At 43.3% G+C, this 288,358-nt stretch overlaps 3 protein-coding genes across 3 annotated transcripts; all 3 read right to left on the reverse strand.

Moving 5' to 3' along the window:
- Nucleotides 1–7,467: 7,467 nt before the first annotated feature.
- CARS1 (cysteinyl-tRNA synthetase 1) lies at nt 7,468–65,071 on the reverse strand. The gene is made up of 23 exons (XM_065402958.1): nt 64,986–65,071; nt 56,537–56,782; nt 47,927–48,018; nt 46,965–47,053; nt 46,436–46,532; nt 45,333–45,431; nt 43,982–44,131; nt 42,648–42,788; nt 41,563–41,651; nt 39,835–39,956; nt 38,340–38,452; nt 34,658–34,786; nt 33,890–34,019; nt 33,089–33,192; nt 31,549–31,646; nt 28,973–29,162; nt 28,427–28,495; nt 24,428–24,509; nt 12,162–12,242; nt 11,719–11,786; nt 9,941–10,000; nt 8,159–8,242; nt 7,468–7,602 (listed from the first exon to the last, which is right to left on the reverse strand). Exons 1-23 carry the CDS (start codon nt 65,008–65,010, stop codon nt 7,468–7,470), a joined length of 2,493 nt encoding a protein of 830 aa, XP_065259030.1. The 5' UTR covers nt 65,011–65,071.
- Nucleotides 65,072–76,549: 11,478 nt separating this feature from the next.
- LOC135878583 (tumor necrosis factor receptor superfamily member 6-like) lies at nt 76,550–91,865 on the reverse strand. Its single transcript, XM_065404287.1, has 11 exons — nt 91,796–91,865; nt 89,475–89,513; nt 88,736–88,841; nt 85,962–86,093; nt 85,621–85,732; nt 84,864–84,937; nt 84,104–84,214; nt 82,520–82,545; nt 80,386–80,715; nt 79,563–79,617; nt 76,550–76,848 (listed from the first exon to the last, which is right to left on the reverse strand). The coding sequence occupies exons 1-11, from the start codon at nt 91,832–91,834 to the stop codon at nt 76,550–76,552; spliced, it is 1,323 nt and encodes a 440-aa protein (XP_065260359.1). The 5' UTR covers nt 91,835–91,865.
- Nucleotides 91,866–100,362: 8,497 nt separating this feature from the next.
- Nucleotides 100,363–235,634, reverse strand: OSBPL5 (oxysterol binding protein like 5). Its single transcript, XM_065403141.1, has 23 exons — nt 235,618–235,634; nt 193,766–193,922; nt 174,899–174,972; nt 168,436–168,450; nt 162,644–162,718; nt 161,289–161,390; nt 157,911–158,114; nt 150,756–150,840; nt 139,950–140,121; nt 130,985–131,201; nt 125,724–125,908; nt 123,945–124,026; nt 123,101–123,199; nt 120,716–120,812; nt 119,324–119,422; nt 117,285–117,382; nt 115,051–115,140; nt 112,321–112,457; nt 107,142–107,327; nt 106,270–106,408; nt 104,447–104,568; nt 103,587–103,700; nt 100,363–100,498 (listed from the first exon to the last, which is right to left on the reverse strand). Exons 2-23 carry the CDS (start codon nt 193,899–193,901, stop codon nt 100,363–100,365), a joined length of 2,664 nt encoding a protein of 887 aa, XP_065259213.1. The 5' UTR covers nt 193,902–193,922; nt 235,618–235,634.
- Nucleotides 235,635–288,358: the final 52,724 nt, after the last annotated feature.

The following is a 288,358-nucleotide window of genomic DNA, read 5'->3' on the forward strand; positions in this document are numbered from 1 at the left end:
ATGTGATTTAGGGCTTGTCTACACTACCAGCCTGATCGGCGGGCAGCGATGGATCCAATGGTGGTCAATTTATCGCGTCTAGTATAGATGCAATAAATCAACTGCAGAGCGCTCTCCTGTCAACTCTGATACTCCACCAGAATGAGAAGCGCAAGCAGAGTTGATGGGAGAGCGTCAGCTGTCGACTTACCGCAGTGAAGACACCATGGTAAGTAGAGCTAAGTACATTGATTTCAGCTATTAGCTGAAGTTGCGTATCTTAGATCAACCCCGCACAGTAGTGTAGACAAGCCCTAAGAGTCTTCAGGATCAAATGTTTAAAATTTGATATTTAAAATTTGGACATTACTTGTTTTTAGTGCAATTTTAATGCATTTCAGTGATCCATTTCTGTCAAGCCAAGTGTTAAGACAACCTTATACAAATAGACACCTGCCTTTTGCTGCACCACCTGAATGTGTATGATCATAAAGATAGACAGGAAGGATAATGGTTAAGGCAAGCTCTGTTGCAGACTTCCTGTGTGAGCATGGTGAGCTCACTAAGGGTGTGCCTGTCAGAAGTGCCGATCCACAGCTTTAATTTAAGTGAGGGGGAGTCATGTTGGAAATCAGTCCAGAAGGCCAGAATGTGTCACTCTGAGTGTCAAGTATTGAACAGTTTGCATCTGCTTTTTAGAGGTGCTGAATACCTATGCCTTCCATTGATTTCATTAGGAGCAGTCAGTGATCAGTTCTTCTGAAGATCAGGCCCTAAGAGTCTAAAAATTGAACACTCAAAATTAAAGGCATCTAAAGCAACTTAAAACATCCTATGTGTGTCCAATTTTCAGAAAGTGCTGAGCTCCCAATCTCTGAAAAGGAGTCTTCTTTAAGGTGTTTCAAGTTGGGCACCCAAAATCAATAGTCACTTGAAAATGTAGGCTTCCAGCTTTCTGTGTCTGTTTCTCAATCTGTAAAAACAGGTATGATTCTTTCCCGTTGTGAAAATTAATTGGCTTGTGTTTGTACAGTGCTTTGCAAGCATAAAGTGCTAAAAGTAATGGTATTAAGTAAGGGTATGTCTTCACTATTAATGTTAAAGCGATGCCGTGGCAGCGCTTTAACATGGCTGTGTAGTTGTGGCACCAGGGCTGGGAGAGAGCTCTCCCAGCACTATTAAAAAAAACACCCCAATGAGGGGAGTAGCTCCCAGCGCTGGGAGCGCGGTCTACACTGCTACTTTACAGTGCTGAAACTTGAAGTGCTCAGGGGTGTGTTTTTTCACACCCCTTAACGAGAAAGTAGAGTGGCAGTGTAAACAAGGCCCAAGTAACACACAAGGAACAATGAAGTTTTGGCTTTATGGGAATCATTTAGAGTTTACCGTCATTGTGTAGCAAAAATATTTAAACCTTAAACATCTGTGGGCCTCTCACTGGGCACTTCTTTTACAGAAAGAACTGATTCAATCACTCAATCCTCCTGATTAAGCCTGAGGTTTTAGTAATTAATCTCCAGAGTCAGTTACCACATAATATAATTACTGATTAGATAGGTATCTTGGATGAATTCAGTTACTCTAGGGATTTAAAGATACAGCAATAATTGATGAAATTACAGTTACATTAAGTATTAATACTGTAGTTAGACAATAAGGCTAATGAGGAAATTAAATTCAAAGAGTTGAACTACTACTGCAGGAATCCTGTAAGCTTGGGAAAGAGAATTCAGTTTAATGCGGACACAGTCAATCAGTTGTGTGCGCACACACACACACACACACACACCCTTTTTCTTCCTGTTCACCCAAACTGACCCTTTCCAGTCACTAACAAGTGTATGGGCCTAATTCTCTTCTCAATTTCACTGGTTTTACTCCAGGGTAATTCCATTCATATCAGTTGATTTACTCTCAGTTCTCACTGGCATAAGTAAAAACAGAATGAGGCCACATGTTTCTCTGACTCCCTGCAAATCTCTAATGATACAGTACTGTAGAGAAAGGAGGATCTGGAGAGATCCCAGAAGGTGTTCAGGCATTCCTATTTAAAATTTCTGTTCAGTTGTTTTCTGACTCAGGGTTGTTTAGGATTCTTCTAGATTTTTATGGCTGTTATTCATAAAAGTCCTGGAGAAGTATCCCCAGTACTCTGCTAAAAGCATTTTTCAAATAAATTATTTTATGCCAGAGCTTGTTCCCACCAAAATCAATAAGAGCCTTTCCATGTAGGCTTTAGTGAATGCAGAATCAGGCTGTTTGTTTCTATTTCAATAACATGTCTATTGCTGTTATTCAGATTTTGTTCTAATATTGCATTCCTTGTGGAAAGAATGAATTTGATGGATGTGCAAGGGTGTATTTAACAATAAAGCAGTTACTCCTGTAAATGCTACTACCCCTCCTTTAAATTCCATTTTAGATAGGCTGTGGACAGACTGTGTAAGAACCAAAGTATTGAGGAGGACAGAATCTTGTAATACTTGTACTCCTACAAATGTTAAGCAAACTAGTACATTTCAAGTACTTTGTCTCTTTGGGTGGTTTTTTAGTGCTCTCCCTCAGATTGAGACCCCATTTTATATTAATTATTGTACTGACAGCTGCCTAATGCACATTCTAGGACTCTGCATGGGGAAGCAAGGTCCTTCCTTCAGTGATCCTGCATAAACGTGGAGATATTTTGCAGCGTCACCTTGGGGCTGGAACAGATGTGTCCGGTTTAGATATATATGAGAGCTAGGAGCATTTCTTTGATGCAGAAGGGACAGTGGTCTTGCAGGGAAACACTAGCAACAGACAAGCTGAGAGGGAAAGCTCAGGCTGAGTCTTGTTTTACTTCAGTTATCAATAAAGCCAAACTCTAGGAAACCATTACATTTGGATTTTCTATACCGTGTATGTATACTCTGGAGAAATGTGAAAGCAACTAGTGTTACTGCCAATCAACTATACTAGTACAGCCCCAGATATTTGGAACTCAAGTTTTTTTTGGATAACAATGTTGTTCAGGATCTAGCAATAAACAAATCATAACATTTTACTTGTATTCTTGTGTTTGCTTTGATCGTCACTAAGTCAAGAGTCACACTAATCAATAGTTAATATGCTTTAGTGCTGTATCAGGCTAACGTCACGTCACATACATACTAAGTGGCAGTGATGAACTTGAAGCAATGTTGTATATGATACCTTTTTTAACATTGTTTTTGACACACTGTACCTTTAAAAAATTCTAAAACATAATTTAAAAAAGTTATACTGAATAAAAACCCCTTCTAAAATCACTGAGTAGTAGTAGACTCCAACACAAGAAACACATGGAAAGAAAAGGAAATAATAAATAAGATGCTAACAGTGGTCTGACAAAAAAAACAACAGTAAGTAAAATGTGAAGTGTAGTTTAAAAAAAAAAAAAAAAAAAGTGAGGAGGGAGATGTTGAGTGGGGAGCACTTTGACAAAGGTACAATTGTCTGCTGATTTGGGATGCAGCTTGGGGAGCCCTAAGAGTTCAGTATAAATATTTAACAGAACAAGACTCAAGGAGGAAGTCTTGAATGTAAGTAGGGCCCAGTTTGCTCAACTTAAGGTCAATCTAAAGAATGCAGGTTTGGGGCAATATGACCATGTGTAGCGAGGTGGATACCCGCTGCTGCCCTGAAGGGCTTGAAATCAGCCCTGGGAGAAGGCTGTTGCTAGGAAAGCGGCAAGCCTGGGCTGACTGGGGAAGCGGCTGCAGCTAGGCCACACCCCAATTAGGCCACAGCTGGCCGGTATAAAAAGGCTGAGAGCCAGGGGCTCAATGGTCTCTCTCTGTGTTCAGGGAGAGAAGGGCCTGGCTGCAGGGCACTTAACCAAGTGCCTAGAGTGGAGCAGGGCTGGGGAAAGGCCAAGGCCAAGGGAGGCCAAGGCCAAGGGAGCCCCAGGCTGCAGGTCTAGGGTAAGGCCAAAGGTAGGGTTACCATATTAAAACATTTAAAAAAGAGGACACTCCACGGGGCCCTGGCCCTGCCCCAACTCCACCCCCTCCCCTGAGCGCCCCACATTCCCCCTCCTCCTCCCTCCCAGCCACACAAAACAGCTGCCTGAGCGCTACTGGCTTCATGGTTTGCCGGGCAGCCCCCAGACCTCCAGACCCTGTGCCCCCGGCCGGGCACTTCCCCAGCACAGCCAGAGCCCGGGAGGGGAAGCGCCCGGCCGGGGGCGCAGGGTCTGGAGGCTGCCCGGCAAACCGTGAAGCCGGTAGCGCTCGGGCAGCTTGGCTCTTCAGCTGCACAGAGCTGAGGTGTCTGGGGGGAACAGCAGCAGCCGCCACCACCGGAGCCACTCTAAGGTAAGCAGGGGACAGGGATGCCGGCAAAGCATTTTCCTGGACATGTTCGGCTTTTTGGCAATTCCCCCCGGACGGGGATTTGCGGACCAAAAAGCCGGACACATCGGGGAAAATCTGGACATATGGTAACCCTAGCCAGAGGGGCACTTGGGTTGCAGGAGGCAGCCCATGGGTAGGCAGAGGCAGCAGGTCCGAACCCCTTTGTATGTGATGAGTGGCTTATACTGCAGTCTGCCCCAGTGAATGGGGGCTAGATAGAGACTGGGCAGTAGCCTAACACTGAGGTGAAGTTGGGATAGTGGGTGGGGGTTCCCCTGGGAGGGGGAGACCCAGAGCTGTGAGGGGTTACTGCCAGGGGGCAGCACCCCAGACAACAGGGCACTGGGTCCAGGAGGGACACAGGGGCCAAGTGGCAGTGGGACACCGCCCTGCAGAGGGCGCTCCAACGGCTGGAGAGCTAATTCCCAGAGACGACCAGCAGGAGGTGCCACCGGGTGTGTCTGCGCCCGCTTACACCATGGCTGCACATACTGCAAGCTAATTTACTGTTGCATTTTGAACAAGCTGCAAGTGATGGAAATACCCTGCTGTGACCTGTAATTTCCTCTCAACAATACTCAGTCCTTGCTGTTGCAATGATATGTTGCTGTTTGGTGGTCAACAGGGGATTGCTCAAGTGAAACACACTGCTACCATGTCTGGCTCTCAGCTTTCCATAAAATAATACCCGCAATGTATTAACTTTACTCACTACCTATAAACAAGTCCCCTCCATAGGGAGTGAGCTTTATAGGATGTGCCTCCTCATCCAGCAACTTCTACCTGGTAGAAAGGCTTTTGTCTTCCCAGGGCTGTGGATGAAGAAACTCTGACAGACTCAGCTTGCAGCATCATCTGAGCATTTCTCCATGGCTGAGGCTGAATTTGAAAAATGCAGAGTAAGAGAGATACAATTGTGCTGATGCTATTTTAGTCCATATTTAGACATTATCTTGGTAAACCTCCTACGTTGAGTTACATGGATTACAGGATAGCTTGAGGGATGCTGAATTTCCAGTATTCTAAGGCACATGTTCACTATTACTGATTGATTCCATCTTCTAGGAATGCCTTGCAAGGCAGTTACCGCAGTTACGCCTTTCACTTCAGCAATGTCCCTTAGTTACTGCTACAATATCTTATGCATGGTCCATTGTGTCAAATTTTGCTGAGAGGCTCTATGTGACTGGCTCCTATTTACAACGAGCATATCATTCATGCTGCCACAAAATTAATCTCTCCCCTACAAGGCAATGGTCCTAGGCCATCATCATGGGGTCATCACTTGTGAAGGGTTTTACACGTTTCCAGCAGCAATGGCAGAAGCCCAGATAGAGAACTGGCTTTAGGGATTCCAAGCAAAGAAAGGTGAATCTAGACAGGTGTTGCCTAGTTTATGCACAGGAAACAAATGTCAACAAGAGTATTGGGTTACCTTAAATTTATTCTATCATATGTAGATAAGCATGATGAGAGACACCTTGTCATGCATTGCTAAACATATCTTGCTGAGGAACCTATTGGCCTTATAACAGTGTACACTGTTAGAAACATCTGTACTCTAACATTACCCCTTTAAAATGATTTATGAAAGCATTTTATGTTTCTGTTTCTAGTTGCCCACCAAATGGCAGTAAGGAAGGCCTTAATGCTCATTGAGGTGACAATACTTTAGGCAAACAATATTAATTGTTTTTGTTTGTTTGCTGTTACATGTTTAGACATTAGGCATTTTGATAAGTTAGATAATGTCCCACAGGAAAACCACTATTTAAATTTTCTATTTATGACATCCATTCTGCAGTTTCTTTTTTAAGATCACCTGAATTTGAAGTAGTTGTGTTTTAACATATACCCCTCTGTTGCAATGTAGATTATCGCCAGATACCAAGGACAAGATTTTTAGAAGTGTCCAGTGATTTAAGCGTACACAACTTGAAATCTGCATTCTCAGAATGCTAAGTTCTCAATCTCTGAAAATCAGAACCCTTTAAGATGTCTCAGGTTGAACACCCAAAAATTGAGGCACCTAACCACTAGTCACTTTTGAACATCTTGTTTGAGCTATAAAATTCACATAAGATAGAACATGGGACTGAAAGTAAACAATATAGGCTGAGTCTTTAAAGACTCAATCATCTGTTCAGAATTTGCAGTGTTTAACAGTGTTAGATGTATTTAGTTCAGTAGAGTGCATAACTGCACTGTCCCAGGAGCAGACCAGACAGTGAATTGTAACATTCAAAATTTTTCCCTTGCTTCCATGTTGCTCAGAGGAGGTTGAGAGTTATTTCTCCCTTTTATGTGGAGCACCTTTGTTCCTCTGGCCAGTGAGGGGTGGGGGAGAAAAAGAGCAGGCCTCTTCCCACTCTCTGGCCCTGTCCATTCTCTCCCCACTCACAGTACAGAGCAGATGATTAGCCCCTACACTCAACTCCATGACTGAAGTCACAAGCTGAGCTGGGCCAAACAAGGAGGAACATTCTTCCCTGTTTGGCCAAGTGAGAGCTGTGACAGTCCAACTTCTAGAAGTGACTGTTAGCTTATACCACAGATTTGTCTATAATTGGGGTTTTGAAAACCAGCAACAGAAGCATCCTACCTGAACTATTTATAGTACTTCCTGCCTATGTAATGTCATTGAAATCATTTGAGAAATATTTATGGTTCTTGCTGTGGGACAAACTGATCAGCTTTGCTGTAGGTCTCAGTAAGTTCTACTTGTTGTGACATTAACTATTCCAAAGCACAAGCTACACTGGATATTGGTTAGCTAAAGAGCGACATGCATGAGAAATTACCCAGGGGCCTGAAGAGGTTATAACGAGCAAGAAACCTATGTGGATTTGCTGACTGAACAGTGTCTTCCCCAAGAGAAGTGTTCAGTCTATAATGATTGTGACACAAACATCCTACAGGGTCTTTTTATTTTTAATAATAAAATTTTGACACTCTAAACTAGATGATATATTAATCCACATAAACAAGTATTTTTAGCTTGTCCACAGTAGAACATGTAAACACAATACGAGCATCAATATATGCTCTTTACTGTTCCTATAATAACCCAGCTCTCGCCTTTATTTTAAAAAAGAACAATGTCCTGGTTTTGTTCTCAATTTGCAGTTCCATTCTGAACCATTTGTAGATAGTCTTTGTGAATTTTTTCCTGTGCTTCATAAAGTTTCTTCAGTTTCTTCATTTGTCCTTTGCTGAGTTCTTTGCCTTTTGTATCATGGGTAGGAAATCCCTGGAATATTAAGAACACTAATATCTTAGAAATTTTCATCCAGATACTTTGTTTGCCTTTGGTCAATCTGATAAATTCGTGGCTAGATTTTATCACCTCTTTCCACCAGAATCATGCATTACTGCTAGAAGAGAGTAACAGCATTGAATGGTCTGGGTCTCCAACAGATCCCCTGAATCTGCCAGGTCTTGGAGTGGGAGGAGGGGGGAGACAGGGTGTGTGCATAATCTTTACCTCCCAACTGGAAGTTTCTGCAATTTAATCCTTAAGAAGATTTCTATCCCAAAAGTCATAGAAGTCTTCCCCAGTAGCAGGATGGCCAGGAAGACAAAGACATGTTATGGAAACCCCCTAAAAGTTATGGCTCTTACATACACCCTTCCACAGGACATCAGTGTTATACAATTCAGTGAACACTTAAGAGCATGAACCTGCTCCCATCAAATTAACTGATAATGCTCTATTGTCTTCAGTGGGGAAATAATAACTGACTAAAGTGCCTGATCAAGTTCTTTCTTTTCAATTAGCATAAAGAAAATTTCCCCATATTTCTTACATTTTCATCGAACTTGGAATATTTGTCAAGCTCTGATTTAAACATTGCATGTGGTGGAATCTTCATCTTTGCCAGTTTTGCTGCCTGCAATATAAAATATGCATTACATCTTTACAGTTAATTAGCATCCTAACGAATTACACTGTCACTTGTCCTTTTCTGAAAAGCTGTCCCTGGGTGTACATGAACTGATGCACAGAACATCTAAATTGCAAATCAAGGAGACCACATCACACTTGTCCATTATGTGGAGAGAAAGGAATTATCAGTGAGGGACAACTCTATATGAATCTTGAACATATCTGTCTGGGGGAATAAGTAATTAACTTAGTACTTTGTTGCAACAATTACTCAGTTAGGATCCAATTAAGACCAAAAAAAAAAAAAAGTGCTGTTTCCCCCTACAACAGCTCAGAATAGCCAGCTTATGTGGTGCAGAAGCCACATGTACTTTTTGTTTAATTTGAGCTCTTGTTGTATTTTAAGTACAAACATAGAAAGTAAGCTATTTGGGAATGAGCTCATTGCAGATGTTTCCCTATGCCCAAGCAGAAATCCCATTGATTTGAATAGGGCTCCATACAGGGCATAGCAGGATCAGGGCCCAAAATAACTAAACCATATTAAAGGAAAATTAAACTTTGATTTTAATGAAAATGGTGGCCTCTCAAGATCATTAAAAGCAATGAAGTCATGAACAATTTAAAAAAGAATGGATAAATATGCTTGGAGATTCATGAAAAGGAAACATTCTATTTACAGACAATTTTCCCTGTAGATCATACTTTGAAGGTTTACTTTCCTGTATTGCATTACTAGTGCGATTTGCATGGAAATAGGATCTTTGCTCTACAAGAGGGCATCTGGCTCCTGGTGCTTATTCCTCACCTGAAGTCTTAAGTCTTTGTGCTAAGCACAATTACATGCTATGGAGATGAATGTGTCTTCACAGAGAATTAGACTTCAGGTGAAGCATAAGTAGCAACAGATGGACTCTTAAGGAAAAAGATGCTGTTTTCATGCATATCTATACAATAATAAACAGAGGGAAGAAAATATAAACAACACAGGCAGAAGCCTCTCTAAGTGAAATGTTCCTTAATTGCCAGAGCTCTAAAACGGTTATGCATGCTGTATCCTACTCACAGCTATGCACTAAAAAATGTGCTACAAGGTATTTTAAGAAGCACCTACCACCTCTGTTCAGATTTTGTGGTAATTTTTTTTTTTTTTTTTTTTAATGGTGCCCTTAGAGACATGAACATCTTAGGGTATGTCTACACCCAGCCGCTAGTTCGGCGGCTGGCAATTAAAGTTCTGGGTTCGACTTATCGCGTCTTGTCTGGACGCGATAAGTCGAACCAGGAAGTGCTCGCCGTCGACTGCGGTACTCCAGCTAGACGAGAGGAGTACCGCGGAGTCGACGGGGGAGCCTGCCTGCCGCGTGTGGACCGAGGTAAGTTCGAACTAAGGTACTTCGAACTTCAGCTACGTTATTCACGTAGCTGAAGTTGCGTACCTTAGTTCGATTTGGGGGTTTAGTGTAGACCAAGCCTAAGTGACCTAACTTGTAGGCACAAATAATTGTGAGCAAAAAGCTGCCCACCGCATTAATTTTCACCCCCCAAATATAAATAAATAAAAAGTGGAGGGCCAGCTGAGGCTGGGCTGAAAATTCGGCCCACAGTATATTGTTGCCTGCATAAGAATATAGCCATTAACGCACATCTTCAAAAACAATGCCCATTTTAATGTAAATTAAAAAGATATTTGAATATTTACCTCCTGTTCTTGTTTTTTCCTAAATGCTTCTTCCTTCTTTCTTTTTTTCTCCTCTTCAATCTATAAAAAGTCAAATTGAAAAACAGCATTACTTAATCAAAATTAAACCATTGCATTAGGTTATTTCTTACTAATGTCAGCTAAGTAGCTCTATGTTTTCGATGTTTGATTATAGGCAAAGCTGGTAATGACACCTATAATTATGGTTGCTCAGTGCATCTATTATAAGACCCTGTTTTCAGTTACTTATACCTTTGTCAAAACAACTCTTCACACTGAAATTTTCCCTGCCTGGTGTCTGCCTCAGCCGGAATATTTTTGGGAAGTTTCAACAGAAGTGTTTCAGCCATTACTCAGAAAGAGATTAGGGATCAATACATTATTAGGCCCATATTAAATAATCCTTACAAATTGTAATTGAGAAGCTCTAGTGCGCCATGCTTTGAAAAAAAGTGTTTGAAATTTGGGAGGAGGGTCATCTTTGTATCAGGGATGAGCCTTTTGCTATTCCCATGGGAAAAAAGTCCAAATTTGGCCAAGTTATGAATCTCTGAAAAGTCTCAGGGCACGTCTTCACTACCCGCCGGATCGGCGGGTAGCAATCGATCTATTGGGGATCGACTTATCACGTCTAGTGAAGACACGATAAAAATCGATCCCCGATGGCTCTGCCGTCGACTCTGGAAATCCACCGCGGCAGGAGGCGGAAGCGGAGTCAACGGCGGCGCGGCAGCGGTCGACTCGCCGCCGTCCTCACAGCCAAGTAAGTCGACCTAAAATACGCAACTTCAGCTACGCTATTCACGTAGCTGAAGTTGCGTATCTTAGGTCGACCCCCTCCCGTAGTGTAGACCTAGCCTCAGTTTAACCAAGCTCAGACTTGTTAGAGTCTGACAGCTAAATTCTCCAAAGATTCTTTCAGTACTGAGCATACTTCAGCAGGGGAGATGTAAAGTCTAGCCAGGGAGCCCAGCCCACAGAAAAGAATGAGGACACAAGGACCTGAACTGCAACTCCCATGTGGCACTATGACATTTCCTAATCAATATATTCAAATTTTTGGCTGAAAACTTTCCGTTTCTGATTTTTTTTTGATGGAATTGCCTTTTTTCCCCCCACTTTATTTTAAAACATAGAAGTTATACACAAAAAATTACATCAAAAGACTATTAAGGTTGCAAAGTCAAACACTCAAAAGTTAGGAAATACTAGAATTAAGGTTCCTATGCAGCATTAATTCAGTCATCTTGTGGGTGTGCATTACGATTCAGTCTTTAATTACATGATCACATGCTATTTTTTCCACAGGAATCCTGCCTCATTCAGTGCTACGTTATTGAAGACTTAGCAATTTCATTCTGTTTTTATCAGCAGATGTCAAATCAGTACTGCTAACTATATGGAAATACTTACCTTTGCTTTGTATTGACAAATATATCAGAATAATTTACTCATAGAAATTATTCTACCAGGGAGAGACAAGCAAAAATAGGTCATACTCAGCACATCATAATTGTATAAAGGCTTTTGAAACTTGAAAAGGTATTTAAATCCCCCATAGCATACTTTCAAGCAATTATCTCAAATTCCTTTTCTCAAGTGCCACTTGAGTTTTGCTATCAGTTTGGGTGCGCTATTTTCCATTTTGTTTGTATTAAAATTTTAATTTCTCACAAATCAGCAAGGAAATATGTAATGTCAATAATTACATGTGTTTTACTTTACATGTGCAAAATAATATAATACACAAACTAGTTTAACATGAAAGAATTTAAAACCTTTTTCTTTTCTTCTCTTTCTTTTAGTAAGGTCTCCCTGTCCACCAATTTGACCACAGTTGGGAGTCCTGGAGAAACAACAAAGAAAAATAAATACATAGCAGTTCCAACACTTACATGTCTGGTACCACAAACATTTCTTGAAAAACATCCTGCAGTAGTCTTTTCAAATTGTATTACTAAGTTAAATGCAAATGCCACCAAATGACCATTTAGAAATGACTGAGGAGCTAACCACCATACAAGGAGATGCAAATATACATTTTATCTGAATACTTTTAAAAGTTTAAAAACTAAATCTGTTAAAGCTCTATGCATTCAGTAAATTTGACAAGGATTTCTGATGATTCTTGATCATATTGACATTTTTCAATATCTTGAGAAAAGAATTCACCAAATTTTAGCAACAGCTACAATTTACAATACGACAGACTGTTTGTTACCTTCATGATCTTCAAATCGAACTCCAAGCTCAGGAAGAATGTCATCTCGAAGAGCATCACTCAACTGCAGTACTTCAGTTACTACAATGCACAGAAAAAGTAAACATTCTGACAATTTAAAAATGAAAATTTACTTCTCTTCCACACTGCTATGTAGTTATATAATGCAAGTAAAAAATTACTAGTTAGACCAGTTTCTCTCTCTCTCTTTTTTTTTTTTTTTTTTAAGTGATAGGTGTAAGTAAGGTTACACTGAGCCAGAGGAAGAAAGAACTTGTAATCTCTTGACCCTGTGTGCCAGAGAAGCATGTTTCTTCTAGATAGACCTGGAATTTGTCGCCTCTTCCCAAGATGCTGCTGCTACTACTCCAAAAAAACAAGATACCTCAAGCTATGTGATGTAACTGCTTAGAGGCCCAGGAGTCTCACAGTTACTGTTAAACAGACCTCTAATCACGTGGCATTACAATGCGCTATTTCTAGCCCTGAATATAATTCCTCATCTCAGCATTTTAAGAAAAAAGATATTTTGTGAATTTAGCCTTTTGTACCTTGTGAATTTGTCTCTTAAAATTACTTTAGCATGCTACTAACCAGGGACGGTGCAACCACTAGGCGAACTAGGCAGTGGCAGTGGCCTAGGGCGGCAAGTAGTTGGGGGCACCCGGGGCCGTCCTCAGGCATAGGCAGCTGGGTAGGGCACCTGAAAATTTGGGGCATCACGGGGTCTTAGTGTCCACCCTCCTGGTTTTCCTATCCCTGTTCTGACCCTTCCTGCAGGCTCTGAGCCTTCCTGGGAAGGGGATCTAGTAGTTGAGAAAAAGTCTCCAGCCTGCCAGACCTATTAGCACAACACTGAAACTAACAGGCATTTGCCAACCCCCAGGTATCTACTGTCAGTTTCTGAATGTACTGACAAAAAAAGTTGTGCATGACTAATATTTACTCAGAACATGTCAGTCTACAGGACCTTAGTGTAAAATTTGCTTTAAAAATATTTCTTTGGTGAAGATTATAAAAATCACATCTCTAAAATATCCTTGCATAGATTTTTAGATGCACAATCATCTTTAGCCTTAAATGCTTGCATCTTCAGACATATGTTTTTTTAAATAAATTCTTCAAAAGACCACCCTTATCTAAAATACATTTTTTTTTTTTTTTTTTTTACTATAGTAATTAAAAACAACTTCCAGATAGCTGGACAAAGAGTTTCTTATCTAAAATACATTTTTTTTTTTTTTTTTTTTACTATAGTAATTAAAAACAACTTCCAGATAGCTGGACAAAGAGTTTCCCTTTCTTTACTTCTGACTATCTGATGAACTAGTTTTAAGCAAAATCAGAACCGTAGTAAGATATAAAATCCTTTGTTATGCCTAAAATCTTTGGTAACATTTTTTAAAGTTGGTGAAATTTCATAAACATGTGTATTGTTATGGAGATCACACACAGTAAATTAGTGTTCCCTTTTTCTAAAAGCAATGAACATTGTAATGAACACACTAAACCTTTGTGACAGATTAATTTAAAATAATGTCTCTTTCAGTGAGTTAAATATGTAGTAATCTGGAATGATTACTTTATGAAGGCTTAAGAGTATATTTAAAATATAAAATCAGCTTAGAAATACTGATTAAGAAAATGTAAAACAGAAGAGCTGCATCATGTATTCCATAATATTTAATGTTGTATTCAGCAAGACAGCTGACTCACCCTTACTACAAAGTTTTTGCAAATAAATGTCTGACAAACTTCAGGGCATATCAAAAAACCTGTGACTGACTTTTTTTTATTCCCAATTTTAGTGCTTTTAATTAGGTACCTTCTGCATGTCCATTCTGCCTGAGGGAGAGGGTACAGGGGTCTCTGCGGGGAACTGTGACTCTCTGCCACCGTGAGGCGGGCTGGGCGTCTTGTTATTCTTTCTGCCTTGTCCCTCCGCTCCCGCCGGGCTGCCAACTCAGGCTGCCATCGGGCATAGGGGCACCAGTTTAATAATACTGCATAGGGCCCCATAAATCCTAAGGATGGCCCTGGAGCCGCCAAAAAGCGGTGCCCTGGCTCGGCAGGGAGAAGCCGCCTTCCGGAGGCACCAGAGAGCCAGATCGTTGGCAGTGAGCCCCAGCCATGGAGGAGCCGGCGCGGCGCAGGTGGACAGGAGCCCTGCAAAGGCAGTGGCACCGCTAGCGGGTAGCAGCTGCGCCCCCCGCCCCTCCTGCCCAGGCTGCGGTCTGGCGCCCGCTCCGGGGGCTCCTGCAGGCTGCAGCAGATGCATGCGGGCAGAGGCCCCCGTACGCCCCCCAGGTCCCCCCTCGGGCTCTACGACTCCTGGTCATGTGAGCCGCCGCCGGGGCGCAGGGCCCTGAGCCTGCTCCGGGAGGGGCAGCGGCAGCTCACACTCCCGGGAGTGGCAGAGCCTGAGCACGGTGAGGGGGGAGCCAGGGGGACGCACGGGGGCCTCTGCCCACATGCATCTGCTGCAGGAGCCCCCAGAAGGCAGCTCCTCCCTGCCAAGCTGCTGCAGCAGCCCAAGCCTGGCAAAGCCACTGAGTGGACTCGGGGTGGGGAGGGCTCACGGGGGGCTGTGCACCCTCCAAGGGAGTGGGGAACCTGGTCTGGGGAGCAGCCCCTGGGCACGGCTGGCCCCTGCGGTCTATAAAGGCTTGTTGGGATTTGCCCCTCAATGAACCGATGTTACCGGGGGGGGGGGGGGGGGGAGGGGGGTGCAAGGTGGAAGTTTCACCTAGGGTGCAAAATATCCTGGCACCGGCTCTTCTACTAACGACTTCTTCAACATTCTATACAAGGATGAAAAATAGCAACTTTTGATGTCCGACTAGTTCCTGTAAGAAGGAACATAGGAATTGCCATACTACAGATTTGAGGTCCATCTAGTCCAATATACTGTATCAGACAGTGGCCAAAACCAGACGTTTCAGAGAAATGTGTAAGAACCTCACAGTAGGCAGATGTGGGGAAATCTGCCCCCTCACATTAGGTCTCATCCAGGTCTCTAATAGTTAGACTGACTTAAACTCTGAAGTATGAAGTTTAATATCCTTTCCAAAATGTTGTTGATTTAATGACTTTAGATCTTCTTGATATCCATGTAATTGCCCAGTCTCTTTTTAAATCTTGCTAAGCTGTTGGCCTCAATGACTTCTTGTGGCAATGAGTTCTACAGTCTATTTATTCATTGTGTAAAAAAATATAATCATTTTATTAGTTTTTAATTTGCCACTTTTAATTGCATTGAATGTCTCCTTACTCTTGAGTTCAGAACTCAAGAGACTTCCTCTGTACTTTTCAGTATTGCATATACTTTGATCATGTCCCCTCATTTCCTTTCTCAAAAATTATCAAAACCGTTTTTTCCTTCACTTGATTAACTATTTAAACAATTTTTGTAAAAGTGGAGCTATAATTTGAATGTTTTATACACAAAAAGCTATAATCACTATTTTTTTTGCCAGCTACATCTAGTTATCTTCCAGAATGTCAGTAAGTATAATTTTAAAAAATCACTGCAAGTTACGTAAAACAACTGGATGTCATGACTGTAAGTCTCTTTCACAGAGGGCTAACTCAACTACACATGGGTGAAACTGAGGATATATTTTGCCTAAATGTTTGATACCATTATTATCTGTAATGCCGCAAAGCCCCAGTCAAGGATCGGGGCCCGATTTTACTAGATGCAGCATACATGCAATAAAACGACAGCCCCAACCCCAAAGAGTTTACATTATACATTAATGACATGACGTAACAGATGGATGAATCAAATATAACAGGTGGGGAAGGAAGGATGGGTTAACAGTAATATACGTTGTAAAGACTTGAAGCAGATCACCTATGTAGCCATTATCAGTTGATCATGTCAGTCAGGGGAAATAATTTAACATGCTTTAGTTTTAATTAAAAAGATTTTTAATAAAGAAATCTTAATTGCTGGAGCTTGAAATAAAATTTTTGTTCAAATATATTTTAAATCTCCAGCCCCACCTAATCAAACGTATATTAAGGCTCCCCTAATGTCTACTTCCAAGTGCTTAGTCAAATCCTCTAAAACCTGCAGAAGAATCTAGCAATGGAGGGGGAAGAGAAATTTCAAAGATAGGCAGCTTAATGTTTAATATTGATTCACTAATTCAGATAAGTATTTAGCAAATCTTTATAGACATCTAGTTTCTAACACAACATTTTGGAGGTTAGATTAAAAGCATGTTTTTTTCTGGCAGGATTGCCCGAGTTTTAGTTTTGGCTCGCAAAACAGGAAAGTGCAATCACTACTGAAAGAAACCGGAGCTGACCAGAACAAATGCGACTACACAGAACCTTTTTAGCTTTTTATATATTAAAAATCTCTAGATATTAAGTGCCTTTTGTCATTATCACTGTTTCCTGTCTACTCTCTTTTTCAGGCGGATTGCTAAATGAATGAAAACATGGCCTTATTTCATGGTAGCATTTCTTAGTAGCTCTATTTCCTATACTGAATTGTGGTTTCAGAATTTCTCACAGCAATGTTCCCTAAAGCAGCATTTCCTAACCTGGATGGCATTTCCTAACCTAGTCTATGATGGCGCGGGGCAGAGTGGAGTGGACAAGAAAGGGTTCAAGGCAGCTGGAAAAGCTGCACCCTGCCTGGAGCCACTTGACTGCTCTTTGTGAGTTTACTGCTGTGATTAATGCTCTAGGAAAATACTTGAAACCTCCCTGCTCTTGTGATATGTGGTCCCCTAATAAAAATAGCCACAGGAGTAGGTTGTGTACAGTACTATAGATATAGGAAGCAGTCTGTCACACTAAGCGCTGTGTTTGTCTCTGCTCTCATAACATAGCTCTGCTGCAAAAGCAGCTGTCCCAGCAACACAAAGCTATCAAAAAATGTCTCCTGCCCCAATTAGTTTGTAGCCTGCTGGTGAGTGGCAGAATGAGTTGGCAGCGGAAAATACACTAAAAGCTTCCCCAAGGAAAACAGTAAAAGTGAATAAAATTGTAAGAAGTAAAGAAAAGGACATCACAAGAAAGGAGGGGATGAGTGGAACAGAGAGAGATGAGGAAAAGAGACAGAAATTAGAAGGGATACAGCAAGGAAGCTGAAGCTAGACAAATTCAGAGTAGAAATAAGGTGCACATTTTTTAACAGTGAGGGTAATTAACCATTAGAACAATGTATCTAGAGATTTGACAGATTCTCCATCATTTGAAGTCTTTAACTCAAGACTGGCTATCTTTTTTAAAGATAAACAATGGTATGGGCTTGATGCAGAAACTACTTGGTGGAATCTTATCCTGTGTTATGCAGAAAGTCAGACTAAATGATCAGAATGGTCCTTTCTGGCTTAAATCCTGTGAATTCTGCCAAGGCATGGCATGAGGGTATGTAGGGAAGTGCCAATCCATCCGAAATCAGGAACCACTGCCCTACTGAATCACATCTATTCCACCTACACACAACAGGACAGTGGAGAAGCTATTTTCCTGTATCCTTCCAATATCACACATTTTCAAAGAACAGGAGTACTTGTGGCACCTTAGAGACTAACCAATTTATTAGAGCATAAGCTTTCGTGGGCTACAGCCCACTTCTTCGGATGCATATAAAGTGAAACATATTGAGGAGATATATATACACACATACAGAGAGCATGAACAGGTGGGAGTTGTCTTACCAACTCTGAGAGGCCAATTAAGTAAGAGAAAAAAAACTTTTGAAGTGATAATCAAGATAGCTCAGTACAGACAGTTTGATAAGAAGTGTGAGAATACTTACAAGGGGAGATAGATTCAATGTTTGTAATGGCTCAGCCATTCCCAGTCCTTATTCCATCCTGAGTTGATCGTATCTAGTTTGCATATCCACTCCAGCTCAGCAGTCTCTTGTTGGAGTCTGTTTTTGAAGTTTTTCTGTTGTAAGATAGCCACCCGCAGGTCTGTCATTGAATGACCAGACAGGTTAAAGTGTTCTCCCACTGGTTTTTGAGTATTATGATTCCTGATGTCAGATTTGTGTCCATTAATTCTTTTGTGTAGAGACTGTCCGGTTTGGCCAATGTACATGGCGGAGGGGCATTGCTGGCACATGATGGCATATATCACATTGGTAGATGTGCAGGTGAACGAGCCCCTGATGGTATGGCTGATGTGATTAGGCCCTGTGATGATGTCACTTGAATAGATATGTGGACAGAGTTGGCATCGGGCTTTGTTACAAGGATAGGTTCCTGGGTCAGTGTTTTTGTTCAGTGATGTGTGGTTGCTGGTGAGTATTTGCTTTAGGTTGGGGGGTTGTCTGTAAGCGAGGACAGGTCTGTCTCCCAAGATCTGTGAGAGTAAAGGATCATCTTTCAGGATAGGTTGTAGATCTCTGATGATGCGCTGGAGAGGTTTTAGTTGGGGCTGAAGGTGACAGCTAGTGGTGTTCTGTTATTTTCTTTGACAGAGCCAGACGAGTACCCAGAAGTCACCTCCTACAAGACAGGCCCAACAAAGAAAATAACAGACCACCACTAGCTGTCACCTTCAGCCCCCAACTAAAACCTCTCCAGTGCCTCATCAGAGATCTACAACCTATCCTGAAAGATGATCCTTTACTCTCACAGATCTTGGGAGACAGACCTGTCCTCGCTTACAGACAACCCCCCAACCTAAAGCAAATACTCACCAGCAACCACACATCACTGAACAAAAACACTGACCCAGGAACCTATCCTTGTAACAAAGCCCGATGCCAACTCTGTCCACATATCTATTCAAGTGACATCATCACAGGGCCTAATCACATCAGCCATACCATCAGGGGCTCGTTCACCTGCACATCTACCAATGTGATATATGCCATCATGTGCCAGCAATGCCCCTCCGCCATGTACATTGGCCAAACCGGACAGTCTCTACGCAAAAGAATTAATGGACACAAATCTGACATCAGGAATCATAATACTCAAAAACCAGTGGGAGAACACTTTAACTTGTCTGGTCATTCAATGACAGACCTGCGGGTGGCTATCTTACAAAAAGAAAAACTTCAAAAACAGACTCCAACGAGAGACTGCTGAGCTGGAATGGATATGCAAACTAGATACGATCAACTCAGGATTGAATAAGGACTGGGAATGGCTGAGCCATTACAAACATTGAATCTATCTCCCCTTGTAAGTATTCTCACACTTCTTATCAAACTGACTGTACTGAGCTATCTTGATTATCACTTCAAAAGTTTTTTTTCCTCTTACTTAATTGGCCTCTCAGAGTTGGTAAGACAACTCCCACCTGTTCATGCTCTCTGTATGTGTGTATATATATCTCCTCAATATGTTTCACTCTATATGCATCCGAAGAAGTGGGCTGTAGCCCACGAAAGCTTATGCTCTAATAAATTGGTTAGTCTCTAAGGTGCCACAAGTACTCCTGTTCTTTTTGCGGATACAGACTAACACGGCTGCTACTCTGAAACCTGACATTTTCAAAGCTGTGCTAAATAAAGGCATTGGCCATTTCTATGGAAAATCTTTCCCAAAGTGCTTTTCTGTTCATTATCCATTTCACTCTAGCCTTCTCCAAGTCAGTCACTTGCAAAAGCACTGATTGATTTTAGGAGAATGTGATTTAGCTGAATTGGAAATTGACTAGGACAGCATGGCTAACATCTCTTTTCTTGCAGAAGTGCCATTGGCACAAGTGATCAAGGTCTCAGATTTATCACTCATGCAAAAATAGGTACTGTTCAAAGACATAAGTAAAGAGAGGAAAAAACTACACGTATTTACTCAGAGATAAAAGAAAGTGATGAAAAGAGGAAATACATTGGTTACTTGAGAAGCAACAGAAGTGGTTCACACAACACCAAGAGCAAGTACAGAAATTAGAGCTTCTGGATGTATTTATGTTGCTGGCAATCCAAATTTAGGATCCTTGTTTGATTCATAGTAAGCATTTTTTCCCTAGAGGAGGCTGATGGTGACAAGATTACTTGGGTCAACTTAGATCATGAGTTTTTAATAAGTAGGTTCTCCCCCCCCCCAGTAAATTGTTCTTGCACCCATGTTTCAGTAGGTTCAATATATTGAACAACACTTCCAAGTAGTTCTTAGTGTTTCTTATACAATATATCCACTAACATTTGATGATAATTCTCAATACCTTGCAATACCAGGGAAAGTCTTCAGCATCCATTATGAAGCTTAGATAAGGGAATCAAAGTATCCAATTGGGATAATGTAAGCTATTATTTTAGAGGGTCTATTTTCTTCAATTATTCACTGACACATATAGGTGCAGATGCACACCTCCTCACTGTCTAAACTACTAAAATCAGAGTCCTTGCCTTTGCTTGGTGTTATGAACCTGTGTCTCATCTGTTCTTTGCTTGAGGAGCTGGAATCAACCCGGGCCTTTGTATGCATATGAAAATGTTCCATTTTAAAAAGAACTGTTTGCTTTAGTCTGCAGTCTATCTCCAGTGAATTGTTTGTTTTTCTTTATCCTGGGTAGGTGGGCACAGCTGACCAAATTCATCTTTGGTGTAAGTCTAACGAAGTCAACGAGTGAGACCAGAGATGAGTTTAGCCCATTATCTGTTAATACTAAAAGGTGTTGTTGATATCTCGTGCATGGAATTAATATGATAAATCTACTGACTGTATAATAAAAGCAGTGTCTGCTTGAGTTATAAATATTTACCAGTCTGAACCTATGAATAATTAAATATAAGAAGCAGAAGAAATCCTTCAGGGTAGAGGAGAATGAGGAATTTATACATGAGAAATTCATAATTTATAAGAGGAGGTTATCAACTGGTGCCTCTAGAAGTGTCAGCACAGTGGCTCCATGCACTACCTTACGGCTGAACTGTGCCAATTCTCTATTTTAGCACCACCCCAGCAAGAGGCTTTAACTGACAGTGGGGAACTTGTTTATGGAGCTCAGTTGCACCAACTGTAAGTTGTCACTGTCACCAAAGATTGATGTTGTCCACAGAAGGGAATGGATAGGAAAACCAGATTTGGCGCTGTCTCAGTAACACTGCCCAGGTGCACATTGTTGATTAGGATGCTCCTCGCCCATTCTTCACATCTGCTGTGAACTTCAAGGTAATGGGTTTCAGAAGCCAAGCAGAGCTGGGGGCAGGAACTAGTAAAATATTTTTGGGGGGGGGGGGGGGGAGGGGAGGAAAGAGGGTTAATTCATAAGTCACCCTGAAAGATTAAATAAGCAATATATATTATAGCCAATAGTGAAGATAGAGGATGCACAGTAAAAAGGATGGAGGTGTAGTTCTACTTTTAGTCTATCTGATATATTAGGAAAATGGAGTAGGTTCTCCCAACTCTGTTCTGGCTGTAGAATAGGGAGACCCCCACTATCTAATAATACACTGTGACAGATTCCCTAATACCAAGATTTCAGTAATGGAAGACTTTACAGTAAGGTAATAGACTTAGCGGGAATCCAAGAAATAAGAATGAAGTTAAAAAAATAGAGGACAAGCAAAAAGAGTCAAGCATTCTCTAGCATTAAGAACCCCTGTGACAGATCAGCAAATCTGCTATAATGTGTATGCTTTAAGAGGGAGAGATAGAGGAACTTTGCAGTTGCCCAAGTACTGAAACAAAACCTAAAGGCACATGATGTGAAGTTACTTGACACAATGGGATAAGTTAAAAACCCTTTGAAAGCCTCTTATATTTAATTACTCATTTTTCTTTCCCCATTTATCATCATCAATAGAAACATTCACAGGTTAATCAAGACTCCACTAAGAATGAATAATGCAGGTTTCAGATTCAGATGTCTGCCAGTCTTGTGAAATGGATAAAGACTTCTTTTCACATGATGTTTTAATGTCCTACAATTAGGCCATTCTGGTTGAAGACAGAGTTTATTCAATAATGTTTGAATACACACTTTGTTATAGCTCCCTCTGGTCCTCTGACAAGATTCCCAGATTACAGGTGCTTGGGTTGTGGAATGCTTTGTGGCTTGCCTTACTGGCAAAAAAGTTAGATTTATTTTTATAGTTAGTTTTATAAAAGACTCATACCTATTAACGTAAGCCTCTGGGTGCATTTACAAAATTAGAACACAATTATTCATGTTTAACATTATCCTGCCAGCAATTGGCTATAAAAAAAAAAAGAAGACTTTCCCTTAATATACAACAACCTCAATTAAAAAAAAAAAAAAAAAAAAAAAGTATAAACTCAGAGGCAATATTCCCAACCACTAATCAAAACCATTTAAAAAGACCTATTTCAGGCAGAAGCCCTGTAAGATTAACAAATCTGAGTTCTGTTGGAACAACAAGGTAAATGAGTTCCAGAACTGGGTTTCTTCTCATGAAAATATACTACCAGCAGCCCCTTGAGCAGAGGTGGGCAAACTACAGCCCGCGGGACCGTCCCTGCCTGGCCTCTGAGCTCCTGGCCGGGGAGGCTAGTCCCCGGCCCCTTCCCCGCTGTTCTCCCTCCCCCGCAGCTTCAGTTCGCCCCGCCGCCGGCGCAATGCTCTGGGCTGCGGGGCTGCTAGCTCTTGCCAGGCAGCGCAGCTGCAGAGCTGGCCTGACCCGGTGCTCTGTGCCACGTGGTGGCGTGGCTGGCTCCAGCCGGGCAGCGTGGCTGCCTGTCCTGGTGCTCTGTGAGGCGCGGCTGGAGCGCTGCCAGCCGCCAGTGCTCCAGGCAGCGCGGTAAGGGGGCAGGGAGTGGGGGGTTGGATAGCGGGCAGGGGAGTTTGGGGTGGTGGTCAGGGAGCGGGGGTGTGGATAGGGGTCGGGGTGGTCAGAGGGTGGGGAACAGGGGGGTAGGGGCCTGGGGGGCAGTCAGGAAGGAGAGGGGGGGTTGGATGGGGCAGGGGTCTCAGGGGGGGCTGACAGGAGGCGAGAAGTGGGGGGGGGTCAGATAGGGGGCAGGGGTGGGGCCACGCCTGGCTGTTTGGGGAGGCACAACCTCCCCAACTGGCCCTCTATACAACTTTGGAAACCCGATATGGCCCCCAGGCCAAAAAGTTTGCCCGCCCCTGCCCTAGATATTCAAACCTCACAACTATTAGAGTGTGAATCATCTGACCTCAACTGCTGAGGTTTTTTTGCATAAAGAAAAAATAAATTTTATGTATGTTTTAAATAGTAAAAGGCACTCAAACTCATCTTGTGAACTGAAGAACTGAAACTTTAAAAAAAAAATCAAAATTAAAATAAATATATAACCTTTGAAACCAGTAAGACTATTTTAAAGATCAACTAGGCCAACATAAGTTTGTTGATTATATCTGAATGATCACATCATTGGAAGCATTTTTGTGTTTGTAAGATATTTATTCTGTTTGTTCTGGCTAATACGTTTCAGTATGGGAACAGAATTAGAATTCCTTGCTAACTATTATCAATCTACTCAATCCAAGCCATTTTACCAAAAAAACCAATCAATATTTCCTATTTTGCCTTCAAGACTCTCTCTCAGTCATGAAATTAGTTTCAAGAAAAACAGTATCAAATATATATATTGAAGATACATAAAAACCCATTGGGAATAGTAGGCAGAACAAGAAATCCATTACGAGCTCATCAACAAGCGAAAGCATAGAGAGATTAATAGAACAGCATTTGTAACACAATACAGCTCTGCTGCCAATACGCAAAGCAGCATCAAAGCTTCCGAGGAGAAGAAAAAAGTCCACAGCAACCTTCAGCAAACTCCCCTATGAATACTCCAAAGAGATCACAAAATACTATCTGGGGATTTGTGATCAGACTATGCTATCAAACCACGAAGAAACAACTCAGCCTGTTTGTACTCAAACTGGTTGAGGGTTCCAATAAAAGGAATAATTACAATTTACACTTTTTAGAGTGTGTAAGCCCTTCAGGACAGGGACTACATCTTCTTTTATGTTTGCAATCAACTAGCACCCTGTGGGCACTACAGGAAACAGAACATTCACACTCCTCATGTTCCCTCTCCAAATGATATGAAATTCTGAATACTTTAACAACAGGTTAACATGAACATATCTAAAAGCATCAGAAAAAGATAATCATAAATTAAAAGGACACCTGGCAAAGATTTAAAGATTCAAACTAACTCTGGTTTACTTTTGTATACACAGATAAATGTGTATATGTATAGATAAATATGCCATTTTTATTCGCAAAGCAGAGACGCTATTTATGTAAATCAGATAATCAAAAAAACGACATTTAATTTTTTCTCCCCCCCCCCCTTGAAATCAGTTACAATAATGTTAGAAAAGTTAACCCTTACCTTTCTTTTCTCTGGCAATTTGTCGCACTCCTTCTCTGAAATCAGACAACACTTGTAGATATGGCATCACTGTAGACTCAAGCTGTAGAACAAAATATTTCTATGATTAGTTAATAATTTAAATTCAAACCATTTTCCTTAACTGTTTCATATGTATGCACTTATGGGGCCAAACTCTGCCCTGTTCTTCTCTGGAGCTAAAAGGGATATGTCATAACTTTAAAGGGAAGAGTAACAGCCCTCCTGTGTACGATACTAGAATCCCTCCTGGCCAGAGACACCAAAATCCTTTTACCTGTAAAGGGTTAAGAAGCTCAGGTAACCTGGCTGACACCTGACCCAAAGGACCAATAAAGGGACAAGATACTTTCAAATCTTGGTGGGGGGAAGGCTTTTGTTTGTGCTCTTTGTTTTGGGGGTTGTTCGCTCGTGGGACTAAGAGGGACCAGACATCAATCCATGCTCTGGTAATCTTCTGAACAAGTCTCTCATATTTCAGACTTGTAAGTAACAGCCAGGCAAGGCGTGTTAGGTTTATCTTTGTTTTCTCAACTTGTAAATGTACCTTTTGCTAGAGGGTTTACCTCTGTTTGCTATAACTTTGAACCTAAGGCTAGAGGGGGTTCCTCTGGGCTCTTTGAATTTGATTACCCTGTAAAGTTATTTTCCATCCTGATTTTACAGAGATGATTTTTACCTTTCTTTCTTTAATTAAAAGCCTTCTTTTTAAGAACCTGATTGATTTTTCCTTGTTTTAAGATCCAAGGGGATTGGATCTGGACTCACCAGGAATTGGTGAGGGGAAAGGGAAGGGGGGGAATGATTAATTCCTCCTTGTTTTAAGATCCAAGGGGATTGGATCGGTGTTCACCGGGGAATTGGTGGAGGAGTCTCTCAAGGCTACCCAGGGAGGGAAAGGTTTTGGGGGGGGGGGAAGACAGTTTCCCAAGTAACTCAAATCATTTGGGTGGTGGCAGGAAAAGCAGATCTAAGCTGGTAGTTAAGCTTAGAGGTTTTCATGCAGGTCTCCACATCTGTACCCTAAAGTTCAGAGTGGGGAAGGAACCTTGACAGGATATAATATAAAGTAGAAGCTAACCCTTCAGGGCAGATCCTCAACTGGTGAAAACTGACAGAGCTACCACCATTGACTTCAACAGAGCTAGGACTATTTAAATCAGCTGAGGAACTGCACTTCATGTTTAACATTTTGTATCATTCTTGTAAGAGACACACACAATGTTCATTATGCACTTGGGCTGAAGTTTTTCTCAGACCTTAGGTTACACATACAGTATTTATTTCCTTTGAGTGTCTCCAAGAGAGAGAGATGACTTGCATCATTAGGCTCTGCTATGGCAAGAAAGTAATATTAAATAAACTCAGATAATACCACTTGCAAAAAAAACCACAGGAAGACTCCTGCTTGCAAGGCTAGTGAAGACCAGTGCTCTGTCTGGGGAACACGAGCTGTTGCTGTTCACACAACAGCACGGCACCTGGGCAGCTCTCTAGAAATCCCAAGTGCAGAATCCAAAAGTTTAAGAGAATTATCCTGAATGTTTCATTTCTTAAAGGGTAGGAAAAGAGACAAAAATGTGAGCACATTTATTTTCCATGATATGTCTTCCATTCAAATGTTTCTCCCATCTGTTAAACCTTTTGTAGTCCTGTATATAAAGGAAGAGGTTTGCTATTTAACTTTGGATGTTTGGTGCACCCTATATTCAGCCCCTACGCTTAAGTCTGATCAACTCAGCGTAGCTTTGCTGTATGCCAAATAAATGAACCTAACCTAACTGTTTTTCTTTAAAAAAGAGACTATAGGCTTGTTCATGTGTGCTTGGCTGATGACATTCATTTTTCATATTTAAAATCGCCAGCGTGTTTGATTTACAAAAGAAGAGATATAAAGAATTACATGGATTTTACAAACAGATGTTAAAACCCCTTCCAAAATCAACCCATTTTGATCCCTACTAACCTTGGCGGTATTTAACAGTGAAAGGCTTTGTTTGTTGTTCTGCACTAATGCCAGTCCTTCTACAAGGCACATTTGCTTTTAGCACTGTGAGGACTGTTTAAAAAATAAGTTTTTAATCTCACCTATGAAAGATTACTAACAAGGTCCTGGCTTTTCTGCTGGAATTTGAGATAATGGTGTTTGCTAATTCTGAACTAAATTAGAAATCCAATATTCATGATTTCTAATATGGAACAGTACCATTTTCTTCACACAGCCCTCTCTCCCATACAGTCTTGGAAAAGAGAAAAAGGTACAGAACTCCTAGTAAATATTTATTTAGACCACTGCTATAGCACTCAGTACTACAGCAATGGGAACCATATAAATATCTAGCTAGACAGAGACACAGTCTGGGTGTTCATCATCCATCTGCTTCAACTCCAACACAGGAAGTTTTTTTTTTCTAGGTGAGTCATAATGGGTGGTGTAATTTTGTTTTGTTATTCTATAAAAAGTTAGAATATTCTGTGAATGTTTTCATTGCTATTCTTTGGGAGAAACAGAAAATACCTTTCTAAATGTACTTCACTTAAATCTGAATGGTCTCACGTGACCATGTTTCGAAATACTGGCATCAGATGTCGAGCTAAAGAAAAAACACTTGAAAGATCTAGTGCCATTTTTCAGGTTAGATTTTGCTCCAGTGCAAAGACCACAATCACTGGCCTCCCCTCACTCTGGAGTGTTACTCCCCTATTGCCCCCCAAAGATTGCTCCTACATGACAGAACTTAATCAGCATCCCCCAGAAGGTGTGTCCTAATTGCTCTCAGCAGAAATGCCTCACTGCAGTAGTACTGCTAGATGAACAGAACAAGGCTGCCTATAGAAGCCAGATAAATGTTGCTCCTTTAACTATCCATTAACTAACCATTATGGGTTACAAAGAGATCAGAAAGTGAGACTGAAATCAAAATCCAACTGCCTCCCTGCTAGTTTTTGGTGCACTTCAATGAGCCCTAATCAGTGTAATTTTGTGTTTTTATTTATAAAAATATTTATACATGTATAGGGTTACCATACGTCCTCTTTTTCCCCGGACATGTCTGGCTTTTCGGCACTCAAACCCCCGTCTGGGGGGAGTTGCCAAAAAGCCGAACATGTCCGGGAAAATGGCGGCTCTGCTCGTCCCCTGACTCTTCGGCTCTGTTTAAGAGCCGAGCTGCCCGAGCGCTATGGGCTTCAGGCAGCCCCCTTGCCTCCGGACCCCAGCCGCCGGCCGGGCACTTCCCCTCCCGGGCTCCGGCGGCACGGGGGCTGCCCGAGGCCGGTAGCGCTGGGGCAGCTCGGTTCTTAAACAGAGCCGAAGAGTCAGGGGAGGAGCAGAGCCTCCAGCCATGGTGGCTCTGCTCCTCCTCTGACTCTTCGGCTCTGTTTAAGAGCCGGGCATGGGGGCTGCCCGAAGCTGGTAGCGCTCGGGCAGCCCGGCTCTTAAACAGAGCCGGGCTGCCCGAGCGCTACCGGCTTCGGGCAGCCCCCATGCCTCCGGACCCTGCGCCGCCGGAGCCCAGGAGGGGAAGTGCCCGGCTGGGGGCGCAGGGTCCAGAGGCAAGGGGGCTGCCCGAAGCCCAAGCGCTACTGGCTTCACGGTTTGCCGGGCAGCCCCCAGACCCTGCACCCCCGGCTGGGCGCTTCCCCTCCCGGGCTCCAACTGCGCTGGGCAAGCGCCGGCCGGGGGCGCAGGGTCTAGGGGCTGCCCGGCAAACCATGAAGCCGGTAGCGCTCGGGCAGCCCTTTCCCCGTGGCTGGGAGTGGGAGGGAGGAGGGGGCGGAGTTAGGGCAGGGAAGGGGCGGGGCTGGGGCGGGGCTGGGGGTGGGGAAATGGGCGGGGCCAGGGCCTGTGGAGGGTCCTCTTTTTTTATTTAATAGATATGGTAACCCTATACATGTAGTACTTGTAATGAGACATGTACTTTAGCAAGTACTATATGTAGTCAGAATAAGTTAGTAGAATGTACTCTGTTCTCTACTTACATTTATGTTTTGGCCATTTCCTCCAACAGGGAATCCAAGAGCTTCATCACTTTCTATGGCACCAAAGATCTAGTCAAGGAAAAGGAAATTAAAAAGACACATTCATTCAATAGAAGTAGGCTAACTGAAATCAGATATACTGGTGTTTGAAGAGGCCACAAGGCTCATCCAGTCCTTATTCTGGCAACCTACTAGGAGATTGTCAACTATTTAAGATGCTTTAAGAATAAAGAGCAGTCAAATGTTGCCTTAGTGATGTTGATTGCACAACTTCACTGTCAAATATCCAATTTTCCATGTACTGGTTTTTCTACCATTCACCAAATGCAAATGAATGTAAAACAAAATGATAAAGAACTGTAGTTCCCCTCCCCTCCCCCCAATGTTACGATTTTGTTTTTAAGCAACTGGCTCTTTAAAATCCTGCAAGATCTCCAGAATGACTGTACTGATCCATACATGTTTGGAAAATATTGCTGTAGCAGCTGCATAGTGTGATGGCAACTATTATTTTTTAATTTAATGTAACATCTCACTATCACTTACCTTTAACATCTGAGTGAGATAAGAACTAATACTTTCTAGCAGCAATCTATTTGGCATTTGCCTGGCAGTTTTCTTAGCAGCAATATAGGAATTGCTCTGGCTGACTAAAGATCGCATTTCTTCCAAGACAGTGCGAGTGTCAATGTTGTCACACAGTGCTTCATGAATGGCTGCCTTCTTGTCATAAAAACTAAATCAGAGGAAAGCAGACAAGTTTACAATTTATATCGTCATTATAACATTTATGTCAAAATTCCTGTGCTCTATCAGTACACTGGAGTGCTTCCGTAAGAGGGGCAAAGGGGGGGAAGGATTTCCCTTTCTTTGGTCATAGCTGATATCTGAAGAAGGAAAAACAGATGATTAAGAGACAGGTGTTGGTGTCCACTATATAGGTGATTTTGTTAAAATATTTTACCTGCATAATAAAATATTGCTTCTATACTGCTGACAAAGTCTCAGAGAGGGTGAGTTATCTGACAAGTAATAGCTGACAGACAAATCAGACCTAGCATAACTTCAGAGCTCACTTTTCTGTATGTTTTGCAGAAGCAGTACAATTCGCTTGTTCAGTCTCTTCCCTTTTTCACTGCTTCATTATAGTGCTGCTTACTCTCACAATGTGCCAGCTGAGTGTTCTGTTAAATAAATTCCTATGCAATGCCACTAATTTGGGGAAACTTGTTCTGAAGCTACATGTTATGAAGCCATTCCAAGCAGGTATCATGAATAAGGCTATGATTTAGTTATGGGTATTTTTAGTAAAAGTCATTGACAGGTCATGGACAATAAACAAAAATCCACAGCCTGTGACCTGTCCATGACCTTTACTATAAATACCCTTGACTAAATCTTAACTGGGGGCCCCTGTGGCGCTGCTGCTCTGGGGCACTGCTTCTCTGGCGGGGCCCCTGGGGCCAGCCCCTCTGGCTGCTGCTCAGGCAGTCCGCGGGGCCAGCAGTACTAGCCCCTGCTCGGGTGGTTCCTGGAGCAGGCAATCAGGGGCTGCTGAGCAGCAGTGGTGCAGCTGCCCCCGGGTCCAGCTGCGCCAGCCACTGCTCAGTTAGCCCCTGGGTCCAGGAACAGCCGAGCAGCAGCTGCTCTGGCCGCCCCCAGGGCTGCTGCTCCAGCTGCCTCCGGGGCCACTGCTCGGGTGGTCCCCAGGGCCAGCTGCCCGAGCAGTGACTGACCCCGGGGCCGCTCCAGCAGGAGCTGGCGTTGCTGTCCCCGGGACTGCCTGAACAGCTGACCACAGGGCCTGCTGCTTGGGTGGCCCTGAGGACAGCCACACTGACTGCTGCGGAGGTCACGGAGGTCGTGGTATGTCACAGAATCCGTGACAGCCGCAACCTCCGTGACAGACATGCAGCCTTAATCATGAATATTTGCATGGAAACACTGTTTAAACTGTTCATGAATTGATTTGTAATACATATGGTATGTGTCCCCCATTTCGTCAGGCAAAAGAGAGATTTAAGGAAGTCGTTTTTTTGTTGTTGTTTTTTTACTTAAGATCCAAAAGGCACTATCTACTCAAAAGAGAAGAAGGGAAAGGAGAAAGAAAAGGAGGTAGAGAAAGACAAGAAAAAGGAGGAAGGAAATGCTCTCTTCCCCCACTACTTCTCTTTTTCCTGTTCCTATCCTCTTTCTCCCTCCTGTGTCTAGTTCTCTCCTTTCTCACTCTCCACTACTCCACATTTTCTATGTTTTGATTCCCCCCCCCCTTAACAGTCAATTTGCCCACCTGCCTGCTATACAAAGTTGAAAATTCAGAAGCAGCATTATCTGCTACTGAGAAACAGGTACCCGTCTTTCCAGCACTGGGGACACAATGACTCTGGTAATTCCCAAGGACACGCTTAACTATATGTTGCTTTGACTTTAAAAAGAAGAACCAAATCATGCACAATGTTATTTAAATTACAGCCACTGAAGTGGGATTTCATTAAAATGTGAAGGAGGATTATCTAAGTGGAAAGAGACCATGATGTTAATATCACTATTTTGTTTTACTGGATTGAGGGTAAGGTCAAAAGTCAGAAACTTCTGAGTTCTTATGTTTGCTCTCTGATTTTGGGCAAGTCACTTAACTTCCATTTGTCTCAATTTCCCCACAGCACTTTGCATTTTCAAAGTGTTGTAATTGCCAAGTATTTTATTACTACAGTTGAAACACATTACATCAGCGTGATCTGCCCCTTCTCAGATAGGTGTATACTTAAGAAACTGATAGCCATATAACCTAGAGGAGATTCAAAACAGAAAGAAGTTCCCTTTCAGCACACACATACAGAGTGGCGTTCAAAAATTAGGCACCCAAGTCCCATTAATGCCAATAGAAGTGATGTGATTAATTCCATGTATTATATGCTGAAAAATACCTCATATAACTGTTGCAAGGTTAAATTCATCAGCTTGTAAAGTACTTGGAGATTCTCAGTGGAAGGTGCAGTAAGAGAGTAAAGTATTATTATTAGATCCGTTTTCAAGAAAAGGAAATGCCCGTTAGAAAAATGGGAACCTTAAGTATGCATATAAATGGCTATTCATATAGAAATTAAACGTAGCTCACTCACCTTTTACTCAGCTCTGTTTCTCGAAATTCCCATTTTTGAAACTGGCCTATCAAATCAATAGGAGCCCGAAGGATATCCTTTACATTTAAAAAGAACTCCTAAAAAATAGGGATGCCGTTTGAAATCAGCGTAAGTCAGACACAACCTATGCTTACTATACCAAAGTAAATTTTCAGTTAGCCATTTTAATACTTGTGCCTAGATACAATTTCAGCAAGGTTCTGCTGCTACATACCTCCCAAAATAAGAAAAATACACTTATTTTGCATTACCCACTGTATCATATTATGAGCATTAAGCTGCTCTTTGTCAAGGTTGTGACCTAACACAACATATTAGACATTAACAACAAACCATTGCAATTTAATTTCTTTAAACTGCGATCTTTTTAGTTTGGAGTCCCTGTAACAATCTTGTCAGTTGTGAACAAAGTGAGGTAATGATAACTTACATTTGTTATGAATCTCTCCTTTGCTTACTGTATTTCAGGTTGTGGAAATAAGAAAAGTCTTTTTGCTGTGTTTCTGATTCTAGTACATAATGACTTTCCTTCATTAGACTTGTGTATTTCCCTCAAGCAACAATTCATTCTAGTGTTGATGCAGGGAGTAATGTGTATTGCTTAATGCTTTTACTATCACCACAATAAACCGACTGTCATTAGCACTAATTGATAGACCAAAACTAATTGCACACCACACTTTAAAAAACAAAACAGTGTGTCAAGTTACCAGTCATGAAAAGGCAGGGCTTAACTGGAGTGATCTAAGTTGCTCACAGTGCACAGGTGCCATGCAAGTTTTTCCAGACAGCTCTGCAAATGCACCTCAGCCCTGACATGCACCAGTTTTTTTTATTTCAGTAACTGGCGTGACTCAAGAAGACATTTCCATTGTGCAGAACTGTGTGGTGGTTTTGAGATGTGTGTACGTAGGGACAAGGAGCAGATACTGGCAGTGGTACTAAATTTTTTTTTTTTAAATGAAAGACACCAGATATATTCAGCAGAACATGTGTGATTCTTGTGCCACTGGATACCTAATTATCTCTTCACATTTTTCTCACCACTTTAGGTATTATTGGCATAAAAGGAAATATGTCAGAAATATATGTAAAAAGAGGCAATAGCTAAAGTATTTCACTAGACAGCATTTCTGGAAGCTGCTAGGTTGGTTTTGTTTTCCAGCCCACACAATTATGAGGGGTCTCAGATTGCTGCATGAAGAATTATAGAGAGTAGCAGCCTTAACTCAAACAAATGTAAATAATTTATAACTTTAATGTAGTTATACTGGATAATGTGCTACCACCCTTAAAATTAATTTTTATTTGATTTTCCATAACACACAAAAACCGTCATTGCATTCACTACAGTAATATACAAATGGGCCCAGTCCTGAGAAGCGTTCTAGCTTTGAGTTTCAACTGAGTTCAGTGGAGTTGAGTGCACTTAGCTCCTTTTGGGATTGGTTTACATTATTGGGGTATAGAATAGCACAAACTTTAAAGAATAAGGAAGAAGAGAGGAAAGCTTGCTTACATTCAGGAATTTCTCATACTGAATAGCTGATTCCATGGTGTTGTTTGAATAATCCAGCGTATCCTTCCAAGAATGCATCAGGAAAGCCAGCCGTAACTGACGTGCTATTAGAAATTTTACGATACAGATGGAAAATCATCATTATCTAATATACTTATATGGCCCCAAAATAATAATATCTGAGCAACTCATCATCTTTAATGTACTTATCCTCACAATGTTGCTGTGAGGTATGGAAATACTGTTGTCTCCACTTTACAGATGTAGAACCAGAGAAGCTGAGGGCCAGATTTGTGAAGGTATTTAGCTGCTGAAAGAAGCAGATAGGTGCCTAGTGGGATTTTCAAAGGCACTTTTTAAAATCCACTAGGTGTCTATCTCCATTTTTAAGAGGTTAAATGCCTTTAAAAAATCTGGACCTAAGAGACTTGCCCAAGATCACATGGGAAATACATGGTGGAGTAGGGACTTGAACCCAGGTCTCCTAAGTCCTAGGCTAGTGCCTTAACCATCCCCTCTTACCCACAAAATTGATTCCAATGCTCTGTATTCCTAAACTACTGTAGTATGAACTAAAAAGAATTGTTAAGCACAAATTCAATTACAAAAAAAATAAAATAAAATAAAATAAACCCAAACTTGCCAATTCCCATTTTAATCAGGAAATGTATACAGTACAAGAAATAATGTTCAATTTATGGCTTTTTTTTTTTAATTGCTACTTTTCTTGGCTTAATTTTCTTAAAAAATACATTTTACAAGTTTCATAGAAAAGTGTTTCTTCCACAAATAAGATTTTACCTGTATGTTTCTTCAGCGCATCTTTGATAGTAATGAAGTTTTTTAAAGATTTAGACATTTTACAGCCAGCAATTGTTAAATGACCAGTGTGCAAAAAATATCGAACCCAGTGATCATTTTCAAAGTATGCCTGCAGCAAAACCACAAACAGAAAGGATAAGTTTTGGGGGGTTTTTTGTTTAAAAAAAAAAAAAATACGTCCACACACACATTTTTTCCTGTTCAGAAACCTTATAACAAAACAAAAGCACCATGATGATATAAAAAGGATTTTCTGACGGCACATTTCCTAAACATGATCAGGAATCACAAAATGTTACTCTTTTAGAGCTAAAATTCTACAATTGGATCTGCATGGGCACATGCATATGCCTGGAGCTCCACTGACTTCAGTGGACTCCACATAGATGCAGACTCCCACTTGTGCAGATCCAGCTGCAACATGGGATTCCGTGCATGTACCACATGACTTGCTGCATCCAACCTGAGAGTGAGAACTCTGTTTTTTTCCCAACAATTTGTACCTACTGTAGTTATAAATACCCAAGATTACAATAACCAAAGAAAAAGGAGGAAAAATAAAAAATTCTGTTTTTCAGTTTTTTCCTTTGTGCATTTATCACCACATTGGATATGATCAACTTCACTATTTTGTTGATAGTCACCAGCTAAGGGAAACTGTACTTTAAGAGTTTGGGGTTTCTGGGCTTTTCTGGTATAATTTTTGTATAATAGAAACTAAAGACAGATGGTAAACATGTCACCTACCTCAGACTGTGCCAGTTCATTGTCATGGTGGGGGAATCGAAGATCAAATCCCCCTCCATGAATGTCCATCGACTCTCCCAGAATAGATCCAGCCATAGCAGAGCATTCAATGTGCCAACCTGGACGGCCCTGTTTAGAGATAAACAAGTGACTTCAGTACAGATTAAAAAAAACAATAACAAAGAATATTTAAAGAAACCCTTCTTAGGAGAAACTACTTTCTACCCACACCTTTGTCCACTAATAAATACAAATAAATTAAAATGACACAGAAGTATGAGGGAGAACAAATTTTTAATTATCATCCTTGATACAATACAAGAATAGTGTTGAACTTCACGATCTCCCATACAGTAACAAATCATACATGCCAAATGCATCTATGAGCAGATGAATATACAGAACACAGTCCTGGGCCCTCTAATACTTTCAAAATAAAGTATTGCATTCAGGTAATGGTTTTGTCTTTCTTAACATCACAAGGGAAATTAGCATTTATTCTAGGGATTGTAAGTCTTGGAACCCTTGCCTTAAAGAGAGGCATTCATTCTTAGGCAAACTACTTTCAAATGAGTGGAACCTTCTCCCCATTCATTCCAACAGGCATTTCGATTTGAGTACAGAATACCAAACAAACTTTGGGAGGTTAATAATGGGAAAGTGGACAAGGTAGACAGATCCCCATGTCTAGAGGCACATTGATAATATTGATATAACGGATAAAATTTCTGCACACGGACTTCTATTTGAGAAGTGGCTAATAACTGGCAGGGCCGGCTCTGGCTTTTTTGCCGCCCCAGGCAAAAAAGCCTCCGGCCGCCCCCCCCCCCCCGTGGGGGGGGGGGGGCGGAGGGCGGCCGGAGCCCCGGGGGTAGGGCGGCGAGCCCCGCCGCCCCCCGGTGGCCAGAGCGCAGGGGGCAGGGCGGCGAGAGGGCGGCGAGCCCCAGCTGGGGCTCGGCTTTCCCCCCGGCGGCCAGAGCGCAGGGCGGCGAGAGGGCGGCGAGCCCCGGCTGGGGCTCGGCTCTCCCCCCGGCGGCCAGAGCGCAGGGGGCAGGGCGGCGAGAGGGCGGCGAGCCCCGGCTGGGGCTCGGCTTTCCCCCCGGCGGCCAGAGCGCAGGGCGGCGAGAGGGCGGCGAGCCCCGGCTGGGGCTCGGCTCTCCCCCCGGCGGCCAGAGCGCAGGGGGCAGGGCGGCGAGAGGGCGGCGAGCCCCGGCTGGGGCTCGGCTTTCCCCCCGGCGGCCAGAGCGCAGGGCGGCGAGCCCCGGCTGGGGCTCGGCTCTCCCCCCGGCGGCCAGAGCGCAGGGGGCAGGGCGGCGAGCCCCGGCTGGGGCTCGGCTTTCCCCCCGGCGGCCAGAGCGCAGGGGGCAGGGCGGCGAGCCCCGGCTGGGGCTCGGCTTTCCCCCCGGCGGCCAGAGCGCAGGGCGGCGAGAGGGCGGCGAGCCCCGGCTGGGGCTAGGCTCTCCCCCCGGCGGCCAGAGCGCAGGGGGCAGGGCGGCGAGCCCCGGCTGGGGCTCGGCTTTCCCCCCGGCGGCCAGAGCGCAGGGCGGCGAGCCCCGGCTGGGGCTCGGCTCTCCCCCCGGCGGCCAGAGCGCAGGGGGCAGGGCGGCGAGCCCCGGCTGGGGCTCGGCTCTCCCCCCGGCGGCCAGAGCGCAGGGGGCAGGGCGGCGAGAGGGCGGCGAGCCCCGGCTGGGGCTCGGTTTTCCCCCCGGCGGCCAGAGCGCAGGGCGGCGAGCCCCGGCTGGGGCTCGGCTCTCCCCCCGGCGGCCAGAGCGCAGGGGGCAGGGCGGCGAGAGGGCGGCGAGCCCCGGCTGGGGCTCGGCTCTCCCCCTGGCGGCCAGAGCGCAGGGGGCAGGGCGGCGAGCCCCGGCTGGGGCTCGGCTTTCCCCCCGGCGGCCAGAGTGCAGGGGGCAGGGCGGCGAGCCCCAGCTGGGGCTCGGCTTTCCCCCCGGCGGCCAGAGCGCAGGGGGCAGGGCGGCGAGAGGGCGGCGAGCCCCGGCTGGGGCTCGGCTCTCCCCCCGGCGGCCAGAGCGCAGGGGGCAGGGCGGCGAGCCCCGGCTGGGGCTCGGCTTTCCCCCCGGCGGCCAGAGCGCAGGGGGCAGGGCGGCGAGCCCCGGCTGGGGCTCGGCTTTCCCCCCGGCGGCCAGAGCGCAGGGCGGCGAGAGGGCGGCGAGCCCCGGCTGGGGCTCGGCTTTCCCCCCGGCGGCCAGAGCGCAGGGCGGCGAGAGGGCGGCGAGCCCCGGCTGGGGCTCGGCTCTCCCCCCGGCGGCCAGAGCGCAGGGGGCAGGGCGGCGAGCCCCGGCTGGGGCTCGGCTTTCCCCCCGGCGGCCAGAGCGCAGGGCGGCGAGCCCCGGCTGGGGCTCGGCTCTCCCCCCGGCGGCCAGAGCGCAGGGGGCAGGGCGGCGAGCCCCGGCTGGGGCTCGGCTCTCCCCCCGGCGGCCAGAGCGCAGGGGGCAGGGCGGCGAGAGGGCGGCGAGCCCCGGCTGGGGCTCGGTTTTCCCCCCGGCGGCCAGAGCGCAGGGCGGCGAGCCCCGGCTGGGGCTCGGCTCTCCCCCCGGCGGCCAGAGCGCAGGGGGCAGGGCGGCGAGAGGGCGGCGAGCCCCGGCTGGGGCTCGGCTCTCCCCCTGGCGGCCAGAGCGCAGGGGGCAGGGCGGCGAGCCCCGGCTGGGGCTCGGCTTTCCCCCCGGCGGCCAGAGTGCAGGGGGCAGGGCGGCGAGCCCCGGCTGGGGCTCGGCTTTCCCCCCGGCGGCCAGAGCGCAGGGCGGCGAGCCCCGGCTGGGGCTCGGCTCTCCCCCCGGCGGCCAGAGCGCAGGGGGCAGGGCGGCGAGAGGGCGGCGAGCCCCGGCTGGGGCTCGGTTTTCCCCCCGGCGGCCAGAGCGCAGGGCGGCGAGCCCCGGCTGGGGCTCGGCTCTCCCCCCGGCGGCCAGAGCGCAGGGGGCAGGGCGGCGAGAGGGCGGCGAGCCCCGGCTGGGGCTCGGTTTTCCCCCCGGCGGCCAGAGCGCAGGGCGGCGAGCCCCGGCTGGGGCTCGGCTCTCCCCCCGGCGGCCAGAGCGCAGGGGGCAGGGCGGCGAGAGGGCGGCGAGCCCCGGCTGGGGCTCGGCTCTCCCCCTGGCGGCCAGAGCGCAGGGGGCAGGGCGGCGAGCCCCGGCTGGGGCTCGGCTTTCCCCCCGGCGGCCAGAGTGCAGGGGGCAGGGCGGCGAGCCCCAGCTGGGGCTCGGCTTTCCCCCCGGCGGCCAGAGCGCAGGGGGCAGGGCGGCGAGAGGGCGGCGAGCCCCGGCTGGGGCTCGGCTCTCCCCCCGGCGGCCAGAGCGCAGGCCGGGCTCGCCGCTCTCCCCCCGGCGGCCGGGGGGAGGGCGGCCAGAGCGCCGGGGGGAGGGCGGCGAGCCCAGCTGTGGCCCCGCTCTCCCTTGCGGCCGGAGCGCCGCGCCGCCCCCCTCCAGGTGCCGCCCCAAGCACAAGCTTGGTGGGCTGGTGCCTGGAGCCGGCCCTGATAACTGGCTAACTACACACTGTATAGGATATTATTAAATGAACACAGCAATGCTACTGAACAAAGTATTATTGCAATCTAGACTTCATTAGATGCAAGATGAGGCTGGATCATTTGTTGTACAGACGATATTCATAAGTTGTAGAATGATTAGCTTCTGTATGATGTGTGTGGTTTGAACACACTGATCCTTACCTTTCCCCAAGGGGAGTCCCATGAGGGCTCTCCTGGTTTGGAGGATTTCCACAAAGCAAAATCATTCGGGGAACGTTTCTCACTCAAACGATCAGCTGAGATACTGAGGTCACCTGTCAATGGAGAAAACTTCGTAAATATTTACACTTTCTTTAAACATTAGCGTTACCTACTCCTGGCTCTGCTGTAACTTTCAATGCAAACCCCACCCCCCTCCCAAAAAACAAAAAAACACACCACACTAAAAATTTACAATAGTAATCCTTTGCCGCTCCTGAGACTACCAACAAAAGTGTCAGTTGTGAAGCTTCTTAAGCCCTGAAACATGTGATTCAACTGCCACTCTCTCTCAGCATGCATAATTACAGCATTACAACCCCTCCCCCCACACACACACACAATATTAAGGTTGCAAATTCAAGCAGTCAGAAGTTAGAAAATGCCAGAATAAAGGCCTGTGCAACCTTAATTCAGGTCCCTTTTGCGTATGCATTATGATCTGTTCTTTAATTACATGATCACATACTATTTTTTCCATAGCATCTCTGTCTCATTCAGGAGATGACACAGGATGGATGGTAATCACTGAATGTGTAGCTATTCAATATTTCTTTTTATCCTTATCATTCAATGTGTGACCCCATGTACTATCTATTGCAGACCATTAAAACCTTGCACTGAATATAGAATTATTAATTTCCTCCTGGGCATCGTGCTTTGTTGCAAATTTTGGCATCACCCTCTACCACAAGTTTTAATTAAAAGAGGGCTGCACCCATTTAGCTCAGCACAGTAACATGAATATTTACAATGCTAAGGACAGTTCTCAATATATAAAAGTAATTTACATTTGAAGCAGGCAAGTTGTAACAAGCCGATCCAACCCCATTGCTGGTCACTGATTTCAGGAAAACAGCTAATTTGTAGTGCTGATCGGGAATTGTTCAACTAAATGTTTTTACATCAAAAAAATTCTGATTAGTTGAAACCAAAACTTTTTGCAGGAAAGGGTCAATTTTGACAAATTTCTCAACTCAAAATTGTTGGAAAAAAGTTTCATAGTTGTTGAAACACCCTTCATTTCAACATAGAATGAAAGATTCTGGTTTCCCAATTCAAAATGACTTTTTGTTTCAAAATTTAAGCTAGAATAATTGTTTTAGAATATAAAAAGTGGTTGAAATTTAAATGTTTTGACTGATGCAAACTGATTTTTTTTTTTTTTTTTTTTCAGATTTTTGGTTTATAACATTTTTTGAGATGGCCTTCTTGTCCTGACTTGGGACAAAAATTTGTTTCAAAATCTTAAAATTGTTTGCAAGACAGGAAAACTGTTTCCAGCCCAACTCTACTCATTTGTGACTCCAAAAATAAAAGAAGTGCAATGTGGAGACTACAAAACTTCTCCATTATGCTAATGGGCCTGAACCAAGTCAATGGGAATGACTGACGTTGTGCATGTTGTAGTAACTTAAGTGAATATTGATTTTATTACCTTCACCCTCCTGAAGAGCTTTCTGATCACCTACAGCTTCAGGAACCAACTTAGCATAGGAGTGTTTCTCAGTGGCATCAAACTTCATTGTATCAAAGTAGACAGAGCCATTTGATACATAACTAGAAGGTTAAAAGATTTTAACAAAAGCTCTATCAATATAAAACTAAAACTCAGCAATAAGCATCGCTATCCATCCTATATAAGATCTTCAGCAGGACTACTTGAGGGGTATGGTACTTGAGGGGTATGGTACTTGAGGGGTATGGTACTTGAGGGGTATGGTACTTGAGGGGTATGGTACTTGAGGGGTATGGTACTTGAGGGGTATGGTACTTGAGGGGTATGGTACTTGAGGGGTATGGTACTTGAGGAGTATGTTCAACATGAGTAAGGATGACAGAATTTGGTCCTAAGTTGTTAAAGTGCATGGTAAAAACTTTAGGTAAAATCTGTAAAAAGCCAGGGTAAATAGGAAAGCCAATTAACATTAATTTGTTAAATAAATATTTTAGCAAGATATAAAAAGGACACTATTAGATATTTCTCCTTCATAAACGTTAACATTTCCTCCCATCTTTTGATTGTCTGCAATAACGTAACAATTACAAGTTACATTTATTTTCCAGGTTGTTTGCAGTGTTGGTCCCAGGATATTTGAGAGAGAACGTGGGTGAGATTCCTTTTATTGGACCAACTTCTGTTGGTGGAAGAGACAGAGACAAGCTTTCGAGCTACGCTGAGCTCTTTGGGTCCATTAAAAGATATTATCTTACCTACCTTGTCTCTCATTTATTTTCCAATCAATTTTGTCCTCCTCTATTTGGCCAATTTATTTTGCATTGGCTTTAATGGTCATCCTTAGGATTTTTTCCCTCTTTCTCTGTTTCAAAACCACTAGGAGTGTGCAGCACTCAGAGCACAGGGCCAATTTTCCAGCAGACCTATGGCTTGAGCATAGGCACAAATGCAGGTTTTGAGCACATGTATATTAGACACCCAATGGCAGTTTGAGCCATAGTGTATGAATTTTCCCTGCTGTTCTAGAAAAAGCAATATGCTTTTTAAACTGTTCAGAGATAAGATGTTTTTGTGATGAAAATCCTATCATACAGTAAATCTGTACCTGCTTAAGCTACAAACAGAAAAAATGTTAAGTCGGGATGCCTGGATATTTAGGCACCTATATAGAAGTGGCTTGATTTTCAAAGGTACTAAGCAGCAGCAAGAGTTGGGGAAGTCAATTGGAGAAGCAGATCTGCACATGTGAAAAAAATCAAGCCACTTCTACTTAAGTGCTTAAATGAAGATTTAGTGGCATATTTTACACTTCCATTTCTGAAAATTGTTGCCTAACACTACGGGTAAAATCCTGGTCCTGTTAAAGTCAATCAGAGTTTTACCATTGATGAAATGGGGCTGTAACTTCACCCTATATTTTTATGATCTGAAGTCTCCATTTGTAAAAGAAATGAAAACCACAGTAACAAAAAATTTTTAAATCAGGTTTGAGATTATTTCTTGGGTGTGAAGGAACAAGCTGATTATTTTTATCCCAAAAAACCACTGCTTGAATGCAGTCTTTTGTACCATTGCTCATAGAAACAGAGTAAGATGGCTCCACTGTATATTGTAGAACTATTATTTCAGTATTAGAGCTTTGCTTTGTTACACAATAATTGCAGCGATTATTCTGTAATGTTGCAAAGAACCCATAACGGCACTTACCCATAACCATTATCCACAATCTTCTGAACAAATGCCACAATTTCCGGTACATATTCGCTGACCCGAGTTAAGACATCAGGAGGTAACACCTATAGATAAAGATAAATGGGCATTTATATATACTGCATTTCATACCACTTTTCATGCCAGAATCTCAATTAAACCTGGTCATCCTTGTGAGATAGGTAATAACTATTTTATAAGATGGAAAAACTGAAGCAGTTAAGTGACTTGCTCAAAGGAACACAGACGTTCTAATTCCTAGTTTCCTACTCTGGGACTTGAAAGAGCTACTGGACCTCTTTTCTAAACTTCTTATCCCATCAGCCAAGTTACTAAAGGTCTGGCTACTGCAGGAGATGAAAGTTGTTCAATTTGTGGCATCTATGCTGTGCAGGGATTATTCCCCACCATGTTTCTAAGCTACCTGCCATGTAGAAAAATAGCTTTCAGTTATCTGAACCTCCATATAGGCAACAGCATTCAGATACAAAATTCTCAGGGTGGGCTTGTTTATTGCCACCATCGAGTTAGTTAGAATTTCTTAGGCACCCAGCGATGGTGGACTGTCATGCTAAAATGCTGATGTTTGTTAGCAGGGCCCCTGGTGGTGCAGTTAGTGACCCCAGACATGTACTGTATCTCAAATTCCAGACTCAGCCTGGGACAACAGCATGGGGAAAGGCAGAAATTAGCAACATTGGAGGAAGGAAAACCGACCTTATTAATGAGTAAGGGAATGAGACACCCACCCCGATGTGTTTGCCCAGTTCATGTCAAGGGGAAGGGATGGGGTGTAGCTATGCAGTACGAAGTGCCTGATCTCCAGACGGGAGAAACTATTGTTAATGTGATCAGTTGCAGGGTGGCAACATTGATGAGAAAAGGACAGCAGGGTCTTAAGGTGCTGATTTAATAGCTACCGGTTCATTGCAGGTTAAAGATTATCAATAAGGTGGTGGGCTAAGACCTTCAATTACAACTGAGTTATTGAATTTTACTTCAGGGCCTTCTAAGGGTGCAGCCAGCCATACACATGCTTGGCACATACAAAGTTCATAAGATGGAACAGCTTGTTTACTTACATTGAGGGCTTCCATATCTTTATGATACTCCTCTTCCCAGAATTTGGGGAGGTTAGAGAATATGGAGTTGTCAGTCACCTGACTGCCAAACTTGGTGTCTAGCCACTCGGACAGCACATCTTTTGCTTCTTCCAACAATTTCTATGAAAAGAAAATTATATACATATAACAGTTCAGTGCAATACAAATCTAGAAAAAAGTCTTATTTATGAGCCTAGACTGTAATGCCTTTTAATAGAAAATATGTTTTCACACTGTTAATTCGCCTGGGCATGAATATTCTTGCACCTATCATTCTTTGCAGCCATGTAGCCTTCCATGTGCTTGGAGTGAATAGAAGATGGGTACATAATTTACATCTGGAGAGTCTTAATGGTGTTCTGATAAAAGATACAGAGAAGTGCTGAGGGATTTGCATTTTGCTGAAGATCAAGAGAAATATCATGTAAATGAATAAAGATAATTCAGTAAAAAAAAAAGTGCACCCTAAATATCATTCAGGCTATTTTCTCTTTAGTTTTCCATTAACACTCTAATTACACCATGCATTTTGAGAACAGATATATAGAATCAGCTTAAAAAGAATGCCTACTTGGTGACATAATAGATTTGTTTTTAAAAACAGACATCCAGCTTTTAGTGGCTGGATGAACTTTACATAAGTTGGACCAAAAAGGATGCATTTCACAAAGGCAGGGAGCACACAGTCTGTGCCCCCAATAGTTATTGCACCAAACAGCTTGAAAGAGAGGCAATACCATCTAGGACTCTAATTACTAAAAGAAATTAGTTACAATATCTGTTGTGTTTACTGGGGCTTATCCAAAGGACAATGAAGTCAATAGGAATCTTTCCATTTATTTTAAATGGGCTTTGGCTCAGGCCCTCATCCAGAGGACAGATATTTCTGAAATAATTTGGCAACATCAATTCGGTGAACAAGAGGCATAAAATACTTGAGCAGCACAGCAATAAAACTGTCAAAGGTATTTGCATATGCACTGTGGACAGATCTGTATGTACAACCAGTTATGGCATGAATCCCTTCCCAAGACAGAAATTCCATGAAATAAGGCTAAAGATAGGAGTCTTTTATTGTAGAGGAGAAAATCCTTTACGGAAAACTGGAAATAGCAGCTATCAAAAAAGATCATGACGAGGTTCTGCAATGTCTGAGGCTGGTTTGAGTGGCATACGAAAACTATTTAACTGAGCTCAGTGATACAGTTTTACCGCGTTGAATGTTAAGTATTGGGAAATTCTCAGACCATTTATAAAATATGTTTCAGAAAACTGTTACAAGCCAATGAAATTTAAAATCCATTCATATTGACCTCAGCATGTTTGTTGATCTCTTCTCCGGGAAGTTTCTTTTGCACAGCTTCTTCTAGATGTTCCACAGCAGACTTCACTGCATTCTGAATTCTTTCCAGCATGTGCTTTTTATCTGGATCAGTGGTGTCATTTAACATAGCTGAAAAAGGCTACATTAAGAAATGTTCATGAAATAATGTGCAGTAAAAAGAAAAAAGAAAAAATCTATCCAAGAACTTTAACTGGATGACAGAACTATAGGCACTTTCTTCATGTTCTGGTGTGCTGCAAGTGCAGCTTATTCAACAGCTGTCTATTCCTCATGTAAAATATGTTCTAAGCACATAATTCCTTACTTGAGATGAGTAGTATGTTTCCCCACATGCAGTCAGATTGAAATCTATCAGACTACTCAGAGAATAATGTACTACTCAACATCAGTAAAGAAGCAATAATAAGGCCACTAGTTTTAATGATCCAAAAGGATATGGAATATAAAATTCCATTCACATTTGACTGTCTAAATCTGAATTAACAGCTGTATCACAATACGTGTTCCTTGTAGACAGTTGTAATGTTGTAAAGATTAAAAACAACCACTATTTAGTACCTTCACTTAATCTCAATGCTCTCTACAAAAGTGAATAAGCATAATAAGCCCCCTTTTATAAATGGGATAATTTTAAGCACAGAAAAGTTAAGTGACAAGTCAGTGACAGACATAAAACGCAGCCCCCCCCCCCCCATACCTCCCAGCTCTGTGCTTCAACTCATAAGGTTGAGAATCACTTATCTTTTTTACAATTCATGATGCACAAAAAGGCCAAAAACTCATCCTTAACCCACTGCATCCCCTAAATTGTAGCACCAACAGCTCAATGCTGTCAATGGCACAGTAGGCAGCATAATTCATGTTCAAACTTACTGCATAAAGAAAGTCTACACAAATACTTTTCATATGTGGCCTTTCCTTAAATTTGTGTTTTATTTGTCAGAAGCTCAAGTAATATTGCAGCAAACATCTGAATTTTCCTCAAAATAGTACATACATACATGCAGATTAGATGTCTGGGGACAAAATTAGGCATGCATTTTGCACATACAATTTTATGCCTAATGCATCAGAAAAGTCTGGCGTATATTTAAAAAATGGTCAAAAATTCTACAGCTGTGAAGATGGCTGTTTATTTCCAGTAATACAGCATCAGAAGTTTTCCTGTGGATGGTCCTGATTCAGCAAGGTACTCTAAGCAAATGCCTAATTTTAAGCACATGAGCAGTCCTACATAAGTCAACGGAACTCCCCACGTGCTTAAAGTACCTTACTGAATCAGAGCCTAAGTTACTAGCAGAGGAAAACTATGAGCTCACCTTTGAAGCAATTTGAACATCTTCAAATAGCTGGACTGCAGGTGGCTTCTTCTCTCTATATTGTTCAAAAAGATAATTTTGTCTTGCTCTCTTGATGATCTACAAGGCAAGAATATTAAAACATATTTCTAAAAAGGGCAGACAAAGTCCAAATACCAATGTACTTTCCTACTACATACTTTAGTACCTCTCTAAATTCAACATACTACAAGAATTACATATATAATTAACACCACTGAAGCACATCAAATAAAGTAATCATGAAATTAAATGCATTAATAACCAATAATGAAGCAGGCCAGTAAAATAAGTTACCTTTGTAAAAAGGAGATAATCTTAATTGTCTATAACTACATTCACTTATACATAGCTTGGAAGGATTAGATTTTTAAATCGGTAGATGTTGGTACTGGTTGATTTCACCATTGACACAAACTGACAAAATATTTCCATCCATGATTATCAAAGTTTTTTAAAGATAGGCAAAGTAAGAAAAGTGCTGCTTGAGAACTTAGAGATTGATTTAAGAGTATTTACTTTTATATATTTTGACATCTGAAGTTGATAATTTTGGTTTTTATGGCTATAAAGCTTCAACTTTCTGAATTTCAACATTTACTATCATTAAATAATTCTTGCCTGACCACCCCTCATTGTCTGGCTCGCCCCTTCCCACAACTGAAAATTAAAAATCAATAAAAAAATTAAAAATGCTTCAAACTCACAATTCTGTACAACTGTGAAAATTTAAAATTCGATAAAAAAGGGAAAAATGTTTAAAAATAAACAGATACTATTCACTGAAGTTATATACAAAAATTTAATTCTGCCAAGCCTACTTATACACAAAAGCAGCATGGATCTAAATTACTAGAGGTTTTGCTAAAGTCTAGCCAGTATACTAAAACTGAATTAGATCCAGTGACTGAAAATCAATGTCTTTGTCACAGAGATTAGAATCAGGCTACATAGTGCAATTGAAGTTACTAGTCTAGGTGTCTAGCCTTACCAAATTGATAAAACACACTATATGGATACTGACTCTGAATCCCTGGACTTGGTCAACTTATTGTCGTTTAGATGCACCTTTAAAGACACCTTACCTTATCATCAATATCTGTAATATTTATACAGTAGAAGACATCATATTTAAAGTAATCCCTCAACACTCTTCTCAGGATATCAAATGAGATGTATGACCTAAAAAAAATTCAAAAGGAAGAACTTACTTTTACTTAGTGGATACCTCATATACACATCTATTATATGTAAGAACTATGTTAATGCAGCGCTGAATGAGATTTTAAATCCCACAGTGTCAGTAAATTCCCAGCTGAAGTTCCCATAGCAACATTAACTTTCCCCCCCACTACAAACAGGCTTTTCATTGCATGATAACAATGATAGATATAGATATACACATATATACACATACATACATACATATATATATATATATAAATGAATGAATAATTTTCCTTTTCCACCTTAGAGTACCTGAGTTGTTGTCTAGCAGTATGTCTAACTCACTGTACTTGGCTTGACATATTCCTAGGAATTTTCAGCTTTGTTATTTAGTTGCTTACAACATAAACTGTTAGCTTTTTATCCAAGGAAGAAACTCTGTGGTACCTGGCATGTCCCATGTGAGAAGCATCATATACTGTTGGGCCACAGCAATACCATGTCACTTTTTTGCCATTCTGGGGCTGAAATACATCCTTAAATGGAAAGGAAGGTACAGTGAGCAGAAGAAATTGAAGACATATGGTCTCAGAGCAGCAACAGCAGGAGCACAGGCATGTCAAGTAAATGGGATTATATGAATCTGGATTATAACACAACAATTACAGTTTTACTGTACGAAAAGAATGCTAACTTCACCACATAAAAGAGATAACATAATTTGTCTTTTTTCCATTAGCTTCAGTCTACAAAATGTGGTATCAAAGTCTAGACAGCCAGATGGGTCAGATCTTCATTTAACCCTTAGCAGATATTACCCATACATGCAAAGGGGAGAGCGAGGCCTAGTTTACATGGAGACTTTTTTCGGTATAACCTGAGGAGAGAATTTAAATTAATATAGTTACACTAGTATAACTCTCAGTTTAGATGCTCTTATTCCCATATAAAAGAGTGGCTTTTTTTGATTTAGCTTATGGTGCTTAAGAATGTTTGTTTAGCTTAAAACCTAATAAACAAAGAAGCTACTCATACTAGAACAACAGTGTCCAGATGGAGCTGTTATAGCAATACTGGTAAAACTTTCTCATGTAGACATGCCCTAACAAGACAAATTCCGATTTGGTTCGGTTTTGTGTATGTTATGTTGTATTATGTTATGCACTCTTGGGTGATGGAAGGCTGCAGTCATATATTATACCTGGAATATCATAGCACTTTTTATGTTTACAGACATATGTGACTAAACTAGGTATCTTCGGAACATATTTAATAAGATTCAGCAAAATAATACATCTATTTTAATATGCCACAGAAACTTGTGAATAGATATGAAAACCACTTAAAAAAATTTAATCAATTATATTTGCATCTCTACAGAAAACCCTGCAGTTTTTTCCTTCATTCACCTTGTTGCGAGTGAGGCTGTTGTAGAGGCAGAGTTTAGACTGTTTTGTTCCTTCTGGGGAAGACCAGTGAGGCTGTGTACGTTTGCCTTTACCTAGAAAAGAACGTAAAGACAACCTCAAGAATCTTTAAAGAGCACCATAACAGACATATGGATTTATAGTAAAGGATTTTCCACATGTTTTCAAAAACATCTGCCTTAAATTATCTTAAAAGGAAAAAGTGTTTTTATAAATGTACAGAAACAGCTCCATTCAAAATAGCCCAAACGAATTATATTACATAGACCTTCCCATAGAGCTGGTATAAGGGATGTATTCAATTCCACACAAGTTTATTTTCTACTCTCTTGCTTGCCATCAGTTTATATCCCTTTTTGAATTATAGATCTAAAACAGGGAAAAAATGCAGTACAGTGTGCATTAAAGCATGTACAAAGATTTTGAAATATAGTCAATCATTGAGGTAACTGTTTTCAAAAAGATCTGTAACAGTTTATCTTTGTAACACCACTGACCTTAATAAGACTGCATATCTTAAAACTCATGCAATATTTAGAAAAAATTCCACAAAGTCCAGAGCCAGTATCAAAGAACAGACATTTAGTGGGAGAAAGAGAAAAGGGCAGACCGCATAGCTTAGAAAGAACTTCGCACTTTTATCACACATTGCTTCTCTGAACACCTTCCTTTATTACAAATACATATCCAAGTGGAGCACTTTCAGTAGAAGGCACAATCTGGTCTTTGAAGTATTTATTGCAGGCAGCTGAATCATTATGGTAAAAGAAGAAGTATGATAAATTATGAGGCAAAATCCAGCCCTTACCCGAGGGCACTATGTTTTGAGGAAGGAGTGAGGAGGAGGGGGCCAGAGAGAGGATGAAGACCAGTATAGTACTAGCTACAGTCCTAATATTGTGTAGAGTGGGTCAAAAAATGGAATTTCCATACTGTGGGAATTTCCAAATTTTAGTAATCTGTTTTAATTTCAAATCAGAATGAAAATTTGAAATTTCTAGTGCAATGAAAACATTGAAACATTTCAATAATGTCAAAATACAAAATATTAAGTATGATATTCAAATATATAAAATAATTGTAAGTATAAAGGTCAAAACAAAATGAAAGTGAAACAAAAAAGTAGAAACACACCAAAACGCCAACTGAAATCTACATGTTCTCATGAACCGTTTCTATTTCAATGAACTTGCATTTTCCAACAGAAAAATTCAGTAGAAATTTTTCTGAGCAGGTCTAATACAGAGCTATCTTGCTTTTATAGATAGCAGGATGGTTCAGGCCAAAGCACTGCAATGTACTGCCAGGCCATATTTAAGACTCCTTTAAAAAGAAGCATATCATACAGTGAAACCCCGCTATAACGCGATGATTGGGGTCCAAAAAATTCGATCGCGATAAATTTGGGGTCACGGTATAGCGGGGTTACAAAAATTTTACCATTTAAAGTTGGTCAGTTTCAAGCCGGTCAATTTCTCTTGGGCAGAGAGCAGGGGAGATGTCCAAGGGGCAGAGGAAGAGTGAGGAGCAGCTGGGGAGGAGAATGGCTCTTCCCGCCAAAAGGAGAAGCAGGGGTAGGTGGGAAGAGGCAGTGGGGAAGGCACGTTCCTTTTTTGTTTTTCTTGAGCTGCGCTCCGGCCGGGTTTTTTTTTTTTTTTGTGCTTCGGCGGTGCTCCGGCTGCTTTTTTTGTTTGTTTGTTTGTTTGCAGCGGGGAGATGTGCAAGGGGCAGAGGAAGAGTGAGGAGCAGCTGGGGAGGAGAATGGCTCTTCCTGCCAAAAGGAGAAGCAGGGGTAGGTGGGAAGAGGCAGTGGGGAAGGCACGTTTGTTTGTTTGTTTTGTGCTTCAGCGGCGCTCCGGCCACTTTTTTTTTTTTTTGGTGCTTCGGCGACGCTCCGGCTGGTGTGGTTTTTTTTGGTTTTGTTTTTGTGCACTTGGGGCAGCGGGAGCCACCTTATGATCGCATTATATCCGAATTCGCATTATCGCGGGGCGAGTTATAGCGGGATTTCCCTGTATGTCCTAGCTCGCAGCGTGCCAAGCGGGAGGCGTGGACACACCTCTAAACAGCTGACCGTGATTCTTTGAGGATGCAGTGTGTGCCCACTGGAGTGCTGGGGTAATAGCTGGGCACAACTCTTAGCATTTGTGAGGCAGGAAGGGTGCCCTGCTGCTTGCGCTGGGGAACTGGAGGGATTAAAAGGCCTCACGTACTCCCTTTTCCTTGCCCACCTACACATAAGCACTAAGCAGAACTGGACTCTCTCTTTTCCATTATGTTTCTAAAAATTTTACAATCTTAGGTATTACACCTCTGATGTGCTTAAAAAACAAGTAGTAACAGAGTATCATCCCCTCCAAGAAGCTGCAGTGTGCTGTGCATCTGGCTGCCACTCTCCATACCACCCGTGGCTGTATTTCAGTGATGTGTGAATATTAAGTTAACACATTAACTTACATGAAAACTGGAAGAATAACAGCAAAACAGAAAACTGAGAAATACAACAAGTTTTCCCACCCCATTTACTTCAGTACTGTTGAGAATTTGTATGGGATGCAATTTACTTGCAACTAAAACGTTATCCAATTGTTTGTAACTTGTATTGTCAAAATGGCTTTCATGTTTTGTCTCTTAGCATGCCCATCATTCACTCAGTTTCCCTGGAAACATCTTCCTGTGTGTATTGCAACTGAGAACCACAATAATCAATTGCAAAAAGTTATTATATATAATCAGTTCATATATAATCCCCACTATCCTTTTGAACAATTGGGTAACTAGAAAAGAGAGGCTTAATTTAATACCCTGTCCCAGACAAGGATAAAATAATTAATCTGTATACTGAGCTGTATCATTAGTTCTAAGTATTTTACTTTAAATGAGATGTAAGTTAACACACACCTCAAGTACAAAACCAGCCTATCCATAAATGAGTCCAAATACCAGAAGACAAATGTTTACTCTTAGGGTACGTCTATACTTACCTCTGGGTCCGGCGGTAAGCAATCGATCTTCTGGGATCGATTTATCGCGTCTTGTCAAGACGCAATAAATCGATCCCGGAAGTGCTCGCCGTCGACGCCGGTACTCCTGCTCCGCGAGAGGAGTACGCGGAGTCGACGGGGGAGCCTGCCTGCCGCGTGTGGACCCGCGGTAAGTTCGAACTAAGATAGTTCGACTTCAGCTACGTGAATAACGTAGCTGAAGTTGCGTATCTTAGTTCGAAGTGGGGGGTTAGTGTGGACCAGCCCTTAGATTTACAAAGGTTACAATGACATGGATTACTGTGGTGAAGGCAACAGCCAAATTAATCATAGCAGAAAAAAAGATCCTATGTGCCAAAGCTGTCAGCTCATGATCCAGGAGCAATGATATATATATAGACTATAATGGCAAAGTTCAAACATACACTTCCAATAAGAGATCAATGTACAGTCCCAGCCCATTCATCTATATGCTTCTTCCCATCACTTTGGTCTTCTCTAGGTTGAGCCTAAGCGAGTTTGTTCTCATCCACATCCCTAGCTCTGTTGGACACTAGGACAATACAAACAGCAATATCCAAGTTCTATGAAAAGGAGATGCAGCGCTGCATCTCCTTATCTGCCTATTGGACACTATAAGACATAATATCTCACTATCTCACCAGCAGCCAGACATACATCTTTAAGAGGAGACCTTGGGAGAAGGCAGATTCATTACCTCCCTGTAAGATTTCTCAGACAGAAAGGCACAAACCTATGGAAGGGCTATCCTATCGCCACCCATAACACTCTGTGGGTGAATCAACAAAGCCTTATAGTTAGTGCTATCAAAGACTACTGCCCGAGCCAACAAATCAGCCCGGGAACCTTCATTGTGTCTGTTGGTAGGTGGAAATCAGCCAACAAAACCAAGCTTGTCTGTGCCAGACTAACAACTAATACCAGACTGGTAGGCATTCACAACACATATGATGACAGGATGCTACCGGGGTTAATTCAGCACTACCTTCTCAATAACCTTGATCAAAAAAGACTGGGTGTTAACATGCAGCTATTGAAAAGCATTGTACAGAGCTAAGTACTATGAATAATATAATAACTATTACATGACTTCTTGAGCAGGGATCTCACTATAAAGCATTTGTTTAAAGGCAGCTGGCGCATAGGAAAGCATCAGAGAAGAATGACAAACTCCCAAGAGGTTACACAATAACCTAGATTAACCAGTTCGAATTTCCTCACATGAACAGTAATTGTTTAATTACCAAGGAAAAGCTACATTCTTTTCAGAAATGTGCATTTACCCTGTTAATAACACAGTTTACATTACTATAAACTTGTATAATATATAAAATCTGTATTTCTGTAACTCTTTGTAAAAAAACTGAATGGCTCCAATTGAGTGGACTCTCACACGGTCAAAACAAAAACTGTATACATCTGTGACAGAATAGGATTTTTTGGTAATATTTTTTATTTTAATATTTTATTTCTTATATAAGCCTGTTTCCCCCTTACTTTGCATCGCTACCCAATGCGAGGAAAAGGATTATGTTTGCTCTCAGGGCAGACCAGGAGACGGGGGGGGGGGGGGGGGGGGGGGGAGGCAGGTGGAGTGTTGCTTAGCTGTCTGAGTGAACTTAATGAGTTATTACAAACATTGATCAACATCAATGGAAAACCCACCAAAAAACAATGGAAAACCCTATCACCGGGACATTGACACCCAGCAACTAACAACCCAGAGGGAGGAGGGTTTCCCCCACTTCTCAGCAGGGAAGCTGAGCAGAGCCCCAGCTCAAGAACAAAGGACTAAGAGGTGTGATGGGGGAAGGACAAGTGGGGGCTCTGGAAGAAGTTTGAGAGCTCGCTCATCTGGGAACAGACTAAGGAAGGAAGTCAGAGAGAAACATAGAGCCTGAAAATGGAGTTCACTACAGCTTGACTGGTGAATTGTGCTGGGCTGACCAGAATGGACTATGGTTTAGCCTTTATATCTCTATGCTAACCTAAGGACTTCCAGTGCTGTGCATCCAGTCGACTAATGAACCCTACTGTTTTGAAACCACTGTTTGAGTGTCACTGAAAATACTGTGTGATGTGCATTAGTCCCTGAAAAGCATACAAGTCCCTAACCCGGAGTCTATCTCAGTTGGACTTGTTCAGTAGGACGTGATGCATCAGAGGTGTGATGCAGAAGTGCTGAAGCCCCAGCAGTTCAGTCTCAGGAGATGGTGAGGCTGTATGGCCTACCCTTAAGGAAGAGTGAGAGCCCCTGGGGGCTAGCACATTGAAGGGGTTCCTCCAAGAGACAGATCCAAAGCTTGAGGCATAGCACTGATCCTGTGAATCTATGACACTGTCGTATACCTAATGGTTAGGTTTTTTATTATTATTAAAAACACTGATAGTTTCTCTGCTTACAGAAATCAATTATCAAACAAAACAAATAAGGAAATAGCTTCACTATTTCAAATACCTCTGGATCCATCAATTATGCCACATTACTAGCTACACCCAGTGTAGAACTCTGTGGTCATTTGCTAATGATGTAATCTGGAGTGTGTGTTACACTGCTAGTGATACATCTCCGATCACCTAGCAGGAACAGATGTAGTCACTCTGGAGTGTTTTTACTCCTTTTAATTTGGAAGGACTCAGAGTGTAGTGATAGCAATTGTGAGCTCCAAGGGCCCTGTCACACAAGGTGTTGACGGGTTCCATTCTGTTCTTATTTATGTGAATATAAGGTTACTAGGAGATTTCCTAAGGAGCCAAGTGCTATGATATCTTCAGTATACTAATGGCACCCAATTTTCTGTCCATCTGATAGAAACAGCCACATTTATCCTACCATGGACCATGCCAGAGTTATCCATGATTTTGCCACCTTGAAACTCGATTACTGTAACACATTCTACATGGAGCTACACCTTGAGAACATTTGGAAACTTCAGCTAATGCAGAATGAACATGGCATCTGTTTAAGTGAAGCCTCCTACCAGAAGCACAGTAGTGCCACTGGAACTGTACTAATTGGCTGTGGGTTTCCAGGTGGAGTTCAAGATGCTGGTTTCCCCTTTTAACCAAAGCTCTATGGGACCTAATTATTCAAGGGACCACCTCTTCCACAGTTGTGATCTGCAGAGACACCTAACTTCCGTGATATAAAGGTGGGGGAAACTGTTGGCAAGGTGCTCTCAACTAGCTAGAGACATAAAGGGTAACAAGAAAACATTCTACATATACATCAGAAGTAAGAGGAAGACCAAGGACAGGGTAGGCCCGCTACTCAATGAGGGGGAAAAACCAACAGAAAATGTGGAAACGGCAGAGGTTAGGGTTACCATATTTAAAAATTAAAAAAAGAGGCCACTCCACGGGGCCCTGGCCCTGCCCCTTCCCCGCCCCAACTCCGCCCCTTCCCACCCCCAACTCCGCCCCCTCCCCTGAGCGCCCCGCATTCCCACTCCTCCCTCCCAGCCATGGGAAACAGCTGCCCGAGTGCTACTGGCTTCACGGTTTGCCGGGCTGCCCCCAGACCTCCAGACCCTGCGCCCCCGGCCGGGCGCTTCCCCAGCGCAGCCAGAGCCCAGGAGGGGAAGCGCCCGGCCGGGGGCGCAGGGTCTGGAGGTCTGGGGGCTGCCCGGCAAACCGTGAAACCGGTAGCGCTCGGGCAGCTCCGCTCTTCAGCTGCACAGAGCTGAGGTGTCTGGGGGGAGCTGCAGGCGGATTCCCTCGCGGCAGCGGCTGCTGCTGCTGCTCCCCCCAGACACTTCAGCTGCACAGAGCTAAGGTGTCTGGGGGGAGCAGCAGCAGCAGCCGCCGCCGCTCCCCCCAGACACTTCAGCTGCACAGAGCTGAGGTGTCTGGGGGGAGCAGCAGCAGCAGCCGCCGCCGCTCCCCCCAGACACTTCAGCTACACAGAGCTGAGGTGTCTGGGGGGAGCAGCAGCAGCAGCCGCCGCCGCGAGGGAATCCGCCTGCAGCTCCCCCCAGACACCTCAGCTCTGTGCAGCTGAAGAGCGGAGCTGTCCGAGCGCTACCGGCTTCACGGTTTGCCAGGCAGCCCCAGACCTCCAGACCCTGCGCCCCCGGCCAGGCGCTTCCTCTCCTGGGCTCCGGCTGCGCTGGGGAAGGTCTGGAGGTCTGGGGGCTGCCCAGCAAACCGTGAAGCCGGTAGCGCTCGGGCAGCTCGGCTCTTCAGCTACACAGAGCTGAGGTGTCTGGGGGGAACAGCAGCAGCAGCCGCCGCCGCGAGGGAATCTGCCTGCAGCTCGCAGCCTGCCGGAGCCGCTCTAAGATAAGCAGGGGACTAGTATTTTCCCGGACATATTAGGCTTTTTGGCAATTCCCCCCAGACGGGGATTTGAGGACCAAAAAGCCAGACATGTCCGGGAAAATCCAGACGTATGGTAACCCTAGCAGAGATTCTTAATGACTTCTTAGTTTCGGTTTTCACCAAGAAGGTTGGTGGTGATTGGACATCTAACATAGTGAATGCCAGTGAAAATGAGCTAGGATTATAGGCTAAAATAGGGAAAGAAAAAGTTAAAAAATACTTCGACAAGTTAGATGTCTTCAAGTCACCAGGGTCTGATGAAATGCATCCTAGAATACTCAAAGAGCTGACTGAGGAGATATCTGAGCCATAAGCGATTATCTTTGAAAAGTCTTGGAAGACTGGAGAGATTCCAGAAGACTGGGAAAGGGCAAATATAGTGCCAATCTATAAAAAGGGAAATAAGGACAACCTGGGGAATTACAGACCAATCAGCTAAACTTCTGAACCCAGAAAGATCATTGGAGAGTTTTAAGAGCAGGTTAAACAAACACCTGTCAGGGATGGTCTAGATCAGTGGTCCCCAACCTTTTCAGTGTGGGGGGCGCCTGATGACTAGCCGCCGAGGAGCGTGGCCGCCGGACAAGCAGCCGCCGAAATGCCTCCGACAAGCGGCAACGCCAACAAGCATCGCCGCCGAAATGCCGCCGAGACATAGCGTCATCAAGAGGCGTTGCCGCTGAAATGCCGCCGAAAATCAGCGGCATTTTGGCAGCAGCGCTTCTTAATGTTGCAGCTCCTTGGAGGCATTTCAGTGGCCAGTAGGCGGGCGCACATAGATGCCATGGCAGGTGCCATGGCGCCTGCCATGGCGCCCGCAGGCACCACATAGGGGACCCCTGGTCTAGATAATACTTAGTCCTGCCATGAGTGCAGGGGACTGGACTAGACTAGATCACCTCTCGAGGTCCCTTCCAGTCCTATGATTCTAACGCTGGAATTTGCTTTCCCCCTTAGCCTGCCAGAGCCCAGATTTGTCATACTTCTGGACACTCTCCAAAGGCCATCCTTTTCTTCCTTGCCATTTGAGGATGAGGGGAGATTGAAGGGTTTATTTTTTATACTTGCTGGTGGTTTGATTATTAGAGAGTCTGCAGCCTGTTATATGGGATTTAAATATTGTTTTGATATTGTGAAATTTAATAGTGTGTAAAATCACCCATTGCATGGATGGGCAACTGTTGAGGTTCTCTGCAATCAAAATAAATATATAAACAAAATGTCTACTAATCTGTAACTTTCCCACCAATTCCATGTCACTACTCACTTGTCTGAAGTTTACAAGGTTCAATTTTTTCATTGCTGCCACCATAGATTGCTTCTATGTGCCTGTACCACCGAACAACATGGAAATGCTGGTCCATAGGTGGCCTTGAAAACTGTCTGAATACTTCCACATCTGCATGTGAAAATGTGAACCCCTGGATATAACTACGAGTGCTGAGGTACTTGTCCAAAGCCTTCAGCCTGGCTTCCTCTTCACTAATGCTCAGAATGAAACTGTAGTTGGAAGCTGCAAAGACAGAGGCACAGGACATAAGGTCAGTACTAAAGTAAAAAAGGCATATTATGACCAAAAATATACCCTAAAGCTAGTAGGGCAAATAATATCATTGAAACAACCAGATGTATACTAGAAATTGACAGCAAATTTGAAGGAAAAATATTTCGTCAAATGTAATGAACAACCATAAAAAGCTGTTATAAATGGCCTTTTTAAAAAAAATATATATATATTATTAGGACTATTTTTTTCCATGGTAAATTTCAGGGGGAAATCATGGCACAGAGACAAAAGGCACAGACCCAAGTCTTTTGCATGAAAACAAAAATACAATTTATAACAGTTATAGGAGTATCTTCCATGCCAAGTGGGCTTAATCAGCACTTCACCCTTAGTCCACTAAAGCCCTCGTCCCACAAAGATTTACACATGAATGATTAACTGTATGCACCATGAGTAGTCATATTAATGTCAATGGAGTTACTCACAACATATAAAGGTTGTACTTAAATCTATAAAAGTATACTTAAATCTTTGCAGGACTGGGGCTTAAGTGTGGGGTTCTAATTTCATGCCCACTTTCCCCTACTTGCTCTGACTGACAAATGTTTGCAGAATGTTAAATTACAGCCATCGGTGCTACTACCTGTGTGTCCCCTGCATCAGTTTCTTTCCTCAAATGTGTATGTAATATGCATTAACAGGGCCGGCTCCTGCTTTTTTGCAGCCCCAAGCGGCAAAGGGGAAAAAAAAAAAAAAAAGATAAAGCCGTGATCGGCGGCAGCTCTACCGCGCCGCTTCATTCTTCGGCGGCAATTCGGCGGCCGGTCGTTTCCTCCGGGATGGACTGAGGGGACCCGCTGCCGAATTGCCGCCGAAGACCCGGACGTGCCACCCCTTTCCATTGGCCGCCCCAAGCACCTGCTTCCTGCGCTGGTGCCTGGAGCTGGCCCTGTGCATTAAAATGAACAGGAGTTATATTAATTGACAGAAGAGATGGTAGACTATCCCACATGTACCCCCATTCTTCCCTATGACTTACTCAGCTCATCTTCCATCATGCAAATGTAAAACAGGTTTTGTTTTATACAGTTTATTTTACAAGCACTAAGTAACTTTTATACTTAAGACAGCATAGCACATTTACAAAGGGAGAAGTTCTGTGGTTTGGGAGGGACACTCACAATAAGGTACTGTATAGCAGAGGTTCTCAAACTATGGTCCATGGACCACCAGTGATCTGCGAGGTCCATTCAGGTGGTCCACGGATAGTTCCCTCTAAATTGCATGCCTGGGTGGCCGCACACAAGAGAATGAAGGGCCACCCACCTAATTAGTGGAGCCACGCAGACGTGACTCCACTAATTAGGTGCCTGGACCCTGGAGAAGATTCACATGTAAAGTGAGGTGGTGGCCTTGGGGGGAATAGGAGGTAGGTGGGAGGGGCCAGTGGTGTGAGAAGAGGGGATGGGGGGAATTTGGGATGTGCAGGGCTGCGGCAGCCACAGAAAGAGGCGACTTTCCCCAGCTCCAGGACTGCGACTGCCGGGGAGAGATGGCCCTCCTTCCCAGCCTCAGCTCTGTGACTGCTATGGCAGGGGAGAGACCTCCCCCCACTTCTCAGCCCCAGCTCAGGAGCTGCTGAGGTGGAGGAGAGAGGGCACATCCATTGCATCAGAAAGGGAAGACTACTGATATTAAAATATGAGTTGTGTGCTTTTAATTGTAGAACAAAAAAACATTTATCATTAAGTTATTTTTATATAGCGCTTTTATCCAAAGCACTTTACAATAGTTAGCTAATGGTACAAACCATATTTGGAAAGATCATTAAGTGGTTCACTGAGACCCTCAGCAATTTTCCAGTGGTCCGTGAAAAAAAAAAAAAAAAAAAAAGTTTGAGAACCACTGTGTATAGAAAGCATTGTGATTTGCTCTCAGTGGCGTTTATAAAATCTGTGCTAGCACTCACATTAGTATACACAGCCTTAAACCTTTCCCTAACAATTTAGACTTTATAGTGCTTTCCATGTTCAAAACACTGTACAAACGTTAACAAACTATCTCATGAGGTACATAAGTGAAAAGGAAAAATTAATATGTACTCAGGATCATACAATGAGTTGGTGTCAGTGCCAGGATTAGAACACATGAGTTCCTGTCTCCAAATCCCATGTTCCAGGCCACTAAACCAATTTTTTACTTCTAAGACAGTATGGTAATCTTGTTCTACAAGGGAAGTTTCCATATAGCTTCCATAGCACTAAGCTTATTGCCACAGCACAGCTTTTGAAGGGAAAAGCAATAGTTACAAGTGGGTGTGGGAACTCTGGAGGTGGGGGGGATTCTTCCAGATGTGTGTAAGTACACCTCTATAACGCAACCCGATATAACACGAATTCGGATACAACGTGGTAAAGCAGTGCTGCGGGCAGCGGGGCTGTGCACTCCGGTGGATCAAAGCAAGTTCGATATAACGTGGTTTCACCTATAACGCGGTAGGATTTTTTGGCTCCCGAAGACAGCGTTATATCGGGGTAGAGGTGTATTATCAGCTGAGACTGAGATTTTGTGTGTGGCCCATTTCCTATGGGGAACGAATAATTGTTTCGCTTTAATGGAATATTTCAGCTGCTCATTTGGTCCCTGCGAATGACTGGAAGCAATGCAGAACTGTGGCAGTTAGAATTATAAAACAAAGAGGAAAATATTAGTCAATTACACTTCTAAAACCATATCTAATACTGCATGTACTGTCTATTTACATCAAGCAACCTTTCGAGAAGACAGTAATATAGAGGGATGATGTATAAATGCTAGTGAGATAACAAGTGTATTTGACCCTTTAAAATATACACAGGATTTAATACCAGATGTTTAAAGTTTAGTGCAATGAACAGAACCAGTGACAGAAAAATCAGTCACAAGAGTTGCTTTGCATACTTCACACACACACACACACACACACTCTCAAAGAGTCAGCTCAATGCATTAAAAAATCTCCCTCAAATTTAAGTCAATGCATGTTGGATAAGAAGTAAAAAGAAAAATGGTATGTGTAGTTTTAACTAGACAATATGTGCAATCTTATAAATGGGATTAAGATTGGCCAATAAACTTAATTTCTCTCTAAATGGTTCATGTTTGTAAATATTGGAATATTTATTCTTATCTCTAGTAGTTGCTTACAAAATGAAACATTCATTAATGTAAGATGTAAACTGGTCGATCTGTTTGAAATCTGAATCGCCAGATGAGCCCCATGATATATTTATTGTGTGTATGAAAGATCAGGAAAACAACATACTCCTTAGGAGAAAGATTCATATCACAATACATAAGTCTCAAAAAAACCTCTTAAGTTATTGTAAAGGAGGCAGCACTCTTTTTGACAAGTATTATTGTAGGTATGAACTTTAACTAAATTAAGGAGACTTGGTAAGTCTGAGTAATGATCTTTTTCCTCCACACCCTGAAACCATTTGGAAAGGGAAGTTGTATAGTATCCTGTGTCTTCTGTTTACACAAAGGCATCAACTAACTGAGAGATACATGCGTCCTTCTGAATGCAAGGGAATCTAGATGGCTTAGGGGATTGCTAATAAGATACAATCTTTTACTTTTAGGTTGCTGTCTCAATTCAGCCAAAATTCAACAGTCATTACAATCTAATGATTGTTTGCTGACATATAAAATACATTGGTCTCTGTCCGGTTCATCCTGGTGGTCAACAGCTATACCAGAAGTCACCTCCACATTTACTATTCTTGGTGGAAGTCCCAAGTACAAGTGAATTAACACAAAGAATAAAACATCCCTCTCTCAAACTTAGATGTGATCCTTCCAGAACAAGGTTGAAGCATATTAGTGAGGCAGAATGGGAATGATTGCACTGCTAGGTTTCATGCCATATCTTTTGTACAGATAGAACACTTCAGATTGCATTGATCAGAACTTCTCAAGCAAAAAACAAAACAAACCACCACACCCATTTAAAGCCTGAACTATTTTTTTAAATTAAAAGAAAAAAAATCAGTGTACCAAGTTCAAATTTGATTTATACCACAATGAAAAAAGCCCACCATCCTATTCCCTAATGTATTAATGTCCATACTGAAAAAAAAAAATCAAATAATCTATTAGAATTCAACATGATAGGCAGCTTCTTCTCTACAGAAGAACAAGAATGCTGCAGAAGCACTGAACACAGGATTAAAACTCATCTGATTGGAATGATCCATTGGCAATTATTAAATCACCCAATGGTAGCTCTCTCTTTTTAAATATACACTTTGAACATCAGTAGTTGAGATGCAACATAACTTTTTAAAAATTCTTATTTTTCTAACTATTAACATGTAGCAAATTTGAAATTTCCCCAATGTTCAAAAGTTTAGCACCACTTAGTTTCACTGCAGAGACTAATAAAGTGCTACTTTTTGGTATGCTAATTAATATAGGTGTATGAACCCTCCATGTGATATAATTGTCAATGTGTTCTACTTTCCATATATAGAAAATTATGCCACCTAATGCTATATGACATTGTGACCTTGTATGGAATGTTGAAATAAGACACAAAGCTGATGACTAAGACATATTAGTTTCTACATACCATTTACATGAAAGATTAAAAACAACTACCTTGAAATCTTGTTATGCAATCCATTAGTTAGATAGCTTTACTTAAATGATACCAGTGTCATCAGTTTCTCACTTCTGTAAGACAAGAATCCCACAAACAAAGTGTATTCTCTCTATATAAGGCCTTTCTGCTGTCAAAAACATTGTCAGCACAGCAGGGACAGAAAGGACATTAAAGAGGAAAAGAGTACCCACACACAAATATATGGGGATCCCTTACTTCAGTGGAGTACCAGCTATTTTGGGCTCAGCACATTCAATGGAGTTCCTCTAACATTGTCAGTGATTTGTACAAGCCAAATGGACACAGTTTGGGAATCTCTGCTACAGAGAAGGTTGCTATCTGCAAAGGCATTGGCAATGGGAAATGATTACAAATATTCATACAGATTCATAAAACTCTTATTTTATATACAATAAAAGACACTTTAAAGGTCTGGTTCTCTTCTGCATTCTTTAGGGTGATTGGCACTTTAAAAATAGTATTTATAAAACTATAATTTGCTGTATTACTAACACCAGTTCAGATTACTTGTTCACCATTTCTGCTGCCTGTTTACATTTTACATATTACTCATCTTGATCACTGAAAAGACTACAGGAGCCTTGCAAAAATTCTGCTCATCGGAGGCAAGTCATTCCCCCCACACCCCCCCCCCCCCCAATTATCCTCAGCCACATGGTAAAGGTGGATGAGTAGATTATGAAAATGTAGTAAGCCAGACACACAATCAGAGGGGTAGCCGTGTTAGTCTGGATCTGTAAAAAGCAACGAAGAGTCCTGTGACACCTTATAGACTAACAGACGTACTGGAGCATAAGCTTTCGTGGGTGAATACCCACTTCGGCGTCTGACGAAGTGGGTATTCACCCACAAAAGCTTATGCTCCAATACGTCTGTTAGTCTATAAGGTGCCACAGGACTCTTTGTTGCTTTTTACATTTTCATAACAATTTTGCAACTGCTGGATGAAAGAATGTACACAAATAGAATGGAGGGTATAGAAATTCATTCAGATAAACAGACGATATTTCAATGTAAATGATGTATATTGGGGGCATAAACTGTTTTCTGACAATAGGGATTGTAAGATGGAAGGCTCAAATAAAGCAGGAGCTAATGTAGTCAGTTTCATTTTGTTTTTTAGTCAGTTTCACTTTCAAATTCTCATGAACTAATACAAAGGTTACCTCTACATTGCACACCACTTACAGAAGCCTGTAGGATATGTGCAGTTACATGCCACAGTGAAAAGCAGACCGTGTACACACTGCTGTGTGTAGTTACATGCATCGATGAAAGGCTCTGGCAGAGGGGAGAATTTGGCGAAAGTCTCCGGCAGCTCCCTCACTCCATGTGCCTTTCCCTGTGGTAGGCCCATAGATAGAGAGGCACTGCTTGGGCTGTAGAGAGTCATGTAGGGATACAGCTGAGTACATACCCACAGGGCTCAGGCATGCCTGTACTCCATTTGCCTAAGCAGTGCCTCACCATCTACACTGCTATTTATACCCGTGCTAGGTGTATGTATTCTAGACACCACCAAAAGGCATTTGCAGCATAGACTTACCTGAAGTTACAGTACTTTGGTGGAACACTGGAGGAGAATACTTAAATTCAAAACAAAAATTCATGAAAAAATGTTTAATAATATTAGATTATGCAAATATATATTTTTAAGTAAACAAAACTTAAATTTTAAAGAACTCAACAGTGGACTTTTAAGCAATAAGTAATACTGGTGGCCCTTATAATAAACTGAACCAAAAGTTTTCAAGAAAGCTCATGCCTTGATATTTCAATTATTCTTATTTAAGCTGTTGAAAATAAATCAGAAAAAGAAGAGGCGTACTGGCAGCCACCTGGTGAATATGAGAATATTATTCTTACTTGTAAAATAGAACTACTGGTAATATTTTCACTAAGTGTCAAGGGGCCATCACTTTGTTTTATGTTTGTACAGTGCCTTGCACAATGGGGCTGCACTACAATATATATAGTAAATAATAACTTAAAAGCGCAAAACTCTGAATTGTTCTACTAAAATAAACCCTGATTTTTAAAAAAAACTTGGTGTTTTCAGAAGATTGGAAGGACACCAGATGCTCCCCAGATAGAACACTTTCAGTTACTCCAGGAGAACCTGAGCTGTTGCTCCCATATTAATTAGCAATGTCCTGCACATCCATGCCCCATATTTAAGCATAGGCAATCCTACTATGCAAGACTTTTTGGTAATGTTGGCTGAAAAAAACTCTTCTTACAAAACCAAACATTTTTATTTAAAACCTTCCCTTGGAGAGGAGGCTTCCTGAAACATAAGGGGCAGGAGGAGGAGCACACAAAAAGTACCACAATATGGCTCACATGGGGAGAGTGTAGGAGATATTCTGTAGAACAGGTCTTACGTAAGGGGTCTGGAATGCAGACTGTCACTCCTTCGCTTTTAAACACAATCATGTGTGCCAAGTTTATGCCTCGGAAACAAACCCCATATTGCACTGATTCTTATAACCTGTAGAGCCCATCATTAGAAGAGTCTGTCCTATTGACATACAGTACTATGATTAATGAACAGGAAAGAAAGCAACTTTAGGAGACAAAGGAGAAGGGACAACATGGGAATTTAAGGATATTTAACCTATATGACAGGGGTTCCCAGCCACTTACATATCAGTAATGGTACTTCAGGCTTGTATTGCTGGTATCCCAAGTTTTGCCTTGTAGAGTCTCACTGTGCTACCACTAACCCAACACACTTGCCTCGGAAGCTTAAGATCCATAGGACTTGTTACATGATAGCATCTTCTCTAACCTTCCAGGGTGTAGTTTCAAAGGCACAAATAACAGCTAGGCACCTAGGGTAGTTAGGTAACTAAATGCCATTTGTGTCTTTGAAAGCTGTATCTTTAAATCCAATATCTTTACATTTCTCAGTCCCAACAACTGATAAGCCTTTGTGTCTCACTACTGCTGATTCATATGGCAGGAAGATACCCGAGTGACCTTCACACGCACTAAACTAGGTCTTCGAGATCCTGAAACAACACAGAATTCATACTGCCCCTTTCTGACATGTTAGAAAAAAGTAAGCATCTGATGTCACAAACCACGGCTAGAACACCTGCCACGGTCCTGGCCTTTGTAGGCTCACCCCAGCTTATAACAGGGCATTCCAGATCCTGTAGGAGCAAGGTGACAACATCCCAGCACAGCAACGTCTTGATTCAGTGCTAGGATAACACAGAGCTGCCAGGACACATTAGGGCAGAGCTACGCCTCGGGATGACCCAGAGCCGGGCACTGGTGGCACAACACGACACCCTGCTGCACCAGGGTGCGGTGACATCACGCTCCACCATGTGCAGCCCCAGCACCGGGCGGCGAGGACGCCGGGACACACGGCTCTGGCAGGGCACCAGGCGCGAGGACGCGGTGACCCGTTGCCATGGCACGGCGCACCTGCCCGACGGGACACCGAGACACGACACGACACCCCACACTGCCCTGCACCTGGAACGGCCTTAAAGGGGCCGAGCCCGCCCAAGCCCGGGACCCGGCACTTACTGGGCTCCCCGCCGGCTGCCGCCATCCTGCTACCTCCTCCTACTTCGCTCTGCCGCGTCTAGCCGACTCCTCTCACAGGCTGATGCAAGACCGCGTCCGGATGGAAAACCATTGCTCCGCCTCTCTACGACACTTCCGGTGACCGCAGGGTAACCGGGCAACGGGGAGAAACGCATCTCCAAAGCCGCCGGAGTCACGTGACGGAGCCGGCTGTACTAGAGCTTTGTGCGCGTGCGCGAATGGGATGGCCCTTTTCTGTCTCTCCTTGCCAGCTGCCGCCCCCCTTCCCGGGGTGGGGTCTGCGAGCTCCTTCCCTCCCTCGCCCGGCTCTGGGAGGCGGGGCTTGTGAGGCTCCTCCCCCTCCCTCTGCTTTTTGGTCCCTGCAAAGAAGGGGAGGGGCTGGCCAGAGTTACTGTGCTCCCCCATCGCTGCAAGAGTTAAAGCCTGAGAGCTTCCCCTGCTCTGCTTACCCGCCCCACTGAGCCAATAGGGGAAGGACCTGCACACACCCCAGGCCAGGAGGCCATGATCTCTGCAGGGTGGGCAGTGCTGCCACCCCCTGGCATGCTGAACACCATGAGTCAGACCCCCTCCTAGGGTGACCAGACAGCAAGTGTGAAAAATTGGGACGGGGTGGGGGGTAATAGGAGCCTATATAAGAAAAAGACACAAAAATCAGGACTGTCCCTATAAAATCAGGACATCTGGTCACCCTACCCCCTCCTCACCCCCAAAACCTTGATATTGGCATAAAATAATGAGTTATAAATAAAAAATCGTGGGTTCTCTATATTTGCCTTCTGGCTGCTGAGCCTTTAGGGCACCCTCAGGTCACACGTGCAAGGCAGCTTCTCTCCGCAACCACGAAGGCTAGAAATGTGTGATGACGTCATTAGGCCTATATATATGAACCAGAGTTCTTCCATATTTAAACTCTGTCCTTCCATGTTTAACTCTAATCGGCCTCAAGAGCCAAGGACAGGAATTGGAATGTGTAAATAACCAGTTACCTATTACGACCTTGCTTATAACCAGGTACCAAGCGATAATGATGAGGTTTGCATGTTTCTAGCTGGAGGAGGAGTGGTAAACTAGGGTAAATAGAACCAAATGATTGTTTAGAGGAATGTTACTAACAAGCTAGATTTATAGCCCTAGAATGACTTAACGGCTTAAATGTATAAACATGTCTTCGGTAGAGAAGGGAGGGGGAGTGGGGGAATGGTACAGGGGGAGAGAGGTGGGGGCTTAGTTGTGAAGTATAAGAAGAGAGAAAATATTTTGTTCTGGTGTGCTCGATTTGAGATTTGCCTGTCTCCTTGCACCACTTTGAGATCTCAAATAAACCTTTGATTGTTTCTCCACCCCGGTGTGTTTATTGGCGCGAAGCACGCCGGGCAATGAACCAGCTGTTGCTGTCCTCGGGCCTCTGTGCCTGCAACAGTCTTGGCGTCCCTGGGTGGGCTCGAGGCTGAAATTTAGCCTTGCCCGGACCCCTCTCGGAGGTCGACGGATTGCGGCGACGACCGACGCCCAGCGCGCACCGGTGATTTCATCGGGGGCCTCGGCGGAGACGTGGTTTGGTTGACCCCGGAGGGTACAACGGTGCAACGCGCTCGATTAGTGGAGAAACAGCTGCGGGCGACGGTGCAGAACCGGACCCTTGGATAAGGTAGGAACAGTCCAGTGGGGACTTTACCTGTTTTGACCTGGGGACGCCCAGTGTCTCCCTAGAGTATGGGGCAGGGGCAGAGTACTGCAGGCAGGGCAAGGTGTACGCCCTTAGAATGCATTCTGGTGAACTGGAAAGTGTTTGGATCGGATCCGTTGATTAAAAGTAAACTGAAAAGATTCTGTACAGTAGACTGGCCTCAATATCAGCTAGAGGACCAGGAAAGGTGGCCACCGGAGGGATCATTTAATTATAATACGATCCTTCAGTTGCTTCTGTTTTGTCAGCGAACGGGTAAATGGAATGAACATATGTATGTACAGTTGTTTATGTTGTTAAGAAATAGGTCAGATCTTTTGCAAAGGTGTAATTTGACTCCGACAGGTTCGGTAGTAACTACTGTTAGTCCCCAGAACCCTCCCCCGGTTGTGATGGCAGAATCGGTGTCCCCTTCAGCTCCAGCACCCCCACCATATAAAGACAGGGTGCCTCAGGTCCCAGAGATTGCCCCCTTGGTGGGATTCTATCCATTGATTACTGAGACTCGGATAGCCCGTCATGGAGCAGATAATCGCCGAGCCACTACAATGCAGGTTTACACCCATGTGCCTTTTAACCCGGTGGATCTGGCAGCTTTTAAGACACAGGCAGGGGAATTCTCTACGAATCCAAGCAAGTTTATCTCGGTTTTTGAAGGGTGTCTGGCTAGCCATAAGCCTGACTGGGATGACTGTAATGTCCTTATGCGGACCCTGCTGTCTGAGGTGGAGCGAAATCAGGTTGTGTCTAAGGCACGGGAGGAGGCACAGCGTAGACATGAGGCAGATGCAGCAAACGTCCCTGTTGCTGCAGTTCAGGTCCCTACAGCAGACCCCCAGTGGAATCCCAATGTGCCGGCGGATTTTACCCTTCTCACTGTATACAAGGAGCTCCTATTACATGGTCTCCGACACTCAGCTGTCCGACATAACAATTGGGCTAAGCCGTATGAGCTAGTACAGGAGCCAAAAGAGAGTCCGGTTGCTTTTCTGCAGCGTATTCGGGATACCATCAGGCAAACTACTAATGCAAACCCCGATGATCTGGCTACTGAGGCAATTATAAAGGGTATCTTTACCAGCCGTGCTGCCTCTGATAATAAAAGGAAACTGCAGAAAAAGGAGGATTTGATGGGCATGACAATGGCACAGATTCTGGAAACTGCAAACAGGGCTTACAGCCTTAGGGAGGGAGAAAAGGAAAAGAGGCAAGTGAAAATGATGGTTGCAGCAGTACAGGCTGGTGGCAGGGGAAGATTTCAGGAAGGTGGAAGGGGCCGGGGAATGAGAAGACGTGGGCGTGGGCGCCCTGGCTTACAAGAAAGGCGTCTGGGTCGCAATCAGTGTGCCATATGCCGAAAGGAGGGACATTGGAAAAATGAGTGCCCCGAAAGGGAAGGTACCCCTATGATGGCAGCAGAGGATCAAGAATAGGGGTGTCAGGGGAGACGGACTATCCTGCCCCCGGAACCCCGAGTAAAAATGCGGGTGGGAGATTCAGACATAGACTTTTTAATAGACTCTGGAGCTGCACGAACTGCTGTAAACCAACCCCTTCAGCTGCCTGTGGCAGATTCCCTCACTGTGGTGGGAGCCACAGGGAAAGGAACTAAGTGCCCAGTATATGCCCCAGCGGAATGTGCTTTGGGGAACAGAACTCTATCTCACACACTGGTTTACCTCCCCGATTGTCCAACGCCACTATTAGGCCGGGACCTGCTTTGTCGCTTAGGTGCCACCCTGCATTTCACTCAAGATGAAATAAGCCTCACCTTACCCCCAGAGAATGCCTGGATAATGACACTTGCAATTGAGCCCTCAGCTATGCAAGCCCCAGAGTGGAGTCAGTGGGAGAAGCGGGTTTTTCCTCTGGTATGGGCATCAGGGATCCCAGGAAAGGCAGCCCATCATACTCCTATTACTGTTCAGCTCTTGCCAGGAAAAGGTCCAGTGCGAATCAAGCAGTATCCAATCAAAAAGGAAGCCAGAGAGGGACTGCAGGAAACTATAGACCAGTTCCTAAAGTGCGGGGTACTTCGAAAATGCCAGTCAGCTTGGAACACTCCTATCTTGCCTGTACAAAAGCCCAATGGCACATATCGGTTGGTCCAGGACCTGAGGGCAGTTAATGAGCGGGTTAAGACTCTACACCCCCTTGTTCCAAATCCGTATACATTGTTGGCCTCTATAGGGGGGCAGTACACCCATTTTTCAGTCCTGGATTTAAAGGATGCTTTCTTCACGATTCCGGTTGACCCCCAGTCTCAGGAGATTTTCTCCTTCGAGTGGGAGGACAGAAGGAGGGTTAGAAAGCAGCTTTGCTGGACAGTGCTGGCCCAGGGATTTAAAAATTCCCCCACCCTTTTCAGCCAGCCCTGGCTAGAGACTTGGAGGAGTGGGACAACGAGGACAAAGTCCTCCTCCTGCAATATGTGGATGACTTGTTAATTGCTGCTGTGGGTCTAACCTCTTGCCTTAAAGCCACTGTGAGCCTCCTGAACTTTGTTGGACTCCGAGGATATCGAGTAGCACAGAGTATGGCTCAGTTTGCTTCCCCAGTGGATGGAATCTGATAATGGAACACACTTCACATCCCAAGTCGTTCAGAAGATATCGGATGCCCTACAGATCCCCTGGAAGCTTCACACGCCATGGCGACCGCAGGCCAGTGGGGGTAGTGGAGCGTACAAATCAGACTCTTAAGAGGCACCTCTCAAAGGTTTGCCAAGAGGCTTCCCTTAAGTGGCCTGATGCTTTGCCCCTTGTTTTGCTCCGCATTCGCGTTCTCCCTAAGGGCAGGTTAGGGCTCAGTCCCTTCGAGATTATGTTTGGAAGGGCATGGCCTATGAATGGTACACCGGTTCTGGCAGGGGAGTGGGAAATGGGGTGTGGCTTCTTATCTCAGTACATGTGCTCTCTGTCTGCTGTTCTTTGTTCTCTCCACAGGTATACCAAAGATTTGCAGCCTCTCCCGCTGGATGCCCCGATCCACTCCTTGCAGCCAGGCGATTCCGTACTCGTTCGGACTTGGAAGGACGAGCCTCTCCAAGAGAAGTGGAAGGGACCTCACACCGTCCTGCTGGTCTCCCATACAGCAGCAAAGGTTGAGGGACACAAGAACTGGATTCATCACTCTCGCCTGAAAGCAGTGCCTGCTCCTGAACGGTGGACCGTCCAGCCTGCAGAGAAGACTGCCAGCGACGATCTGGGACTTAAGCTGTTATTCAGGCGACAATAGTGTCTGCTGGGAATGCGCTGTGCTCTCTTTGGACAGTCACAGCGCACTCCCCGTGAGACCTCTGAGCGTTGGTTGTGTTTATTTTCACAGGGCCGGCCTAACCTGGTGGCCTGGTCCCTGTTGTTTTTAATCTGCTCGCTATTGGTAATTGTTATTTTGTGGGTATTTGGGGAATTGTGATTGTTAGGCCCTAGGATCACCTGCCCAATATGAGTTCAGGACTAGGGTCTGCCACAGTGGTGCTCTTTGCCATAGAGACACTCCTCTTGTTATCTCCCGTTTCCCCCCAGGCACATGCGGGATGGAAAGGAATCCCTACTAACTTAGAGACAAACACATATGAGTCCCTGAAGGTTTGCTTTGCCCAAGAGTTTAACCTCTCTAACTGCTGGGTATGCTCCCAAATCCCGCACCATGCTGCAGGGTTACCCTGGAGGGTAGTTCCCCAGAATTGGTCAGATATCTGTTGGGGATGGTTCAGTAGAGGGAAAAATGTCTCGGGTACCCCGTTGTCACAGAACTGTACCATTGAGTCCCAGTATGCGTTAAGGGACGACCCCTGGAAGCCGCAGGCCAACTCAACATATATCCCTTCCCCTATTAGGTTGCGGCCAGTGGCCCCTGGTTTGGTGTGCTATCGACAGTTTAAGTCCAGCAATCACACCTGGTTTGCTGGGAATAGCACCTGTCAGTATTATTTATCCCCTGACAGTGACACTTCCATCCCTGTCTATGTTAAAGGCAAATCCAACTCTACCGCCCGGCTCGGATCGTTGAATGCCAGACAAGCAAATGGGTGGAGTAGCGGTTATAATGGCTTGGTAGGGAATGGCCACTCCTTTTATATTTGCGGTACCTCTGCCTATAAGTGGTTACCGCATCAGTGGTATGGAAGCTGCTACCTAGGATATCTTGCCCCTCCCCTTCGTGTTTTCCCTAAACTGCCCCCTGGCCGCCCTAGGCAGCATAGATCTTTGTATGCCACCCCAGAGCCCATTACAGAAGGAGACAGATTGGGTATGATCTTTCTCCCATCCTATGGGGTGGGACGACTGGCTCAATTTTATCGTAGGCGCTCTGTGTTTCTCACCAAGTATGCCAATGAGACCTTGGCCATAGAGAAAAGCCTTAATTCAGAGCTTTACCAGCTCCGGTTGCTGTCCCTGCAAAACAGACAGGCCTTAGATTATGTTTTAGCCTCCCAGGGCGGGGTGTGTGTCCTTATTGGGAGTGAATGTTGTACTTATGTCCCAGAAAACTCACAGGACATTAACGAGCACGTCCTGTCAGCCGTACAGGCTTTTGAGCAGTGGAAGGCTCAGGAAAGGGAACCCACAGTTTTTGATTCCCTTTGGGGTTGGTTGCCCAACCTAGGAGGACTGGGAAATAGCCTTGTGCGTCTCCTCCTCACAGGTGTGGTACTGTGCCTGGTCACCCTCCTCCTGATTGCTTGTTCTAAATTGCTCCTCCGTAAGCTTTGTGCCCCCCGTTCCCCAGAAATCCCAGCATACCCTCTCATTGAGAACCCTAGCTCTATGGCACTCAATCGTATCTTGTCTACAGAATATGAGAAAACTCAGCCAAAAGTTTGTTGAGTATTCTCAAAGGAGGGAACTGATGACGTCATTAGGCCTATATATATGAACCAGAGTTCTTCCATGTTTAAACTCTGTCCTTCCATGTTTAACTCTAATTGGCCTCAAGAGCCAAGGACAGGAATTGGAATGTGTAAATAACCAGTTACCTATTACGACCTTGCTTATAACCAGGTACCAAGCGATAATGATGAGGTTTGCATGTTTCTAGCTGGAGGAGGAGTGGTAAACTAGGGTAAATAGAACCAAATGATTGTTTAGAGGAATGTTACTAACAAGCTAGATTTATAGCCCTAGAATGACTTAACGGCTTAAATGTATAAACATGTCTTCGGTAGAGAAGGGAGGGGGAGTGGGGGAATGGTACAGGGGGAGAGAGGTGGGGGCTTAGTTGTGAAGTATAAGAAGAGAGAAAATATTTTGTTCTGGTGTGCTCTATTTGAGATTTGCCTGTCTCCTTGCACCACTTTGAGATCTCAAATAAACCTTTGATTGTTTCTCCACCCCGGTGTGTTTATTGGCGCGAAGCACGCCGGGCAACGAACCAGCTGTTGCTGTCCTCAGGCCTCTGTGCCTGCAACATGTGCATGTATTTTAAAACGGAAGGTGGGAGTCTCTCTGAATCAGATGACTCCGGGAGTGGGGGTTTTAAGGAAAACACTAACTATCAGAAGAGTCGGGATAAAATCACACAAGAGTTGGCACTACAGAGAATTCTAGTTTCTGTTCATCCAATTTACCCATGCCATTGTGGTTGCTATAATAATGACACAGCTGCCATAAGGAGCTTAAGATAAGAGCACGTAGAGGCTGAATTGTAGAAGGCACTTGGCTGACTATAAATATTTTGTGCACAGAAGAGCACTGTTGTAGGCACTTCAGGAATACTTCAGCTCTGCAGATCCAAGCTGAAAGCCTGGGTTCATATTATATAGCTGCAAATTAATACAGCTAGAAGTCAAATGGATAGATGCACCATAATTAAAATACAGAGGAGCTAGATGCAGTGCAGCAGGTTTTGCTGCACTCTGAGGGATCCAGCCTGCCAGGGTCATTGCTAGCAAGATAGGGACTGCTCTGTTCGAGAATGACAGCTTCCCTGTTTTTCTGTGAAAAGTTTTTTCAAATCCAGATTTGTATTTATCTACTCTTCTTCCAGCTCATCAAGAAAACATGCACAATGAGGAATCTAGTTTTATCTAAGAAGAGGGTATGATTCCTAGCCAACAGTATTAAAATTGCTTTCCCTTCCCTATCTATACTTGTCTGCTTTGGTAATCAAAGTAAGGAGTAGGCCATTGTTTTAACAGTGCTGATGTTACTTAGTTTCAGTTTTAGCCAGAGCATCATGATAAGCAAGCTCATGAAGGGAAGTGTTTATGCTCTTCTAAACCAGTGGTTTTCAACCTATTTACCATTTACCATTGTGGGCCACATATGCAGCTCTCCATGTGTTATGCATCCACACAATATATACACTACCTGTATGGCCCTGAGGATGTCACATGGGCTGCAGCTGTATGTTGATTGGGCTGCAAGCAGCCCACAGGCTGAGGACCACAGCTCTAACCAGAGGATCATACATACTGTGATGTGTGAATATACCCAAGAGTTACATTTGTGGCAATTGCCTAGATAGCAAAGGAATCTATTTATTGGATGATGTTACTACATCATTTGTACTACTGTATGCCAGTACAGGAACTGCTCACTTACATGATATGCATCCGAAGAAGTGGGTTGTAGCCCACGAAAGCTTATGCTGAAATAAATTTGTTAGTCTCTAAGGTGCCACAAGTACTCCTGTTATTTCTGCTCACTTAAAGTCATCCCAGTTAACGTTGTTTCGATGTTAAGTTGCTGATCAATTATAAGTTGCTGATCAATTAGGGAACATGCTCGTTTAAAGTTGTGAAATGCTCCCTTGTCGTTTGGCAGCCACCTGTTTTGCCCACTGCTTGCAGGAAGAGCAGCCCATTGCAGCTAGCTGGTAAGGTGGTTGGAACCAGGGTGGACCAGAAGCCCCCCACTCTCCTAAGTTCCCTGTGCAGCAGATGTCCCTCCCCGCACTGCCATGTGATGCTCCTGCCCTCTGCCTTGGAGCTGCTCCCAGAGACTCCTGCTTGCTGTATGGGGGGAGGGGGGAAGAGGGGAGCTAATGTCAGGGTGTCTCCCCCTCCCCCTGCACCCCACTTACCCCATCTTCCATATTGCAGGGGGGACACACAACAGAGGGAGCTTCTAGGCAGTAGCTGCAGTCTCAGGTCTCAGCAAGCTGATTTAATTAACAAGGCAGTGTACTTAAGCCTGGGATCAGCTACTTAAAGGGGAAATGCACATTTTTTCTCTCAAACACAGGGTGTGTGTCTGTCTGCCCTCCCTCCTTTCCTGCTGCCTTGTAGAGTGTGAGAGTTAACCCTTGAGGGCTCAGTCAATTGCTAGTTTATTTAGCAGTGAGTAAGGCATTCCCTGCGAAACATCCCACCCTCTGACTCCTCCACCTCAACCACTCTTCACAATCATCACCACCCCCTCATTTACATTAATTCTTATGGGGAAATTGGATTCGCTTAACATCATTTCACTTAAAGTCAAATTTTCAGGAACATAACTACAAAATTAAGTGAGGAGTTCCTGTACAATATGCAAGGACGCAGTGATTGAATTCAGATTTTTCTTGCTTTAATTACCCCTTAATAGTGTAACAATTCCTCAATATTATAGTACTTCAGCAAAGCGAAAGTTAATATATGGATTGAAACCTGAAGTGCATTAAATTCTGGTCTATCTGGTAACGTGCTTTCTCCCTGTGGGCTGAAAAAGAGATCCTAGAAGCATTAAGACGCTTATGAAATCTTTCAGCATTAGTGAAATAATTTTGCACTAGCACAGATACATACATTGGTGCAGCGAAACCAGTGGCTAAAACACTAACGCAGACAGGCTTAAAAAGAGGCCTTGGTAAAGAATTTGTGAATTTAATCAACAAAAAGTCATCACTGAAGGATGTGGGATATTACACACAATCCCATAACCACAAATAGTCACTAACCACTTCTTCAGTTCAGTCCAAGGACAGGAAAAAGTAGATGATTAATCTTGCTACCTCAATGTATTTAGCCCATAAAACAGAATTGCTCCAATACTACTAATAGCATTATTTTTAAAAGCACAGTCCCCAATTACTAAAAAAAACCTTCAAAATTAGAGATAGAATATTCATTCATAAATGACAGCACATTTAAAAGAGTGAAAATCTTTTAATAGCAAAATATATAAAGTACATAATAAATAGGTTTTAAGTAGAAATTCTATTTGCATAATTTTAAGATTTAGATTGGACAATAAAAACAATACAGCATTTAAATGTACTGTTAAAAAACAGATTTATAGACTGTTTTATGTATTTATTGCTTTTACTGTTTATTGGTAAGCTGAGCCCATTCAAACAAAATGCACTTTGCAAAGCCAAATGCAAAGTTCTACATCTAGGAACAAGGAATGCAGACAATATCTACAGAATGGGGAACTGTCTCCTGGAAATCAGTGACTATGAAAAGGATTTAAGGGCCACAGTAAAGAAACAACTGAACATAAGCTCCTTGTGTGATGCTGTGGCAAAGGGCCAATATAATCTTTGGATGCATAAACAGGATAGTGAGTAGATTAGAGAGATGATTTTACCTCTGTATACAGCACCAGTGAGACTGGAATACTGCATGTAGTTCTGGTGTGAAAAATTGGAAAAGTTACAGAAAAGAGCCACAAAAATGATTCAAGGACTAGAGAAAATGCTTTACAGTGGACGACTTAAAGAGCTCTTTCTTCTTATCAAAAAGATGAGGTACTTGATTCCAGTATCCAAGTACCTTCATGGGGAGAAAATACCAGGTACTTCCTTATTTTGCCTTTCTCTACTAGATGAATCATGTCTAGAAGCTAAAGCTAGATAAATTCAAATTAGAAATAAGGCATAAATTCCTAACAGTGAGCGCAATTAGCCTTTGGAACAAATTATCAAGGGATGTGGTGAATTCTTCATCTCTTGCTGTCTTCATTTCAAGACTGGATTTTTTTTTGGAAGATACGCTTTAGCCAAACACAAATTATTGGGCTCAATACAAAGGTAACTGCGTGAAATTTAATTACCTGAGTTATACAGGAGATCAGACTAGATGGTCTAATGTTCCCTTCTGGCATAAAACTCTATGAATCTCTTCACATTACAGTGTTCTTATAAGTACATTCTTCACTGCATATAGAAAATAACTTAAGATTCTGGATGTTGTTTCAGAGTAGCAGCCGTGTTAGTCTGTATCCGCAAAAATAACAGGAGTACTTGTGGCACCTTAGAGACTAACAAATTTATTAGAGCATAAGCTTTCGTGGGCTACAACCCACTTCCGAAGAAGTGGGTTGTAGCCCACGAAAGCTTATGCTCTAATAAATTTGTTAGTCTCTAAGGTGCCACAAGTACTCCTGTTATTTTTGTGGATGTTGTTTGGTTCTGTTTATCAGGGCAGATAACAAAATGACAATATACTTCAAAACCTTCAACAACAACAAATATCACTCCATCCAGTTACTGTGAGGTTCCCCTTACAGTTCGCATTTCCTAAGACATAACAGCGTTCAAAGTTTATTATATAGTTTAATGTACACTTATGTTCTTTCCTCAACTGAACATGAAAAGGGTACCCATGTCTTACAACTCAGGACACATTCTCAGTGAACACAGCTACTTGAATCCTTGTCATGTTTAACGAATGACAAGTAGAGTCTTGTAAGATACATTTCTGAGACTCAGCTATTCTAGATGACATGAGTTGCAGTGAAGATATCTGAACTCATTTCTCTACTTGTTTTACCAGTAGTTTTTATGTTGATATTTTTAAGTTTTCTTAAACCAACAATAAAAAAAATTGGCACCATGCACTAAAGCATGGTTGCATATAGAAACGTATCTATAGAGTTTACAGATTCTTTTGTTTTTGTTTTTTTTGTTGATAATAGTATACTCATTAGTCTTTGGCCTCTAGCAGAGTTATAATATCCTTACTTATTAAATGGTTTACTATGTTTTCATGAGACCTTCTAAGTCCTATATTCCATAGGCTATCTAATAATTTAATAATGGAAGCCTCATTTCCAAATTTGTTTCTCCAAATGATTAGCATCTGATAATACCCCTCTTCAATATTTTTTGGATGTTCAAACGTTGTTTTATCAATTTCATTATCTGTTAGATGAGTTCTCATAAACGTGTTCCAGTTGCGTGGTGGCACTTCTTTTATAAAATAATAAAAACTTTCAATTAATGCTGGAAGAAAAAAAAAAGCATCACTGAATATTTTAAAATGACCATTTCTCTAGATGCCTATGTACACTTGTATAGGTTCTCAAATAAATCCGGTTCATGTGCCATTTTACTGCCTTTCCCCTTTGTAGTTTAACATTCCCTGGCACACAATTTGATTTAAGGGCTTAAACAAACTCTTAACAAGAGAGTATTTCAGCAATATACCCCATTTAGTCCGACACTGCATTGCTGGCCTATACAGTATCTGTTCAACCAGCTACTGATAAATTGGGACTACAAATAGAGAAGTATGTTTTACTTTGTATGGTAGCTATCTGTAGAAGATAAAATGCACCATTACATAGACTTCAGGAAACACATAAACCTGAAATTTTCTTATGCCATAATAAAATCATAACTAATTTGTTCTAAATGGAATAATTTTATTCCTTTAACACACAACTTAGGTCTTGTCTACATAACGTTGCTGCACAGTGCCATGGGGTATGAATTCCTCTGCGCACCACCGTATTGCATGCTAACTGGCCCATGTAGTTCCTGCTGGCACGCACTAAAAGTTCCTTAGTGTGGGTCAAATTGCACTATGTTAATGTGCATTAGGGACTTTTAGTGTGTGCCAGGTGGGTCTACGTGGGCCAGTTAGTGTGAAACAGCTGCACTTTAGAACTCACCCCTCTGGTACACATTGCTGCACCGTGTAAACAGGCCCCAAGTGTAGGATAGGAGCAGAGAGTATGATTTTAAAATCAAGTTGTACCCATATATTTTATGGAATCTGATTAGCACAACCTGAACTGTTTTAGGTTAAAAACAAAAACCTGTGTATACTATTGAAAGTCAATACAAAAAAAAAAGATTCAGTTTCAACAAAAGTGGTGAAGCCTGTTCTAAGTAAATACCCAAGGAACAAGTAACCAGTTGGTTTCCTATTCAAAACAATCTTTTAAAAAAGGACAAAGATGTCAATATGCATACTTCAAAGTGGTCTCTTAAGATGGGAGGTAGTCTATTGAAGATGCCTTTTGTACAGATTTCACTGTAGTTTTAAGGTCCTTGTTCACATTTGATGGCTTTCTGACCACTCTTAGCAATTAAGTTTACCCACCCATCTACACAGCTATCAGTGTGATATAGTCTGCCAAGGTAAGTCTGATATCACCAGTACCCTCAATCAGAACATGGTTTACTTCCTTCAGTGACACACAATATACCAGTTCACTGGTATATTTACTGGTATCTGATACACCCTGGCATTTTATTTGTTTGAATGGTAAAGCTGCTGTACAAAAAACCCCCTCTGTTCTGTCCTTACATGACATGCTACAGATTACACTGCTGGTACATAAAATGGACCTTTTACTAGAGCATGGTTAGCTCTAAAAAGCTACTGTTCCTAAAGTTATGGACACACACTTTGAATAGTGATCTTTAACAACATGAATATATGACGGGGGTTGCCTGTGATAGCAGGGAACTGGACTCTGTGACCCATAATGTAACTTCTAGTCCTATGTCCCATGTCCCTATGAATATATTATGAAAAAGCGATGTCCTTATCTCGAAATAATTACCGTATATACTCGATCATAAGCCAGTTCGTTTATAAGCCGACCCCCCCCAAGATGGAGAAGTAAAAATTGAAAATTTCATAAGCCGACCATATAATTCAGGGGTCAGCAAACTTTGGCTCCCGGGCCATCAGGATAAGCTCCTGCTGGTCTGAGATGGTTTGTTTACCTCGAGCGTCCACAGGCACAGAGGTAAACCTAAGTAAACAAAGTGTCCCGGCGCACCAGCTGCTTACCTAGACGAGCCAGGACAGCAACTGGTGGGGAAATTTTTTTGAGGGGAGAAGCTGGGAGTCAGGGGAGTAACCCCTGTGACCACCCCTCACATGACCCCACCCCTAGCCCGGGACCCCCACACTCTCCCCATCCCATCCCTTCCCACCTTATCTGGGGAGGGCCGGGGAGGATGTCTCTGACCTGGCTGGAGCTGCTCCAGCAGGCTGGGCAGTGCAGCCGCAGCCTGCTCTGGCGGGCCAGACTGGGCGGTGCAGCCACATGTTCCAGTGGGCTGGGCGGCGTGGCCGCAGCGTGCTCCGGCACCCGGGCAGCGCGGCCACAGCCTGCTCTGGGGAGTGGGGCCAAGCAGCACAGCTGCAGCCTGCCAGCCCCAGAGCTGCAGCTGCTTTGGAGGCTGGGGGGAGAGCAGCGTGGCCAGAAGTGGAGAGACTCTGGCCCAGCCTCTTCCCTTCTGTCTCTGCTGGCTGTGCTGCCTCTCCTTGCTCCCTCTGTTGGGGGGAGAGGCTGTGTCCCAGCTCACCCTCTCTATACCTGCTCATAAGCCGACCTCCATCTCTGGTGCTTCCCTTTTTTACTAAAAAAAAAAATCGGCTTATGAATGAGTATATACGGTAATTGCTATGAAATACGTGTGGGGGGGGAGCGGGGGGTGTTTTGTTTTTAAAGCAATTTCTTAGAAGTAGAAAAATTAAAATGCAGCAAACAATCTGCAGTTTAGAAGTGCTAATACAGTAAGCAGGACAAAATGTTTGTAAACATTTAAGCAAATTAATATCTATTATTCTCTCATTCAGATGTCCCATAATTACATACAATGAACTCAAGACAGAAAGTCACATTTTGCCCAGTACTCTGCTGACTATTACCAATTTTAGATCCCTAATAAGGTGGGCTACTTGAACTACTCACCTTCTTGAGAAAGCTCTTTAACTATTATATGAGGCCTGGCTTCAGAATCCCTGACCTGCAATATAAGCATCTATGTTTATTCAAACAAAACAAAATATTCTTTGCTCATTTACAATCGCTATCCTTGATGTGGTGATTTGATTTCACAGTATCTATAAAGGTAGGTATGAGAATTCAAAAGTTTCACAGAATAAACTCAAGTTCAAAAACCTGAATAAAATGTAAACAAAACTGCCCAGCCAGAAAATCCAGCTCTGCCACTAGCTAATAAGGGATGCAGCAGTATATCGGTCATAGTACACCTCTACCTCGATATAACGCTGTCTTTGGGAGCCAAAAATCTTACCGCATTACAGGTGAAACCACGTTATATCGAACTTGTTTTGATCCACCGGAGTGCGCAGCCCTGCCCCCCCCAGAGCACTGCTTTACCGCGTTATATCCGAATTCGTGTTGTATCGGGTCGCATTATATCGAGGTAGAGGTGTATTTAAAAAAAAAAAAAAAACTATCTTCCTTGTTGGTACTGAGCAGTGGAAAGAAGAGTATAGCAGTCACTTAATTAAACAATGTTTCCATGTTGACTGGATGAGTTATGGAAATTTCTGATACCACTTCAACAAACATACAAATTTTCCCATACCTCCCTTTTAAAAATAAAGATAAGCATCTTTCATATCCTTCTGGGTGGTGGTGGGGTCTATTTTATTACCAATTGATTCTGCAAGCTAGGAAGCTCTAGATGTTAAAAGAAGCAGCTATTACATTGCTTCCATGAGATTACACAACAGATTTCATGACACACTGAGCATTTCCCACTTACCATCTGGGATACGGACATCCCACCATTTGACTGTCCAGGGTGAAAGACAAAATTGGGCTTGTCTGGAGGCTTTACTGGTGCTGAATATCCTGCAGGCCTGTGGTAAGACTCTTCCCATGAGTTGTTTTCACTATTTAGTAGTAGGCCACTTCTCTCAGAAAAGGCAACACTGGTATCCTCAGGCAACTCATTTCTTAGTGCAGAATCAGGACTATAAACTGCTAAAACCGGTGGACTCTGAACAGAGTTTTGGATCTCTAAAATGGATGCATTAGCGTTAGCATTCTCCATTTTTGGTGCAAAGAAAATTTCAGTGCTATCCTCAGACTCCTGTAAGGAATAAGAGTGACCTATTAAAGAGTGCTAATTAAGAGTGCTCTATTAAAGCATACATAACTTTGTAGGCAAGCTCTCAAGAACCTTGCAGTGGAAGAACATTTCATACTTAGTGTCTCATTGTGAGCAAGATATCCCATATAAAAATGTAGAAGCTAAAGTGTTAACAAGTGACAAACAGGAGCAGCTTTAATCACTAGACCTTTACAGAACAGCAAAGAAGTTACATGTGAGCTTCTGTAGTTAGGCAAGGGGAGAGCCACATCTATTGAAAATAGGATTTTGGTGTTTTTGTTTTTTGGTTTTTTTTAAGAAAAAGGCTACAATAACTCCCTTAGCACTAAACTGCACTCTCCATCCATATAACCGACCCCATGCCAAGTAGGCTGAGGGGCAGGGAGGTGAGCTAGCCACATTTCGTATTAACTCTGAAGTTTAACTGCATTTAAAAATGTAAACATTAACTATTTCACTGCTGATCATTTTAACAGAGAGATCTGCTCTGGGCCTGTGAGAACCTGAGCAGAATACTTCCCCAGCTCTTACCACTACCCCAGTTTAAACCGATTGTACTCTCTCTGCATCTTTATTGTAACCTATTGCTTTCCTAAGCAAGTTCAGAACAAAAACAATGACAAAACACAGGTGGGTGCTCAGATAGTTGAGCCACATACTATGGGCCTCAAGTTTCACACACAGTTTGAAGTGACCGACTTCCCTAAGGCATCTTGCAGAATTGAGTTTTGGTTTTTTTTGTTTTTTAAACTTGTCCTAGGAACAGCAGTTAATAAACAAATGTCTTTGAACGGTCTCTCTACTTACTATTATTAAAGTAAAATCTGTATAAAAAAGGTCACTGAGACAGTCTTATCCGTGCCTTCCAATTATATCTAGTATTACACTAACCCAAATACAAAAATTGGAGCTCCTTACATACCTAAGAGAGAAACTGAAGATTTTGCCAAAATTCCCTACAAATTACTATTTTCCTTAAGCAGGTTGTCTTTAAGTAACATGTGCAGTTCTTGGCATCTCAATATCACAGTGATATTTACAATTGCAGTGTTCCAAGGAGAGCAGCAAAAATGATGGAGCTATTATTTATTTGTATTGTGACAGTGTCTCCAAACACCAAGCATGGATCAGGACCCCATACAGGGATTGATTTATGAACAGAGATTAGGGTAAAAATCTTGGTCACTTTATGAGTTCTATCAACCTCAAATGGAACTACTCATGTAAGAACACAAGTTATTTTTAAAGTGAGAGAAAGAAGCTAAGCACTGACTAATGGTTGGGTACTGAGGGAAGGATATAACTACATTGATATACATTTGAAGAGTGTAAACGCTAATATGTAAGCGGAACTATTTAGGACATTACAAGGTGATATAACTAGATATAATGGTATGTAGTTAATGAAATGAATGAAAAAGTTAGGTTACCAGGAAAAGCTTCCTGACAGAGACGTATTAGGGCTCTGAAATATTCTTCCAAGAGAAGTACTGGAAGCGCCATCATATCAGGCATTTGAAATTAAACAAGACACTAAAGAATACATTATATTGTAGAGTACAATCCAACATTAACAGGAGGTGAACTAGATGACCTAAAAGTTTTGTTTTTTTGTATGAAGTGAAGAAAAGTGTCCCAATATACAACAGCAATCAGGGCAGAGAAAGTGACTAAGGTGTGTATCATCTATAGTTAAACAGATAGTTTCAATTTAATTAAAAAATTTTTATGCAATTAACATACAGGTAAAAGAAAAAATGGCATGTGTCCAAAGGAAACTTACCACATCTTTTTCTGTATCTTTGTTTTCTGAAACACATGAAGAATATAAATTAAACTCTCTCTAAGAAGTTATATTGTTTAAATATAGCTGAATTAGTACATTGGTTACACTGCATAACTCTCTGACACAGATTCTCAATCTCAACCAGAAGTTTAAATGTAGGTAACCTGTAGAGCAGGCTGACAAGTTCAAGGAACTGAAGGACTCCCTTCTGGCCAAATCTACTGGAGCACAAATAGATGAGGCATATGATGAGGACTCCCTTCTGGCCAAATCTACTGGAGCACAAATGGATGAGGCATACTGTACATACTAGATAGATATTAACCAAGAGTTCCATTTGGGGTCTAGTTCCACTTAATCTATTCAGAGTCTATGATCTTTAACATTTTTTAGGCCTCAGTTCCAAAAGCTAGTCAGAGACCTGGTTTACACCTAAAACTTAGGTCAACCTAGCTATATCACTCAGGGCTGTGAAAAATGTCATGCCCTGTGCAACATAATTAGGTCATCCAAAACTCCTGCTGTAGATGCAGCTAGGATAGAAGCAGGCCCGCTGACAGCAATTCTGGGTCCCAGGGCAGAACAGTCAATGGGCCCCCAAGCACACACAAGCCGCGCCTGCGCGGACGCGGTCCGCCTGACATTTGGGCGGTGCTGCACCTGTGCTGGCTGGTGCCCAGTGAGCTGCCAGCTGCGCTGGCTGGGCGCGCTCTTCCGGCACGGCCAGGGCTTACATATGCCTGCCCGGTAGGGTTGCCAACTATCTAATTGCACAAACCCAAAGACCCTTGCCCTGTCTCTCTCCTGAGACCACACCCGTCCTGCCCCTTCTCCAAGGCCTCGCCCCCTGCTCACTCCAGCCCCCCTCCCCCCTCCGTCGCTTGATCTCCGCCATCCTCACTCACTTTCACCAGGCTGGGGCAGGGAGTTGGGGTGTGGGAGGGGGTGCAGGGTCGAGCTCTGGGAGGGAGTTGGGATGCAGGCTCTAGGCTGGGGGTTGGAGTGCAGGAGGGGCTGTGGGGTGCAAGCTCTCGGAGGGAGTTTGGCTGCGGGCTCGGCTGGGGCAGGGGGTTGGGGTGCAGGAGAGGGTGTGGGGTCGGGATCTGGGAGGGAGTTTGGGTGCTGTAGGGGGTGTGGGCTTGGGAGGGAGTTTGGGTGTGGGTGCAGGCTCTAGGTGGAGCAGGGGGTTGGGGTGCAGGCTCTAGGTGGGGCAGGGGTGCAGCACTTACCTCAGGCGGCTCCCAAAAGCGATTGGCACACCCCTCTGGCAGCGGCTCCTAGGCGGGGGGCCCAGTGGGTCTCCACGCGCTGCTGCCCACAGGCACCGCTCCCGAAGCTCCCATTGGCCACAGTTCCCGACCAATGGGAGCTGCAGAGTCAGCTCTCGGGATGGGGGCAGCGCATGGAGACCCCCTCCCCAGGGGCCGCAGGGATATGCCAGCCATTTCTGGGAGCAGTGCAGAGGCTTGGAGCGAGGGCGGGCAGAAGCCATAAGGACAACCTCAGTTCTTACTTCGTTTAGCTTTGGAAACTTGAGTCTCTGTGTATCTCAGGTTATCCATGGAAAGGAATTTTAATTACCTTTATTTGTTTTATTATACGATATCCTTTTCTTAAATAAAAGAAGGCACCCAGCCACAAAAACAATGAACACGATGACCCCAGCAATCCAACCTGCAGTAGTCGCAGTCCCTGCAAAAAAAGCAAGCAAGCTTGAAATACTAAAGCCACCCATAAGAGAGTTATTTTTGCAGTGTAAGAATGTTGATGCTGCAGATAACAATAGAGACTAATGCCTGTGAAATTCAGCAGTTTGTTACAGTGACACCTCTAGTCTCTGCCCCAAGAAAACCACCATCTCTCAGATATTAATACACCATTAGAGTATCTAGGTGCTGGTGTGTATCAGTGCAAATTAAAAGCTAGAAGAAGGGAATCTACAGGGGAAAAGAAATTCAATGCATTTGATCTCTTTTCAGATTTATGCCAAAAAACAGATATTTTTCAGGTTTTAATATTTAACTGAGTATTTGAAAGGCATACTACCTATAGCTTTCAACTGTGTTAATGTGACACCTTGGAAAGGCGTGTCCACTATGTAATCCTTTCTACCAAGACAAGTCCCCTGTACTAGTTTAAATATCACCACAAATATTGGTTGGTTACACAACCCACACTTGGAGAGTCTTCGTCTCCATCTAGCAGCTGCCAGTGTGAATTACGTAGGCTCGTCAAACACTTAAAAGTAGGATTTCAAAGCCTCACTTTATAATCTGCTTTTGAATTACCTACGAAGAGTCAGAAAGTCATCAGACCTCCCTAAGCATAGTTTATACTGTACCTATGGGAGGATGGCCACACTCCAGGTCAACTGTAGCATTGCATTTTTGTACAATTTCTTTCCCTTCTGGGCACCTAAAATTGATAACAATATAATTAAGTTACAAAATCAAATCTGTACTCGTGCTCACTCCTACTCTCACAGGAATCACTTATATACATGGACAGAATGTGCAAATTAAAAAAAAAAAAAAAGTAGTCTGTTCTCACCAGTCACTAAGAAAGAGTACTTGAAAAACAGATGAAGAATAAAGGATGCTAGAAGATTCTGTGTTTTTGCTGTGCTGCCACATAAGTCCATGGGGAGAGATTAATGTACACAAATATTTATTCAAAGGGAAATAATACTGAGAGGAAGTGTTAACTAGTCACGCACATAATTAGTCTCCTTCAATAGTTGGCCCCATGTTATAAGATTCTGGGTAGCTCTACTGACATTAGCTGTCCTAACTGGTAGCCCTCCAAAGCCTATTCAAATGTGGCAGGTGAAGGAATCAGGAAACATGTTGGGAACATTTGTGTCCAGGCAGAAGCATCAAAACAGGACAGCAATACTTATATACATACAGTTCTAGGCACTGATCCCACAAACACTCAGGCATGCGTTTAACTTCAAACACATGAGCAGCCCCATTGACTTCAATGGGATTATTCACGTGTCGAAAGGTAAACATGTGGGTAAGCATTTAGAGGAGCTAGGGTCTACTTTTTACTGTACTATATGGAAGACAACTGCCTAAATCAGTTATTGTACATACTTTGACTTGCATCTGTAACACATCTCACAGCCTAGAGTAGGACAGAAATAGCCTGGCTTGCACTGACATTCAGTATTGCTCGTCGAAGTGCAGGTGCTCACAGTTACTTGATCTGAGAAAAATAAGAATCATACAAGTTACATATGTAATCAAACTGAATTTGTGATCTCTTTTCTACCAAGCATAAGTTATTTAAAAAAAAAAGTGTAAGTGTTCTTAAATCTATGAAAATAAGCAAGGGGACTGAGGCAACAGATTTTTCTGCGGAACAAAGAATATGAAAGCTTTTGCCCACAGCAACCCAAATGTATTTACAGATCAGCCCAAGCTTTGTACTATACCTTCTTTGCACAGTTTACATCGTATGCATTCGTCTAGGCCATTTGCATGAGCAGTATAATCCTCTCCATCTGTGCAAGGGTAACAAATTCCTTCAGTATGTGGAACCTTGCAGTGTTCACTAACATAAGTGCCTGTATAAAGGGAGAAGCAGAAATTCAACACTATAGCTATATATCTCAAGTAGTATTAGGATACAGTTAACTGGATTCAAGCGTACTGCAACATGACTCCTTTCAGCCACTCCTTGCAAGGAGTGGAGCTGAATGAGATTAAGTATACGCAACAAAACCAGGAAGAACACTTAGACGTCAGTGGCCAGATAACATTAGAAAAACAAGTAAATAACTAGTAATAAGAAGCCAATAGGCTTGGGGTTTTTCCTCCTCTATAGATAGAGGGGAAAATGTTTTACAAAAGTTTCCATCAATAATATTTCCCTGTGTTGTCATTTTTCTGATACGCTCTACTTATAAAGATGCCTGTATTTTATTTTTAAATGGAAGGTTTTAGCAATAAAATAATTGTTTCAATGTTTTTCTTAGTTCTATTTGGAAACGTATTCACGTCCCTATTTGTTAATAAGCAGTTTGTCATAGTTCAGCACAACTAACAGTTTGTGCTCAGAACAGGCTAGAAATAGATTAGTGAAAGTGCCTCAGGTGAGACTGATGTGGTAGATAGTGTGTAGGGGAGCTCATACAGCTCTGGCTAACGTTGTCTCTCTCTGAAACCAGTGTCATTAGCTCCTCACTTTGAGTGAAATCCACCCCACATGAGACCTACACTGCACTTAAATCTTACTTGTGGCTCTGCTCTTGCAGTTCATACCATGTGGGTGAACTGTTGAGCCTGTGGAGAGCACTCAGATAGGCCGCTATGCCCATCTGCTATCAACTGCACAATCATGGCCTAAGTCTTTAAAACAGGGCTCAAGTCACATTCAAATAATGTATATGCCTTGTTCAAGGTCTCTGTGCAAGGGTGAATTTGACACTTGAGTACTAAATTCACTCACAAGATTTAGAAATCCACAGGGAAACCCTCATGAGATTATAACAAACTGAGGATAGACTGCAACTTGCCACAAAGCCAAGTGAAAATGGCCCTATAAAGAATGAATTAATTTTACACCCATCTCCAAGATGGACATGCATATAGTTTACAAAATAAAGAAAGTTTTGCATGTAGATTTAAAATACCTACAATTTCTGCTGAGTGGTGGTATTGAGTGTTTATATCTGACAAGCATTATTACAATTAGGTGATGCTGGGGGAATAAAATGTGTGGTCAGAGCATTGGCTCAGTTTTCAAGAGTTCAGACAAAGCTGCAGCGTGAATTTGATTTAAATCAAAATTGGTTTAAATCACTAGTCAGGAAGACTATTTAATCATGGTTTTCTTCATAGAAGTGCATTCTTGTTGATTGTTATAACCTTAATACATATTCTTCACAACTCAGAGATAGATGTAGGTTTCATTTTTAGAAGGTACATACTATACACTTTAAAACAGTGATTTATTTTGAAAACTTTTCAGATTAGTTTTACAACTATATCAGAAAAGAAATGATTGTTTGGTTATTTCATTTACCAAAGGTAATTGAAGCAGATATTTATGAAGTCATTGGGAGTGAACTACCTCCAATTCAACAGGTTAATCATTAATATTTGGAGGATTTTCTTGCCATGTTGTATTAGGAGGAGAACATCACCAGACAGACATTTAAATTGTTTTATTTAACTAAAACAACAACATTAAGTATTCTGGATTTTTTTCTTCAACAGCAAACACCTAATATTTTAACAAAACAAGCATATGTCCCTCGCTTCTCACATTTATCTCCAGGACTTTTCCTTTTCCAGATCTATTCCGCCCCCAACAAGCTTTTATTCATTGAACTTTTTGAAACTTTGCACTTTTAGAGAGAGGTAAGGGATTGACTCTGTGTACACAAATTTGCAGAGGGATAATAGAGTTGAGGTCTGTTAGTTCTCACCTCTAGATATTATTTATTTATTTAATTTTTTTTTTATTTTTTTTTGCTGTTAACAAGCATGTTACTTCTGACACAAATCCACAGTTTGAGAACTGCAAAACTAAGCATCTCTGATGGGATCTTCTAGACTAGGCACAGAGTCCCATTGGGTAGATAGAAAGATTAACCTAAATAATCTATACAGAAGTCTGTGGAACCCCATAAGATTGGGTCCCTAATCCATGAACTATTGGAACTCATTTACAAAACTTTTCTTAAACATTACATGAATATTATATTGTCTCATACTATAGAATTAGAATTTATAATCCTTATTCCATGATGAGATATCTTTGAGCTATAATGTATCTTATTAAAACTATCTTTAGATAAAATGCTTTTTGAGGAAAAAAAACTATCAAAAAATCAGATTTAAATACAAAAAACCCTGATTTTTTTTTAAAAAAAACCATTGGTTTTTATCCACCCTGCAAAGCTATAACAGCTTCCTTCAGTATTGACTTAGACTCTGCCTTTTATAGCATGCCCACGTTTCCTGACCAACTGCCAAGGTCACCCAGGCACACCCTATTTTGTGAAAAATTGGACACCATTCTAAAGTGAGTTGCATCGCTGAATAGGAGGAGGAACAGCATAAAATGGCCCTCACTGGCTTTTGCAAACATGTATTGTTCTCTCATTGCTTTTATCTTACAGCATAAAAACCAACCAGTACACACATCATCTCTGAAAAATGCTTTGTTAGCCAAGTGAACTACAGATCGCTAAGTGCTTACCAGCAGGACAGTATTTACAGCAGTAGCCTTGATGCAGATATTCTCCATCACCACAGTTGTGGCTGCTTGGCTCAGCTCTACTCTCAGATATTGCTGATGATTCAACCTATGGAAAATACACGGCAATGTGTCGAATGAACAACCCCCCCCCATGACATTGTACATTCTCAGTGAGAGGCCTATGGACATATTGAGTTATTCTAAAGACTTCAACAAGAAATAGAGGAAACACAAATTCCCTCTTGCTAAGTTTTCAAGTCACAAGTACCTGCAATGGTTCAGTAAGGGTAAAACAGCATGATGGGGGCATGAGCAATGTAAAGCAAGCAACAGAATACATTAAAAAAACCACCACCAAAAACCACCACACTGTAATCTCAAGGTGGGCTTTGTTTTTGCAAGAATGCCTAAAGGTGACCTGCAAAAGATCATTTTTTTTAAGATTAGGCCTGTGCCCTTTACGGCGTATAAAGGAAGCCTGAAAGGAGTTTTGGGGTTTTAAGATTTCCTCCCCTCCCGCAACTCTGGAAGAGTCGGGAATATCAAGTTTGGTCTTTCTTGATTTTGCAGGATCACTGGGCAGGCCTGAGAGCATGTCTATTGTGTGCTCTATTACCTCAGCAGAAGGAGCAACAGCATTAACTCAAGTTAAATAAATGTTAAACAAACAAAAGCAAAATGAAAGTGTTTGATCGTGTGACTAGAACTCCACATCTCTTTGACTATTAGTTCACATTACCATTGCTTTAGTTTCCCAGTCTTCCAGCCTACCGAGGACCTCAATTTCCAGCATGAAAAAACAAGGCAGAGAATTACAAGAGAAAAAACGCATATCACAACTTTCAGGCCACCTTCACACAACATAGAGAAGCAAAAAGGGGCAACCCCCCAATTTCCCCCTTTTTACAGGTGACCTACAACACTTCTCCCTGCCTTTTTGTACTAAATATACAGTACACCCACATCTCAGGCCCATAACACATACTCAGAAACTGGATCCCTAGCAAAAGAAAATTAAATTTGTTACTAAATAAAATAAATAGTAAATACACACTTCAGTAGTACCTTTCTCCTGAGGATCTACATGTTGACTTTAAAAAACACATTAATTAAAAAGCCTTTCAACATCCTAAGCAAGGAGACAAATATGAATCCCTACTTTACAGTTAGGTAAACCGAGGCACAGAGCTGTTTAGCAATTTGTCAATGACTCATGATTTTGATTTTCAAGAGGAAGGATGGCTCAGGAGTTAGTGCTCTAGCCCAAGATTCAGGACACGGGGTTTAATTCCCAGCTCCAACACAGCCTTCCTATAGCACACTGGACTCAGTCGGTGTCTTGGGGCTGGTCTACGCTTCAGTGTAGACACTTCCTACAGGAAGGGTAGTTAATCCACCTCCTCAGGAGACAGTAGCTAGTTTGATAGAAAAATTGTGTCTCCCTGTCACCCTGTGCTCCTCCATCTGTATGCATGTATTTGTCTCGTTACATATTTAGATTGTAAGCTCTTTGGGGCACAGACCTGCCTTTTGTTATGTGTATGCTATACAGAGCAGAGCAAAAGGAGTTCCTGATCCCTACTTGGAGCCTCTACAGCAGTGGTTCTCAAACTTTTGTACTGGTGACCCCTTTCACATATAAGGGGGGTCGCACTGAGATGCTTGCTAAATTAAAAACACTTTTTTATATATTTAACACCATTATAAATGCTGGAGGCAAAGCGGGGTTTGGGGTGGAGGCTGACAGCTCGCGACCCCCCATGTCATAACCTTGAGACCCCCTGAGGGGTCCCGACCCCCAGTTTGAGAACCCCTGCTCTACAGCAAATACAAGCAGCATAGCAAGGCCAAGCTAAATCGTAGTAGGAACTGTAAAAACACAGAATTTAGAGAGTTTACATTTAAAACAAAAATCAGGGACCATCCATCCCTGACCCCTTCCATGGATAGATGCTTTATCAAACCCCCTCTTTCTCTGAAAGAGCTTTCCTTTCTGAAACATACAGGATCAAGAGAACTTAGAAGTTCTTCTTTTATCACTGCAACAGCTACAGAGCTAATAATAGGCGCCCCCTGACACACAGGAAAGGGACAGTTTGGCATTCCAAAGTGCAGCACAGTGGAGCCAGGGGCAGGTTGAGACTAAATTTAGGGGGTTGCTGGTCTGAGCCCACATTGCTTCTGTGACTCAGATGTGTCTGACTTGTGAAAAGGGAAAGGTGTGACTCTGGTCAGTTCCTGGAGCTGGGAGGACATGCATCGTCCTGGCAGGCTAGCACTCATCACTGATGTTTTCTGCAGCTGGGAATTGATGGGGGAATGGTCTGAACACTTGTGATTAAGGGTCAGGCCAGGATTAGAAGAAGCCAATTTCTTGTTTGATCTCCTCTGATTAGCAATCAAGCCAGCTCCAGACACACCTTTGCTGTGATACAGAGAAGAAACTAAAACTTTGATCTTCTCTCCTGGTCCCCTATAAAACCAAGCCCACGTGCCACATGACTAAGGTTGCCAACTAACACTCCAGGATAGTCCTGGAATCTCCAGAAATTAATGACTCATCTTTAATTACAGATTATGTCATGTGATGAAACCTCGGGTATTAGGTCCAACCAAAATTGGCAACCCTCCACATGGCTCGGCTCAGCTCAGCTCCGCATTTCAGGGAGTTAGTTTCTATTATTCAATAGATTTAAAACGTTTTTCTTAAAGCAAGAGAGACCATCCCCGCCCCAAACACAGGAAAGCCTGCACCGGCAGCTGGGAAACACTTGGCCGCATGGGATTCCGCCTTCCCCCCCCCCAACCAAAACCCCTTTTCCGCCCCCCAAGCAGTGTCCCACACCCGGCGCCCAGAGCCCGCGGGCAGGCGGAGGGAACGATCCCTGGAGCTCAGCCAGCCCGTCAATGGGCCGAGGCAGGAGGCTGGGCGTTCCCCGGCTGCTGCTTGCGGGGGCGCGGGCAGTCCCCCTGCAGAGCTCTGGTGCCCGGCGATCAGCACGGCCCGCTGCCCTCCCCAAAGGGACAGGAGAGCCGCCCCCCACGCTGCTCCGCACTCACCCCCAGCAGCAGCAGCAGGAAGAAGCGCCCGGCTCCCATGGCGCGTCCCGGGGAGCTGCCTGCCGGGCCTGGAATCACGGGAACCAGTAGCGGCCGCCCGGCTCTAGGGATGGGTCATGTCCTGGGCGGAGCCGGCGCCTCTCCCGCTGCTGCCCCTGATGTAATTAGTTCCCCTAGAACCGCCCCGCCACCCGGGTGCTGAGCCAGGGGGTCCGGCTGGGTGCAGCCCGTCCCACTCCCCTTCCCTTGCCTCTAGCCCCAGGGACCCCGCCTCCACCCCTGCTTTTCTCTGAATAAGTTAAGTAACGCAGTTTTGAGTGATTTTCTTTGTGGCCAACCCCTCCTTTGTAACTGCATCAAGCAGGCAAAATTAAGGATCCCCTCTCACCCCTCCCTGGCTGCCTTAATTTATAGACAGCCCCTCTCCCTCCACCCCCTCATTCCTAGCCCCCGAGCAGAGGGTCTTAAGTTAAAATTGCCTTCACCTTTTTCCATTATAGATATCCTAGCTAATATAATAAATTCCTGGGGTAAAAATGGCATCCATGGCTACTGCTAGCCCAAGAACACAGGGTGCAAGGAGCATTTTTTCTAACATCAGAAATCCTTCTTTGTTCAACAGACCAATGAGCCATCCTAGCTGCTGAGAAAACAGCCTAAATGAGCAGGGTGTTATATACTGAATTATACACTGCCTTTAATGCAGCCCATGGGCTTGTCTCACTGCTTGTAACTATTGATAAGCCCACAACCCTAATCAGAATAGGGGCATCATCATGCTACATGTTGAATGCGTGTGTAGACAGATGCAGTCCCGGACTCAAAACGATGATAGTGTAAAAAGCATGCTGCAGTTGAGTTAACTGGGCCACCAATGCCATGTCCACACTTAAGGAAAAGAAAGAAAAAGTGTTAAAAGAAGATTGTTTATCTGTAAAATCCTAGTGTAGATAGGACACATTTTAGTTGCACTTCAGGGTAGCTGGTTGAAATGAACACGGCTACTTTTCCCTAGTGTAGATGTGTCCAGAAATTAAGTCACAACATTGTTGTTGAGACCTTTTCACTATGGGGAAAAAATGCCCCAAATCCAGATTTTGTGGAACTAAAGCCCAGGGTTACAGCTGCTTATAGCTGCAATGAATTTGACCCCTGACCTTTAAGGTTGGAGCATATTCACTTTAAAAAAAAAATTCATCAGTGGTCACCTAGGACAGGGGCTAGGGTGTCCCCACTCTGGGGTACTCTCTCTGCACTGGACACTTCCCTGACCCACTGATCATTACATACAGTTTAAATCAAATACAATTTATCTAATCAGCATTAATTTAAAAAGCAATAAGGAAAAATGGGAAAAGTTAAAGGAAAATATCACCCCGCTCTGTGGCAGGGAACATTACAAACAGTGTCTCTGGAATGTCAGGGCAGTTCAGTCTGTTCCTTGTAGGTCCCAGGCCTCCTTCTCAGGCCCTAGCTGTGCTGCAGGGATGCTGTGGGTTGGACACTTGCTCTGGCGGTGGCCACACGCTCTCAGGCTCTAGGTGACAGGACCCTTCTTTCCAGCGTTGCCCCCGCCCCATCAGGGTTACGATCCCCCTCCAAGTGTGGCCTGCAGGGCCGCTTGGCTGGGGCATCTCCCTGCGCTGGGCCCACTGCTCTCCCCAGCTGCTCACCACACCTGGCTCCAGACTGCTCCAGCCCCAGCTCCAGCACTCTGTCTCAGCTTCAGCTCCACTCTGCCTCAGCACGGCTGCTGCTGATGCTCCGCTTCCAGCTCCCTGGGCTGCTTCTCTGGCCCCAGTTGCTACAGCTCTCCTCCCAAGACAGGTTTGCTCTGCGGGCTGCTTCTGTGACACTGCTTCCAGCAGTGACCTGCTTCTCTGGCCCCTCCGGATCTGGCACAGCTCTGCTCCCTAGCTCAGCTTGGGTCCCTGCTTTCTCCTTAGCTTGGCCCCACTCTGTCTGACCCAGGCAATTCCAGCTCACATGGAGGACAGGACCCCCGGCCTCCTGACTCCCTGATTAGCCTGCCTGCCCTGTCAATCAGGCTGACCTGGAGCATTGGCCTCTCCCCATTGTTCCTGCGAACTGTCAGTCTCTGGGTCCTGATTTCCCATCGACCCTTCCCCTTTCTTTTGGCACAGGGAGTTAGCCCACCAAAACACCCCCACTGAATGTTAGTAAGGGGACCCCTTACATATGGCTTATGCAACTGTAATGTCTGGAGAGGCCTATGCCCACCCATAAACAGGGTCATTAGAGTATATGACTCAATATGACCACTTGTCTAAGGTACTTATATGGCTCCCATTGCTGGAGTATTTGAGTACCTCACAATTCACCATTTTTACAGCTGGAAGGGAGGAAAGATAGGGTTACCATATTTAACAAATAAAAAAAGAGGACACTCCACGGGACCCTGGCCCCGCCCATTTCCAACCCTCAGTCCTCCCCCAACTCCGCCCCTTCCCCGCCCTAACTCCGCCCCCTCCTCCCTCCCACTCCCAGCCACGCGAAAAGGGCTCCCCGAGCGCTACCGGCTTCACGGTTTGCCGGGCAGCCCCCAGACGCTGCGCCCCCGGCCGGCGCTTCCCCAGCGCAGCGGAGCCCGGGAGGGGAAGCGCCCAGCCGGGGGCGCAGGGTCTAGAGGCTGCCCGGCAAACCGTGAAGCCGGTAGCGCTCGGGCTTCGGGCAGCCCCCATGCCTCCGGACCCTGCGCCCCCGGCCGGGTGCTTCCCCTCCCGGGCTCTGGCGGCGCAGGGTCCGAAGGCATGGGGGCTGCCCGAAGCCCGTAGTGCTCGGCTCTTAAACAGAGCCGAAGTGTCAGGGGAGGAGCAGAGCCGCCGCGGCCGGAGGCTCTGCTCCTCCCCTGACTCTTCGGCTCTGTTTAAGAGCCGAGCTGCCCGAGCGCTACCGGCTTCGGGCAGCCCCCATGCCTCCGGACCCTGCGCCGCTGGAGCCCGGGAGGGGAAGTGCCCGGCTGGCGGCTGGGGTCCGGAGGCAAGGGGGCTGCCTGAAGCCCATAGCGCTCGGGCGGCTCGGCTCTTAAACAGAGCCGAAGAGTCAGGGGAGGAGCAGAGCAGCTGCGGGAGGGGAAGTGCCCGGCCGGCATTTTTCCCGGACATGTTCGGCTTTTTGGCAATTCCCCCCGGACGGGGGTTTGATTGCCGAAAAGCCGGACATGTCCGGGAAAAACCGGACGTATGGTAACCCTAGGAAAGAGGCTGAGTGACTTACCTAAAATCATTCAACATTTGTGGCAGAGCAGAGACTTGAACTCCAGTTTCCTAAATCAGTGCCCTAACCATTGGACCACCTTTCTTCTCTTCCTTATACACTTTTAATCTCCTCTTTACAAATTAAAGGCCTAATGCAACTCCCATTAAATTTAATGAGAAATGGCTCAAGCCCTAAGGCCACAATTTTTGCAAACTCTTATGCAGAGCCAACCCCACTAGAGAACAGTGAGCTGTATTCTTTTAGTCCTTTTTGCACATTATCATCAGAATTGTTTATTAAATTCCAAGCAGTTGGACTTGTACATTGCACTTGAAAACAAGGGGACTTCACAGCTGTTATTGATGGTAGGATTTGACCTGCAAAACTTTTATTATGGATGAGCTGCTTCCCAGTTCTAAACTGCATGAGAAGATAAAAGTACACTAAAATTCCCTAATATTACTTTTCAGTTTAAGCAATTCCTATGGGCATATCAGGCAATTGTGAATCGCAGGAAAGGTGGTAGGCAAGGCATGGTTTCAACTGTGTCCATTTTGCCATTTAATTCGAGGGATTATCCTCTCTGAAGGTGGAATAAGTAGTGTAATATAATGTCATGGCTTTACTCTGATCATGTCTGCCTACAGTGGTTAGCCCCAGAAACAGTAACATCCTGAGATTTAAAGATAAAGGTGTTTCTCCTCTAGTTTGTATAGAAGGGGCTTGTACTTTTACCTACTAAGGACCTGCATTGGATCCTCATGGATGACCATGACAAGTATTTTCCATCTATGCTATTCACTAAAAATGGCTCATCTCCCATGCCCGCATGAATGTTCCCTTTCTGATTTCCATCTACAGCAATTGCTTGTTGATTTTAATCCAGCTTCTGTTTTAGCAGGATGTATGGGTTTTTGTTTGTTTGTTTTAAACTGGAATAATTTTGATCCCATGTGGGAAACCGTGATAGATTTGGGAGACTTCCCCCACGCCCCACTGCTGATGTGAAATTGGTGTATACAGATAACATTTCATTGGTTGCACTGCAAATCTCTTTGCAAGAACCTTTATATTACTACTAATAGGACTAATAAAAATAAATAAGTTCTAATGGAATTCCTTGAGGGTGCATTTTGTTTCTTAAAGTAGAAGAGTTCTAACAACTTCAAGCATTTGCTTACTTAGCACCTGCTAATGGCTTCCCAATCCAGGGCCGGCCCGAGGATTCAGGGGGCCTGGGGCAAAGCAATTTCGGGGGCCCCTTCCATACAAAAAAGTTGCAATGCTATAGAATACTATATTCTCGTAGGGGACCCTGCGGGGCCCAGGGCAAATTGCCCCACTTGCCCCTCCCTCTGGGCGGCCCTGTCCCAATCAGCACCCCTGCTCTTTGGTTCAGACTGTTCTTGACATTCTTTTCCAAAACTTATGTCATAATCATATCCTGAAGACATAACACTCCTGCAAAAGAGAACAGGTTTCTATCAGCACATTCCTCACTAGTCTAATGCAAGGTCTGGAAAGGAGATAAACACAAAAATATGAAAACATAAGAAAAGGGCACAGACAGCATTGACAGACGTGAGAGGCCAGATAAGTGCCTGCTGCTAAAAACGAAGAGTTTGGAGGCAGGTTGTTTGGAATGAACAACATTGTTTAGAAAGTGGACGCTGGAACTACACCTGTCTGTTAAGCAGCTAAGGCCAAGATTTTCAAGAGTGACTAGTGACCTTGGGAATCATTCAGTCCAGACTGAAACATTTAGGGTATATCTTCACTAGCAACATTAAAGCACTGCCACGGCAGTGCTTTAATGTGGCTGTGTAGTCACGGCAGAGCTGTAAAAAAAACTACCTCCATGAGGGGAATAGCTACCAGCGCTGGTGCCCGGTCTACACTGGCAAGTTACAGCGCTGAAACTTGCAGTGCTCGGGGGTGTTTTTTCACCCCCCATAGTGAGAAAATTGCAGTGTAAACAAGGCCTTGGGCCTTGGCTACACTTGTGAGTTACAGCGCTGTAAAGCCGCCCACAGCGCTGTAACTCACTGACCGGCTACACTGGCAAGGCACGTACAGCGCTGTTTCTCCCTGGGTGCACCGCTGCAGGTACTCCACCTCCCTGAGTAGCATAAGAGATACAGCGGAGTAGCTACGACTCTCCCCTGTGAGTGTGTGCCAGGAATCAACCTGCAGCGCTGTACTGATCACCTTGTCAAGTAGCCAATCCTCTCCATTGTTGTGACTGGCTGCAGGAATGCGGAAGTGCCGGTTTCAAAGCTCGTATCACAGAGAAAAAGCAAACAGTTTGCTATCAAAGGGGTAGCCGTGTTAGGCCTTGGCTACACTTGCAGCTGTACAGCGCTGTAAAGTAAACCTGTCTTCGTACAGCTGAGTAGGGAAAAGCGCTGCAGTCTGTCCACACTGACAGCTGCCAGCGCAGTGGTGTGGCCACACTGGTAACATTTGCAGCTGTGTTGGGAGCGGTGCATTATGGGCAGCTATCCCAGCATTCGTGTGGCTGCAACGTGCTTTTCAAAACGGGGTGTGTGTGTGTGTGTGTGGATTGTGACAGGGAGTGTGGGGGGGAGAGAGAGTGCTTTTTGGAGCGTGTCAGCTCTCTATTTTGCAAGTTCGGAACTCCCGGCCCCCTGCTCATTCATTTACTCACTCAAAGCAAGCTGCAAACTGTTTGCTTTTCTCTGTGGTACGAGCTTTGAAACTGGCACTTCCGCATTCCTGCAGCCGGTCACAACAATGGAGAGGATTGGCCACTTGACAAGGTGATTAGTACAGCGCTGCAAGCGTTTACATTCACACCTGTGAGTCGTAGCCACTCCGCTGCAGCTGTTATTCCTCTCGGAGGTGTGGAGTACCTGCAGCGGTGTACCCAGGGAGATACAGCGCTGCAAGTGCCCTGCCAGTGTGGACGGGGAGTGAGTTACAGCGCTGGGGGAGGCTTTACAGCACTGTAACTTGCAAGTGTAGCCAAGGCCTCAGTCTGGATCTGTAAAAGCAGTTTGCTGTTTGCTTTGAGTGAGTGAATGAATGAGCAGGGGGCCGGGAGTTCGGAACTTGCAAAATAGAGTGCTGACACGCTCCAAAAAGCACTCTCTCTCCCCCCACACTCCACCCCACCCCACCCCCGTTTTGAAAAGCACGTTGCAGCCACATGAATGCTGGGATAGCTGCCCATAATGCACTGCTCCCAACACAGCTGCAAATGTTGCAAGTGTGGCCACACCACTGCGCTGGCAGCTGTCAGTGTGGACAGACTGCAGCACTTTCCCTACTCAGCTGCACGAAGACAGGTTTACCTTACAGCGCTGTACAGCTGCAAGTGTAGCCAGGCCCTTAGAGATGCTTGATTTTTAGAAAGTGCTGAGTTCCTGCCCTCTGAAAGCTGGCCCCCCTCATGGATATTAAGGCAAGAAGGGATCATTCTCATCAACTAGTCTGACCTCTTTTATGTCACAGGGCATAGAATTTCAGTTACCCCCTATATTGAACCCAATAACTTGTGTTTGGCTAAAGCACCCTCCAGAAAGGCTCTAGTCTTGATTTAAAGAGATTGAGAGTCCACCACTTCCCTTAGTAATTTATTCATAAATGTTAAATCACTTAGAATTTGTGTATAATTTCTAATTTGAGTTTGACTTCAGCTTCCAGCCATTGGTTCTTGGTATGCCTTTCTCTGCTAGATGAAAGAGCCCTTTAGTACCAGGTATTTTCTCCCTGTGAAGGCATTTTTCAAGAAGGTGATAACTACGGTGGATCTTTAAAGGTGTTTCAGCAAGACAGACATCCAAAAATCAGCTGTTACATTTGAAAAGCATGGCCTAATTTGAGAGTCAGACAAATGTCAGACCATAGACTTTTGCTATTCCCATTCCATGCAAGATAGAGAACATCTGCCAAACATTTCCATGAACACCATCCATGAGCTGTTGCTCCTCTTTCAGGGAGGAAGACAACTCATTGTGTCACTCAGAACTTAGCATGGAATGCTTCTCTCTTCTGTGTTCATATGGTAGCCAACTGTACATCTATTACTGTATACTATCTATTCGTAAAGCACAACGTAACTCATGCATTGCATGAGTTAACTGCTACAAAATGAGAAAAATCCCAAACACAAATAATCCATCAAAGACATTGTTATTGAAAGTTCTGTGTAATTTTATTTCAACATATCAAGCACAAACAGGTTTCCCCTAACTGGAGAACATGACAAGGAATGTAGTTAAAAATTTGGAAACATTTACATTTAAAGTTTGCCAGTCTGGCACCACCACTAAGTATTTTAAGGCTGTATATATAGCAGTACTTACCAATTGGAACTACTTCAGGCCAGAAAAGAAAGGCTTAGTACTGACTGCAATCTACAGAGAATATTGCAAATCTTTTAAAAAATGGTGTAAAATAGGAAGACTATTAACAGAGTTAACAACGCAGTGGCAAAACCCTTACCTTTCCTGACCTTTAATATAATAGATGTGCCTACGATCAAACACACATACTTGCTCCCTCTCCAAGGGGGCAATGGGAAATTTTAGAGGACTTATGTACAATTCTTGTGTTGTTATAATATAAAAACAGCCATATAGCCCCCCCCCCCCCCCCAAAAAAAGTGATCAGGATTTATAAACAAGCATGTCTGACATTTGACTCAGTGGGTCTAGTTCAGGACATTATCGGCTCTGTAACAGAATGAGGAGCTTTACTGAATGATTCCCTTTTCCTAAAGGCGGCAATCGTGCATATTTACAATCTCTGTGCAGTGGAGTGTGATGCATATTTTCAGGTCCAACTGTGTGTGTCAACAGCAAGATCCTAGGAGAAACTGTGACCGATAACCAAGTGGTTGGATTTTTGGACCATCATCTGTTGTTCCCGTCCCATAACTGAATGTACCCGACAGACATCTTGAAAATTGACAATAAGAACCCTTCCCACCTCCCCCAGCCCTTAGAGCTATAAAACAAGCCAATGGAACCATTCTAAAACCATGTAGATGTTTGCCATTATTGGGGCACCAATACTGCTTGGTAATTATTGATTGCATCAGAAAATGACAAGACATAGAAAACAAATTGCACAATTAAAGCTACATTTGGCTTTAGCATTAAGGCCTGTACAGGTAAAGAGGTCCTTGAAGATGTACACGTAAAAAGGCAAATGACAATCTGAAGGAACTAAACTCTGCTGGTTCCCTGGGTCCCCTTTTAGCCTGGCTCTTTCTTCCAGCTCTGCTGTGTTGGTTTTAAAGTGCTTGGTGCCTCGATGGGCTCCTTGCGTGAGTGTCACCCTCCTGCAGCCAGTAACTTTTATTGCTGCCAAACGTAGTGCTTTTATTTGAAGACATAATTAATGAACAGTTGACATGTAAGAAAGACGCAAATGAGAAACCAACAGCGAGAGTCCAGGAGGAGGTTTTCGGAAGAGGCCTTCCTGTAGAAAGATTTTTTGTTCAGAGCAGTGAGGTTTCTGAAACAACAAGTAGTAATAAATCCATTTGCATGTAGGAAAGAATTTTACAGATACTCTTCCCCGCCCCCTCCGTCCCGGAGGCCCATGAACACTCAGCTACTATTCCCAGTCCTGGAGATCCTACACAGGCAAGACTCCCCATGGCTTAAATTTACAAGCCTGTTTGATGAGTACAGGATCGGGCCCACGTGGTTTTCTCTTTTAACAAAGGAATAATATGAATATTCCTTTCTCCTATCCTTTGTCTATCTTTTCTATATAGACCATCAGCCCTTTGGGACAGGGATTGTCTCACTATGTGCATGCAAGAACCCAGCACAATGGAGCCCCGATGTCAGCTAGGGTCTCATGGTGCTACTTGTAATACGAACAATTATTATAAAAGGGTTGATTCCCACGCAACAGAAGGGCTCAACCCCTGGAAAATCCGGCCCTCATTATGGAACAGCCCAGGTCTAGCTCAGGCACCAAAATAAATGGCTGGGTTTTCAAGCGATCTCAGCATGGTGAGTGCGGGGCTGTTCAGGAAATCTGGCCCGCTCACAATGGGGACTGCTGGGTGCCGAGCACTTCTGAGGTTCAGTACCCTCAATTGGGGCCACGTTACTTGAAAACCCAGCACTAGGAGTGAGAAAGGCAGCAAAGAACAGAGTGCAGTGCAAAATTCAGGAATTGCCAACTCATTGTAAGACACTAAATCCTGTGTACTTGCCAGGATTTAGTAATTCGAGAGAACAGGTTTCTTGGCCTCGTCTACTGAAATAACATAATCTGCTGCATTTTATTCAAGCCTAAACAAACTTATTAGCTTTCCAAAGTCATCAGGAGGAGTATTGCCATTGGAAAAATCTTTACTAGTCTTATCAAACAGCCTAAAATAGAATTAGCTTCCCGAAGAGTATCTGAATTGTCACTAACCCTCACACTTCTCCCTCTGAGCAGTACTTTTTGGAACAATTCTAATGGACAGAATCAGCCTTCAAAGCCAGATGGCATGAGGCTGGGAAAGGCAGGAGGGCACAAGACATCTCCTCATTCTTGCATCCCCTCCACCCACAGCCAGACACAATCCCATTCCCTGGCCTCCCCTGAATGCAGGAACTGGCTCCCTACCAGCATGTCAATGGGCACCAGCCACCCCAATCGTGGGAATGAGGCAGTAAGCCTATGGCCCCACCCAGAGGCACCAACTTCCCCAGTTCCAGGGGGGCGGGCCTCGACCCCCTCTCCGCCCCACCCCCCCTCCGCCCCTTCCCTCAAGCTCCCACCCCAACCCCTTCCTGCCCCTGCCCCATTCCGCCCCCTTCCCCCACCTCTTCCTGCCCCCGCTCCTCTCCCTCACCCCCAGCACTTCCTGAACGCCACTAAACAGCTGATTGCAGCAGGCAGGAGGCACGGGGAGGGAGAAGGGAGAGAGAGGAGACACTGATCCATGGGGCTACTGGTGGGTATTGAGCAGCCACTATTTTTTTCCATGGATGCTCCAGCCCCGGAGCACCCACGGAATCAGCACCTATGACTCCACCCACTTCTGCACGCAGAGACTCTGCTGATCTGGCACCTGTTCCTGCCCCAGTGAAGTCAATGGGAACTTTACAATGGACTGTATTGGACCCAGGATCAACCCACGGTGCACAGGAGAATGAATGCAGCCCCCATATGGTATGTAGCAGCAGCCATGTTCCCCCGGCATCCCTGGGAGCTCCATTTCCTTATACTCCTGCAGGCAGGGCCGGTGCTACCATTTAGGCAAACTAGGCGGTTGCCTAGGGCGCCAAGATTTGGGGGCGCCAAAAAGCAGTGCCCCCAATTTTTTTTACAGCGTTCCTGGGCTGGGCTGCCAGTGGCGCGCTGACACGTGCGGCTCAGACTCCCTCTCCCAGCGCAGCGGCCGCTCCACTTCTCCCGCCTCCTAGGCTCGCGGCGCCAATCAACTGTTTGCAAGCCTGGGAGGGGAGGAGAATTAGAGCGGGGGCGGCGTGCTCGGGGAGGAGGCAGAGCAGAGGTGAGCTGGGGTGGGGAGCTGCTGCTGCACGGCTCCCCGGGCCGGGGGGATGGAGAGCTGCCGCGAGGCGGGGGGGGGGGGAACTGCCGCAGGGCTCCCCCCCCAGCTCACCTCTGCTACGCCCCCTCCCTGAGCACGCCGTCGCTGCTCCACTTCTCCTGCCTCCCAGGCTTGCGGCTCCAATCAGCTGTTTGGCACCGCAAGCCTGGGAGGGGAGGAGAATTAGAGCAGGGGCGGCATGCTCGGGGAGGAGGCGGAGCAGAGGTAAGCTGGGGTGGGGAGCTGCTGCACGGCTCCCCGGGGTGGGGGGAAGCTGCCGCGGGAGGGGGCACGGAGCTGCCACAGGGCTGGGGGGGGGCGCAAGGTGGAAGTTTCGCCTAGGGTGCGAAACTTCCTTGCACTGGCCCTGCCTGCAGGGATGGAGCGGCAGCACCCTGACCCCAAGGCGAGTCAGAGTATAAAAGCCATAATGGACCCCTAATGCAAACATGACCATTTCAGAAGGTGCAGCTCCAGTTTGCCAGTGCAGTAAGCAGGTGTGATCAACCATCTCTCAGACATGATATAAAACAGAGACCTTATTAAAAAGCATGAACTGAATCTGCCAAGATCCAATTATAGGCTCTCGGGCCTCTGTTTCTCCTGCAATGACTGAGGCTGTCAGAGGAGAAACAGTGAAAGCAGAGCAGCGAGATCTCTGTGCAGCTCCATCCCTGGGGCTGCAAGCCAAATGTAGGCATGTTGGATTCCTTGACGATTAGGGCCTTCTATGGCCAGCTAGCAATCAGACTTCTAGCCAGTACCCTGGTGAGCTCCCTGGATGTCTGCATCTATGCTGTAGCTTTACGAGCTGGAAGATCTGTAATGCTCCCAGATGGGGCTAAGAGAAGATCCTCTCAGTGTTTTATGGGAAGGCTTGCTAAGCCTTTTTTTTCGATTTTAATACAATACTTATTGTTATACCTTGAAACTGCACCCCTGTGAATTAACCAGACTCCAAAGGCCGGCTCAGAGGAGTTAAACACCAGAGGTTATTTTGGTCCTATTGAGATCATGCTGCTAATGAATGCAAATCGTTACCTGTGTATGTCCTGCTGGGCTTTCTGTAGGGATAAGACAGTCATGTGGATTTCCTTCAGGTGATTCATTTCTTTTCCGCACCGAGTACATGGACTTTCAAAACCTGGGGCAAAACATTGAAGGGACAACCAGATTTACCACACATCTCTGGTGATAGGGAGACCTCTGACACATGCCACAAAATCCCCCAGCAAGTGAGCAGCTGTATGCAGTGAAGTACTTCAAATAAAGGGCACTGCTAACATGGAACTTAATGCTGAGTGGAATTTTCATCATGAAAACCAAGCCCCGGAGGGAGGCTGATATGAAGTCAGACTGGTATCCTCTCAGCACACAGAACCCCTCCCCCACAAATATCCCCAGCTTCCTCCTTTGTAGGGTGAGTGCAACTATATAGTGGTTTGCAACCCCTCCCTCCCCGCTCTCATCTTCAAGGGCGCCTTGCTAGCCCCTTCAACAAACCTAACAGGGGGTGGAGAGAGAAAAGAATAGTGGAAAAATAGGCCTGCTCTCTTCCTAAAGTGGTATTGAGTGGTCACAGTGCACATTTTTCAACAATGTTTCATGCCACAAAAATGATTGATATTGCTAAGTCAGCCCTTGGGAAGCCCTCAGAAGCACTACAGCCTGTCACTGACATGTGTGTTACTACTAGTAAGGAAGGACAGGACAGGACAGAAGACAGAAAAGGTGAGTGAGAGGTATTTCTAATACACTATCAGTAAAACAATGTCAAAGGAAGTCAATGGGCCAGATTCTGACACCTGTAATCAGACTGGGAAGTACCTTAGCTCCTCAAAGCAATAAGGTGCTAAATTTGAGCAAAGGTATTAAAATCTGGCACAGCGTTTGCCAAATACTTGCCATCATCATCCGACAGCTCCTGCACAGACTCTGGTGTTGAACAGCTGCTCTCAGTGTTTTGGCTGTGGTTGGATGGTTGGTCACTGGTTTTACGACGCCTGCAGTCTTTCGCAGATCTCTAAATCAATGGCAGTTATTAAAAGGAACACTGTCAAAAATTTGACAACAATTTGACTAAGTGTTATCCAGTCTGGTAGGGAAAATTCTCTGGAATCTAAGGGTTTGATCATGAGGGGGACTGAACACCTGCTCAGAACCTCTCAGGATCAGTTCCTAAATATCTGATTTTGAGAGAGAGACACACGCACCTCCCTCCCCCGCCCCCCCCCCCCCCCAAAAAAAAAGATTCCCAAAAGCTAAGATTTTTCAGTAACCACAAAATCCTACAGGCCAAATTCATCCCCTGGTGTAACTTCAACAGGCTTTTACCAGGGATGAATTTGGCCTGCTGGATTTTGTGGTTCTCTTGCTGGCTCTGAATTATGCTACTAGTGCATAACAGGGATGGGCCCACACCAATAGCCTAGATCTGGATCCAAATCTCATGAGGGAGATTTTCAAAGGCACCAAAGAGATTTTAGGAGCACAAGTCCATTAGGAGTCACAGGTACTTGTGTTCTCATTTCCCACGCGCTTTCGAAAATTCTACCCCATCTCTCGAGAATGGGAGAACCAAAGCTATATAGCCAGACACCCAGTGAACACAGAGTTTGAAATCCCGATCCAAATCTAAACTTCCCCAAATTTCAGAGGTGTTCAGATTCAGGCCATTATAAAAAGGCGTGAGCTATGTATCCAGATACAGGTTCAGGATTTTGGTATAGGCTATATCTAACTAGTATTTAGCACTTCTATATAGCTCTTCACATTTCAGAAGCACTTTGTAAAAGGGAACAATATCTACCTCCCTGCTTTATTCTCGTTAGTTATTTATGGTTTATAAATGGGGAAAGTGGATAGACAGAGATTGCCAGGCTTGTCCAGAAGGAAGGATTAGAATTTGAATTCCGGGGCCTCAGTCCTCTGCTCAGACCCCTAGATCACATCCAGCCTAAAGAAGTGCTTTGTAAATATTGAACAGTAAAGTTCAGTTCAACCCCATTCACCACCCAACATAAGAAAAGAATCAAAGGTTTTTAAATTGGTAGCGGGGAAGGTATTATCTAATACAAATCACACAGTGTCAATTAATCAAGGATTCTGATTTTATTTTAGATTTAAATAAGAAGTGTTGCCTATACCAGGCTCTAGGCAGGGCCGGTTTTATGACCCGTGGCGCCCGATTGGAATACTCGGCGGCGGTCCGGGGCTTCGGCAGCAGTTAGGCGGCAGGGGGTCCGCTCTGGGTTTTCCGCGGCGCCGAAGGACCCCCCCACTGCCGAAATGCTGCCGAAGACCCCCGGAGTGGGGCCCCCTTAGGCGCGGGTGCGGGCCCCTCTTCGGTGCGGGGCCCAATTCCGGGGAATCGGGTGAATCGGCTTAAAGCCGGCCCTGGCTCTAGGTGTCCTAGCATGTAATTAGTATTACAACAAATCCCAGCACAATTACAATGATCCTTCAAACAGGAACTCACCCAGTCAGCCTCTTACCAAAAAATATTAGCAGATTAGCACCTGGAGTAGGCACCAGGGAAATATCAGAGGCAAAGTACAGCTAGAGAAACAAGCCTCTAATGTCAGATGCAGCCCTTGGATTTTGTGGTGTCTAAAAACATGGCAAATCAGAGCTGAGCACTTGATCAAAGAAATACAAGTATATGAAGAAAGATGCAAAGAAAAACACTTCCCAGAGAGAGACTTTCTGGCTGAGTGCTGGTTACCTTGTGTCGTATAACTTGGTTGTTTATACACATGGTTTTGTGGGACGACATCCTTGTGGATAGGTACCTCTCCATGGTTTGAAGTATCCCATCTTTCTCAAACTGGGCAATGTCATTTAAAGGGTCCCAGGGCCTTAAACTTTGGAAGCAAAAAGAAAGTATTAAAAAACAGAACTGCAGCAGGTTTATTAAAAAAGCAATGCATGAATTCCAAACACACAGGAGCAAATATTTAGCCCTGGGCTTAACTGGTGTGCCCACAGAACCAGGGTGGGGGCAATTAGGCATTTATGAACATAAGTTGCTTCCATCCTGGCCCACCTGTGTGCCTCAACCCTGAGCCAGACAGAGAGGTAACAAACCTACAGCAGGAAGGCAGGGAAGTCTTCCAGTTCTCTGAGTCCTTGGTTTCTTTTCTTTGCCAAGGCTGCTAACAAGGGTGCTCATGAGAACCAGCTGCGGTGGAGGTTTTGCAATATGGATGTGTCTTCAGGAAATTGAGCTGAGACTGACAACTCAGATCACACAGGCTGCTGAACCTCCTGCAGCGGGTAACACACCTTCTCGACACTACAGATCTGGCCTCGATTTGTACCAATACACAGGAGATATTCCACTGATCTGTCTACTTTCATTTTAAAGGACTGCACATTCAAGTACTCACTGGGGAGAATTCAGGAGGAAGGTTGCCTGGTCAAGATGCAATCTGGTCAAGAGCAGGACCAGTGTTCCCAAGCATCAGATGGAAGTGCAGCAGGCCAGTGTATGCTGTATGCATGTAGCACCTTGTATTTCTGACTGGACCCCAAGAACCAATGTCTGCACTTAACCCATTATAGCCACACTTATTATACATGCTTCGAGTCACTCACTCTTCGTATTTGTAGTGCCATTCATTGGTAGCAGCATCATGTCGGAAGAGCAGCGGCTTCCACTCCGTGCCATTCTCCTTCCGCTCCCGTGAAGCGTTCCTCTGCTCTTCTTCCAATACAAATTTCTCCTGAGTTGCCTTGTGTTGATCTCCTTTGTTTATTGCACTTGTTACATGCTGCCAAAGTCTAGAAACAAACAGGGAATCAAATACAACTGCCTCAAAACCAGCATCACGCTCAGATAGCTGGAGCCTTAAAAAATGTTTGTCTAGTCCACTGAGAGGCACTAGGAGAATTATAATAGGTTTAGTCAGCCTGAGCTTTGGCTTAAAATGGACTTTTAGCAGGAGGATGAAAATGAATACAGTGTATACGACCACCTTAAGAACTGGCCATCTTCTCCTCAGATAAGATCATCTGAACACTAAAGACACTAAGGCAGTAATGCGTAGTTGTCTGGGACCAGTGGTAAGTTTAAAAGGTGACCATAGTAAAAAGGAAAACCTTTTGTTGAACTGGCCCTTTTAACTATTTAAGTCTAGGAGACGGAGATTTGAGTCAGAGTAGCCTTGCAACCAGGGCTAAATTCTAAATGTGGGGAAAAATGCACATGAAAAGGACTGCAGCTGTATATGCAAATTGGATATTCACACATGAAAATGTCTATTTAGATGGTCTAAATAACCAAATAAATATGTAATTCGCTGATTTGCACTTGCAAACACCATAAACTGAAGGCACAAATGTAGGTGTCCAATTGCATGCATATATTTTCCTGTGCAGAGAGCTTCTAACTTATAAGATTTGGCCCTTGATGTTTTATTGACATCTCTCCCCCCACCATTATTCCCTTCACCTTGGAAACACAAGTCAAATTGTGCCTCCCTTTCCACTGGAATCTAATAAATGCACCTCTACCCTGATATAACGCAACCCGATATAACACAAATTCGGATATAACCCGGTAAAGCAGTGCTCTGGTGGGGCGGGGCTGCGCACTCCGGCGGATCAAAGCAAGTTCGATATAACGTGGTTTCACCTATAACGCGGTAAGATTTTTTGGCTCCTGAGGACAGCGTTATATCGGGGTAGAGGTGTAATTCTGTTGCACTCTAAGCTTGAAACAAATGTTAGTAAAGGGCTGAATAAGACTGGAAACACTCTGGTCAGACAGATTATAGCTTAGCCATTTTAGCCATCCAAAAACGGCAGGGAATAATCTAGTGATTAGACTTTTACTGTTTCCTCTCTATGTGGGTCTTTCACATAGCAACAGGGGAGGGAAAGTTTTGTTTGTTTGTTTTAAAACTACACACACACATGCAGGAAAGTGATTCTACAAGCACAAGAATTGGCCTAGAGGCTTCTAGGGCAGGTGCAATATGTGAAGCTACCCATTGTTCTGTGTGGTTTTTGTCAACACGAGGACATGCAACACCTGCAAAAGCAGCCAACCGTGCAGGCGCTCCACCATTTTAGCAACGGTGGCAGCTGTAAGCTAGCAAAAAGTTCTGTCACCCAACTCTCATCTCAGAAAATGAGGCCATGTCTATACTAGAGTCTATTTTAAACTGAGGGTGTTCTTTAATTTATGTTTGTAAAGCTCCCCAAGATCCTCAAATGACACAGCATCTGTGTTCTGGAACTGCCCTCAGGTACACAGGTGATGGCACATTGCAAACACCTAGACTAGACAGATGTGCAGAGGGTTAGGTTTTCTATTTGCTGCTTGATGTGCAGTTCATATGCTGTACTGAGAGCAAGTAGGGCTTTCAGACAATCATGAGGAAGATGTAAGCATACTTAGTATTCTGTGGAGAGGAGGGGGCAGATAAGGCAGAACTCTTGGAATCTGAATCCTATGGTTAGAGCACCCAGGATTCAGCAGAGACAGAGTAGCACACAGCTGAAAACTGCCAGTTGTCTGTCTGCTAGAAGCAGCTCAATTACAAGGGTCTACCTAGGGGATTGATGGGTTTGCACCAGATTAGCTAAACTGAGAACAACAAGTATCGGGGGGTAGTCATGTTAGTCTGTATCTACAAAAACAACAAGGAGTCTGGTGGCACCTTATACCCATGAAAGCTTATGCCCAAATAAATCTGTTAGTCTTTAAGGTGCCACCAGACTCCTTGTTGTTTTTGAGAACAACAAACACTCCTCAAGGTTTTGGTGGATCAGGACCTTTGTCTGGGTCCTCAGTGAGCAAGGTGCTGTACACAACATTTAGGAAGAGACACTACCTGCCCCACAGAGCTTGTAATCTACATAGACTAGACAAAGGGCTGGAGGCACAGAGAGGGGAAGTGACCTGCCCAAAGTCACCCAGCAGGTCAGTAGCAGAGCCAGGAAATGAATCCAGGACTCCAATGTCCCAGCCTAGTGTTTCGTCCATGGGACCATTCTGCCTGTCAGTGGCAACTCAGCCCTGAGTTTCACCCTCGGTATTCTAGATTTCTGTTTGACACTGGCCAAGAAGAGGTGCTGGGGTGGTCTGCTCATTTGTACAGAAGATTTGCATAGCAAGTTTTCCAATGAACATACAAGTATTCCTTAGAGTAACTAGAAGCACAAGGTGCATTGCTCTTGCTGAGTTACAGATCAAAGCCTCCCTGTATCCTAGGACTCCCAGCAGCTGAGATGGGAAGATAGCATTATTTTTAGAACAATGCCACCATTACCCTTGTTCCAATAAGTCTGTGAGAAAAGGAAATGGCCTCCGGCTTTTTAGAACCTTTTACAGGGAAAACTGCCCATTCTTCTGATCTCAGAAAGAAGAGCTTCCAGAGTTAGATCTGAACCAGACAAAGAGATAGCAATAAGAAGCGAGTTTAAAGCACAAACAGCAGGGAATCACATCAGTGGAGAGGTGAGCAGCTGTACCCTCTACCTTGTTTTTCTTGTTAGGGAGCCTATTGCAGTCACTGCAGATAACAGTAACAGAGTGGAGTGGGTACGGTACTGACCTGGGAGCTAAAAGACTAGGGTTCTGCTCCTGGTTTGGCCACTAACTTGCTGTGCAACCTTGGGCAAATCATTTCATCTCTGTGCGCCTTTGGTGCAGAGACTCTCTCATACTCTGCATTTGTATAATGCAGTTGTACAGGACAATGGGGCCTCTAGGCACCACTATAATATGAATAGTAATAGGTGGGAGCCTGTGTCCAATAGTCTCAGCCTTTTGATGTCTTGCAAAAATTAGGTTTTGGACCATGGTCTCCACTCTGTTACACCAGCGTATTACTGGTGTAACTGCAGTACACATCAATGTAGTGAAGAGGTAGGCCCAGATTTTTAAAGCTATTTAGGCACCGGTGTGCTCAGCATTGCCTAACTTCATTTTAGGAAGAGATTTAGGCTCCTGGGAGTTGACAGTCATGGCAGCACCTAAATAGCTTTAAAAATCTGGGCCTTCCTTCCTTTATTCACAGGCTCAGAAGCAGCAGGAAAAGTGAATTTTGTGACACGGGCAGTTTTCTCCATCCCCTCAGAGAGCTGCAGATTCTACACAATCTGAGGCTTTTCATACTCTGCTGCACAACAGCATATGCGTCACGGACTGCAGAGTTTACACATGGGCAGGTGATATCCAGGGCTGTGGGATGAATAGCTGATTCAGTATTAGACTGTAATTCATTCATGCAGCCACTACCATAACAGCCATTCCTCCTGCCCCCCAAATACAACATGTTGCAGCACATATTAGCCTTTGGCATGCTGAAGGGAGTCAGCCAGCTAGGCAGCTTTGGTGATCCCCTGGTAAATAAAAACTACAAACTATTTGCTCCAAATTCTGAGATTTTTGTTTTGTTTTGGGGTGCAGGCAAATTATCTTTCACAATGATTTTTTTAAAAAGTCTATGTTCTTTTGAAGTCAGCTTTATTTATTTAGTATTTATAGCACTAAATATAGGCTGCACACATGGACCTTATTGGTGCAGTACTTTCATTTCATAGATATTCCATTGCAATGGAGGCCTAGATGTTCAGATGGCATTTCCTGACATGCCTGCAAAGTGTGTAGGGGCATTCATTTGCATGCTGCCCCTGCATTTATGTATGCAGAGGTACATTTGTATGTGTAATTCAGGTAGGCAGTTTCCTGATCAGCATGTTAAATGCTGGGTTTTGTATGAAAAAAATGGTGCCCCCATTGATGGAGGTCAATTGATGATTTTGGGGCTTACGCATCTAATGTCTCTTAGATTTTCAAAGCCAGAAGGGGCCATTGTGATCACGCAATCTGTGTGAAATTCTATGGTCTGTGTTATGCAGGAGGCCAGCGATTTCTGTCTCTAGTCTAACAATTTGTGGTTGAAGCCGAGCACTCACTCACTCACTCGAGGGAGGAATAGCTCAGTGGTTTGAGCAGTGGCCTGCTAAACCCAGGGTTGTGAGTTCAATCCTTGAGGAGGCCACTTAGGGATCTGGGGCAAAATTAGTACTTGGTCCTGCTAGTGAAGGCAGGGGGCTGGACTTGATGACCTTTCAAGGTCCCTTCCAGTTCTAGGAGATAGGATATCTCCATTTAAAAAAACCACAAACAAACAAAAAAAGATATCCAAACTTGATTTAAAGAACACCAGATGAAGAATCTATCATATCCCTTGGTATTCAGTTCCAGTGGTTAAAACAGATTTCTTTTCATGTTCTCTGGAGTCCTGAAAAAATTATCTTATTTTACTTGACAAAAGAGTGGCCTCTACCATTTCTGAAATCTAGGACTTGGTCATGCTATCATTAATACTCCTTGGAAAGAATACACAGGGCCGGCTTCAGGCACCAGCCTGGCAAGCAGGTGCTTGGGGCGGCCACTACGGAAAGGGGCGGCAGGTCCAGCTATTCGGCAGCAATTCGGTGGACAGTCCCTCACTCCCGCTCAGAGCGAAGGACCTTTAGCCGAATTGCCGCCGCAGATCGTGATCGCAATTGCGATCGCAGCTTTTTTTTTTTTTTTGGGCTGCTTGGGGCGGCCAAAACCCTGGAGTTGGCCCTGAGAATACATCATTGCTAATACACAAGGAACAAAAGACAACATACAGCAGGGAAACATGCACAGGTTAAGCAAGGGCATAATCCTTCCAGCATCTTGCTGGAGTCTCAGGGACCTCTTATTTAGTTCCAACTGAATGAAGACCAGCAGGAAGCTCAGCAGGTTGGTTTCCAGCCACCTACCCACCTCTCCGATTCAAAGTCCGTTTGCTCTTCAAATAGCACAATGTGGCGTTTCAGTCTCTGTCTCCGCACCTCACTGGTTGGGTTCCAGAATATTTCAGTGTTCCCATTTTTCAAGTCATTTATATACACTTCCCCATCCTGAGAGGGAAAATGAAAGGCAAGGTTTAGTGACTGCAGGAACACACAGGCAAATAATCCTGAGGAACATTGGCAGAAGATTGGTGCCAGGCTGGGGAGCGGGAGTTAGTTTGAAGGTTGATTCCCTCCCCATCTCCAGACAGGTTCACTAAATGTTTTCTGAAAACTATCCACGCGGAGCAGGGAGTTTACTGAAAATAAGAAACACTGGCTGAGTTCATCAGAGGGCAAAAGAGAAGGAACCACATTCACCAGCTGACCACATGTTCATCCCCACAAGACTATTTATATAGGTGCTAACATGGCCCCCCTCAGTTTAGTATCTGAACACAATTACAGGAGCCAAAGCTCAACATCAGGCAACTTCCTCTCCTTCCTTGCCAACACTTTCTCCCTACCATCACTGCTGAAACCCCAAGAAAGTTGCACAGCAGAGACTACAAAACCTCACAGTGCAATTTTAATAGAAACGGGAAATACACCATGTGAAAGGGGGACTCTGTTCTTCAAATGCCACCACTAGCCTTTCATCCACATTCCCTGTCAATTTATTTGGCAACTAACTACTAATAGAGCTCCACCGCTTAGAGACTGATTAGGTGATGTCTTAGTGTCTCTGCCTAACGAAGTGACTTCGTAGGCCTGCCTACAGACAAAGCAACACCCCAAACAAAATGAATGAGACTGGTAATTTACACAGCATAGAGTGAACAGCCTGACATCACTAGGCTGGAATGAATTATATATTACCGCATTTGCTGAACAGCATGAAGGTTGATGCCATTCAGCCATCTGAACATGGTGTGAATATTGTCCAGGCCATGTGTAGATCATGGATAGTTATTTCACCCATCACTGTCTATCCACCTGCCTCCCAGTTGCTTTCCTTCCCACGCAATGGACCTTGGTACACCTATAACCTGCCTCCTAGGCTCAGCTTCATTCCCACCTTATGCAAAGCTTCCAGCCACTTTCTCTCACTTACAGTTCCTCTTTCACCCCACGCTAAGTCCCCCAGTCTCCTCCTCACCTTCAGATTCCTTCCAGAACCCTAACCCCTTCCATAGCCCTTCTCAGGTGAGACAAGATCTCAGTCTGAGAACCAATTCCTGGTCGGGGAAGACCAGAGGAGTTGGTCCCAAGTCAGGATAATAGATCCCCAAGATACTCTCCAGCTGTGGAGCTTGGAGGAGGCAGGCACTAACAGTCTGAATGGCAGGTTTATAAGATCTGTATCTACAAGTCCATTAAAAAAACACGTGCATATCTTCTAACATGTTGCAGGTGCTGACAGCTTCCATGTGTACATCATACCCCAGAGCCTAGGGAAGCTTTGGGATTTGCTTCTTGACCCAGAACCAGCTCCTCTCCTTGTCCCCTGGGGATTGTGCTCCCAAAGCATGGAATCAGCAGTGGCTCCTTTAAATTATGAGGTGGATGGACAAGAGACAGATTTTGCATAATGCTGGGGGAAAGCAGGCAGAGCTCGGAGAATAGGCTGATATTCTTATTTCCTGAACAATAACATCCCCTCCCCCCATGCCACCCCAACACACAGCACCCAAAACCAAAGAGCATTTTGCAGATTTGCTCTTTTGAAGCCATGAAATTTACATAACACATTGTGCAAATTGTTCCTTGCAAAAGGCAAGGGAGGAACAAATTGTTTCAGGGTTGACGAAACCCAATTACAAATGCAGGAAGCCGAGTGGCATGCAATTGGATGGCATTAGACTCTAGGACAGCATGACTGTGTTATGTAATGTAATCAACAGCATTCACAGAAAACAGCATGGAGAATGTAATCTATAATCCAGCACTACTCAAAATTGCAGAGGCGCACACAGTGGTGATTAGAGTTGGAATTGAAAACACACACACCACGCCCCATGGTGAAGAGTGAATACATTCGGACTACATTTCAAATACTGCTTAACATCGCATTTGAGGGGAAGGATGGTCCAGTGGTTGGGGTGCTAGCCTAGGTCTCTGGAGATCTGGGTTCAATTCCTCTACAGACTATGGCATGACCATTGCCAAGTCAGTCTCTCTCTCTCTCAGTTCCCCATCTGTGACATGGGGATAATAGCACTGCCCTACCTCAGAGCGTGTGGTGAGGATAAATGCATTAAAGATTGTGAGGCATTCAGATACGCTGGTAATGGAGGCCAGACAAGTATCCTGATTGGTTTAGGGCTGGCAATTTGTCTGCTGCCATCAATATCTGCTCTGAGCTGATCCAAAGATCACTGAAGTAATTGGAAAGACTCCAATGGGCTCCTAGAAGTCCAGGTACTCAGACTATAGTCACCTGCACTTAAGTCTGACTAGGTTACCAGAGCTTTAAAGACCAGAGGTAGTCAGGACCTCTGTTTTATGTCCCATTGAACTCCATCCTCCGCTGTTAACTATGAATGATGTGGGGAAGGCAGAGAGGTTATAGTTTGGAACCAGGCTCCATTTCAAACAAAGAGAAAATAACAAAATGCTCTCAAAGTTTTCAAGCTGTAATCCTCCCCCCTCCCCACGACCACACACAGTTGTGTGTGTTTTTTTTTTTTAAATGTTAGCAGTGCAGATTAAGATGTGTTACCCAGTGTCCATCAAGGCTTGCTAACACTTCTTCTCCTGATTTAATCTTCCCAGAGATTTGATTAATGCTTGTGCTGCCACCAAAGAAGGGCTGTTGAGGGGGAAAAAAAAATACAATCTGTCTGGATAAAACTGGAGGAGAGCCAAAAAACAAACAGTATGCAAGAACAAAGCTGAAAACTTGCTAGATTTCCAGTGTCACTGGGAGGAAAGACAAGAATTCTGGCATTTATACCCTTTATCAGTGTGCCCCATCCTATCTGCCTCTGATACTGAAGTCGCTGCAGCAGACACAAGGGAAGAGGTACAGACTTTCAAGTATATTAACATCCAACAATGTCTATGCTGGGAATTTACCCCAATTTCGTCCATTGGTGTCTAGAGCCTGATCTAGCTTCACCCACCAGTGCAAATTCCTAGTGCAGACCAAGTAAACTCCTCCAAAATTAAGTTTGCAATAGTGCAGCTTAAGCCCCGTGTCAAGCAGGTGTAAACAGCAGCATTACAAATAGTGGTTTTCCCTGTTTATAACAGGGAAACTATACCAGTGTCTGGCCACCAATGGCTGTAATAGGTGCAAATCCTCAGTGTAGACAAGGCTTAAGTGGGTAATGCAAAAGGGTATTTCCAGAGATTCCTTAGAACAATAGAAAATTCCTTTTCGCATTGCACCTGGTTAACACAGGAAATGAAGGCAACAGAGTGACCAGCTGCTCCATTTCCACCACCCAATGATATTTCTTCATCAGTTCTAACTGCTGCTTTTCAACACTGTTTGCAAGTTGGAGCTGCACAGGATTATTTTATACTGTAAAACATTCATTACTGCATCATCCATGAAAAAAGGATTCTTTGGTAATTAATATGGCAGGAACAAACATATGTGATCCACCAGAGAACAGGCAAGCACCCAAATTAACAAGGGCACGAATCACATCTTTAATTACTCATAAGTCTATTGCAAATGTGGCTACGGCTCTAAGAAATAGCCATAGTATAGTACATATAAATATCTGACAAGCAAGCTACAGTGACCTCCCCAAACCATATTTGGGCCATGGCAGACAATTTTTAAGCCAGTAAAGGCAGGGTCTACACACTGAATCATTTCAGGGTCATAAGCATTAAGTTATATCAGGTACTTGGAGTTCAATTTTATATGTAGAGTGCATGATGCAAAGCCCACTGACGTCAGTGGAAAGACTTTCCTTAACTTCAGTCTTTCCATGGGCCTGATGCAAAATCCACTGGTTTGAAACCCAATGGCAGCCCCACTGCTGAAAGGGTATTTGAGGAAGCTACAGTGAACTGTGTAGCTTTGCCAATACAAGTTGAAAACAGTAAAACATCGTCCTTCTCTGCAGAATCCTGCAGGGAGAATTTGTAATGGATTCAGCATCTGCTGGAAATCTGTAACAATGCACCAGCTCTGCCCTAAGGGATCTATCCCACCTTGCGAGACTTGCTGCCATCACAACTCCACTCCTTTGTATTTAGTTTGCAGCTAGGCAGAGATTGCTCATCAGAATAAGAAATGAACTGATGCTTTTAAAAAAAGTGATTTCAGCGTCCCTGAAAAGTGACAGGCCACTGCCCTCTCCTTTAATCCTTCCTGAATGCCCACTTCTATTAGGATGCCTACAAGAGTCCCCAGTGTTGCCTGCAAGCCACAAACTTTGACTTCACAGGTGACCTAAACTGCACGCACAAATAACTGCTCCCACAAAAATAGAATCCAGGGTCTAAAAAATCTGGCCCTAAGGGGATGGCTACACTTCAGCGGGGAGTGTGCTTCCCAGCATGGGTAGACACACAGGCACTAGCTCTGCTCGAGTTCACATGCTAAAACCAGCCGCGTAGCTGGGGCAGCCCAGAGCAGCAGCTCGGGCTAACTGCCTGAAGACCCGTGCTGCTGCCACTGCACCGCTATGGTTAGCATGTTAGCCGCGCTGGCTCTGCCGGAGCTGCCGGCCTGCACTGGGAAGCACAGTCTCAGCTGCAATGTAGAAGTACCCTAAGTAACTTGGCCCAGGTCACACAGCAAATCAGTGACAGAATTGGATGTAAAACCCAAGTCTCCCGACTGCTGGCCCTGTGCCTTAAATCACAAGACTATACTTCCTCCCTCACTAGGAACTTCCCATTATAAGATTCTTTGTGTGATTCCCGGATGTCTGGCACTGATAAGAAAGAACTGGAGGGCCTGAGACAGATCAAGGGCATTATGTCTATTACCTTTAGTTTGAACTCCAGCTCTGCTCTGTGGTTGCTTTTCTCACATTCAATAGTAACTTTCCCTCCAAGTTCCATTGTCATGGTACCGTATAAAATTCCTAAAACAAAACAATAGGATGTGATGTTTGAAGAGGCAATGGGCTGGTTTCTAAATTCAGACATTCTTATAAATTCATAGATTCCAAGGCCAGAAGGGATCCTTGTGCTCCTCTAGTCTCACCCCTCCATAACACAGGCCACAGAACTTCTCCCGAAGAATTCCTAGAGCAGATCTTCTAGAAAAACATCCAAGCCTGACTGTAAAATTGTGACTGATAGAGAATCCCACCACAACCCTTTGGTAAATTGTTCCAATTGTTAATTACTCTCGCAGTTAAAAAATTATGCCTTTTTCCAGTCTGAATTTGTCTAGCTTCACCTTCTGGCCATTGGATTATGATATACCTTTCTCTGCTAGATTGAAGAGCCTATTGTTAAATATTTGTTCCTCATGTAGATGCTTACAGAAGCAATCAAGTCACCCCTTCCCCTTCTTTTTGTTAAGCTAAATAGATGGAGCTTCTTGAGTCTATCACTGTAAAGCAGGTTTTCTAATCCTTTAATCTTTCTCGTGGCTCTTCTCTGAACCCTCTCTCCAATTTACCAAGATCCTTCTTGAATTGTGGGCACCACAATGATGTTTAGTCAAAGGCATGAATTCTACAGCAAAGGCCTGGGATTTTTTAAAATTGGCCATGTAACCTAAACAAAGCATCCACTCCCCCTGTTTGGCTTCCCCACACGCTCTCAAAACCCTGCAGAGGGGTTCCAAGATGTTATCTTTAGAAGGAGATCCGTCACTCACAAGTGATGATACTAGCTGTAGGATCCGGAAGGCAGAGAAGGGACAGAATTTCAGAAGTGCTCAGCACCCAGCAGCTCCACTTATTTTGATGCCTAAACTGGAGCTGAGCTCTTGTGAAAATCCAGCCCCATGTGTTGCAATGGATGGGAGGGGGAGGACTTCTAACAAAAGGATTCTGGGCATTCTCTTCTGGTAGACAACACTCAAGTTAAGGTTATGTGAATTCCATGTTTTCGCATGTTCATCACTGTGTGGGTGGAAGAAAGGGGGGAATACGTACTTTTCCTGCTGGTGCTGTAAAAAGATTAAGACTGTGTGCATGCATAACTCAAAAACAGCATAATTTATAAAAGCTAAAATTTTCCAGGTGGTTAATCCTCAATGAAGGCTAGTCTCCAGGCCAATAAAAGAAAAAGTGGTCTGAGCTTCTGAAAAATTGGCTTTACTCAAGCAGGCCAACATATCAAGTTTAGAGTTATAAGGACAAATTCTGTATTTAGCTACAATGTTGAGTCAGCAGTAGTTCCACTGACTCGAATGGCGTTACTGCATATTTGAACCAGTATAAACAGAGCAGATTTTGGTCCATACTATTTACACACAATATTGAATAGTAACCTCACTGTGGGTTTGGGCCGCTATTTTACTGTGGAATTCCAATTTCACAAACATTTACCTACACAAAAATGGATTCAGGGTGAAATAAGTAGATAAGTTAATAAATAATAATAATAAAAATCCTTAAGTCTTTCTTAAAAAGCCAGAGAAGGGCATTAACTTAAGCTTTGTATTTTAACATCAAAATTTCAATTATAAATACTCAAAAGCCAGGAAGTGTAAAAAGAAAAAATGTTCATTGTCACCTCACCCATAGTGCACATGACATATTCTGCATTACTAATTTCTGCATAGTGTTGATAGAAACATGCAACAGACTAATTCTGCCCTTAGCCATGCTTGGCAACTTCAAATTACTTTAGTGAGAGTTGCCAAACTTCTGTAACAAATGAGTGTTGTGTAATCCCGTCACCAGTACAGGGCTTGATTGTTATGACTATCAATGCATTTAGTGTCCACTGACTTCATGTGAGAGAGCAGAACTACTGCAGAACTGAACCCAGAGTCATTAGGATCCCATAATATTATTCTGCATGCTTTCTTTGGATGTAATATTTGAACTCAGTTCACATCCTACCTTTACAATGGGCATATGGCATCGTAATGATGTAGTCTTCATCCCTGTTTAGAAACGTAAGCTTGGCTTTCCCATCCAATAACGCAGAAAGTGAGTTACCTATAGATATAGGAGTACAGGTTAGCATACGTGAATATTTGTAAAACAAATGTCTAAGCTAATTCACGCATTTTCCAGTACTTAAAAATGAGACTTCAATTTAATGTAGGATCACATTAAATGAAATAAATAAACCCTATTGATTCAGGGCATAAACCAGCCACTAATTAATGGGAGTGGAAACCTATTTTAAAATACTCCATTACAGAGATTCTTGCACCTTCCTTTGAAGCAACAGGTACTAGCTACTGCTAGAGAGAGGCAACTGGACTTGGCAGACTGTTGGTCTGATGTGGTAAGGCAATTCCTATGTTCTTATGTCATTTAGAGCTCAGTGGATTTTTTCCAAAGTCTTTATTATGTAAGTTCTTCTAATTATGTATGATCCCGAACAAACATGCCATAAATACTGTAAGGACAGCAGTGACTGGTCACAAATTCCAGCCAATGTAACTACTTGATCGATGTTGTGTCATATGACAAACTAGTTTAAATAATTACATTATCTTTAGGCCCAAAAGTAGCAGTGTCCTTTTACATATTCATATCTGCAGATCTGTAGATTCTGTTGTGGAACTTTAGGGCCCCACTCTTAGAAAGTTGAGATCAGAGTAGGTTGTGTATTTACACATGTACACAAGTCAGGTATTTTGTGTGCACTAATGGGTATATGTAAAAAGCCCGATTTGTGAGTACAATCGCAGTAATTGCACATGTAAAGCAAGTGCACAACTGAGCACCCACAAATCCCTGAGAACCTTAAATTCTGGAGAAATCAGACCCTTACAGTCCTACACCTCTATTTGAAAAATGCAGATGTGAAAAATCTCAGTTGAGATCTCACTGCCAGTCTCATCTTGAAGAAGCATTTGAGTTGTGAAGTACTGTGTTGTGGGCTAAGTTCTGTACTCACTTACATGTACAACTTTGCTGAAGCAAATGGGCTTGTCATGTGTGTGACTGAGAGCAGAATTCGGACTTCTACCTATCGTTCCCTGTGTGGGCAACACAACTGAATGATTTGAATTTTTGCCAAGAGACACCATAGAACATCTCTGTTTTTGTAGATGACAGTTTCCCCAGAAAGTATCCCTCTTGCCCTGCTTGGAGGAGGTAACTGGAAAATCCAGTGGGAGCTCTGATGACATTTTAGGCTATGCTGCTGACAGACTTTAATTGGGCATTTTCTCTGCTCTTAATCTTCACTGTACACTGGCGTGAGTAAGAAGTCCATCAGAGGAAGCAAAAGACACCAGCATGTAACCTTAAGGGTGTTTAGGTTTGATATCTTACCATAAAACTTGGACTTGGCTAGAATGCTGCCAGAAATGCAGAACCCATCCTTCCTATTACTGACGTGAAAGGCTGACACTGGTGGGTGATGAGATACCTACAAGGAAAAAAAAGTGAAACTCTCAGCTTCCTCCATCATTAACAGCGCTCTCTGCATTCTATTCAGAGTGAAAGGTGTGTACCAGCCTTAAATGATGTAACTGAGTGTTTGCAGACGGACATTTTAAACCGGATGTCTAGAACAGGCACATTCTTGGGACTCTCTGATCTGCCCTAGGGAAGAATTAGCATTCTTTTTTGGCTTGCGGTGAGAAGGAGGAGGTTCCCACTGTATTATCCCCCTCCCACTACACCTAGTGAATCTAAAGCAATGATACCCAAACTGTGGCTCTAGAGCTGCAAACAGTTCCTTAGGGCTTTAAAAGAAATTCTTATGTAGTCCATGGGCCTGAAGGAAGTGCTTCATGTACTTATCTAGCCGATTAATGGAGCAGCACTCCAAGTAATCCCATGGAGGACTGCAAACGAGAGATCTATTTTGTTGCTCTACGTTTTGTATGCGAGATCAGCGTGGGCCAGATTTTTAACGGGTGCAGTGCAAGATATTTGCAAGAGAGCTCAGCACCCAGCAGCTCCCATTATAATTCTCGCAGCCAGATTTTCAAAGCACTCAGCATCCAATGTGCTGAGTGCTTTTGAAAATCTGGCCTTGTGGGTCTAGTAGTTTCTCCTTGTTTGTGCAAGTCTTTTTCAGATCAACAGCAAAGAAGAAATATTTTTAGAATAGGCAAGTATGATCATAGGACCACAAAATTTGGCGGGGGGGGGGGGCGCTCAGGGACAGATGTAGTACCTGACATTACTTTAAATTCTAGATTTTAAAATTGATGCCCCCTCTACTCCAAAATGCCTAGAAATAATGCTGTTTGGAGTTTTATAGCCATGTTGGTCCCAGGATATGAAAGAGGCAAGGTATGTAACTTATGTTGGTGGAAGGGACAAGCTTTTGAGTGTCACAGTGTTCTTCCTCAGGTGTGGAGAAGGTAACCTGAGCATCCAAGCTAAACTCAAGGTGAGACAGATTAAGCATAAGGGGTTCACATATGTTGCAGGAGACCACTGAAAATGAAGTGGGCAATTGGAAATAGTGCAGCTACTCACTGCAGCACAATTCAGAACATTGAGGTTTTTTCCTGCATATTCATGCCATTGTCTAAATAACCTCCATAACAGGCACGTAGTAGCAAAAAGGTTAGAGATTTGAATTTTGATTTAGTTCCTGCCTATGAGAAAATGCTTCAATTAAGTAGAGAAAAAAAATTGAAGTTTAAAGCAAGTTAGGGGATTTAGATGCCCAGTTCAATTGGGGATTCAAAAGCCTTTGGCAGCTTTGGGGGGAAAAAAAAAAAAAAAAAAAAAAAAAATCAGCCTAGCAGCCTATGTCCTAAAGGGCTAAATCACTCACATACTGTCTTTCTTTCATCCATGAAGAATAAGGGGCCAATTCCCCCCATTTACACCTGCTGATGTCAGTGGGGCTGGACTGGTGTAAATCAATGTAGAATTTGATCCAATGTGATTCATACCCTGTGTAGACACAAACCACACTAACTTGAATAGTATTCCATCAGTCCGAAGTGAGTGATGTGGCAGGCAGGAAAAGAGGCTTTATTAAACAGCCTGGAAGGCCAGTGTTATATGTTGAGATTCTACTACAGGGGTCGGCAACCTTTCAGAAGTGGTGTGCCGAGTCTTCATTTATTCACTCTAATTTAAGGTTTCACGTGCCAGTAATACATTTTAATGTTTTTAGAAGGTCTCTTTCTAGAAGTCTTTAATATATAACTAAACTATTGTTGTATGTAAAGTAAATAAGGTTTTTAAAATTTTTAAGAAGCTTCATTTAAAATTAAATTAAAATGCAGAGCCCCCAGACCGGTGGCCAGGACCCGGGCAGTATGAGTGCCACTGAAAATCAGCTTGCGTGCCGCCTTCGGCACCCGTGCCATAGGATGCCTACCCCTGTTCTACTATTTGAATGGCAGCAGCCTGGCCCTGGTTTACATTTCTGAGCCTCTGGTGCCACAAACTAGATCCCCATTACAACTTGTTCTTTTTTCAGTTCCACTCATCATATTAACAAGCAGTATAGAAGGATTTTAGCTGTGAGACTCTCTAAAAGTGTATGCTGAAGCAAATGGCAAGCTAAGGAAATCTGGAGAGGAAAAAAAAAAAAAAAAAGACTAGTTTATGGCCATAACCTATTCTATATCCCTGTGCAAAAAACGCAGTCTCAGAGAAGGAGTAAGAAACACTGTTGCTCACACATCGGTTCAAGCAGTTCTAGTGCTTACAAAAGTCTGGATTGCAAACAAATTTATTTACCTGTTCCGCGATGTAAAACGTGTGACTGTTTGTCTGTGGATGAAACCAACAGCAGCGAAAGGTCTCTCCCAAAATGGGGTTATATGGCTTTTTTATTCCCTGTAAAATAAAAAGACACAAATCTCATGCACACACAGCTATGGAAATATTACAGCATGGATGCATGCCTGGGAGCTGTGTTCTTCTTGGTGTGGACATGGCCCCAGGACCCAAAAGTTACTACCAATGAAAATTGATTATCCAATCTTACAAATGGGGAAAAAACAGAAAGAGCGATCAAGTGACTTTCCCAAGGTTCTACAGCAAATCAAATGGCAAAATCAGTGACAGAACCCCAGCGCGTCTGACTCTCATCCTCTGTCTACTCGAACCACTTCCACCTGATCCACAGACTGATCTATAGCCTCTGCTAACTTGGACATTGAAATCTACTGATGAAAAGAGTTACAGTACATTGTTATTACTACACACAGCAGGTACATGCAGATACAGAGATCTAGTAATATGTTGTTAGAACTTGTGAAGAGAAAAGACTCCTGATATTGCACCATAAGCTGCGTTGACCCTAATTAACAATTAACAGAGTGTTCTCTGTGGCACACGACCAACCCTAGCTTCCTTTGTCCAGTGCCAGAGATCTGAGCCCATTTCTGATAAACTGCTGCCATTCCCTGCCCACCCCCCCACCCATGTCCCACGTAAATTCGGTTTTAAATTAGTAAAATGGTAAGAACAACAAAAGGAGAAATGAATTATCAAGAGAAAGGCAAGAAAATAAATCCAAACTATACAAGCAATAGGTTTGAATGTTTACTATATCTACAAGGTTTAAGCAAGGTCTTACCTTTGGCTTCTTATAAAAGCCTGACAAATACCATCTCAAAACTTGCTTGATTCGACTGTATGAATCGTCTTCGAGTGCAACTCTGTAGAAGGGGGGACACGGGATGTTTACTCAAAGTAATTTTTGAACTGTTTACGTGTCTGATTCACCTCTGTGTGACTCCAGCCTAATGCCATTGATTTTTCAGCATTGCACCAGCATAAAACTGAGTAAGGCCGTGATGAACCAGGCCCTACATGTCTTGACAAACACTATGCTGCTTCTATTGAAGGGGCAAGTACATCACCCAGTGGATACTGGTTTCTTAGTGGTGTACGCCAGTCAAACACACAAACTGTGGGATTTCTTGGAAGTGACTGGCAGGTACGTGCCCCACTAAAAATCCCAATGCAATAATCTCAGTTTTAGGGCAATAATCTGGCTTTAGGGTTGCCACCTGATCTGAAATTGTGTAGAGGTCATAAGATGGTAACTGGTCCAGTCCTATTGCTCAAAATCAACCAACACCTCTAACTTCTTTGGAGAATCAGAAGTTTAGCTCTTGCCTGACCCCTTTAAATCTTCCCAGCTTTAGGCTAGGTCTACACTGGGGGGGGGGGGGGGCGGTGTCGATTTAAGATACACAAATTCGCGAATAGCGTAGCTGAATTCGACGTATCTGAGCCGACTTACCCCGCTGTGAGGACGGCGGCAAATCGACCGCCGCGGCTCCCCCGTCAACGGCACTTACTCCTACCTGCGCTGGTGGAGTACGCGCGTCGATTCGGGGGTCGATGGTCGCGTCCCGACAAGACGCGATAATTCGATCCCCGAGAGATTGATTTCTACCCGCCGATCCAGGCGGGTAGTAAAGACAAGCCCTTAGATGGGGCAGGAAGTGATCTTGTGATGAAACTTTCCTCAGTGTATTTCCATTCCTCAGTGTATTTCCAACCTGATACAGAACTGGAAGTCTACTGAGAAGTAACGTCCGGACTTCAAGATGCCTATCTGAATAAAACCTCCAATGTTCCTGAGGTTCACCTAGCCATCAGTAATAGCCAGGGTAAACACAGTCACCTAGCAAGCTGCATCTTACAAACAGTGTAACTGGATCTCGACAAATAAGCTCGAAAATGCCCCGGGATTTTAAGAAAAGCTGAAGGCAACAGAATAATAATAAAGCACAAACCATCCATGTGATGTTATACATGAATATTGCATATTTTCAATTTGTTAGAACATGCCAAGCATGCCCATTCAAGAGGCAAAATATTTAGTATTTTCCACTCTGCCCTCCAAAAAACTGCTCAGTTCAATGGAGTAAGAAGAAGAGCCCCTATTTATCTCCAAGTGCCACTAATTATATTGGTTTCAGGTGGTGGCAGTTTGCTTAAACATATTCTCCTGTAAACTTTGTCCTACAAATCTCTTTCCACAGGTACACCAGAAGGTGGAGTAGTACTATTATTGCAGGCTTATAATAAGTAACAGGATCTCTGTCCATTCCAGCCCGTACTTGAGGGAAGGGTGCATAGGAAGCTTTGTCAAGAGTTTCCCCGTTTTCCTTACTTCCCCGCACACCCCTGGTTTCCACTGGGAACAGTCTGTTTTTAAAGGTCACTGATGTTGACTCCTAAACTAATTTACAACTACACAGATCAAACTAGAAACTCATGCATTATTTGGGAGACTTCTCAAGCATACAAATGGCCCAGCCAGAACCAGATTAATGCTAGCACACATGTTCACACAGCTGGGAAACACATCCCTGCTAAGCCTGCCATAAGTGCTGCTTACTGGGAAAGTAGGTCAGCATGGTAGTAATAATCAGAGAGTTTGTTGAGGAAAGAACGTGGCTCCAGGATGAAGGTGGGCAGAACCACTCGGGACAAGTCCATGCCAGGCCGCAGCTGTTTCAACAGAATCCACATCAAGCTCTTGTTTTCTTCCGAGACCGTTTCTGTTTGAGAGGATTCACCCGTCTAAATGAAAGAAGAAAAAGTCAGCACAGAAGGCAACGGTTAAAGCAAAGCGAATATGCCTGGATGGCCCAAGGGAATTGAGAATGGTAAAATCCTCCATGTCAACAGTTCAAACCTGCCTTAGGTCAACAGGGAGCGAAAGTCATTACAGTATGTAATGGTGGTTGTGTAGAATGAGTGATATTCTCACTCTTACTCTGGACAGAAAAAAAAGACTGCAAAACCCACCATCTTGTTGACAATCTTAGCAGAGGGACCAATGGCTGAAGAGACAATGGAGAGTGGAAGCGGTCCTTCACGATCGAACATACTAGTGGGGCAAGCGTGACACAGTTTACACTGCCATGGTCCCTTGTAGCGGGGTGGACACCCCCTCCTGCCTGGAAGGGCTTGAAAGCGGCCCTGGAGAGGGCTGCAACTCTAAAAGCTGGGCTGATTGGGGAAGCGGCCGCAGCTGGGCCCAGGGGTGAAAGTAACTTACAGGACTTAGCGGTACTGCCGGAGTCCTGAGGGGGGCGTGGCCTCATCCGGAAGAGGCGTGGCCTCACATGGAAGAGGCGGGGGCCTCTCAGGATTTAAAGGCCCTGGGGCACCGGCTGTGGCTGGGAGCCCCAGGGCCTTTAAATCAACCCAGGGCTCCCAGCTGCAGAGGTAGCTAGGAGCCCCAGGGACTCACAGGCAAATTAAAGGGCCCGGGGCTCCGGCCACTGTGGAGCTCCAGGCCCTTTAAATCCCCACCGCAGCTCCAGCTGGGATTTAAAGGGCTCGGTGCCCCTGCGGCTGCAGGGAGCCCCGAGCCTTGCCGGGCTGGGGCCGGGATTTAAAGGGCCCGGAACTCCCGTGGGAGCTCCGGGCCCTTTAAATCCCGGTCTCAGCCCTGCCGCCGGAGCTGCAGGCGGGATTTAAAGGGCTCTGGGCTCCCCACAGCGGTGGGGAGCTCCGAGCCCTTTAAATCCCGGCCCCAGCCCTGCCGCCGGAGCTGCGGGCGGGATTTAAAGGGCTTGGAGCTCCCCGCCGCTGCAGGGAGCCCAGAGCCCTTTTAATCCCGGCCGCGGAAGCCGGTGCGGTCTGGCATGGCGTACTGGCTCTTGCTGGTACGCCGTACCGGACCGTACCGGCTTACTTTCACCTCTGGCTGGGCCACGCCCCAATCAGGCCACAGCTAGCCTGTATAAGAGGCCTTGAGCTAGGATCTCAACCGTCTCTCTCTGCATTCAAAGAGAGAAGGGCCTGGCTGCAGGAAGCTAGAGACAGGGTACCTGAGTGGAGCAGGGCTGGGGAAAGGCAGAGGAGCTGGGGAGCTCCAGCCTGGAAAGCCCCAGGCTGCGGCCTAGCATTGGGCTAAAAGGTACTGGGGGTTGCAGAGGGCAGCCCAGGGGTAGGCCAAGGCAGCAGGTCCAAACCCAACCTTGCCAGTGATATTGCAGTCTGCCCCAGGGTGTGGGGCTAGACGATGACTGGCAGTAGCCTTATACTGAGGCGAGGTGGGAATAGTGGGTGGGTGTTCCCTGGGGAGGGGAGACCCTAAGACTGAGGGGTTACTGCCAGGGGGCAGCACCCCAGGTAAAAGGGCACCGGGGTCCAGGGAGGGACACGGGGGCCAGAGAACAGGCGGATCACCGGCCTACAGAGGGCGCTCTGGAGCTGGAAAGAGCTAATTCCTGGAAGTCACCAGCAGGAGGTGCGCAGGGGTGAATCCGCTCCTCTACACCCCTGTTGAGGCAGTCATGTGGAATTAATAAAGAACTATAGCCTGCAGGACTCTCAATCCAGCACCTTTCACCACCAGAAGTCAGGGACCACATACTGCTTTCAGTCACTTAGGTATTTCCCTTGATTTCAAAGGAATTACATGAGGTATCACTGAACAGGATGCACAGCCCTCCCAAGCAGCAGAATTAAAAGTTACACTATGAAGTTTAACACTGATATTAGTTATCAGAGCTGGTACCCAAAGGCCACCCTAGGCATTAGAGTTAAATGAAGAAAGGGAACATAATGGTCTATTTCATCTCATCAGGATTTCTGCTGCTTTTAGAGCCCCAGGCAAAAGATTTCTACAGGGGAGTGAAATAGGTCCATTTCTGAAAATGCAATTTAATTCTGGGGGACAATGTGTTTTTACACCCTGCAACGGCCAGCTTCTCAGGTGGTGTAAGTCAGTAGAGTTAATATACACCAGCAGCCGAGAATCTGCTCCCACACCTTCTGGATGCCAATTAGCCACTTATGCTGGCGTTTACTCCTGCCCCCGTAATGCATTACCTAACTCTCTGTACTGAATGCTACTATACAGTCTATCAATCCCTCCTTCCTACATTCTGTATGCAGAAATTTACCCATCAGATCAAGCATCTGTTCCTTCCCAAAAGTTGCCCCAAATCTAGTGCTAGATATAGGGAAGCAGATGACCTAACATGCCTTGGGATGAATTATGCATTGATGAATGCCACGAAAACAGAATTTTAGGATGCACGCAACAGATCTGAGTGCAGCATCTCAAACTAGCTTTGTAACATGTTATTTTAGTAGGTCACCTCACTTCTTGCATTAGAGCAAGGTTTGGAAAAAGTTAAAGTAGTATTTTGGAAAACTTGGGAATGAAGAACAGTGAAGCCCTTTTTATTCCACTGATTTTTATTATGTTACCATCCTTCTGGTGACAGATTCACACAGCTTAAGCCTTAGAGAAGAAATAGAAACTGCTAGTTAACTTATTTCAGTAGTGCTAGCTAGGACTTCATAATTCTGGGTCTGTCACCTTGTTTTTTATTTACCCAGCTTTTCAGGTGTGTATATCTTGGCAATACAAATTAATTCCAGATTGGACTTGATATACAAAGACTTACCCTGAGAGTGAGTCATGGGGGGGGGGGGGGGGCGGGGAAGGGAGTAGGGGAGAGAAGCTTTCATACATCTTATCTCAAAGCTTTCCAAATGAAGTTCTTTTTGCTGTCAGTCCATCTTATAAAGATGGGTAATTTTTGATATTATGGGACAAATTTTGCAAGTATGAATTTATTCCTGCAACTGGTTTTGTGCTGCAGATTTCTAGCACAAATATGGAAGCTTAGTTAAGGCAAAGTTATGTAGAAGTGCATGTACATACCCCTCAATTGAGCTTCCATAACTTTGCTGAAAATTCACAGAACCAAAAAAAAAAATAATGATAGAATTTGGGCCATAATATCAAAGGTTTATACAGCCTTTGCAGGGTAGAAAGCGTGCATATATTTCAGGAGGATTGTGTTGTAAATTGGCTACTGCAGCTCAATATCTCAGACCCATCCCATCCCAGTGCTGATAATGAAGTGCAGTATTGAAGGGAGGGGTGTACTTTACTCGTCAGTGGCATCATCTAGTTGAGATATTACACCTAGGTCCCTTTCACCTATCTCAGGGGCAAGTCCAGGTGGAAAAAGGATCACGCACTCTCTCTAAATAGAAATATGAAACACAGCACCCAATGATCAAAGCAGCGTGTGAACTATTTGAGGGCATACTGGGTGCCAAATTTGCCTGCACAGTCAATCTGCTGCCAGTATTTATCTCATTTGAGGCTACACTCAGCATGAAAGATACCACTCCATACAATCAAAGTTTATTCCATTGCACTTGTGCTATAGCTTTGGTAGACATTTAAAATTAAAAAGGGCACCACATACTTTAGACAGGTGTACTCTCCACCAGTGAATGGCGCGATTACAGTCAGTTGGGTCAAAAATCCACTTCAAGAAGTGCCAAATTATCTACCCTGCTAGCACCTTAATGACAGTCTATTATGTGACACACATGTTTTAGAAATGGTCTAAATACCTATTTCCATGGACGGAGCTAATTTCTCTTTGTTCCTGCTGCATAGTCTTACTCTGGAGTCATAATACTTTGTGTTGTCATTGCTTGCTGTACATTAGGATTTGAAGTGAGCAAGACACAGGAGGAGTAGTGACCAAGCAGAAGAATGGCTGCCCCTGAACAACATTCCCCCTTCCCCCCCCTTCCAGTCATGTCTCCTTAGCCATAAACACAGGTGGGATGTCTCAAGCCATGAGACAGAGGCCTTGTCTACACTGGGAGTTTGTCATGATTCTGGCCAGCAGTGTAGCTGCACTGATGCAACCTACTAATATAGACAGCTCACGCCACTATTTGCACCGGTGTAGCTTATCGTTGCAAGAAACCAGGGTTAAACTGCACTGGTGCAAGTCACGGCTTGTAGCTATTTACCCCATCTATGCTAAAGGTTTGGACTGCTGCAGCTACGGTGCTGTCTGGCCAATGATGGCTGAAATCAGAGTAAATCCCCAGGGCAGACATCTCTAGAGCAAAATGCTTCTCTGTGATGCATCAACAGGAATCTAATTTCATTGTTTAAACAGTGGGCCACATTCCGATCTCAGCTTTCCTGGTGTAAATCCAGAACACCACCTCTGGCTGCCAGCCTCCTCCAGCTGACTTTCACCCAATGCTGTCAACTCCACAAGCTGCTGTAACATTATCATCATCAAAGAAGTCACAGTGACAAAGCCAACAAAGGCGCTCATGTTAGACATGAATGCATTCTAATGTTAAACGGCCTGAAAAATTGATTCCTAAATGGCAGTTTCGCATAGGAGACCAAGTGGCTCAGATGTTCATTAGGACATACAAAAGGTTCATTTTGTGCAACATGAATAAGAAACAAAGTACCATATTTTGCACCAGGCAATGGACTGAAGCCTCCTAGTTAGTCAGGATACAGGCTTGGAATGATAACTCCCCTCCTGCAGTGTAATGAACTGTGGCAATGCTATACAGCTCCTTAATGCAATGCCCAGTTGAAGTGCTCACTGATCCTGGAAACATGCCAAAGGGCAATAGTGGAGCTGCTGTTCATAACACACACAATTACCGAGTAAGGACAATTCAACATAATTTGGCAGAAATCTTCAGATAGCATTACCTGTAAAATATCTGAACCCACAGAGCAGTTTTCGACTGTCCTGCATCCTGGAGGCTGAATACAATGGAGAGATGAACAATATGAACCCAGAGACATTTCAGTGGAATAGATAGAGTTCAGAAAGTTTTTTTTACCTCCCCAAATTCCTCATAGATCTGTTCCATATAGGTCGTCCCTTTCCTTTCCTGGGACATATCCCCATGGATTTCAGACTGGTCACTCTCGCTTTCATTCGTCTTCCGGCTGTTCTCCTGAGTTTCATTCTCAGACTCCTCTATGTTGTCTCTCTCAGACTTGTCCGAAAAAGCATCATTTTCCACGTGGTGATTTTCCAGGGCTGATTCATTAAAACTGAAATACATGGTTTGTTACATTGCCTCAATTTGATTTATGAAACCAGATTTATGAAACCAGCATTTTAGCCAATATGAAAAAAGCCCTCGGGACGCAAAATAAGGCTTGCAACCAGAAAGAGCGAAGGACAACAACTTGCTGAGTGGTTGGGTCTAGACCATGGAAGCAGTAAAACATTTAGGTCACAATTCTCCTGAGTCCACACTGTGGAACTCCACTGCATATGTGCATTTGCCCCCATAAGAAACTCCTATTGGCTTCAATCAAAACTCGACATACAGAATGAATGCAGAATATACAACACTGACTGCTTCTTCAGACAGAGATCTGCAGTGTGTCTCAAAGAAGAGAGATTTTTGCCTGCATAAAAACCTGCCACATGTTATGCGCTACTGGCTAAGGTAAAGAATGGCATAAAGGAATACATTATTTTCATCATCACCACTACCGCTACTACTCTATTTCAATAGAGGAAGATGCTAAGTCAAAACAATAAAGGTCAAGGGAACATTCAATCGCAAATTTAATACTGATAAAAGGAAATACCGCCCCCCTTCTATGATGCACAATTAACCTGTGGAACTCATTGCCACCAGATATTGTTGAGTCCAAGAGCTTAGCAGCATTCAAAACAAGGATCGGACATTTATGTGGAAAACAAGAATATCCAGAGTTATAGTAGTAAACAAAAAACAGGAGTTGGAAAGGATATAAGCCTAGGGTGACCAAACAGCAAGGGTGAAAAAATCGGGACAGGGAGTGGGGAGGCTCTATAAGAAAAAGACCCAAAAATCGGGATTGTGACTATAAAATCGGGACATCTGGTCACCCTATATAAGCCTTCCTACTTCAGGGCATAATCCAACCTCCAAATAAAGAGGGTTAGGAGGAAGTTCTTTGGGGCAGGTTATCCTATGAATTGCCAACTGCAGGGTTTCTTGCACCTTCCTTTGAAGAAACTAGTACCGGTCAATGTCAGACAGGATACTAGACTAGATGGGCCACTGGTCTGATCCAGAGTGGCAGTTCCTTTGTTTCAAAGTAAAACTTAGTGCCTAGTGCTCAGTTATTTTCCATATTAATACTTAGTTTCTCATAGATAAGAAACTATTACTTTAAGTTTAGTTAATTTAAAATATGGCAAGGAAGGGGCCTACCACTCAGTCAATTAAGGCAATCCTACCACATCTCACAGTTTTCTTTTCTGTTCATGAACCCACTGTTCCCCCACCCACCCCTTAAATGGGTTATAAGATGGCAAGTCAGCTGTAGCAACACAGATTTATCTATGTTCCTTCCAGCTAATAGTGATACTCTGGGTCTCCGTGCAATTTAGAATGCCAACATAAGAACGGTTTTATTGTGATATGGCCCATGCCTCTGTGACCAAATGCACCCCTGCATCCACACCCTACACACTCATGTAATAATCTTTGTACAAAATATGCCTTGTGAGGTATCATTTGAAAACTAGTAAGTCACTGGTCAATAATATCAGTGACATGTACGTAGCAACATTGTGTGAAAAGTTATAAAATCCACCCTGTATAATGTTAAAGGGACATGCTCAAACTCACGTAGTTCAATCTCAAGCCCCAATTAGGCACAAGTGGTCAAGCAGGTCTTAAACAAAAGGATGTTTGTGGTTACCTCAATTTGCATATAAACTGTAAACAGAGTCTCCAGACCACAAGAGAGAAAAGAAAGGAAACAAAGAAAATCTACATCTCAGCAAGAAAACAGCATGAAGCATCTTTCCTCAACAGACATCTACTGCTCTCAACTGAAAAGAACTTTATGAGGGGGACTGAAGTATACAAGTGAGGGGTATTCCCCACATTATCTCTTGCCCTGTCCACCTCCCTCTTTTCACTTAAGAGGACAAAAGAAATGGCCGCTGGATTTTGGGGGAGAGGTCCTGACCTGAAAAGGTTGGTCGGTAATGCTGTTGGAAGAACTGTACTTTGGTAAGAATTGTACTTTGAATCAAGTATAGTTTGTTAAGTTAGGCACTAGGAAGCGTTTTATATTTATTTTTCTTATAATCATTTCTAACTTTTATGCATCATTGTTTGTACTCACTTAAAACCTCTTTGTAGTTAAATAAACTTGTTTTATTCTTTAATTGAAAACACACTAGGTTAGTTAAGTTAAATTGTCTGGGTAATTCCATTTATGGTGGCAAGCTGTGTATTGTTCCCTTAAAGGGACAATGGACCTAATATCTCTGGACTGTCCAGGAGGGGGCTAGCCAGTACAGAACACACATTTGGGGAGAGGAAATCTGGGACTGGGAGCATGTCGGGTCACCCTACAGGAGTAACCAAGGTTGGTAAAAGCCAGAGTGTAAGTGAAGTGTGGCTGGCAGGCTGCAGTTACACACAGACACTCAGGGTGTGGCTTCCATGCTGGAAGACTGTTTGTGAGCAGGCCCAGGATGTAGCTACTGCTGTAAGGCATTGTAAGGCACCAAGGTTGCAGAGCAGGGGTGCCAGAGTCCCTTACTGGCTTGACTTGCACTCTGGAATGTCACAGTCTCCTATGAAGCCTCCATACAGTGTCTTGTTTTATATCCTTGGGAATTATACCAGAGTGCAATATCAATGACTGTCTAATTTTAATCAGTAGGTGATATTGACAGTAGAGATCATGATTTTTACTAGCATACACTAAGCTTATTAGGTTTCATCTTGTGAATCCTAACAGGCATACAAACTCTATGCATAATTTAAATGCACGAGGCACTCACTTATAGTAACAAAAGATTTTCTGCATTACCAACGTATTTCAGAGAATCAAAGAAAATGGAGATCGAAGACTAGGTCACCTAGTCGGTCTCCCAGCCAAAGCAGGATCTCTCTCTTCAGTATATTAGAATGCTTTGTCTAGTTTTAAATGGCTCCACGATGGGGTTTCCCCATCAGCTCTCTTTGGAGACATTGCTATTTTGATTCTATATGAGAACTCGCTTGTTCAGTCTCTCTCTCTCTTTGTTTGTTTTTAGGTTTTGCCAATTAGACAGATTTTTAAGTGCTCAGAATCCAGAATTGGTGTCAGATTTTCAGTTCCCATTTAGGGTCCCATATAAGAGCCAGATTTTCAAAAAGTGCTCAGCGCCCAGCAGTCTCCATGGCAACACTTCTAGTCAGATTTCTAGAACAGCCCAGTACTCAGTCCGTTGTGCTCTTTTGAAAGTCTGGCGAGTAGCGTCTTATACATGTGGGAGCGGTTTTTCTAATCTCTATAATTAAATGATAGTTTTTTGCAATGATCAGTATGATTATAGGTTTAAGGCCAGAGGATTAATGGCTATTACATTCCAGCACTGATATTATAAACTATGCAGCTCCAATGACTTCAGTGCCAGGATCGGGCCTCTGTGTTTTGTGTCAGACAATGACTACCAAGCATAATGACTGAAAAGTTAATCTGAAGTTGAGTTTAGTGCATATGTGAATTTAAGACCATAAAAGAAAAAAAGAAAAAAAAGGGGGTGGTGGGGTGGGGAGAGATGTGGGAGAGAAAGGAGGCAAGAGATTATCCCATTATCTCACAGCGCAGATACTTGCTGGTTTGGCAGATCATTTGTTTGTTGCTGACAATTCAGGCTTGATTTATTTTCTTTGGGGTCAACAATCAGCAATTTGTCAGTGTCATGCTCCCTTCCCTTGTGAAAATCTTCTCCTTGGGATGTGTGTACTTGAGAGAAAGGTTCACAATATGGGCCAGTGTCAATGTTTGAGAAATAGCACATGCTTAATTTAACAGCATTTGTAAAAAGCCCAACTTCTGTTAATTATAATCTTCCTGTAAATTGTGAGAGGATTTAAACTTTCTGCTGGGGCAAGTCTTACTCCTTTTGTACTTCTGCTCTTTCCTAACCAAAAAAATCCTTCTGCAACGACACTTTTCTGGTATTTCAGTTATTCCAGAGCAGTGGAACAGGAGGGAGTTAATTCACCTGAAATTCCCCAAATATTAGCTCTATGCAGTAATTACCAAATCAGCCTGCTACACGTCAGACCTCAATATACTCAGAGCTAGAGTGCTACTCTGGGGAGCACAAAGGAAGACACATGGTATTCAGAGTGAATATCAAACTTCACAGATGGGGAGAATGAAATGGAGCCACACCATTTCAAACAGGATCATTAAAAAAAAATAAAAAATTAAAAATCAGTAAATACATTAAAAACAAAAGCCAAATTATGGGCCTGATTCAAAATCCTTTGAAATCAATGGAAAGACTCCTATTGACTTTCATGGGCTTTGGATCAAATCCCAAATGCAGAGCTGTAATAACAGTGTTTAAAGGCAGCAGGAGACCTTCACTCACTCAAACAAGAGGAAGCCCTTTGTTTCAGGGCTACGTTACTGCCCTCCATCCACGTGTACTGTATCAAAGAGCACTATGTGCATCAGAGCAGCATAGTATTGTTCATGATTTCTACTATGGCAGCACCTGGGAACCCCAAACAAGGGTCAAGGCACCATTGTACATAAAGTAAACAGTACCTGTCCCAGAGAATTTACAATCAAGGTGTCAAACAGAACAGACCACAGTTAGAGAAGGCACACAAATGGGGGTGGGGGAAGCAACAACAAACAGACAGGCTTACGCATAAAAACAGAAGTCTCTATGGCCCTGAAAACCTCATGCTTAACATCAAAACGGACTTCTGCAGGGTTATAGCCACCAATTTCCTATTTATTTCCAGAGAAGTCAAGAGGCTGTGACCCTGCAAGGTGCTTTGAAAGTTCACCCTCTTTCCGATTATTAAATAGAGGAGACAACCGTAGCAAAAATCAATCTATTTCTTTCCCACCAACACAGGAACAGAAACAGCCAGTGGAAAAATACAGCATTGGCTCAAGAGAAGATTTTCCCCACAAGGGGAGGAGTGCCCCCCTCCCCCCCAAATATAGAACATCTGGCTCCATTTTATTTTTTGGCAGAGTAGTTTGACTAATTTGAAGATACAGTTAAATGTAATTAACTGGCCCCCTAATAACAGCGTGCCAACTTAATTGGGCAGGATTCCCTGAAGGGAAGGCATTTAATTAGAATGAATGAGTCCCTGTGAGTGGCAAACCAAGAATCTCCTCAACACTTGGATAGCTGGTTTTCCACGTACTCCCCTTCCCACCCCATTTTGCACCACTGCTGCTGCTGCTTTGGGGAATTTTCACCCTCGTTACGTAGCTGCCAAATTCTCCGAGGCTCAAAAAATTTGAGAAAAACTGAATCCTGTGGTAGAGCCACACAACGCACCAGAACTGAGAATGATCTACACGGTGCGCCAGGCTCTGAAGAGGGTTTGGCACCCACGAGTATGGCCTAGGGGCTGAGCTCTTTTGAAATTCTGGCCCTATGGGAAGCTGCTGAGTTCTGTAAATCAGGAAGCCCAAGTAGGGCCCTTAAAATTCAACCAGTGAGCAGAGAATAGAGTAGCTGTTGTACATGCATGATTTATCTTTAAGTTAGAAGCTTAACACATTCTCTTCTTTATCCTTTACTTTCTTTTAACTGCAGCTGTAGGTCTGAATGCACATTCCCAAGGCACCATTCTCCTTTCTGATCCACAGACAGACACAGTAGTGGATTTATTTGTGGCATGACATCATAATGGTGCCCCTCAAGAGAAGGGGTGGCATATGGACTGTGAACTATCCAGGGTGGGGCCAGTCTACATAAGAACATAAGAACATAAGAAAGGCCGTACTGGGTCAGACCAAAGGTCCATCTAGCCCAGTATCTGTCTACCGACAGTGGCCAATGCCAGGTGCCCCAGAGGGAGTGAACCTAACAGGCATTGATCAAGTGATCTCTCTCCTGCCATCCATCTCCATCCTCTGACGAACAGAGGCTAGGGACACCATTCTTACCCATCCTGGCTAATAGCCATTTATGGACTTAGCCACCATGAATTTATCCAGTCCCCTTTTAAACATTGTTATAGTCCTAGCCTTCACAACCTCCTCAGGTAAAGAGTTCCACAAGTTGACTGTGCGCTGCGTGAAGAAGAACTTCCTTTTATTTGTTTTAAACCTGCTGCCTATTAATTTCTTTTGGTGACCCCTAGTTCTTGTATTATGGGAATAAGTAAATAACTTTTCCTTATCCACTTTCTCAACATCACTCATGATTTTATATACCTCTATCATGTCCCCCCTTAGTCTTCTCTTTTCCAAACTGAAGAGTCCTAGCCTCTTTAATCTTTCCTCATATGGGACCCTCTCTAAACCCTTAATCATTTTAGTTGCTCTTTTCTGAACCTTTTCTAGTGCTAGAATATCTTTTTTGAGGTGAGGAGACCACATCTGTACACAGTATTCGAGATGTGGGCGAACCATGGATTTATATAAGGGCAATAATATATTCTCAGTCTTATTCTCTATCCCCTTTTTAATGATTCCTAACATCCTGTTTGCTTTTTTGACCGCCTCTGCACACTGCGTGGACATCTTTAGAGAACTATCCACGATGACGCCAAGATCTTTTTCCTGACTCGTTGTAGCTAAATTAGCCCCCATCATGTTGTATGTATAGTCTCTTTTACTCATCTGTACAGCACCTAGCACAATGAGACCCAAACCCTGGTTGAAGCCCCTAAGGACTAGTATTATACGAACAAACAAGCACAAACACACCCTCAGCCAAAACTGTAGTAAGTGCCATTACCAGCACATTGTATTTGATTTTAGTCTTACACAGGATTGGCATATGCACACGTCTGAAGAAAGGCACAAACTCTCTACCACAACATATATCTCGGTGCTTCTTTGTACTTAGAACCTTACAGTCAACCAATCCCCATTTAAAGGCTAGCTACACAATACTCATTGGTTCACTATCAACTAAAAGGCTCTCAGCGCAGGCACTATTATTTGTATACTTATTCCTAAGAAGAGAGTTGGAGATCTGAGACATCAACATCAAAGGACAGACCCGTAAGATAAACACATATATGCACAATTAAATCTGCAGGTCCTAGTAACACATCCGATTTCCTGCTGCTCTGTCCCACCCCATGTTATACCTTGTTCTGAGTGTCTAGTTCTTTCAAATGATCATTGTTTATGGTGCAAATTATAGCTGGGTATCAAAGGAAGTTCCGCTCAGCGCTGAAGAACAATGGCATGCATAAAGTGCTGAAAATACAACAGGCCTGCAAAACAAGAGAACTGCACATACATTGCTGCTTTGGATCACCGAGCTTCTGACAAGTCTGTGTCCTGCCTTGTGATTAGCAAAGATACTTCCACATTCTGAAAAGGACCTGGATTCTCCTATTGTTATAATATTCTTATATTCATAGTGTGGTATTGTCTACAGGCCAACATTTTGCTAGTTGCTGCATGTACACATAGCAAGAGACAATCCCTGCCCCCAAAAGCGCGCAGTCTTAATAGAAAAGAGAGACAAAGGGTGGGGACAAGACAAACACAGGAAGGTAAAATGACTTGCCCAAGGTCACACAACAACTCAGAGGCAGAACCAGGCTGGCTTTATGCCCAGCATCCTATCCGCTAGAGCAGTGAGATTTTTAAGGCAACCTGTCTAGCTGGAAGGTGCAGAGAAAACCCCTATGTTTACTCCAACAGCCTTTAAAGTGAAGTGCTAGGAGATGCTACTGTAATATTAGGAGTGTGGATAGGAAGATGGTTGCAGTGACTTTTTTAATGTAAATTTTAATCTTATGATGCATTTGGGGAAGAGGCAGGAAACCATGAACCCACCAACTCAGTGGAGACAGCAGTTACGAAACTATAGCCTTGGAGCATGTGTGCTCTCCTGACTATAACATAGTACTACTATTAGCACTGAGAGTACCTCACTATAAGAAAAATCACACTCACGGCCATATCTACCAATTGGTGGTCAGATGCTAGAGTGAGTACGTCTGGTTAGCATACTCCATTTGTTGGCTGGACTCACTGGTAGACTGATAACCTCTGTAAAGCCTATCTCCACTCCTACCCCCAGGGCCGTCCCTAGCTATTCTGGGGGCCTACACAGTCCCCCTCCCCCACGGGTGTGTGTGTGGGGGGGTCCCAGGCCTCCACGAGGGTATGGGGGGGCTGGCTGGGGGGCAGGGGGGAACTATCCCCCAGCACTCACCGGTGGCACGGCTAGGATTGGGGCTCTGCACTTCCCGCTGCCGGTGGGTGAGTGCAGGTCCAGTCCTGCTGCACTCCTCAGGGGCAGGAAGAGGCAGGGCTGGGGCGGAGCAGGGCGGGGGCTTTGGGGAAGGGGTGGAGTGGGGGCAGGGCCTGGGGAAGAGGCAGGGCAGGGGCTGGAGCAGCACGCAGCTGCGCTGGGCACCAGGAAATTTGGTGCCCCAAGTTTCCTGGTGCCCTACACAGCTGCGTACTTTGCGTTTGGGTAAGGACCGCCCTGTCTACCTCCATCAGCTTCAACAGAAGTTTGGCCCAACTAAGGCAATATGGGTCCTTTGTTATGCACATTCACACAGCTGGAACTCTAACCAAGCCTTTCATAGTTTGTAGGCTATAGGACAGCACCCAAAAGAGAGAGCTATTCCCCATCTCTCCCAAAAGATACCCAGATATTAGTGATGGGTGTGGTACAAGAACCTAGACAGAGACAGGCTAGACTATAGCCCCTCACCAAGCCAATGGTGGCTAGTGTGTAGTCTGAAAAAATAATATGGTTAAAAATGAGTCATGTGTATGAACCAACCAACACCTTTACATGTACAATAGCTAAAAGCACAGTCTTACTGGAAGAGCTCCTGGTCAGAGATGGTGGCCGTGTGCAACAGGTTATACAGCCCAGCATGTGAAGAATCAGAAGAGCAGTTCAGGTCTCCATCCTTCCCCTGTTTGGAGGCGCTGAGTCGGAAGAGACTGGAGCAACGCAGGGCAAGTTCCAGAGCATCCAACCAACATCGGCCTGTAGAACAACAGGACTTATCTAAGCATAGGAGGTCAGAGATGACAGCAAAAATGTTCATCTAAGGTTTCTCAAAAGCTTCTCATTTGGGAGTCAAGTGTTCTAATTAGTTTTCACTAACAGAGACATTAGGTAGAGTACTTTAAAGGTTTAAATAGCTCAGAGTATCCACAGTTAGCCTAACAAAAGCAGAGTAAGTATTAAGATTTATATCATTTTACATTCAGTGTCCTTGTATTCACTGGTGGGCACAGTCCACCTTTCTAGGTGTTGAGGTGCCATTCTGCACAGTAGTCCCAGAACCCTGTTCAGTTCTCCATGCGATCACTGAAAAGTTATTAGCCCCCAAATAAGAGGTCCTGGGTGACATCAAACAAGAGGTCACAGAGGCTAGGACACCTGGCAAATCTGCAGCGCATTCAAGAACTGAGGTATCAAGAGAGGCACTCAGTAATGTCTAACGTACAAAAGAGCTTTTTATGCATCTCAAATTACATTACAGAATAATTAAAAATGTATTTGAGAGGCTGTAAAGAAAACAAGCGAGGACATAGCAATAGCAGTGGAAAATACTGTAACACATGAATTTCACGTTTAATTTTACTATGGATCAAATCCCACTCTCAGGACACACTGCCATGCAGGAAAGCAGATGCTTAATTTCAAGAACACACTTAAATTTCATTAACTTCAACAGCTTTCATAAGCAAAATCTCCACTGGGCAAAACTTCCATTGACTTTAACAGAAACCAGGTCCTAGGACAGGGCTGAGCAAACTTTTTGGCCTGACGGCCACATCGGGGTTCCGAAACTGTATGGAGGGCTGGGTAAGGAAGGCTGTGCCTCCCCAAACAGCCTGGCCCCTGCCTCCATCTGCCCCCTCACACTTCCCACCCCCTAACTGCCCCCCTCAGAACCCCCAACCCATCCAAGGGCCAGGCTGGACAGTCCTGCGGGCCGGATGTGACCTGCGGACCATAGTTTGCCCACCTCTGCCCTAGGAGGACAGCAAATAGAGCTCAAAAAGGTCTGGGTCATTTGTATACAAAGAAATATTTATAGTTCTACAAGGTTTCTATGTTTTGATGAATCACTTTTGTAAAAGGCTACAGAAGAATAGAAAGAGAAAGAAAGGAATAAAGATCTTGAAGAATTCCAGATTAATACCAAACTGTAAAACATCAGAGCTCAGTAATTTTGTCTTATTTCATCCTTGAAATTCCTTCAGCACTGGCTTGCTGTTTAATAACACCATGCATAATGTTTAATAAATGCTCAGGCAGGGTCAGGACTGCTGTAATTGATTTCATATTATTTTGTATTTTACAAGTATTGCATATCAAAGGCTTTACATGCAGAGATTTATTCTCTTTGCACCACATGGAGGATTTACAAGGATAACTCATCAGTGTTAATGGGTGTTCGGAGCATAAATACACCTCCCCCCCCCACACACCTGACTCATCAAGATGAGAATCAATTCAGCTTACTCCATGTGAGGAAAATGCACTGCAATTTAATCTTTTATTCTTCAGTCTTATCGGATGGAAACTGCAGTTTCCATTAGGAAACACTGCACACGCTATATTTGTTGTGTATTTTGTTCATGCCAAGATTTTCAAAAATAGAGTAAAAAAGCTAGGAGCCTACGTTCAAATATAGACCTATATACAAACCAGCAGCTCCCACTGATGTTATTTAGGCCCCAATTCAGAAAAAAAACCTCTAATGCATGTACGTAAAACCCACTGAAGTCAAGCATGTGCTTAAGACACATTAAGAGCAGACATGGCTTTAAGGATTTAGCACCCAGATTTACAAAAAGGTATTTAGACACTTCTGTAGATTCCACTAGGTGCCTCTCTGCACCTTTAGAAATCTGGCCTACAAGCATGAATTCAGCCAACCATTTCTGAAAATCTTTGTCTTAATACTCAAATGCAAAAACACCTAACAATGTCATTCTTAAACCCAACTCGAAAGAGTATCTACTATAATAGCCCATCCTGTGTTAGCATTCAAACTTGCTACTCACCCACAAAGCATATCAATAATATTCAAAGAATGGCCACTTATTCACTTTAAACCAAAAGTGCATTCAAGAGAGACAGATCAGGATAAAAAGCTATAGCATGGCCCCTTGTCCATCGCGTGATGCTGTGAATCTAGACTGAAATACCCGTCACAAAGTTAGAAGTGAGATGTGGCCTTTCCTCTGCAAAGAAGAAAGGGTCCATTCTCTGTAAGTTAACCACAACGGTGTGCTAATTTCAGCGCATTACGCTGAAAACATACCATCTATAATTTTTAGGACTTGCAAGCTAGATAAGCCTGTTTTATTACTGAAGAACTGAACAGAACGTGTCATATGGAAGTGATATTACTACTTTTGTGTGTGCACACATGTGCAATGAAAATGAAAGGTTTCTTTGTATTATCCTGTTTGCAGGTACTGCTGCTTTGGTTGCTGTGGTGCTTGCAAGATGGGTCCAAGCCATCTCACATTGAAATATGGAAAAACAGTATGTGATCATGTAATTAAAGACAGAATGATTGTGCATATGCACACTGGGCCCAAATTGAGACTGCACAGGCAACTTTAATTCTGGCATTTGCTAATTTTCTAGTGTTTGACTTTGCAACCTTAATAATGTTCTTTTAGTGTAGTTGTGTGTGGAAGATATATTATACACACACACACACACACACACACACACACACACACAGGTTGAAGGCCATGAATTGATTCCTTAAGAGAGGCTGGGCTATGTTAGATAATAAGGCTCAGACCGTGACAGTGCTTAAGAGCTAGAGAGGTCTGCTTCAAGATTTGGCACTTTTAAAATTGTAACATGCAACAGTGCAATAAAAGTTTTCTAAAGTCAATAAATAAAATATGCTCTATTATATTTGTAGTGGACAGCGCTTTGTTCTAAGCACAGGCTAAGATGAAAGAATATAGTCTCCAACTAGAGTAGTTGGCAGCATTTTTCATAGCGTTTAAATGCAGATTATTAAAATTCTTGTAATACAACAACTCCTTTATGATAGAAATTATGCAAAAAGGTATATGTTGTTTCAAAAATACCCATATCGTCCCTCTCTGGAGCAAGAGACTCTTTCCCAAGAACTCTCTCAAGAGTCTCGTAAGTGTTCTGAGCTTGATCTTACTTTCATTGAAGTCAATGGGTATTTTGTCAAAGGGCGCTGGGAAAGACCCTGAGTGCAGGGTCTGATTGCAGGACCAGTTAGAAAGGATGGATGGAGCTAAAATTCAGTAAAACCATCAGGACCCCACTATTCAACCCTGGTCCACCAGGTGGCATCCTTAGCATCACAGTAATGCGCTGAACCACTGCCATTGACCAACAGCCTTAGTGCTAAAGGCCTACAGCCCTGTAGCAGCCATACCCCAGGCCCCTGATTGGCTGGACAGATAGCACTCTCATTGGGTACCTGGACTATATAAAGACCCCAACAGGAAGAGGGAGCTGTCTGAGCAACACGTTGTTGCCTGCTGGTTGCCTTGTCACCTCGCCTCCCCAACTCACTGTCCTGGCCCCTTGGATTGGCTCTTCCAGCTACTGACCCCTGCGAGAGTTCCAACCATTGCCCTATACTGCCTGTAATACCAATTGACCTCCCAGCTACCCGACCACCTGAAAACACTTCACTGCTCTGGACAGCCACCCCTAAGCCCACCTCTGCCACCAGGCATTATAAACACAGACCATTCACATACCCTTTTCATTCACACCTGACCCAAAGACAGCTACCATAGCTGTATATGTACACTGCAGGTAGAACTGATCAAAACCAGCAACACAATGTCATGAAGAATTTGCCATTTTTGGATAAAATGTTTTTCAAAATTGTAACCAGATCTAATAGTGGGCAATAAATGGAACAAAAATCCATTCGCGAGAGAAGAAAAATAATTCCCCAAACTAAACTGTTAAATTCTAAAACACAAAGGCAAATCTAAGACTACAACAAGTGTATTTTGGATAGACCACCAATTCACTTTCGAAATTCCAGAACAGTCATTTGCAACCTCGGAGAGGTCCTGGAGGATTACATAGCACAATGATGAAAGAAGAGGAGTCTCTCTGGACTTCTGGCAGTGACCTTACTTACACTCCATCTCTGGCACTCATGTGCATAATTCTGCAATGGTTGCAGTAAAAACAGTGACAATTGATTAATTAATTGCAATAAAAATAGAGAGCTTGAAAAAAAAAACTGGTTAAACATATTGCAATACAACAAAGGCCCTTTGTTTTCAGTTTTTACTGAACAATTCTTGGGTTTTTAAAAAAAGCTATTCAGTTTTTACTGGATTTTCACATGAATTTTGGACCACTCCTGAAAATGCTGATTATGTTAAGCAAATCCAGTCCATTACATTAGGTAGCTTATTATTAACACAAAGACATCTATCTGTTAAAGTAACACAATGTAGTGGAAGATGTACATGCTGTTAATGGACTACTCATGAAATAAACCACAGCATTAAACTGCTTTTACTTTCAGTACACTTATTGTTCTTTATTTGTTGCTTTTTTCTGTCCTCCGGTCCCCCAGTATGAATGCTGATATTTACCCAGAAAACTGAGAAATTAATTTTTTGCACTGATTTTCACCCATTTTAAAATATTTGTAATAGACACTAAGAAATACCTGGGAAATTTTAAACAAAATAAAAACTGAAAACAAAGGATGTTGGGTACAGCTATGGTTTTATTTGTATTCCAAACTACTCCCCCTAGTAAAAGGGTCTAAGGAAGGTAACATGGGCTTGCATTTATTGCTTTGCCCTGCAATACCACAATTTAAATTTGATGCGAAATATTCTATACATTTCCACATGCCTTTTGGCTCAGTAGGCGTGGTATCCGGACTAACTCTTAATGTCCATTTGAGACAAGTAATGAAATACAGCCACGTATATTCAAATCACAACCGCCCCCTGTAAAGATGCTCTAGACATAGCCCTGGATGCACTGCTCATATCAGAGGAGAGCTGATGCTACAGCTCTCAAAGCCTGGGGCTGTAAGTTTGGATGTGAGCGAGCAGGCAGCTCAAATAATCACTGTTTTTTTTTAAATAGGGGGAAATGAATGTTTAAAAAAACAAAACAAAACAAAAAAAACCAACCAACCAACCAACCAACCAATCAAACAAAAAAACCCAATCATCCTGAACAGCCCTCTAGCTCTATTCAACTCTTGGTCACAAAACACAGTCGGCATGTCCTAGTCATTCAACAGATCTATAACCAGGCTAATCAGATATTTTATAGGAAGGTCATGCAATTAGAATATTAGCATCTTTTCACCTTTGAAGTCCTTCACAAACATCAACTAATATCAGTCACACAATCAAGATGACCCTAGGTCTTCATGTTTTGCATTATATGATAACAAATGGGATAACTGAGGTTCCCTCGGTGCTCATCATCAACTCCAGTGTAAAAATCTGCTGTAGCCCAAAGCTTATTGCTGTGCACTAAAGTTTCAGTCTGGGAGCACTTTTCCCCCCAATCCACAAAATTGGGGGCACAGGATGGCTGGGCTGAATCCCTTTTCCTGATTTTATTTAGAAGTCCTATTACCAAATGGCCATACAATACTCCAGAGAGTGCATCATGAGGAGAATATCACACTTCTTGGGTGGTTAAAGTCATTCAGTTTCTGGCCTTGTTCCTCACACCTATTTGATTGATGCCTCTAACAATCAGCCAGCAATGTACTGTTATCTGACAACTGTATATCGTTTACAGAGTTAGGAACAGTGACCTGGCTCTACCCAGACCCAGGAGCCTTAGAGACATGCAGGATCCAGTGGTTGGGTCCACTCACAACAGTCCGTACACAGAGGGGGACTGCGCCATGTTATGACAACTTCTATCAATACACTAAAGCCACTCACAAGAAGAAATCTTCACTGTGTAGCTCATTTACATAATAGCTAGCCTCCAGAATAAAATTGCTTTACCAGAAATGTCAAGAGAAAGACCCTATATTTGTAGATGTTGGGCTTGTGGGCTGTTTTGACCTCCCAGAGGTCTCCAAATACAACCGTATGTGACAAAACAAGGCAGTCAACAGATTGCTACTGGACTTTATGGAATGTGAAATTTACTGTAGATTAGTGGCACGTCCATGGGCTGTCCATAAGCTAGGGCCTTAAATCCTACCAACAGTCTGTCACAGATGGTGCAGCAGAAAAAATGTATTCTGAAATTGTAAAAGGAAAAATAGGACACCAAGCTGCTGATTGTGATGTAGCTGAATGTCTGGACTGTTCTCTAAACCGATCATGTAACTCAGTACTCTAGAAAATAGGAATTCCTCATGAATTACCATTAACATTACCAAATGTTCTCACTAGTTATTAGCATGAGAGGCTGTGTCGAGAAGCACGTAGTCAAAGCTGCATGGAGACGGATTCATGATCCATGGACACACTGTAAACGTATACTAACGTTATCCAATGGGAAAGAGGCCATCTGGGTCTATTCATCTCCCTAGCTTATTTTGCTCTCTCCAAGTGCCTACCTTCTTGACTGGCTTTTATCTGTAGTTGTCCAATGCATTAAACAAAAACTGTTTGTATGCAAGTGTCTCCTAAAACCACCTTATGGCCTGGTCTTTTCTTACCTTCAGTTCATACCCCTTTATATTTTCATCTGTCACCATTTGACCACTGTCCCATAGCTTACAATGACTTAAGCACAGTCCTCCTTGTCTCTTTTTAAACTCAATCCATATTGAAATGAACATTTCTCCACCGTACGAGGAACACGTCCCTACTTTGTCTGCCCCATTTTATTCAGGACTCTCTACATGCAACCATTCCCTTCCTTTGTGACACTGACTGTACCAGTTTCATGTCATCTGCCAATGTGAATGCAGTGTTGTGTATTACATTTTCCAAATTATCAATACAGAGTATGGATCTTAACAGCGATGCCTTTGGCTATTTATATATCTCCTTCTCAATCCATACCCATTTATCACTGTTCAAGGATTTCAGCTACCAAGCCAATATTTTATCCAATTGAAATTTCCACAATCAGTACCCTACTCATTAATGTTTCATGCTAACATCTTTTGGTGTGATATTGCATCAAAAGCCTTCACGAAGGCTAATAACACATAGATTATGCCTGTGGCTTCACCTCTGTCAACTCTCATTGACACCTCCTTGGAGAAGTTGATGAAATTTGTTAGGCATAACTTCCCTTCTCCAAATCTGTGCTGAGTGCCCTTGATTATTCTTGTAGCCGTACAAGAGCATTCTCATCTTTCATCCTGAATCACTGTTTCTAGACTCTCTGAATGGAGATGTCATATTTCAGGTCTCTGGGTTCTTGCTTTTTCCCTTGATCCCATTTTTAAAGTAAGAAATCACATTAGCTTTTCTCCAGGTCACATGCACCTGTTGCAAGTGAAGAGGCAAAAATCTCAGGTACTAGCTGTGATTTCACGTGAATGGTGTAGATCTGCTTCCTAAGGATCCTTACTTAGCTTTGGACTTAAAGATATGCTACAATAACCCACCACTTTAATCCCTTGGTTATCACAAATTCATAATTCATTTGGCAGAAAGCTTAGAAAGGATTCTAAACCCTGAAAACTCCTCAGGGAGGGGGGATTCTGGCCCTTTTATCCCTCTGGCCTACAATATATAAGGGCATATTGTGGGTGTGCCAGAAGAATAGGGCACAACTGGAGCAGTGCTCTAGTCTGGAGATTCCTAACTTCTTGGAGGCCATTACTAGATGGTGTAGGTTAGAGCAGCTGTGAGTCTGCTCTAATTTACACATGTAGCCCACAGCAGCCCTAGGGATAAGGGGATCATAAAGATGGCATGCAGGCACCACCCTTTGCCAGCTTGGCCCTAAAATTTTAGTCAGACGTTGAAAAGCTTTTTCCAGTTTGAAGTCTTCTTTTAGAAGACTAAAATGCTAAGAGGTAGTGCCCTGTCAAACAGCAATTTTCCTTTAAAAACAAGCACATGCCACAGAGACCATACTGTTCGCATTGCACATCTTCTAATTAAGTTAATGGAATGACAAGTAACATTGATCTCTAAGGAAACAGCAGCTTTTAAGGCTTGGATAGATAGTTATTGAAGTCATTCAATTGCCTCAAAAGCCTGAGGAATAGTTCTGTTTGTTTCTCTATCAGATGGGCTGACAGATTTGAAATGCTTGTATTTTTTGGTAAGCATATTTGAAAGCTTAAAAAAAGGGTGTGTGGATTATAATCAACATACCTGTTTCTACATAGGAGATATTTAGAGTGAGGTGGAATTCTGTATTTCTTTCCACAAATAAGATGTATGAGTGGCAGAATAAGGGAGGAACCAACCATACTCAAAGAAAAACCTGCACTCTTTTGGCTTTACACAAATTCCACCTAATTTCACTGCAGTGAAAAAGCACTTCTCCCCATCAAAAATGCCTTCTCCCCCCGCAAACCATGAATAACCCTCTTTTCCCAATGGAAGATAGGACAGCAGGCACAGACCCAAAGAAAAAACAAAAGAAAAACCAGATCTCTGGAATGCCTTCTCTTTGATTTGCTGGTGCACTTAACCATGTAACTGTTCCAAGTGCACAACCAGAAATGCATTCAGCAGCCCGTGCTTCATTTGACACCTATCGGGCTGGGTGAAACAAACCTTTAGCCAAAGGACTGTTGATCCGAAGCCCACTGAAATAAATGAAAAGGCATCCATTTACTTAAGTAGATTTTAAATCAGGCCCAAGGTGCATGGATGGCCACCTGGGTGCCCCTTTAGGGCAGGCAGAAAATGTCTATAAGGAGCAGCAGGGGTTAATTTGATATGGCCAAGAATTACACTACTTTGAAGGTCAACTGGAATGAAAACATGTTTTTAATCTTCTTATCTACTTACAAACCACTGCTTTTCTGTAGTCATTACAGAGTTAGAGAGATTTTCACATAGCAAGCTGGCATGTTTATCATACATTGACCTACATACACCTCCCTTAGTTTTGTGGATTCTAGAAGAAAGGCAGATGTGGATCCATTGGCGACTATTTGTGCTGATCACATTTCTATCCCTGGAACAGTACTTAGTGGGAAGGATGAGTGGAGAGACCTCTTCTCACCAACACATTTTCTTCTTTGGGCCCCTGCCTAAAGGAGGATCCAGGTGGACATCCTACAAATTCCCCTCTGTCTTATTTCAAGGACTATCTACAGAAAGAGGAGGAGTGTATGACCAAGCTTTCTGCACTCAGGAAATTGAGCATTTGGAGCATGGCCCCATGAAGCCAACATATGCTTCCTTCTGAAAGCTCCAATGAAAGGGGAAATTTCAAGGTATCTGCCAATCTTAGGCAGGGGATAATCCCTTCCTGATCCCAAATTTGGTGTTCACCTCCCTTCCATCTTCTACATGTCTGTTGACCCAGCACTTTCCCTCCATCTGCAAGAGTGTATCTTGTTCCCAGACACACTGCCAATCAGTCCAGAAAGGTGGCTGTTCAGTGAGCCACCATCACTCAGCAGTAGGTGGAGCGTGTTTGTGACCTACCTGAGCTCTGCTGGCCCTTGGTGTGAAACACACTCAGATTCACATCTTTGCCTGGGTTTCCTAAGCCACATATTATCCATGGGCTTCCAGGTTGGCCAAGTGCAGTAGATTGTTCATGTAGGGTGGGATTTTCAAAGGTGAAAGTAAATGAGAGTTGAGCATTTAATTCCCTTAAACATCTTTGAAAACCCCAGGCATAGTTCTCAGCAGCATCTAGACTGGAGGAAGTTGCAACTTCAGTCGAGTCACAACGTAGTGTACAAACCTTTTATATGTTTGTAATTTTGTTGTAGTACATACATCTCCCCACCTTCTATTCTGGGAAGTAAAGATGACACATCCAAGATATCATGATACATAATGCTAGCAACTCAAATAAATCTGTATTTTGTTACCGTGTGGCGATACAGATGGATTTATATTTGAGCAAATATTTCTAACTAATTATAGGACTTGGTACAAAACAAAATTTGGAAGACACATGCCTAGAAGAAGAATAAATGCACATGTGAATTAGAGTTCAAGCTGGATCCCTCACTGAAATCAGTCATGTCAAATCTATTTTTCTTCCTTTAAACATTGGTGAGGCAAAATTATTATTTATATTACAATAGAACCTATAAAGACCAGACAGTGTAAAGTGCATAACACAACAGGGCACCAAAACTCATAATAAGAGTGCCTCTGCCCTAGAGAGCTTACAATCTACATAGACAAGAATAGGAAAAAAAGTATTATCCCCATTTTAACAGGCACAGGGAGTAAATGAGTTGCCTGAAGTCACGTGGAGAGTCTATGGCAGAACCAGGAATCGAACCCACGTCCCATCCCTGGCTCTGTCCTGCCTTGCTGAGTCCACACCTAGTGTCTAAGCCATAAAACCTTAGCCACAAAAATCCTTCCGCCTATCCATTCACAACCTTTATTTTCCTAAATAGGAAAGAGACACCAGAGAAGGCACTCGAGCTCCCAGGATCAAACTCTTATTTCGGATTCATGACGAACATTCATATCTGTGGAAAAGAATTGGAGAGAGAGGAGAGGCAGACCGGAACTCACCATCGGATTCCGAGGCTGCTCTGAAGATCAAGTAGCTGCTGGGAAGAGGCTGAGTGATGGAACCAACATTTTCTCCCTTTGGACCCTAGAGTCACACACAAACAAGAAAAAGGTGAGGCAAGGAGGAGGCTGTAACAGTTCTGTGAATTTTTCCCTTACATGGGCCGAGTGTATTTGTGAGGGGGAAAAAGAGGAACAGATGAAGTAATTTAGAGAGCTCCATTAGTAGCCAGAATATTCCAGCCACCGCTCCAAAGTAGTAATAAGATGTTGATACAAGTCTGGCTCAGCCCAAAGACTGATTTATTGTCAGTACCACTAGAAATGTAGAAGCATACCCCCAGAACTGAAGAGATTTTGTTCCTTTAGCTTGTGAACAAGCATACAGAGAAATGGAAGATAAAAACGTGCATTTACTGCATCTCTTACACAAGACGTTTCAGCACAGCGCTCGCTGCTGAGTCCATCTGCAGTATTGCAACACCAGTGGCAAAAAGCCTCAACTTTCTCCATCCCTGCAAGAACAGCAGGTGGCACTCATACCTCAGATGGTGGCATCAGCCTTTCCAGCAGGCTGGTGCCATGTAAGCCAGTTTGCTCTTAAATTATTTAGTTAGTCCTGCTAATGCCTGTAAATCACTGTGTGTTGTCCCTTCCCTCTGTTGGCTTCTGAGTGCCTTCCATCTCTCTTTCTGCCAGTGTTAGAGGTGGATAAGCTTGGAAGTCAGCAGATGGGGATTGGAGTGGCCCAGTGCAGGCTTCTAACCTGGATCCTTCACTGGCTTCATGTGGCTGACAGAGGGAAACATTCTGGGACATTTCAGTGGCAGCTTTTCTGAAAGGCCACAACTGAAAAAAAGAAGGATATGGTGCTCTGAAAAGTGAGCTAGGAGAGGGCCTGAAGGCTTCACTGTAACTAGGTGTTCTGTAGTGCAATCTCTCTCTAGCAACACCTACCTTAGGGGTTCTAAGTAGAGAATTACTTCAAGGACATAGGGCAGGGTTTTTTTTTTTTTTTTTTTTTAAACTTTGCAGTCTGCAGCTAGGGGGCAGACACTGACCAGCACTAATCCTCCATGGGAAGGTGCATAAAAAATTCTCAAAGGCAGACTCCAGCTCAGGTTTCCCTGGTGCAAAGGGAAGAGTACATTCGATGTTCCACCCCTTCAGGGAGTGTGGCATTCTCCCATCTGTGATGTACATTTAAGAGCAACAGCTATGCCTGATTGACGCACAGGTGTGCAAGGGGTTGGGGGCTACCTCTGCCCTCCACCTATATGCAGCAGGACACAACCTCGCTATGGAGAAGGGGGAGCCTCTCTCCTTCTGGTTTTCTATTTCCAAAGTGACACCCTTAGTCCTCTGTTCCCTCCCTTCCCCACGAATGCATTGCAGGATAAATCACATTGTAAAGAAACAACATAAGCAGAATTCCCTTTGAGAACAAGGATGACAAACAAATTAGTCACTGTATAGGAGGAGACATCACGGACTTCTGCACGTATTTATTCCACCCTGCAGTTGACCTAAAACAGCTCTCTCCAAGGCCCCATTCAAAGTTGTACCACAGAAAGCTGTGAACACAGCATTTGAAAATTGTTTTAGCACATGGATGTAAGGTAGCTTTTTCCATCTCTGCAGGCATCTCCTGCCTGATGTAAGACTTCATATCTTCATATCCAAATCCCATCCTCTCCTACAAATGGTTTTCTGTTTTCTCTGTGCACCATACTGCACCAATTTTTATCCCCAAAATTATATTTAGTGCGGAGGGCAGGAGGATCTGACTTTTTTCAGTGAGTTAAGGGGGACCCTCTAAGCCCCAAACTCATACTAGAATTCTTCATCATTGCCTGCTACTCTCAATTGCTCCTGTGCATGAATGTCTGGCAGATGGATTGTGCAAAGTTACCTGTTTTTTTTTTAATTTTTAAGCCCTGTTTGTAGGGCTGGGAATGGGAAGAAGGGGAAGTCAGAAGATGGGAGACATGTGGATATAGACATGGATTTGACAACGTGTCCAGTAGTTTACATTCATTCTCTCTGACCCAATTTCTAATCCCTGGGATTTCCAGGCTCTGCAGAGGCTTCATTTACTGTCTTCCTCTGCCAGGGAAACTACAGGTCTTTATTACGCATCAAAACAGGGAGAGCCAAGAAACACTCCTTTCACGAGGTGCTTGAGATTTAGAAACCAAAAACATCTGTATGGAGCTTTGATATGCAGGACTGGCAAAGCTGGGATTTGATAAGTGATCCGCAGCCCAACAGCTCAAGACATTACTATTGACATAAATGCAATCAGGCAGCATTCCTTGTGGCATTTTTCCTTTCAGGAGCTTTCGGCTGAATGAGACTTTGGAGAATTGTTGATAACACCATAGCATGGATTTTCAATGCACAGATTGAAACCTGCCTTATAGGGGGAAGCCCATGAACAGATGGTGCCGATCCAGGGTACTGACATTTAAAAGAAGAGTAGATAGCACAACGTTTTGAGAGATCTTTATGCAAGTGGAAAAATATTACAGTGACTAAATAATGGTCTGTCTCTTACCATTAATGTACAATGCCTAGCACAATGGGCCCCAACCTCAGTGGCAGCTACTGTAATACAATTAATACAGGGAAGTCTTTGGGTCACTCATCTTCAGGGCACCATCTGAAAAGGATATGTTTGTAGTTCTAAAAAAGGACTGGATTTACGTTACCATGTCAGAGAGTCAGGACTCAGGAAGAATCATGAAAACTAAAAAAGTAGTAAGTTGATGCATACGTTGAAGCTACAGACATTTAGTATGTAGTTTTTAATTTTAATTTTGCTTTTATCACAAAAGACAGGCATTAAAAATATGATAGAGAAGTATCATCCACATGGACGAAAATGAGCAAAAAAAGTTTGGGCTGGATATTAGGAAAGTGTGCCTAACAGTATGATCTAAATATTAGTGGATTGTAAAAGTTTCCGAAGGGAAGTGATAGATGCTCCATCACTTCAGTTACTTTAAAAATAAAATATAAGGGGGGGGGCACATTCAAAACAATGGGTATATTTGTTATTTTATTTATTGATTTCAACTTCACTGGCACCTACACTGGATTATTTGCTGCCATAGATAGGTGCCCGAGTAATCGAAACAAACAAACATTCCCACACTGTGTTGTCCATCCCATTAAGATAACTCAAATGAAAAAAATCTAAAAGTGTTTCAGCACAATAGGACCATCCAATACATTACCACAAACCTAACCATCTGACTGCTATACAATGCCCCCGTACACAACCCCAAAATAATCACTGTACTGGCATTAACTGATACTCTGCAGTAGCCTGAACAGGCACAGACCCAAACTGCATTCCCGTTATAAAGTGGTTTAAAGATATTGCCAGGATAATGTGGGGAAGGTCTCTCGGTCACTGCCTGTGCTGTTGATAGAGAATTTAAGATCTTAGTGCTGTTAATTTAGCACCTTTCAAAACCATGAAATAAAAATGCCCAATCTGTTCTCATTAGGAAGCAGGAATGATCACATCCTAGACTAAAAGCAGCTAACTTAGAGAAGCTATTTAGGCTCACAAGCCTGGTGAGCCATGTAAAATGAAGCAAACTCTCTATCCAGGCAAATGATTCTAATTTATAGTGTGGAAGCCAGTCATTTTTATCAAAGTTAATGCAAATCAGGTGGTTCTCTTAAAGTATGGGTTACACTAACATTTAGAAGGTGCCCGCCTTAATAGTATTACTGTTGCATCTGAAGAAATGTTTTTTTACCCACGAAAGCTTATGCCCAAATAAATCTGTTAGTCTTTAAGGTGCCACCGGACTCCTTGTAGTATTACTGAAGTTACTATATTCAGTGATCTTCCATCCTAAATACACTGGTAATCAATTGACAGGCACCTCAGAGTTTGAGATTCTGTTTTAGTTTAAATTAAATGACTGCCCATTAAACTGAGTTGATGAACACGACTATAAATGCTAGTCTAGACAGCTCCACAAACATTTGTTCTAGAGCTTATGGCTGAGCCCTGGGGTAACCACAAATATTTGTGTCATTGAACAAATGTTTGTGGAGCATCCAGACTAGCACTGACAATTGTGTTAACTGGCAATTAATTAACTAGAGTTAAAACCCAACCACAAATTCTAGTCTAGACAATCCCTACGTTTCAGGATCTGTCATCTTGTTTTAACAGGCTGTGGGAATTCTTGGCCACATCTTGGTTCCAGTATTATAGGTAATAATTTTAACTTGTGCTGGAACAAAGAACCCATCTATAATTAATGAGAAACGGGCTCTCTTTGCACCATTAGACAAAAACCAATTTACACTAGTAAATGCTCCACTGGTTGCCTTCAAAGTATGCAGTGAAGTGACATAAAACAAAACAGTATTTCTGGCAGCTTCAGCATTTGACATCAAGCAGTTCATTAGCGGTGGCCTTTTGCTGCTCTTTTGGTGTTCATCTTGTGGCCCAAAGTGGCTGTGTCACACAACAATCCAACCTGGGGGGTTCCTAATACACAGTTCAAATGCAGCTTCCCTAATATCCAGCTCAAGATATTCAAATGAACTACTCTGACTTTAAAACCCAAATATCTCATGATTTTCTTGTTTTCCATAACAGTGTTCAGGAAAATCCTTCCACTTTTTAATATGCAAAATAGAATATATGTATTTAATTTATTTTTTTTTGCTGAAGGAAAAAGCATTCTGACATCACAGGATGCTTCCAATTTCAAAACCTTACTACTTTCTAATCGTTCATTCTCACTGCACTTTTCAGATGAATTCAATTGACCTCTGTCTGCTCACAAGGAATTGTTGTGGTGATGGACAGCAAATGAATGTCAGCTTTCTTGGGTGCAGGACATGAATCAGATGAACAGAAACTTGAAGGCTGAACAAAAGCCAAGTGGTAGGTGAACTATAACGCCTCATACACCTTTGGGACAAGAGGGTATAGTGCAAAGAAAAGCATCAAGACACAGACTGAGGCTAGGCTAAAAACCTTATAAGGAAACAGTAGCTCTTACTCTTTGTTGCTGAGGTCCATTTAACTTTCTTCCACGAGCTGGATTCATATACCCTTTACCCAGTTTTAGCAGAACTTTATTTTACAAATAGTTCCTTTGACTTCAAAGGGACTACCCATGAAGCACAGCACAATTCAATGTGAGTAAGGCTATCAGAATCTGGCCTCATACATCTGCTCTCCCATTTTTGCCAGACCTTTTGGTGCCAGAGTAACAAATGCCATCAGCCCTGGCACATGAATCCTTCCAGGCATCTCTGCTATGCTGGCCTCCCTGCAGTAACACCATAATCAGCAATGCCTTGTTTAGACTGGTAATATTTCTTAGGGAATTTATATCTGTAGTAACTCTGCACAGATGCTATTTTAAATAGTGAAACAGAGTCTGAGTAGCTAAATGCTTTTTCTTCAGGGCATCAGACAGATGTTACTGTCTGTAAGCAGTGGGGGCATCCTCCTTAATCACAGCTAATGGCAAATGCTGTTTCATCCAACCTTAGAGAAATAAATATAGTTCTTTAAAACTTTGGGTGAGTTATTGATATTATAAGATTCCAGAAATGCCACTCTGCACATCACTCTGATGCCTAAAACGTCTCCAGAGTCAGCAAAAAGTGATGGAAACAGCTATATGCATGGTTAAGAGCTTTTTTTGTTCAGAATGTCACCAGGCTGACTCATCACTGAGTTTTGCAGGCTGCTACTGTCCAATTTTTAGAAGTTCAGTGAGTTTGATTTAATGAATTATACCTGTGTGGTGTACAGGTACAGTAAGGCATGCATCTATGCTAAGTCAAGAGTTGTAGATCATAGAGAGATCACATGTAACTCAACCAATCACCACCCTTACTCTACAGCTAATTTGCATGCAACAATTTCTTTGGTTATATGAGGGAGACTGAACAGATGGTGGATTACCTGGCCCAAAACAGACACCCACATAAAATACAAGCCTCTCAGCACAAACCCTCTTAGACACAAATTAACACAACCAGCACACGCAGTAACCCCAAACACATAGAGCCCCTCATTCACCACCCACACAAGTCTCCCAACAGAACCCCCACTTAATAATCCCAAACATCACTCTGCAGCCTAGGGTATCTGGTGAGTCAGCCTGAAGTGATGGGAACAGCAATGAGCATGGATGAGAGCTCTTTTTGTTTAGAATATCAACAGGGTCAGTCATCACTGGTATTCCTGGTCTGCTACCATCCAGTTTTTAAGTTCTCAGCCATTTTTGGCTCTCAGCCTCCCCATGACTTTATGAATTATACCCATGTGACAGCACAGCCTTTCAGCTACTAGTGAAAAAATATAAACTGCAGGATCTACATCTTTCAGATGGGTGGAATCAATTATTGATATTATAGTGGCACCTAGAAGTCCCAACTGAGATCAAGATCCTGTTGTGCTAGGCACTGTACACTGTCCCAAAGAGTTTGCAGTTTCAATAGGCAAGAGGGACTAAGGATGGGAGAAAGGAAGTATCATTAACCCCATTTTACAGGTGGGGAACTGAGGCACAGAAGGATTAAAGTCACACAAAAGTAGTTTGTGGAAGAGCCAGGTTTTGAACACAGATCTCCCCAGGCCCAGTCCAATGCTTTAACCACAAGACCAGACTTCCCCTCAATCATAGAACATTAGAGCTGGAAAAGACTGATCAGATCATTCATTCCACCTCGCTTTGCCAGGGCAGATTGTCTCTTGTTCTGCACTGTACAGCACTTTAAATTCTAACTAACCCTCCCACATTCAGCAGATTATTTCATAGTCTAACACATCTGACTGTCGAGGAGCTTTTCCCTATATTCAGACAATCTTCTCCCCTTTCTTTAATTTCAGACATGTATCTATGCACTACGAATTACACTTATATAGCCCACCTCAATGGCTCCACATTCTTTTGATCTGGTATTAAAATCAAATTTAATTTAATCAAGTCCCTAATTTGCCTTAAATAATGTAATCTGTTTTACTAGGAAGAGACAACACTGCCCTTGCAGCCTGCTGGGAACCCTGATTCCCCTCCCCTGAGCATATCCCTCTCTGCCTCAGAGAATTTGGGGGGGGGGGGGGGAAGGGAAGGTTGTTCAGCTCAGCACGATTCTTACTTTCACAGCCCAGATGGACTGATCCAAGGGGTGGAAGAGTTTAAAACAGAAGCCATCCTTTTTGGAGGGTCTCTCAATCAGCTCGCAGGAATGGAGCAGGATGGTGCCCACCCACTGACCGATCTTTGGTGTTTTATAAATCAGCAGCACTCCTGGTTTCAGAACACACCACAGCTTGGTCCAGCTTTTCAGAGTCCCACGGATCTGGGAGGGAAATAAGCAAAGAGGTTTTGTGGGGTTTTTTGTTTTTTTTTAAATTCTTAAATAAAATATTTTAATCCAGTGCAATGTGTTCAGCATGCACCCCTCTCTCAAAGACAGATTTTGATTCCTTTATTTACGCTGCCTAGCACTGTACTCCTTCAGTAGTCTCGTCAACTTCAGTAGGCGTATTCATGGAAGAAGATATTCCACATGAGTCACGATATCAGAATCTAGCCCTTACCATTTTGTGAGTTCACAGCCCCCTTTTATTACACACAGACACTTATCTTTTAGTTGTCGACCACATGAGAATGATTTGGTGACAATGCTGGTGGACATTTCAATTAGGACAGTAAGTATTTAAAAGGTTATGTCTAGGCTAAGGGGCCTTAGAAGTTACTTTAATGGTCCGCTGCGGGAAACCACAATTAATAGGTTTAATTAAATATCCTCATTTTGTAAAGCACCTTCTCTGTCTGATTTACTTTTCGGTCATGCTCAATGTAAATTCTCTCTTGTAGGCAACACATGAAGCCGGATAGCATGCGTTGCAGGTCAACAGATTCGGCTTTAGCCATTTTGAGGGTAAAAGAGTGTCCAAGTGAGACCTAGCTCCTCTTGCCCAACACCACACATGGGCTGACTCTCCATATGAACCCTTTTGTTGGTGTTGCTGCTGTGATAATACATAATAAATGGCTTGTCACTGAGCTGAAGTTGTTTTAACAGCTTCAAACTCTTCAGGACAAACTTTTTGCACATGAAGACAAATAATAAAATAAATCCTAAATGTTGTACAAAGACATTATTAATTTTAGTTCTCTAGTAGGCTATGCTGCCTCCAGTTGCCTAGAATCCACTGCTGACCACGAACACCAGTTTTTAGATTTGTAACAAATATAAATAAATCCTATTGCCTCAAAGTCCATATTTTTTTTTAAAAAAAACAACACCTTTGTTTTATAAAAGTGTCTGAAACTGGGGGTTTATCATGGAAAGGGCAACTGACCCTTAACTACAGTTTGAAGTGTTGTTATAGCAGTGTTGGCTCCAGAATACTAGAGAGACAAGGTGGGTGAAGTAATAACTTTTATTGGACAGAAGATGGTCACCTACAGTGACAGGAATCAATGTACAGAACAAGATGTCCCTATGATAAATCAGCAATGCTACACAAACATGGACGTATTCGCTAGTCTCCCGCATCCGCACCCCACAATTTCAATCAAATATTTGTTCTGTGATGTATAAGTTCCAGGGCTCAGTGATAAACTGTCAATACCCATACGTCTTTGGACAAGGAGAAATTACATTTGTCAACTGGTCCAAAGTTTGTTCTGTGTCAATCTAAAAATCAAAAGACGAACTGCCACAAACTTCAATGAAACATCTTGTATCTGTCTGCTTCCAGGCAACTGCCACATCTCTTCCTTGTGCAGTGAGTTAAGAAACAACGTTTCTTTGCAAGGAGGACAAAAGGGTGGGGAAAGACCTGCAAGTCTTTCCAACATGGCTGCTGAGACCTGGTTCCCGTTTCATTCTTCTCACTTTCACATAGCCTGGGGTCACTTGGCAATTACAGCATTAGTAGCATATAGCTTCAAGAAATGGAATCACTAGACAAGGTTAAGCAGGGTATTCCCTATTCTCACAACACTCATTTTACAGCAGATATTCAAGGGTGGACTTTCCCTCATACCCCCCAAACAGAAAAAGATAAGCACTGGGGACATGATAATCTCCAAGGCAGATGCCTGGGATGGAAGATTGAGAGGGGAAATATGCTGAGACTTCCACTCATCTCTTCATTCTGAGATAGCAGCACATACTCCCACTTCAGCTCCACTGAGATTGTAAAATGGCTTTACAGATAACTGTTAGGAGTTGCAGCAGGAGCCATGTATATTCTCTTTGACCATCTAGTCTGAAAGGTAAATGCAGTTTTTCCCCAACTCCCAATGGGGAAGGAGACTGGTATTGGACGCACCTGGCAACAATGGGAGGCAGACATTTTGGGAAGGAGGGTAGAGGGAGAAACACAGTGGGGAACTCAGCAGCATCACAGAGACAAGAAGGCCAGACAAAAATCCAGCCTTTTGATAAAGCAACACCCAGGAATCCATAGGCAGAAGGGAAAAGAGTACACACACAAATGGAGAGGGGATTACAGGAATCAGTTGTGCGCTGAACAGAGCTGGCTTCTATGTTTTGGCCAAAAAACAAAGCTAGGGCAGGCAGGGTGCAAATGAGCATTCAGTTAAGGCTGGTTGTCACATAAGCCACTAAACATAGACAGGCCACAATGGCCAAGGCAGGGAGTGGGAAAACAACTTCAATATCCTGGTTGGAAAGAGTCTGATTGCATGAGCTTCAAAGCAAGTACCCCATCAATGAGAGTCAGGAAAAACAACCCCACACACCTATAGAAGGCATCCATCTTGGATCCAACCTCCTTTATACAAGGATATCAAAGAGGCGAAGAACCAGGAAAGATCAGCAAGAAGAGAATTCTGAATCCAACTCCTTAACATATGTGTGGAGAGGATCCAAAACTGCTGGACTTGGGGTAAACATGTTATCTCCAAGACACTGGATGAGTAGGCAGTGGAAGGGGCAGATTTGACCAAAACGAGATGTTGTTTGTTTGTTTCCCAGGGGATCCTGCCATTTCACTTATAGAAATCAGCAAGGCCTTTGTGATTGTCCTTCCCTTGAAGTTCTGGCTCCTTCTGTTTGAGGACTAGAATGGAATCCAACACTACTTTTCAATTAGCTACAAGAATTCTCTTCTCCCTACCTTGGTTCAATGTGATTCCTGTCTGCATGTGAAAAACTGGACACTTGATTTTCTTTTTCTACCACCTTATAGTTCTGTGCCTATTTGGGACCCAACAAAAGAACTCTCCTGGATTGAGAGAACTTCCAGAGAAGATGTGATTACTTTTTAAACTACAACTCAGGACAGAACTAAGTGAAGCAAGTACTTGAGAGAGGATCTGAAATGTCTTTGTTCCAATTCCAGTGAGGTTGACTGAGTGAAAGCGAGCAAGTCTTCTCCGCTCACTCGAAGGATGATCCTATTTGTATTACTGCATAAAATCCAAAATGCTACAGGATTTTCTCAACCATTTATTTATCCCTCCACCATTATAAGTGATGTTTTGCATTAAATACCTTCAGCCAGTCTGCCATAATCACCACACTGGGATCCTTTAGAGCACTGAAGAGTTGCTTGGTGGCTCTTTTCTTCTCCTGTCTGTAATTCTTCTTCTGTACCTGTTTCAGAATGGAGAAAATAGCAGCTGTAAACATGTCCTTTACTGCATACTTTACTTAGAGAAGGGAGGGAACTGCTTACATAATGTATCTGGAAAAGCAATTTATTGTGCAGAGACAGCCCTCATGAAACTTACCCGGCCTCACACGGGTTCCCTAGAAATCAACAAAATTGTATGTTCTAGTGACAAAAGTATAAGGGAACACAGACAGCAGCCAGGATATCAAGTATCTTCATTGATAGCTAAATTCTACAAGCATTCTTGATTTAATGTTTTTCTTATTAAACTTAGTTCTGTCAGTTACAAAGGTTACACAATCTGCTGTCTCCCTGCCTACAGAGCAATGGAGGCAGACTAGGGAATCCCTGTGAGAAGCTATGCAGAAGCAGATTGGAATTGAGGCATATATAATCACATTTTCACCTAGACTAAATCTCCTGGAAAGTCATCCCTCATGTACACAAATTGAAACCTTTGAACCACACCAGATATAAACTTGGCCACTTGCTTTAAATCAACATATCAGGCTTAGGGTGTGACACACCTGTGCAGTGGTGAGCAAGCAGTGGTGTCATATCGATGTCAGTATTCAAGGTTACTTTCATTGTGTGGATCACATAGGTTATACCAGAGGGGCTGGCTCTACCATGTGGGCAGAATTGCCTATGGCAGCCAAACATTTGTAACCATTTCCAAGGTACATGAATGTAGGGAACAAGGCACTGATATTTCCCAGTTTGCCAAAGGCAGCAAGAAGAGCTCTAAAGCTACTATTGACCATAATAATAGTAGCCTCTTATGCAAGACTGGTTTTGTGAACCGCCTTCCTTACTCAAAAGCACCAGCTGACCTATTGCTTTGAGATGGTGATGAGAGCTAACTAGATGGTGTTAGAGCACACTCTGTGTGTTACTAATAAGAGCTAAAATGGATTGCAATCCTCCTGTTGGTCGAAGGGCTCTGGAATACATAGATAACTGTTCAGATGCATGGTGATTGTGTTGTTTTGTTCTAATTACAGAATATTAACAACTCCCATATGCAAGACTGGATACAGGAACAAACAGCTCTGAACCTGCAATGACCAAAAAAGAGTGAGCAGCTTGATGGGTCATGGGAAATAACACTCAGAAGTAAAAGGAGAAGTAGTTTACAAGAGGTTTTTTTTTTTTTAAAACTATCAATATTTTCTAAAAGGAAATAGCTTGGTGACACTGCAGCCCAAGGCAATCCTTATTGTTTTGTACATACCTTCAATGTCTCCTTCTTAGTAAATTTGGCTGTGGGAGACGCACACTCTTTATCAGACCCATTGCAAAGCTTATACTCAGTCTGAAAAAGAAAAGACGAGGAATGTGTTAATGTTAAAATGATTAAGTGAAATGCTTTAATGAAAAGTTGATTACATCTTCCAGGAATCCACAGAAGGCAGATTGTAGACTTCATCAGCACATTAGACAAACTCACTCAGGAAGGGCACATTTCTAGTGTAATCTGTGAACTTCCTTTTACACTTACAATTACTTAGCATTTCCCCCACCCCCCATGTTTCTACACAATTTCCTTCTGCAGATTTCTATCTGTAAACAATCCCATTATTCTCATTCCTGTCTTTGAAAACATCTTGTCCCTTCTTGGATCACAAATTTTAGGACATCTAACATCCTGAAGTAAAAATTGGCCTTTCCTGATGAGCATCAATTTTACCACCACATGTTTTCAATAGTCTTTGTGTTCAGCAGAATTTCAGTCCTCAAGGAATCTAAGAGGACAGAAACTGCTTGCTTACGCACAAAGTCTCTCCTTCACGTTAGGATTGCATGCACCTACTTCTCTCCACTGCATGAACACACTTTAGCAACTACAGCCCATCAGTTACATTGAGAAGGAGCATTATGGAAGAACGTGAATATTTTATTGCTTCTTTTCCTGTGGTTTAGCTAATGGAAACAAGGAGAGTTAGAACCATGTGCTCAGCCACTGGTAAATGGTCTGCAGACTACATTTTGAGAACTGCTGCAGTAACTAAAACGTGAGGGGTTTGACCCCCATCTGGAGTATTTGAAATGCAAATTCCTAACCAGTCACTACTTTCTATAGAGTGTGAAAAATAAGTGCAAAAATTGCAGTTAATATGGACAGGAACACTGTATAACCTATTACAGGTTCTTAAATACTTGCTGCTGGTATTCTTCCACTCAAAAAACAAATAATAATAGTAATAAATAAATAAATAAATAAATAATACTACACATGACACTTAGAAATGAAAACTTGAGTAGTATATCAATACCTTTTTTCTATAAATAGATTTGACCAACAATATTACAAGCATTTTTATTAATTAGCCTCGCTCAGAGACAATTCCTGTGTAATTTTCAGCTTCTGCCTCTGCCCAACTATTCAGGGTTTTAATTTTTCTGGAAGACCATGTTCTCACTCTCTAGCTGCAATGCAGTCTCTTGCATGTTCTATATTGCCTCCCCACATAGGCCACCTTCTGACAGACACAGGATTTACAACAGAGACCCACCCTGCAGCTAAGACCTCTACTAAAAAGTTAGGTGCACATAACTAGATCATTCAAGGCTGTGAAAAATGTCATGCCCTGTGTGATGTAGTTAAGCCAATGTAAGCCCTAGTGTAGACACTGCTAGGTCAGTGAAAGAATTGACCTAGCTACTACCCCTTGGAGAGGAGAATTTTACTACAGTGATGGAAGGGGTTCTTCTGTTGGTATCTACACAACAGGAAGTGGCTGTAGCATTTATAGGGGTCTGTAGACATACCCGTACAGAGAGAATTCTGCCCTTAGCGTCGGTGTCACATTTCAAAGGCCAGTATTTCATATTTGAGAGCTACACTGCCACTTTTTTTTTTTTTTTTTAAATGAGGGAACTTCTCTAAGTGCCAGAAGGCTTTTTGGGAGAGAATTATTTGGGATTATAACAACATTATGTTTTTAATAAGTCCAGAGAATTAGCCTCTAAAAATTGTCAGAAGAATTGTATATATTTATTTTGCACCAGTCAGCATGGAAAATGCCATGTTCTTGAGCTGCAGTTATGAGCCAAACATTGGGGGAAGTGAAACACAAGGGACTAAGTACAAAGAACACTTCAGCCTGGTCAGCATGAGAAAATTAGGTCAGCATAACTATATCACTCAGGGGGGTGAAAAGTCCCCACCCTGGAGGGGCATAGCTAAGCTGACCTAAGTCCCAGTGTAGACAGTGCTAGGTTGGCAGAAGAATTCTTCCATTAACATCACTACTGCCGCTCTGGGAAGTGGATTACCTACGCCAACAGGAATTTGGCTCTTTCGCCATTGTAAATAGGAGAGGAGGTGGCCCAAGAGACAGCAACACTTCAAAAGTGACCTACACCATGAAATAGCTTGGGAACCCTTAATCTAATATCAGATGGAGGGTTTCTCTTAGAAACAATATGGAATAGCCACATCATCCTCAACAGCACTTAATCAGTGTTGTTTTCCATTTACCTTAGCTACTATTTTAGACGAAGGCTATTTAAGGGCCTGATCCAAATACCACTGGAGTCAATGAAAAGACTTCCATTGACCTAAATGAGCTTTGGATCAGGCCCTTTAAAAGGAAGGATTGTCTCATGTTTACACTGGCCTAGGACTCAAATCATCTGCGTTCCAGTGCCAGCCCTGCCATAACCTTCCTGTGTGGCCTTGAGCAGGTCACTTAATCCATGTCTCAGCTTCTTAGTCTAACATACTTCATGGTGATGGTAAGGATAAATTCATGAGAGAGAGAGAGAGAGAGAGAGAGAGAGAGAGAGAGAGAGAGAGAGAGAGAGAGACAGAAGTACTCAGATACTAGAGTGCTGAGCACAATAGAAAAGCCGATAAAAAATAAAATAAATACGATGAAGTGGCGGTAATATCTCAGGAAGTTTCAAATGTGTTCCACAATAACAGCCTAGAGCACTAAATCCTACAACAATTTAAACACTTTCCCCCATTACACCAAAGTACTATAGCAATTATTATAAAGGAGGGTCACCGGCACTGGGGCATTCCTGTAGTGTCATTTCATTCTGGGGGACAGGTTGCACTTTTAGACATAAAAAGTTAATTTATTGTTAAGTATGGGCCTAAAAGAACATCTAATTGTATTACAAGCACCACTGGGAAGTTAGCTACCTTTTGATACTGACAGGGCCGGCTCCAAGTGTTTTGCTGCCCCAAGCAAAAAAAATTTCCAGCGCCCCCCCGGCCCCACCCCAACTCCACCCCTTCCCCGCCCCATTCCAACCACTTCCCCAAATCCCTGACCCCGCCTCCTCCCCCGGGCGCGCCGCATTTCCCCTCCTATCCCTCCCTCCCAGGCTTGCCTGGGAGGGAGGGGGGAGAAGAGGAGTGGCGGCATGCTTGGGAAAGGAGGTGTAGGTGAGCTGGGGGGGGAGCAGTTCCTCTGCTCCCCCCCCCCCCCGGTTACTTCCTGCAGCCCTCCCCGTGCCCCCCAACGCTGCAGCTCACCTCCACTCTGCCTGCTCCCGAGCACGCCGCCACCGCTCCGCTTCTCCCCCCTCCCTCCCAGACTTGCTGCAAAACAGCTGATTCGCACGGCAAGCCTGGGAGGGAGGGAACAGAAGCGGAGCAGCGGCGGTGCGCTCAGGGGAGCAGGCGGAGCAGAGGTGAGCTGCGGCAGTGAGGGGCGGTTCCTCTGCCTCCGCCCCCCCAGGGTTACTTCCTGCGGCCCTCCCCACGCCCCCCACCGCCGCAGCTCACCTCCGCTCAGGGCCGGCTCCCGGCTTTTTGTGCCCCAAGGGGGGGGGGGGGAAAGAGGAGCCAGAATGCCGCCCCTTGGAAAGTGCCGCCCCAAGCACATGCTTGGAGCGCTAGTGCCCTGGATACTGAATCAGACTGAGTTCTGAATAGAATTCTCAAGGAAAGAAATGCTTTCTGCTCTGCTTTGGTTTCCAGGTTGAGTTATCAAATTCCTTGAGCATATCAAGAAAACAGGCATTGAGGGGATGTTGAAGTTAGGGTTGGAAAAATGCTTTGTCAAAACCTTATTCAAAATCCTTTTAAATTTTAGTAATTCTTCTGCCCTCCCTCAGATGAAGTATGGAAGTATGATCACCATTAACCTCAGGTTACATGATAGTGCTATTGTGGCTTAACATGAGTTTTTATTGTTTTTAAATGGAAAATTATTTCCATTCAGCAAAGTGCTTAGGAATATTAATAGCTGGGTGCATCTAGATAATGTACTGGTGCTCTCTTGCTTTCCCCATGTATGAATTCCTTTTGCCTTGGACACTAACAGCAAAATTGAAATCAATGGCAAAAATTCTGTAGATTTCAGTGGCACTAGGATTTCACCTAAAGAGTTCACAATCACATATCACTGCTTCCACTGGGGTTGCAGAGAATCCAGGTGTTCTTTCTACCACATGAATCATTATCAGGTATCTCCATATTAGCCTCAACACTTATTCTGCCCAGTTACTTTAGCGACTATTTTTATATTCATGATTTTTAACATTACTTTTCCCCACTTCATTGCCTCTTCCCTCTCCACTTTCTTTGCATAGCTTCACTAAGTCAATCTGTGGCTTTTAATTGCTTCTAACAACCCAGAGAAACATCCTAAACCACTTGGATGTCTTCTGTTTTCCACCCCAATGCAGGCCTCCTGTTTGCCTGTGTTCTCAGTAACCCACAAGCCATCCCTGACTCTCCTCTCCTCCACCCAGCCCTTTTCTTCCCTTCTGACAACCTCCTTACCACTATTCCTGCAACTGCCCCTGCATTCAACACTAGCAAAATCTTCCTCCAGGTCTTCAGCTCCCTTCTAACTACTACAATCCCCTCCGCAATGGCTTGCCAGAGTCCAAGCAGACTACACCTCCATATGTGCAGAATCAAGCAGCTCACCTTCCCAAAGGAACAGAGAAGCACTAAACACAGAACTCCTCCTCAAAAACCTCCACTGGCTCTCCATTTATTTCAGGAGCCACTTAAAAATGGCTTTGCTTGCTTTCTGAACCTTCCATAAACTTGCTCCAGCCCACCTCATGGGCACAGTCTCTTCCTTCTTCTTGGCCCCTCTCCTTGTCTTGCACCAGATTTAGTCTCTGCCTTCTAACTCCGTCTTCCCACTCTCAGGCTAGGTCTACACTACCCGCCTGAATTGGCGGGTAGAAATTGACCTCTCGGGGATCGAATTATCGCGTCTCGTCGGGACGCGACAATCGATCCCCGAATTGACGCTCTTACTCCACCAGCGGAGGTGGGAGTAAGCGCCGTCGACGGGAAGCCGCGGAGGTCGATTTTGCCACCGTCCTTACAGCGGGGTAAGTCGGCTGCGATACGTCGAATTCAGCTATGCTATTCGCGTAGCTGAATTTGCGTATCTTAAATCGACCCCCCCCCTGTAGTGAAGACCTGCCCTTAGTGTGAATGTTTTTCTCCCCTACAACTTCTGCCATCTAGAGTCCTTCTTGCATTGCTCCACCTTGACTCACCTCTTTTCAAATTTCATCTGAAAACCATTCTCCTTTCTTGACCATTCTCTGCCTTGTGCCGATTGGCTGTGTGCTCCAATCCTCTCCTTCATATTCTCAGCTCAACCTCACTCCACACCTCCCCCTCCTCTCCCATCCCCCTCATTTCAAATATCATCCCATCCCTAGGTTTTTCATTTAGCTACTCCCCTTTCCATTCAACCCCACCCCTAATTATTATTTTTTTAATTGTGGCATTAACATAATGTTCTCATTACACACTCTGGTTATGTGTTAGACCCCCTTTCCCTTACCCTGCCTCTGTCCTACCCATTCAGACTGGAACATCTCTGAAGTAGAAACTGTCTGTTCCTTTTTGTTTGTACAGTGGCTAACACAAAGAGAGAGGGGTGCCCCAAGGCACTGCTGAAACACAAATAATGACTACTAATGTACAAATGGAGCAGCATTGTATTCTAATTAGTTCAACTGAAAAAGCACTCCTGGATGACTGTTAATGTAACAGTTACAATGTGCATGTCACATTAAAATGTCACACACTGTACCAGGTGGAATCTGAAGGAGTAAGTTATTTCCCTCACCTGGGCATGGAAATTTCATATATAGGAGTAAAGCATGTGGATGCTGGGGAGGAATAAAACGCAAGGGTTCTTCCCATGTTTTGTCCTGTTTCATTCAGCTTTCAGCCCTTGAGACTTCACACCTGATTTATCTTGTCCAGGTAAGTGAGAGAGCCCACAATGACTCGCATCACCTGCCTCCTCCAGTGGGAGCTGGCTTCCTAAATTGCTTGTGACACTGGATTGGCTCATTGTCACCTCTTGTGGCAAAATGCTGATGAAAGGACAGCAGGAGAGAATATACTCAAATCTTGATGGAGGAAGCTATATTATGTAGTACATATCAAATTGTGCACACACACTGCCCACTTTTGCATGTGAACTATTGCAATAAAATGTCAACAAGGACTGTGTCCTGGCAAGAGCGATGTTTGGAATGCTTGGACTCTTCTCTTTTAAACGATGCTCAGGGAGCACAAAGAACGTTTTGTTCCTGGATCCTGCCTCTATCAGATCTTTCTGCCAGCGGAGTCTGGTCCCGATTTCTTGGTTCACTGGATAAATGGCAAAAACTTTGTAAGTTGCCAGACTTGTGACTGATCTTTTATAGCACTTTTAAGCATAAACGTGGCTTTAATTAACTCAGAAAAGTTAAAGGCACGCTGCCACTTGGAACTCAAAAGACTGATTTAAGACAATGTGGGATTTGTAGTGGCTCTATTAAAGCCAAACTGATATATCATAAACACTCTATTGGTAATTGTATCGCAATTAAAATAAAGCCAGGAGGAGGCTTCTAGCAAAAGTTTTGACTCATCTTTCCAACTACAAATCAAGCAATGAAACCAATACAAAACAAACTCTCAACATACAAAAAACCCTCACTCCTGCTCAGCTAAGCTTTCGAGCTTTGCTGCTAGCCCAATACATTATGGTACACTGACATCTGAACTCATGTCCTATATTAACTGTAGCTGTAATTATGACACTCATATGGTGACTTAACAGGAAAAGGAAACTAGCACTGAAATCCAACTTCAAGATTTTATGGTTAATCCCTTAGAATGAGCAACATTTTAGGTCTTTGCAAGCAAATCATGGGATCGCAACAGATTTCTGGGCACTAAGTAATAGTAACCCCTGTCATCAAAGCAGCTGGAAGACAAGAAAGAGATTAACCACTTAGCTAAGGCACATATCACCTTGGTACCTGACATTAAAGCACAACAACAGAGCTTGATGATGAGGAAAATAATGAGAGATCAGAGTCTTATGTTAGACTCAAGTATGAAAGTTTGCATTTAGAGAAAGTTGAAGCTTAGCGGTGGTTTCGCAGTCCCGTCACTGCCAGTCATGAGCATTGCCAGTAGGATTGCCGATAGTCCAGAATTGTCCTGGAGTCTCCAGGAATTAAAGTTTATGGGGCCCTGATAAAGATTAATCTTTAATTAATGATTATATCATGTGATGAAACCTCCAGGAATAAGTCCAACCAAAACTGGCAATCCTAATTGCCAGTGGACAGCAAAGTTAAAAGGCCCTAGGTGAAGATGGGAAAGACGTTAAAAATGTTTTGAATAATTAGAATTAAGAGGAAGATGATATCATGTAAAAAGAAAGTGATACCTCTTGTTTTTCCTGCTCTTATTGTTTATAATAGAGCATAGATGCCCCAGCTGAGATCAGGGCCCCATTGTGCTGAACATTGTACAAACACCTGGAAAGAAGCAATCCTTGCCCCAAATAGCTCACTATCTAAACAGACAAGAAAATGAGTGGGAGAAATGTAGTGCCACCTCCATTTTGCAAATGAGGAACTGAGACAGAGAGCCCAAGTAACCCGCTTGAGGTCACACAGGCCATCTGTGGCAGAGATGGAAAGCAAAGCCAGGTCTCCCAAGACCCGGTCGAGCGCCCTAACCACAAAGCCATTTTTCTTCTCCTTCGCAGGAGCCAGTGAAAAGGTCAACAAGCTTTGGAAAAGTACGTCTGTCACAGTAACTAAGCTGAAGATGCACATATTTGTAATAAAGCCAGTTAAACCTGCTGGTGCAAAATAAAGCCCAAGTATTCACAGCCTCATGTTCTCTGACCAATACTAAGGTTTTTCCTAGGAAAGAGCCTAATAATGCTCCCTCTCCTGCACTGCCAGAATTGAGGTAGGGTGGGATGACGGCTTTAATTTACTCCAGTCCTACACAACCGGTTTCATCCTTGACTCTGAATTCCGTCTGAGAAGTGTTGTGACAGAGAAGTAGGGGACTTAATGGGTTGGTAACGACACACAGCCTTTCATGTCTAAGTTAAAGTCATAGGAACAAAGCAAGCCCAGATCAGCAGTGGCTGAAAAGCATGACCATCTGAGTGCTGACCATAGCCTATGTTAACGTGGTCTCAGGGCAGCTCCAAACAGACAGGTGTCCACATCAGATTTGCGCTCACTGGGTGGCCAACTCAGAGAGGCCAAGGACTGGAGATGGAATCCAACTCCTAGAGAATGCACTTTTGCGACAGCTGAGAGGCACAATTGTGGGGCAGCTGGAGAAGCTTGCTTGCCGCAGTACCCGTTCCACTGGCCTGCCTACAATGCTGTCAGGCTGGCACTTTTCACCAGCAGGGAATTCACTTTAAATAAAAAGGAATTAACAGGCTCCTTTCTTGAGCTACCATGCCCCAGCGGGGGTGTGCTCTGGCATAATCCCAACACTGGTATACAGCAACAGCCCCTTTCTACACCATGTCCAGCCCTTCTCTTTTATCCAGAAAGGCAGACGAGCAGCTGCCCAATGTGGATGCCAGTCATTCATTCGCTGGCAGGCAACTTTAGTTCAAAAAGGCTGGGGGGTTGCTACTAAAAGTTATTGTTTGAGACCCATTGTGACAGTCTCAGGACTTGTCGTAAACTGCTTTGAACACGATTTTAACCTCATCCCTAAACTTCCCTAGACACCCTGTTCATGCATTCAGCCCTTGGGAAGAGCGGAGGAACTGATCCGAATGGCTGATGAGGACTGACACTTCAGGTGTGTATTTTATCATCAGGGCCGGCTCTGGCTTTTTGGCCCCCCAAGCAAAAAAAAAAAACCTGCGGCGCGGCCAGAGCCCGGGTGCAGGGGGACCGGCTAGCGGGGGGAGGGGGAGGGAGCGGGCGGGAGAGAGAGAGAAGGGGGGCGGCCAGGGCTACAGCGGGGCGCTGCCACGCGGCCCCTCCCGCCGCGCCGCGCCACCTGCCGGGAGGGCTCCGCTCCGGTCGGCAGGGAGGGAAGGACGAGGACTGCCCTGCCGGGCTTGCTGCAGGGCACTCCCGTCCTCTGCGCCGCTGCCCCCTACAGGGCGGCCGGAGCGGAACAAAACAAAACAAAAAAATAGCGGCCGTGCCGTCCTAGGATTGGGCGGAATGCCGCCTCGTTCAATCTGCCGCCCAAAGCACCAGCTTGCTCGGCTGGTGCCTGGAGCCGGCCCTGTTTATCATGATTGCAATGGTCAGAAAATATCAGCACGTCTCACATCTACAAACCTGGTTCAATTTGCCCCCTCTGACCAATAGGGTTGCCCAAGGGATACATTTGGCTTATTGTCTGTCTCTCTACTCCCATCCCAACTCCCCTCTATTTGTGTTTATTTAGTATAGTCACTGTAAATCCATGAAAATTACAATTTGGGTTCTAAAAAAAGTGTTTTCTTCTCTATTTATTGCTGATCCAAATATGACCTAATTAAATAAGCTCTCTTTGACTCACCATAGATGGAAGCACTATTTTAAATGTAAATATATATATATATATATAAAAAAAAGATGCCTATTCCCAGCTCTAGACTCTTTGACAATTAAGAGCTACAATTCATTTGACACATAGTTTCTAAACAACGCAACACAAACATCTTAGTAATGGACATGGATGGAGTGTTGAATTCATGCAGGAAAATGAGAAGAGACACCATATCACCTGTGGGTGAACACTTTTCACAAAGCAATCACTCTGTATCTAACCTATCAGTCCTCATCCTCAAAAGAAACCTGCACAACAATTTCAAAAGACGAGCCTGGGAGCTGAAATTCATAACTTTGCTAGACACTAAAAATCATGAACTGAATAGAGAGAGACTAGATTTATTGCTTATTACAACAATCTATAACTCACTACCACCCCCACAGCTGCCTTTTCCCTCTATGTCTAGAGGGACATTAACAGACCACCTCACCTTTAACGGTCCCTTGAAATATGTGTTAACGAGTTATGTTAATCTGTTCCAACTTGTATTTAACTGTGACACACAGAGTACATTTCCCAGACCTGAAGAAGAGCTCTGTGTAAACTCAAAAGTGTCTCTTTCTCATCAACAGAAGTTGATCTATTAAAAGATAATACCTCACCCACCTTGTCTCTCTTAGTAATGGAGAGTCAGTCTGCTTACATCATTTAGATAGGAAATGAAACAGGAAACTAACTACATCTTTCCAGGTCTAGCATGTTCAATCACCAATTTCCAATACTGGGGATGAGCAGAGGTGGCCAGGTTTTGATTTTCACAAACCCTCAGCATCTAAGTTATGGGGGCCCAGCTGCACTTCAAAGGAGTTCTCTCTGTGTGGGTGAAGGAATTCACCTGCCTACCTCCCAGTGCAGGATCAGGGCCCTGGTTTGGCAAAAGCAGAACCAGGCCTGGGTCTGAACTAGGTTCCATGTCATCTCAGCCTCCAAAGCTGCAGGAAGGGGCTGGATAAGGTTTCAGTTTTGCCTCATCTCCATCTAATTATTAGATGATAAATGCCCCTAACAGCGTATAGGAAAGAATAACCAATCAAAAGGCTGCTTGATAAACAGCAAAAGCCCTTCTGGGTGTCTGAGTGCTCTGCAGCTTTCACCCCTTACCTAGACACACCTATAGGAACATAAATCAGAAAGCAAGCACTCAACCTGGAAATATACAGCAGGGCAATACTCAAATCCCTGCAACATCAATAAATGCATTTCAATGGAGGGGAAAAAGCACAGGAATGTAACTGAGAAATCAAACTCTGATTTACATGCCATTCTGTTGCCCATTATCTGTAGGCCAGTCCCTTGACTAGCATGAGTGGCCTAACCACGGATAAACATCAACTAAGTCTCCCCACCACTTTCCTAAATCACGGGTTTAATATCAGTCTGGTTGAGTCTCCAAGATGACTGGGATTAAAGAGGGCCCTGGGTTCAGATCGTAGCTATCAGGTGACTGTGGACAAATCACTGGACCTCTTTTTTGCACTGTCAAGCTATCTGGGAGCCTGGGTTCAAATTAGGAACTCAGCTGAAAAACAGAGGTTGGACTGGATCTCAGCTTGTCTAGTTACAGCAACAGGGTATACACATGCACACAAAGCCATTTTGTACTAAGAAAGGTTACTGTCCCCAGTGCTTTTCTAGAACAGCATCTCTCCCTGCTGCTTCTTGATCAGGATTCCACTGTGGAAGTGTTTACAATCTTCTGCCCACACTTATAAGGGAGTCACAAGACCTGGGCAAACCAAATGCATTTAAAGATACACGAAAGTGTGCTCTGTATGATAGGAAATCACTTCAACCTCCAGCTGTTTCCTTTGTGCTGTATTTCAATTTCAGATGAAAAACTTTATTTCATTTTATAGCTTCATATCTGAATATATTAAGTTAGAAACAGAAGCCTCTTAATAATTTTATGTCTAGCTATTCTTCGGAAACAAATTAAACCAAAATCCCATGTCCCAGTTTCAAATCTAGATCCAGGTTCATAGGTTGATCCTATAGCTACATTGAGTCAATCTCGACAGGCAGAATTTTTTAGATTTGGATCCTGATTTTGAACTCCAAATTCAGGAGTGTTCAGATCCGGGTTTTCAGCTTGGCTTATGATACAGATGCAATGTTTTGATCTGGGATTTTGGCTCTTATTAATTATTTGTACTGCACTAATGCCCAGAGGTTCCATTGTGGTGGATGCTGTACAACAACATAATAAAAGTCTCAGCTCCCAACAACTAAGCTTTAGGCTCTCCTCCCTGACCAGAAACATTGTTTCAGGGGATGCCTCTTAAATAGCAACCTTATAGTGATCATTATTAATATCTACATTATAGTAGCACCCATTCCCCTCCAAGACCACAAACAATCATGGTCCTATTGGTCTAGGTGCTGTACAGGCATACAAGAAGGCGTTGATTCATCTGTATCCTTCTAAGCATGCTCTCTTTCATATAGGGTGACCAGACAGCAAATGTGAAAAATCAGGACAGGGGGTGGGGTAATAGGAGCCTATATAAGAAAAAGACCCAAAAATCAGGACATCTGGTCACCCTACTTTCATATCACACACATGCACACAGCATTACCGTATGTACTGCCAAAGATGCTCTCTGAAGGAGTTTAAAAATAACCCACACTGCGAAGAGATGCAAATGAGACTAAGAACAAGCCCCACAATACCTTACTAATGGAGACTGGAGTCTGTGGAGCCTCATCCTTCAGTGCTGACAGGCTGTTTCCTTCCATGTCTTTTCCTGCAACAGAGCAGTATAAACAAGAAACTGAGAATTTCTGTGGAAAGTCATGGCTACTCCAAGCAATTACTCTAAAAAGACCTCTGCTAATAGAGAGCAGGAGAAATTGTCACAGGCGATAGACACAGTAGGGCAGCTCCAGGAAGACAGTGCTGCTTTAAATAACCTAGTCCATATGTAAATTAACTTCAGAAAACATGTTACAGATTTGTTGTAAGAGTTTCAGATAACAAAGGGCACTATTTAAAATGTTTGGTCTTTTCAATTGTTACTATTTAACTACTACATCCAAAAAACACTAAAAAATGAGTGTTAAGGTTGCAAAGTCAAGCACTCAAAGAGTAAGAAATGCCAGAATTAAGGCTGCCTATGCACTCTTAATTTGGCCCCCTATTCATTAGGAGATGGTCTTTAACTACACGTTCACATACTATTTTTCCACTGGCCTTCTGCCTCATTTAGTGCACAAAATGAGCCTCTGGTGAATTAAGAAGAAGCTTTTCAATATTTTGTTGTATCCTCCTTGCTCAATGCATGGCCCCATACCTAAATGTATTTGACAGTGTACATTCTTTTCAACAAATATTAACCTTAATTATAAAATCTTATAGAACGAGAACTATATCTAGATGTAATTAAACAATGAAACAATAAAAGATTACAGGTTTTCTGGAATCAACTATTAAGATCCCCTGACCAAGAGGTTATTGGATACAATAAGAAATATTAATAATAATAGTTAGCATTTATGTAGGGCTTTATATTGTCAAAGCAGAGTACATGTATTTCATACATGTTGAATATTTTAATGTTATAAAATATGTAATTCTATTCAGGACAATACAATGTTATTATCTACACAAATTCTGTATTTTTGGTAAATTGTAATGATGTCCTTACACTAAAGGAAAACTTATAATCCCTATTGAAAAACCCATTCTATTAGACTAGATTTTTATTTGTCTTGACACTATTCTTTCCCAAGTCCAAAGTAACTTTGTTTTCAAAATTATTAGTGCTTAGGGGTTCACAATGCTTGATACAGTAAATAACCACTAAAACTGTTGGCCAAAACTCAGTGACAATGTATTACCACCAGACGTGTTCATAGAGAAATTTCCAAATGCTACCGCAAGGTAGACAAGTCTCAGAGACACATAAAAAACACAGGGGGAAATCCTGGTGCAGCACTACTGAAGCCAATGAGAGTTTTGCCACTAACTTCAATGGGACCAGAATTTCACTTAGAGCATTTAGTGCAGTGGACTGGAAGTCAGGACTTGAAGCTTTATTCTTTGCTCTGCCACAGATGTCCTGTGTGACTTTAGGCAAGTCTTATCACCTCAGTGCCTCAGTTCCTCCATCTGTAAAATATGGATAGTACTTGCTTACCTGATGGGGTGCTGTGGATACATTAATGCATGTTTAGGAGAGCTCAGATACCATGGTGATGGAGAATCATAGAAATTGGACAAGTAGTCCTATATATAGTACCACTAGTACCATTCTCGGCTTGGGCCAATGAAACAAGAGGTATATTAAATAACTGTACAACTGAATCAAGTACAAACTTGGCATGTCAGTAAGAAGCAAAGTCTTAAAAATGCATCTAACAGCCATTTAAGAAGCCAAATGCAATGAGGCAGGCAGAAACTTGTGGAGGAAATTAAGTTTCTTATGACATTTTTTTCTGTTAAACTTTCATTATAAAATGGGTGAGAGAACAATCTGTTTGGCTGGGCTGTATTGATAAATAATCGGAGTTGTGACTGTAAAGTCGATAGGATTTCACTGGTCAGTATTGTTGAGGTTCTGTGTAGAAAACTGCTGATTACAGTCACTGATCAGCAATTCAGAGCCTCGTCGCTTTAGTTAATAGTATAAATGCTTCTCAAATTTAATTTTACAATTGCAAAAAGGCTCTCTGGACTCAGGATATCACTGAACTGAGCACCTTCAGCTTCCAGCATCATGGTTAAGTGCCCCTGTGAATTCAGACACAAGTCCCTATGCTCCTCCTGCTGTGGAGTGCAGAGGAATTGACCTAAGAAAGCAAATGCCTCCAGAGAAAGGAGAGGATAGGGGAGGGGGATTTATCTCCATTTTATACATGGGAAACAGAGACACGGGGAGGTTAAGTGACTTACCCCAGGAAACTAGTGCCACAGCCAGGAACTGAACACAGATCTCAAACTACCAATATAATTCCTTAACCATAAATTCATCCTTCCTCTTAACAATCCTCTTTTCCCTTCAGAAAAGGAGGCCAGAATAGCCACTTCATTCTCTGATGGACCCAGCTGCCTCTGTGCTTAGTTTGTCATGTGCACCACTTTCCTGTCATATGCCTTTGAGTTCAATATGCTATCATGGAGCAGATCACATCATGCATAACACCACAGATCACAATAAAGCACTAAATTCAAACATAGGAATTAGACAAGGCTGAAGTTGGTTCCTTATTCACAGTTCCTTAGTTATGGTACTAGCTCCTTATTCATAGTTCCCAGCTCCTTATTCAAAGGCAGTGTCACGCCATGTCATATTTAGTCATGCATGCAATTCTACACTTGCATGCAAAATGGCATCCTCCACACAGCATGACCTCATACATACACTGCGTGCGAGGTCATGTTGTGTGGAGGATGCCATTTTGTCCATGCGATGGGAGGCTGGATGGAGTTGTCCCACAGGCAAAGCTGGTCCTGGGGCATGCAATGCATGCCTTGCATATAGTGACTACACATCACTGAACAAAGGCCAAAGCAGTTTTAAAATAGAGCACTGCAAGATTAAGTTGTTAGAAATGTTATCAAATTAGTGACTGTGATAAAAATTTAAGTTACGAATTACTTAATTATATATTAATTAAATAATCACATAAGGAGCTGGGTTTTGACTCGCTGTACATGACAAATTAGGTCTCAGGTCACCTCAAGTGACATCTCTGCAACCATCAGACTGTTCTAAAGCTAGGACATACCACTTGCTGACCTTACAGGAGTGTTGATACTTGGGCCTACAAATTTACCCTAATTGTAAACTCAATTGTAAAAAGTATAGGAAAGTTCACAACATGTTAACATTTGTTACTGCAGGTTAATGTAACAGAAAGTCAAGTTGCTTTCAATAACAAGTGTTATAAACAGGCATAAGAGAACCAGACAGAGAGACTAGATGAGTCCAAACAAGAAGGTCACGCTGATATAATTCAAGGATTATGCTGAATTCAAGGATTATGCTTATTTATACTGCTCTATATATTATACACTGAAATGTAATACAATATTTATATTCCAATTGATTTATTTTATAATTATATGTTAGAAATGAGAAAGTCAGCAATTTTTCAGTAATAGTGTGCTGTGACACTTGTGTATTTTTATGTCTGATTTTGTAAGCAACTATGTTTTGGGTACACAAGACAAATCAGACTCCTAAAAGGGGTACAGTAGTCTGGAAAAGTTGAGAGCCACGGATCTAAGAGACTGTCAAAGAAGGGCATTTTCCTTCTAAAATGGAAGGGCCCTCCCATTCCCGCTAGTCCCCCATCACCTTATCCCCCAACACTTGCCTCTCATTCCCACCTACTCTTCTACCCCAGTCACCTTCATAGAAAGCATGTGCAGGGTTTTTTTTTTTTTTTTTTTTTTTAAGAAAAAGTCATTTCAGAGCTTTCTGAATACTCTGCTGTACTCAGATATTTCCCAACAATAATAAAAAACCCTTGGACAGAGGCAGATTGGGTTGGTGCCTGGGATAGCACTTAGATTAGAGAACCATAACATACCCCGGGAGCCACACAGATCCTGTGACGGAGAAGTTATTTTACAAATAGTTAGCCTCTCTCTGCACATGCACAGTGTAATCCACTGGATACGTGAGCCTTCTCAGGCACCTAAGTTAAGAAACGAAACTCTTTCAAATAACATTTTAATTTGATTCCCCCAAAGGGTTTTGGGGGTAACTCTTGAGCACTGGAGATACTGGTGCAATGATCTGAACCTTGGTTTGATCACTTTTTGTGCACAAATAAACATTGCCAGAATGGGTCAACTTTAAGAAAAGTGGTCTCTCCCCCCATCCCCCACCAGGCGCTGTATTTTGGGAAACTGGTCATCAAATGACCCCAAATTCGAATCACTAACAGAGCCCCATGACCCCATGAGACATGCCAAATTTCAAAGCAATTCAAGTAACCATGTGGACTTTAGAGCACTTAGAGTTGAGCTTTAAATAGAAAGCAGGTCTTAACTGTAACAATAACAGAGCTATAGCTGTGCTATAATTAGATCCATAAATTTAAGAGTACTCTTGGATTCCTTGCTGACGCTAAGTTCTCACATAGCAGCAGCTACAAGTCATGCTTTCTTGCCATCTCCAGTTGGCTAGGAGACTCCATCCCATCCTCATGGACAATGTCAATTATTCACGCCTTTGTCACCGCTCAGCTGGACTACAGCCACATTATAAACTTGGGCACGAAACCTTCAGCATTTGGGAAGCTCCAGCTAGTACAGAACACTGCAGGGCACCTCCTCAGCAACCCAGGCTACCACAAACACATCACATGTATCCTCTGCTCTCTGCAGTTGTTTCCCATAGAATTTCTAAGCAATTTAAAGATCTTGGTCCTTATCTTCAAGGTGCTCGATGGCCTGGGTTCAGGCTATCTAGAAGATTTCCTAAGATATGGAAGAAATACCATGGTCAGCAGCTCTGCTCCTCAGGCACAATGTAACTCTACAATATAGAATCATAGTATATCAGAGTTGGAAGGGACCTCAGGAGGTCATCTAGTCCAACCCTCTGCTCAAAGCAGGACTAATCCCCAACTAAATCATCCCAGCCAGGGCTTTGTCAAGCCTGACCTTAAAAACCTCTAAGGAAGGAGATTCCACCACCTCCCAGAGTAACCCATTCCAATGCTTCACCACCCTCCTAAGTAAAAAAGTTTTTCCTAGTATCCAACCTAAACCTCCCCTACTGCAATTTGAGACCATTACTCCTTGTTCTGTCACCTGCCACCACTGAGAACAGTCTAGATCCATCCTCTTTGGAACCCCCTTTCAGGTAGTTGAAAGCAGCTATCAAATCCTCCCTCATTCTTCTCTTCTGCAGATTAAACAATCCCAGTTCCCTCAGCCTCTCCTCATAAGTCATGTGCTCCAGCCCCCTAATCATTTTTGTTCCCCTCGCTGGACTCTTTCCAATTTTTCCACATCCTTCTTGTAGTGTGGGGCCCAAAACTGGACACAGTTCTCCACATGAGACCTCACCAATGTCGAATAGAAGGGAATGATCACGTACCTCAATCTGCTGGCAATGTCCCTACTTATACAGCCCAAAATGCCGTTTGCCTTCTTGGCAACAAGGGCACACTGTTGACTCATATCCAGCTTCTCATCCACTGTAACCCCTAGGTCCTTTTCTGCAGAACTGCTGCCTTGCCATTCGGTCCCTAGTCTGTAGCAGTGCATGGGTAAAGCTTGTGCATGCAGTAGGCAGAACGTTCAAGGGGGGCAGTTCTCAGACTGTGAAATGAACTCCACCAGGAACTCGGGACAATCACAAACGTCACCACCTTCTACTCCAAGTGCAAGGCTCATTTCTTTGACCTTGCCTTTTCTAACACACACATAATAGCAACACGTATTTTTAAATAACAAACAAACCTAAACAAGACAATCCACTGCACTTGCTTCTATCTCTGGGGGTGGGGGAGGATGAGAGAACAAACACCGAAAGATAGATGTGTAGTAATACACTACTTCCAGGTGCTCAAATACTGCAGCAGTGAATGTGCTATAACAATCTCTCCAGAATAGATATAATATACTTTGACTGAGTACCGTATGACACGCTGATTATTGATATTGTATAGCGCTCACTTTTTAAAGCAAATGTTAAATGGATTAAAAAATGGCTAACTGACCGGTCTCAAAAAGTAGTTGACAATGGGGAGTCATCTCTGAATGGAGGTGTTTCTAGAGGGCTCTGCAGGGATCAGGACTAGGCCCAACACTCATTAATATTTTCACCAACAATCAGGATAAATATAAAAATCATTCCTGATAAAGTTTCTGGATGATATAAAAATTGGAAGAATGGCAAATGAGGAGGACGGAGCAGTCCTATAGAGCGATCTGGATTCAAGCAAAATCCATTTTAATTAATCTAGGAACAAGGAATACCGGCCATATCTATCAAATGGGGGGGCTGTGTCCTGGAAAACAGTGACTCTGAAAAGGATTTAAGTCATAGAATCAGAGAAAAGTAGGGCTGGAAAGGACTTTGAGAGGCCTTCTTGTCCAGCCCCCCTGTTCTGAGGCTGAATCAAGTATATCTAGACCTTCCCTGACAAGCGCTCGCCCAACCTGTTCTTAATCTCCAATTACAAGGATTCCGTAACCTATTCCAGTATTTAACAAGCCTTGTAGTTAGAAAGATTTTCCTAATATCTAACCTAAATCTCCCTTGCTGTAGATTAAACCCATTAGTTCTTGTCCTACCTTCCTTGGACATCGAGAACAAGTGATTACCATCCTCCTTATAACAGCCCTTAACGTATTTGAAGACTTATCAGGTTTCCCCTCAGTCTTCTTTTCTCAAGACAAAACATGCCCAGTTTTTGTAACTTTTCCTCAGAGGTCAGGTTTTCTAAACCTTTTAGCATTTCTGTTGCTGTCCTCTGGACTTTCTCCAATTTACTCTACGTTTTTCTTAAAGCATGGTGCCCAGAACAGGACGCAGTACTCCGCCCAGGCTATCCAGTGCTGAGTAGAGCATGACTGTTACCTCTTGGTTTTACATACAACACTCCTGTTAATACGCCCCAGAATGCTATTGGCCTTTTTCACCATTGCACCACATTATTGGCTCACATTCCTTGTATGATCCATTATAACCCTTAGGTCCTTTTCAGCAGTACTGCTGCCTACCCAGTTATTCCCTGTTTTGCATTTGATTTTTCCTTCCCAAGTGAAGTACTTTGCACTTGTCTTTATTGAAGCTAATTTTGTTAATTTCAGACCAATTATCCAATTTGTCAAGATCATTTTGAATTCTAATCCTGCCCTCCTAAGTGCTTACAACCCCTTCCATCTTGGTGTGATCCACAAATTTCATAAGCAAACTTTCCATTTTATTGTCAACTTTATCAATGACTTGGCTAAATAACTGAATGTGAGCTCCCAATGTGATCCTTGGATGTATAAATAGGAGTAATGAATACGAGTAGGGAGATGATTTTACCTCTGATTATGGCAGTGGTGAAACCAGTATTGGAATGCTGTATTCAATTCTGGTGTCCGCATTTAAACAGGATGTTGAAAAATTGGAGGGGGCACAGAAAAGAGACAAAAAGTGATTCAAGGGCTGTAGAAAATGCCTTACAGTATGAGTTAAAGAGCTCAATCAGTTTAGCTTATTCGAAGGAAGACTGAGATGTGGCTTGATTATGGTGTGTAAATACCTCAACATGGACAAAATACTGGGTCGTAACAGGCTCTTTTAACCCAGCAGAGAACAAGAACCAATGACGGGAAGCTGAAGCCAGAAAAATTCAAATTAGAAAGATGTGTGCCTCATTTAACAGTAAGGGTGATCAATCATTAGAACAAGCTACCAAGGGAAATAATGGATTCTCCATCCCTTGGAGTCTTCAAATCAAGATTGGGTGCCATCCTAGAAGATACATTTTAGTCAAACACAAATTCTTACTGAGCTCAGTGCAGGGTAAATCGGGATGAAATTCTGTGGTGTTATACAGGTCAGACTAGATGAACTAATGGTCTCCACTGACCTGAAAATCTCTATGAAACCCTGTTACTGTCCCTTCTGCACACACCCCTTTATCCAAGTTTCCCCTCTACAAAGATGTTCGGTGCTATGGTTGTGTCAGGATTACAGACTATAAAAATCTCCTTATGGGGAGGCAGGCAGCACCTCGTTATGCAGCAATTCAATGCAGAATTTAATGAAGAAACTTCCCTTCTGTGCAAAACAGGGTCTTATACAAACCCTTAGATATGCTTAAGTATAGGTATCGCTAGCAATCAGTACTAACAGCAGCAGCAATGGCTCAATTAATTAAAATATTATAAACACTAAATAGCAACTTCTTTACTTATTTTACAATTTCAGAGTCAAAGTAAACAAGTGCAATGCATTATGTCAACTGAGTATGTCATTTAATTAAGAGTATTTCTTATGCATTTTACTTGCAGTTAAGTCTGATCACAGAAACATTCAAATATTTGACCCTCTGATTTACATCAGAGATTTCTGTGCATGATCTCAAGTAAGCTGAAAGAAAACAAGATGCATTGCAAACTAGCAACTCCTGTATCTTTTCAAATACCATTCACGGATCAGAGAAAAATGAAATGCCCTACTTCAGAAAAATCCTTCCTCTGCCCTCTGTAGCTCTTTTCCAAGTAAACTGAATATAGCATTAACATTTAAAGTAATGTTTCAAAATACTGGTTAGTTCAATAAGTCATCAAATTATTTGCGGGAAACAGAGTCTTTTGAAGCAAAGGTGTTGTCCTTATAGCTACAAAGTTGTCGGGACAACATACAACACTGGGAACCATTTTGCATGTTCCCACAAACATGGTCAAACTGAGGGCTGGCATTTCTATGATGGAATTTTGGAATTAACACAAAGAAGGTGAAGATATTCTAGGCACAGAGAGAGTTTTCCAAATTCCATTGAAGTGTACCAAGCCACATTGCTGCTGTATGAGTCTCACAGTTCAACTAGCTGCTTCAACTGACTATAGTATAAAGGCATAAGTAATTTGCAAGCACTGTTTTCAGTTTTAGAACCACCAGAAACCACTCAGAGCAGCAGTATGCACTGAGCTAGGCCTTGTATGTTTGCAGACAGTTAATAAACATGATTATTGGGAGCCAGCTGTGTCCAAACAGTGCCTTCATTTTTTTTTTTTTTGGTGTGAAATGAGCAAAAGACAAAACACTAATAAATGTTTTTGTATCTGTAGTTTACCCATGTTTCCTGTTCTTAATTCACGTAACAGCAAACCACAGATCCTACAGACTTCATTTGAAACTATCATAATTTCTGTGAAAACATAACTGTATTTTGCAACAAATTGGCTGAATATGGCTTTTTATTATTGATTTTATTTACATACCTATTGTACATTTACTAACAAAGAAAACTCAAATCAACATTGGTGTAATATGTGTGCCAGAGCAAAATTAAAAGGTTCACTTCTGCGAGTGGCATATCCTCATCTCTTCATAATGAAAGATCTCTTGCAGGGAAGTGTCACTTGGGGTGACCCAATATATATTGTCACAGACAGCCAGTCAAAACCAAGCTCCTTGTTCAAGGCCTCTTTACAACACTGAAGTGAAGGAGGGAGGGGGCATATGGCAGCATATTATGCTAGAACATAGCCTCAGGTCAGTCCCCAACCCAAATGAAATCTCCAAATCCTGTGCCTCCTGACCTCACTGATGCCTTTGTGGACCTCAGCCGGGTTGGCCCCCTACCAAGCATAGATTTTTGGGGAATTTATGCTCAGTCTACCATAGTTTGGAGATCTTCCTGTGAAGTTTTCATATACCCCTGTCCAACCAAAACCTCACACCCCCAGCTCACACAGAAAAAAGCCACAGGGAGGTCGGGGGGGGGGGGGGGTGAAGAGGGAGGGGAGGAAGAGTACACAGAGCTCAACCATGCAAATGGGAGCCGGAACTCTGACTGATCCCCTGCCCTTGGTACCTTTGCTGGCACTTTCCTCCCCATATTCCTACAGGCATCCGAGACTGGGTGGAAGTTAGAATGCATTCACACATCTATGCAGTTGCTGTACTTAGCTCTGCAGTCTGGAATTCTCCCACAGCTGAATACTTTCCTCTTGTTCACCCTACTAAATAGAAGCATTTGATACAAGCTGATAAATGCTTCTATGTGTCAGCATCTAGGTTATATTGTGTCCTTATGCTCTTCATTAATTGCACAGAACTTCACACAGGAAAATATCAGTTTTTCAGGTAACTTTAACAAACGATCTCAAGCAGGCTTCTTGTAACACTGCAGAGAGACAGAAAGCCCTTCTTTTGATGGCAGATTCAAAGGATCTGCCATCCCAGTATCAAACACAAAAAGTGAAAAAAGCAGCAGACCCCAAAAGATAAACCCCCCTCCACAGCAGAAAGCACATTATCCCCCCAGAAAAAGAAAAACAAGCAAATACATAAAAAGCCAAACACTTACCAGCTTTGTAAAAAGCAGCAGTTCCTCCCCCCCAATCACAAAATGACTATATTAGAGCTACATTTCCCTCACAGATTTAAAGGGCCAGCTACTAAGACAGACAGCATGCTGGGAAAGGCTCCTATAAAAGGATAAAGCAAAAGCTTTGAGCTCAGTAATAGCAATGGGTCCAGAAGAAAGATTAATTGATCTTATTGAAAGAGTAGTGAAATCACACTTCTCTGAGTGCTAAAAACATCCTGGAGAAAGCCTGTAATAATATAGTCTGTGGTTATATACCATATGTTATGCATTTGAGTTATTGATACTTTCTGTTTGTTCTTCTATATAGTTATAATAAATATCCTGATCCTTTCTGGAAGAGTAGCAGCTTTTTTTCACTTGAGGCTCACTACCATGTCTTGACCCACAGGTTCAATTTACTTCTCCCTTAGTAAGTCACAATCTAATAAGCGTGACTGATAACTACTAGGGTCACTTTCTCTTAACACGAAGCTAAATAAGTGCAGGATAAGGAGTGCACTGACTAGCTTAATACAATAGGAGAATTGCTGCTTCATAATTTTTCTGGTATAGCATATGAATAACCACATAGAAAAACACAGGCTATAATAACTAATATATTGAGATAGACCTCTCTCATAGAACTAGAAGGGACCCTGAAAGGTCATTGACTCCAGCCCCCTGCCTTCACTAGCAGGACCAAGTACTGATTTTGCCCCAGATCTCTAAGTGGCCCTCTCAAGGATTGAACTCACAATACTGGGTTGAGGAGGCCAATGCTCAAACCACTGAGCTATCCCTCCCCCCCTAACAAGACAGTATGGAACAAAACCTGCACTGATGCCCAGCTAGTGTGATCACAATGAGTTAAAACTGCATAAAGTAGATATTAGGCTGAAATTTAGTTGTGTGTATGGATCTTGGGCCAGATTTACAAAGGTATTTAGGAACCAAAAGATGCACATAGGCACCTGGGATTTACAAAAATGCTTAAGCAGGTTAGTGCTTAACTCCCACTAAAAGTCAATAGATATTAAGCGCCTAACCTGCTTAGGTATCTAAGCATTTCTTAAAGTATCTTTAGGCTCCTTACAGAAGCTTTTGTAAGGCCCTCATCCTTGTTCAGCAACTCACGTAGGCATAAATGGCTTGTCTCCAAGGGAGACTCGCTTTAAGTTGTACAAAGTTCATTCTGTAGATAATGCTGCTTCCACTTTTCCGACAGTGGTAGCAGTGCCTGTATTAATCCTCTTGTTCCTTTGTAACTAATAATTCAAAGTGCTCGTTGGTGGTGGTTTGATGCCTGTCTCATATTTAAAGTCTGAAAAGCATTCAGAGACTTAAAAAAAAATCTCTATACCAAGTCTTGTTTTCTCTGATTCTGCAGGAGGAATTCTTTGTGGTTTGGAGTGGGAGTTTTCTTAGCCTGTAATTGAGAGGGTGGGCAGGTGTGAATCTATCAGAAAGAGCTTTTCATACAAGTGTTTGTCAGGTGTTTCTGTTAAATAGGTGTTCACAAAATTAAAGAAAAAACTCAGGGTTTTCAACAGCCAGACTAAAAATCCCTTTCTCAATTACTAACCTTTCATTGTTGCTTGTGATGTCATTATCCCACTAGCTCTCCAGTCCTCTCCAAAGTTCTCTGGCAAAGAGAGAACTGATTTTTTTTCTATATGAACTATTTTCAAGCCTTCTTTATACATGACAAAGAAGTTAAAAAGGGCACAAACCCAATTCACCTCTCCCTTCACCTTAAAGGGAGCTTTGGATGCATTCACTTGAAAGGTGCAAGGTTTTTAAATTTTCCCCTTAGTTTTCTTTCTATGAGAACTTATTTAGGTAATACTCAAACTTTAGCTATAACTGATACTATACACAGCAATAAACTTCCACTGCAAATAGAGTCTGTGTTTTCTGGAGGAAAGTGTTACCCAGAATGCTGGAAATACCAGGGGACTATACTTATATGAACCTTTGGCCCTTTACACCTGCAGGTATGTGCTCTTAAGCAGGGCCCATAGCATCTGAGGTGTGGATCTCCAATGTTGGGGGGACCTATATGTGCCGGGGCTACTCTAAGCTCTGATTTAAACAGAGAACATCCACCTGAAGTGTAGCCAATTAAAAAAAAAATGTTAAAAGTGTTACTCCCCCTGCCAAATTCTGTGGTCTTCTAACCACATCCTACTTTCTTCTAAAAATGGTTTCTCTTCCTTATGCGGGCAAAAAAACATAAATAAGGGAAACTAATGAAACCGATTCTCCAGTTTGTGTACCTTCTATATACAGAGAAATATATCTTCCTCTAAATTATTTCAGCTACAGTAATCAGAAGTGTTATATGTAACAGTAGGCAAAGAGCCAGAAGAGCTATTTCAGTTGATCTCCCCCTTAAAAAACAAAACAAAACAACAGTACTAGTTTCCTCACTTCAGAGAACCTTCCTAATATAGTTTGACAGGGGTGTAAAGTCTATTACTAACTTTTTACTATATTTATTTACATGTCCTAAAGCCACCCAGGGCTAGTTTTTGGGCTTGTGAAACCTGTTGCCTCAGCTGTGGTAGAGAGCAACTATGTCTGACTTGATTCTGTGTGAGAAATGGCTGAACTTCTGCTGATGGTGCGAGGCCACTGCAAGCTCCTTCCTAGCCCGTAACGGGGCTGCTTACAACTTACCTTAGTTCCTTCTCTGAGCTGATAATACAGCATCCGGACACAAACTTGGGGGTAGGGAGGGGGAAGAGAGTGATCAGTGGAAAAGCCTTCACAGCAGACAGAAAGAAGGGAAACCCAGACTTCTTCACAGGTAGGGTTACCATATTTCCACAAGCAAAAAAGAGGACACGGGGGGGGGGGGGGGGGAGGAGGAGCCCCGCTCTAGCCCCGCCCCTGCCCCACCCCCATCCACTCCCTCCCACTTCCCACCCCCTGATTGCCCCCCTCAGAACCCCCAACCCCCCCCCCCGCACCTTGTCCCCTGACTGCCCCCTCCTGGGACCCCTGCCACTAACTGCCCCCTAGGACTCCACCGCTTATCTAAGCCCCCCTGCTTCTTGTCCCCTGACTGCCCCCTCCTGAGAACGCCCTACGACGCTACCTGTCCCCTGACTGCCCCGATCCTTATCCACACCCCCACCCCATATTCACACCCCCACCCCCAGACAGACCCCCAAAGACTCCCATGCCCTATCCAACTGCTCCCCGCCCCCGACAGGACCCCCAGAACTCCTGACCCATCCAACCCCCTCTGCTACCTGCCTGCCTCGACCCCTCTCCACACCCCTGCCCCCTGACAGCCCCCCCAGAACCCCAGACCCATCTAACCCCCCCTGCTCCCTGTCCCTGACTGTCCCAACCCCTCTCCACACCCCTGCCCCCCTGACAGCCCCCCCAGACCCATCTAACCCCCCCGCTCCCTGTCTCTGACTGTCCCAACCCCTCTCCACACCCTTGCCCCCCTGACAGCCCCCCCACAAACTCCCGACCCATCCAACCTCCCCTCCCTGTCCCCTGACCAGGGCCGGCTTTAAAGAGCCCAGGAATCGGGCTGCGCTCCAGCCGGGGTTGTGGGGCTTGGGGCCGGGCCGGAGGTGCTCGGCCGGCGCTGCTGGGGCCCGAGCCGGGCCGGGGGTGCTGGGGCCCGAGTCGGGCCGGGTCCGGGCCGGGGGTGGGGGTGCTGGGGCCCGAGCCGGGCCGGCGCTGCTGGGGTCCGAGCCGGGCCGGGTCCGGGCCGGGGGTGCTGGGGCCCGAGCCGGGCCGGGTCCGGGCTGGGGGTGCTGGGGCCGGAGCTGGGCCGGGTCCAGGCCGGGGGTGCTGGGGCCGGAGCTGGGCCGGCTCTGGGCCGGGTCCGGGCTGGGGGTGCTGGGGCCGGAGCCGGGCCGGCGCTGCTGGGGCCTGAGCCGGGCCGGGTCCGGGGGTGCTGGGGACCGAGCCGGGCCGGCGCTGCTGGGGCCCGAGCCGGGCGGGGTCCGGGCTGGGGGTGCTGGGGCCCGAGCCGGGCCGGTGCTGCTGGGGCCCGAGCCGGGCCGGATCCGGGCTGGGGTTGCTGGGGCCTGAGCTGGGCCGGAGCCGCTGGGGCCGCCGGGCGCCGCTCGGCCCGGGCCGCGCCTCCCCGGAGCTCTTCTCCTCGCGCCCCCCCTGCCCCAGTTTACCTGCTGCTGCCTCCCGCTTGCCCCTGCTTCTTTTCAGACTTCCCGCGAAGATCTGATTCGCGGGAAGCAGGGGAGGGGGAGGAGCAGGGGGGCGGAGCGTTCAGGGGAGGGGAGGAGGGGGAAGACAGCTGCGGGGCCGGACAGCGTGGTAAGGCTGCAGGGGATGGGGGGAGCCGGGAAGGGGCTTTGGGTGCCCAGCGGCGCTTGGCCGCTGCTTTTCTATCTATAAATAGCCGACCGGGGGCAAATCCCGGACATTTTTAGATTTTTAAAAATCCCCCCCGGACGGCTATTTATAGACCGAAAAGCCGGACATGTCCGGGGAAATCCGGACATATGGTAGCCCTATTCACAGGAGTAGCAGCATCTATCAGAGCCCAGGGGAGGAGGGGAACTAGAAAGGTGATTCCCAGTGAGGAGAGACACCATATTGACCCTTGGAAAGGAGATAGAATGAGATACAGTAGGAAAAAAGGGAGTAGAAGAAAAGGAGTAAAGAGGAAGCTACAACACACCATGGGGGAGAGAGGTGGGGAAGAGAGAATTGGGGGTGGGGAGAAAGCAAACATAGGAGATGGTGGAAGAGAGTCTGTTCTTTCAAAGAAATAAAAGGCAAACTTAAGAAGTGTTGTGGAGATAGAATGAGCTGGAAGGAAAAATAAATGGGATAAAAATCCAAGGAAGGAGGACAAAAGTAAGACTCCTCCACCCCCGGACACATGCCCAGAACTCTTAGTTAGAACAGTGACTTGTACTAATTTGTGCTTTTTTAAATTGTATCTCTGGCCCACACTCTCCTAAATTGAGGATGGAGGGGATGAAAGATGGGTGGCTGTTTTCATCACTTGTACCAATGTTCCAGGTTCTTCTAGCTAAGCAGAGAAAGGCAACAAAAGCTCTAATCCAGCACACTGCACTTGTTACACACATACACCCAGTGGGTTTAGGCCAGGCCAATTAGACTGCTCCATCTACAAGAACCAAGGAGAAACAATGTAGAAGGCAGATAAAGAATCAAAGCCTGTGGTAAGAGGGGACTCAACCCAGGATGTGCTGAGCATCTGCTACAAACCCTCAGCTCTCTTTGGTTTATGTGGGTGTTAAAGAGCACTCAGCACCTCACAGATGAGCTAATTGAATTTTTGAGACTGTTGGTAATTATTCTGCATGGACCCCATGACAAGCAGCTGATCTCCATTTATCCTGCAGCAGAGGAAGCTGATGACAGCAGGAAAACTCTTTGCCCATGCTCTTCAAAATTTAAGTTTCCTAAAGTTGACAAATAGGCTTCCCAAACTCTAAAAGCTGGCCCATCTCCTGGGTTGGCTTAGCAATGACAAAGTAGTCTACTGCAAAGACTTTTTACTCCTGCCACATATCTATATGGAGTTGTAGTTGTCTGCAGTCAAACTTTTGAAAGTGGGCAAACATATTAGGTGTCTCAATGTTTAAATGTTCAGGCTGAGAAGCTTGTGGACTAATTTTCAATTGGTCAGCACTGCTCAAAATCAGGCCCAACCTGTCTCAAGCTGGACATCCACAAATCTTTAAATTATTGACTGGAGCTGGATAGAAATTTTTTGTCAACACTTTTTTTCAATGGAAAATGCTAGTTTAATCAAAATCTAAATATTTTTAAAAGGACAGAGTGACCGAAAATTTGAACTGGAAAAAAAATTACTGAGATTTTGGAATTTCATTTTGGATTTCAAAATTTCTTTGGAATTATTCTCACATTTATATTTTTACATTATTTCATGACGTGAGTTGTAGTAGTGTATAATATGCACTAGTACAACTGGCATGTCAGAATGTCATGATAGTTAAAATCCTATTATTTTTATGTTACTTTTAAACTCATTAAGGGCAGCTGCTAGTTAAACTGTTTCATTACAACACAAACAGGAGACATTTCGATCTACAGAAGATAAGATGTTTCAATTGGTACAAAGTCGCAGCTGCCCTTAATGAATTTTACAATAGAACATTATTGCATAATATGGCACGTCAGTGGTACTACTAACAACCCTACATAGTTATAACATATACTGTTAACCCTAACCTCGCACTACTAACAGGTCATGAAATAATGTAAAAATAAAAATGTAAGAGAATAAAACTAATGAAATAAAATCTGAAATTAAATTTTGAAACTCTGAAACAACATTCTAAAATCCTGAACAAATTTTCCAAGACTGATTTTTTTGTTCAGGAAATTCCAATTTAAAGGAATTTTGATAATAGTTATTTCTGTTCTGAATTGTAATTAATTTTGTTGTTCAAAATGTTGAAATTTTCCCCAAAACAAAAATTCAGCATTTCGGCCAGGCCTACGATTGACCCTCGCTTGTCAGCTCTTTGGTTCCAGATCTGACCTTGTTCTTTGTTTGTGAAGCACTGAGGGTCAGATTTACAAAGGGGTCTCTTAGGTGCCTGCTGCCCAGTAGAATTCACAGCCCTGAGTTAGGTGCCCAGGCTCTCCATGGAGAGAATTAGGTGCCTAAGAAAGGGAATCAGAAGCCAGAAAGCTGAGCATGGAGCTGCCTAAGCTAGCCAGTAAACAATACCACAGAGAACGGCCGGGATAAAGGTAGTTGGGTGCCTAATTCTGGGCCAGAGGAAGGTGTCTCCCTCTACTTGGGAGTCAGTCAGACCCCCGCCCCTTTCCCATGCCATTATAGCCCTGTGGCTAGGGCAATTACCTGGCACATAGACATCCTGTTTTCAAATCTCTGCTCTTTCTGATTTGGAGCAAGAACTTGAACTTAGGTCTGCTTGTCCCGGGAGAGTGCCAGAGCTACAGGTTATTCTAGGATGGGTCTCAATCTCTCCTGTTGAAACTGTTCCATTTAGTATGAATGATTAAATATTCAAGATTGACTGTATATCCCAGAGGTTAGGGCATTCACCAGTGATGTGGGAGAATCAGGTTTGAGTCCCTGCTCCAAATCAGGGATTCAAATTTGGGTATCTCCCATATCTCAGGTGCATACACTAGGCACTTACACTCATGCCAGCCAGCCTCCCAGAGTCCTCATCTGCTCATCCCTGATATCTTTTGTGTTAGGTAGGCATGCCAGCAAGATAGGCAAGAAAATGCCTGGTTTGAGAACCCCAGCAGGGCTTAGATGTGAGCTCAGGTATCAAACAGCTTGGTGGCATCAGGATTCAGGCAGCTTTGCATATGCCCACTGGCAGAAACATAGATGTCTATGGAGTTTAGGCACCTACTGGGGGAGGTGATAGTTGAGCAGTGGTTTTGTGAATGTCATTGGTGCCTAAATGTTGGACTTAGGTGCCTAAAGAGGCAGTTAAATAGATTCCTTTGTGGATCTAACCCTGAGTACTTTTTTGGGTGCTATATAAATACTAAATATTGCCTTGCTTTTTGCAGGTGCTGTGTCCTTTTCTCCTGAAATATCAATGTGCTGACAACTCACTGAGGTGCTACTAGACTTGATTATTAAGTACAGAAATGACAACCACAAATTATGACTTTGCAAAAATATGATTGCTCCCTCATCTAAGGTTAAAGCACATGTTTACAAACTGGAATCTGAAGCACTGTTTGCAGATTGCAATCAGAGAAACATTTTGATTGAGTATTTATTACACACAGCAAATACCAAAACAATATCATGACTTTCATTTCCTGTAGAGCAGATGTTTGCTAGCAATTTTAGACTAAACCTGAAGGAAGTATTGTGAACTCTTGAAGCTGGTGTTATACTTACTGCAGCTGAGCATATTGCCAGGAAAACTGCTGAAGATATTTATGATCATTGGTGAAAGAGAATTTGCATTTGTAACGTTTATTGTGCGCTGTAGGGTCAAGTGACTTAAAAGTAGTAATCACAATTTGCAAAAAGGACTGGAAATATTGGGTTCCTTGATTTTTGGGTGCCCATGTGATGCCTTAAAAGGATCTGCCTTTTAGGGTGATCCATTTTAGGTTCCTCAAATTGGGCACCCCAAAACAGAGATACCTAAAATCACTTCTTAAATTTTAGGCCATTCAGTGTTTAACTAGCGCTGAGCCCCATCTCTGAGGCATGAATGTCCTTCATTCCCCACTTAAATCAATGGGAGTAGAAGGCTTGTAGCATTCGACAGGAACCACTCAATACCTCATTGGGGGGAGGATTGGGGGCCTCCTTTGCTGAACGAGTTTGATCTCCTGCTCATGCTTCCATATAAAGCTGTTTCTCTTTGTTTCTTGCAGATGCTCTAATAAAATCCACTTACACTCACCCACCCAGAGGATTAGTTCAGTAGGTGTGGTACTGTTTGTTTGTGCATATGCGCTGCACTGAGATTTGAGATGATTGAAGATAGGCTGAGAGCAGCATGTGGCACATTCTGAAGCCATGTAGCACGCACTGACCTGGGCTGAGTGGGTAGATCTCATTATCAGCCCCGAAGAACAGATTCCGTGTCAGCTTGCGAGGGTCAATTTTCTGAGGGGTGGAAGAAGCAGGACAGAGAGAGAACCTGCGACGAAGAAAATTCTCCTCCTTCATGGCATGAGCAGTAGGGGTTTTCTAAAAGGAAGGGACAGAAATAATAACAGTTAATACCAAGACACAAGAAACCAAAGTTTCACATGCAGATGACTCTGCTTCTTCAGAGCTACCTAAACAGAGTGTCGATTCCATTTTTAGAATGCCAGAGAGCTCTTCAGACAAACTGCTATATTAGTAGGAACAGCCAAATTCCTGTTCTTCTGACTCTTGGCCATTCATGAACTGTGGGGAAGTGGAGTGACACTGCTACAAACTCCCGTTCATGGATCCAGCCAGTGTAACATCCATTCCTTTATGAGGCTCTGAAGATACTTCCTAGGTAATGGTTACTTTCTGGACCTAGCAAGAGCAGAACACCGAATTGCTTTGCTACCTTTTTTAAAAAGAAGGTTCTGGCTTTAGGTTGCAGTCACTGAGATCAGAGTCTAGTCTAAGGTTTATAGAGGAAGATCAGCTGCCAGGATCCTGATATGAGTAACTTGAGATGCACAGGGAACTAGCACCGAAAAGCCAGTGTCCCTCCTGCCCGATTTCTTCAAACACCACATTTGAGCAGCATCACATTTTCTTTCAAATGGCCATTAGATCAGCTTCAAAGTTTGATCAATAGGGGTAAGCTTTTCCTCTCTGTTGGGCTACGGAACAGCATTTATCTTCCTGAAAGTCTCCCTACATCTCAGTACAAAAGCTGGGTAGTGCTGTGCTATTTACCACCGCACAGCTCAAGCACAGATTATCCTGACTGGAATTAAAGGTTTCTTTTATACCTTTCTGACAAGCAGTTCTTTTTTACCCATCACAATTGAGTATTATGATTATCTTCCTGATTTCTAGGCTTTATTCTCCCTCTGATGTACAATTGGAGGCAGAGTTCTCATGAGCAGTGGTGGGAGTTAACTTTGCCTTCAGGCTTTGCAGAAGGGAATACATGGTATGTTTTCTCTCACAGGATGAATTATTGCACAAGAAAGAGAGCTTGGGGGAGACCCACTGGAATTTCAGGGCACTGTTTCCTGAAAAATGGCCTGTACGTTTGCCCATCTCTTCGTGCTATGAAGAAATAACGGGCCAGCTCCTTGGTGCAGCTGAGGATAACACAGCGGAAACAGCTCCCAGCATGATTTAAAGCAGCCTAGGGGCTCTTTAAATTACACTGGCTGAAGTGATACCACATGGACCACTGTACTGGCTGAGGGTCATGGGGGTTCTGTGCATTCCACCCTGCTCCTGGGAAAACCGCCTCCCTGCATCTGAAACCCTCCCCACTCCGTCTCTGATAGGAGAAGCCTCAACTGCCCCTTCAGGGGAGCTTTTCACTACTGAGGCAGTACAAAGCAGGCAGGGTGGGGGGCAAGAATCTAGCAGAATGTGAGAAAACATTCTCTTGTATTTTGCTAAGGCTGTGTCTCTGGCACCTGCTATGTTGATCCATATAGGAAGCAATTACAATAATAATGGTTTTTGAGTTAAATAGCACTTACACTGCCCAAAGGTAAGTGTAAGCCAGGAATCTATTAGTGCCAGCTGGTAAGGGGCACCAGAGGGGGTGCATGAGGGTTACTGGGATCTTCTGGGTCTGGCATGTACAACCTAGTTCACCAAAGAGTGTCATGTGAGGTCTCAAATAAAAGCCAGTGTGACATGGGTTATAACTGTCATTGTAATTGCAAAATGCATGTACGGATGTTATGTAAGGAGTTATGTATATACACTGAAAATTATGTTCTTATGGCCTGTGTCTAGGGACTGGTCACCAGACAAGAAATGTTAATCTATCCAGCTGTTTACATGTCAATTAGGTATTGTACGGTTCACAATGGGTCTCCTCTCACCAGTCTGAACCGAATACCAATGAAGGATTGCAAAAACTTCAAAGAGAAAAAGGTCGTAGGAAGAAGTAAACAGTGGAGGGGTGGGGGAAGGTGTGCACATCAGAGGTCTGCTCGCGTATATTTGGTAGACATAGAAGACATTCTGGCATCCTTCAGCTAGGAAGTAAACAGAGTGAGTTTGCTTCATGAAAAAGGGGGTCTCATCCAGGCTTCGTTGAAAATGCTGGTGAGAACTTTGGGTGAGATAAGCTTCTTTAGACAGCTAGCTAGACTTGTTAGTTAAAGGTTAGTCTCTAGGAAGCTTGTTCTTCTTTATATGTTACCATTTGCTTCCACTATTCATACTCACTATCATTTGAACCTCTGGTCTTTGATAATCAATTTATTCTTGTTTGCACTATAACTATAAATATATCTAAGAGCTGTGCGTTTAACAGAGTTTTGTTCCAAGGGATAAGTAATAAACCGTGGTGCACTGTTCCTTTCAGGGAGCAGCAGGCCTGGTAATTCTGTGTCAGTTCAGTGGGTAAGGGGCTGGACACTAAAGGGAACGTTGGGAGGACTTGGGCCTAATGCTCCCCTATAGAGAGAGTGAGGCCTGGAAGGCAGTGCTTGTGTTGCCTGAGGCTGGTGGTTTAAGGGAACTGACGCACAGACCACACTTTCTTAACACTTAGGGCAGATGGTGACGAGGTGTCTCACAATCCTGGGGCGTGTCATGGTATAAAAGATGTTTCCTTTCTTCCCCATAGATCAATTTTAGGGCATGTGAACCTAATTTAATATGCACTATTATATGCATTTTTACAGAAGCTACGGCAGTGTCATCCAGAAGAATGAGTTCAGTGTTTGTCTTGAGTTCTAATCCCAGCTCTACCCCGACTCACTCTGTGACCTTGGCAAATCACTTCACCTTTCTTGCCTTTAGTTTCCCCATCTGTAAAATGGGGATAACATCACTTACCTCACAGAAGATGAATTAAGGTCTGTGCAATGCTTTGAGCATACAAAGTTCTCTAAAACTGCTAAATATTATTATTTACCCCTCTGCAAAATGGATGTAAAAGGCTAAGGAGTCACAGTAGCAGCATTTCATTGTGACTACTTTGCACGGGGATCAATGAAGGCAGTGGAGAATCAGTCCCAGTATTTGCTTTTGGGGGACAGGACAGCTCAATCTTAGATGGGCCTGAGCCACAAAGTCCAGATCCAAACTGCTCCACAGGTTTGAGAGGGTGCTGAGCCAGTGTTTCAGTTTGGGGCCAATTTGGATTGAGAGAATAATTGTATGGATGATGACAGATCCATTTGTTGTGTAAATTTCTACATTGTGACTATAGAGTACTTGGGGAGTAACATTAAATTCAAAGTTAATTTAAATAAAAAGAAAAAGAAAATGCAACTTTTCACTTATCTCATGGAAAAATATTTAAAAATAACACTGGCTTAAATAACTCTTTTTAGAATACTCACACTGAGATATTTTCTGTCTCCATTCCCAGAAAGGCTGTCTGAACTTTCCACCTTTGGAATTACTTTTAAGATGCCATAAGCAAAAGCAGATCCTTGGGATTTTCTCCCCAAATAGCATTGGCCCAGACAGGCCAATTTTATCAAAAATAGCTACAAGAAACCATTCAGAAACATAATGTCCACCCAATGGAAAGAGGGCTAGGGAATAAGTTACAAGCTTTAACTCTATTTTCCATCTGTCTCTTATCACTAGTCCCAATTTTCACTGCAGAGTTTCTCTTTGATTTTTTTAATAGAAAGCTGAGAATGTGCATCGCTCCATCTCAGCAATAATACAAGAGACTCGATTCTAGAGCGGTGGGCCTGCTCCATTGGCAAAACTCCTACAGACTCCAATAGGAGCAGGATAGTGCTCTGTATTTGCTTAGGCCAGGAGGAATTACTTTCAAAATATTTGTCTACTGTATCTACATATTTATGATGACATCGGGGCACATGTTTTATACACTACTGTGTTCTTCATTTATTATTTCACATCACTGAGTCACAGAAAAAGTCTCATTATTATGAAGTTACTCTCTCTTTCTTTCTTCATCATACTTACTGAGGGGACTTGTTTGCAGCAAGGAACATTGATGTCTCTGTCAGCTGGGGGAAGCCACTGGGTGACAGTGTACGAACAGGTTTTCCCCAGTGTACAATTTGTACAGGCTGTAATCATAACCTTGCAACAACAACACATGTCCTTGTGACCATGAAGATTGATTCCTGTTATTCCGTCTAAATAGGGCTCCCTGACGCAGAGCATCTCCATTGCCAACTTGTTCAGAATGCAGCAGCACATCTGTCCACTGGTTTGAACACATGTGATTCTATTCACACACCACGCATTCTCTCTGCTGGCCTCCTTTCAAGTAATGGATTGGCTTCACATTGCCACTGTTGGTTTATAAAGCTCTTAAGGGTGTAGTCTGTAGTCCCTGGCTATATTTGAGATTTCACCCTTGAACCTCATCCTGATAAGCATCTGTCCTTATGCACCATCCATCTTTTAGTGACCCCCAGTGGAAAAGAGGAGACTAAGGGGGGATATGATAGAGGTATATAAAATCATGAGTGGTGTGGAGAAAGTGAATAAGGAAAAGTTATTTACTTGTTCCCATAATATAAGAACTAGGGGCCACCAAGTGAACTTAATGGGCAGCAGGTTTAAAACAAAAGGAAGTTCTTCTTCACACAGCGCACAGTCAACCTGTGGAATTCCTTGCCTGAGGAGGTTGTGAAGGCTAGGACTATAACAGGGTTTAAAAGAGAACTAGATAAATTCATGGAGGTTAAGTCCATTAATGGCTATTAGCCAGGATGGGTAAGGAATGGTATCCCTAGCCTCTGTTTGTCAGAGGGTGGGGATGGATGGCAGGAGAGAGATCACTTGATCATTATCTGTTAGGTTCACTCCCTCTGGGGCACCTGGCATTGGCCACTGTTGGCAGACAGGATACTGGACTGGATGGACCTTTGGTCTGACCCAGTATGGCCATTCTTATGTTCATCATTGCAACTTAAATTTGACAGGTGACAGGGCCTTTTCTATGTTGGACCCTAGGGTGTAGAAACTCTCTGTGCCAGATTCACTTCTTCCTTATTTTTGGTATAGAAAACACTATAGAAAACAGATGTTGACTTGGTCTTGGTCTCTTAGAGTATGTCTACACTACGATTAAAAACCTGCGGCTGGCCTGTGCCACCTGACTCAGGCTTGCGGAGCTCAGGCTAAGGGGCTGTTTAATTGTAGTGTAGACATTCAGGCTTGAGCTGAAGCCCGAGCTCTGGGTCCCTCCCAACTTGCAGGATCCTAGAGCCTGTACTGCAGCGAGAGCCTGAACATCTACACTGCAATTAAACAGCCCCTTAGCCCAAGTCCTATGAGCCCGAGTCAGCTCGCACCGGCCACCCACTGGTGTCTAACTGTAGTGTAAACATACCTCTAGATTTCATTTCTCAAGAATGTGAAGAGTTTGATTCCCATGACGCTTTCTCAGCAATGGGCTGAGATATGCAGACTTAACTTGGTAGAGGCAGAGAATTTTACTCCATTCCCGAGTTCAGTGCACAATGAAGTAGAAAAATCACATGAAACAATTTTGTGTGTGTGTGTGTGTGTGAGAGAGAGAGAACACTTTATTGTTTGGTGTAATTCAAATTCCTTTAGATAGTTGGGATTACATACTGTACTTTTAATTTTTATAGCTGTCCATATGGGCTCTCCTGCCTGTTTCTGTCTAGAGTTATATAGTAATATATTACCCAGAGGTCTCAGGATTAAAGACCTGAGACCTCTGGGTAATACCCACTTGCAGGCACCAGAGGCAAAATTTTCAGAACTGACCTGAGTGGGAACTACTGGGTGTTGAGCACATTTGAAAATCAGGCCCTAATTTAGGTGCCTAAATATGGATTTAGGAAGCTAATTTAGTTTTCTGCCTTTGAAAATCCAGGACGATGCATAAGGCGCTGTTACTCTAGTGCCACACTGGGGAAGGAGAACTGAGGAATATTCATGTCAGCTGATTTTGCTGATCTTCTGGCCAAGAACCTTCCACTCATTTGTCCCTAGGCCTCATTTTCACTCCTCCTCAAAACTGCACAGGAAGCCCCTGCAGACTTGTGCCTTGTGCCATGCTCAGGATGTGGGCCTCTTGCATGAGTTCCCAAATTCTGCCCATCCAACAGCAGTAATGCACTGGTTCCTCCATGCATGGGGTGCTTAGCATCCATCGATCCAGAGCAGATTTTGCCCATAAGAGAAACTTTCATGTATAGAACTCATTTTGCTTCCCACAGATGACATTCCAAACCCATTGCTACTTGAGAAGGATCAAAAGGGGAATAGCAGGTGTGAAGCCCTTTGAATTTCAAGGGGAGTGGCTGGATTTCAATCTCCAAAACTAAACCCATCTCTATTGTTTTGGCTCCAGGTCAGATCCAACATTGGAAGAGGCCAGTTTTTTGGTTCTAAGTTGGACGTGAGTGCAATTTCACAAGAACAAGTGATCCTGTGAGATTTCCACCATTCCAGATGACCAAAATCTCATAAAATCAGCTGGTCTCCTGAGACAGGCAAGGCCTGGGTCCAACAGGTATGGGTCTCAATGTCGATTAGCGCACACAGTCCCTGACTTGGCATGTCTTATATAATTTACTCCTGCCACTGTCCAGAATAATCTATATGAGATGGGAGTGGGGGCTGTGTCTAGACTGTAACCAATTCAGAACACAGGCTCATATTAATGTTGCCTTTGCAGCACTGATGTATGACCATCTGGACCCAAAAATCAGTTGGGGCCTGAATTTGGCCCTAGGATTTCAGCTGAAGAATATGCAACATCAGAAGTGAACATCCAAGCAAGAGCACTCTTGTTTTTGTTAAAGATGGGCCTGAACCAAACACCTTGGATTCGGACATTACATTATTGCTATTGGTTTTATGGGGAGTGGAATTATTTTGAAATCCTAGCCTAGATCTAGATATGTATTTTGGAGCTTGCTCCAAGCTGAAACAACCCCCTAGATTTGAAAATATGGAGAGTGGGTTTCAAAATCGAGATCAGGTTCATAGATTTTAAGGCCAAATGGGACCCTTATGAACATAGCCTGATTGCTTGTGTAATACAGGGCGAAGAATTTAACACAGTAATTCCTGCATCACGCTCATAACCAGGGCCGGTGTAATCACTAGGCCAACTATGCGGCCGCCTAGGGCGCCAAGATTTGGGGGCACCAAAAAGCGGTGCCCCAAAATTTTTTACACTATTGCTGGAAAATGAATGAATAAGGAAAAGAGAAACGTCGTTGAACTTGCATTTTAACTTGTCGTTCTTCCCTCGTACATTACAGCTATAGCCTACGCCAGCTCTGCGTTGCGGGCACAAGCGAACTGCTTCACTACGGTACAAGGTGGCAATGACGTGGTTTTTCTCACCGCGCGCAGCCGCTACCCGTTCTGACAGGCTGTTTGTAATGCTAAGTTTACTAGTTTTTGGAGGTTGTCGACTGAGGCTAACTATTTTTGTTGAGTTGTTTCAGATCTAAGACTCTGGCAATTGCTGCTGCATCATTTCACTAATACTTTGTGTCAATTGTGTGTGTATGTTAAGTATTTGAGTGTATATGTTTATCATGTGTGAATATGTGTGTGTTTGTTGTTGAAATTTGTCATATTGATATTGTCAGTTGTTGTTGTATGACAGAGTATCCCCCATTCTAATTTTATAAATTTTATTAACAACAACAATAATTGGATATTCTAAAGGTAGAATAAAATGTAGTAGATTTTGATATGAAAGAATGAAGAAAGGAAGTATACGTGACTAAAAAGGGTGTATTTATTTTCATTAAATATGTAGACTAAAGAATGAAATTAATAAATTTTCAAGCCGAACGTGTATTAATTCTAATGAACAATGCCACATTATGCAGTATTCATTTTTGTAAGTTTATAATAAGCAATGCTCTGGGGGGAGGGGAGAAGGAGTGGGGGCTCAAGGTGGAAGTTTCGCCTAGGGCGCAAAATATCCTTGCACCGGCCCTGCCCATAACTTTTAGTTGAACTAGAGCACATATTTTGGAAAGATATCTAAACTTGATTAAAAGACTCCAAGTGATAGAGAATCCACCACATGTCTAGGTAAGCTTTACTAATGGTTAATTATCCTCGCTGTTAAAATTTACACCCTATCTCTAGCCTTACTGTATCCAGCTTTAACTTCTAGACATTGGAACTTGTCATGTCTTTGGTAGATTAAAGAGTCCTCTACCGTATTTTGTAGGTCAGGCCACCTAAAACATCCTTGGAATTTGTTAATATTACAGATGACAATTTCCTAACTCAAAAAAAGTTGCGGCCAGCATGGGGAAATTCTTTATTAGGCCTTGTTCTAACAGATAAAGTTGAACTGATCACAGAACTAAAAATTAAAGGTAGCTTAGGTACAAGAGATCATGACTTGATTACATTTATAAATGTGTAAGCAGAATAAACACACACACACACACACTGCTTTACTAGGGCTAATTTCACAAAGCTGGAAACAATTATGAGCCAAATCAGCTGTTAGGAAGAATTTATCAGAAAAATGTGAATGATAATTGGGAACCATTTAAGAACACCTTACTAGATGTCCAAAAATCAGAACTCCACAATTGAGGAAAAAGGCTGTCTTGGTTTAAAAAAACGACCTAGTTAGAGGGGAAGTAGAGGCAGCAAATGGAAGAAAGGGGAAGTTGAAAGTAAATAATATAAATCAGAAGTTAGTAATTGTAGAAAACTGATAAGGAAAGCAAAGGGACACAAGGAAAAATCTATGGTCAGCAGACTGAAGGACAATAAAAAGGAGTTTTTAAAATATATTGGTAACAAAAAGAATCCTGACAGTGGCATTGTCCATTACTAGGTGGAAATGGTAGAATTATCAATAATAATACAAAAAAGGCAGAGGTGCTCAATAAATATTTCTGTTCTGTATTTGGGGAAATAACAGATGATATAGTCTTATCAGATGGTGATAATAACACTCTTTCCATTCCACTAATATATTTGAAAGATGTTAAACAGAAGCTACTAAAGTCAGAACTTTTTAAATCAGCAGGTCCACGTAACTTGAACCCAAGAGTTTTAAAAGAGCTGGCTGATAGCTTGCTGGACTGTTAATGTTGACTTTCAATAAGTCTTCGAGCACTGGGGAAATACCAGAAGAAAGCTAATGTTGTGCCAATTTTTTAAAATGGTAAATGGAATGACCCAAGTAACTATAGGCCTGTCAGACTGACATAGCTCCTGAGCAAGATAATGGAGCAACTGATTCGGGACTTGATTAATCATTAAAAGGGAGTAATGTAATTAATGCAAATCAGCATGGGCTTATGAAAAATAGATCCTGTAAATCTAACTTGATTTTTTTATGAGATTACAAGTTTGGTTGATAAAGGTAATACTGTTGACGTAGTATACTTGGACTTCTGTAAGGCATTTGACTTGGTATCACACAACATTTGATTAAAAAACTAGAAAAATATAAAATTAACATGGCAGAAATTAAATGGGTTAAAAACTGGCTAACTGATAGGTCTCAAAATGTAATTGTAAATGGGGAATCGTCATCAAGCATGAATGTTTCCAACGGGATCCCGCAGGGATCAGTTCTTGGTCCTACGCTATTTGCCATTTTTTATCAAGAAAACATAAAATCATCACTGATAAAAGTTTGCAGATGACACAAAAATTGGGAGAGTAGTAAATAATGAAGAAGACAGGTCAGTGATACAGAGTGATCTGGATCGCTTGTTAAACTGCATGTAAGCAGCTAATATGTATTTAAATATAGCTAAATGCAAATGTAAGAACAAAGAACCTGGGCCATACTTACACGATGGTCGACTCTATCCTCAGAAAAAGATTTGTGGGTCATGGTGGATGCAGCAGAACATCAGCTCCCAATATGAAACTGTAGACAAAAGAGATAATGGGATCCTAGGATGCATAAATAGGGGAATCTCAAAGAAGAGCAGAGAGGTTATTTTACCTCAGTATTTGGCACTAGTGTGACCACTGGTGGAATACTGTGTCCAGTTCTGGTGCCCACAATTCAAGAAGGATATTGATACACTGGAGAAGGTTCAAAGAAGAGCCACAAGAATGGTTAAAGGATCAGAAAACATGTTAAAGTGCTAGACGAAGAGCTCAATCTATTTAGCTTAACAAAAGGAAGGTTAAGGGTGACTTGATTACCGTCTATATCTACATACGAACAAATATTTAATAATGGGCTCTTCAATCTAGCGAAGAAAGGTAGAACACGATCCACTGGCTGCAAGTTGAAGCTAGACAAATTCAGGCTCGAAAGACGATATAAATTTTTGACAGTGAGGGTAATTAACCAGTGGAATAATTTACCAAAGGTCATAGTAGATTCTCTATCACTGACAATTTCCAAACCAAGATTGGATGTTTTTCTAAAAAAAATACATTCTAGGAATTGTTTCGGGAAAGTTCTATGGTCTCTGTTTTACAGAAGATCAGACTACATGATCATAGTAGTCCCTTCTGGCCTTGGAAACTATGAATCTCCAGCTTTCCATCATGTTCTTGACCATAAAGATGAGGGAAGAGAAATACAGAGAATATTGACAGCACTGCTCCTAAATAGAATAGTTTTCAAGGTTGCCCATTAGGTGTCAGCAGCTCTTTAAGAGAGTCAACATAAAATGTAATGGGAGCTGTGTACCTGGTTCCCAATGTCCAGGGCTTGCACAAGAGGAAACACCCCAGTCACCAAATAAACCCACTGAACCAAACTCTTATAAAATAGAAGGCAATGAAAGCCGTGAACATGACAGGACCTGGTGTTTGCCTGGTGCTGTCTTTAGTGCATAAATGAGTTCACCAGTAAGTACAAACCAATGAAGAGGCAAACAAGTAAGAATACTGTATAGGCTGTTCAGAGGTGCTGAATGCCCACAGCTTCCCTTGAACTGAATGGGAGCTGTCAACGCTCAGCATCTCTGAACAGCGGACCCATTTTGGGTGGTCACGATGACTGCTATATTTATAACAGATAAACAATGGCACATGCATGTGCAGTGAAGCCCTCCGTGATGCACGTGGTGCCTTCTGCATCTGTGGAGGAAGACGGCAGAAGGTTTCAGCTTTTAGCATCAAGCTAGGCAGCTCTGTCTTCACACTTTCTGGGTTGCTGATATGTAATTACCAAGTAGCTAGACACTGCACGGACATTATGCTGTCCATACTTTGTGCTAACTGGTGGGTAGATTGGTTTGCTTACTGTCATTTACAGGGTTTAAAATAGATTGGAAATATGCACATCTCTATAAATAGTTAATTAAAGGTCTGGTATAGCCTTTCCCGACTGCGTTAGTGAAAGGGGAGTATTTGATTTTATTCGAGGCTTGTTTCAAGCAACGTTCTCTTTTTCTGGTCATTAAATTTTCTCAGATATTAAATTAAACTGTATTTTGTATTCACAGTAGTAACTCAATCTCTAGAATCTGCATTGAAAAGGAAGATGAAATGTAAAGAAGATGACATTTCCTGATTCAATTAACTCTAGGAGGCAAAATTTCCATGTTCAAAAAAGCAGGGCAGATTGTTAGCTTATGCATTTCTGCTATTATAGACCTACCAGAATGAAGATTCAGAATATTCACAAACCAGAAAACAGCAGGCTATATCCCCAGCTGGTGTAAATCATCGTAGCTGTTATGACTTTAATGGAGCTTTGCCAATTTACATCAGCTGTAGCAGTGTGACCAATGTTAAATGTCCCCGAATTCCACTTCAGGATGCTATTCCTAAAATATATGTCTAGCTACAGGATAGAAAATTGGAGAAATGCCCACCTAATCACAGCTCAATAAAAAGGAAGGTGTAGTACAGTGAATTCTTCCTTCCTAGGCAAATTCTCCTCAATTAATCCACCTGTTTGGGTGGGAATATGGCAAAGTACACACCTGATGGCAGAAAAAATAAATCCAGCATATTGCAATCCTGTACCATACTTTGGAGACCTGAACAAATAAAGTTTTATAACAAGTTTCAACACAAGCTGCAGCAGGTTGGGTACAAGTCAGAACATGCCAGCTGGACACCTAAGCTTGCATACAGTATGAGATGCATACCAAGGAGATGAAACTTGTTTGATTTTTCAAGCTTGTGATCTAAACTCTTGCATATATGTGAGATTTGTTTATTTGCTGTCTGTGGCAGGGTGCTGCTGCAAACACACCTAATCAGCCCCTGCCACACCAGCCCCAATCAAGGGGGATAGATTGAGGCTGGTTGAAAAGCCTTATGTCTGCCTGGCAATTGGCAACACCTGCCAGCCTGATAGGCAAGAGTTACAAAGGCTGGGAAGGAGCCAGAAGGAGGGAGGCAGCCAGAGAGAGAGGTCAGTGAGGGAGGTGGAACCTCTATAGTTGAAAGCAACAGAGAGTTCTGTGGCACCTTTAAGACCAACAGATGTAGATCCAGACTAACACGGCTACCTCTCTAGTTGATTACTGACCCAGCCTGTGGTAGGGGAGAAACCTATAAGGATTGTATATAGTTGGACACTGGTGGTGGGAAAATGCTTAAAGAATAAAGGACACGGGTGTTGCACAGAACTGAAGTCTCCCTGGACTTATTTGGGAGGGCCAGGGCCGGCTCTGGCTTTCTGGCCGCCCCAAGCAAAAAACAAAAAACAAAAAAAAACCCTGCAGCGCGGCCGGAGCCAGGGTGCAGGGGAACTCCCTGCCCTGCAGATGTGCCCCGGCTAGCGGAGGGAGCGGGGGGAGAGAGAGAAGGGGGGCGGCCAGGGCTTCAGCAGGGCGCTGCCACGCGGCCCCTCCCGCCGTGCCCCCTGCCGGGAGGGTTCCACACCACTCCAGTCGGCTGGGAGGGAAGGACGGGGCTGCCCTGCCAGGCTTGCTGCAGGGCGCTCCCGTCCTCCACGCCGCTGCCCCCTACAGGGCGGCCGGAGCAGAACAACAACAACAACAACAAAAAGCGGCCGTGCCGCCCTAGGATTGGGCGGAATGCTGCCTCCTACAAGCTGCCGCCCCAACCACCAGCTTGCTCGGCTGGTGCCTGGAGCCGGCCCTGGGGAGGGCAACCGGGCCCCGAAGAAGAGGGGCCGGCAGTGCACCCCGTGACACTGCACATGCCAACACACTGAATTATACAAATAAAACTGTTTTTTCCCAGCTTGGATGTTCAGTCATTCCAACTGAGGAAAATTTATAAACAACCAAGGAAAACCGAATCTTTGAGAATGTCTTTTGATCAACACTCCTTTTCTAACAGCAAAGGACTACCTTCCTCACAAGTTATCACGATTTAGGAGTTCCTCTTAATACAGATTATACTACTAAAATCCAGGTAAATTAATTACAGAAAACCAGACCCTCAGCTGGTGTCAATCAGCATAGCTCCATTCCATGACAACTGACCTCAACTGACAGGGCCGGCTCCAGGCACCAGCTTGGCAAGCAGGTGCCTGGGGCGGCCACTTCGGAGAGGGCCGGCACGTCCAGCTGTTTGGCGGCAATTCGGCGGACGGTCCCTCACTCCTGCTTGGAACGAAGGACCACCCGCCGAATTGCCGCCGCAGATCGCAATCGCGATCTGCGGCGGCAAATTGGTTTGGCTGCTTGGGGCGGCCAAAACCCTGGAGCCGGCCCTGTCATCTGAGGATCTGGCCCATTGTATTTACACTGAGATTATTTTCATTCAGGTAAAAAACTTTGCAGATACTTGTAATTATTGCTAAAATTCATATATCACAAAGCAAAACCACAATGTAATTGCATGGTAATTACACGTGACCTACCACTTTCACATATAACAAGCTCAATGTTACAGCTCAGGTTGTAACAACAACTTGTTTTTTAATAGATGTAAAATATTCCTTGGGAATTAGCTCAGTCATCAGATAATTGGCTAGAGCCACTTGGAAACTGTTTATGTCTAGTATGGCTTGACCCTGAAGAACATCTTATGAATCACCTCTGCTTTGGATAAACATTTACTATTAGTAGGCACTAAACTGATACCAAAGCAATATGGGACTTGGCTTTAGATGACAGAACAGCTTTCCCTTTCCTTTGATTTATCATTGTATCAGTAGTATTATTTCTGGTTTCATGTTGGGCAATGTATTGCTTTTCAAGCTATGTCTTTCCACTTGTTGTGTCCTGCTTTCTGTTCATTCAGACAACTTTTACTCCCTGGACCTCTTTCCCTCAGCATAGACATTTTAAATCCAGCTTTAATGATGTGGAGCAGGAAGAGGAAGAAGAGGAGGATAGAAGTAACCTCAGAACTGTTACTCTTATGACATTTGGTACCACACACCTCCCTAGTCATCCTATGCAGAACAGGGATCCAGTGGCTTGAAGTAGTGTCATCAGGGAACATCTTTTGATGAAAACAGAATCAGGGATGAATCCTATGCACATTTACTTTTGACATGTTTCTGGCTAGGCCAGGACAGCAGCCTAAGGCAATCAGTTTTATGAATGTGATGATAGAAATCTGGAAAAATCAGCCAAAAGTGAATCTCACTGAAGACTGCCCGTGTGGCATCCCATTTTAAGTATTAATTACAGTCTGACCTTAAGCGGGTGGGATGAAAGGGATGAAGAACACCGCAGCTGGCCTTATTTTACTGGGATCTAATGTATTTACAGTAAATATTAACTATATGATCATCCTTTGTTTTGCCTTGAATTAGTTGCCATTTCCTCAGTGAACATTACACTGGGGGTTTATTGCTTATCCTTTCTGAGAATTAGAGCTGGTTTGGAGGGGTCATTGAAATAAATGCTCCAGGGCTTTTACATCCACTTTTTCATTTCCTCTGACCTTTCATTAATTTAACAAAGCACATTACATTTTTCACTTGCATTATGGGACACATTCCTGACTTAGCAATTTTACTGGTTGTCCCCTTGCTAACTGCAGAAATCATACCTCACTTATCACAATTAAAGCTAGTATATCTGCATCAATCGCTTCTCCTCATAAAAGTGTTCATCTGCAGAGTTCTGCCCTTTAGAATATCACTGACAATACAGCCTAACAAACTACTCCAGAATGGCGAGGTGGTTTATAGATACCTTTCACTTGATGTTGGTAACAATTTTCTCTATTATCTTTGTTCTACATCCTGCATTTTATTTTTGGCAAATTGAGCTTTTTATTAATCTCTTTCAGGCCCTGATTCAGGAAAGCATCCCTGTTCAAGAAAGCACTTCAGCATATGCTTAATTTTAAGTCCCAAAACATGATTAATGTTAAGCACGTGCTTAACTGCTTTCCTGAATCAGATCCTTAGTTCTTTACAGCAAGCCAAATGTTACTGCTCTCCAAATGTCTCCTCCTGAAAAGCACAATTAGCATGCAGAAGGGCTCAATGATATTTCATTTTATAGGGTTTTTTTCCCTGCAGCTTTTTCCAGCACAACAATATTTTAATTGAATTTCTTTTAATATATAAAGACTGCTTACTCTTTTTCTTACAGGCCCAGTTACAATAGAAAATACTGTCCTTGCAACACCAAGCATTCAAAAAATCATGAGTCAAGAGCCTCAAAATCATGAGATTGTCATAAAAATCTGGAGATTTTTTAAAAAAAAATAGAGTTTTCATTTTCCTTCCAGTTTCTGAGCCTTTAGAGCTCACTCAGTTCACATTTTCAGGCTTTTCAGTGCAAACGTTAGGGCTATAAACTTACTTTTTCTTTTAAATGAAAGCTGAGATGCTCACCTAATCACATGACTCCAGGAGCCGTGGCCTTAAGAAGAACATAAGAACACAGTAAAAGACTAAAAAAAAGCCACTGTGGCTTAACAACCATGTAAAAGAAGCAGTGAGAGATAAAAAGATTTCCTTTAAAAAGTGGAAGTCAAATCCTAGTGAGGCAAATAGAAAGGAGCATAAACACTGCCAAATTAAGTGCAAGAATGTAATAAGAAAAGCCAAAGAGGAGTTTGAAGAACGGCTAGCCAAAAACTCCAAAGGTAATAACAAAATGTTTTTTAAGTACATCAGAAGCAGGAAGCCTGCTAAACAACCAGTGGGGCCCCTTGATGATCGAGATACAAAAGGAGCGCGTAAAGACGATAAAGTCATTGCGGAGAAACTAAATGGATTCTTTGCTTCAGTCTTCATGGCTGAGGATGTTAGGGAGATTCCCAAACCTGAGCCGGCTTTTGTAGGTGACAAATCTGAGGAACTGTCACAGATTGAAGTGTCACTAGAGGAGGTTTTGGAATTAATTGATAAACTCAACATTAACAAGTCACCGGGACCAGATGGCATTCACCCAAGAGTTCTGAAAGAACTCAAATGTGAAGTTGTGGAACTATTAACTAAAGGTTTGTAACCTGTCCTTTAAATCGGCTTCTGTACCCAATGACTGGAAGTTAGCTAATGTAACACCAATATTTAAAAAGGGCTCTAGAGGTGATCCCGGCAATTACAGACCGGTAAGTCTAACGTCGGTACTGGGCAAATTAGTCAAAACAATAGTTAAGAATAAAATTGTCAGACACATAGAAAAACATAAACTGTTGAGCAATAGTCAACATGGTTTCTGTAAAGGGAAATCGTGTCTTACTAATCTATTAGAATTCTTTGAAGGGGTCAACAAACACGTGGACAAGGGGGATCCAGTGGACATAGTGTACTTAGATTTCCAGAAAGCCTTTGACAAGGTCCCTCACCAAAGGCTCTTACGTAAATTAGGCTGTCATGGGATAAAAGGGAAGGTCCTTTCATGGATTGAGAACTGGTTAAAAGACAGGGAACAAAGAGTAGGAATTAATGGTAAATTCTCAGAATGGAGAGGGGTAACTAGTGGTGTTCCCCAAGGGTCAGTCCTCGGACCAATCCTATTCAACTTATTCATAAATGATCTGGAGAAAGGGGTAAACAGTGAGGTGGCAAAGTTTGCAGATGATACTAAACTGCTCAAGATAGTTAAGACCAAAGCAGACTGTGAAGAACTTCAAAAAGATCTCACAAAACTAAGTGATTGGGCAACAAAATGGCAAATGAAATTTAATGTGGATAAATGTAAAGTAATGCACATTGGAAAAAATAACCCCAACTATATATACAATATAATGGGGGCTAATTTAGCTACAACGAGTCAGGAAAGAGATCTTGGAGTCATCATGGATAGTTTTCTGAAGATGTCCACGCAGTGTGCAGAGGCGGTCAAAAAAGCAAACAGGATGTTAGGAATCATTAAAAAGGGGATAGAGAATAAGACTGAGAACATATTATTGCCCTTATATAAATCGATGGTATGCCCACATCTCGAATACTGCATACAGATGTGGTCTCCTCATCTCAAAAAAGATATACTGGCACTAGAAAAGGTTCAGAAAAGGGCAACTAAAATGATCAGGGGTTTGGAACGGGTCCCGTATGAGGAGAGATTAAAGAGGCTAGGACTCTTCAGCTTGGAAAAGAGGAGACTAAGGGGGGATATGACAGAGGTATATAAAATCATGAGTGATGTGGAGAAAGTGGATAAGGAAAAGTTATTTACTTATTCCCATAATACAAGAACTAGGGGTCACCAAATGAAATTAATAGGCAGCAGGTTTAAAACAAATAAAAGGAAGTTCTTCACACAGCGCACAGTCAACTTGTGGAACTCCTTACCTGAGGAGGTTGTGAAGGCTCGGACTATAACAGCATTTAAAAGAGAACTGGATAAATTCATGGTGGTGAAGTCCATTAATGGCTATTAGCCAGGATGGGTAAGGAATGGTGTCCCTAGCCTCTGTTTGTCAGAGGATGGAGATGGATGGCAGGAGAGAGATCACTTGATCATTGCCTGTTAGGTTCACTCCCCCTGGGGCACCTGGCATTGGCCACTGTCGGTAGACAGGATACTGGGCTAGATGGACCTTTGGTCTGACCCGGTGCGGCCGTTCTTATGTTCTAGTCCTATGTTATATGTTGACCAGAAGACAACTAAAAATGTTGACAATCAAACCACTCTCAGTATAAATCATGTATCTGAATATTTATTCATGCTACTCATCCCTTATCCATAGGCTACTGTTCGGCATAAGTTAACCAGTGATCTTAACTTGACTTTTACTTTAAATATATGCAATTTTAATAATCAAAATGCAAATTACTAATGCCCCCCAAAGAAGAGGATATATGAACCACCAAAATAACACACACAACCAAGAAAACCCATAATGCTATTGGATGAATAATGCAAATGTGATCCCAAGCAGTCTGCAACAACTTTACACATTTTTATGGATTCTTGAAAACAGTTTCCAGTAATATGGTTATGCCAGGAAGTGTCAGTACGGCATAAATGTGTGGGGTGTTTTTTTAACAGCTGTAAACTAATTCGCTGTTTCACCGCACTTATTGTAGTTATTTGCTCTAGTGCAAAGTAAGTGGGTATAATGTGCTACAAATGAAGAATGGTAGAGTTTAACACCAGCTTTGCATTCCTGTAAATGACTATGCAAGATGATGGGCAACAGTGGATCATGCCCAATTTCTTAATTTCAGTCAAACATAGATTATCCAGACTCCAGTTAAACTGAAACTCTTGGTTACCCAAAGGTCAGATAAGTCTCCCAAGGTTGAAGTCTGACTCTTGAGAAGTCCTAAATTCCACAACAATGGAATACACAGCTATCTGGCCTTGGGGAAATCTGCTTTCTGACTATAACTGAGTGATCTGGCCTGTATAATCTGGAATCTACATGTAGGATTAGGGAAGCATGCACATGAATTTCAAAGCTTGTTGGGCCTCAATTATCTGAACCCCTGGGACTGTGAAACTTACAGGAGTCCCATGAGACTTTTGGATAATCAGATCTGTACTGTATGATATTTCAAATTAAGATGTCTGGAAAAATTAGATTTTATTTTTCTGAAGAATCTATTTATGCTGTATTAAGATACGGATAAATGTATTCACTTAAAAACCTAGCTGTAACTAGCAAAACACTGGAAAAGATGAAAGGCTGAGTTTATCAAAGGATTAGAGTTGTGTGAATAACAAAAATAATCTTTGGATTTTTTTTTAAATGAATTTGTTTTGAATATATTTATGCTCCTGCCATCCTTGCTTTCTGCAATATAGTTTACAGGTACAAATGTTCAAAAAGGGCAAATTCCAGTACTGGTACAGCTAGCATGTCCATCCAATCAAGAAACAGAAACCACATCATGTGATTCACATGACCAAACACAACTGAACTATACAGATAAATATAGTACATTTATGACCCATTTATGGTTGTAGCTTCGGTAAACTTGCCCATACTAGCTTTACTCTAGCTAAAATTGATAAAAGTAGCAGTGAAGACACAATGGTATGGGCTCCAGTGCAGGTTGTACAAGCCAGTTTATAATCCTGATTACATATCCACATTGCTAGCCGGCATCTTCACTGCTATTTTCAGCTGTGTTAGCTAGACTAAAGCTAGCATGGGTATTCTGACCTGAGCTGCAATTATTCCTCCACTTGCAGTGCAGACATAGCCTAAGTTTCGAATTTTAACACCAGTGCAAACCCATTGAAGACAACTGTGTGATACAGATGTCACTGAGGGCAGAAGTTGGCTTTAAGAATAGTTATTATTGGTGCTGATGATGATGCATGGGAAGAAAAGAGCCCCACCAAGGTTGAGTCTGCCAAGCTGGCAATTTGCAAAAATACTTTTAATTTGCAAACTGAACTTGTGTTATCTGGAAATCATTGAGACACAAACATTGAGCAATAATAAACGTGGGACCCACAATCCCATTTTCACATGGTCACTTCTCAGATGAGAAATACATTTTAAATCTTGATTGTGATATTATTGCTCCTTTCAGAAGACATTTCACTTGTGGTTTTGCATAGATTTACTGAATGCCTTGGATATAGTCTATGTTTGCATAGTATAGAAGCCTTAGACCCGCTCACATCCATCTCCTCAAAAAGACTGGCTTTTGCGGGCCTAATTCTGTTCTCATTCACGCTGGTGCAAATCTGGAGTGACTCCACTGCTATCAATGCAGATTTGCAACAGGGCAACTGAGAACAGAATTGGGCTCCGTCATTTGTGGGATCTGCTCTCCTATTTGGCTGAGTTGTGGCTGGCAGGCCCTTAGAGTGGTGATTGGTACAATCTGTTCCTTGACTTTGTTTAGAAGTTTTCTCTCTGTGGTCATAATTCTGGGCCCAAGACTGCACACCAGTAGGACTACACGAGTAAGAGTTTGCTGGATCAGGCCCTCTGTTAGTAGCTCTTCAATTCTCATTGACTTCCGTGGAGGTTGAATGAGCAGAGCCCCCAGTAGGACTGGGCCCCTGATTAATATAGAGTATAGGTCAAGTGCTGACTGGGAAATAGCAGATACACAAGTCATGTGGAAATATTTTTTTAAAAAACCCAGGAATGACAAATTAACAAAGTTGCTTTATCTTAAACCCATTGAGCTCTTAACCCCATAACAGAATTAACTTTTTCCATCACACAGTTATGTCATTTTCAAGGAGCTCACAACTTCAGGGTCATTTTTGTCTTGCATTTTTCTTTAAAAGAACAAATGAACAACATCATTACTGTTACACATTGCTATCTAAACAACATAATAAGAAATTATCCCCTCTTAAAGGAAGGACCCTACTTTATGCTTTAATGGCATTTAATGAAAATAGAGTACTGCAAACCTCACTGATGGCTTTCTGCAATACCCACCTTTGCTTTCATATAATTAAATATCCGAGAGATTATGCCTCAAATCTAGGCTCCCAGCACACCATTACTGGGAAATACCAATCTCATTTTAAGACCTGTTAACATGATTAATAGTGTCTTCCTAGCACCATCCTAGTTGTTGTTGTTTGTAAAGCACCCTTCCCTTGTAAGAAGTTTATATTCAGAAAAGGCCAGATGTGGACTCTCAAATCCTGTTGACTGCATTGGGATTTGAAGGCGTTCACAATTTGTAGGCCCAAAGGCAGCAAGGCGGCAGTACAATGCAAACACACAGCAGGAATGCTAAAAATATCATGGGGACAACATTGAAAAAAAGAGAGCACAAGTGCTATGCAGTCTCACAAAGATTTCCCAGGGCATAGATCAATTCAGGATCATTCACAGGGACTTTGGCTTGACCCCTAAAAATATGGCAAGTTATCTCTTATGGATGTATTTTCCACCAGGTTTTCTTCTCAGGAACTCCCTGCCATACCAAAGTCAAAGCAGCTGAGACAACAGCAAATTTTTAATTATAAATCTCCCATCAAAATGGTGCTATGATGTAGTCTATCTAAATGTCCTGTATATTTCATCCATGCACCTCACTTCATAGAATCGTAAGACTGGAAGGGACCTCGCACTCATGGCAGGACTAAGTATTATCTTAGACCAGGGGTCGGCAACCTGCGGCACGCGTGCCAAAGGCAGCACGTGGGCTGATTTTTAGTGGCACGCTGCTGCCAGCCGGGGTCCTGGCCGCCGGCCCCGCTCAGCCCACTGCCGGCCTGGATTACGGAACCCCAGACCAGCAGCGGGATGAGCTGCTCAGCCTGCTGCCGGTCTGGGGTTCCGGCTGCTGGCCCCTTGCCAGCCGGGGTCCCAGCCGTTGGCCCTGCTCAACCCGCTGCCGGCCTGGATGGATGGAACCCGGGCCGGCAGCGGGCTGAGCGGGGCTGGTGGCCGGGACCCTGGCTGGCAGGGGCCGGTGGTCTGGGGTTCCGTCTGCCGCCCGCACTGCCGGTCTGGCACACGAAACCTTTTGCTGGCACGCGAAACCTTAAATTAATGAAGACTTGGCACACCACTTCCCAAAGGTTGCCGACCCCTGTCTTAGACCATCCCAGACAGGTGTTTGTCTAATCTGCTCTTAAAAATCTTCAAGATGAAGACTCCACAACCTTCCTAGGCAATTTATTCCAGTGCTTAAGCACTCTGACAGTTAGGAAGTTTTTCCGAATGTCCAACCTAAACCGCCCTTGCTGCAATTTAAGCCCATTGCTTGTCCTATCCTCAGAAGTTAAGAAGAACAATTCTTCTCCCTCCTCCTTGTAACAACCTTTTATGTACTTGAAAACTGTTATCATGTGTCCACTCTCAGTCTTCTCTTCTCCAGACTAAACAAATCCAATTTTTTCAATCTTTCCTCATAGGTCATGTTTTCTAGACCTTTACTCATTTTTATTGCTGTTCTCTGAACTTTCTCCAATTTGTCCTCATTTTTCCTGAAATGTGGTGCCCAGAACTGGACACAATATGCCAGTTGAGGCCTAATCAGCGCAGAGTAGAGCATAAGAATTACTTCTCGTGCCTTGCTTACAACTCTCCTGCTAATACATCCCAGAATCATGTTTGCTGCTTTTTTTTTTTTTTTTTTTTTTTTTTTTTGCAACAGTGTTACACTGTTCATTTCCACAGTACTCCTTCCTAGGCAGTCATTTCCCATTTTGTATGTGTGCAACTGATTGTTCCTTCCTAAATGGGGCACTTTGCATTTGTCCTTATTGAATTTCACCCTATTAACTTCAGACCATTTCTCCATTAATGATAAGTTATTTCATAGATTTTGTGGCCAGAAGAGACCACTATGATCACCTCTCGACTTTCTAGTCTTTCATTATTATTTATTATTTATATTGCAGTAGTGCCTAGAAGCCCCAGTCATGAATCAGGACCCCATTGTGCTAGGCGCTGTACAAACACAGAACAAAAACATGGTCCCTGCCCCAAGGAGCATATAGTCTAATTATAGTCTGACCTCCTGCAGAACACAGGCCACAGAATTTCAACTAGTAGTTCCTATATCAAGCCAAATAAATTGTGGTTGAACTAGAGTATCTCATTTAGAAAGACATTCAACCTTTGTTTTAGAGATTCCAGGTGATAGAGAATCCACCATGTCTCTTGGTAAGCTGTTCCAATGGTGGTGAAAATTCCAGTCTCTTGCTTTCTTGTCTCCTCTTTCATATCCAGACAGGCAATCTAAACATCAGGGGTCTTAACAGGGAGGGTTGGATAAGCCAGGCCAAATACATTTTAAGGAAGTGCATCTATTTTTGAAAAGATCCTTATAAGTCCCTGGTCTAGTGTCTCAGATTTCTGGACTCTGTTATATACAAGCACCCCTTGTAAAGTAGTAGTTTATGTCCAGCACGCCAACTACACTTACTTTGAAGTGGTAACCATCCATCAGATTCGAATGGAGATTAACACATATATATCTTTCATAAGCCTCACTAAAGCATCATGTTTTCCCATCCCAGTGGCTAAAGGACCACACTGCAGTTGTTTCAGTTCCAGATTTAAAATGACATTTTCTAGGGGAGAAAGCCTGCAAAGCACATTTAGGGTGGAATTCATCCTGTATTACCCAAATCCAGAGGAACTGGGCTCTGTGCATGGAATTCTGCAGGGGTCGGGGGCTGGAATCCTCAGCCCCAGTACAGCCCCGCCCCCCCTGCAGCATACTGGCACTTGCCCTCTATTCCAGTGTTTTGAGGCTGCTGCATGGATCTACATAAACTTGGATGTATTGGCCCCTCCCCGTGCCCACTCAATCACTCCTTCCACACCAGCCTATTCAGAGCAGATCCAAAGCTCAGCTATGCAGCAGTCAGAGCTAGGGGAAGACTCCCTCTGTGGTGATTTCTCCCTCTACTCCTCAGGGAGGGCTAAAAGGAGATTTCCAGATGTAGAGAACCTTGCGCAGGAGGGTGAACTCACCCATAATGTTCACGGCTCGCACACACACTTGACTTTGCTGTTTTCTAGCTATTCAAATAGTTACTACAATAGCACTATTGCTGTCTGCTCAGTTACTCCAGGAGAGCATCCTGTGAGCGTGCATTCTTGTGCGCCTGCTGGCAGGCTGCTACTTTCATGGAGCTGGATGAGATAAGTCATTGTGTTGCTTATCAACCATAAGCAAAAGCCTGGGAGGATCACAGAAATAATGCAATTATAATGAACTGCACATTTTGCTGCTGAATTCATTTAGATGAGAAAGGAAGGTCCTCAAGTGACTTAAATATGCTCTGCACAGATTACAAACTCTCTTGTTAACAGTATCCAATATATTTCAGTGGTTATTATCTGGAAACATCCGATACCTAGGGCCTGGATCGGGTTCTCACTTACACCACTCTTATACTGGGGTAACTCTATGGGCTTCATTGGAGTTACTCCTGACTGACACCAATGTAAGCAAGAGCAGAATCTGGCCCCCAGACTCTCAGGCAGAAAGATAGCAATACAACTCTTTAAAAAATACAAAGCTGAAAGCAGCGCTAGATTTAGTGGGAGGATCTTTGATATCACTTTAAAGATTAGAGTCGAGCTATACTGGCCCAGGATTTTTATGTAATTAAATGGAAGGATTTAAGCCAAAAACTGAATAGTATCAAATTTTGCAACCATCCAAACCTTACAGCTTGGAATCTTCGGGTGTAGGGACCACAGAGCTTCCCTATGCAGGCAGTTGAGGATTTTCTGGGAGGAATCCCTGGCTCATCCAGCATAGCGTGCTCTATGTCACCCATGCCACTTCCCCAATCAGAGGGGCACATGCCAGTGGACGCAGAGTGTGGCTGGAGTGTGCTGTGCTCCTGCAATCCACAAGAGGCCTGTAGGGGCCACTGTAGCAGGTCATAATTTATGCCATGGGACAGATTAGCCTCCATCACCTCCAGCGGCTAGGAAAAATGCAAAGTGGGTTTGAAAAATTATCTTTGCCTCCCAAACTTCCTCAGCTGTGCTGAGCAGAGCCTTGGCCCAGCCAAGGACCCGTTCAGCTACACTCTGGTTGAGAGGAAGCAAAACACAAAGCAGACAGTTACAGAATTCCTTTATCACAACGTAGGAGCAGCTAGACAATGCTTTTCAATACAGATCACAGCAATTTATCAAAAAGAGATATGAGCTCACAGGAAACTCTTCCATTATCTCCACAGTGAAGAGGAAGCAGTAGGGGGAACTGGTGAAAGATGACAGACAGTTTGAAGTGGAGTCACACTACAGCCACTGTGTGGGTTGCCTGCCTAATCTTTTTTCTATTGCAGGAAAAGGACTTTAAGATGACAAAATAGGGGACGGTTGTGGCTGCTGCACTATCACTTTTAGCAGGAACAAAGCACATCAAATGAATATAACAACAGTGATCTAATAGCCACAACCGTCTATGTTGAAAGCTATAACATTGGTGTTCTAATAGCTCCAAGAACTCCACTAGAGCAATGCTGATTTACACCAGCTGAGGATCGAGCCATTACAGTCACACTCAAATAATTTGGACCAAAAGGGAACCATATCAAAAAGATCTATAATGTTCTAATAGGGGCAGGGGAGGGCGAAGCTGACAGTTCATTCTGGGGACAATTTGGTCTATATTACAAAAGCATACTATAGAGATGCTGTTGTTTAACAGTTCCAAACCCAGCATAATTTAGAGTTTATATATACAGTACACAGACACAGACACAGACACACACACACACACACACACACACACACGTATGTATGTATTTATAGGCACTAAGACTAAAAAAAGACTTGATGGGTTTTGGAGAGAAAAGGAAAGGAAGGAAAGAATAAATAACCCTGGTGTGAGGCAGTCCCCACAGACCATAATCATATTCAGAGCGGCAGAGGGTCTAACCCAGAGTCTGTGGGAACATAGGATTAAGCGCTAACATTCCATGGCTGTGTACATACCGTCGACTCTGCATACATATGGCATAAACACAGATTTCTACTACCAGAGCTAAAAGAATCTCCCTTAATTATTTATCATTCCCATCACAGTAGTTAGTGGCAGGTACAGAATTCATGCCTCCTGAGTACTAGTCCAGTGCTCTGTCCACTAGGACATATCACATGCCTCTAAGTATTGTTCTTACAAAAACCCATACCAAACAACTTGGTTTCAGCAATAGTGCTAGTCACTGTACAAGTATACAGTAAAGAGCAGTCCCGGCCCTATTACTGGGGTTATAATAGCCTCCGATACCTAAACAGACCTGATTCCATTCAGCAGAGGGCAGCGGTACACACACACACCAAAGAAGTGGCGAGTCTATTGTGCTGATAGCTTGGGTGAAGCCAGAGAAAGCTGAACAAGAAGATACTTGAATTTTAACTTCATCCTCTAGATTCTCAGCAAGAATAATAATGCAGTCGACTCTTATCCTTAAGGAAAGCTCTGGATATATTGTAGCACGTATTGTAACAATAATGGCAGTGCTTTGCACTCATAGGCCCTTTCCTCTGAGGCTCGCAATGTGCTTTTACAGACATTAATGATGGGATTTAGGTACATATTATTGCTATAATATCCATTTTACAGATTGATAAACTGCGGCAATGAGGGATTAAGAGTGAGATTTCCAAAAATACCCCACTGTTCCCCTACTCTGCTCCAACTGATTTAAAGGAAGCAAAGTTAGGGCCAACACTGAGCACTTTTGAAAATCCCATTTTATGGGTCCAGATTGTGAACTCAACTGCATGTAAGGGGCAGATCAAGGAACTTAAGGGACTCCTTTACTCCTTGCATGGGCCACCCACATTGCCAGAACCTGCAAGGAGGTAGAGCAGCACCCGCCAGCCTGCCAGTGCTGCATCCTCAAAAAGACAGGTGGGGAATATGCAAGAAGGAGCAAGGGGTGGGCAGAACCATAGCTCCATCCCTCAACTGCCAGCCTGTGCACTGGAGCCAGTGCAGAGGGGAAAGTTATCTGAACCAGCAAACGAGCTGCAACAGATCACTTCCCCCCTGAAGCATAGAGGAAGCAGCAGAGACCAGACTCACTCTGTTATGCACTGAGCCTTAGTGAGCTGGATTGTAGGGTTACAAACCAGCTACAAATGTCTTGCTTGAAGTCAATGGCTTTGAGCAGTTCTAACTCCCAGTACCCTGCTCTGACTATCCGGCTACACCCCTAGTAACATAATGACACATATACAATGTCTAGAAAATATCATCATCACGAGTCAACAGCAAAGATGATCTTTATTTGTGAAGATCCAAGATCTGAATATGCAAACTGAATATGGAAATGAGCACAAATAATTCTTTTTAAAATGTCTGGTGTTGAGAGAAGGAAAAAAGCTTGGTAAGCAAATGTAAAGAAGTATTTCTAATGGGGGGAGTGCAATACAGTGTGTGGCAAAGTAATTTGTTTACAGTTTGGAAAGTGAAAACGCATTGCTCAGCTATGACCTTGGCTGTCTTGATGTTTTGTGGTAAGACAGGTCCAGAAATGCAGCCTTGAGATGATAGTAACAGTAAGTATATATGTGAATTAAATAGAATAGAGGTGTCACTAACTCAACAAGTGGAATCCATTAGGTTCTGTAAACATTATTTTCCTCACCAGCCACTCAATGTAATTATTTCAACAAACCAATCAGCTGATCCCAGTACCATCAGAAACACAGTAAAATGCATCTCCAATAGGACAGCATTGTAGTCATCCAAATGCCCTGTCTTTTCTTCTCCATTAATCACACCACACCTTCCAAAATGTCATAACTTATGTTACTCAGGGGTGTGAATAAACCACCCCCCGAGCAACGTAAGTTACATCAATATAAGTGCTCATGTGCACAGTGCTATGTCGGCAGGACAGCTTCTCCCACCGACATAGCTTCTGCCATTCACAGAGGTGGTTTTATTATGCCGATGGGAGAGCTCTTCACCAGACATACTGCAGCACTGTAAGTGTAGATGTGACCTAAGACATGATCTACATACAGTTTTTGTAGCTGTATAACTATGTTGGTTAGGGGTGTGATTTTTGACCAAATGTAGTTCTACCATTACAACCCCGAGTATGGATGTAGTTATGCTGATACAATGGTACCTTATACCGGTAGAACTTATTCCCTTTTCCCATACGGGAATAAGCTATACCAGTATAAGAACATTGATTGTGGTATAACTACATCCACATTAGGGGGGTTGTCCTTGTTAACTATAACTTTAAAGTTAAAGCAGTACACCTTTTATGTGTACCCAAGGTGTGGGCTTATTCTAGGTCTGATTCTGCTTTCCTTGAAGTCATTGGCAAAACTCCCAGTGATCTGAGTGGGGGCAGCTTATAGATTTAGGGAAGAACCAGGGCAAAGGGACAGTGGAACTGAATGAGATTTTTGTCTGAGTAAAAAAATCCCAGAATCAGGCGTAAGCTACTTAACAAATAAATAACCTCTCTATCCCATATCGACAGCTGGAAATTTACCCAAATTATTTAGAAGCAGAGGGCAGTCACAAGGCCAACCATTTATAACATATTAACTTAACGACAGTATCAATTAATGCTAATTACAACATACAGCGGCGAGGGTATTTATAAATCCCTCATACGCAGTATCTGCCAGTCAACAGTTTTCAAACACAACATTAGAAATGTTCAAAGAACCTGGCTTATTACCATGATGCTGCATCTGATTTTAAAGGGGAAGGAATGGAAGTAATGAAAGGAAGGGTGGGTGAGAAAGAATAATTGAAGATAAAAAAATATGGGGGTGTGATAAATGAAGGGGGGGGGGTTAGGTCCCTTTGATGGACACCCAGCCAGTCAGTTAGCTGTAAAATCCCTCTTGGTGTAGCTGTTCTCTGCTTGCTTTACCTGTAAAGAGTTAAAAAAGTCCCCCAGGTAAAGAAAAGGGCACCTGACCAAAAGAGCCAATGGGAAGGCTAGAACTTTTTAAATTTGGGACAGAAACTTTCCCTTTGTCTGCTGTTCTCTCTGGGCTGCAGGGAAACGGAGCAGCAATGCTATAAGCAGGAATGCCGTGTAAGGTTTGAACCAGGTATGAAAAATTATCTTCCATACCTAGAAGGAATCATTTGGATAGGGAACGTTTAGATAAACGTGATCAGGTTTATTTCTTTATTTTGGCTTGTGGATCTCCTATGTGCTAACCCCAGATGCTTTTGTTTGCTTGTAACCTTTAAACTAAACCCCCAAGAAAGCTATTTTGGGTGCTTAATTTTTGGAATTGCTCTTTTAAAATCTAGCAAAAGCCTAAATTCCAGATTATTTTCTTCCCTTTTGTTTTTAATAAAATTTACCCTTTTTAGGAACAGGATTAGATTTTTGGTGTCATAGAATCTCAGGGTTGGAAGGGACCTCAGGAGGTCATCTAGTCCAACCCCCTGCTCAGAGCAGGACCAAGAGGTTTGTGCATGTTGCTCGATTAGCTGGTAGTAACAGCTAATTTTCTTTTTCTTTCTCAGCTCTGTGTGTGTGTGTGTGTGTGTGTGTGTGTGTGTGTGTGTGTGTGTGTGTGTGTGTGTGTGTGTGTGTGTGTGTGTGTGTGTGTGTAACGGCTTGAGGGTACCCTACAGGGAGGAATTCCCAAGTGTTCCTTCCTGGGTCCAAGGGGTTTTTTGCATTTGGGTGGTGGCCGCGTTTACCAAGCCAAGGTCAGAGAAAAGCTGTAACCTTGGGAATTTAATACAAATCTGGAGTGTCAGGCATTAATTTTTAGAATCCTTGCGGGCCTCCACCTTCTGCACTCAAAGTGCCAGAGTGGGGATTCAGCCCTGACAGGGGGTGAGAAGGAAAGAAGAAAAGATAAAAGGGAAAGAAGAAAATAGAAAGGACTGAAGAAAGCATATAGTCTGAAGGGAGATTTAAGGAAAGACATAGGAAAGGCTATGTGTAACCCGCACACCTTCGGAGTGTGGTGTTTTGTCCCATCTAGTGGCACGGAGACCACTTAAAGAGAAAGATAAAATGAGTCTGCTCCACAGCCTTAGCTAACAGCTTTTAGCTCCTGCGGTAGAGGCTCATGCACTAAGCTCTAGAGGTCCTTGGTTCAACCCTGCCTGCTGACAACCGGGGTCTGTCGGTGTTACACGTGCAGTGACTCTGTGGGCAAGATAATTCACCTCAGAACGTAGTCATAGAGAACAATCTTTCTTCTCTCTCATGATGCACCTATGCAAGGATCACTGTCACTTTTCAGGAGCCATTCTGCCCATTTCCTTGAGTGTGTATATAGGAGGGCTTTCTGTTCCCTTCCTGGGTATTAGTCTCTCCTAAGATCCTTCAACCTTCAGATCTGCAGAGCTTCACACCATAGAATCACAGAAAGGTGGGGCTGGAAGGGACCTAAAGAAGTCATCTAGTTGACCCCCCTGCACTGAGGCAGGACCAACCGTAGGCAGACAATCCCTGACAGGTGTTTGTCAAACCTAATCTTAAAAACCAATGACGGGCATTCCACAACCTCCCTTGGAAGACTATTCCAGAGTTTAACTACTCTGACAGTTAATTTCTCCCCCTAATTTCTAACCTAAATTTCACTTGCTGCCGATTAAGCCCATTACTTTGTGTCCTACCTTCAGTAGACATGTGGAACAATTGATCACTGTCCTCTTTATAACAAACCTTAACAGATTTGAAGACTAGCAAGTTTCCCCTCAGTCTTCTTTTCTCAAGACTAAACATGCCCCGTTTTTTTAACCTTTCCTCATAGGTCAGGTTTTCTAAAGCTTTTACCATTTTTTTGGTTCTCTTCTGGACCCTCTCCAGTTTGTTCACATTTTCCTTAGAGTGTGGCACCCAAACCTGGACAATACTCCAGCTGAGCCTCACCAGTGCTGAGTAGAGCAAGACAGTTACCTCCCATGTCTTACATATGACATTCCTGTGAATACACCCAGTATACTAGTCTTTTTTCCAACTGCATCACATTGTTGGCTCAGATTCAATTTGTGATCCAGAGACGACCTGTACACACAGAGCTCATATTGGAGGGGCATGTAGGTATGGAGCATACCACGCACAAGTTGCCATCATGTGTCTAGAATCTCAGCTTTCTTTCTTTTTTTTTTTTTAAGTAAGTTTCTAGCTATGATGGCTTTGTCTACACTTACAAGTTAAATCAGCATAGCTACATCAGTCATACACATCCCTGACCGAAAAAGCTGTGCTGACAAAATCCCCAGTGTAGACGCAGGTATATCAACGGAAGAGTGCTTCTGTCGATTTAGCCAACATCGTTCAGGGAGGTGGTGTTCCTACATATAACCTATGACTCTGGAGAACACGAAGAGAGCACAAACCGATGCTGTGACATCTGTCTGAGTTTGTAAAAAGCCCTGAGAGGTCTGAACTGCCACCTTCATCACAGTGAGTTTATTACTGTTATGCCCAATGATGATAAATTAATTGTCATCATTGTTAACTACTTCACTGCTGATGGAAGCAAGCAAGAAAGAAGAGAGACTATCCTATTACGAAGCTCTGCACAATCCACTGTGTGGCACCTCATTTTGGCAATTCAAGTAGGAAACACTTGGTTCATAGGAGAAACATAGAAACTTATCATTCCTTTCCCCCCAGTTTGAGCCTTCTGGATGAGTATGCAGCTGCATTTCTGAGTTCCCCTCCTTTGGACATCAGCAAGAGGCAAGAGAAGGGTAATGAAAAAGTAAGGTGGAATATGTACTCATGAATATTTCCAGGGTAAGTGAAAAGCTGTAGAGCAGCATGATGGCATAGAGAGCACTAGAACTAATAGGACCCCCTGAACTGACGTTACAGTGAGTCAGCAAAAATAACACTGCATCTCTTTGCAGGATTCTGCTTTTGACATTTACAGTTTATCATTTAAAAAAAGTAGTTTCTTGGCTCACAAAAGCTTCAGGCAAACTACAGAAAAGTAGATCAATCTGTAGCCGGATTTATAGATTATATATGTATTGTTTACTTAAGAATCCCGTTATCACTTCGAGGGTTGACTAGGTTTGTGTTCCAAGATCAGGCCCAGTATTATTTAAATTATTATATAGTTGGGAACCCCGATGCACCCAGTTGCAACACTTGCACTATAGGAACTTGTTTATATTTACAAACAGTTTATTAACACATTTAGCACAGTCACAAACACCCTAACTCAGTAAGGTACATAAAAATACTGCAGAATGTACATCTGCACATCCATATACTCTCACCATCCCTTGTAGAACAACCTGAAATGTTAGCCATCATCTTCCTCATTACCTTTACCTTTTCCTTCATTACCAGTGGCCATCATTCTGGCACATCCCACAGACTACATCTCCTTTTCCCCCCTCCCTAGGCTGGGATGCAACTTTTATAATATTTTACACTGGTGCCGCTATGTTTGATGCATATTCAGTAAGGGATTTTTTCCTTTTCCTTATTTGTATTTTCTTACCTTGCTAATGTTGGAGTGTTTTTCTTCTGTAGTTTAATATATCAATGATTTCAACTTATTAACATGTATGCCAATTTGTTACCATGGCCCTCTTGTGATTAGGTAGCTCATATACCTGTTATATATGTTAACTTGTTGCCATGACACTTTTGTGGTTGAATCATGCACCTGTGGTCAAAACTTCCCCTTAAACACTTTATTTTTGGCTCCCCAATACTTGGGGTTTCCTTTGGCCGTTTATCTGTGGTTTATTTGTTCGAAGGTCATAGGCCTCAAGCCTTATGCTAACTTGCTGAAGCTAATGTCTTACAGGACACAGGCCTGTAGGTTTCTTGCATTACTGCTGGATATAATGCAAAGCAGAATATAATGCAAAGCAGTAAATACAATAAAGGCAAACTAGCCCACTGGGCTACAAATCTTTCCTGTAATTCATCTATAAGGAACAAGGCAAATCCCTGCAACAGTGAAAAAAAGTATTCAGTGAATTTTGCAAAGGTCCCAGCCATACCCGAGTTTGATAGAAACCTGTCAGTTGAGCTACACTGAGAAAAGGTGCAAGCGCCATTTGCCAAGCAGCTTGGAAGTTATTTTCTAGAGGACAGTTTTCCAAGCATCAAGTGGGTCAGACAGTTATAGTGCATAACGTGCACATATCTCAGGAGCAAACACCAATGTTATAGCTTTCAACATAGACCCACTAATGTATTATTATTATTATACCTTCAAAAATAGTAAAATAGATATTATTCATTATCTCCCTTAGCAATATATACACAGATCCCTTCAGAAAGCAAGTGTTTTTACATCTCACCCTGCTCTTAATGCATCAGACACTGGAAGTGGTCCAAATTTCCCCCTGTCTGGGGTTTCCCTTTATCACTAACTTAAGTGACAAGAATAAAATGTAAGCGTAAGCTTTTGTTTGAATGTGGCTGTTCCTAAGGTTTTCCCTGTAGAACATGTTCCCTCTATCTCAGAGATAGGCTTGAATGTTGGAATAAGAGAACTTACCTGAACCAATATCAGAGTAAGTCAGCAAAAATAATCCTGCATCTCCATGGAGGGTTCTAGAAAATGCCCCCGCAATTACACGACCACATCTGCAATCAGCCAAAAGGCCTTATTATTATCAATTGTTATTTCTGTTTATTATTCTTTGTATGGTGGGTGGATGTTGTATTTATATTGCTGGCTCTTCTGTAAATACTTGCTGGCTTCTCCAGTTGTCATACACCAGCCTATTTGCTTTTGCATCATATCAGGGTTATATTGAGACACCTGGCATCATGTGATTGGACACAATCTGACCGGAAAAGGTTTGAAAAACTCCCACTTGTTGCACAGATTTCTCATGAATAACCGCTGTTCAAAACTACAGGCGAGTAAGATAATAATAATAATAATGATAATAAGCTAGCATTCCTATGATATTTTACATCTACAAAGCACTGTGCAAACAAGAAATAAAGTGAGCATATAAACATCATCCCATATGCTTGTCAGTACACGGTTTGATGAAACCATAGTACCTGTTGAGACAAGAAGATCTTTCATCAAATCAGAAATTTCAGCAATCTCAGAGACTCTTGCCTGGGGATGCTGCTGAAATCCACGTGGGAGGCTATGTTCACAAGGAAAGCTGCACAAAAGAACATCTCCTAGAGTCTACGAGTTTCAGAGTAGCAGCCGTGTTAGTCTGTATCCGCAAAAATAACAGGAGTACTTGTGGCACCTTAGAGACTAACAAATTTATTAGAGCATAAGCTTTCGTGGGCTACAACCCACTTCTTCGGATGCATATAGAGTGAACCATATATTGAGGAGATATACACACACATACAGAGAGCATGAACAGGTGGGAGTTGTAAGTATTTTCACACTTGCTTCTTATCAAACTGTCTGTACTGAGCCATCTTGATTATCACTTCAAAAGATTTTTTTCTCTTACTTAATTGGCCTCTCAGAGTTGGTAAGACAACTCCCACCTGTTCATGCTCTCTGTATGTGTGTGTATATATATCTCCTCAATATATGGTTCACTCTATATGCATCCGAAGAAGTGGGTTGTAGCCCACGAAAGCTTATGCTCTAATAAATTTGTTAGTCTCTAAGGTGCCACAAGTACTCCTGTTATTTCTCCTAGAGTCTAATGACTGCCCCTTGACAGGAAACTATACAAACAAGCATGATCCTTAGTCTAGGGGTTCAGAGCCTGTACCTATTTACTCAACAACAGAGTACAGAAGAGGGCATGTGAAGACTCTGGGTATGTCTACACTGCAATCAGAGGGGTGAGTGCAGCACTTGTAGACATATCCAAGCTAGCTTTTATCTACCTAGCTCAAATAACAATAGCAGTGAAGCTGTGATGGTGCAGGAGACTGCACAGGCTAGATGCTTGAGTACATATCCAGAGTCCTGGGTGGGCTTGTACATCCCGTGTGGCCACCTGTGCTGCTGCACTGCAGTCACACCTCTGCCTGCACTGCAGACCTACCCTCAGACATTTGCAAATTATTACCCCGCTTGCATTTGGTTATTAATAAATTATGCAGTTGTCCAAGGTTCAGAAAATAAAAAGGCACAATCCCCAACCATACTTGAAGTAGTTAGACTCACACTGCGCGGCTGGCAACCACAGAAGCAACACAATCAAGAGCTACTCAGGACTTAATTTGCAGCCAGACTGTGGCCTGCCCCGTCTATATAACGGAGTATATAAACCCCTCACTAGCATGGAAGGGGTTAAGGAGCTGCTTTGGGCTGTAATGGCCCTGCCCCTCCACACCTGCAAATCGTGGCAGGACTGGAGGAGGAGTTAAAAGAGAGGGAACTCCTCTCAGACCTGGGCAACCGGAGGAAGGGAACAGGCCGTTGAGCCTCTCCAGCCCTGAAGAGAAGAGTGACAGACTGCAGAGCCCCTCCTCCCAGATACATGGTGCAGGACCACTGAGCAGAGGCGGAAAGAGGACTGATACTTATACTGGAACCTCAGTGGCCTCTAAAGTGGACAGTGATATTCCCAGGGTTTTTCCTGCAGGTTTTTTCTTTTCCTTTCTTTTGTTTCACCCCATTTACTTACCGCGGGATGTTCTGTGGTTTTTCAGGGGACCCCGAGAAGGGCCGAGACTCCAGAGGCCTCAGCCAGAGGATGGAGCGCCCAGCCCTCTACAATACCTGCTAGAGTGGGGGATAATTGGACTCAGATGTGTGTACTCCCCATGTAACTCCTAGAGGGGGCACTCTATCATGGACAGCTTTGTGACAAGGTGCTCAAAGCACAATGAGGATTTCTCACCACTGCAGCCCCTACTAGCACCCCCTGGGGCATCAGCTACTCTCACGTGGGAAGGAATAAAGATGTTTCCGTGCAGTGGACATGCTCCCCCGGAGTGTCAGGAAACCCCTGTGGATCCTGTGTGATGACATTAGGCAATAGAGGCTCTATTTAGTCTGGGAACTAGAAAGCCAGAGAGCACTACAGGGTCCTGTCTGTGTCCAGCAGCCTCAATAGAGAATTCCCTTTTATATTCATTCCAACAGATTTCTGTCACTTCTCTACCATGATGGACCCTACAGATGGGAGTACTTCACATGAAGGGACTTCTGGATTGGGAGTCGAAGTATACCACCACCAGCCAGCTCCTCTGGTAGGCTCTCATCTTTTCACCCAGCCCTCAGGTTGCTTCAGGCCCCTGATGGTGGGGTCCCTAGAAAGCCAAATCTCTACCTGGGGCAGACCCGTGTAAAACGTTTCTTCCCCCCTCGACCTATTTCTCCAGGAGAGGAGACTGGGTCTACTCTTTTGCCTTCTGCTGACCTAAGTCGCATGAAAGGTGAAGGGAGAAAAGAGGTGAAGGTGCTACTCATTGCAATAGCACTCCTTAGACTAGTTGTCTTCTTGGTCACACACTCACTACATCCTCAGCTTGTACAAGCCATTTGTTGATGTGCAGTGTTAGCATTATGCCATTCTAGGGCAACGACAACCCGTACAGCAGCAAGAACTGCATCAGGTGACCATCAAGGCCACTGAAATCTACCAGTGCTCACATGCTTAATGTTAAGCAAACGCGCAAGTGTTTGCAGGATCAGGGCCATAGTCTCCCGTTCCCAAATCCGAGTTGCTGTGTGTGAGTTTATGAATCTTATAAAGATGGAGTGAGGAATGTAGTGATGTCAGAGCAGGGAAATATGGGCCTACTGACATGTGAAAGGAAAGGGACTGGCAGCGTTTTTGGCCTTATCCACAGGGCCGGATTTACACCTTACGCGCCCCTTGGCACAGCATCTTCAGCGCTCCCCCTTCCGACAGCTGACCTTCATGTTGCACACACTTTTAGAGAGATAAGTCGCCCCTAGAACGCCGGCGCCCCTAGGCACGTGCCTACTGTGTCTAATTGGAAATCCAGCCCTGCTTATCTATGAAGAATTAGGCCTTGATCCTGCAGTGGATAATGTGTGCGTGGATGGCTGTGCCCAAGCAGAGCCTCACTGGCTTTCATGGGGCTCCAGGCTGGTACAGCACTATACCCCACATGCTACCAGTTGCAGGATTGGGGCCCCACAGCTCAATACAATTCTTAAATCAACGCAGGATTTTACAGTTCAACTAAAAATACATGTAGCCATTTTCTGAATAACAATCAAGAAAATTTCATCCTGTACCATCCTGTATAGTTCTAAACTATAAGTATATTCAGAAATCTCACCTTGATGTAGATAGTTGAAGTGTTTTGATAGCACAAAGGAGAAATTTAAGGCCAGATCCTCAGCTGGTGTAGCTACACCAATGCATACCATCTGGAGATCTGGCCCTTAGATAATAAGATGAGAAAGATATAGAAGTGGGTTGGTTTGTTTCAATTTGGCTTTCTCCACTCTTTCCTTGACAGACACACGAGAGACAGGTGGGAATTTTCAGTTCAGGGACATTGGCCCCACCACTCTCTGAAACCTTTCTGGAAGGTACAGAAGCAGAGCCAGACCATAACTATGCCACAAAAATACCTCTCAGGTAACTTCAGAGTTGCTAAAACAATCCAACCAGTGTGCTGCAGCAGCCAGCTGTGGTAGGTACAGCAAGGAGAACAAACAAACATAACATTCTTCGCACAATTTGGCAACTGGAGTCATTTCTCTTGGAGCCTATAGAGCATGAGAACTGTAAGGCAAAGCAGAATGATTGTGGCACCCCCAACAACTTAAGAAGATGGAGATCTTGTTATTAAGATACTAGACAAGGAGTCTTGGTTTAATTCTTGGGTGTGCCATAGACTTCCTGCGTAACCTTGGACACTTTGTTTCTCTCTGTCTCAGTTCCCCAGGAATATGGGGATAACAATACTTTTCTCCCAACCTTTGTCCATCTTGCCTATTGAGTTTGTAAGCTCTTCAAGGCAAGGATTGTCTCTCATTATGTGCATGTACAATACCTAGCATGATAGGGACCAAATCTTGGATGGGGCCTGTAGGTGCTACTGTAAGGTTAATAATAATAATAATAAATTGCCACTTTTGAACAGCCATGAAATTTCAATGGGAGTTTTCCCTGAGTAAGATCTGTTGCAAATCAGCAGTATTTGGCCCATTTGTAATGGCTGGCTCATTACAGAAGCAGCTTTTCCTCTCCTGGAATTGACACCTCCTCATCTATTATTGGGAGTGGACTACATCCACCCTGATTGAATTGGCCCTGTCAACACTGGTTCTCCACTTGCGAAGTAACTCCCTGCTCTCCATGTGTCAGTATATAATGCCTGCATCTGTAACTTTCACTCTATGCATCCGAAGAAGTGAGGTTTTTACCCACGAAAGCTTATGCCCAAATAAATCTGTTAGTCTTTAAGGTGCCACCAGACTTCTTGTTGTTTTTGTAGATACAGACTAACACGGCTACCCCCTGATACTTGACACCAGGCAAGGCACTAAATTTAGCCGTATGGAGTGGAAATCCATCAACCTCAACAAAAAACTTGCACAGATACAGACAGACATCATCTTCCTCTCCAAATGCAAACAGATGGACATCATACCAAATGGACTGAAGGTAAAAAATCCATTGCAATCAACATACTACACTGACTATGGTGAGAGACTGTGCCACACACTCTCAAAGAAACTGAGGAACCACCTGATCAGCATCCTGTACAGCAGACAGGAGAAGATCAAGACTGAGCTCTCCGAACTGGAGACTCTCATACAATACCAACCTTCCACACAAACTTCCACGTGGCTGGACTTTACAAAAAAGAGACAAGCCATTTACAATGCACACTTCACTTCTCTACAGAGGAAAAAGGACACTAAGCTATCTAAACTCCTACCTGCCACAGGGGGCTACAACAGTGGTACCCTCAACTCATCTAACAACATTGTCAATCTTTCCAACCACACACTTAGCCCAGCAGAAGAGTCTGTCCTATCTCGGGGACTCTCTTTCTGTCCCACCATCCCCACGAACACGATACAGTTCTGCGGTGATCTGGAAGCCTACTTTCGTCGTCTCCGACTCAAGGAATATTTTCAACGCACCACTGAACAGTGCACTGACCCACAGGAACCCTCCTACCAACACTACAAGAAGAAGAACTCTGCGTGGACTCCTGCTGACGGTCGAAATGACAGACTGGACCTCTACATAGAGTGCTTCCGCAGACGTGCACAGGCTGAAATTGTGGACAAACAACATCACTTGTCCCATAACCTCAGCCGTACAGAACGCAATGCCATCCACAGCCTCAGAAACAACTCTGACATTATCATCAAAGGGGCTGACAAAGGAGGTGCTGTAGTCATAATGAACAGGTCGGATTATGAACAGGAGGCTGCCAGGCAACTCTCCAAGACCACATTCTACAGGCCACTATCCTCTGATCCCACTGAGGAATACCAAAAGAAACTACACCATCTGCTCAAGAAATTCCCAGCTACAGTACGGGAACAAATCTACATGGACACACCCCCAGAACCCCGACCAGGGGTATTCTATCTGCTACCCAAGATCCATAAACCCAGAAACCCTGGACGCCCCATCATCTCAGGCATTGGCACTCTTACAGCAGGATTATCTGGCTATTTGGACTCTCTCCTCAGACCTTACGCTACCAGCACTCCCAGCTATCTTCGAGACACCACCGACTTCCTGAGGAAACTACAATGCATTGGTGTTCTTCCTGAAAACACCATCCTGGCCACCATGGATGTAGAAGCACTTTACACCAATATTCCACATGAGGATGGACTACAAGCTGTCAGGAACAGTATCCCTGATGAGGCCACAGCACACCTGGTGGCTGAGCTTTGTGACTTTGTCCTCACCCACAAGCACTTCAGATTTGGGGACAACTTATACCTTCAAGTCAGTGGCACTGCTATGGGTACCCGCATGGCCCCACAGTATGCCAACATTTTTATGGTTGACTTAGAACAACGCTTCCTCAGCTCTCGTCCCCTAGTGCCCCTCCTCTACTTGCGCTACATTGATGACATCTTCATCATATGGACCCACGGAAAGGAGGCCCTTGAAGAATTCCACCTGGACTTCAACAATTTCCACCCCACCATCAACCTCAGCCTGGACCAGTCCACACAAGAGATCCACTTCCTGGACACTACAGTGCAAATAAGTGATGGTCACATAAACACCACCCTATATCGGAAACCTACTGACCGCTATACGTACCTACATGCCTCCAGCTTCCATCCAAGACACATCACACGATCCATTGTCTACAGCCAAGCCCTAAGATACAACCGAATTTGCTCCAACCCCTCAGACAGAGACAAACACCTACAAGATCTTTATCAAGCATTCGTAAAACTACAATACCTACCTGGGGAAGTGAGGAAACAGATTGACAGAGCAAGACGGGTACCCAGAAATCACCTACTACAGGACAGGCCCCACAAGGACAATAACAGAACACCACTGGCCATCACATACAGCCCCCAGCTAAAACCTCTCCAGCGCATTATCCACGATCTACAACCTATCCTGGAAAATGATCCCTCACTCTCACAGACCTTGAGAGGCAGGCCAGTCCTCGCTTACAGACAACCCCTCAACCTGAAGCAAATACTCACCAGCAACCACACACCGCACCACAGAAACACCAACCCAGGAACCAATCCCTGTAGCAAACCTTGTTGCCTACTCTGTCCCCATATCTACTCTGGCGACACCATCAGAGGACCCAACCACATCAGCCACACCATCAAGGGCTCATTCACCTGCACATCCACTAATGTTATATATGCCATCATGTGCCAGCAATGCCCCTCTGCCATGTACATTGGCCAAACCGGACAGTCCCTCCGCAAAAGAATAAATGGACACAAATCGGACATCAGGAATGGTAACATACACAAGCCAGTAAGTGAACACTTCAATCTCCCTGGTCATTCTCTTACAGATTTAAAAGTCACTATCATTGAACAAAAAAACTTCAGAAACAGACTTCAAAGAGAAACAGCAGAACTAAAATTCATTTGCAAATTTAACACCGTTAATCTGGGCTTGAATAGGGACTGGGAGTGGCTGGCTCATTACAGAAGCATCTTTTCCTCTCCTGGAATTGACACCTCCTCATCTATTATTGGGAGTGGACTACATCCACCCTGATTGAATTGGCCCTGTCAACACTGGTTCTCCACTTGTGAAGTAACTCCCTGCTCTCCATGTGTCAGTATATAATGCCTGCATCTGTAACTTTCACTCTATGCATCCGAAGAAGTGAGGTTTTTACCCACGAAAGCTTATGCCCAAATAAATCTGTTAGTCTTTAAGGTGCCACCAGACTCCTTGTTGTTTTTGGCCCATTTAATTACTATTATTAATCTGCTCTATTTTTCAAATATAAACTAAGCCTCTTTTCAAATGACTTGGTACCCTGTATTCTGATTCTCCATTCCACAAATCTGTGTGAAAGTCATTCCCCCGGTGGCACAGGACTCACCACCAGCAAGCAGCCCCGTCACTCAGGTTCCATGTAGACATCATAAAACTGTTTGACTAGCTTTAATTTCTAGGGCTCAGTCATGCTACTCCTGTTCCCACAAGTGGTGCTTACACCCACAGGATAGTTATGCCAATGCTCACAGGAGTAAGGGTTGCACAAAGCTCCGGGGCTCTGGGCAGCTCCAGGTATGAAATTTCTCATGGATGAATGACAGTTCCTTCTCCTCCAATCTCCTCCACAAGCAGTGCCAGAGCTGAGACAAAGGGGCCCACCCACCTCCTTCCCTCCCCACCTCAAGCCCTAGGAGCAAATGGGCTCAGCAGGCTCCTTGTTATTCCCCAGAAGTAACAGATGGGACAGCCCCCTCCTCACACACACAGGAACCCCATTTCCAGGGAAGGTAAGGGAAGCAGCTGGAGGAGATGCTTGGGGAAACTCAAGTTGTTGATGAGAAATTCCAGAGTCAGCTGCATGAGTGGTGGAATGCTGTGCAGTTAGGGAGATGGGATACCTGGTGGGTCCTGGGGTAACTCTGAGTGTGTGTGTGGGGGTGTGTGTGCAGGGGGTGCTTGAGAAGCTGAGTGCATGTGTGGTGAGATGGCTGGAGGATTTTGGGGCAGTTTGCTGGGTTGGGTGCCTGGGAGATTATGGGGCTGAAGCAGGTTTTTTCTACTCACCTTCTGTCCTGCCCGCTCTTTCCTGATGCCCACCTGCCACTCCCTGATGGCTGTAAGTCACCAAGTGGAGCAGTGGGAGAGGAGGGAGAGAGGCCATCTGGTTTTGCTGCTCAGCAGTGGTCCCAAGAATCCAGAGGAATCACTGCTGGGGAATCCCTGCTGACTTTCTTTAGCCCTGCTGGGTGCAAGAGAATCCACCTGGGTTTCCAGGCACGAGTGTCACATGAGATGATTTTCTTAAGTTCTGAGCTCCCACAGCTCCACTTTAACCAGGGGGTGCTCTGGGTGCTCGGCCTCTAGGAAAATCAGTCTCCAAGTGGTTATTGAGGATATTTGGGGTTTGTTGTTCTTCTTTCAGCATAACCAAAAACAAGCAGTTCCTTAGTCAGGAGTTCCTGTGAAAAGGTGATGAATTTTTGGTTGGCTGAATGCAGAGGCATCTCTAGGAGTCCCCTGCCTGCCCTTAATCAGATCAATAAGTGTCAGCCCCTAGCAGCCTGCAGTGACTCTCACAAACAGTTTGGGAATGTTCTGCTGACCTAGGCAACCACGAGTCCTGTCTTTATGACTCATCTGGCCCTGGCTAGATGTGATACAACGATTTCTCATCTGAAAAGGAGAACCAGGGGAGCCTCATTAGCAAATGATGACACCCACCTCAGCCGTCTCAGACATAATAAAATGAGAAGAAATCCACCAATGTTAGGTTTATGGAGAAATACAGCCACTGCTAGTTAGATGTGCTTCCTTTCCCACACAAAATGGTTCAGGGTTAAAACCAAAATTGAAACCAACTTCTGATTAGTCTGTACGTGGGTGCAGTCTCCCTGGCTTATAACATTAAATTAGACTTCTGACTTTGAGTCAGTGGTGGTTTGCTTGGATCCAGTCCATGTAAATTAAATCTTTACACTGATTTTGGAGACTCTTGTTGAAAGTCACTGTCTACGTACAGAATATTATTATTACTATTAATTTTATTTCTTAGTTTGATTAGGGCCTGTTTCGGTAGAGTACCATTGTACCAGCTTCTTTTATTCTATAAGGGATTTCTGCATTCTCCTGCCATATGCATGTTTACATCGGATGCTTTTCTTTATATGTTTTGTTATATTGTTTGCCATTCCAAAAATTAAGAAACAACTCGATCAAGGACCTGATCCAAAGTAATCTTTTCACTGATTTAATCGAATCAAGCCCCCCCACAAAAGAACAGTGAAAATGACTGTTAAACACTGACGTTACTAATATAAAATACTGATTTAGTGAAACACATAGAAGCACTGTGCATTTTTTGCTTATAAATTACTCAATCAGCAAACTATATGGAAACAGGTCTTCAAGTAGACTGACTTGCCTGCAGGTCAGTAGGTCTTTTAGAAATTTAGGACAAGAAAACAATTGAGTTTCAAACTTTGATTTATGCACCCCGATATGGTTCCTTTTCTTGTACTTCTAGACTCAATGCCAGTGAACATACTTTCAAAAGCACATTGACCACTGTAAGAAAAAAGAGAATAGACACCACCATACAATGGTTCAAATTTACTGATTCTTGAGCCCACACCCAGTTCAGTAACATCAGCAGTTTCGGGCCCAGTCCTGCACAGTCTTTCCTCATGTGCGTAGTCTCACAGTAGTCAATAGGACTACTTGCATCAATAAAAACTGTTTACGCCAATAAGGGTTTCCAGGATTGGGCCCTTGAACCTTAAGTCTTCAGTTAGTACAGTCTCAATGGTGTATTTTTAGCTTTTAAAATAAGTGACTCTTCTAAATGCCGTGAAATATCCTTTTGAAATATCACAAAGGCAAAAGTGACTCAAGCTTTGAATTTTTTGGTGACCACAGCACCACACGCATACAAACAAAAAGAACCTGAATTCAACCCTACTTTTCTATTGATTGAGAAGCAAGCAGACTTGGGCATAGCTGCTTTGTGCTGTAACCCTTGCCACATCTTACTGCTGCTTCCAAACTCTCCATTAACTGCACACATTCAGGACTCCACATTTTATAATGACAAAGGAACCAGCAGCTCAACAGTTAGCTGGACCTTCTTGTACTATTCTCAGCCCAAAGCTGGATTAAAAAAAAACAAAACAGCCAAACTTCATTGGGCTATTTTTAAAATTGCTTCTTGTAAGGACACTTACACTTTATAACCAGGGTCCCGCATATCCTACCATTTCCACCAAAAAGTTGTCTCAGATTTCACGCCTTTCTGCAGAACTGTGTTTCAGAAACCAAGCTTTCGTTTTTCAAAAAAATATGGGCCTTTATCTGCAATTGTTTGGGACAACCTGCATAACGCACTCGGTGACTTTGCTACTTGTGAATAGCGCAGCCATTCTAGTCTCACACTGATAATCACCACCATGAGTTCCATATCTAGTCTATCTATCAGATGACTCTGCAGTTTATTATTATATATGATACCACTTCGTATTTGATATATAGCTTCACACACACAACTTGGGGTGCAATACTGACCCCACTGAAGTCAATTGGAGTTTTGGCATTGACTTCAGTGGAGCCAGAATTTCACCCTTGCAGTCCAGTTCCTCTGGATGGATTTAATTAATTATTAGAGGCCTGATTCTCCTCTCACATCAGTTTTACAACAGTCTACCTCCATTGGCTTCACTGGAGTTACTCCTGATTTTGCACCGGGGACAATGAGTTCAGAATCAGGATCTAGAAGTATTATAATACATTTCCAGCCACTGAGATTACTATTCATTGCACTGTGCTATGCCACCATGGATGTATAATAAAAATAATAATGAAAAGAAGGATCAGTGAAAAGAAGCTGAATGCTACATATGGAAAACCTTGTTGATTCATGTCTGAAGAAATAACATGGGTGAGAGCAGGCAGCTTGGCAATATGTCATCCTTTCATTATTATGCTAAACCTGGATGCTCAGGGTCCTACATGCGTCTAAAAATTAATTTCTTCCAAATATTACCCGTTCCTCACTTATAAATGAATATGGCCATGGAAGCAGGATATGCACAATAGTGAACCATGCTTGCTGCTTGGCACAGAGTCAGGGCCGGCTCCAGGGTTTTGGCCGCCCCAAGCAGCCAAAACAAAACAAAACAAAAGCCGCGATCGCGATAACGATCTGCGGCAGCAATTCGGCGGGAGGTCCTTCACTCCCAGGCGGAGTGAGGGACCGTCCGCCGAATTGCCGCCGAATACCTGGACGTGCCGCCCCTCTCCGGAGCAGCCGCCCCAAGCACCTGCTTGAGAAGCTGGTGCCTGGAGCCGGCCCTGCACAGAGTGCATTTTTGACTAGGCTTTGTTAACAATTTAGCCTATGTCGAAAAAGGAAACTTTCTAAATCAGAGTGATCTCAATTGCTAACTATAATAACAACAACGTTAAAAACAGTGGCCATCATATAACCACACCTGATACAACAACGGTAGCACAGCTCCACAATTGCAATTCTTAACGAGCACGATCATTCAGTTCTGTGCTAATTTATGTTGTCCTGAATTAGTCAAACACTGACATTCTCCCCACTATGTATTAATGCATGCGACACATTTCCATTTCATTACAGAGCCAATCTGTCAGAAGTGCCATAGCCTACTAGCCTTCAAAGGAACTCCACTGCACATACACAGAGAAATACTGTGGTAACAGGATAAAGAAATAATGATAATGACAGGTATATTGCGCAATTAGTGTAAAAGTATCAGACTAGAGAGGTGCAGGTTTGGTGATGCAGAGATAGATACCTAAGAGACTTCATGAAAAATGAGGGAATTTCAGCCAGTATATCTTGCAGTTCTGAGAAACAAGGAGCCCTGCAGCCATGCAGGAGTGTAAGGAGAACTAGTGTGAAAATAACAAGAGTTATCAGAAGGCAATAGAGAAGGGTCAGAGCCCAGAAGGAGTATTGGACAATGATGGAGATCGATTCAGGAGAGTGGCCAAAGGAGTTTCACCACCTTGTCAAAGCTAATAAATCACTTCTCTCTGGATGTCTCTGGCTTACTTACGGCCTGATCCCACAAACACTTTCTAACAGGCTTAGTGCTTACTACTGTGAGTGTGGTTGTAAAAACTAAGTCCTTTAGAATGTTTGCAGGATCGGCCCTTTAGGCTCCAATTCAGGAGAGCATTTAAGCATCTGCATAAATTGATTGCTTTTTAAGAAAGCATTTAAACATATGTGCTTAAATCCCATTGACATCAGTGGGACTTAGCATGTGTCTAAAGTTAAGCATGTCCGTAAGTGCTTTCCTCAATAGGCATGTTTTCCTGAATTGGAGCCTTAGTGAGGAAATATTGCTTTGTGAAACATGTGCTTCATTATAGTGAAATGCCCAAATTATGTACTAAATGTCATTTAATACATACGTTGGTCCTGCCTCAGTGCGGGGGGCTGGACTAGATGACCTCTCACAGCCCCTTCCAGCCCTACATTTCTGTGATTCTATTATTTATACTGAGAATGAATTCCTGTGGCTTGACTCTCCACCGCCTTGCACCTTGCCTAATTATTCCCTCCATGCAAAGTGGATGTAAAAACGATACCAAATCTGAAAAGCAATGTTTTACACTCACTTTTTGCTCACTCTACAAAGGTGTAAATGACTTGGACGTGGAGAATCAGGCTCATTTTTCTACTAAATACAACAATCAAAGTTTATCCATAGCCTTTATACAGATAAATCATCATTAAACATACATTAAATACTACAAAGCAAAAGCAAACTCCATGGAGAATCTAGGTTAATACCACAACGTGAGACTTTGAATTATTGTAGCTTTATTTTCTTGGTTAAAAAGTGCTTCAGTGACTTAGGAGGCTAAATGCCATTTTCAAAACTGTTGCAGGTTCTTAGGAGCCTAAACCTCATTGAAAATCAATGGGACTTAGCTCCTTACTGTTTAAATCACTTTTGAAAAATGGCACTTAGGCTTCTAGAATGCTGAAGGACTTTTGAAAATTGTACCCATAGATCTTATGCATGTCTATTTCCCATGACAAGAAAAAAAGTGGGCAAAAGCATTTTTGTTTCCTTTAATAAAAAAGTAAATCTAAGCAACGTCTGACTTTCATTTGAGCTTCCATTTATGTAAAAGCCAACATGAACCACTGAATGACATTTGAACACTACTGCTTACTCTGTCAATTTCAATCTGTTCCATTGGACTCCAACAACTGAATAGGCTCCCTCTGGAGGCTAATTTAACACCAAATTCCTTGAAAAAAATATATAAAAAAATATAAATCCAGCCATGGACTCAAATCTAGTGGACAGACTGTGGCAGAGATCAGTGAGAGTCCAAAACCCCTTCCTGCTAGCTATTCTGCATAGGCAGATCCTGTACTCTTGTGGAATCCCTTGCTCAATTTTAGACTCAGACCTATTGGATGGTTCTGAAATGTTTGGTTAATTACTTTACGTTTTTGCACAATTCTGGACTTCTGGTCTCTGACCAGAAACAGAGCCTCAAGTGGGTGAAATACTGCAAAAAAGCCTATTTTGCTAAGGTTTTTTAATCCATATTTAGCAGTCTCCAGAGAATCTACAAAGCATCCAGACTTTGAAGTACTTACCCAAACCCTTTTGGAGGTTTATCCTTCAATATCCAAGACCTTATGTCTTTGAAGCCAACAGAGTGCATCAGTTATTTTGATGCCTTCTAACATGATACTGATATTTATGTACATTTTAGAGTTTTTTAAAAGTGGGTACTTAACAGACTATGTTAACAGTTTATTTTGTGGTCAGGGTTTTCAACCCAGCCTGTGTTGACCTGATGAATGGAACAGGCATTCATGTTATAGTGTTCTGCTTCTGAAGTATAATGCTTAAAGATCACACCATTCACTGATCAATCTATAAGAGGCTGAACTATTGTTATTAAAACAGAAAGCCAGGCACTCCCATCAAAAGCAAACAGCCTTCTCTCTCCTAACACCCTCGTTTTTCATCAAGCTATATGCTTGTTTAGACAGACAAAAGCTGTGTAGAATATTTTAAAATGATGCCAGCACCACAACAGACCAAATGCTAGATCTCTCGTGCACCCAGCAGTGAGTAATCAAAGCCAGACACTCCTTAGTTTGTTTACTATTAAACAAAGCCTATAGCTTTAATATATTTTCAGATCCACAATGCTTTTCTCCCCCTCCCCCGCAAAAAAATACCACCGACAAAAATAACCCATTAGAGATAGGTATTATTTAGAATATAATGGAAAGTAATTCAATAATGGGACCATGGTTGAAGGAAGGTCATTGGTGAGAGCTAAAAACCACGATAGCGTCCCTTTTAAGTAGTCATTGCTGGAAAAACCCCCACCAGGTATCTGTGGCACCGGGCACTGACCTGAATGGAACTACGCCTATTTACATCAGCCTAGGATCTGTCCCTTTGTGTTTAGTAATGAACGGGGGCTATTTGAGAGAGGACTGATGTCCTGTCCATGGAGGTTTATACACTGTCTGTTGCTATAGACAGACAGATAGGGAGGTTGCCTAGGGAGGTTGTGGAATCTCCATCTCTGGAGATATTTAAGAGTAGGTTAGATAAATGTCTATCAGGGATGGTCTAGACAGTATTTGGTCCTGCCATGAGGGCAGGAGACTGGACTCGATGACCTCTCGAGGTCCCTTCCAGTCCTAGAGTCTATGAATCTATGAATCTATATCATCTGAGGGAGTATTTGTTTGGGTTTCTAATTCTAAACCAAACAGGCAGTTCTTTAAAATAGAGAGCATTTCCCACAAAACATACCGTTTAAAAAAAATGCAACATAGCATGTATTACAAAGAATTATGCTCTGAAGACATTCCTGCTATGAACTCTTCTGCCAAGAAAACCTTCCTGTGAGTCTGAGAAAATGATGTTAGAGATACCAGAGATGCTGTCAAGCCATTGAACTGGCTCTGCTAGTGGTCCAATGGGACTGCCGTTGAGAAGCAACAATTGACTGCGCGGCGAAGGTTGGCTCTTGGATTATTTACTCTTGTATTAAAGAGAGGAAATACACGAATTAATACGAAGGTGGAAGCTGGGATGGAATTCTATAGCTAGGTGGCAGCTGCTGGGATAAGGGCAAGGAACACAGCATTCCTTTTTGAATCGCTTTGTTGCGAGTGGTGTACTTTTGCAGCTATGAGCAGAGCAAGCAGGAGTATGGTATTTTTAGATGGGCTATTGTAATATATGCCTGCTCGTGCTTTGGCATTGTGTAAGAGTGGGCAGATTTTTAATAGTGAGAGCCAAATGCGTTCGTTCGAGGCTTATCATCTTGCCAAACAGCTTGGGAGATCTCACTCATGAAAAAGAAGAAAATCTTCCAAGTTTACACTGGCAGCCAAAGCAGGGAGAACAGCAGCAGCTGTGAACCAAGGAAGCTGCCCATCTGACTCAAGTGGTAGAGGAAGCTTTAGGGAGGATCCATGCCAAAGTTCCAAACTCCCTGCAGGCTTTCCAGTGTATTAGGGAATTAAAGGTGGCTTCTGAGCTGCATACCTGTATTACAAACAGATACACAATGGCTGCTAATTGTCTACAAAGCAGTCTACTAGTCTGCATGTGTTAAGGTGGGTTCCATTCAAAACCATGCTTCAATTCTAAATTAGTGATACTAAGAAGACAAAGAAAAGATAAAAAGTGTTCAGTGTCCAATCTCGTCTTTTTTTTTTCAAAAGGACCGTGAGCTTCCAAAGTATTAAAGTCAGTTGAAGATGCCATACCAAGCCCTCCTTCACATGAAAAACTCCAGTCATTTCCAAATTATGTGAAATTTATGTAGGTACAAGTAGGGTGACGAGATGTCCTGATTTTATTGGGACAGTCCCAATATTTGGGGCTTTTTCTCATATAGGTGCCAATTACACCCCACCCCCTGTCCCAATTTTTCACACTTGCTATCTGGTCACCCTAGGTACAAGAGGGCTTAAGCCATGATCCAAAGCAATATGATGGTTAAGCCTAACAAAAGTACAGACAGTAAGTTGCTTTACTTTTACAGTAGGGTTATCATATAGAGAGATCTAAGACAGTTAGGCTACAGCCCTGCCAATGCTTGACTCATTTCACGGAAGTGTCAGGAATACCACGAGTTTTTATTACATTACCCAACTCCCAACTAAGGTATGCAAGGTTTTTATTGTGATAATAAATACTGCCAACTTCCCACCTTCCTCTCTCACCTCTCACCATCTGTGCTCAGTATACTTCCTTCAGAACTAGAATATACACTTCCTCCTTCTGGCATAATTCTTGATGGTTCACCCAAGGCTGGGTGGCTCAAAGATCAATAGATAGCAAACATCTGAATGCATTTTTGGTAGCCTATTTTGGTAGCAGTACTGCCAGGCAGTAAAAGTATTGCTTCAAGGTATTGGTTCTTATCTCCAAGACACTCCTGGCCTGGCCCCAGGATATCTAAAATATTGCCTAATGCTTTCTGGTGAAGTCTGTGGCTGATAACTTTGCTTCTCTAGCAGAAGAGAAGTTTCTACAATGAGAGTAAATTTGTCTGTGCAGGAGACAGCAGTTTCTCAGGGGCCAGCCCAAGACAGTGGAAAAAAACCTCCCACAAGAACTAAACAAAAAAATCCCTACCAACTAAAACTGCACACACACTTCTTCCCTTGAGACAGGGATGAGAGAGACAACAAACCACACATGATACTCACATGATTGTGAGATGATACTCACAATCCTTAATTCACTCCTGGAAGGCACTCAGATATTATGGTGATGAGTGTGGAGTAAGAACTTGTAAAGAACAGAATAGAATAAAACTACCTGGAAATGGCCCTGATTCCCAGAGCCAATGGCTGAGTTTTAACTTTCACCCAAAAGCGCCACATTGCACAAGCCTAGCTGACTTCAAGACTTTGGCTCTGAGGATTCTTTTAATATCTCATAGGTGCTTTTGAATTTGTTCGCCTGTTGATTTGGGGCAGTGGGTATGGCAGGGAAACTCCTCTTTCAAAGGGGTTCCCCCATTTTCTGACTGAAGTTTTTTTTGCTGGTGGGGGGCAATAAAGGAAGAAGAGGAGCATCTGACACACTAACATAGTACCCTTTCCAAAGGGCTGGAAGGATAGCCTTGTGGTTAAGTCATTGGCTTAGTCCTCAGGAATCCTAGATTCAATTCCTCGTTCTATCAGTCTTTGATCTCCTTCATTTGTAAAATAGGGAAAAATAATCTTTCCTCCCACCCATTATCTGATTTGGGCAATGCAAACTGTAAGCTCTCTGGGGCAGGAACTTTTATTATGTGTATGTACAGCAGCTAGCACAATAGGGCCCCAATTTTGGTTGAGGCCTCCAGGTGCTATTGCAACAGTATTACTACTAAAATAATCTTTAATATAGAGTATTGTTATTATGAGCTCTTCATCCACCCTCAGTGCTGGAGTTTCTTGCTCACAGTAAATAAGACTAGAGGCATAAGGAAGACAAGCAGGATTTGACTCTTAGGGTGGGAATTTCTAAGAACTGGATGCCCAAACCCCTTAGGTGGTTTTGGGAACTGGGAATCCAGTTCCTGTAGGCAGCTTTGAAAATACCACACTTGGCTTTCATGGTCCAAAAGGCATGAGACCTTCAGGCTAGCAAACACCAGTTGTCCAGGTGCCTTCTACTATTACATGTATTGGGAAAAACTAAATAAACTCATTGGAAGAGGTGAGAATAGGAACTCCTGAAAGCACACTCGCCCCTTTGTAGTTGTAAGCACAAGATACATCTTCTCCCTTAAAAACACCTGGATCAGTTCCACTACTTGTTCTTCACCACACAATGAAGACCTATCTCTTCTAACTCAGGATGGGAATCAGATTGACTGTCATCAGGGCCGGCTCCAGGCACCAGCTTAACAAGCAGGTGCTTGGGGCAGCCAAGGGAGAGGGGCGGCACCTGCGGCAATTCGGGGGCGGCAGGTCCCTCACTCCCTCTAGGAGCGAAGGACCTGCCGCCGAACTGCCGCCGCCGATCGCGGCTTTTTTTTTTTTTTTGCTTGGGGCGGCAGAAATGCTGGAGCCGGCCCTGACTGTCATCTAAATGTTAGCTTCTTGAAACCCACTCATTGCCAGCTTTAAATAACTACTGTATACTACCTAGCATAAAAAAAATCATTCCAAAGATCTTTCTTCTAGGCCCACTTAAAACTCTCAAAGTCCTGACTCAAATCTTAAAGGCTATTAGCTCAGGATTCAAAATCTGATTCCTGGAGGATTAAATCCTGACTTAACTTAGTTTTATTCACTGACTTGTGTCCTCAGAATGTCTGCCTGTAGGATAACTTTGTGCAAGTTCCTCAGGAGAGTAAGTACTTTGTTCACAGTCTCTTTTCCACCATCATATTCCGAAGCTCAAGAAGCTGCAGCAGGTGAAATAAGTAAACTTGGAAAGACAATCCATGACAAACAAACCCACTCCTTTTATGAAAAGTGTTAAAGTCACTAGAGATGATGAGGTGGGAAGATTTTGTTAAATCAAAAACTGATCCACAATGAGGTACTTGCAGGATTGCTTTTCACCCTATAGCCCACCAAAGTAATATAGATCTGTGAGGTTGATCTTGCTCATTTTTCTGAGGTTCAATCTAGGTCAGGCCTTCTCGGTGGCAGGCTGTCCTCAGTGAAACTCCCTTCCCTCAGTGTGATGATTGGATTCCCTTGTGTGGCTATATTGAGAACTGAAGTCCTAGCATGAGTCATTTTGTTCATGACCATTTATCTTCTCTTGTTTCTGCCTATTCTTCTGCACAGACGGGAAAGGGCAGGGACAGTTGATGTTGAGAACCCTGTAACTCAGCCACTGAACCTGGTTTATGATTCTTTATTTTATGTACGGCATCTGGTGCTTTTTTGGTGACAGATGCATGGTAAATAATTGACATAAACTCACAGAATATGTAAGACTGGAAAGCTAAAGCAACTGCTGACAGTGAAAGCAGAGACCACTCCCATGGGTGCATAAATCTAGCAGAAAATGAGGGAAGAATGAACATAAGAACATAAGAAAGGCCGTACCGGGTCAGACCAAAGGTCCATCTAGCCCAGTATCCTGTCTACTGACAGTGGCCAATGCCAGGTGCCCCAGAGGGAGTGAACCTAACAGGCAATGATCAAGTGATCTCTCTCCTGCCATCCATCTCCACCCTCTGACAGACAGAGGCTAGGGACACCATTCCTTACCCGTCCTGGCTAATAGCCATTAATGGACTTAACCACCATGAATTTATCCAGTTCTCTTTTAAACTCTGTTATAGTCCTAGCCTTCACAACCTCCTCAGGTAAGGAGTTCCACAAGTTGACTGTGCGCTGCGTGAAGAAGAACTTCCTTTTATTTGTTTTAAACCTGCTGCCTATTAATTTCATTTGATGACCCCTAGTTCTTGTATTATGGGAATAAGTAAATAACTTTTCCTTATCCACTTTCTCCACATCACTCATGATTTTATATACCTCTATCATATCCCCCCTTAGTCTCCTCTTTTCCAAGCTGAAGAGTCCTAGCCTCTTTAATCTCTCCTCATATGGGACCCGTTCCAAACCATTAATCATTTTTGTTGCCCTTTTCTGAACCTTTTCTAGTGAAGTCCTCGATACTTTGACAAAAAACATGATAATAGAAAAAGAGGCCAGTGATTTGTGAAATGCTGATCAGAATAACATACTGGCCAGGACAGTGAATTAACATACCACGTGAGTTCATAACCTATCATAAGACACAAATGGCAATAAGTTAGGGGTCATCTGCTGAAAAGGACCTGAATGGAGCCAGGCTGTTCTCAGTGGTGGCAGATGACAGAACAAGAAGCAATGGTCTCAAGTTGCAGTGGGGGAGGTCTAGGTTGGATTTTAGGAAAAACTATTTCACTAAGAGGGTGGTGAAGCATTAGAATAGGTTACCTAGGGAGGTGGTGGAATCTCCATCCTTAGAGGTTTTTAAGGCTCGGCTTGACAAAGCCCTGGCTGGGATGATTTAGTTGGGGTTGGTCCTGCTTTGAGCAGGGGGTTGGACTAGGTGATCTCCTGAGGTCTCTACCAACCCTAATCTTCTATGATTCTATGATTAGAACAGGCCACCTAACAAATGCCACAGTACAGTGAGGATGGGGGCAGTGATGTGGGGTGGGGGCAAGTTACTGAATATTTTCCAAACTAAAAAAAAAAAAAAGTATAAATTTAGAAAGTCTATGTTTTGAGCAAAATATGAAGCTGGTTCTGATTTTTATCTCAACTACTTTGCTCACACCCAATGTATACTGACTAACCAACAGAAATTAGAAATGGAAAAGACCTATTAGATCATCTCATCCACCCTCTACCAGAGTAACATGGTTCTTTGGAGTATATTTTATAGTGCTTTTGGGCAGTCTAGTTTTAAGCATCCCATGTACTGGGGATTCTATCAATGCCTTTGAGAGAGAATTCCTCAGGCTTACCCATCTCTCTGGGAATTCTTCCTGAAATTCAGTCTAGAGATTCCTTTTCTTAATTTCATTTTATTATTCCTAGTTATATCCTAGGCATCACCGTAAATAATTCTCTCCATCCTTGGTTTTTACACCCATCATATATTTGCAAGTCACTGATATATTTCATGAATTATTTAACAATATTTGAACCACCGCTCATAAAAATAAGCAGTCTTGAAGTTTAGTCTAATTTGACATATCATTGAAACTGGTGATTTCAAAACACAGGAGCCAGTTCCCACTCCCACTGAAGTCAATGGCAAAACTCGAATTGACTTCAAAAAGAGCAGGATCCAGCCCAAGGTAATCAAATGTGAGTGACCATGTGATTTCAATACACAATGATACCTACTCACTGTAAGACAGGAAATTATCCTATTCTTGCAATGCAGTCTTGCTGTAAGAAGACTTTATTTACCACAAGACAAATACTCTCATTTTCAAGTCAGCAAAGCCTTACTCACACAAGTAGTCACTTTGAAGTTAACGAAGCTACTCATTTGAGCAATGGTTTGCAGCATTGGACCCCTGCTTTGTACTCCCTCACATGCCATTATAGCTTTGTACAAAACTGATTTAAAAATAAAAAATAGAATTTATAGATAACTCCGGTTTGTCAGAAGAAAAATATACCGAAGGGAAGAGCTGTGTGGTATTTTAGAATTGTCTACAACAAGCTAAAAATATACAAGAATGAGAATGTTTACCACTATGGTTATACACATATACAGTGTCATAAAATGCAAAATACTGGGTGGGGGATTGAGTGTCACAATTTTTCTTTTCTTATGGAGAAAGATTCTTGCAATGCTACAGAACATTCATCAGTAAGGTACAGTAAAAAGAGGGGTAGGTTTTAGCTTATGAACATGTATTAAAATAAATTGTGACATACTAGAGGTAAACAACAGACAAACCTTGACTGAAAAAAATCTCTCCCTTGCAACTTCTTAATGTCGATTCATAGGCAACAGTACAGTTACTCTAGGAACCCATATGAGATAGGAAATTACCCTGCCATGAGCCACTCCAGATGGAGGTGAACTATTGAGGAATAATGGAAATCCAGGTTGGAAATATTCAAATTTTTAGTGCTCCCATTAGCTGCTGCATCCTGGCTGGTAGGTGAAAAACCTCACTGATGTGGACTGGCAAAGGGAGTGAAGCTAAAGTGTTTATATTATCCCATCTCCTTTACTTTTTAGCTCCAGCTGACACCTCATTTGCCTTTTACTTTTCAGTCATGGGAGTTGGAGCTGCTCAGCACCTCTCAGGATTTAGTAGTCCCTAATCCCAACTGTTGATATTATGAAGCATAGGGTGTCAATGAAAGGTTTTTGCATTAGTTTCATAGGAATTAGGTTCAAAGAATAAAACCAATTAAGTCTATGAATAATGCTGGCTGTACGTTCTCCACAGAGAGAGCTACAACTTTATGATCCTAACTTCTGCCAGCTCAAACAGCATGCTACTCTTAATACCCTCCTCTCCGTCTGGAATTGTTATCAATAACACTCTAGTTACTGAGCTGGCAAAGGCTCCTCTTTGATCCTGAGACATCTGTGAGCTTCACTGAGTGTCTGGTCCCCAGAAAATCCACCATAAGGAGGCTTTCAAGATGAAAAAAAAGGGTTTCCCTCCTCCTCTCCCACCTCACCTCACCTCACCGTCCTTAGAGGACATTCATACAAATCAGGACTCTAACTTCAAAGTCACGTATCTTCCTGGCGTTTTACTGAGTAAGTGCACCAAGTTTGCTTGATGAATGTGGAGTATTCATAAACAGAAGTAACTTTGCTTGTAGAAAAAGATCAAAATGTACAACTTAGTCTAATGTTGTGGCAGCTGACTAACTTGGGCCTTTCTGTTAAAGCAAATCAGGTAATAATTATAAGCCACATAGGACACAGTCTAAACTCAAATACCATGTTTATTTGTCTAGACTTAAGAGCTGAGCTTCAACCGTCTTAATTTACTCTCAGCACAGGACTTAGCCTTTCCTCAGAGCCAAGGCTGGAAATGTATTTAAAGGAAACTAGGAAGTAAGAGTCTGTCGGGGTGAACATATCTCAGCATCTTTGCAAATGATCAGCAGGCAGAACTTCAGCTAATATAAGTTGTCACTATGACAACGTATGCCAGCTGAGGATATGCCTTTAGATCTCTTTCCCAACAGCATTTAAATACACACAACTAAGCTAATAACACGGGGCCAGATCTTCAGCTGATGTAAACTGGCTTAACTTTATTGAAGTCAATGTTGATTTACGCCAGAAGATCTGAAGGATGCTTAGCTGACACTGGTTGAATATGTCCTGTGATTCCACAGAAAATACACAGAAAAACCAATGATTTGGTAAAACGGACCAGATTATGATAACCTCATTCCCATTCTCCATGAGTAGTCCCATTGATATCAAGGAGACTATATGACGAGTAAGGTGTCAATGTGAGCAAGAGTGACAAAATCTGCCTTTATTTCTGCATTTAAGAAAGAGGAAGTGTTCCATGAGATGAATCTAACAGCATGTGGGGAGTGGATACATATATTAACTCTGCTTTCATCTTTCAAAAGACAGTAATTCTTAAAAGGGTAGATGAAAAGGAAAATAGATCCCATGCAGCATTCCTTGAACACAGTTTAGGATGCAAACAGTTTTTAAAATACATATACAATAAAACCATTGGGTCCTCTGCTTTTACACTTTTTAATGTGTTTTGTAATACACAAGTTATATATAGTAGATAGTCATATAGATAAAATCCATGATGGTGTGGATTTAGATGATTTAGGTCCATGATTTAGTGACTCAGTATGTTATATCAGCTAGTCTCAGACGCCTAAACTATTCTGTTTTCTTCACATCAACCAAGAGGCCACTTCCCTTACTAAATGACCATCTCACTCACCGTACACATTCCCTGGGACTATCTATATTCAGGTAGCATAACAATTATTAAATGTAAATGTCCACAGCAAGTTTCATAGGAACTGCAGAGAGAGAAAGATGATTCTTAAAATGATAAGGAACATCCGTTTGAGGAAAAAACAACATATTTTTTCACAGGTATTATTCAACTCTAAATACAATATATAATGTACATTAAACATCGGACTGAAGTGAACTCCTGCAACACTCACTCTCTGACTCTTTTTCTCAACATCATAGCATTGACAGTTCCACCAATAGCACAGACTGGAAAATAGCACAGTAAATGCTTAGCGCAAGTAGGAAACATTTCCCTCCTGTTTCTTCTCTCTCAGCCTCCTCTCATCTCCAGCCATCGTGGGCTTATCTTCACCAGGGCATCTTACGTTCGAACATGACTGGGAGGAGTCCACCTAGCATGACGCCAGCTAGTCAGAGAGGCACTGCGGTCTTGTGAATAATGTACTGGATTGAGAGTAAAGAAACTTTCAGTTCTACTCCTGCCACTAACCTGCTGTGTGACCTTGGGCAAGTAACTTAACCTCTGTAAGGTCTTTGGGGCAGGGACCATCTCTTAATATATGTGTATGTATATTACATAGCACAGTATGGCTCTGATCTCAATCCAGGCCTCTAAACTCTACCATTATTTAAATAATAATTTGGGTTAAACTCTATTAAGACCAGGGGTTAACCATGACTAGCTGACAATGAGGATTCTTGGCTATGATGACCCATCAATTGTGGGCTGGCTAATTATTCTTCACAATCATTTTTTAAACACAGTGAGTTTTCCTAGACAAGCTAAAAGGGAGTCTTCCCAGCTTTTTATTTCCCATCTCCTCTCCCTTCTAGCTTCTTTCCATGACACACCAAGAGACATTACAGGAGCTCCTCCTTCAGTCAGCCTGCCCATTGCTCCCCTTCTGTGCCTTCTGTGCCCCAGCACCTCATATTGCTTTGTGCAATAATAAGAAAAAAATGAATCTGCTCAGTCTAGGAGAATGAGAGGCGTGAACTGGAGAGCAATTGGGAAAACTATCAGCACAGCAAAAGGAGGAGGAGGCAGCCGTGGTGGGTCAGATGGCAGCACCTAGAAGTCTCCTACATCTAGAGGAATATCAGCATCAAGAAAACATGGCCAGGAAGGCAGCATTCCATTCAAAATCTTGCCTCACTTTTCTTCTCTGGCTTCTGTTCCATGGAGCCTGACCCAGAACTCGTAACAGAAGCATGGGTAAGAGGAAAGCACTGTGCTTCCAGCACAGCTGTGAGACCACAAGAAGAAACATAGGAAAAACATAACACCCACATTCTCCAGGCCAGACTTTGCTAAACACTTAATGTGAAACACGCTCTGACAGGAGCAGTCTCAGACCTGAACAAATACACAATCCCTTATGCATATATATTGGGAATATATACACAGGGCTCAATTCTGAGTGCAGCAGAAGTTCAGGAGCCAGATTCTGGCATTAGCCAAAGGCCAATTCAGCCCCCGTCTTGATGGTGCTCTAAACCAAGGGTTCCCAAAATTTTCCCCAAGGGTCCCCTTGGCATCTTACTAAATGTCCTGTACCCCTGTCATTTCTGATACTACCAGAACACCTCCGCACAAGAGGTCACGGTATGCGGAGGATGCCATATTGAGAACAAAATGGGGTCCTCCATTTAGTAAACATTGTTCTGGCCTTGGCTCAAGGGTCAGACCCTCACATAAGCCATGGTGGACCCTCAGGAGTTCAGGGAACCCACTTTGGGAACTACTACTCTAAATTACAGCCCAGCTGCAACATTTTCCATGGGTCTGCACATCAGCCAGGGACTACTGGATGCAATGTACTCCAGCCATGTCCTCTCTCCATATGTGCTATGCTTCTTTACAATGCACCTCCTATGAAAATAATCAGAGAGGGAGTGCCATACCACTGGCTACACTGTTTAAGACAACATTTGCACCACCAGAGTGACACATAGGGGCCAAAGCAGGGCTCAGGTTTGAGACCACTCTCTCTCTAGGCAGGTGACAGTTGTTTGTGGAGGCTTCAGATACAAATCTAACAGTTAGGGATGTGCTCAAACCACAACCTGAGAGCCCAACATCCCCAACATTTGTGGTGTTCAAGCTGCTGGTCCAAATCTTCCATCTGGTCTATTGACCCAAATTCTGCTCCTAGTTACAAGGATGTAAACCTGAAGTAACTCCTTTGATTCCACTGGAGTGACTTCTGTTTATATGCAATGCAACCAAAAGGAAGATATGACCCAAAAGCATTTTGGTTGTCTCATCTTATAGCCTCATTCGGTTAATTACCACCATATTCTTCTGGAAAAAGAAGGGGGGGGGGGGAAACCACCAGCAGGTTATTTTGCAAATACAATGCTCCCAGAAGAGTCCCAGCTGATTGGAGCAAGAGAAGCATACAACAGACACAGGCCGACATGTGTTTCACTTGAGTGATTTCTTGAAAAGGGGTGATGTCTGCTCTATTCCACAGCTGCTGCTGTTAGATAAACAGATGTCACCTTGTACTTTAAAAAAGATATAGCAGCATTCATCTCTGGGTACAACCCTTTTTTTGTTTGTTTGTTTTGCAACGATATCACTCTCCTCCTCCTCCCAAATAACTGGTGCCTATTATTATCACTACTGTACTATGGGCTGGGAGGGTCAGTTAATTACAAAAATATGGTGCCTTTTTAATAAGAGGTTGTCCTTTGGTGCACACAAAACAAATTGTAACACAAACAAATTGCCATTTAAGGCAACACTAATTAGTGCAAGCTACTGTTGGACACACTGAGAAATGCACTTTTAAACCTATAAATACATTTACTGTGACAACAATGTCTCAGACAGTGCTATGACAACAGACACTAAATGAATAAATGTATCAGACCAGTGTCTAAAGGACAGATGTCCTCACAAAAACACCCCCGTAATGGGTGCTATTTGGCACTCTTGTTGGGTAGGATGAGAGGGACAGGATAGTTATAGGCAGAACTGGTAGCACCGCCTATTATTAAGTTGCCCAACACTTTCCAATATAAGGCCCTGTTATCAGTTGTTTAAACCTTGCCAGACTTGAACTATTTGTGCTAACATTTTCCATGCTTCAGGCTGACTATTTCTGGAAAATTTCAGCCAAGATACACCAGCCATTTCTGAGAATGAAGCTAGGGGAAAATATATTGTTTTGCTCATGTTGAAAAATTCTGACCTTTCCTCAGAAAAGCTTTAGCACCCCCATCGTTTGGTGCAGGGAGTTGCTCAGTAGACTTCATAGATTTTAATAGCTAAAGTTCCCAAAGATTCTGTCTGCACTAGGCATGCTTCAGTCCGTGGCTGAGCAGAACTTATCCTGAGATTGCTGCTTTCCGCTACTGTGGGTTGTGCTGGGTCCAGGCGCTGGAACTGACAGCAGGGATCCTGTCTCTCCAGTGCTCTCAATGACCCCCTGATGGGCCCAGGTATCAGTTGAGGAGGAAACTTCTTGATTAGAACGCATAGGGACAACAGCTAGACTTGTGGGGAGAGTAGACTGGGACAAGTAGCCTGGAGTGGGAGACTGAGATTGGGGGCCAGCAGAAGGAGGAAATGGACTGAGACTGGGAGTTGGGGGTAGACTGGGACTGGGTAAACAAGGAGATCTGGTGAGGAAAATGGGGGTGGGAGGCCTGGAAGCCAGCAGGTGGATGGAGATTAAGATTGGATGAAGAGTGGGGGGAAGGGAGGGAGCGAGAGAGACTGGAACTGGGACGAAAACCAATATAATAGAACTACCAATTCACAACTAGGACCTGATCCTACTCATGTTGAGCTCAGTGGCAAAACTCTCAATAACTTCAGTGGAGCAGAAGCTAAGTCCTAGTGCCTTAATAACAAATCCATGACCTGTATTCTCACTCCTAGGGTGAGCCTTTCAGTACAAGGCCTGGTCTACACTAGAAAATTAGGCCAGTATAACTATGTTGCTGAGGGGTGTGAAAAATCCACACACCCTAGCAGTGTAGTTATACCAACCTAACTCCCGGTGTAAACAACGCTAAGTCGGCAGAAGAATTCTTCCATTGACCTACCTACCGCCCCTCAGAGAGGTAGATTAACTACAGCGATGTGAGAATCCCTCCCATCAGTGTAGATCGCATCTACACGGAAGTGCTGCAGGGGCACAGCTGTGCCACTGTACATTCGAAGTGTAGACAAGCCCTGAGGCTTGTTAGCAAGGCAGGGTGGGGAAAAGCTTACACTGCTGCTGCCAGTACTGTACCTATTCTGCGAATAAATTGAGAACTCCAATCTTGAGGACTGTCAGCCCTTTTCATAGGCACTATGTTTACTAAATTAATGAATCAATCCATCAGTTAAACTGAAGGAATAAAGTACTGCCGTCCATAGTTGTAAACCCAATCACATAGATACCTGACATATCGCCTTAAACCCCATTCTAATTACCTTCATCCCAGTGCTTTCCATCCTAATACACTGACCGAGATCTCATGGGCATAGTGCCTAGAGGGTCATTAGGCACAAATGGCTAGCTTTTCACAGCAGTGCGCAGAAGGCACATAAATCACATCAGCACTTCTCAAAAGGACCATTTAGGAGGAAATTATCAATCTGTAACCATTAAGAGTGACTGGGAAACAAGCAAACAAAGCAAAAGCTCTGAATTCTCTTGTAGTAACTTTGGGTTTGGATGGCAGGAGGAGGGGGGGAAATGGGAGCTCTCAATGATAGTATAATTAATAAAGATGTATGACCCTGCAGTAAATGGAGAGAGAAAAGCAGCAAAAGATCTACATCAGATACTGATATACCTAGTACATCTGTTTCAAAGCATACATGTTACCTGTCCATATAAAATGCATCCCAGATAATAGCCTGCAATATATATTCTGAAAAATGCTACATTATTATCTACATTGACAGCAGGACAGTTTGCACATAGGAAGGTGCTTGCAACAATAAGACATTTTAGAGGTGGCATCTAGACGAGTTTATTAAACTGTAGGACTATATTTCTCAAAACCTTCTGGGTTTTGCTGCTCACGATCACCAAAGACTCTCCCATTAATACTCATGAGTAGCTTGACTCATGTGATTACTCACATTTATGAGTCATAACTCATAAATTACTCTTGTATGTAGATGGCCCTACATGAAGGGTGGGATTTTCAAAAGCACTCAGCATTAGCCTAACTTTGCTCCCATTAAAGTCAATGGTAAAATTCTCATTGACATCAAAGGACCTGATACAATTCCATTGAAGTCAATGGAGAGTCCATCTACTTAAAGTACAGACTTACTTAAAGTAAAGCATGTTTACTCAATGTAAATTAACACACAAAGTAAAAATTTCTGGGTCAGAGTCGGAGTGCTCAGCACCTTGTATGATTAAGCCTAATGGGCCTATTCACATGAGTAAAGTACTCAAGTGTGTGTTTTCAAGATTGGGGCCCAATCATACATTTGAGTGCAGAATTCAGCCCACTTCGTGTGTTCATTTGAAAGTTCTAGTGTGTATACAGCACAGCACAATTCAGAGTTATTTGAATATGTAAGGACTGAAATAAGCACAGAGCTCTGCCTCTTAGAACACTATTAATAGTTTAGTAGGAAACTATTGAGCTTGCAGAGTATGTATTTGTCAAGCACTTATAACTCCGACATTTCTAAACCAACTCTTTTCAGACATGTCCTAAGCACCTGTCCTCACCGAAATACAAGGCCATGTAAACTTTTCTAAAAAAACCATTTGTATTACCAGAATGTGTAAATAAAACACCTGAGAAAATTCGAAACTGGTTAAAGGCAACATTTTGTCACATTAAAAAACTCAAAAGGGGCTACATTTGGATTATGCCATTTTTTCCACACCCCAAAAGTGGACATGTTTGGGCTGTAAACAAACATGAGAAATTCTGAAGCAGTGGCCTTTTGGTTAAGATCAATATGATGTTAGTTTAATGCTGGGAACATCTTCTACCAGGATCTATTTTGCCCTTGTGAGGAGAGGGACTTAATGATCTAGTAGTTTGTTTATACCGTTTACTCTTATGATGAACTGTAGCTGTGGCACTGTGTTAACAATGAACTAATCACGCCCTTGGTTTCACAAACAAGCAGTCCATCGGCTTGAAACCATATGCACACCAAGCAATAAAACCAAACCCACATTACTGTTTGCCACGGTAATTCCAAGATGAACAAAATGAGAACAACCACTTCTTTTTAAAGGGGAAATTTAGTTTCTATCATAACAGAAGAAGTCATAACTGACCACAGATGTGTATATCTTACAGTAAAGCACTGGACTAATGCCTGAGTTAAACAGAGCTTACACCAGGCATGATTTTGAACCTATATGCTTACTGCATTACTTGCTCTTTAAAAATGAAAGCAGTGCAAAGCATAAGTGAAACCTTTCTGAGAAATAGCCACATAAATATGGTGGGCATTTCCAAATGCACAAGTGGTTGTGTACCCACAGTGAAATGATAGCTCTAAAATGGAAGCCTGGCATTTCAGAAAATAAGTGGACATTCCCACAACAACGTTTTGCACAGAATGACGAATTTAAACAAACAGTTGCTGTAAGCTGTTAGATGTGGAAAAATCACCGTGAAAGGTGCTTCCATGTCACACATGAGGGCTGCCCTGGAACAGTAACATGCCCACAGTTAAGAGGTTGAGCTTTAGTTTTAAACATATCTCATGAGCCAAAAAAGTCCCTGGCGATGGTGAAAGGTATTGCGAGGCTAAAGTGCGGCTTAATATTTCAGACCTCTGTTATGTAGGCATACCATGGCTCCCCCTCACAATCTTCTTTACTATGTCTGTTGATAACTGGTCTAATCCAGAAAGAAAAACCACTGACACTAAAGCCATCTCTTTTACCAGGCTACAAGGAAATAGTTCTCCACATAGTGACTGTATTACCTTCCTCAATCTGTATGGCCCCTGCCAATTTGAGGATTGTAAATCTAGTCTGGAGGTATCCCACAATCCCATGTGAAAACTGCCCAGAACCTGGGCCTCAGAATGGTGCCAGCAACTTTGGCATACATACCCAGAGGTCAATGAGCCACAACTGATACAGTGCTATGCCAGCATGGACAAAGAGCCTGCTCCAATGCTCAGTAAAGTCAACAGGAAGGTTCCCATCAACTTCAATGGACTCTGAATCAGGCCAACAGGGCAGAAGTTCCTGGTAATTCATACTATTGCATCTCTAACTGTTTGAACACACTCGACTGGAGTTGGGTACATGGGATTAAACTCTGTCAATGGATATTATACTGGTAATTTTCTCACACAGATGAGGCTTGACTCTCTCACCCTCTGCTTCTTTGAGGCAGGCCTAGGAAGAGGTCTCATTACCAAATATAGGGGAAAAACATACCTGGTGTTTGTGTTTAAAATTACCAAGAACTCCTCTGCTTAACTGTAGTGAGGAAAATCAGCTGCTAAAAAACCAAGCCTAATGGCAATATCCTTGATTTGTTGACTAAACGCTGCCTTGCGAGATACAATTGGAAAATTCACCCCCATCAATACCGATGCAAAGAGAAAGGAGAAAGTGTTTGGCAAATTAACTGAAACCAAAACACAGCAGCAGTTCGTAGTACATATTCTACACACTAATATATTTGTAGTATACCAATGCTTTGTGGACAGTTACACTGTGGCTCACCAGGTGGTTAAATCTCATAAACCAGGTGCGCTTACAATTGTCTGGGCTACTGTCGACCTCCAGATATAGTTGGCTGGAAAGATGCTGTGAACTTTCACTCTACATACCCTATCAAACTTTGTTTTAGATGACAGTTGTTCTATGCAGATCTCTCAGGTACTGATCTCATTCTTTGCAGGACAGTGAATAATAAAAGCCACAACACTAATTACGGCGCACTCAAGCTTACAAAGGCATCAAGACAGACCCCATTGTATACAGAATTCCAAAACTGCCTGCTACTGCAGATGACTTGCTTTCTGTACTCCCACTGGCAATATATGAAGATGATTAACGTAGACCCCTTTTAGTACCTTGCTTGCTTCATGACTGCAAGCACTTTCTTCCCGGTTGATGATGTGGCTTTTTGGTTTTGTGTGGATGGAATGTAAAAGAAAGGAAGGAGTCATTTCCTCTGAATAGCAGAATGTTTGCTTATTATGACTCATTCTTAACTCAAGTGACTTCAGCTTAATCCAAACAGCATTGGTTACATTCAGAGTTACAACTCTAGTCATTAGAAGCATCTCTTAAAAGAAGAATCTGCTCCTTGCAAAAGGGTATTCTGGGAGCATGTGTAATTCCATGGGAAAGTTAATGATAGAAAGATAAGGGCTACAAAATCATAATTTCACTGGGGCCACCCTCTATGGAATGGCAGGGGGGACTTGCTGCCACCCGGCTCCCAGCTCCAGGTCCTTCGGTTGGTGGAAATTTTTATCATACAGTGTTGTCAGAAATGGGTAACGTTAGGTATCATTTGAAAGCCCATTCTCCCACAAATATAATGGTACTGAACATGACAAACTTAGAACAAATTATATAGATATATATTGGAGAAAAATGTTTAAAAATCAATGTTTTTTTAATTAAACTCTATCAGAGGGATGCATTGCTTACAGCTCTGAAGGCAGCGGCACCGCCAGCAGCAGCGCAGAAGTAAGGGTGGCATGTTATGGTATTGCCATCCTTACTTCTGTGCTGCTGCCCTCAGAGCTGGGCCCTTGGCCAGCAGCTGCCACTCTCCGGTCACCCAGTTCTGAAGGCAGAGCAGAAGTAAGGATGGCAATTTTGTGACCCCCCCCTACAATAACCCTTGCGACCCCACCCCACACGGCTCCCTTTTGGGTTGGGACTCCCAGTTTCAGAAAAACTGGTCTCCCCCGTGAAATCTGCATAGTATAGGCTAAAAGTACACAAAAGAACAGATTTCATGGGGAGACCAGATTTCACGATCCATAGTGCATTTTTCATGGCCGTGAATTCGGTAGGGCTCTATGTATAAGAGATTTGACTAACATCTATCACACATGTCGTTTGTTCTTTCTCTCACCCTCTTCCATAGCTACACTGACTTCAATGAAGCTATGCTGATTTAAATCAGCTGAAGATCTGGCCAATCTATATACAGATATATGAGCAGGTTAAATTGTCAAAAATGGGCCTGATTTGCTACCCGGTTACATCAATTTTATGCCAGTTTAACTTCATTAAATCCAAGAACACCATGGAAAAAATCTAACTAAGAGAGTGGAGGATCAGGCTCAACAGTTTTGCACAAGCAAATTCAATTAATAGATCTTCATGAGATGCCACATCTGAGGCATTATTTATTCTGTTTCACTTAAATACAAAGATGAAAATCAACAGCTTGTTAATGACTTAGGCCCTTATCCTGCAAAGATTTAGACACATGCTTAATGTTATTCATGTGAGTAATCCCAATGAAGTAAATGGGAATACTCATGTGCATAAAATTAAGCACATGCATAAGAGTTTGCAGGATCAAAACCCTACACATTTTGCTGAAATCCACAAACCTTATCTGTGAAATCTAAAACGACTGCCAATTCAGCACGCAAAGTCAAAGCAAAGCTGTACCCACAGTGAGTTCTGTTCACAGAGTATGTGATCAAAATAGCATCCTTTTAAATCTCAAGTATATTGTTGATATTTAGCTCTTGTAGAGCACCTTTTCTCTCAACCCACACCATATTTAAACGCAGAGAAGGATGTTTATCTCTGTTAAGATCGTGTCAGCATGTTTTGATAGATTTATTTAAGCGAAAAACCCAGATCTTTTACTTTTGTCCTGGTTACAACTATAAAAAGCAACAGAATAAAAATCCTGGGGAGAGGGGGTCAAACTTAAATGAACATTTTCTAAAAGCTTCACAACCCCCCCCCCTCCCCAGAGCTATACATTGTTGCTGTCTTCCCCCTGAAAACTGGAACTCTCTTTCCCTTTGTGAAAATGATGAATGATTTAATAGCACAGCTACTACCACTAGAATTATTATTATACAGATAGTTGTGGAGGGAAATTAATAGCATTTTATTTGCAAAGCTATATTTAGGGCTGTGTCAGGACTTCCATTCTAAACCCTTATTTTCAGGGATTTATAACATCTCTGCCTCTAATGCAAAACTCCTCCCAGATTGAAATTTTAGCATACAGATTCTCAGCATCTAGGCGCTTTAGTTTTTCTCTTGAATTTGAAGAAAATGGTCTCCCCCCCGCACTCTCCTCTCACTTTGTCTATTCATCAGTGTATCTTCACTGTTCATTCACACCGTGGGTCATCACTGGTGAAAATGCACTCTCCTCTGCTGCTCCTGCCATTGGGAACTGCCTTATGTCTACCCCAGTGACTCATCATCGAGATATTTAAGAGTAGGTTAGATAAATGTCTATCAGGGATGGTCTAGACAGTATTTGGTCCTGCCATGCGGGCAGGGGACTGGACTCGATGACCTCTCGAGGTCCCTTCCAGTCCTAGAATCTATGAATCTATGAATCATTCATTTTAAACCACAGCTTGAAACATCTTTTCCCATTTGCATATACCTCATAATTTCTCCCCTCTGCTATTTATTACTAAACTCTGTTCAGAGAGAGATCCTCAAGTTCCATAAATCAGCATACCTCTTTCAACAGCGCGACACTGATTTACACTAGCTGAGGATCCAGAGAGACCTGTATACATGCATTATGTATTTGAACTTGATATTTAAAGCATTTGGGGATACTGCTCTAATGAAAGACCCAGTGTAAAAAAAAGTTATATTGTAATACATCACATGATTATTTATTGTGAGGGAGATGGGGGCATGTTGGCAAGAACCAAAAAAAAAAAAAGTTATCAATTTCCTATCACCTATGATAGACAAGATCATTTTAAAAACTAAATTGGTCTGGCACTTGATCTGAACGGAGACCTTTTTCACATTTGAAAGAGGCTGAAATGGGGAATGTTGTGACAGGGACATGGGGAAGAGATCCGGAAGATTCTATGGCAAGTGGAAGGCAAGCAATGAGAGGGGGAGCAAGACAAAGCATGCCTGGGTATCAGTTGAGAGCCACCAGACTAGATGTGACATGAAACACGCTGCTAACAGAAGCACCAAGAAAAGATTTTGGGTATAATTGCTTCCCTGTGGCTCACTAATTGTGTTGCCTCACTGCCTGAGGAGATTCCAGAGTGTCCAGATGCTGCTACAGCTATGTATAGAAGACCTGGCTCATAGGGACCTTTTAAGCAGCACACAGATAAGACCCAAGACAGAAAGGGAAAAGTCATGACGGTCTGAGCAGAGACACACACGATGCTGCTGTATCGCTTTTAGGGCTGCAGTGACAACAGCAACAGTTAATTCTGTAGGGTAAATAAAGTCACAAAATATTCATACCATGCTGTGAAAACCTAACATACAGGCAAGAACCCAGTCTCTTGGAAGGACATCTGTGCACTCAATTCTGCCTGCCCTTGGGATATAGAACTCCCATTGAAGCCAATGGAAATTCTTTGTGGCACTGGTTTTCAGAATCGGGCCCTTTGCTTATCCAGATGAGGGAGATAGCTTTAGCCTGCGCTCCTGACAGCTTTCTAGATCCTGTTTCCTGTAACAACTCCTATCCTTCGTTCATCAGCCCCATTTCCTGCCTGCAAGGATTTTCAGACTTTACAGAGAGAATCTATTCTTACAGTTCTTGGCATGCCAAGTTCTGGAAGATTTTGGATGCACATTTAGACCCTGTTTTTGAAGTACAATTTTCTTTTGCAAGCAAGTTACCTTTATAATCTAGAAAAGAAACACTGTGCACCATCGCTCAGCAAGTAGTAACTTCTGGACTTCATAGTTAGTTGGTTACTTACATTTTCCACCTTATTGTTGAAGACTTTTTAAGAGAAAGGGAGAGTAACATTGCAATCTGTAAACCAAGCAGCTGCAGAGCACCCCAGGCATAATTTCCTTTTGGGAGAAGATCAAAATAATTTTGAGTGGTTCCTCTTATAAGACGATTTCTGGGCTTGCATGTGTGACCCCCAATTACTTCAACAGGATCCCCACATGCCTACCAGAATGCCAAACCACAACGTTCACAAATCCATTAGTCAGACCCCAAAAGCTAATGAAATTGGCTTAAAAAAATCAAGAGTTTTTTTACAATAATATATTTTGAGTTTTTTCATTCCCATTTTAATTATTTAAGCCTATGAAGAATTGAAAGTTTCCAGTTTTTCTCTGCAATCATGAGTGACCCCGTGAATCCTAAAGCTGGGGCTTGAAAGTAATCACCAAATATTGTGTGAATCGCAATAAAATTGCAAGAGTTGGCAACATTATCCCTATATAAGACATGAATTTGGGGTCTTGTTCCCATTTAAGGCGATTGGAGGTCAGCCATTGGCTATAACTAGAGGCCTCAGCCTTTAGCTGTCATGCCAACTTCAAACAGGAAACATGAATGTCCCCAACTCCTTGTTTAGGTCTCTAAAGTAAAGATATACTTGTTGTCACGAGCTTCTAAGGATCACTGACTCTGCAGAATGTATTAAACTTTAAAAATATCTCAAGATGTCTCTGTCTGATAAGGTGCTTCAGAAGTTTTCATTGTTGTGAGCCAAGTACAATTCAATAAATCTTTCGTATTCTATTCTGGAGGGTGGGACCCTGAATTCTCAAACTACTGTTTTCTGGCCAAAAGGCAGGGAAGGCACAAGGTTAGAGCATCATTTGAAACTCTTGTAAAAATGTATGAAGTAACAGATCAGAAAAATAAACTGGAACAATATGATGGAGACTTCCAGGCCAAAAAAAGAGTCTTGCATTTTACAATGGATAACGGATAAGCAACGAATTTAATACAAAGATGCTCAAACTGTGACCTGTGGACCGTTGGTGATCAGCAGAGTAATTAGTGGTTTGTAAGGGTTTAGCTCATCACATGGTGCTGGCTTCACCTTATCTTCAGCTGCTAAATCACATTAAGAGAATTCTATAAACATATTAAGTAAACGCTTTCCTACGTAAACAATTCCAGTAATTGTCAACGGGATGCAATACTGTCATGAACGGAAAAAGGAGGTGGAGCATGCAACCACAAATGGGAGGGAAAGTGGTCCATGAGACAACCTCTGTGGTTAAATGTGATCCGTTCTATGAGCACATCTGAGAATTTTTGACTTAATAAAGAATTGTAGTACTAGCTTGGAGATAACTAGAACAGGGAAGAGGTATGGCTGTTGAGTTTTGATTAATATGCAAATGTTTCACAAGTTCCTCAAGAAGACCACGCTAATTTTTAGGACTCAGAAAAAAAACATCTGTATGTATTTAGATCATATGAAAAAAACAAAAACAAATCTCAGGGCCAGTGTCATTGCTTAAAATAAAAGGAACATCACTGTTCAAAACAAAATGTTCTGAGCTGAAAATGAATTCATGTTCACCTCAGAGATAGAGGGCAATAGAGAGAGCTCAAAGCTTTTTATTAAATTGGACAGTCCCTGAAAATGTCTTTGAATTAAAAGCTTGAAAAGTGTACATAGTACAAGGATAGTGTGACAGAATGTCTATTAGCTTTAAAAACATAACAGCATAATTACTTGCATAAAAAGCCAGGGAAGTTTCTTCTTCTGAACAACTCATTGAAGTTGTTCATTAGGAAATGACCTAAGATAAACTCCATCTCTGCAACTTGTCTGGGGCTACAATTCAGCAAAATATTTAAGCGTACAGTCATGTCCATCCCTGTTCAGTAAAGCACAGAAGTATGTACTTAATTTTAAGTGCATGCTATTATGGACAGTTGAATTGCGATCTACAAGATTAATTTGCAACTCCTACATTCTGCATGGACCCTGGGATAGTAGTATAGCTCCTAAGCCAAAGCCCATTGAAGTCAATAGAATGACTCCCAGTGATATGAATGGGCTTTAGATTTGGACCACAAAAAAACAGAATTGAACAAATAATTGATTGTAGACAATGCACAGGACCCTCATTGAGGGCCGTCCATCCATCTGTCTTGCATTTATACCCTCCAACACTTTTCCAAACTAACTTTTTTTTAATAGGTTAGTGGTTATGCATCCACTGGTCTCTGCAACAGTCTGTTCTTTGCCTACTTTCTTCCTAAACTCCTTTCTGAAGGGTACTTTCTTACCTTCAGTTTCTGCTCCATCAAGGCCCAGGATCACGAATGTATTCAACCCTCCCCTCTCCTTCCCAAGTCATTATAGAGGCTTTGATTTACTTTTAGTCTCCTGTATCTGATGTATTATGATGAGTACTGTTGTGTTGACTGGAAAAGTCTATGACTTTAATTATGTTTTATTTTATTTCCCTCCAGTTTGTACACACATTGCACAAAGCGGAGTGCCTATTTTTTGTTCCTGGTGCACCCTGCCACATTTTAAAAACTCAGTTTTACAAATAAACTACTCCAGTTACCTCCCTTTGCCAAATAAGCAAGATAGATTATTATCCACCAGCCAATAACTTATTTCCCATTTTAATGAATGAAATGGTTGAGTACAGGGGAGGGCATTAGCCTGCTAAACCCAAGGTTGTGAGCTCAATCCTTGAGGGGGCCACTTAGGGATCTGGGGCAAAATCAGTACTTGGTCCTGCTAGTGAAAGCAGGGGGCTGGACTCAATGACCTTTTGGGGTCCCTTCCAGCTCTATGAGATAGGTATATCTCCATATATTTTTTTTCAGGGGCGGGGGGAGGGATAGCTCAGTGGTTTGAGCATTGGCCTGCTAAACCCAGGGTTATGCATTCAATCCTTGAAGGGGGCCATTTAGGGATCTGGGACAAAAATCTGTCAGGGACAGTACTTGGTCCTGCTGTGAAGGCAGGGGACTGGACTCAATGACCTTCCAGTCCTACACTTCTATGATTCTACTGTAATAAAGTGACCTTTAAAAATAATGAGGGACTATGGTAAATATACAGTAAAGACCTGATCCTGGATCACTGAAGTCAAATAGGATTTTCACTATTGACTTCAAGGGGTGCAAAGATCAAGTCTTAAATGAATATAACCTTGAAGACTGTAGTTTGTAAGGAAACTGGAATGAAAAGATACCACAGTCAAAATTGCAAAGCTAGATGCTTCAATTTAGGATTCTAAACCCACACTTAACCCACCTAAATAAAAGTGGCCTGATTTTCAAAGCTCCTATTGACTTCAATGGGAAGTGCAAGAGCTCGGCACTTCTGAAATCCGGGCTGCTTCTATTTAAAGAAATATGGATGTTGGTCTGCATTTAGGCACCCTGCTTTAAAGATATAGTCTCTTGTTTTTCCTGGTTAAAAGTATTCTGCGATTGGGGTGTTGAAATGCAGGAGCGCCGCTGGCTTTTTTGCCGCCCTAGGCGGCGGAAGGTCCCGCCCCCGAAGTACCGCCCCCGACAGAGGCAGCGGAAGGTCCCGCCCCCGAAATACCGCCGACGACCGGGGCGGCCGAACATCCAGCCACCGCGGTCGCCACCCCCCAAATGTTAGTGCCCTAGGCGACCGCCTAGGTCACCTAATGGGTTGCGCCGGCCATGTTGAAATGTAATATAAGGGTCATCACTGTTATACATTTACAGTATTGTTGACTCTCACGATTTTATTGTGCGTCGCATGATATTTGATGTTCTTCTTAAGGCCACGGCTCCTGGAGTCATGTGATTAGGTGAGCATCTCAGCTTTCATTTAAAAGAAAAAGTAAGTTTATAGCCCTAACGTTTATACAGAAAAGCCTGAAAACGTGAACTGAGTGAGCTCTAAAGGCTCAGAAACTGGAAGGAAAATGAAAAATCTATTTTTTTTTTAAAATCCCCAGATTTTTATGACAATCTCATGATTTTGAGGATCCTGACTCATGATTTTTTGAATGCTTGGTGTTGGAAGGACAGTATTTTCTATTGTAACTGGGCCTGTAAGAAAAAGAGTAAGCAGTCTTTATATATTAAAAGAAATTCAATTAAAATATTGTTGTGCTGGAAAAAGCTGCAGGGAAAAAAACCCTATAAAATGAAATTTTGAGCCCTTCTGCATGCTAATTGTGCTTTTCAGGAGGAGACATTTGGAGAGCGGTAACGTTTGGCTTGCTATAAATGGGTGAGGAGAGAATTTACTTGCGCACAAGGCTAAAGGCTTTGGCAGCTGCTACAAACTTGTTCAGGGAGCAAGTCTGGCATTTGCATTCCTGGATACATCCAGAGGGAATAAAACATGCTGACAAGACTAAGACGGCAAACAGAAACCAATGTGAAAAGCCTTAAGCCATCCTCAGAGCGAATGCATGAGCCATGGACCTGACAGCATAAAGATCAACCCCATCACCATAAAAAGAAAGATAGTCAGATCAGCTGAACATGGGTAAATGCAACAGAGAAACAAATCATATCCACATGGGTTAATTTTAATGAAATATTGTCCACATTTTATTTTTTTAAAGGTGACCATTAAGATTTAGAGCAAGAGAGTAATTTTTTAATGAACATTTTTAACAACTGCTCTAATTTTAAAGTTCAGTATAATAGCAATTGTAGTATTTCTTGCCTCATCAGATAAAGAAAATCTATGGGGCCTAATTCTCATTTACACTAAGGATGCCTTATGCCACTCTGGCAGTGCAAAGAGGACTTAAAGTGAATTTAAAGGTAATTTACTCCCACCATAAGGCCCCTTTGCACAGCCAGAGTAGTACCGAGTGGTCTCAGTGTAAGTGAGAATCAGGCCCACTACATTGAAAAGGGACTGAAATGCCTTTAAAATTAAGTACAATGGATAGAAATAAAAATAAAACATTCTATTATGGCCCTTCAAAATCCTTTACAGTAGCTAGTTAACAAGAAAAACTGTACATGGTCACAAATAATGAGCAGAAAACATAAAAACACGTAGATTTAACTGCAAATTAGTATATTTTAAAACAAAACACTGTAGCTGAAAATCAGTTCCTTTAGTTACCTACTAAGTTCAGAATTCAGGGTTCTGAGTTTTACCTGCCTCAAACAGTGCTGGCAAAGCAGCTCAGTGGGCTGCTATAATAATGTCTACCGTACAAGGGTACGGCGAACCGTGGCCACTGGGAGCTGCGGAGGGCTGTGCAAATATAAACAAACTGTCTGGCGACCTGCCATGGATTACCCTGACGGGCCACGTGTGGCCCGCGGGCCGCAGGTTGCCCACCACTGGCGTATGGCCTTGACTCTGGCTCCCTCCTCCCCCAACATGTCAGCTAACACTGCTGTTGAGCCAGGGCACTTGGGGGAAGTGATGTATGCCAAGTATAGGTCTTCCTTTCCAGGGCACAGGGGGAAATCAAGGAACCACAATTGGTTCCAGTCTGTTCTTGCAGTGGTACAACTACATGCTGCTCTTTGCTCAGGGCTTGTAGCAAAACCATCTTGTAGCCTTTAATGAGTTGAGATATGTTTCTTTTTAAACATGTCCACTCACCGAAATATTTTGGCATTTCAATGTTTGTTTACTGTATTGTATCTGGAAATATTCCTGGTTTATCCCACTTCTACAGCAGTGAAATCACAATTCATTCTACCCAGGGTATTTGAAATCTGCAGTAGACACTTACCATAAATCCTGATCACATTTGCCCATCTCCGCTTCAGACGCCTTGCCAGTTTACAAGCAGAAAGCATATAAAACATGACTTGTAGACATAATAGTTAACTAATAGGACAATGAGAAAGGTCTGCATTAGATCAGTGCAGAAGGTGCTGCACGTAATTGCTTCATTTATGAAAGATCTGATCCTTTGGGAAGCATGGTAGAGAATCCCTGATAGTTATTACTAATTTGATAAGACATTTAAAACATCAATCTCTCTACACTGACAGCTTTTGCTGAAATTATCGCCATTAAAATTTTCTGATGAGCTTGTGCTCCTCTCTGCAATTTTGAAATAGACCACCACATTAACAGCTTCTGAGACAGATTTAAGCAGCATGAAATAATGGTTCCCTATTGTAGAGGCCATCTGAAATGATATCTAAATAATATCATTGATATCCAAACTTCTCTCACAAAAGGACCTGTGTAAAATTAAGTATTGGCAATGAAAATTGAAGTCATGATTTCTTTGCTTGCTTAACAAATGGCTGGGCTGTTACAAATATTTGACAAGAGAAACCTCAATGAAACAGAAATGTGGTGAACTGTAGAAACATACATATTAACAGTATATCCATTTCTACCTCGAGGCCTGCCTACCCTCCTTTTGCTCAATGAAAAATTTGGAAAGTTTACATGGTGATACACACCTGATTGCTGAATAAAAGTCTACTAGAAATTGACATTTTTCCTGCACATAGATATTTCTGAAACTCTTGCTGATAGCCATGTGCCTCAGAATCAAGGTTGTGAGATCGATCGATGTAAGGTCAGTATCTAACTGAGGGGGAAACATTCTCCCCCAAAATCTCAACTTTAACTGAAGAGAAAGGATACGTTCTGGTCCTTTACAGTGCAAAGAAACCCTAGAAAATGGAAACGTATGTCCCTAAAGTTGAAAACTTGTCACGGTGATTTTTCCTATGGTTTATTCACAGTTCCCACAATTGCCAGGGACAGGTTTGGGGTGTAAGTACTCTATTGTTTTTTCACCCAGAAGGCCCTTTAACGATCTGCAGCTCTGTGGGAAGGGGAGGGAGTGTGGACTAAAGCTAGTGACCCTAGAGCTGCAGCAAGCAAGGAGAATAGAGACAATGCAGGGAGCGAGCCAGGGGTTAAAAGATACTGAGGTGCTGAAGGATGGAGAGGCCTGAGAGAGGTATCTGAAAGGAGAAAGTAGGGAACATAGAATTCAATTGGCTCTGCTGGGAAGGAGACACCACACCTCCACCTGCCCGGAGAGCACTGCATCCCTGGATCGCTCGACGCTCAAGCCATTGATCATTTGTTCCATCCCCACTCCGCTGCCACTTCAATGTTCCTGCATCCTGACAGCCGTCATCTTGTTAAACAAATGCATGGAAGCACAAGCGACTGTCAAAACCAATCTGTCTCCATCGTGCTTTAAAGCTCCAACAACCTCACTGCATAACAAAAATAAAACTTGTTGCATTTAAACAGTAAAAACCCCAAAGCCCCATGATTTTGAAACTGCAGTTAGAGAAGGATGGAAATATATTATTATTATTATTATTATTTAACTTTTATATTATAGTAGTGACTACAAGAGAGCCAGGTCAAGGCCTGAATATAGCAGATGATGTACAAATATATAGTCAGTGACAGTCTCTGCACCAAAGAGATAAGTAGTTTCCAATTCCTGGCCTGTGTCCGGATACAGCTACCAGTGTGTCTTTTTATTGTGTGTAGGCCCTCTGGAATCCACTCACTCCCTGCCTAATGCCTGCTCTGCAGGCCCTGTGTCACAGATTAATCACGTTGTTCGTGATGCTTGCCAGCAGTACCAATCAGTGCCAATTTTGCTGGTGGTCTGTGTGATGTGGATACCTGGCACCTAGGCAGTAGCCTGAGGATACCAGTTCAGTGAATGCTGGCCAGCAAACAGCCAAAGCATGGTTCTTAGTGGTCCCTACTAAACTGGGTTGGGATTTAAAGTAATGACCTAGAAATTAAAGACATTTAGCAGCCTCCTGATCCATCCTGTCCCCAACCCAATGACTCTTTTTATTCAGAATAGAAACCACTAAAAAAATGCCATGTCCAGTAAAAAAAAAAAAAAAAAAAAAAAAACCTCACAAGTTTGAATTCCAATACACAGTTGTACCGGACAATGAATATTTCTCGCCATTGGAACAAAATAGCACTGAACAACCACACAAAAGGAGGGTGCATCTTTTCTTTAAAGTCAAGTTTCAAATTGCCTCCGAAGTTCACCACCCTCTGAACTACTGTTCTATGCATCCTTGAACAAGATTCCTTTCAGCATCATTTCGCCGTTCACATTCTCCGTGAAACATGGCAATTACTGGTGTTAAGTAACTAAAAAGAAACCGGGGGCGGGAGAGGGGAAGGAAATGAAAACACAAAATGCAATAGCATACTAACATGTATAAGGTCTAAGCCAGCAGTGGAGGATTAGCCACTGGGGCCTGTGCCCAGGGGCCCCGGCCAACGGGAGGGGGGCCCGGAAAAATGGGCGCCCTGACCTGCTCCGCTCACCTGGCGCTCCTGCTGGGGAGCAGGGCAAGCCCCCGCAGCCCGACCCTGCTCCCCAGCAGGAGTCCTGCCCGGGTGGGGGGGCAGGGCAAGCCCCCGTGACCCCACCCCATTTCCCTGGCAGGAGTGCTGGGGAGGACTGCAGGCAGAAGGGGTAAGGAGGGGCCCCCTCTTGCTCTGGCTCAGGGCCCCACAAAACTGTAATCTGCCTGTGTAAGCCAGCTATTCAAATGCAACCTGGGAAGCACTATCCTAACAACCTGAAACTGTTAATATATATAAAAAGAACAGGAGTACTTGTGGCACCTTAGAGACTAACACATTTATTTGAGCATAAGCTTTCAGGGGCTACAGCCCACTTCATCGGATGCATGTAGTGGAAAATACAGTAGGAAGATATAGATATATATATATACACACACAGAGAACATGAAAGAACTGTTCGTAGTGATAATGAAAATGGCCCATTTCCAGCAATTGACAAGGAGATATGAGGAACTGTGTGTGTGTGTGGGGGGGGGGGAGGGGGGGGAGGAAATAAGCATGGGGAAATAGTTTTACTTTGTGTAATGGCCCATCCACTCCCAGTCTTTATTCAAGCCTAATTTAATGGTGTCCAATTTGCAAATTAATTCCAATTCAGCAGTCTCTCGTTGGAGTCTGTTTTTGAAGTTTTTTTGTTGTAATATTGCGACTTTTAGGTCTGTAATCGAGTGGCCAGGGAGACTGAAGTGTTCTCCAACTGGTTTTTGAATGTTATAATTCTTGACGTCTAATTTGTGTCCATTTATTCTTTTACGTAGAGACTGTCTGGTTTGGCCAATCAGCCAATTAAGCTGCAAATTGGGGAGATTTAGGCTGTGTGGACAGAGCTAATTAGAAGGAAGTTCATCGTTAAGGCAACAGGCAGGGCTTCTATAAAGCCAGAAGGCCGGCAACAATGTGTAGCAGGGAGAAAGCTGGCAGTTTCACACCTGGAAGTAAGGGGAGAAGAAGCACGGTGGGAAGGAGTCCAGGGGTAAGAGCAGTCAGATTGGTACAGATGCAGTCCTTAATTGTTCACTAAAGGGCCCTGGACTGGAACGCAGAATAGAGGGTGGGCCTGGGTTCCCCTACCAACCACTGCAGAGTGGCATTGCTAAGGGAGGTGGATATGAAGACTGTTGGAGTCACTGCTGGAGCAACACCGTCAGGGCAGTGGGGTTGAGAACTGCCTAATGCTGCTGGTGGAGAGAAACCTTGAAAGACCACCCCGGAAGAGGAAACCACTTAGTGGCCTGACTGGATGGCTAAGTCACGAAGAGGAAGCAGCAGCTCTTGGAGTGAGAGAGGGGCTGCAGACTCAGAGAGAGAGAGGTGGAGTGCAACCACAGGAAAGGGTGTTGGCCAGGCAGAGCTAATCCCCACAATAGCCAGGAGGAGGTGCCATCGAGCAGTGAGCAGAGCACTGTATCACATACTTCTCCATAAATCATGAGAGAGAATTGTGAGGTAAAAGAGTTTAGCTAGCTAGACACGAGGCCACCTATGACTGAAGTTTCTACATCTGTAATATTGATAAAGAAGGTTCCAGTTCTGAAAGTCTAGATAAGCACCTACATATACCAGACTTTCATTTTGTCAGCCATATAGAAGAGAGAGATTGGCTGCATGCATGCAGCACTCTGCTAGTTCTATTGGTAACTGAGCACTCAGCAAAGGAGACAAGTACAAGTACTAGTACAAGACCCTGATAAACTTTAGAGGTGGCTTTATTGTGTTTAATTCCATGACTCCAAACCATTGAAGTCTATGAAAGCCTCATAAAACAGGGCCTCCGGAAGTAGGCATTCGCATGGCACTGTTGTAGCCAATGTCTCAAGATATTTCCGTGCCAGATGCGCTCAAGTCCCTTCGTGCTTCAACCACCATTCCAGAGGACATGCATCCATGCTGATGATGGGTTCTACTCAATAACGATCCAGAGCAGTGCGGACCAACGCATGTTCACTTTCATCATCTGAGTCAGATGCCACCAGCAGAACGCTGATTTTATTTTTTGGTGGTTCGGGTTCTGTAGTTTCCGCATCGGAGTGTTGCTCTTTTAAGATTTCTGAAAGCATGCTCCACACCTTGTCCCCTCAGATTTTGGAAGGCACTTCAGATTCTTAAACCTTGGGTTGAATGATGTAGCTATCTTTAAAAATCTCACATAGATAGCTGCTTTGCATTTTGTCAAATCTGCAGTGAAAGTGTTCTTAAAACGAACAACATATGCTGGGTTATCATACAAGACTGCTATAACATGAAATATCTGGCAGAATGCATGTAAAACAGAACAGGAGACATACAGTTCTCCCCCCAAGGAGTTCTGCCACAAATTTAATTAACACATACTTTTTTAACGAGTGTCATCACATGGAAGCACGTCCTCTGGAATGGTGTCCAAAGCATGAAGGGGCATATGAATGTTTAGCATATCTGGTGCGTAAATACCTTTCAATGCTGGCTACAAAAGTGCCATGCAAACGTCTGTTCTCTCTTTCAAGTGACATTGTAAATAAAAAACGGGCAGCATTATCTCCCATAAATGTAAACAAACTTGTTTCTCTTAGCGATTGGCTGAGCAAGAAGTAGGACTGAGCGGATTTGTAGGCTCTAAAGCCTACAAATGTTTTGTTTACAATGTTTTGTTTTTGAGTGCAGTTATGTAACAAAAAAAAAATCGACATTTGTAAGTTGCACTTTCATGATAAAGAGATTGCACTACAGTACGTGTATGCAGTGAATTTAAAAATACTATTTCTTTTGTTTATAATTTTTACAGTGCAAATATTTTCAATAACAATAATGATATAAAGTGAGCACTGTACTCTTTGTATTCTGTGTTGTCATCGAAATCAATATATTTGAAAATGTAGAAAAACATCCAAAAATATTTAATACATTTCAATTGGTATTCTATTGTTTAATAGTGCGATTAATCGTGATTAATTTTTTAATCGCAATTAATTTTTTTGAGTTAATCGTGTGAACCCTTGACATGTTGCTCTTCTATTGGAATTAGATATGGACTCAAACAGACCAAGAACTTTGGAGAACATAGGACTTGATGGAGAATGCACCACTTGATGCATCTGTTAAAGAGCTACAGTTGTTTGTACAGGTTCTAAGAATCAAATTCCTTCATGAACAAAGTGAAAGAGGCACTGAATAAATCAGGCAACTGATAAAAATGCAATAGCGTTGCTCAGTTTTATTTTATTAGCCAAACATTAGCTACTAAAAAGCTGAAAAAAAATACTGTATCCATATATGCCTACAAATACAGACCTGGGGTAATGCATTTACCTTCAAATGTTTCTGAAGGATAAACACGATGAAAACGTAAGTAGTCTACAAGCTTATAGGGCTGCTGTTAGAATCGTGCTTTAAGTGGGAGTTAATTTTTGAAAGCAGTGACTCTTGCCCAGCTGTTAGATACTGATGCCAAAGGTGCAAAGAGTCATAAAAATACATTGTAATAGTTTAACTGAGGTTAATCTTTAGAAAAAAATCATATCAAATCATTCAGTGACTCTAAAACATATAGAAGGGGACATTTGGCCTCCAGAGCTGTATACATAACATACTACATATGTCTCTGCCCAGGGCCATTCACTTTCATCCCTTCCCAATCAATCCAGCTCTGGGGCCTGATTATCAACTGCACTGGAATATCTTTGGTGCAGAGAGTTGGGGACACAAGGAAGCCCGTTGTAGCTCCCTGATTCTCAAGCTGCCCAACCTCTCACATGATGTGAGTTAGAGTAGCCTTGGTGCTGTTCTAACTTACAGCAGCTGGCTATGGTCCACACCAGTTGAGAACTGCCATAGAAGAGCTCCACTCCACTCTCTTCTTATCCTGTTATGCTCCCTCCCTCCTAGGACACTTCCCCTATACCAGGTTGGCAATTAGGTTTCGCCAGGAGTCTCACGGAATCGGGCTCTATCTCCCAGAGGCTACTGAAGCCAACCCGGGAGATTTTAGGCTGCTAAAAGTCTGGCAGCGCAGCGGGGCTAAGACAGGCTCCCTGCCTGCCCTGGCCCTGCACCACTCCTGAAAGCGGCCAGCACGTCCCTGCGACCCCCTGGGGGGGGAACAGGGGCCACCGTGCACTGCCTGTGCCCCGAATGCCAACGCCGCAGCTCCCATTAGCCGGGAACTGCAGCCAATGGGAGCTGTGGGGGCGGTGCCTGCAGGCAGGGGCAGCCTTATACCAGTTGAGAACTTCCTTTTGCTGGAGGAATTCTCACCCAGCCAGATGACACCAGATTATATTCCCTTTGTGACCCTTGTCCCTGCTCTGACAACCTTATAAACTATATAACACACGGCAAATAAACACTAGATAAACCACATGAAAACACTGCAGGTTAAGAGAGAGTGGAGGGATTGTTGGGATTCTTTAAAAGAGGTGGGTTTTTAAGGGATACGAAGGAGAACAGAGACGAGGACTGGAATCTTGTTCCACACACAGAGGCACCATCATAGAAGTCATGAAGCTGAGAGTAACGAAAAGCAGACGAAAGAAGCAGTTGGGCAAGAGGAGCAGGCAGAACGTAAGGAAGTGAGCAAGGCTGGGGCAAAAATATGCAGGGCCTTGATGACAATGAAGGATTTTACTTGCATGTTGTCCCTGACTGAAAGCTGCTGCTTTCTGCTTTGGTTTGGACATCACTGCAGATTCATTAAGGACTGTGCCTCAGGCATTATAACAGCCTATATTGATTACATTAATAACAAAACAGTCAGCAGCCTAGTATATTTTAGGTCTATGGAAGCAACAGTGACGCATATAGTGGCCAGTAAGGTTTGTCATTGGCAGATGGTGTCTAGATATCCTAAAGGATGCATCCTAGACCTTGTGTTCCATTTAAAGGCAGATACCTAAATTTGGATCTGCCTGCTAGGTCTGGCACACCTCTGAAATGAAAGTTCAACAGCAAAGACTACTCGTGTGTGCCAGCTGAATAACTAAAAATGAACTGCACCGTTCCAAGGTAAGACACAGGTTTGCTTTCAGGCTGGCTGGAAAAACACACCGTCATGCCAAGAAAAGGCAGTGGAGGTTTTGGACACCTTCCTTTAGATCACGGCTGACTGTACTAGAGGTGAGATTTTCTAATGAACATAAGAGTTAGGTGCCCAAATGCCTTCTCAGTTCACTTAGGCTTCTTGGGAAATCCCAAACCTAGTACTTTTGGGACCAAATTCTACTCAGCTGTTACACCAGAGAAAGGCCACTGAATTCGATAGCATTACTTTGGATTTTCAATTATGTAACAGCAGAATTTGGTCATACAGTATATTAAGCACTATCAGTCTTTGAGAAACCTGAACATGCTGCTGAGTTGTAGAATTTGTATTTTAATTCAAAATTCTAAAAATCAACACCTGAAATATTTTAAATTTCCCTATAAAAATGAATGAACTGAATTGTAACACCAAAAGGGCATCAAGTCATGACTATTTGTCTGTCCAGGCAAGAGAAAAACAGTAATAAATAAGAATAATACTAACTGTGACATCATTTCTCTGTCACTCATATGAAATACTATATTCATGTGCTTAAAGATATTAAACAAATGAAAAATACAAATGTAAAGAATTTATTTTAAAAATTGAGCTACAGACCCTGAACTAGTCCCACAGGCTAAGTGCTGATTGAGAAAAGTACGTAAAGCACATGCTTAACTCCAGGCACATGCTTAAGTCCTATTGTCTTCCATAGGAGCTAAACATATGGTTAGGTGCTTTCCTGAATGCCTTTGTCAAGCAGCTTGCAATATCTGGTCTCATGTGTGTAATGGTTAGGGAATAGGCCACATTTCAATTCAAAGGAATATAATTTTCTAGAGCTTATCACGCAAAATCCTTATATAGTATTTCACAGCCAATTATAATCTCTGTGTATAGAAGAAGCCTCATGTGGTCACAGATTAGCAGAGTTTGGCTCTGGCTTTGCAAAAAGTAGCTAAAAATATTTTCTAAACTAAAAAAGCACTGTAAACAGTAATAAAAAGGCAAACATTCTGCTGAAGGCTGTTTCATCTGGAAAAAACATTTCCTAGAAATTATCATCCATTTCTCTGCTAGTCACAGGCCTTTTTCACTTTATAGCTAGAGAGGTGGTGTGCTGTGACTGCTGCTTATTCTATTAACCATGAATGTTTCTGGGTTACCTTGCTCCTTCCCCCCATTTGTTTGTGTTATTCACCTGTTGTCTCTCATCATGTGCTAAGATTGTAAGCTCTTTGGGGTAAGGGCTGTCTTTTTTTTTTTTTTTAACTAGGTGTGTACAGGACCTAGTACAATGAAGTTTAGATTCCAAATCAGGGCCTCTAGGCACTACCACAGTATAAATAAATAAGAGTAATAATCCCGTATACTAATAGTAATCTATGTCAGTAGAGCTCTGTTAAGTAGCTGAAACTGACAACTGCGTGGCAGAAAATAAACAAAAACAAACATACAGAATGAAATTGAAAGGATTAGAATGACACTGGAACTTCCCCTTGAATATTCCATTAGAAGGGACGTAGACTCAAAACTCTCAAGTCTTTGTAAATCGTGTTTTCTAATATAATTTCTTCTTGCAATAACTGATTAAGCCATCCATTCCAAGAAGCCATTGCAAAATGCTGATATATGACCTTTGTCACTTATCACACACAGATATTAGTATGTTTCTCACAGTATAGTATGTATATAGTATGTATGCTGCCTTGCCTGGTAAATGAGCATAAATCAAGAGGGAAAATAATTGAGCATGCAACGCTTTTTCCTTTGATTATCAGTAGCCATTCCATAAACCAATAACAAGCATAAGACAAGTGAGCATTTTTATGGGAGTTTAGGTATGAGCCACTTAGCTATGTCAGGACAGATCAAATCAAAACTCACAAAGTAGTGCAAAGCAAACTATGTTTCAGAACATGGACAGCTCAAATTCACAATGGTTGTTCTTTTAAACCTAGCACAGCAGATTTCTATGAATCAGCACCCCCCCCCCCAAACCATCCCCTGAATGACAGCAATTACTTCCCTCAACCTCTGTAAGAATCTGATCATTACTAAGACATCCCCAGGTAATTTAGGAAAGATGTACAATAGTTTTACTTTGGGCTATATTGGGTCATTGATTTTTAAGCCAAACTCTTCATTGACTTCTGTGGGGAGTTCTGTTTAAAAATTCCAATGGCACAATACGGACTACAGTCTGCAGAACCAAGCTAATGACTGGGGTACCGGAGGGAGAGGGGAAGAAGGAGAACATGAGTGAGCCTTGTGTGGTGTTGATTTAAAAGATGAAAAGGGAGCATTTTACTTCATCTATGTAGTGGTGGTAAGGCCAAGGGGCAGCTTTCAGATGGCTGCAGCTGACATGAATGCACAAGGGAGAATTTTGACCAGGATCCAGAAGAACTTAGGAGAGCAAGATCGTCATCTTATGGTAAATTCAGGATCTGACTCTCCGTCAGCAAAATGTAAATGAGCCAGAACTGCAGTAAGGTGCCATCACCAGACCGATTCCTAGCAGCGGCATTTTGTTGTACACTGTTAACTGGGCATCCAGAGCCAAAGCACCTGATCCTGCTGCTGCTGATTTCAGTGGGAATTTTGCCGTTGATTTCAATTGGGAGCAAGCTCAGGATCTGATTTTTCCGACATACTAGGTTAGGTTAAGTATCCAAACTTTGGGGAGTTTATCTGAACACAGCTTCTCTGTTCAGTGCTGATGTTCAGTGCTATTTCAACCCAGAAATTTGTGAGCTTCTTTTGAGGCTTCTGCTTTCCCCCTCTCACCGCTCTCCACCTCACATACACATAGAGAAGAAACATTGATAAAACCTAAAGTAAAAATTATTTTCTTTGCTAAAATGCTATTCCCGAAAGACGCTGGTCAAAGGACCTCACTTTCTGAGTAAATGGTTCAGTCTTAAGTGCCGCAGAGGAAGCTGTCTGCTTATCTAAAAAATGCTAACGGCTGCTTCTTGAAAACCATCCCTACCTAGTTCTCAGGCACTCACTGGATTACGCAACCAAGTGTAATGAATGGAAATGAAGCACAAGAAATGGAAACAGTGGCTGATTGCTTTTCTTTATGCTAGTGATAAAATAAAATAAAATATGTATGGGGGCAGGGAACACTCATGTTTCCCCTTTAATTTGGTAGATTAACTGTTTTGTTCAGCGTTGGCATCCTCAGGACCTCCTCTATTTACCATTTATCATTATGGAAATTGTTCTTTGGGCAAGGAGCCCCAATTTCTCTGTCCACCCTCTCCCCATCCCCCCGTTTTTTCTTTTGCAAGAATTGTGCACCTTGTTATGGCAAAATATTTTGAATTTTCACATCTACCTTCAAGACCCCATGTTGCAGCTACCGTCTGAGAAAGACTGAGGCCTGGTCTACACTACACAGTTAGGTTGACAGAAGCTGCCTTACGTCGACCTAATTATGTCTGTCTACACTACAGTCTTGTCCCGCCAATGTAAGTGCCCTATTATCCCAACATAATAACTCCATCTCCACGAGAGGTGTAGGGCCCAAAGCAGTGTCTTTGGTCGAGTTACTTACACTGGCTTTCAGCAGAGCGTGAAATTGATAAGAAAGCCCAGAACCTAGCTGCCCCCCGTTCCCCTGGAGAGCTGGGTGGCTGGACCTAGCTCCCGGCGGGGAGCTGTGGGGGTCTGGGGGGGGGGGGAAACAGCCAACCGGGATCCCAGAAGCCTGTGGGGCAGCCAGGCTCCCAGCCAGGGAGCTGCCAGCGGAGCTGAGACTGGGCTCTCAGCTTCCCACACTGTCCCCTTAGGTCAGTGGGAGTGCTCCTGGTGAGGACACACTCTGCTGACCAAAGGAGACCAATGTGGACATGCACCTCCGAAGGAATTACTGCAGTGGCTGTATGTCGACCTAACACAGGTCAACTTAAGTTTTTAGTGTAGATGTACCCTGAATGGGACTCCTTCCAGTTAATTCTGTTGCTTAATTGGCTGGAGGGTTTAATACTGAGCAATGCAGTATATCCCCTCCCCCACCCCTGCAGCAGCAGAACACACAATTCCCAGCCCCTGATGTTTTAGGACTTGACTGTGCAATACTTACGTTTTAAGACAACTTGTGCACATGAGTGGTTCTGTTAGCTTCAGGGGAATTGCTTTCATGAGTAAGTGTGCCTGAAAGAGAGTAAGGGTCAAACAACTAGCTCTTAAAGAACAAGAGACAAGGGGAGTGGGAATTTAATTCACCATCCCTATTATTCTGGGACTTCATTTCCCCCTGAATAAGGCCTTGTCCTCTCCATCTCCTACACCCTAACAAACTTACCCGCCTGCTGCTAAGGTACCTCCAAGATCAGCTATTAGAAGACATGGGGTGAGTGTGACGGGTTGGATCACAGAAACCCCCTTGGGAGCTGCCAGTGCAGTCTATATGGTTTTATAAAAACTTGATAATAAGTCAATATAATGTAACTGGGATAGTTTTAGAGAAAATACGGTAATAAGTGAATGTAACGTAACTGGGATATGCTTCATGCAAAAGGTCTCTTGTAAGGTATCATTACAAAGCTTATAATCTACTGAGTATGATCATCTGATTTGTATAAATGTACCACTCTTGTATCTAAAACTAGAAATATAAAATGTAACTCTGAGGGCCTACTGTAATTATGTAAAGTGTGGGCCATTAATGATGGTTTGGAATCTTGATGACTCCCATTGTCTGCAGATGGCTGTTTACCTGTGAGTCTCCCTGTATATGTGTGTGCTGGCAAGTGGGCAATGAAGTCTTGCAGTGACATGTGATCATGTCACCTGAACTGGAATCCATCTTTAACCTGGTGCTTTTCCAGTGAGGGGGGGTGGAAACCCAGAGGGACAAAGGGTTCCCGCCTTATGCAAAAGATATATAAAGGGGTGGAACAGAAGAGAGAGGGAGAGGAGCCATCATGGAGAATCCCCTAGCTAACACCTAAGCTGGAACAAGAGCTGTACCAGGGGAAAGAATTGTGCCCAGGCCTGGAAGGTGTCCAGTCTGAGAAAAACTTACTGAAGCATCTCTGAGGGTGAGATTATCTGTATTTAGTTTGATTAGGCATAGATTTGCGCATTTTATTTTATTTTGCTTGTGACTTACTTTGTTCTGTCTGTTACTACTTGGAACTACTTAAATCCTACTGTCTGTATTTAATAAAATCACTTTTTATTTAGTAACTTACTCAGAGTATGTATTAATACCTGGGGGAGCAAACAACTGTGCATATCTCTCTATCAGTGTTATAGAGGGCGAACAATTTATGAGTTTACTCTGCATAAGCTTTATGCAGGGTAAAACGGATTTATCTGGGTTTAGACCCCATTGGGAGTTGGGCATCTGAATGCTAAAGACAAGCACACTCCTGTGAGCTGTTTTTAGGTAAACTTGCAGCTTTGGGACAAGTGATTCAGACCCTGGGTCGGTGCTGGAGCCAGACTGGAGTGTCTCGCTCAGCAAGACAGGGTGCTGGAGTCCTGAGCTGGCAGGGAAAACAGAAGCAGGGGTAGTCTTGGTACATTGGGTGGCAGCTCCCAAGGGGGTTTCTGTGATCCAACCCGTCACACTCACCCCATGTCTTCTAATAGCTGATCTTGGAGGTACCTTAGCAGCAGGCGGGTAAGTTTGTTAGGATGTAGGAGATGGAGAGGACAAGGCCTTATTCAGGGGGAAATGAAGTCCCAGAATAATAGGGATGGTGAATTAAATTCCCACTCCCCTTGTCTCTTGTTCTTTAAGAGCTAGTTGTTTGACCCTTACTCTCTTTCAGGCACACTTACTTGTGCACATGAGTGGTTCTGTTAGCTTCAGGGGAATTGCTTTCATGAGTAAGTGTGCCTGAAAGAGAGTAAGGGTCAAACAACTAGCTCTTAAAGAACAAGAGACAAGGGGAGTGGGAATTTAATTCACCATCCCTATTATTCTGGGACTTCATTTCCCCCTGAATAAGGCCTTGTCCTCTCCATCTCCTACATTCTAACAAACTTACCCGCCTGCTGCTAAGGTACCTCCAAGATCAGCTATTAGAAGACATGGGGTGAGCATTCTGCAAAATGGCCCCCACTCCAAGAAATGGAGAGTCTCATCTGTAGTTTTGCCAGCTGCTGCCCAGATTGGAAACAGAAGTCTCAGCATTGCTCCTGTGCTCAGATTTCCTGTATGGCATCACAACGTGCTACAGGCAACAGCCACTGGGCTGGAAGCTTAAGCATTCCTGAACAAAATGAGGAGTATCCAGGAAAAGCATTCTGGTCGGGAACTACATGGGCATCTGGGATTTAATATGATGTCTGGCACCTGAGGATTATCAAAGGTGTATTTCAAAGCTCTCCATAGCAATATCAGGCTCCAAACACTTACTTCCTACTTCTGAAGAGAGAAAAAAATCAAGTATTTTTGATGTCACTACTTAATGCATTTCAACATTTCTGACCCCCGAATGTTTATTAAAGTACATCTCATTTAACAGAGATGCTCCTCCAGATACCATGGGGAAACTACTCTTTGCTCAGCAATTCACCAGCTGTCTGTGTTTCCTTGTTCCATCTTATGGTAACACTGAGAGCTGCAAATAAGGAAGAGGAAGACAGAGAGAGAAAAGCAGGGGCAGCAATGCTCTCTCAAGCTTCCAAGTCGAGTATAGCTCTGTTGATGCCAGACCTTTCATCTCTCAGTACAGACAGGCTCAGTGGTATAGCTGTCAGATTTCCAAGGTTTCCATTAATCATTTCCCCAGGAGTTCCATTCTCGATAGCTTCATATTTCACGTGTGCAGGGAATAGACAATTCCAGCTTTGCAGTACATCTTCATATGGGACCTCTTGCTGCTGAGGTGACAATACACACGTTGACTGCTAATTAACCAGGGACCAGGCTGTACCACCACTAAATACCCTCAGCCTTCAGAGGAAGTTTGGATCTGTACCCAAACTTTGGGGCTCAAGCCCATATATATAATTAACAGGGTTGCAGTTCTAGCACAAGAGATCAAACTGTCCATCAAGGTTCTTATAGCGAGTCCATCACTATAGTATGTGAGTGCTTCAGTTTACCCCAGTTTTGAGGGAGGTGGCAGGAACAAATCAGCTCTCTCTCCTTAGTACCTTTAAGACCTATACATCTGAAACGCAGTATTTTCACTCATTGAGCTCTCCTGTCCTGGAAGCTTGGGTCCTAGAAGAGTCCAAATGCACCATTCACTGTATAAACACATATATTAAATTGGGGTTCCAATCTTTTTTCTTTTTATTATATTTTTATGCCCCAACAATATGCTTGATGCTATACAGGACACAAAATGAGGACAGTCTCTGCCCCAAGGAGCTTGCAGTCTGAAGACAGCAGGTGCTGAGAAGCCCCAAAGAAAGGGTTGAGAAATAACAGAGGGTTTTGTTTGATAATGCAGATCAAACAAAAGTAAATTTACTTTTGACAAGATTTCAGTAATACAGACCACAACTAGAGTTGCCAATTTTGGCTGGAGGTATTCCTGGAGATTTAATCACGACATAATCTCTAATTAAAGATTAATCTGTAATTCCTGGAGACTCCAGGGCAATCCTGGAGGCTTGGCAACCATAGCCACAATAGGACTGCACTCAAAGAGCAAAAGAAAACACACTTATGTTGAGGTCTGAGCATAAATAAAGTGGTAAAAGTATACTCTGTGGGCCTGATTTTCAAGGGCTCCGTGCCCACAAATGGGACCAGATTCTCACCAGAACTCAGCTCCCACTTAGGCACCTTTATGAGGGCCAGATTTTCAAAAGTGCTGAGCACTCTGCAGTAACCCTTGCAATGCTAATGGCCGGGTTTTCAAAAGAGTACTCAACATGCTGCGCTCATCCGAAAATCTGGCTCCTAAGCATGGGGGCCGAACCTTTCTGAAAATTCTGGCCTAGGAGTTGCAAAAGTATCATATTCTAGGGCCTATTTCCACTGGCCTTGCCTTTAAACCAAATTTAGAGTCAGTTTCTAACAGTGTTTGGCTGAACAGTGAGGGTCAAACGGGATAGCAAATGGCTTAGTTCCTTAATTCAATCTGTGCCACACTGAGGATGGGGCAGTAAGCCAGATGGATTCCAGCGAAGTCATATGTTTTCCTGGGTGTTGTGCAAGGCTGAGTTGATGAGCAACAACTCAGACTACACCAGCCTGCTTCAGCCCAGCAGGACTGACTTTCTACTTGCTAATTGCTGAGGTAAAAAAGGAAGCTATTTAAAACAAAATCAACGCAGATTTAAAAAAAAATAAGATCAGAGTGTTTTCAACTTATTGCTTCCTATCTAGACAAGAGCACTATGGAGATGCTCCATCATTATCCATTAGGAGTTCAGTGAAAACCTTGTCATTTGATTAACTGTAAATCAGCTCACATTACATCAGCAATGGGATGTTCTGAGGTTATCAGTCAATGTTACTGCATGTTCTAGTGAAATTTACAATGATTCCGCCTGACCTTAGAAAAATGAGGAAATTCAAGCTGTTGGAAAAACAGAATCTTTTCAAATTACAATAGCACTGAGCTTTCCCTGCTCTGTATGAGAATTTGCTTCTATAGATCCTATCAGTGACACATACAACTCCCTATCAGGTACCAGTCACACAGCACATATGCATAAAATTCTGCTACTGCTGCTAACGGCAATGCACTGGGGCTGACTGATGCAGCAGTCTTTCCATTGACTTCAATTGGTTTTGGATCAAGCCCCAACTGTTGGTGGCATTTTCCCCTAGAGAATCTGCCAGGGTGCAGCACTCACATTCCCCAAAGTAATTTGTCTGTTCCTGAACTCTACCACAGAAAGGAGCACTTTCCCCGAAATTATTCTCTAACAGCATCATATGCAAGGACCATCTTCCATAAGAGCAGGCACTCAAATACTATGATGATGAGCACTACAGAAAGGCCTGCAACCCTATACACTTTCAGAGAGTCTATGCAAGGTTGTAGAAGCGTAGCTCTTAGGGCTGGTCCACACTGGGGCGGGGGATCGATATAGGAAACGCAACTTCAGCTACAAGAATAGCGTAGCTGAAGTCGACGTTTCCTATATCGAACTAAAAGTACTTACTTCGGGTCCACGCGGCGCAGGCAGGCTCCCCCGTCGACAGCGCTTCCTCCTCTCGGCGAGCAGGAGTTCCGCAGTCGACGGGGGAGCGCTTCTGGGATCGATCTATCGCGTCCAGATGAGACGCGATAAATCGATCCCAGAAGATCGATCTCTACCCGCCGAATTAGGCGGGTAGTGTGGACCAGCCCTTGGTTGAATCAAACAAGATGTGTCAGATGGCTAAAACTCTGCACAGCTCTAAAAATGTATGAGCAAATGGTGAAGCAGTGAATTCCCATCTCAAAGCCAGGGTGAAAAAAAAATGTCAAAATCAAGGAGTTAGAAATTACAGTGCAGTATATTAATTACCCCAAGTATGCTGGCTCTTTTCCTCAGAAACATATTTGCAATATGTGTTGTATTTTTCCTCACTGAAGCATAGGTCTTTTAATCTCTTAAACTCTGATCATGCAAACTGATCTATGTGAATGGACCCTTACACCTTACAATAGAATTCAGTAGGACTCTGCACAGGCGTCTGCTCGTGCAGATTGGATTGGAGGATTACAGTTTAGACTGTAAACTAAGGACTGTGTCTACCTAGCAGAACAGGACCCTGATTTCATAGGCCGTTGCTGAGCACTACTGCAACATGCATACTAAGTAATATCTATCTAGCCAATGAATTCATGTCAAAATCAACATAGTACTTCACTAATTAACACACATTGGGCGAATGAAGGTCCATCTAAATGTAGTTTTCATACTGTTTGCACATGGAGAAAAGGTCAGTCTCCAACAAGCTCTATTAATTGTATTCGATAGAAAAAGGTCCTCTTTTTACAGGCCAAACAGTACTCGGAAAATCTCTCTGTGACACGATGTTGTTTTATTTAGCCTTTTCCCAGAAATATGTGTTCCCCCACCCCAACACACACACACACACACACATACACACACTCACTCTCTGGAAATAGAGCCCTTTGTTCAAATTCCAGTCATTGGAAATATATGCAGATATTTGAAATGGGGACTTGAACAATGTTTCTGAAAATGACATTTCAAACTCAGTCGAAGTGGCCTCTCTCACCCTCCTCTAGATGTCGGATACCCTGTCCTTTAAAATGACGCAGCTGCTTTACTCTGCCCAGTTGTTTAAAGAATAGCACAGAACTGATATTCTGCTCTCTCCCAAAGGTCAGGAAATATACATGTTCAATGGAAATAGGGGTTGGCCATCTTTCCAAGGGAGTGGCACACGGGTGAAAATTCACGGAGCTTGCCTGAAAGAGCAAGGGAAAGGAGAATAGAAAACCTTCCCGCCTGTCCTCACCCACTGTTCTTAAATTAAATCAATTAACAAAATCCGGAAGATCACAAATCTACAAAAGACATATGTACATGCTTAAATTAGAGATGAAAATCTCCCCTTCCCGTATTTAGCTGCCAAGATCAGTGTTTGGTGTCGTATGTTTCTTCTGCAATCCTCGGTAGCATTAATGACACTTAAAGCAGCATAAAGTGTGACACTCTGTATGCTGATGTGGCAGTCACAGAAGAAGCACTTACACTGAACTCAAGTCTTGACAGGTTAAAAACCTTCCGGTTCACACAGTACATTCTCCAGAAGAAACGTGACAGACATACAACTAAACTAACCCAGGGCAGCTGTCAGTTGGAGCCAGACTGTGACCCCCTTACTGACATTGGTGAGCAGTTTACTCACACAAGTAATCCCACTTTACTTATATGCTCTATAAACAAACTCTGAGAATGATTCCAGATTAAGAAATTAATTGACAGGACACAGAAGAGGCATTTACACCATGCCACTGAAACCTCTCTCTGTCTTTACAGTCAATATTTCCCCACTAGTGCCTCTCTACTCAGGGGCCTCTCTTGCTGTGGATAACACCACCTATTGAAATGGCCTTGTAGCACCTGCAGACTCCACTACCAGTGCTGCAGAGTCCTCTCCAGATTTAACAATGCCAGGACACTAAGGCCCCAATTCAGCAAAGCACTTAAGCACGTGTTTTAGGCACCTGCTTAATTTCCATGGACATCAAGCACACGTTTAAGTGCTTCACTGAATCTGGACCTTAACCTAGGATTCCTTCCTTCTCTGGGACAATCTTTCCTATAATGCACATTGACACCACTCCCTCCCCGGCAGCCAACACGATCCAGAAACTGCTCACAGTCAAGTTATTTTAAGTCCCTGAAAAGAGTCTTGAACTGAGGGCACTTACAGAAGCTCAGCTCATGCTGATGTAGACCACACCATGTTCTCACGCATAATCCAGATAAATGTGGGCTACACAGAAGAGCCACTGCAAGAAGCAAGAATCCACTCTACGAATCCAGTCATTTAGAATGACACTACTGCTGTCCCTGGGCAATAGTAGCGGCTCCAACCCCTGCACAACCCCAATAAAGGGCTCTTAGGCTTGTGGAGCTGATTGGAGCTACTCCTCCTCCTTCCCCCCACCCCCCGCTAAATCCTTGCCACACCCATAACACTACAATACTGCAGTGCATAGCGACACCGTGGAGTAGAATTCCATCCCAGGCCAGGTGAGTGGAGCTTCCTGAGCATTCTCTCAGGGTATGTCTACACTGCAATTAAGCACTCGCTTCTGGCCTGTGTCAGCTGACTCAGGCTCGCGGGGCTCGGACTGCAAAATTGCAGAGTAGATATTCGGGCTTTGGCTGGAGCCTGTGCTCTGGAACCTTCCCCCCCTTGCAGAGTCCCAGAGCTCTACCCAGCAATTTTATAGCCCTGCAACCTGAGCCCTGCGAGCCGGAGTCAGCTGACATGGGCTAGCTGTGGGTTTTTAACTGCAGTACGGACATACCCCAGTGGCCCACTCCACCACAACAATCTGATTGCATCTAAGGCTTCTTTTGTCCACATGTGGGTGGGAAGGAGCATTTTAGTCCTTATTGAGCCCAACCCCTGTGAGCTGGCTCCTTCTAGCTCCTTAACCACCCATCCTCTTGTCTCTGGTGGCAATTACACTGTGTGCTCTAAAGAAAAATAAACGT

The sequence above is a fragment of the Emys orbicularis genome, chromosome 4 (assembly GCF_028017835.1).
Source record: "Emys orbicularis isolate rEmyOrb1 chromosome 4, rEmyOrb1.hap1, whole genome shotgun sequence".
Classification (NCBI taxonomy): domain Eukaryota; kingdom Metazoa; phylum Chordata; order Testudines; family Emydidae; genus Emys; species Emys orbicularis.

What these genes read in the sequence shown, in the direction of transcription:
- CARS1 (XM_065402958.1), bottom strand. Translation starts at nt 65,010, where the DNA reads ATGGCGGCAGCCGGCGGGGAGCCCA. An exon ending in TCTCACATGGGACATGCCAG is followed by an intron (nt 46,533 to 46,964) that starts GTACCACAGAGT and finishes AATTTTTTTTAG; the next exon opens with GTCATACATCTCATTTGATA. An exon ending in AGCTCTTCAGGAGGGTGAAG is followed by an intron (nt 38,453 to 39,834) that starts GTAATAAAATCA and finishes CTCCATTGACAG; the next exon opens with GTGACCTCAGTATCTCAGCT.
- LOC135878583 (XM_065404287.1), bottom strand. Translation starts at nt 91,834, where the DNA reads ATGGGAGCCGGGCGCTTCTTCCTGCTGCTGCTGCTGGGG. An exon ending in ACTGGGAAACTAAAGCAATG is followed by an intron (nt 88,842 to 89,474) that starts GTAATGTGAACT and finishes TATTTTCCATAG; the next exon opens with GTTGAATCATCAGCAATATC. An exon ending in GTGTGGCCATCCTCCCATAG is followed by an intron (nt 84,215 to 84,863) that starts GTACAGTATAAA and finishes CTTTTTTTGCAG; the next exon opens with GGACTGCGACTACTGCAGGT.
- OSBPL5 (XM_065403141.1), bottom strand. Translation starts at nt 193,901, where the DNA reads ATGAAGGAGGAGAATTTTCTTCGTCGCAGGTTCTCTCTCTGTCCTGCT. An exon ending in TTATGGCAGACTGGCTGAAG is followed by an intron (nt 158,115 to 161,288) that starts GTATTTAATGCA and finishes TTTCCCTCCCAG; the next exon opens with ATCCGTGGGACTCTGAAAAG. An exon ending in AGCCAAGTCCAAGTTTTATG is followed by an intron (nt 119,423 to 120,715) that starts GTAAGATATCAA and finishes CTATATCTATAG; the next exon opens with GTAACTCACTTTCTGCGTTA.